The 246,976-nt window shown below is 50.0% G+C and overlaps 13 protein-coding genes across 15 annotated transcripts; 9 read left to right on the top strand and 4 right to left on the bottom strand.

Annotated features, from left to right (window-relative positions):
* The first annotated feature begins 5,502 nt into the window (after positions 1-5,502).
* On the top strand, positions 5,503-13,561 carry LOC308058035 (uncharacterized protein). The gene is made up of 16 exons (XM_080412046.1): positions 5,503-6,423; positions 6,914-6,993; positions 7,169-7,294; positions 7,439-7,518; positions 7,635-7,755; positions 8,088-8,180; positions 8,589-8,693; positions 9,131-9,299; positions 9,867-9,964; positions 10,376-10,525; positions 10,722-10,876; positions 11,213-11,357; positions 11,473-11,610; positions 11,816-11,992; positions 12,089-12,244; positions 12,421-13,561. The coding sequence occupies exons 1-16, from the start codon at positions 6,306-6,308 to the stop codon at positions 12,904-12,906; spliced, it is 2,397 nt and encodes a 798-aa protein (XP_080268172.1). The 5' UTR covers positions 5,503-6,305; the 3' UTR covers positions 12,907-13,561.
* Positions 13,562-22,889: 9,328 nt separating this feature from the next.
* Positions 22,890-53,277, top strand: LOC308058042 (uncharacterized protein). Its single transcript, XM_080412054.1, has 7 exons — positions 22,890-25,940; positions 44,746-44,860; positions 45,095-45,268; positions 45,381-45,487; positions 46,010-46,147; positions 46,923-47,062; positions 52,850-53,277. Exons 2-7 carry the CDS (start codon positions 44,855-44,857, stop codon positions 52,885-52,887), a joined length of 603 nt encoding a protein of 200 aa, XP_080268180.1. The 5' UTR covers positions 22,890-25,940; positions 44,746-44,854; the 3' UTR covers positions 52,888-53,277.
* A 3,700-nt stretch (positions 53,278-56,977) lies between these two features.
* Positions 56,978-61,042, top strand: LOC308058046 (uncharacterized protein). Its single transcript, XM_080412058.1, has 5 exons — positions 56,978-57,623; positions 58,733-58,835; positions 60,462-60,490; positions 60,603-60,669; positions 60,757-61,042. Exons 1-5 carry the CDS (start codon positions 57,264-57,266, stop codon positions 60,957-60,959), a joined length of 762 nt encoding a protein of 253 aa, XP_080268184.1. The 5' UTR covers positions 56,978-57,263; the 3' UTR covers positions 60,960-61,042.
* LOC308058079 (ankyrin repeat domain-containing protein 26-like) lies at positions 60,777-242,445 on the top strand (the record flags this gene model as incomplete). Its single annotated transcript, XM_080412086.1, has 8 exons — positions 60,777-60,801; positions 232,019-232,104; positions 235,506-235,744; positions 236,584-236,733; positions 237,716-237,749; positions 237,981-238,119; positions 240,045-240,258; positions 242,379-242,445. Exons 2-8 carry the CDS (start codon positions 232,072-232,074, stop codon positions 242,443-242,445), a joined length of 876 nt encoding a protein of 291 aa, XP_080268212.1. The 5' UTR covers positions 60,777-60,801; positions 232,019-232,071.
* Positions 66,415-74,344, top strand: LOC308058083 (ankyrin repeat domain-containing protein 26-like; the record flags this gene model as incomplete). Its single annotated transcript, XM_080412090.1, has 7 exons — positions 66,415-66,924; positions 67,764-67,913; positions 68,896-68,929; positions 69,161-69,299; positions 71,239-71,452; positions 73,574-73,757; positions 74,213-74,344. Exons 1-7 carry the CDS (start codon positions 66,794-66,796, stop codon positions 74,342-74,344), a joined length of 984 nt encoding a protein of 327 aa, XP_080268216.1. The 5' UTR covers positions 66,415-66,793.
* Positions 76,282-82,862, bottom strand: LOC308058082 (vigilin-like; the record flags this gene model as incomplete). The annotated part of the gene is made up of 5 exons (XM_080412089.1): positions 81,821-82,862; positions 80,769-80,975; positions 80,447-80,554; positions 77,129-77,220; positions 76,282-76,387 (listed from the first exon to the last, which is right to left on the bottom strand). Exons 1-5 carry the CDS (start codon positions 81,947-81,949, stop codon positions 76,282-76,284), a joined length of 642 nt encoding a protein of 213 aa, XP_080268215.1. The 5' UTR covers positions 81,950-82,862.
* On the bottom strand, positions 94,805-97,719 carry LOC308058071 (vigilin-like; the record flags this gene model as incomplete). Its single annotated transcript, XM_080412080.1, has 4 exons — positions 97,486-97,719; positions 96,434-96,640; positions 96,112-96,219; positions 94,805-94,852 (listed from the first exon to the last, which is right to left on the bottom strand). The coding sequence occupies exons 1-4, from the start codon at positions 97,612-97,614 to the stop codon at positions 94,805-94,807; spliced, it is 492 nt and encodes a 163-aa protein (XP_080268206.1). The 5' UTR covers positions 97,615-97,719.
* LOC308058044 (vigilin-like) lies at positions 97,486-101,957 on the bottom strand. The gene is made up of 4 exons (XM_080412056.1): positions 101,662-101,957; positions 100,589-100,743; positions 100,037-100,252; positions 97,486-98,385 (listed from the first exon to the last, which is right to left on the bottom strand). Exons 1-4 carry the CDS (start codon positions 101,735-101,737, stop codon positions 98,062-98,064), a joined length of 771 nt encoding a protein of 256 aa, XP_080268182.1. The 5' UTR covers positions 101,738-101,957; the 3' UTR covers positions 97,486-98,061.
* LOC308058038 (vigilin-like) lies at positions 111,055-116,798 on the bottom strand. The gene is made up of 7 exons (XM_080412050.1): positions 116,697-116,798; positions 115,620-115,774; positions 115,068-115,283; positions 113,210-113,416; positions 112,517-112,732; positions 111,459-111,665; positions 111,055-111,244 (listed from the first exon to the last, which is right to left on the bottom strand). The coding sequence occupies exons 1-7, from the start codon at positions 116,770-116,772 to the stop codon at positions 111,113-111,115; spliced, it is 1,209 nt and encodes a 402-aa protein (XP_080268176.1). The 5' UTR covers positions 116,773-116,798; the 3' UTR covers positions 111,055-111,112.
* On the top strand, positions 160,031-171,368 carry LOC308058051 (heat shock factor protein 5-like). The gene is made up of 6 exons (XM_080412064.1): positions 160,031-160,333; positions 160,692-160,916; positions 161,016-161,209; positions 164,048-164,422; positions 167,656-167,753; positions 168,133-171,368. Exons 3-6 carry the CDS (start codon positions 161,089-161,091, stop codon positions 168,160-168,162), a joined length of 624 nt encoding a protein of 207 aa, XP_080268190.1. The 5' UTR covers positions 160,031-160,333; positions 160,692-160,916; positions 161,016-161,088; the 3' UTR covers positions 168,163-171,368.
* LOC308058081 (uncharacterized protein) lies at positions 178,551-183,452 on the top strand (the record flags this gene model as incomplete). The annotated part of the gene is made up of 10 exons (XM_080412088.1): positions 178,551-179,471; positions 179,962-180,041; positions 180,217-180,342; positions 180,487-180,566; positions 180,683-180,803; positions 181,136-181,228; positions 181,637-181,741; positions 182,179-182,347; positions 182,915-183,203; positions 183,299-183,452. The coding sequence occupies exons 1-10, from the start codon at positions 179,354-179,356 to the stop codon at positions 183,450-183,452; spliced, it is 1,335 nt and encodes a 444-aa protein (XP_080268214.1). The 5' UTR covers positions 178,551-179,353.
* LOC308058037 (uncharacterized protein) lies at positions 183,228-186,609 on the top strand. Of its 3 annotated transcripts, none has more exons than XR_013925637.1 (7): positions 183,228-183,924; positions 184,261-184,405; positions 184,521-184,658; positions 184,864-185,040; positions 185,137-185,292; positions 185,469-186,326; positions 186,414-186,609. XR_013925637.1 is itself a non-coding variant. In XM_080412049.1 (7 exons), exons 1-7 carry the CDS (start codon positions 183,532-183,534, stop codon positions 185,952-185,954), a joined length of 1,299 nt encoding a protein of 432 aa, XP_080268175.1. In that variant the 5' UTR covers positions 183,228-183,531; the 3' UTR covers positions 185,955-186,609. The 3 variants fall into 3 exon arrangements, 2 of the variants coding, with proteins under 2 accessions (XP_080268175.1, XP_080268174.1); XM_080412049.1 differs by having other exon boundaries at positions 183,228-183,573; positions 183,770-183,924; positions 185,469-186,609; XM_080412048.1 differs by having other exon boundaries at positions 185,469-186,609.
* Positions 212,953-231,381, top strand: LOC308058080 (uncharacterized protein; the record flags this gene model as incomplete). Its single annotated transcript, XM_080412087.1, has 5 exons — positions 212,953-213,235; positions 217,237-217,351; positions 217,586-217,759; positions 217,873-217,979; positions 231,225-231,381. The coding sequence occupies exons 1-5, from the start codon at positions 213,030-213,032 to the stop codon at positions 231,379-231,381; spliced, it is 759 nt and encodes a 252-aa protein (XP_080268213.1). The 5' UTR covers positions 212,953-213,029.
* Positions 242,446-246,976: the final 4,531 nt, after the last annotated feature.

Raw genomic sequence — 246,976 nt, 5'->3', positions numbered from 1 at the left:
CTCTTCCACCACGCCATGGCTGAGCGGTGCTCCTAGCCGCAGCGCCAGGCCTCGCACCGGCTGCCTCAACACTCAGGCAGTGCAAGGCGACCTGAGGAGAGCCGGAGTGGGACTTGCCAGAGGGATGCTGGCGCTGCTTCTGCTCCCAGGGAAACGAGCCCCACAGCCCTGTGCTCCCCACCAGCAACAGGCAGCTGCAGCAAGCGCTCTGGGAAGCCTGCTTGAGGAGGGCTGCTTTTATCAGCCCCATGTCCAGACCTACTTTGTTGTCACTGGTGATGTAACCCTCTCCCTTCAGCCTCTGCAGGTTGTCCTGGCGCTGGTGGTAGGCCCGCAGGTGCGGGTCATGCAGGCTCTTGTATTCTGTGCTCAGCAGGCGGCAGTACGGATCTCCCAGATTGAAATAACCAGAGGGCTGGTGAAGCTGTAGGAGAGATTTTCCAGAGTGTAAAGGAGGCAGGAGACCACAGCTAAAAGGTGCCAGGCGGTGCTTGTGAAAAGGTAAAGGTCACTTGGAGACCAGCGCTCTGCTCCATCCTTCTGAATGCACGGAGAGCGCCACAGCCAGACTGCGGGGGCCAGGCTGGGCTGGGCTGGGGGAAAGACCTGGACACACTGCAGACAGGGCCCGGGCCACGCACTTTCACAGTGCCAGAAACCGGTCCAGAGAACCCACAAGTCCTCCTCTTCATCACCACACCAGGGAGTCAGGAGCTTCCCTCTACTCTCCAGTGCTGCCACGTGGAGGGGCTACAGCACTCGCTGTTGAGCAGGTGGCCACAAGGACTTCTTGGAATGGTGGGGACACCATCAAAGAGGAGAGCTTTTCTACCCCTTTCTACTTACTTTACCTTTTCCCCCAGCCTTGTCCTGTAGAAGACAGGCCTGGAGCTAGGCGACACGGGGATCTTGACCCCAAGTGGGAGGTTCAGCAGCCTAGTAGCTCCTTCTGCCAGTGGCTGTCTCCTGTTGCCGAGCTAGAAAGAGGGAGACGCGGGCACTGAGGCACTATCTCCGTAAGCCTGCTGCACAGCGCTCGCAAGGTTCTTGGAAGACTCCAACCACGGGGAGCGCCAAGAGCAGCCCAGTCAAAAGCTGCTCTCTGCTTCCTTGCCCCCCTCCCCACAGCTCCCATCCCTTCCGCAACCCATGTCTGTGTCCTTTTGCAGCAACCCCTCCCGCCTGCTTAGCCGTAAGCCGCGCTGGGCAGAGAGGCAAGGCTGCCTACAGACCCTCCCTGCTTCCACCCAGCTTTCGATCCTTGTCAGCTCCCCAGGCACTTCCTGAGCCCCTGGGGCAGGCCTGCATGTTCCAGGCTCCCAGGCTGAGCCCTCCCCATCGGCTCGTTGCTCACCTCTCCCCTCTTCCTCAGTGCACTCAGCTGTGCATCTACATTTTGTGCACCACCAGAGAGACGGTGCTCCATGGCTCCTTCCAAGAGCTCTCCTGGAGCTCTGATCCTGCGCTGGCACCCCTTGCTCCAGAGGCACTCAACTGTGGCCACCACGGCCGGTCTCCCAGCAAGATGCTATATAGAACAAGCGCACATTGTTGCATCATCATGTTGTCATGACACCACATTCTGTACACCTGCATCCTGGGAGGACCCCACGCCAGAGCAGGATGCCTGAAGGAGGCTGTGACCCCACGGGAAGTCCACGCTGGAGCAGGTTTCTGACAAGACCTGCATACCCGTGGAGAGGGGAGCCCATGCTGGAGCAGGTTTGCTGGCAGGACTTGTGACCCCACAAGGGACCCCCACTGGAGCTGGGGAAGGGTGTGAGGGGTCCTCCCCCTGAGAAAGAAGCAGCAGCATAAACAACATGTGATGAACTGACCACAGCTGCCCTTCTCCCTCCCCCGGCAGGAGGAGACAGGGAAATCGGGAGTAAAGTTAAGCCCAAGAGAAGTGAGGGCTGGCAGGAAGGTGTTTCAGATTTGGGTTTATTTCTCATTATCCTGCTCTGATTTGAGTGGTAATAAATTTAACTAATTTCCCCAAGCTGAGTCTGTTTTGCCCACGATAGTACCTGCTGCGTGATCGCTCCATCCTTATCTCGACTCATGAGCCATGGAGCACCTCCAGCCCAGAATGCGGCCCCAACAGCGTCCCCTTCCACAGGCTTCTTCCTGTGTCTTCTGTGGCCCCTCCTGCATCTGCCTCCCCATGGGTACCCCCTGCTGTGCACCCCCACATGTCTCCCCCCACCTCCTGCCCCAGCAGCTCCACACAGGCCAGAGCAGCAGAGCCGGGCCCTCCTCTGACTGGTCACAGCACCCGTGCCACGAGCTCTCTGTTTTGCTGATTGACTGCATACCAAGCACAAATGAATTCCAAGTCAACTATAAGAATGAAGGCCATTTATTAGATTACAGTGTAATACAGGAAAATAGCATGCAGTATGATAAAAGGAAACAGTACTGGTTCCGATGCACAATATGATAGAAGAGCAACAGGAGCGAAGCATCAAATCGTTACTGCAAAGCATGACAGAGACTAAGAGAAGGATACATCACCAATTACCACCTGAACGTCATCCAGGCCCACCCTTCAGCTGGGAACCCCCTTGCAGCCGGCGCCACGAGTCTCTCGGGAACTGGGAAAATTTCTACGTGGTGTGTCCACCCATCCGTGAGGCTTCTCACCCGGGCCTGCAGCTTGCCCGCCTTTATACTCGGCAAAAACCAAAAATACCTTACATGTCTAGCGTATGTATGTCAATTTCTAAGTTTAGGCTAAGTGCAGGCACACACTATCTCATGCTGCATAAGGTTCACACACGCCAGGGCATCGCCCAGACGCCCAAGCGCGGTGGAGTGACCACCATGACACAGCTGCGCACAGTATCAATTGTCCGGATGGCGCTGCTCACATCTTGCTTGTTCAGGGGCTCAGGACAAACACCACCTGCTCCTTACAGTTGTCCTGGAGCTCCCCGAGTTCACTGCCCAAGTGAAGCCGTGCCTAGTTAAAGACAAAGACTTTTTCATAAATATATTTTACAGTATTTCTTAGTGTAATAATATCATCTTAAACCTTAGCTTTTAAAAAGTTTTTTTTTGAAAGAAAATGGGGAACAGCTGATGAGTCAGTGTGTTCCTTCACCTCGGTTTGCTTTCCTCTTCCTCCCAAGACCCACATCCAGACAAGTCCCTAGCAGTCAAGCTTGAAAAAAATCTGGTTTCTCTCACAGCAACAGTGTGATTAGAACTGTAGCACTCTTCTTCCTTCCAGACTTCAACCATCAGCATCATGCATCTCCACCCCACTGGCCCTGCAGCAATTACTCACCGATATTTTAATATTTCCTCTGCCAGCTGAAGTAAAGCTGATGTTCCACACTCTTCTGTGAAAGCAGAAGGACCTGAATAGAAGGCACTTGAAGAAGTTAAAAAACAGAGTGGGGGTGGCCCTGGACCAGCTGTGGGTGCTGAGCAGTGGGAAGGAGGCAGCGCAGGAGGAATGAGAAGAGGAGGGAGGCAGTGGCAATGACAGGACCTCCATCATCCTTGCCGTGCCCAGTGGCTCCTCCGTTTCCACTTTTGGGTGAGCATGGTGCCACATCCCACGGCCGGGCAGGAGAGGTTCCCAGCCATGCCCACACCATCCCATGAATGGCCTCTGCCCCCCATGCAGAGCATGGGCAGGGGGCAGGATGCACGCCAGCAGGGAGGGAGGGAGGGGCAGATGTTTCCATGTCTTGCACCCACTGGTCCCCTTTTGGTTTCCAGAAGGGAAGGGCTAAAGCAGCTGCTCAGGCAGGATGGAGCAAGCCAGGGCTTGGGAAATGTCTCTGTCCCACCCCATGGGGCTTTGTCCTGCCCCTGTGCCCTTCCCCATGGGGCAGGGCCGTGCAGGCACCTGCGTCTGCCCAGGGCTGGGGGTCAGTGGGGCCTGATGCTGTGTCTCCTCTGCCTGCAGCTCCCGGGTGCTGAAGGAGCTGTGGGTGGGCACGCTGCTGGGGTAACTGGGGGGATGCTCCAGGCACAGCAGGGGGAACCCAGCCCCGCAGCTGGGCACAGGTGCCCCTGTGGCTGCAGGCAGCTCTCGGGCAGAGCTGCCTGACAAGAGAGAAGAGGTGACTTGGGGCTCACCCAGCTCTCTTCCTCTCCCTTCCCACTGCACAGGCCACCAGAAGGAGCCAAGGGAGCCCGGGTGACCTGTCTCCCATCAATCAAGCTCCTGGAGGAGCTGAGCTGCCACTGCCATGAGTGTCTCTCTGCTCTGGGCTCTGTCCCCAAGCACTGCTCCTCCAGCCGAGCAGCAGAGGTGTCACTTCTTCCCCTCCTTCTCTCCCGCCCCGTGGAGGACAGTGCGCGCCAGGAGCCTGGAGAGGCTGACGGAGGCACAGGCAGAGTTGAGAATGGCAGCCTTGCACCTGCCTCTGGCTGCGCTGTAGATGTGCAGTGAGTGGTATAACCCTGCTTTGTTTGGAGGGAAGGAGGGTCCCAAGGTGCCACTCAGGGAGCAGACAGGGCTGGGGAGCCACCAGGAGTTGTAGAGGACAATGAGGAGTGAAGTTGAGCCTGGGAAGAAGGGAGGGGTCGGGGGAAGGTGTTTTAAGATTTAGGGTTCTTTTCTCATGACCCTACTGGGATTGGGCTGGCTATCCATTCAGGTAATTTCCCTGTGCCAAGTCTGTTTTACCTGTGATGGTAATGGGTGCACGATCTCTCCCTTGTCCTTCTCTTGTCCCGCAAGTCTTTTGTTGCCTTTCCTCTCCCCTGTCCAGCTGAGGGGGAGAGTGATAGAGATGTGCTGGCAGGCACCTGGCGTTACACTGGGGTGAAGCCAGCACCGACTCAAAGGCTGCAGACCCAGGCAGAGAGGCTGGGTAACAAGAGGAGGCTGCTGTCCTGAGGGAGAGGTCCCCACACCCCGGGACAGGCCACCCACACCCCAGGCACAGGCACTCGGCACCCACAAAGCAGAGCAGGCAGCCCGAGGAAAGGCTGCCAGGCCAGGGGAACAGCAGTGCCAATGGGTATCTTTATCGACAATGTAGACGAGGGGATCGAGTGCACCCTCAGCAAGTTTGCGGACGACACCAAGCTGGGCCAGGGGATGTTGATCTGCCTAAGGGTAGGAAGGCTCTTCAGAGGGACCTGGACAGGAGATCAGTGGGCCAAGGCCAATTGTATGACGTTCAACACAGAGAATGCCGAGTCCTGCCCTTGGGTCACAACAACCTCCTCCCACAATGTTACATACAGGCTTGGGAAAGCTGCCTGGACAAAAAGGACCTGGGGGTGCTGGGGGACAGCTGGCTGACCGTGAGCCAGCAGTGAGCCCAGGTGGTCAAGAAGGCCAGCAGCATCCCAGTGTGTGTCGAAAAAGTGTGGCCAGCAGGACCAGGGCAGTGATTGTCTTCCTGTACTCGGCACTGCCAAGGCCGCACCTCAAGCGCTGTGTTCCGTTTTGAGCCACTCACTACAGGGAAGGCACTGAGGTGCTGGAGCGTGCCCGAAGACGGGCAGTGAAGCTGGTGAATGGTCTCGAGCACAAGTCTGATGGGGGGTGGCTGAGGGAGCTGGCGGTGTTTAGCCTGCAGAAGAGGAGGCTGAGGGGGGACCTTCAGACTCTCTACAGCTACCTAAAAGGAGGCTGCAGGCCGGTGGGGGTTGGTTTGGTCTCTTCTCCCAGGTAACAAGCAATAGGACAAGAGGAAATGGCCTCAAGGTATGCCAGGGGAGGTTTAGATTGGATGTTAGGAAAAATGTCCTCACTGACTGGTTGGTCAAGCATTGGAACAGGCTGCACAGGGAGGTGGTGGAAACACCATCCCTGGAGGTGTTTAAAAACCCACCTAGATGTAGTGCTTAGGGCCATGCTTGAGTGATGGACTTGGCAGACCATCAAGTTAATGGTTAGACTTGGTGATCTCAAAGGTCTTTTCCTGGCGGGCATGCCGGGGCGTCTGAGCAAGGGGCTCTGGGATACACCGGAGGTCAAAGAGGGGCCTGGAGGCACCCCGAGAGCACCCAGGTGCCCACGGCTGAACCAGCCCCATGCCCCTCCCAGAGGGCTCCGGGCCCCTCCCTCCCGGGCCAGTGGGTCACAGTGAGGTCTTTGTGACCTCACCTGGTGACACCACACTGCAGTGCCTGTACTCACCACGGCCGTGGCCCCAGCCCACAGTTTCCATCAGGACAGCGACGGGACAGGGCAGGAGCACGGAGCGGGCGAGGAGCCCCCAAGCACAGCCCACGTCTCTCCCTGCTGCACCCAGCAGCCCCACGGCGCCCAGGCGTCTCGCCAAAGCTTCCCTTTTCCCCACACCTACCCCTTTCCTCTGTCCTGCAGGATGATGAGGAGATCCCCCAGATTCCCCAGTGTAGCCTGGGAGAAGGATGGGGCTCCCCAGGAGAGCAGGTCTCCACCAGAGCCCCACGAGGTGTGCATGGTCCAGCCACTGGTGACTGGTGAGTGAGGGGCCCTCTCGGTCTGGGCAGGGCTGAGGCCAGCGAGCGCCCCATGCTCAATGCCACGATAATCTTTCCGTGGCACACTGGCAGCAGGGGTCCCATGGCTCGGGGACACGATGCTGCCTGGGTGACAGGGCTGCTCAGCGCTGGAAGTGGCCCCAGCACAGCCTGTCCCAAGGAGGGAGAGAGCAGAGGGGGGGACCCAGCTCCTGGCCTGGGGCACAGGCAGCCAGAGGCAGCGGTGCTGTGGGATGGGGACCTCTCCTGCCCGTCTGCAAGCCAGTTCCTCAGCCCTGGGCACCGGGGCTTTCCCCACCGCACCGTGCCCCAGCATCACAGCCCATTTGCCAGGCACCCTCCAGCCCTGACACACACGGGATGACTGGGCCAGGGGAGTGGGCACGGGCTGGACGCAGGGCACATCTTCCTCTGCTCTCCTGCCACCCGGAGCCTCTCTACAGCCCTCCCTGCTCTCCCCCTTTATTAGATGCCAGCTGGTTGCCTGTGTACACACAGGAGAAGCAAAATGTGGACTTCATCCAAGCCTTTGCCAACAGCCCAGAAAAGGTAACCACGGCCCTTCCGAATGTGGCTGTGCCAGCCTCGGCAGACAGGGGCTCTGCTGCCGGGCTGGGCAGAGCTGCTTCTGCCAGCTCTCCTGCACCCCCAGTGCTGTGGTGCTGCTGTCCCTGTGTCCCCCCTCTCACACTCCCCGTTTCTCACTCCGTCCCCCCACTGCCAGGAGGAGGGCCAGAAGATGAAGTTTCTTGAGAGCATCTGCAGCCTGTGCAGAACCGCCAGGCACCATGGCTTGTCACAGGGCCTGGATATCTTCTGCCACGGATACGAGCTGGCAGAGAAGGTCAAGGTGAGGGGACACCCGGTGGCTCTAGGGAAGGGGGCAAGGACCCCCGGCACTGGCACCCTGTGAGGACAATGCTTGGCCACAGCAAGGGGCTGGTGGTGCTGGGTGCTGGCAGCTGCCAGGTCCCATCTCGGTTGTGCTCTGTAGGAGCTGGTGGAACAAGAGCCCAGGGACCAGCTGCGCACAGCAGTGCGGCAACTCGCCATGCTTGCCATCGCCGAATTGAGGTACCTACCCATCCCTGCTGGGGACCCCTTCCTCAGAGGCCTGTGTGCACCCACGCGAGGCCTCGAGGCGCTGCTCGCAGCATCGGTGTCCAACTGGCCCCTCTCTCTCTTTGCAGCTCAGTGCAGACGGTGCTGGAGGGCAAAGAGAAAAGCAGTCTACATGCCTGCTGCTTGAGTGTCTTGGGGCTTCCTCCAGCAGAGGAAATGGAGGGACTGGACACTTCCCTCTACGTCAGGGTACGTGCTGGGTACTTCAGGGACCTGCAGGAGCGCCCGGTCCCTCTGGGCTGCTCCCTGATAACCCTGTGCTGCCATACAACCAGAGATCTGAGGCAGGGCAGGCTCTCGCTTTTGCTTTCCCACCCTCGTCCCTTTGTGCCCTTCCCGTGGGCCTGGCCCCATCCAATGCCGCAGGTTGCTCTGTCCGCAGCACACTGTCTGCCCCTGGGTCTCTCCCGGAAACTGCGAGGCCGTGTGGGACTCCTGCCGCGGCTCTGGGAGTTCAGATCAGTCTCCTGGGGGCGGAGGAACAGTAGAATCACTGCCACAACTCTTTGTCCTCTCTGCAGACCCTGAATGCCATGGACACCATGCTGGAGACAATGGTGCTCAGCTCTCCTGCCTCCAGAGTCAGCAAGGAGAACTTGCAGAGTATCTTTCAGGTCTGGCATGGGCCAAGAGTGGGCTTCACAGGGGCCATTCCTCACCCTGGAGGGAAGGGGGTGCCCACTCCTGAGTGGGTGGTCCCCACACCAGCGCCATGCAGAGAGACAGCATGGCAGGGAGGGTGCGCACCTGCCTTGGGTAACTGGGGGCTACCCACCAGGCTCTTCTGCAGCACAGCGGCTGCAGTGGGTGGCATCTGCCTTCCTGCCTGGCCACAAGGCAGGCTCGGGGCATTTGTCCAAAGCCTGTGAAGGACCCTAGGGGCAGGAACGCCACTACAGGCTTTGCCCCAGATCAGAGGAAGCATTGATGGACTGTGCAAGTCCAGCCCTGGAGCTGAGCAGCGCCGCTTCTGCTGGAGCGCCTCTGCCCCCAAGGCACACCAGCAGCTTTTCTCTTCCAAGGTGCTGTTGGCTTTCACCAGCTCTGAGAGACCAGCTGTGCTTGAGAGGACTGTGGGCAGGATTAGGATGCTGAGCCATTTGCTGGCCAGCTATTCCTCACTGGAGGTATGGAAGGACCAGGTACTCTCCAGCCAGGCCACCTCCCATTCCCTGCACGCCGGCACAGCTGGCAGCTTTGAGGCACCTGCAAGGCAAGCCTGGGCACAGGTCTGGGTGCTCTGCCAGCCTCTGTGCTGAAGTGGGGGTCTTGGTGCCTCTGTTTCCCATGGGCTTCTCTCCCCAGCCCCCTCTTTGCCAGGAGCCAGCTTTGCCCCCAGTCCTGTGTTGGACGGGACTGCCCAAGGGACATGGTGGGAGCCCAGGCCTGGCAGCTCTCCCTGTGCGGGGCTGCCACCCAGCTAGCTGCTTTGGGAGCTGCGGCCAGCATGGTCCTGCAAAGCTCTGGCACACCTGGGTCCAGCCCTGGCCACGCTCTTGGGGCCGGGGCTCTGGCCCCAGGCGCCTGCCCTCAGCCCTTCTGCTCTTCTGCCTCCCTCACCCAGGCTGCTCAAAATGAGGACAGACGTGCCTCCTGCAGAGAGATCCTCATCCCAGTCCTCGGGCAGCTGCTTGGACGTCTCCTCCTGCTCGTGTCATCTGGGGAAGAAAAGACCAGCCGTGTGGCTTTGGATGCTCTTTTCTCCCTTTTCCTATTCACCCGCCAGCAAAAAGGTAAGAGAAGCAGTGGTGGGCTGCCTCCCCCGCCCCTGCACAACGACATCAATCGAGCTGTCTGCTTGTCTTCCTGCGTGTTGTGGCGGGCCCTTCCTGTGCTTGCTGGAGGCACCACCATGTCACCAGCACCACCTCTCCCCTGCTCCTGACCCACGCTGTGTCCCACACAGCTGATCGTCCCGTGGAGCTGAGCTGCTCCTTCGCTCAGGAGGCAGCCCCACTCCTCATCCCCTCTCCCTTGAAGAGCTTGTACCACTGCCCCACAGCACTCCATCCATGCGAGCCATACCCCACGTCACTGTTATTCCAACCACAGTTTAACTGTGGGACTGCATGCAGAGCTCTAGGTCCTTGGAGTTGACCAGGCCAGGAGCATTGGCATAAATACACGGGAGGCAGGTCACCCTTTCATTTACATCTCTCTCCACCACCTCCTCCTTTCACTGTGGGTCATCACCTCCCTTCTCAGCCATTCCTAGATCAAAGCTCTTCTCAGGAGCTGGTAAGCTTGCTGGCAAAGCAGCTGGGTCTCACGCACTCTCCTGTGTTTGCCCTGCTCTTTAGGCACGACACTGTCAGAGGAGAATGCACAGCTGCCAGCGGCTTGGGAAGCTGAGACCACCTCCTTGTGCTGTTCACCCACCACCAGAGACCTTGCCATGGTAAGGAGATGCCCCCTTGCCTTGCCTGTGGCATCAGCAGGGCTCTCGTGTGAGAAGGCATCCAAAATCAGCGGGGCTGGCGTGGCCTCCCTGTCCCTGCTCTCAGCAGGGTTTCTGCTGTCCCCAAGCAGGGACAACGCGAGGGCTGCACTCCAGTGCCCAAGCAGCATTTTCCGCCTGGCCAACAGCAGGCCCCTGTTCTCTGTAGGGCCAGCACACTGTGCCCCAGAGCCCAAGCCTCCTCCCTCACCCTGGGGGCCCTCTCTTCTCATCCTCCCCCATGCAGTGACTGCAGCCTCTGCTACCAGCACTGCTGTGCATCTCTCACCAGGGCTGCTCGCACTGTCCAGCTTAGCAGCACCATCAGGGCACTCAACGTGACATTCTTCACTCCCTTCCTTCCTGCCATAGGCCTTTGCAAAATACCTTCAACCATCTGAGAGGACAGACATCGTCCTCACAGTCATTGATACCCTGAGAGAATTAAATGCCAAGAAAAAGCCGCTGGGCAGCAGTGTGATGGACGTGGTCATGGCAGACCCTCACGTCTGGCTGACAGATGTAAGTGGCCTGTGGCTGGATGACCCTGTCCTTCAGCCCTGGCAGGCCTTGTTCCTCCCTCCATCCCTGCCTCCGGCCCAAAGCCAGGTGTCTCAGGCACCTGAAGCCACCTTAAAGCAGGAGAGGGACGGCAAGGGCAGCTGGGGCAATGGCTGCCCTCCAGTGGCAGCACCACCCTCACTTGTGTCCCCTCCAGGTGCCAAAGATCATGAGCTGCATCTATGAAAACTGGGAATACGTGACCATGGAGTCAGGCCAGCGTAGCATGGAGTCACTGCTGCTCCTGATGGCTAACCAGTGCCCTGGGGGCGTTGTCACCACGCTGCTGAAGATCGCTCCACGAGGAGACAGGTACCGGCCCTGACAGCCAGGAGGGCTTGCTCCTAGTGGTGACAGGGACCCGGAGACTCTCTGGCTGCCAGACCCAAGGAGTACCGCAGGACACCCCCGAGGAGCGGGGCTTTCCCCCGTCCCAGCACCCATTCCAGCCCTGGTGGGCTGGCCGCGTTCCCAGCACCAAAGCCAGCCCAGAGCCTCGCCACCACCCTCTGTCCCACCCCATGGGGAGCACAGCACCTCAGCCCTCTCCTGCCTGCCCAGGGAGGAGGGTCTGCGTTACGCGGGGCTGGCCCAGGCCACAGTGCTGGGGATGGGGTCGCCCTGCTGACAGAGCGCTCTGGCTTGCAGCACTGCCCTGGCACTGTGGGAGGTGATGCTCTCCACGGCCCAGACCTTGGAGAAGGTTCTGAAGGAGCTGTTCATCAAACTCCAGGACCGGCAAAACAGGCTCTTCTACACATACCAGGAGGACACCTGTTTCGTTCGCTTGGCTGTGAGTTACCAGAAGAAGCCCCAGTGCTCTTGTCCTCAGCTGCTGATGGGAACAGCTGCGCGGTGTGGGGAGTCATGCTGGATCTTCTGGTCACTCACCGCTGGCTTTCTTTCAGCTGCTGACCTGCACTGATTTGGAGGATGAGGAATTCTCTCCAATGTACAAAGTCTTGAGGTTTCTGAGGAATCCAAGCCCAGCAATGCTCTCATTGGTGCTCAGGAGCCTCATGACGCTGTCAGAGAGAGCTGAGATGGTGAGCAGGGCATCATCAAAGGGAGCCATATTGGCAGCCAGGGGCTGGGGCAGCAGATAAGCTGGTGGATTGGCCTTGGCTGGGAGTCAGGAGGTTGGGTGACTGCTCCAAAGGCCCTCCTGGCCATGGTGAGGCCTGGTGGCTGCCTGGGGAGCTTTCCGGGCATAGTCCTTTTCAGGAAACAGAAACTCTGTCTTTCATGCAGGCAAGAAAAATGGAGGTCTTCATGCCAGACATGATGAAGGTCCTGGAGGACGGCAACACAAATATCAAGATGAAGTCCCTGGTGGTCTCGCGAAACGTCATAGGTCACCTGAAGAAGACAAAGGCCAGCCCCATCGCTGTCCAGCTGATGGAGAAGCTCCTGCCCCTCTTTGCTGCGGTAAGGCTGATGGGGGAGCCCAAGCCTCGTGGCCAGGCGCTGGTCGGGGACAGCTACCTACAAGGACGCAGGTCCTACTCTGCTTCTCTCTACCAGGGCTTCAGCGAGCTGAGAGAGCTCTCCATCAGCCTCTTCAGAGACCTAATGAAGACTGTGGTGAGGAAGAACGAGAGGCAGATGAAGACAAAAGTGGAAATGGGCTTGCTCCCTCTCATCTTTCACACGAGCGACCAAATCCACAGCGTGGCCAAGGTACAGATTCCAAAGCTAAGCAGTGATGTAGGGATGAAAACCTGAGATGTTTGGGCCAGGGTACCTCCCAGCTTCCTAAGGGCAGGATGACCCCAGGAAGAAAGGAAAAGGCAGGGAGATGCCAGGTCTCCTTCCCCAGGCCGTGGTGCCATCTCCCAGTTTCTGCTGTTCTGCAGGCCGCCAGGGAAGCCCTCCTCGCTGCAGCAGAGCTCCTCAAGTGGAAAAAGCTCAAACACCTGCTGCAGAGCCATCAGACATGGAGGATTGCAGAGTGCTTGGTGAGGACAACCCCTGGACGAGGGCTGCCCCACGGGTCTGCCCTGTGCGCTCTGCAGCTGTGCCTCACCTGCCCTGCTGCAGCCCGCAGCCCACAGCCTGGAGCTGCATCCTTGTTCCCTGTCCTCGAGAAGAGAGCCCCAAGGGCTCTTCTCCACACCCCTCTCCCCGCACCCAGCGGGAGGGAGGGCTCTGGGCAGCGGCGGGGGCTGGCAGGCGGGAGTGCTCCGGCCAGCTGGGGAGGCTGTGTGACACCCCATACCCTTGTGCTCTCTCCAGCTACAGCGGGACAGGCGCAGGACCGAACAGTACTTGAATCAGAGCCTGCCATACCTGGAGGATGCTCAGGCCACCTTGCGAACAACGGCCGTCAGGTTCATCGGTGAGCCACAGCCCCCAGGGTCCCGCTTTTGGCAGCCCAGCCCCAGTCCCGCCGCTGCACCGGCAGCAAGGAGCAGCCCTGTGGCTGCCAGAGCCTCGGCTGCCCCGTGCAGGGCCTTGGCCTCTCTCTCCCACCCTTGACCATGCAGGTGGGCTCGGTGGCTGCCTTGCTCAGTCCCACCCGCCTCAGCTACTGCTCTTCCCTGGGGTCAGCCTGGTGAGGGGGAGGAGGGCGTGCAGCCCAGCCAGCTGAGCTGGGGGCTGTGCTGCTGGGAGCACGCTGGGGAGTGGGGGGTCTGATGAAGCTCTGTCCCTAGGGCTTGCTGGGCAGCTCCTGAGGGACCAAAGGGAGGAGAAGCTGGCTGAGATCTGCAGCAGTAAGTAGGGAGCGTGGGCTGGAGGGGATGCCCGGTGGTTTTCACAGACACGGCAGTTCATCTCTGCTCCGTTTCTTTCCATCACAGCCCTTCAGGCCTTGGAGGAAGACAATGAACCCTCCATCTGCTCCCTGGCAGCTCAGACCACCTCCATCCTGAGCACTCCAAGGGTGCGGCAAACGTCACGATGCACCCTGCGATCACTGTGCTGCTGGTGCTGCTAAGCCAGGCAGAGGTGCAGCTCTTCTCCAGAGAATGGCTGCGATTCAATAAAGCTGGAAGAAGAAGCCTGAACCCAGGGTGTCTTTCCCATGTGGAACTGACAGGCAGCGAGGAGAGGGCATGGGATGGGTGGTCCCAGCTCTGACCTCCCTGTAGTTCTCCGGGCACCCCAGCGACACCACAGTATCTGCTTTTACTGCACTGCCACGTCCCTGCACCATGATGCACTCAGGAAGGTTTCCATGCAGAGTACAGAGGCGCTAAGGGGGCCAGAGGGACCCTGCAGGGCTCCCTGAGGGACTGTGGGACAAACAGAGTGCCTGGGTCACCATGACTGCCTCGGGAGGGCTCCCAAGGTCTGGCTAGTCGAGCAACAGAAGGCTCTGGGGCATTACAGACACCTATGGAGGAGTGCCGCGGGGACTCGAGTGGAATGGTCAAGTCTAGGGACCAGGCCCCCAGTCCAGCGGGCTTTCTTTGAGTGCTTGAGGCTCTGCAGAGGGGTCTGGGGTGCAAGGAAGGGCTCAGGATCTGGGTGGACTAGCGCGAGCCTGAGACAGCTCCAGGGCAAAGACAGCTCCAGCGCACCCTGGGGCAGAGGGTGCCCAGGGCCAGGTGGCCTCCACAGCCATCAGGGACCTGGCAAGAGGCATTGTGATGCGTGGGGGGAGGGAGCGTGGCATGGGCTTGTTGTGCTCATCATCTCCCTGCCCCTTTGCAGTGCCTTGATGTTGCAGCTAGCCCAGGCACCGCCCCCCACCAGCACAGGGACCCTTGCACAGCACTCCAACTAACATCACTGGCACAAGCTGCCCAGAGAGGCTCTGGAAACATTGCAGCAGCACCTGCACATGATTTTGTGCAACCTGCTCTAGCACAGCCTGCTTTTGCAGGGCGTTGGACTAGATAATCTCCAGACGTTCCATCCAACAACGACCACTGTGTGATTCTGGGACTCGTGGCACTTTGGCTGAGGAAGAAGAGGTCAGGATCCTCAGGCCACCCGACACCTGACTGCCTTCCCAGTGCCTGTCCAAGAAACCTGCCAGTCCTCACTAACAGAAGTTGGACCTGCACACGTGGGCTTGCACATGTGCATGAGCACTGCAGGGCAACAGCCTTCTCTCTCTTCCCCATCCTCCACTGCAGGGCGAGCGCAGATGTTCTGTGGAGGGAGCACCAGTCCCCACGGGCCCTGCTGCCCTCCCTGTCATGCACTGGCCGTTCTACCCCGGGCTCCCTCTACTGTGTCCCACACCACTGGCCTGGTGTGATGGCAGAGCCAGTGGCACTACCCGGCTCTGCACCTTCCTGGTCCATCAGGGCAACCTGGGTGCCAGTGGGGAAGCTGGGAATCGCCCTTGGCCAGGGCCTCTCCCTGGAGCTGCCAGAGGAGGAATTCCTTGTGGATGGCAGGGATGCCAAAGCATGAGGAGTTCCCCATTGGATGGCAGGGACAGTGCGTAGAGCCCCATCGATGTGCAGCCACCCCCAGCAGCCCCTCAGCCATGGCCATGGTCACACAGAACCTCACCGAGGAGCTCATCCATATCGTCCAGGGCACCCTCATAGTGACCAGGCAGTACCAAAAGTTTCTGCAAGTAATGATGGCCAAGTGGCAAGAGGCGGTCTGTAGTGGGACACACACCACACACACCACCACCCCACAGTTGTCTCCCTCCCCCCCGCCAGGAAAGAGGAGCAGCAGGAAAGAGGATCAGCTCTATCCAGGGCTGCTGGAGCCCAGAGGGTGGCCCCAGGTCCTTCGAGTGGAGCTGCTGGGGGCAGATGCGCACATGGAGAAGATGGCAGATGGGGACAAAGACCAAGGGCAGGACACGGTGCCAAGCAGAAGCAGCCCTATGCAGATGGGCAGAAGGAGCCCAATGGGGATGAGGAAGAGGAGCCCCATGACACCAGACAGAATCAGCTCCATGGGCCTGGGCAGCACCATCCACGTGGGGCCAGGCAGGAGCACCCCAGCAGAGCCCAGGCCCCAGCACCATGTCCCCATGGGCAGGGCACATGGGCAGGCGGCCTCAGGACCGTGCTGGGCAGGACTGTGCCTGCAGGACGGCTGCTCCCAGCTGTGGGGCTGCCCAAAGGCTTGGTGGAGATGCCACTGCCAGCACCACTGTGTCTGTTTCTGCAAGCCCCCGTGGTGGCAGCGCTGCTCCCACAAGAGCAGTGGGTTCCCCTGCCAGTGAGCAGCTGGTGAGGTGCAGGGCTGGGACCCCCCTGGGCTGCCCCCTCATCTGAAATGTTAAATCTTTCCTCTATCCATGGATCTATCTGTGGAGCTCATCCATCCATTCCTCAGCTGGGGCTGCATCACCCTCAGTGCCTGAACCCAGTGGGGATGGTCTGGCATTGGGCACTGCTGGCACCCACAGAATGGTGGGTGGGGGTGTCTGGTACCACAGTGGGTGTGCTGGCATGTGGGGACCCAGCTGGTCTAGAGAAAAGGGCCAGCATGAACCTCATCAGGTCCAACAAGTGCCAACTCCGGCCCCTGGGGATGAACAAGCCCAGGCCCCGGCACAGGCGGGGGCCACCTTGCTGGAAAGCAGCTTGGCAGAGAAGGTCCTGGCGGGCCCCTCAATGAGCTGCCTGCTGGGCAGGGGATCTGTGCCCCTTGCAAAGGGGGGATCCAGTATGTATTGAGACCCCACGGTGAATCCATACACCACAAATAGAAAGGCATATTATCCCCAGGTTGGCATATTCAAATGGATAATAAACGGGGTATGGGCTTGGTGCCTTAAACATTTTAGTCCAAACTAGATAATAGAGTTGAAACATGGGAATAAATCCCCCACCCCATCAGAACACTCCACTCAGGAATTGTTCGTGAGCGATTTGTTGTGAATCGTGGAATAGAACCATGGCATACCCCAGACTTGAGAACCCTTATTCCAGGCATGTGTCCTTGTTTGGGTATCCAGGCACCAGGCTTTAAACTGCATAACACGTTTGCAAACACGTCTGCAGATCCCACCTCTTATGCAAAAACTACCAATCAAGGAAACACATTGCAATATGCAGTTTTGCTTACCCAGAAAACAAAATGAAATTTTGCGTGAGAAGGAAAAAAACCAAGCTACGACCCATCAACACGCTCCACCGTTCAATATCCAGCCCCTCAGGGTCCTTTCTGAGCATGTTCGGATGGGAAGATGTACTTTGTACTACCTACTTCCTCAAAATTATTTACATATGCATAAGGCACTTGCATATGTCACTTCGATCCTGGGGGCCTTTCTTGGGCTCTTTAGAGATCGTTGGTGGTCAACAACTTGGTGAACTTCAGCTGAACTTTCCTGGGGCACCTGCACTCTACTTGTTGTTACAGAACTTCATTTATTCTCCGTGCTGTATGGTCTTGAAGGCAACACACCATTACCCCACTTCGCTCGTCTATTGCTATAGCCCAGGTGCCTCAGAAAGCTTGCCGCCCCTTACTGAGCTTATTCAATAGGTCGAGTTAATCATTGCTTTAGTTGCAGCCTCTCCGAGTGATTCTTTATAACTTAATCCCATCAGCGAGGAGAAGCGTCCAGCTGTGCCACTGAAGGCAGCAGCCTCGAGTCACCAGGCTGCTCCCTACAGGAAGCAATCCCGACTGCCTGGATCTCACCGCTGAGAGGCTGTATTTAAAAAATGAAGTGTTTTCCAGCAAGGGAAACAAGGCTTGAGCACTCATACTCCGGCTGGTGACTCTCCCAGGCAGCTGCATATTCCCAGTCCCTCAGCAGGGCAGGTGTAGCCAGAGCCCTGTCGGAGTCAGCAGCAAAACACGCTAGCCCTATTCCTGCAGGAACTACAAACGCCGGGGCGGCTCCGGGGCCTCTTTCCCTCCTTAGCTCTCGGCTCACCCCCAGGGCTGCCCCGGTCAGGCCTGACTCCAGGGGGTTGGAGCCTCCCCACAGAACCCCCGGGCAGCCAGCAGGCAGCAGACACCCCTGTGCCAGCCCAAGAGCATCCCTCATCCCACGGCCGGCCACAGGTCCCCTCCGCCGGGCCACAGGCCCAGCACAGGCTGTGCCTGCCCAGCCCAACATGGCTGCCAGGAGGCTGAGGGTGGGCAATGGCAGCTCCCAGCATGCCCTGGGAACAAAATGGCTGCCAGCAGCCCTGCGCCTACAGCTCCCAGCATGCCCCGGGAACACCATGGCCATGGGGCAGCCCTGGGCCTACAGCTCCCAGCATGCCCTGGGAACAACCTGGCCATGGGGCAGCCCCGGGCCTACAGCTCCCAGCATGCCCTGGGAACAACATGGCCATGGGGCAGCTCCGGGCCTACAGCTCCCAGCATGCCCTGGGAACAACCCAGCCATGGGGCAGCCCTGGGCCTACAGCTCCCAGCATGCCCTGGGAACAACCTGGCCATGGGGTAGCCCTGGGCCTACAGCTCCCAGCATGCCCTGGGAACAACATGGCCATGGGGTAGCCCTGGGCCTACAGCTCCCAGCATGCCCTGGGAACAACCTGGCCATGGGGCAGCCCCGGGCCTACAGATCCCAGCATGCCCTGGGAACAACATGGCCATGGGGCAGCCCTGCGCCTACAGCTCCCAGCATGCCCTGGGAACAACCTGGCTATGGGGCAGCCCCGAGCCTACAGCTCCCAGCATGCCCTGGGAACAACCCAGCCATGGGGCAGCCCCGGGCCTACAGCTCCCAGCATGCCCTGGGAACAACCTGGCCATGGGGCAGCCCCGGGCCTACAGCTCCCAGCATGCCCTGGGAACAACCTGGCCATGGGGCAGCCCCGGGCCTACAGCTCCCAGCATGCCCTGGGAACAACATGGCTGCCAGCAGCCTTGGGCCTACAGCTCCCAGCATGCCCTGGGAACAGCATGGCTGCCAGCAGCCCTGGGCCTACAGCTCCCAGCATGCCCCGGGAACAACCTGGCCATGGGGCAGCCCCGGGCCTACAGCTCCCAGCATGCCCAGGGAACAACCTGGCCATGGGGCAGCCCCGGGCCTACAGCTCCCAGCATGCCCTGGGAACAACCCAGCCATGGGGCAGCCCTGGGCCTACAGCTCCCAGCATGCCCTGGGAACAACATGGCCATGGGGTAGCCCTGGGCCTACAGCTCCCAGCATGCCCTGGGAACAACATGGCCATGGGGTAGCCCTGGGCCTACAGCTCCCAGCATGCCCTGGGAACAACATGGCCATGGGGCAGCCCTGCGCCTACAGCTCCCAGCATGCCCTGGGAACAACCTGGCTATGGGGCAGCCCCGAGCCTACAGCTCCCAGCATGCCCTGGGAACAACCCAGCCATGGGGCAGCCCCGGGCCTACAGCTCCCAGCATGCCCTGGGAACAACCTGGCCATGGGGCAGCCCAAAGCCTACAGCTCCCAGCATGCCCTGGGAACAACATGGCTGCCAGCAGCCTTGGGCCTACAGCTCCCAGCATGCCCTGGGAACAACATGGCTGCCAGCAGCCCTGGGCCTACAGCTCCCAGCATGCCCCGGGAACAACCTGGCCATGGGGCAGCCCCGGGCCTACAGCTCCCAGCATGCCCCGGGAACAACCTGGCCATGGGGCAGCCCCGGGCCTACAGCTCCCAGCATGCCCTGGGAACAACCCGGCTATGGGGCAGCCCCGAGCCTACAGCTCCCAGCATGCCCTGGGAACAACCCAGCCATGGGGCAGCCCCGGGCCTACAGCTCCCAGCATGCCCTGGGAACAACCTGGCCATGGGGCAGCCCCGGGCCTACAGCTCCCAGCATGCCCTGGGAACAACCTGGCCATGGGGCAGCCCCGGGCCTACAGCTCCCAGCATGCCCTGGGAACAACATGGCTGCCAGCAGCCTTGGGCCTACAGATCCCAGCATGCCCTGGGAACAGCATGGCTGCCAGCAGCCCTGGGCCTACAGCTCCCAGCATGCCCCGGGAACAACCTGGCCATGGGGCAGCCCCGGGCCTACAGCTCCCAGCATGCCCAGGGAACAACCTGGCCATGGGGCAGCCCCGGGCCTACAGCTCCCAGCATGCCCTGGGAACAACCCAGCCATGGGGCAGCCCTGGGCCTACAGCTCCCAGCATGCCCTGGGAACAACATGGCCATGGGGCAGCCCTGCGCCTACAGCTCCCAGCATGCCCTGGGAACAACCTGGCTATGGGGCAGCCCCGAGCCTACAGCTCCCAGCATGCCCTGGGAACAACCCAGCCATGGGGCAGCCCCGGGCCTACAGCTCCCAGCATGCCCTGGGAACAACCTGGCCATGGGGCAGCCCAAAGCCTACAGCTCCCAGCATGCCCTGGGAACAACATGGCTGCCAGCAGCCTTGGGCCTACAGCTCCCAGCATGCCCTGGGAACAACATGGCTGCCAGCAGCCCTGGGCCTACAGCTCCCAGCATGCCCCGGGAACAACCTGGCCATGGGGCAGCCCCGGGCCTACAGCTCCCAGCATGCCCCGGGAACAACCTGGCCATGGGGCAGCCCCGGGCCTACAGCTCCCAGCATGCCCTGGGAACAACCTGGCTATGGGGCAGCCCCGAGCCTACAGCTCCCAGCATGCCCTGGGAACAACCCAGCCATGGGGCAGCCCCGGGCCTACAGCTCCCAGCATGCCCTGGGAACAACCTGGCCATGGGGCAGCCCTGGGCCTACAGCTCCCAGCATGCCCTGGGAACAACATGGCCATGGGGCAGCCCTGCGCCTACAGCTCCCAGCATGCCCTGGGAACAACCTGGCTATGGGGCAGCCCCGAGCCTACAGCTCCCAGCATGCCCTGGGAACAACCCGGCCATGGGGCAGCCCCGAGCCTACAGCTCCCAGCATGCCCTGGGAACAACCCAGCCATGGGGCAGCCCCGGGCCTACAGCTCCCAGCATGCCCTGGGAACAACCTGGCCATGGGGCAGCCCAAAGCCTACAGCTCCCAGCATGCCCTGGGAACAACATGGCTGCCAGCAGCCTTGGGCCTACAGCTCCCAGCATGCCCTGGGAACAACCTGGCCATGGGGCAGCCCCGGGCCTACAGCTCCCAGCATGCCCTGGGAACAACATGGCCTTGGGGTAGCCCTGGGCCTACAGCTCCCAGCATGCCCTGGGAACAACCTGGCCATGGGGCAGCCCCGGGCCTACAGCTCCCAGCATGCCCTGGGAACAACATGGCCATGGGGCAGCCCTGGGCCTACAGCTCCCAGCATGCCCTGGGAACAACATGGCTGCCAGCAGCCCTGGGCCTACAGCTCCCAGCATGCCCTGGGAACAACATGGCCATGGGGTAGCCCTGGGCCTACAGCTCCCAGCATGCCCTGGGAACAACATGGCTGCCAGCAGCCCTGGGCCTACAGCTCCCAGCATGCCCTGGGAACAACATGGCTGCCAGCAGCCCTGGGCCTACAGCTCCCAGCATGCCCTGGGAACACCATGGCCATGGGGCAGCCCAAAGCCTACAGCTCCCAGCATGCCCTGGGAACAACATGGCTGCCAGCAGCCTTGGGCCTACAGCTCCCAGCATGCCCTGGGAACAACCTGGCCATGGGGCAGCCCCGGGCCTACAGCTCCCAGCATGCCCTGGGAACAACATGGCCTTGGGGTAGCCCTGGGCCTACAGCTCCCAGCATGCCCTGGGAACAACCTGGCCATGGGGCAGCCCCGGGCCTACAGCTCCCAGCATGCCCTGGGAACAACATGGCCATGGGGCAGCCCTGGGCCTACAGCTCCCAGCATGCCCTGGGAACAACATGGCTGCCAGCAGCCCTGGGCCTACAGCTCCCAGCATGCCCTGGGAACAACATGGCCATGGGGTAGCCCTGGGCCTACAGCTCCCAGCATGCCCTGGGAACAACATGGCTGCCAGCAGCCCTGGGCCTACAGCTCCCAGCATGCCCTGGGAACAACATGGCTGCCAGCAGCCCTGGGCCTACAGCTCCCAGCATGCCCTGGGAACACCATGGCCATGGGGCAGCCCCGGGCCTACAGCTCCCAGCATGCCCTGGGAACAACCTGGCCATGGGGCAAGCCCCGGGCCTACAGCTCCCAGCATGCCCTGGGAACAACCTGGCCATGGGGCAGCCCCAGGCCTACAGCTCCCAGCATGCCCCGGGGCATGCCTTCTCCCAGCAGGCCATGGGACATCCGTGCCCTGCAGTGGGGCCCTGGGGGACACCAGCCCCCAGCCCCGGCCCTGCAGGCCCTATGGCCACTGCCCGGGGCTGCCCAAGCACAGATCCTGGCCCTGGAGCCCCCGTGGGGCAGGGACGAGGGGGAGAGAGGCACGAGCGACAGGGAGACGTGGGTCAAGGCGGAGGGGTGGCCGGAGAGGGACAGGAGGGGGCCAGAGGGGCAGGGGGAGCGGGAGGGGCTGGGCAGGGATGGAGAAAGGACAGGCACTGGGGAGGAGCAGGCAGAGGGTTGGAGCGGGACAGAGACAGAGGGGCAGGGGGGTGCCGCAGGGAATACAGGATCAGCAGCAGGAGAGAGGGACAGGGAGAGGAGTGGAGGGGTGGGAAGGGCAGCAGAGGCACAGGCCAGCACAGACAGGGTGAGGGACCAGGATGAGCAGGCTGTGGCTTTGGCAGTGGGTGGCAAAGCTGCTTCTGTGGTGTGCCTGCTCTCGTGAAAGGAGCTCCTGCACCAGCCTGAGGGCAAAAGAAGAGGAGCAAGGAGCGAGGTGTCGCAGTCCTTAGTTTGCAGGTTTAATGTATCGTCCCTGTTCAGAAAACATAGCGTGTATGTGTGTCGGTGGTGCCGGCAGATTTTTATTCTTTATAGCAATTTCTTTAAATACCGGACTTCATGCAGAAGGTTCACATGGTGCTGTGCTTCTAGTAAACAGAATTGCTTTTATGCATGCTGCAGTCTGGAGGTGGCAAGTGCCAGGTTAGAGATGAAGATGGAAATGAAAGCAAGTGACGCACATGCAGTGGTGATCCTGCCACAAGCATGCTGTGTATTGACCTGGGAGAATGCTGCCGGGACTCTCAGAAGTCAAGGTTTTCAGTGCTGTTTCTGTATTTAATACCCAAGGGATGGTTTCCCTCTGCGTGTGTTTCTGTGCAGGCATGTGCATGGAACATAGGTGTGTCCCTGTGCCATAAGTGGGACTGATGGCAGCTTTTCATTTCATTCCAACTCAAAAGTAAAGAAAGACCGTACCTGCAAAAGAATTCAAACAGCCGTCTTTGTTTCCCAAAGCGAGCATAGAAGTGTGAGGGAGCGGTTTACAGGTTCAGAACTTCAGCCAGCTCTGGATGGTAAACCCTCAGGAGAGGAAAGAGAAGCCCCACTTTTTTAACTACAGCTCTGCTTCCCTTAATGTGTCTTCTTGTTAGATTGTGTCAGCAATCAGATTAAAAGCACATGATTCAATTGTGCTTGTTTATGAAGATATTTGAGGGTTATTTACTGTCTTAATTCCTCTTACGAAGTGAGGCACACTGTTGCCCTGTGGGCAGTACAATGTTGTGGCTGGTAATTTTCCTTTTCTTCCCTAGTGTACGGATGCATTTATGAAGGCAACTGTTGGGTCTTATTGGTGCCGCACAAGAAACCAACGTGTGAAACCCAGACATTCACTGTTAGAAACAGGAAGAAGCTATGGGCCCTTGCTTCAGATTCTGCAAAAGATGTACCAAGGCTGAGGAAAGTGGCAAAAAGGGAAGAAATGCCGTAGCATAACTTTGGGATGGCAGGTGAGGTTTCCATCAGTGTTCCTCAAATGTAGCAGCCTCATTTTGTTTGCGGATGTGGTGTTGAACTCAAACTGCGAGACTAGTTTCCTTTATTGCAGGTGATACTATAGCGCACGTACCTTTCATGTCCCAAGTGAAGTTGCCAAGGCTCTAGTTAAACTTCTGCAGAACCCTCTCAAATTTTCCTTAGTGCGTGATTTCCTTCAGCAGTCAAGTCCAGGTCTGTGGCATACAATAACCCCTACCCCATTTGGGATCTGGATGTGGCTGATTTTTAATTTAGACTTATCTGCTGTTAGAGATTTTCTTTTTTTGGTCCGAATAGGGAAATGCTGATTGTGTGCATTCTTTTGCTTTTTCATAGTGTTGTTCCATGTTTAGTCATTTGTTCCTTACAAAAATAATGTATGGGTGTCTATGAAGCTGGAGGTGTTTACGTTCTTGTGGCTGAATGTAGCAGTGGAGCTATCTTGCTGTATTTAAATCAAGAGCAGCATAATGTAACTTCACTTAAAATCTGGTCTTGGTAGGCAGATCCTACCCTGATAAGCATTTAAAAAAAAAATACATTCAAATCTGTGACGAGGTATAGGTGGAGCACCTGAACTGGTGCAAGGCCGCAATTCTCTCGCTGGTATCCACACATTGCGGAACTGTTGCCATCATGACCTTGAAATAGTGAGCCATTAATGTTAACTACTAGCAGCTTGTGAACCTAACAGTCAAGGTAGAAAATAATTTCCCACTGCCACCTTTTTTTAATTTTCTTTTATGTTTTAAAGTTTCTGATTTGATACTTTCTGATGTATTTGAAACCTGTGTCATATCCCGTGTAGTTTGTGACACGTGTGTGGCAGGTGGGACTTTTCTGCTTGGAGAGGTGGTGAGATGGAGAGTGGAGAATGGTTTTATGGCACAAGTGTAAAAATATAAAAAGGGATTAAGAGGCTTGTGTACCTTGCTGCCAGTTCAGTGGCATGAGAATTCCTGTAATGACAAATTCCTTCTGGCTCTGAAGGAATGAACATGCCAACCTGCTGAGTTTCCACCCAGAGCAACACTAGCAACGGATGTCGTTCCCAAATGGTGAGGTGGTTGTAAGCTTCATCAGTAGTAGAAACTGTGGAGAAAGTCACAAATCATCTGCCGTTCTGCAAGTCAAGTGCTTGGCTCTTTTGTCACTAGTGTTGATTTAAGGGTACATTGCTTATAAATCGCACTTGACCTTTGTAATTCTTCCTACTGCTAAGTTCTCGGTGCCATAAGAGAACCATTGTGCTGTGAAGGCCCTGTAAACATACGGCAATGTTTGTGTTTATCCATTTTGCCTTCTCTTAGATGATGTTATTTTGTAATTTGAAACCTTAGTGGCAGGATTTGGGGCTTTATCCTGATCAGCCATCTAAGGGCCAGCTCTCGCTGCAGCTGCAGCGTAAGTATTCAGGTAGTTTGAGCACCAAATGAAACTTCCACTTGGCTGTCATTTTGGCTTTTCCCTTCCTCTTACTTTTTATATTTTAATAAAGAGTTTTAAGTATTTGGCTTCCTTACAGAAAAAAAAAAAAGCTATCCTTGTCCTGTTATGATAGACCCCTAATCTGGAGGCCAGAAAGCTGAGACCACCAGGAAGATGTTGAGAGGAAGGGGAAGAATGTTAGAGCCATGAGTTGGGTGTTCTTCAGCTGGCCAGATCTGAGGAGGTGGAAAAGGTGCCTCCCAGGTAGCTACAGGGAAGCACAGGAGAGTAGCTGGGAGCCAGAAGTGTGGTGTGGGCATACGGAAGTGCTACGCTGTGGTGTGTCAGGCAAATTATTTTCAGGAAGTTTCACATTTGTTGTCATTTCCCAAGCTCCTGAGGTGCAGGAATGCTGGAGGCAAGAAGCTGCCAGCATCAATTACGTGGAGAAAGAACACTTCTATCTCCATTTTACTTTCCTCACTTCTGTGTTGCGCTGGCAGGGCAGTAAAGACCCGGACCCGGACCCGGACCCTGACCCTGACCCTGTGAGTACGCAGGCAGCTTGTGCGGCCAGTGCCGGTGCGGTTCTGGCACAGAGGATCAAGCGCTTCATGCTTCAGAGCTGTCAGGCTGACACTCTTCAGCACTCAATGAAGCTCTAAATTACAGCTAGAGGAAGACAGAAATTTTGCTTCAGAGCTTGATAATGTTGTTCTGATCCATCCTTTTGCTTGTTCAGTGGCTACAGAAGGGAGCCACTGCCTTGGTAGGAGCATCCATTGAGTTCTTCCTGTGTGATATTAGAGAATCATTGTGTCTGTCTATGCATGAGATCATTACAGTAGGTGTTTTGAAGATGTTCATGCGTGGTACATAAAACCTTTGCCAGTAAAATAGTAAATCCACGCAGTGGGGTCTAAAGCACACAGATCCAGTGCAATCCTCCAAAGAGCTTTGAAAGTCTCTCCCCGAGGGTACAGACCTGGCTGTTGGTGATTCTGTTGACCTGCCTTTTATAGCAGGTTGCTTGGAGAAGTTGCTATGACACAAGTCGTCTTCTGGGGGCCGAATGCTGCAAATGGTAGGGTGTTTAAGGAAGCAAATGAATAACCTTCAGACTTGGTTTTATTCTTTTAACAGATTGTACACAAATGTAGTAGCCTGAGTAGGCTGCTTTTAGCAGGGGAACGTGACCTGACTGCCTGACTGCACAGGAGGCAAGGAACTCTCTTCTTCTCACTGACCAGGAGCCCTCAGTTTCAAGGCAGATCTGAAGAGGAATATTTGACCCGTGGGAAATGCAACTTCAGATACGTAACTCAGGTGGGACCGCCGTGTGTGCCCTGTGATAGGAGCCGTGCATCCCAACCGTGAACGTAGAGACTGGGCCCGGTTTTTAGCTTGGTTCAATATGAACTCTGCTGACTGATTCTGTGATCAAGTGCAGGCAAGTCTGCCCCCTGAGAGGATGTTGTCATGGGTGGAAGGGTTGAAGTGCAGTGACTGCGTCAACAAACAGGTGGTTTGAAAAGTCTTTTGGGAAGGATCTGGTACGCTGGTGTAATGCCTTTTCCCTTTACAAAGGTGTCCAGTAAACACAAGTGTTCCTGCATGTGTCCAGTAGCGCAGAGACCTCTGTACTTTCTTTGGACTGATTGTTGTGTAAGATCTGGGGGTTTTTGGACAGCTCTGAAAATTGTTCAAAAGGTATCTTGCATGTTGCGTGAAATGGGTCATCACGTCCATAAACCTCTAGCCTGTAAAGAAGAGCCGTGGAAGTAAGGAGATTTTCTTTTTTTTCTCTTTTTATTGTTACTGGGAGGAAAAGCAGTGATTAACTATTGACCTGTGATAGCCCAGATGCAGGCTGTGCAGTGCATTTGAGGTGGATCACTCCTGTACTGCCAAGACTGAGCCCAGACTCCTCAATGCTTTGCACACTGGCAGTGGAAGTCCTTGTGCAACTGTGGGTACTGGCTTTCTGTGCTGTAGCGTGAAAAATACAAAGCACTGGGGTTAAGGTTTGCAGAGAAGTGGGAAAAAGTTGATTCTTTTGTGCTAGGAAGAGAATGTCCTGTAGTTTTCAAACTTTGAATGTCTCCACTTGGAATTTAAAAGCTGCTTTTAACTCTGCTGCTATGTTTCAGTGGGCGGGAAGGTGTCTTGCAGTTACAGATGATCCGTTCCCTTAAGAAGGATCTTTGCCTTCTGAGTTGAGCTTTCTTGGCTTTACATGAAAAGTGCCTCAAGCTGTATGATTTCAGATGGCAGTGAGGGAATTACATCTCCATGGGGATTTAGAGACAAATCCAGAAGTATGTTGCCTTATCGTTTCAGTATATGAACTTTTCTAAACAGGATTTGCTGGGTTTTGAGCAAGAGACCCACTTCCCACGTGCCTACATAAACCCCCTTTTCTCAGACAGACACATGCATTGTGGTTTGTGATGCAATACTGACTTGATTCGTAAGCCGTACTGTGCTGTGCTCTTCTGGGCTTGTCGTAGTCCTTTGAAATGCAGCCCTGCGCATCAAAGGAGCAAGCTGTGTGATCTGCTTTCCCCCACAACATAGAGCAATGTAACTGTCGTAAGTACAGGCAGAACAAAACTAGTTGAGGGATTTGTGGGCTGCTGTTCGAATCATGGTGGGCCAGAAATCAGCCCATGCTTACTAATAAGTTTAATTGTCCTACGCCACCTGAGGGGCAGGACAGTGTCAGGGCATTTTCCCAGGGAATAAAACTGGACATGTCTGATTCTCTCCGAGGGTCCCCTATGTAAAAAAAAAACATCCTTCAGCACCATCTGGGTGCTTGGTGTTCTCAAAAGGACCCAAAGGGATGAAGTTCACTCCTGCTGCCTGCGTGACAGCAGGAATTATGTCTGCAGCTGTGCTTCTGCGCACTTCGAAACTGCCTCTGTTTCTTTGCTTGGTCAACCAGAAAAAAAAACCAAAAAACCTACGCTGAGTTGGCAACAGTGTCTTGCTGTCCTCTCTGAAGGAAGTAAATTACCATCATCTCGCAGCTTGTCAAATGTGCACCAAGTGTGAAGAAGAACATGACGTGCACTGTCCTAAGCTCTCAGCAGGTCAGGTTTTGCTGTCCTCTGGAAACTGTCTAGCTCTTCAGTTTTTCTCCACAAAGGACACATTGTTTGGAGTAGTGATGAGGTGGCCCCCCAAATGCCCCAGCTTTGTTTCTAAACGCTACTAAAGTATTTTGCCTCCTGAAGAGACTGTGTTCCTCATGAGGAACGGTTACTTCTCAATAAAGTGACCCCCTTTCCATCTAAAGGGATGGAGCTTGAGACTGTGGAGGTGGAGGTGCTTGGTGAGGGAGGCAGTCAGGCAGGGCCAGTCTGGGGTGCCCAGCTGCGCAGGGCAGTGACGGCACCCGTGTGCCTGGCGAACGCTTCTCTCGCGGTGTTGCAGGGAGAAGGTGTGAGGGTGCTGGGAGAGAGCCGGCGCCCCTGGGAATGACAGCAGCTAAAGGTGAGGGCTGGCTGCGTGGGCAGCAAAGGGTGAGCCAGCCATTCCCTTTGCAAATGCAGTGGAGAGGGAGGGAGCCCCTCCATCAGCGCAGCAACGTCTGCTGGGGCAGGGCCGGAGGCACCGACACCCAGGGCAGGGCTGGCAGGGGGTCTGAGAGAGCCACTCCGCCACCCCCTTGCTTACTGACCCTGTGGGGAAATCGCTTCGGGAGCAGCGATTAAAAAGTGCATGCAAAGTTTTTAGGTCCAATTGGAACACTGAGAAGGGGTTCGGGGCCTTTCTCAGAGCGCCGCACGTTGCATAGTCATGTGTCATACACAGGTTTGGTGACTGGTTTCTCGCTTCTAATGCAAACGCGTACGCATCCTCAGTAGCACTGCTGAAGTGTTTTACGGACTACGCATGCTCCCCAAGCGGGATTTTGGCCTCTTTGGGGCAGAACTATTTCAGTTAGAGGTCACCATCTCCCACTACCACAATTATCTTTGTCCTATTTTAAACTCATTTTCTGTTGATGTCAGTGGATCCCAAGACCTTGTGTTCTCTTGCAGCCAGAACTTTCCTCATTGGAAGTCTTCTTCCTGCGCAACTTAGATAACGGTGCTCTTTCCACTACCTGGTCTTTGTTTATCACCCCTGCCAAGGCTGCCTCCCTTGATGAGAAGTCCCTTCATTTGTAAATACTCTAGAGAGTGGGCCAGCTCGGTGAAGGTGTCACCTCGACAGAGGGGAAGGTGGAGGGTCAGATCTCTGCATGTGGCAGGGGCTGCATTAACCCTCATCTCCCGCTGCGTGAATGACCGCAGGCAGAGGCACTGTGCAAGGAACATCAAGCCTTTAATGAATTAAGACAGACAGATCTGGTAGAGGGCTGGGGTTGCAGTGGGCAGGTGCAGGTCACACGTCAGAGGGATCTGTGCTCCACACCTTCTCTATCAATATATCAACTGTGACTGGCGCGGTGTGGAGCACTTTGTCTCCTGGTGTTCCTCAGGGTTCTGGCTTGCTTGGTGGGCACGTAGTCGCTATTGGATGCCCTCTGCTTGCTGCTGACCCCTGCTCCCCACTACAGCCCACCGCCGTGGCATCCCTGTCCGGCTTCCCCTCCCAGAGGGTTTTGGAGCTTTTTGCCACCGGGCACACCACCATCTTCTTCCTCTTCTTGGGTGGCATGCTGCCCCATGGGGACGTCTCTGGCATCCTGAGGGTGTCAGCCAATGTGGGGCACTTGGCCTGTTTGCCAGCAGCCTTGCCTGATCTGGGCACCACCCGGCAGGAGGAGATGCCTGGTGGTGGTGGCAAGCGGGTCAAAATGACCCAGGGCTGCCTCCGCAGCACCTTCTCCACCAGTTGGGACATGCAGGGTGGATGATGTAGGGGTGCAGTCGGGGGCTGGCCAGGGGACTCTTCAGCAGGATCTGCTGAGGACTCTCTGGGAGACCCTGGTGGGGACCCTCTGAGCATCCCTTCAAGGGGCTCTCCTCTGAAGTGTCCATAGGACCCTCCTGAGAGGGCTCCATGGGACTCTCTGGCAGCCGGGTGGGGAAGACCGCTGCCAGCCCACCCTGCTTGCCTTTGGCGTCCAGCAAGGGGGATGTTGCCACCCTCTGCCAGGAGGGGTTGGTGTCCTCCTGCATTGCAGCCACCACTTGGTCCTTGGGACAGTCGCCCTCCATCATGCACTCCAAGAGGTCAGGGATCCTGTTGAGGGTGGTGGTCAAGACAGGGACATCAGGGACACCACAGTCAGTGTTCTTGCTGTCCCCCAGCCCTGCCACCAGTGATTGCTCCTTGGAGCAGCCACCCTTTGCCACGTACTCTGAGAGCTCCGGGAGCTTGTTGAGGAGGGTGGTCAAGCAGGAGCCGCTGAAAACTTCAAGGAGCTCCAGGATGCTGTCAAGCCAGGTGAGCAGGTCACTGCTGTCCATGGTGGCCGAATGCTCATGGTGGCCGAATGCTCATCCTGAAACTGCAGTTTGTCCTCTGCCAGCTCAGGAGAGGCCTCGTTGAAGGCATCTGGCCCCAGCTTGGGCAGGTCCAGGAGATTCTCTGGGCTTGGCGGGGTGGTCACCACTTCTGAAAAAGCAAACGAAGCCAAGCCACCCCCAGGGTGATGCAAGCCTTCCTTGGTGCAGGTCACCCCCTATGGGCTCTGCCACGCTGCAGACCTCACCTTGGTGCTTGGTCCTGCTTCTGCCAGAGAGCATATCCAGGGCGGGCTGGCAGGGGGTGGCAGCAGGGATGCCATCCTCACTGGCCACCACGTCGTTGTTAAAGGCCTCCAACAGCTTCTGGGCGCTGCCAGGATGGGTGCAGAGCACAGGGGGGACCTGCACGCAGTGCTGAGCCGCAGGGTGTTGGGGTGGCAGGGGCCCAGCATGGGCAGGGACGTTCAGCACAGTGCAGCCCGTAGGGTAGAGGGGCTGCCCCTGGCCCACGTCCCATGGGCCCAGCCCCACTGGCTGGTGGGGCACAAGTGTCCCCATCACCACTTGCTGTCCCTGCCCATAGGCAGAGGGACAAGGAGCAGGCAGAGGGGGCAGCCGCACAGCGCTGGGGAGCTGCAGCACGTGTGGCAGCTGCACAACCTGCCCCGAGTCCCCCAGGGGCCCCTGCACCCCCTGCCAGGTTGCCTGCGCGGGCTGATGGGTGACAGTGTGGAGCTGGGAAGGCCAAACGGTGATCAGCAGCCCTGGGACAGAGGGCAGCACACCAGCAGTGACCGATGGCGGCATGGTCAGGGTGGTGAAGCTTGTGCCAGGCACCTCTGATGCTGTCGGCAGCTGGAGGGGGAACCTCTCTGTTGGCAGAAGCGAAGGGGGGTGATGGGGTGAGATGCTGGCCGGCACAGCTGGTTGGGGGTTACCCGGAGGGCAGGAGCACCACGAGGAGCGTGCTGCTCTATGCCGTGGCAGTTGGCCAGCGTGGCGTTTGTTGGGGCAAACAGTGTTCTGGGGTTCCATCTCCATGGCGATCATTCCGCCAGCACCTGGGTCAGCCAGCGTTGTGACAGTTTGACTTTTAATGACAGAACAACTTCCCATCTCAATGGTTTCCCATCCTGCTGATGCTTTCCTGCCCTCAGCGCTGATTTCCCACCCCCACCATAGTTTCCCATCACAACTGTTTTTTGGTTTGGGAGTTGAGTTTCATGTGAAAGGGGAGTTTTCACCTAATTTCTGTTGATGTCAGTGGATCCCAAGACCTGGTCAGCTTGTATTCTCTTGCAGCCAGAACTTCCCTCATCTGAAGGCTTCTTTCTGCCTTCTTTCAGCCAGGGCAGGGCTGGGAGGGAGTTTGAGAGAGCCACTCCTCCACTGCCTTGCTTAGGGACCCTGTGGGGAAATTGCTTTGGGGTGGGGGCAATTTGAGAAAACTGGGACCTCAGAGAAGCATAGTATTACAGGAAGCTTTTTAGGGTAAGAGACAGCTGTCGCTTTCAGGATGGCTGGCATTCACCATCCTAAATGTGTGTTGTCACGGCTCCCTAAGCAACGCAGCCTGCAACCTCAGCACGTGCTGACAGGAGTAACGGGGGCTGGAGCGGAGTGGAGACCCCGCGGCCAGGCTCTGTTATGCTCCTGCAGGAAGGGGAACTTGACGGTACCACAGAGCTGATGAGATGTCCACTGCCATGATTTTCCCTTTTATAACAAATTCTACCAGGGACGAGCAATGACAGAAAAGGCAGGAATATGGTTACACCAGTACTTCACAGTCCCTTGAACTTGTTGTAGTTCCAGCGTACTGGATGGATTGTGCCCAGATTCTTTCTTTTCCAGTGAGTCTGGTGGAAGAGAGGCAGCTCCTGCAACCCACCAGACTCCTTGGAATTTAACTTCTCGTGCTGGCCCTTGGCACTTTGACTCTGGGACTTCCAGTCCCAACTTGATTAGTGTTGCCCAAATGTTTTTCATTGCATCTGTAACGCTTTCTGGCCCTTCTGCCCTGCTGAGGATGCCATCAATGTATCGATACACTGTGGGGCCAGGTGGAATGGTGATCTGTGCTAGGACTGTGGCCGGAGCATTGTGAGCGATAGTGGGGCAGTGTTTGTATCCTTGCAGAAAACTGTTTGAAAACATACTGAGTCCCGCTCCAGGCAAAGGCAAACTGGGCTTTTTCTTGTGCGTGGAGCAGAATCACGAGGAATGTATCCCTAACATGTAAAGCATCTAAAGCTAACCTAACATCTATGTTAACCCTAACGTCCCCCCAAAATCACTGGGTAGCTAGGTTACTGACAACGAAAGGAGAGGAAACAGCACTGTGAGAATGAAAATACCCCACTAAGTCTTTTTGTCTTTTTGTCCCACAAATTTTTTTGTCTACCTATACAACAGAAGTGTTCTTTCGTGTTAAAGTCAGAGTATGTTCTGATTTGAACTGCCCCACTAAATGGTTTTATGCTGTAAAGGTTTACTAAGAAATAATTGTTAGTGTTCTTCTTGGTTATGCACCCACATCTTATAATGAAAAAATTAGATGATAACGTCTTTGCTGTGCTACACTGGTCTATAACTGAGAGTTAGGTTGTGTTTTCATTTTAAGCATTCTCAAAAAAGTACGGATAATTACAGCTTTTACTAACAGCACTGCGGCAAATGTGAATTCACTGGTGGGCTTTTAAGCCTCACCTCGGCATGTTTGATGTAGGAACAAACATTACAAGTACTCTAGTATTTTTGCCAATGCTTTCCTGCACAAATTGTATTAAAAGCATAGATTCTTCCGGTCTTCCATGCAGAAAGTATGGTGAGAATAAATCTGATATTAAAATGACTTCTTCAGATGTCAGAGGTTTATTTAGAAATGTCCACTACCTGTATTTTTTCTTATTTACTTGCAGTGGGTCATAACAACCTGCAGAGAAGATATGCAAAGTACGTCATCCCTATTATTTCCATTCCTGGGTTATGATAGCATTTGGCACAGAATTTTAGATCAGTTGCAAAAAGTAATGCTGGGCCACACATATACAGATTGATCCATGATCCCAGGTAGCTGTATGGGATTTGGTAATTTTCTTTAACAAGTAAAGGAAAACTGCATGTATTATGGAAATGAGAATTTAGTGAGACAAAGGGCAGGTCCAGTTCCTTTTTCACTAATACACAGAGATGTTCTAACATATCAAACGAAAAGAATTTCTAAAGAAGTAGACCTTTCTGAGCTGGAGAAGAGGTAGATGAAATAGAAAAGATAGATCTAAAATCTGCAGCAATATATTGCCTCTAAAGGAAGATGTGTTGGGGTTTTTTTCTTTCATGGAAACAAATGAACAATTACTGTGCGATTCTCCAAACTGGAAATTTGCAAAAAGCTGTGTAGCGTGGTTTTCAGTAGTATAAAAAGCAAAAGCTCTTTAGGGTTTCAAGTACCTCTTTGCAACAGCTGTTAAAAATATGCAAACATGCAGATTGTTCCATTGTATGAAAACACCTTCATTTACTACTTATTTGTTATACAGGGAGTAAACTAGCAGTGACAACCGTTGGAAAGTTTTAGATGAATAAAAAAATCCTCCAAACCAGGAAAAATACTGTGCTATCAGGTAGCTGCAGCTTTGCTGTGTGAGCTTATTATTCACGTAGAGACTTTTTCTAAATGTGTCACTTAAGGCAGGGATGGCTTCTAATTCTAAAAAGCCATTTGCCTAGAGCAGTCGCTCATGTGCCACATACAGGATTTTTATGCTAACACTATTAAAAAATTTCCCTAGAAAATTATCCACCTCCTTCAAGTAAATACAACCGATGTCCCTAACTGTCTCAGTTTCCTATTCCACCATAGGTTGCTGTATTTCAAAGACAAAGTTAACCAACGGCTGGTTACTAACCGAGGGCTCAAACCAATTTTTGCAGCAGTCAGGTAGAGAGTTGCCATTTAGTCTGGACCCACTGAAGTGCCAATGTAAATATAAACAAAATAAGGTATATCAAACTTTAGGTTCTCTAGCAAAACAACGGAAAGGATATGAAGAGCTACGTCTTGTCTACTGTCTGTTCCCCATTTGTGTGGTGATCGGCTCCCTGGAAAACAAGAGGCTGGGCTGGTCCTGGCTGTGCCCATGAATATGCCAACTGAGTGCTAGGTGGTAGCAAGGAGAGCACTAGAGAAAAGCACAGACACATTGACCCAGCACCGCCGTTCTCATGTTCTTCATGCCTTTGAGGCCTGTTACCCTAAGGCTTAACCCTTAGACTTAATCCTATCTTAAGACTTAACCTTAAGACCCCTGAGACTTAAACTTAAGAAGTAAAGCTGAAACTTAAAGTTTTTAACACTAAGAATTGACCCTAGGTCTTAAATTTAAGACTTAATATTAAGACGTAACCCTAAGATTTAACCTTAAAACTTAACCCTGAGACCTAACCCTAAGACTTAACATTAAGACTTAACCTTAAAACTTAACCCTAAGACTGAACCATAAGACTTAACCTTAAGACATAACCCTGAGACTTAACCCTAAGACTTAACCCTAAGACTTCACCTTAAGACTTAACTGTAAGTTTTAACCTTAAAAATCAACCCTAAGACTCAACATTAAGACTTAACCCTAAGACTTAACCCTAGGACTTAACACTAAGACTTAACCCTGAGACTTAGCCTTAAGAAGTAACCCTGAAACTTAACTTTAAAACTTTAACACTAAAACTTAAATTTAAGACTTAACCCTGAGATTTAACCTTATAAGACTTATCCCTAAGACTTTAACCCTAGGACTTAAATTTAAGACTTCACCCTAAGACTTAATCCTAAAAGTTAACCTTAAGACTTAACCCAAAGACATAACCCTGATACTTAACGTTTAGACTTCACCTTAAAACTTAACCCTAAGACTTAACCCTGAGACTTAATCTTAAAGATTTTAACCCTAAGAATTAACCCTAGGTCTTAAATTTAAGACTTAACCCTAAGACTTAAACTTAAAACTTAACCCTATGATTTAACCATAAGACTTAACCCTAAGACTTAAACATAAGACTTAACCCTAAGACATAACCCTGAGACTTAACCCTAAGACTGAACCCTAAGACTAAACCCTAAGACTTAACCTTAAGACTTAACCCTGAGATTAACCTTGAGACTTAACCCTAAGACTTATCCCCAAGACTTAAAATTAAGACTTAAACTTATTACTTAACCATAAGACTTAACCCTGAGATTAAATCTTAAGACTTTAACCCTAAGACTTAATATTAATACTTAACCTTAAGACAACACCCTAAGACTTAACCCTAAGACATAAACCTAAGATGTAACCTTAAAGACTTAACTATAAGTCTTATCCTTAAGACTTAACCCTAAGACATAACTCCAAGACTTAATCTTAAGTCTTAACCGTAAGACTTAACCCTAAGACTCATCCTTAAGACTTAACCCTAAGACTTAAACTTAAGACTTAACCCTAAGAATTAACCCTAAGACTTAAACCTTAAGATTTAACCTTAAGTCTTAACCCTAAGACATATGCCCTATAGAATAGGTTTTGTATTTGATGTTTTTTATATAAGTATTGCACCAATGACATGAATGAGAGTGGTATAAAAGCAGGAACCGTCCAATACACGAGGGCTGAGAAATGAAGATGCAGACAAGTGAAGTGGTTGGGGTTGGATTTATATGAAGCTTCTACAGAGGGGAAAAAATAGTTTCTTGTTGGAAGAAGGGTTCGCTGGGGTCAAGAAGACGCTCAATATGAGTTACGCATCTTGCTCAACTTTATTAGTTTCTAACACTACTTATATAGAACTGATACACATGCATATTCGTAAAGCAGAAATAGAATTGGTTAGTAGTCTCTAAACGCGCGTGGTTCTCACACCCCTAATTATCATGACTAAAATAAGCATTCTATCCATGTAGCTAATTGTGTTGCTGTGCTTCAGCCTTGTCGTTTGTTACTCCCTATTTTCCCATACCGCTCCCTCTCTTTCTTGGCCCTGCACCTGCTTTCCCAGCAGCTGTAGCTTGTTACAGCCACGGCCTGTTGGCACAACATAATTACTTGGTCTCAGGATTCAAGAATAGCTCAAGGCTACCTTTCTTGTTAACTTCAGCACAGCAACTTCAGCACAATTCTGATTACAGGCCTATTCTAATACCAGGCCTGGATTGTGCAGATCTTCAGAGATTCTAAGGCCACGCTTCTGCAGCCATTCTTCTACAGTTTCTCTTTTAGTTGCTATCTAGATTGAAGAGTATTAGTAATGTCCAGCTGTTGATTTCTGTCTGTGTTTTGAGGATTCTGAGGGGCCTGCCTGTTCCTCAAAGTTCATGTCAGACGGTGACCTTAAGCTTTCCCTTCTCTTTTATGATATGTAGCCACACTCCAGCAGTACCGTCAATCATTTTAATCTGTGACTTGCTTTGTATTCTTACTACCAAAATAACAGGCTCCTTTTGAAGACTGTGTGTGTATATATATATATATATATGAGCTATCCAGAATTTTGTAAACCTAATCTATCAGTATAAAGGCAGTTGTTATTCTAAAACGAGCTCAGTAAGAAGACTACAAGAGGATGTGATTCAACATACTCTTAAAGTGTATCTCAAAAGAGCTTTCAGATATTTGTATTCATTTAATTGTACTTGTATAGTGAAGAAACAGAAGAAAGAACAATCTAACACAAAGTCCTGCCTTCAGTCACCAGAGTAATATTTGCAGTCAAACTATGGCTCTTAGATCACAACAGATTTCTTTGGGTTTTGTTAGAAAAAAATACCCGATTGCAGTGTGTGCTTGTGTATTGTTCAAGGAAGAACAATACCTGAGCCTTTTTTATGTGTTAGGAAACAGAAATCCTCATGAACAGCTGCTGATAGTCGAAGGTGCTCAGCTGAGAAAGATGATGAGAGGTTCATCTTCTGCGCAGATGCCTGCTGGTGGCAGGCAAAATTTCATACCTTTGGGTTCAATCTAAAGACAGGTCTAATTGTATAATAAAATAAGTTAAAGGTGTATTTCATGTTCTTAGAAATTTCTTCATGCTCATTTAACTGTTTTGTTAGGGCATGGTTGGACAACTGCAGCAGGAGCTTGCTGATGCACCTAAAAAGCAATCTATGCCAGAAGCTTCACTTGAAGTTACTACACGCTACCACAGTGACCTGGAGAGAGACAAGCTGCACTTGCAAAAGGAGTTGGAAAGAAAGTTGAAAACTAATGTCCTTAATGTCTGTAACTATATGAAGAAATCTGACTGTAGCTGTTGAAAGTAGGAGCGAATGTTGTACTTTTGCACCACGTTTTGCAGTGTTCTTATGAAAACTGAAGTATAGAGGGAACCAGAGGAGCTTTGCAGGAAAGCTGTAGGGTGATTTTGTGTGTGCGTGGACACGTCATCTTGTTCCCCAAAGTTGCAACCTCATCCTGTCACTTCTAGAGTATTCCTTCTTCCCATCAGCTCCAGCTTCTGTTCTTGGTTATGGTTCCTAAGGTGTGTTTTACGCTCCACATCAACCTTGGCCATAGGTCTTGGATGGGTGGAGGAGAGCTTAGGCCTGTTTCTGTGTGAGTTACTGCATTCTCCTGCGCTCTTGTCTTTTCCGGCCACCTTACTTTTTCTTCTGCCACTGTTGCTTTCACAGATGCAGAAGCAGAACATGCTGGCTCTGACATCCAAGGACTTGCACAGCACGTGGGAGGAGCACTTGAAGTCACGATCCCACCTTGGAAGAGCGCGTTGCTCATCTTGACGAGGAAAAGGCTGAACTGTTGGAACAGGTGAGCCCAGAAAATTCTCCGGGCACCGAGGCAATACCCAGGAGAACCACATGCACCTTCTGGTCAGGTTCTTACATATCATTGCTTTCTGTTATCCCTGCCATTCAGGCTGCGAGTACCTTATCGTCTGGGGGTCACGGAGGAAGCAAATAAAAGCTAGATGGGTATCTTTGTGTAAGTTCTGGAGTGGCTCTGTTGGGAAGAGTTCCCAGTTACTCCCTCTCGGAAGAGAGGGGAGTAACGCCACCGTCACTCGGAACAACTCTGTGCAGTTGGCCTTGCCCAAGGTCACCCCCTGAAGCCTGTCTCGGGCACGAGTTGAGCAGGAGGCAGGTGGGGGTTTGCTTTTCGGAATGGTGTCTTTGCTTCCCAGGGCACAATGCAGTGTGAGGTGATGCAGAAAAAATGAATGCAGTAACTTATTGCTTACTAGTAGCTGACTCAGTCCATCTTTCCCTTGTCATGGAGACCCAGAAGCAGAGTTCCCAGAAGTGCTTTTGAGGTTGCTCTGGGTGATAGATTCTAGTTTTTAGTTTTGCATCCTTTCTGGCTAATAATAAACAAATAGTGGCCGTTGTGCCCATAACACTATATCCACAGGACCCATCAGCACCCTCTTACCTTCAAAGCCTGAAACTGAATTTCAGCCCAGCCAGCTACCAAGTCCCTGCCAACTAAAACTGGGTAATCACGGGGGGGTTTAATACCATTCTGAAACATTTAATATTGCACAGGAACTGTAGAGTCTCCTGGTCTTGGCTGGGGAGTGACCTGAAAAAAACCCAAGTTTTTGTGGCTGAGCATGCGTGCACTTGAAAAAACACTGGAGAGGAAATACTTCCTCCTGGAAAGAGCAGAGATTGATTGTGTTTACTGTGTATTGCCATCTTGTAAATAAAATCCTGCCTTTCTTCTAATGTCTGGAAAAAAACAAATACACTCAATTAAAAAATGCATTTTGCTCTCCATTCCCCCATTAAATGGTCCGACTGATTACAGAGCTACTCTTGAAATGGCTGCTGCTCATAGCCATTTCCCAAAACTCATAGAATTCGGGTTTTGCAACCTGAATGTACTTGGCTGTGTTTTCAGCAAAAGTCTTTTTTCTGTCTTTTTAAAATTATTATTATTATTATTATAGCTCTTCCTTCTAGAGATCATGTCTGCAATAACGGAATGCTGCTAATACACTGAGGATCAGCTAAGGAAAGTGACTGTACATCAGCCACTTTGGTCGGCGAGAACACTGCCAGAGCGAAGAGGCTTCATAAAGCTGTGAAGGCTCATTCCAGAAAGGAAAAGGAAGGTTCTAGGAGCTGTACCATTATTAGCGATGAAGAAAAAGAAGGTATTTCAAAGGGCTGAATCTCCTTCCTAAAAAGTGGTACCAGATTCCTGTCCTGTTGTAATCAGTATTTTCAGCGCTAATCACAGTGAAGTGTGTCCCTCTCTCTGATTGAGGTTTTCTTTGCCATCTCTCCCATGTTTCACAAATTCATTGGCAAGAGACAGTTTCTAATAGGAAGTAGTGTGCTGGCAAGGTGTTCCATGAGTCAAACCATCTAGGGTATACTGGACTGTGACATCACCCCACAACCATATGGTACTTATAGCAAGGTTTCACCACGCTGAACTACTTAGTGCCATCACCGCAGCAGTAGAATAGGAGGATGGTTCCCAACTTATCTATACCAAAGGCATGACCTGTCTTTAGATTTCTGGACGTTTCCATACCCTCAGTGCGCGTTTCTGTTCTTTTGTGGCAGTGCCAGCTCGGCCACGTTTACTGGAAAGTAACTTTCTGACCCTGTCCTGGCAAGGCAGGTAACTAGATGATGCCTACAGCCCCCCCCCAGCCCCCCTCCCGCTATATTAACCCTTGCTGTTCGTTCCTTTGGCATCCATTTGCCCAGGGCTAACGATGGCACACAAGCAGGACTGCTCAACAAACTAGGAGGCGAATTGCTCGCAGAGCTGTTTTGGCCATAACTCCCTGACGAGATGCCCTTGCCCTGAACGACAAGCGCTTTCCCAGTTTGAGCCATTTTCTTTTAAAACCAACTCGCCCGAGCCGCCCCGCGAGCTCGCAGCGCGGGCCCCGCCGGGGCCAGCGGGGAGCTGCTGCTGCCCGGTACGCCGGCACCCCCCGGGCTTCCCGACAGCGGCCCGAGTGCTCTGCGGGGGGCGCAGCGCCGCCGCCACCCGCCGGGCCTCTCGCTGCCCCCGGCCCCGCTCGGCAGCGCCGCGGCCGGGCACCGCGCGGGAGCCGCCGGGCACCGCGGGGCAGGAAGTGACGTCACTCGCGCTGGACACGCGCCGGAGCAGACCCCGCCCCCGCCAGCAGAGCCCGCCGGCCGTTTAACCGCCGCGCTCGCCGCTGAGGGAGGCGCTGTCCGCCGCTGCCGCGCTGAGGAGCAGCCTGTGCGCTCGGCTTCCCGCCCTCTGGTGGTTCGCTCTGTAGACAGCGGTACCGGGCCGCTGCCCGGGGCCCCGATCCCCCGATCCCCCTGCCCGGGGGCCCCCCGATCCCCCGATCCCCCTGCCCCGGGGGCCCCCCGATCCCATTGCCCCGGGGGCTCCCCGATCCCCCGATCCCCCTGCCCCGGGGGGACCCCCGATCCCCCGGCCCTGCCCGGGGCCTGCCGCAGCCCGCCGCGTGCCTCCCGCCGTCTCTTCCCTGAGGCGGGACCGTGCCGCGGGATGAAGAGGTTTTTCGGGTTCGGGAGGAAGAAGAAGGGGCGGCCGGCAGCGTCCGGCAGCTCCGCCAAGCCCTTCCCCACCGGTGCCTACGAGCTCCGGCTGAAGGACCTGGGCAAGCTGCACCGTGCGGCCGCCCGTGGCGACCTGGGTCAGGTGCGGCAGAGACTGAAGAAATGCGGCATCGACGAGCGGGACGCGGCGGAGCGGTAAGCGGCGGGGGGCAGCAGCGCCGGGCGGTGCTGGGGCGGGGTGTGGGGGGGTTGCGGGCAGCGCCGGCACCCGCAGGTGCAGCTCAAGGGCGCTGGGAGCGAACGGCAGCATCGCTGCGGGGAGCCTCAGCCTGGGCGGGGAGCCAGGGCTGTGCTGCCAGGAGCCCTTGGAGTCGGCCGAGCATCCCCCGTCTTGCCCCGGCCCCCTCCGTGCCCTCGTTCCCGGGGGTGTTGCCTTGCCTGGGGGCGCAGGAGCGGCAGGGGGCCGGCAGCAGCCTGGCCAGGGCGGGTTGCAGAAGGAGCCTCAGGGCCATTCTCCAGGCAGGCTTGGAAGGCAGAGTGCATGCACCTCGGAGGCCTCAGCGTGCGGGGTTAGTAGTTGAGCTGAGCAAGCTGCACTGCCTCAGCTGGGAGTAAAAGAGGGGTAAGCACTGCGTTTAGGAAAGGGTGAATGTGCTGTGTATTGGTGCTGTGTGGACGGTTGCCCGATGTGCCTTTTGTGACTCTGATGTTGCAGCCAAAGCAACATCAGTCTGATTTTAGGTGGCAGTTACTTTGCTGTTTGCTCTGTGGCCTTGGTACAGCTAATTAGTGCCTTGGTTTGGAAGATCTGGGCAGTGCCATGCAGAGGAAGCTGCTGCTTCTGGCAGGTGTTAGGATGTGTGCTTTTGAGTCAAGCACAGCAAGTACTTGGCAGTTATATCTTAGGGAGAAGCCCTGGGCTGCAGCACAGCTCCTCATGGTCCGCTGTAAGCATAAGGGAATCAGCTGAAGGTTTTGGGTCTTGGATGTGTCGAGCTGTTAATGCCTTTTCTGAAAAGACTGAGTCAAAACATCCATGACATTCAGAGGAGATGCTGGTTTAATCAGAGTACTTCAGCATCCTGGGCTGTCTTTTCTGAAGACTGGACTTTTGCCAGCCAGCTAGCTTATTGCCCTGAAAACACCTGAAACTGTCTAGATTTGTAGGAAGGCAATGAAGAGTGCAGTCAGTCAGCACGTGGGCTGTGTGCCTGAGTGTTGCCAGCCAGTACTTGTTTATGCAGCTGGAGGTGGGGGATGCCATTTAAGGTGGCTTGAGTGCACTTTTGTGCATAATTGAGCTGCCAGAGTCAAGGTGCCCGATGGCATTTATGGAAATAGTTCGGAATGTTTCTCTCTTTTTCTTCTTACTGCTTACTGATTCAGTCAGCAGTGAGTCACCAGCTCTTAGCAGACCCTGGTATGAAATTTCGCTAGTTTTTGCGTTTCAAGTTCATCTTGTCTAGAAAGCTTTTTTTCCTCTGAAGGGTTTCCTTCTGTGTGCCAGGCAATTATCAGTGTTATAACAGGACAAATACAGTCACAAACTGTAAAAAACAAGCCGGGGGTGGGGGGGGAGACGGAGGGAAGAAAGAAAAGGCAGCATACTATGATGAGCACTGTGGTGGTTTTGCCATGATAATGCCCAGTGCTGAACAGCGAGGCTGAGAGCAATTCGGTGGACAGAGCCTGCCTACTTGCTGCAGCCACTGCCCTCTGTACCAGCCATGGGGGTTGCAAGGCCACCTGTGCCCTCTTAGTGCTTGTGGGGGTGATGTGTGTTGTGAGTGACCACCAGATGCAGTTGTGTTTCAGGGCTTCGTGTTGGAAGACTTGGTATCATTGGAAACAGAGGTGAAGAATAGGAAATAATGCAAAGTAACGGCAAAAATGTGTGCATTGGTTGTATGAATATCTCAGTTTTGCTGCTCAGGATTTCCAAAAGCAAAATCCTGCACCAGGAACATGGCAAGGATCACACCAACAGGTTCCTTCCATAAAGTGGGTCCTGTAGCCCATACGACCTCCCGAAAGTGTGCTTGATACAGCATCAGTTAGGAGCAGGCAGCTTTCAGAGGTGGTCTAGCAAAACCTTCAGCCTCACTGACAGAGATGGGCAAAAGTCAGCACAGAGTTGGAAGCACTGTAGGCACAATGCCAGCTAGTCATCATCCTGGGTCAGAGCTCATCGCTAAGGGAGATTTACCCTGTCAGCTGCCTGTCAGACTGAACTCCAGCACTTTCATTGCTTGGCTTGTAGCTGCTGGGTTGTCGGCTCAAGGGCCATTCAAAGTGCGTACTGCCAACCTGCTGTTTCCCAGTGGGGTTGTTTCGTGGCTGCTCAGCATCAGCAGTTCTCCTCTACTCTATAGGTGATCAGCGTAGCAGCAACAGGAGCAGGAACAGAATCTGGGCAGTGTCCCCAGGGCTGGGTGGCAGAAGAACTTCGGTGTTACTGGAGGCCTCTTGCAGGGACAGGCAACCCTGAACACTGATGTTCTCTGCCAGCCTGTTCCCCGAAGTGGATCTTCTGTGGAGCACAGCAGGCCTTGCTCCAAGCAGAGCCGTCTCCTGTTGACAGACTGAGAGGCTTGGTTGAGGAGGACAGCAACAAGTCCACAAGTTTTCTGAAGGCTTTTCTGTTTGCAGAGCTGATAGTGACTACTTCACGTCTGTCATGCTTCCTAGTGGTTGGTAGTAGCAGCTTTCAGAGGACTGTGGACTCCTTCATAACCAGTCCTGGTTAGCTTTCAGATAATCTCAGCCAGTCATTTCTTCAGAGATGAAGAATCCTGCATGTTTCCATGGAAATTTCTCAAAAAGTGGTGGTAGTTGCTCTTGAGCTACTCCTCTGTCAGTGCTCCAGTCTGTTCCCTGTCTGTAGCAAGACATTACAAATTCTTTGAAGTTTTCTGTATTTCTCTCATCCTCATCTTTGTTGCAGTGGAGGAGGATGTCAGCTGCCCTGTAACAAGTATCTGCATTACAGATTACTGTGTTTCTGCATCACCTGCCACTGCATTTGTGTACCTCTCCCTTTCCATTCCCACTTAGCCAGGGAGCTGTTGTGCTCCGGTCTCAGCAAGGTACCAAAACAATTGCAAGGCTAGTTGAGCTTTCCTAAATACAGAGAAGGACCTACCTGCAGCGATGTGGTTCAGAGCCAGTGCTGGTGTTCCCCTCAGTTCTTGAGGAACTGTGGGATTGTTACTGCATCACCTTCAAGGGAGGAAGGTCCCAGCTGTTTTCTAGCTTGTCTTCTGCTCTGTTGGGACAGGTGTCCTGCAGAGCAGCAGGTGCTTTGCCTTTGCACAGCGTGAAGCTTGTGCTGATTTGTGCCTCTGATTTAGGGGGAAACACATGCAAGGACTTTCTGGGCAATTTCTTTCAATATAAGTAGGCTGGTTAATTGACATCAGACCTAAGATGTTCTGTGGTTTGAAGGAGGGGTTTTTTTGGGTGGTTTTTTGTGGGTTTTTTTTTTCCTCTGGCAAGGCTTTAACTTGAAGAAAAGAGTTTCATTTTCTTATGCTGGTCATGTATTATGGAAACACAGTATTCCCTCCCTGGAGAGGACTTCCTCTGTAGTAGGCTTATTATGACTATTGTAGTTATACATATCTGAAGGATCAGGTATTACTTCCCTGTACTCAGGATTACAGTGTTCTGTCTGGTTTGCTGCATGTGATGGGGGGCACTTTGGTGCAAGTGAGTACTTGGTTTTGTTGCAGTAGTAAGCAACCTAGAGAAAAAGCAGAAATCCTCAAAGTGCAGGGAAATGCTAATACTCTTTATATAAAGCCCATCTACATCTCTGATACTTCTGGCACATGAATAATTATAGAACTTAGAGGGTTGCTTGCCATGGTTCTCAGATTCCCAAGCTTTTTTGCTGTGCCACGGGTGTAGTCCTGCTGGAGGCAGTGACCAATGCTTGGGCACAGGAATCTGTGCAGATTAAGTTCTAGAGTGAAGGAAATGGCAGCTTACTAAGCAGATGCTGTGGAGGGGTTTTGCTGGCCAGTCTCGGGTGTTTGGTGCGCAACTGCTGTTACTGGTAACAGAATGAGAAATCATTTCTTAAGCTTGCTTTGTGCAAAGTGAAACTTGTGGTTGTATCAATTTATCAGAGCCTGAAATTATTTCTCTAGTTGTCTGTTTGTGCTAATTTAATATGTTTAATTTTTAGGACACCTCTGCATCTTGCTTCTGCGAATGGCCATGTGAGTGTTGTTACATATCTCGTAGAAAACAAGTGTAAACTAAATCTTACTGACAGTGATAACAGATCGCCGCTGATGAAGGTATGTGGAATATGTTATGCTCTTTCAAGTGGGGCTTGTCAACTGTGCATTAAATGAGAGGTGGCTGGTAGGATTCTTTACACAGCTCTGCGTAGAAGCATGCATCTGGTAATCAGCGTGGAATAGGCATATGTTAGCTCAGCTTTGAAGGTGCTCTTATTTTCCAGCATTGGGAAGCTGGGGCAATTGTAACAGAGCGCTGGAAGTTCTTCCTTTTTTGCGTGTTGTTCCCAGGCAGTACAGTGCCAGCAAGAAGAATGTGTAGCTATTCTGCTAGAGCACGGTGCCAACCCACATCTGGCAGATGCTGATGGCAACACTGCCCTTCACCTTGCTGTCCGATCTCCTAATACAACCGTAGCGGGGCTGTTACTTGAGCATAATGCCAATATTGATGCTCGGAATAAGGTAAATTTTTGTATTTGTTGAAGAAGTTCTTTCAAAAAGTTGTATTAGTATTTCTCTGGTAGGGTTGGTTTTTTTTTTTTACTTTTATTTTTAACTTTATCTGCCCTTTCAGGAGGGAAACACTCCGCTTATTCTTGCTATCTCTGAACATCATGAAGATATAGCAGAGTTTCTTCTGCAGAGAGGAGCTGATGTGCATGCTCGAGATCACTGTGAAAGGTGAGTGGTTTGTCAAAACTCTGCATGGGTCTCTTTAGTATTCTTTAGGTTGGATTAATCAGAGGCATGAGAGTGAGCTCTGAAAAAAAAACCCCGGGGAGCCACATAGCAGCTATTTCTGTGTGACTTGTGAAAGCACATCTGCGCTTGGCTGTTGTCATACCTCGGTGGGTGCTTTCCTCGTTGAGGACTACAAGAAGGCATTGTCTGTGTTGGCCCTTCTGGCAGGAAACATGCTGTTAGCTCAGCAGCACTGCCTCAGTTTGTAAAAAACATCTCCTGCATAGTGGCATAGTTTGTATGTGAGTGTTGTCTATGTGGAAGCTTTGTCTGAAGATTAAAGGTTTGGTTGTTTTGACTCCTTCTTGCATTTTATGGTTGCTCTTAATATTTAATGAAAACCGCGTTTTCTTTTGCTCATTCAGTAATGAGGAAAGTAGTTTTTGAGAGCAAATAGGAATAAAAATAATTACAGTGTCTGTGTCAAATGATCTACTTCATAACATATTTTTGGTGTTTCAGAACCCCACTTATGACTGCAGCATCTGGTGGACAGCTTAATTTAATAAAAGTTCTTTTTCGATATGGTGCTGATCTTTTCCATAAAGACACTAACGGATGGACAGCTGAGGATTATGCTGTTACTCATGGATATTCTAGGTAAATTTTTGACTTTATTGTTAGAATAGGTTGTCAGTTGTCAGTGTGGCTTTTGAATGTTTTTGGTAATAGCAGCACGGTTTAATGGTGTGTTGAAAGCTGTCCTGAAGCTGTGCTCAGTGGCGTCTTCTGATACGTATCGTTCCCTGTGTCTAGTATTAATCTGGATGTTGAAGAAAATTTCCGCCCCGAATTGTCTGTAGATGTCAAGTTTTGACGCTAAGCTTGCACCTGCCCAATACAAACTCTAAAACATGTCTGTATCCTACAGTTACCCAGAGGTAGAACGTGGCAAACTGAAATGCATGTCAGTCCTCTCCTCAGACCAGCACCATTGTCCTTACTGACTTCCACTACAATCACCAGGAACTACCAGTCTTTTGTTTCAGAGATCTAACAAATCCCTTTTGTTAAAGTCTTAAGCAGTTTCACCCCTCTTACGGATAGCTTTGTACCTGTGCGTATCCCTTCTCTGAGGTGGTTATGTGTGCTTAACAGCTAGGCTGAAAATACTGTGCCGAGCTGGAGCTAATAGCTTCGTAGGTGTGGATATGCACCTCTAGAGTGAACATGACTGTAGTGAACATTGAAGTAGGTAGTAGTTGTGCAGTAAGTTCTGTCTGTAATACTCTCAGTGAATGCATACAAGTATACGAATTCATACGGCTATGAATACATGTAGGGTGGGTAAGTGGCTGTTAACTGTTCTATTAAACTGTATAAGCAAGTATGTGGTTGTTTTTACCAAATATGTTTCTTCTCTTTCCCTATATAGTCTTTGTAAACAACTGGTGGCATACGCATTCCGGGGAGACAGAGACGAAGGTGGTGCACAAGGCGACACAGTACCTGGCATTCCTCACCGGGCCAGAGCTGCTGGCTTGACGTTGGGTGCACCTGCTGTGGACAGAGGAGGTAGGATCTTTAATCACGCAGGAGCTCACGAGGAAAATCACTGTGGCCTTTTCTTTAGGGGGTTTGTGTTGTCAGCGCTCACTGTGTTCGCCGTTGACTTTAGTGGAGGCATCAGGTGGGGTAGCGCAAGAAGCTTTGTGAATATGCTGATTTGTTGCTGGTTGGAGGTGCTTCTTGTCAGGGGTGAAGGCAGCTGCGGTTTGTGTGCTACGGGCCCACTTACCGGGCTGTTGCGTTCTGCCTGCCAGATTGCCCATCTGTATAGGTTTTCATACAGAGAGAGAAGGGGGACAGGGAAGGAACTAGGTGAGAGTGGTTTTGGTTTTGGGGTGTGTACTTGTACCTGTAGATGGCCATTCAGATTGTGAAAATGAATTGCAAAAGCAGTAGGTTCGTCCTGAGTAGTTGTTCATCTTCCTGTAGCTGGGAAGCAACAGATGAGTTAGCAGGGCCGTACATGTCTTGTTGATTTCCACTGAGTTTGTGCGGTGGTGTTTTAATATTAATGGTTTCACCTGCACTAAGCTGCCTTTAGTGAGTCGTCTTATTTCTCAGCATCAGTTACGATTGTTTCTGTGTAGGTGCTGTAGAGACATACTTAGGAAAAATCGTCTTGGAAAAGTCACTTTGTTAGAAACAATAATGCAACTTCTGTGTGTACTGTATCTTCATGGACATAGTTTGATTCCAGTAAAAATAAAAACCACTTCTACTTCCAGTAATTTTATGAAATAAACATTAAAAAGTCCATATTAACTTGTGATCCAGGAAAACAATTGAATTGCCTTGTTATCAAAAAATTAGCTCCTTCAGTGAGTTCATTTTAAATTAAAAAAACCCAAAACAAACAACTCCTTAATTTTTAAGATCCAGTCTATGCTTATGAGCTCATATAGCTCTAGAGGAATCTTAGAAAACTAATCTTTTAATATAGATCGAACTTCTTGTACTTTACATCTCAGGCCCTACAGTGGGAAGTTCTATCCTTTCTGGTTTTTTTAAGGGTGTTACATCAGAACTTTGTGGCAAATGGACAGCAGACAGTGTTCAAACACAGTTTATTACTCCTTTTTTAAATATGTCGTGAAATATGAGCAAAACATGGGATATTTTTCCGAGTTCACTTTTCCCAGATAGGGGAATTTAATTTAGAGCCAAACTTTGTTCCTTTGACTTAGGAATAGTTATTTTGATCTAGTCAGCGATGTGTGAAGTTTCTTGATAGACTGAAGGAAGATGCAGAGGTTTTTATATTTTATTTTATTTTTGGAAAGGGCTTGGTACAGGTAGTTTAATCAACAAAATGTTGCTGTTACCCAAACAGCACTCTGTGGCTGCCTCCTGTGCACGTAGATAATTGCTGTGGTACCACATTGTGATGACTGACAGGCCTGGGTTATTTTAAAATATGTGGCTTGAAGAATAATACTGTTGTGTGATTCCAAAATTAATATGCCCTCAGGGAAACATGGGTTCTTGAACCAAGTAATTTGCGCAGTTCCTTGAAGACAGTAATACTACTAGCATAAGTCCACAATGTTATGGGAAATCCTCACTTGAAGAGGCCTAGTAAGTGTGAAGAGCATATTTATGTGGGTTAAGGACTTGGGAGGAGAAAGAGTGCGCTGTGGTCTCAAACTGTTTATAGTAGGGCTTGTTTTCCTTGAGTAGTACGAATCTTTTTCTCCTTGTGCTCAGTCTCCTGGAAAATGACCCCGGCCTGTTGAGTGAGAGGGATTAGTAGCATGCAGGGAGCACTTGGTGGCATTGATTCTGCAGTCTCTTGCTTGCACACACAAAGGGCAGGTCCTGCATCCTGAGTCCCTTTGACAGGCTGCAGTAAAAGCTTTGAAGCCCCTGTTAGAGGAGAAGCTCAACTGATCGTGAGACAAAGGAGGAATACCCACTTTGAATTCTTTGTTTTAATCTTGCTCTTCATTCCTGTTTTTCTGGGATTTACAATGTAGTCCTTCCTCCTTTTGCTGCTACTTTTGCACTTGTTGAACATTGTTCAAAATATTCGCCTCTAGTGAGCAAGTTGGTATATTTAAGAAGTTTGCTCATGCTTATTTGAGTGTTTACTTTTTGTCAGAACATGAACCTTTTTGTTGATTACAGACAGACTTGCAAAAACCTCCAAATGAATGGCTTCCACCTCTAGCATATCGAATGACAGACTTTTCAGATTTGAAGTTGGAATTTCTTTGGCAAAAAGTAATTATGTATTTTTTCTAAAAGCGAGGGTTCAGATTTCTAGTATGTCTTCAGTGGCAGCTTTTTTTAGCTGCTGCACTGCATATTGGTGTACTGTTCCTACAGAAACCATTGGTTTTTCATCATAGAGCTCTTGGAAAAGAAACGAGTGCTTCAGTGTGCTTTATATCTGCTGTATCGCCTTTTAAGAAAACAGAAATGGAGAAGGAATGAGAAACAATCTTGAGGTCCTTTTTTTAACTCTTACATGTGTATTTTTGATAGGAGTCCTCTTGCCACATCCATTCCATGTATTTGTGGTAACATCAATATAAGCAGGACTCCCTGTTGCTCTGAGGCAAATGTTATGGCCTTGTCACACAGACGTTTGGTGTTGGGTAGCTGCAATAACAGAACCACACCATTCATTGATATAAAAAATAAAATTTTACTAAGTAGGATGAGTAGAGCAGGCGGATGGTGATTTATATTCTAAAGCTTCTGTTCCACAACACATAGACACGCGTACACACACAAGCACACACGCATGACACTCACACCAGCCAGTGCACCCGTTCTGGTCCAGTTGTGGCCTGCCCTATAGCCCTGGGGGAACAGGGTATTCACTCTGACTGCTTGTCATGCCTGCGTTCTGGCTGGTGGCGTAGCTTCTCTATGTGAACAGTTCAGCATGGTCAAATCAATATATGCAGGGCTTTTACCTTCAGACTGAGGTAGGAGGGGGCTGTGTTTGCATCCGGCACCATCTGACACAACTGGCTAGTGTATCTCCAAAGTTTGTTGGCACCTACAGATTTTTGGGATGCTTAAACGGAGGGATTTTAAGTGTGCCGTATGTATAAAACACTCTACAAATATGGAGGAATTGCATTGGCAGTCAATGCTGGGCAAGGACTAGTCAAGCTGAGAGAAATTCAAAGTTGGCAGTACAGTAAACTGCCAAGAATCTGTTTCAGTGTTTCAAAATATTGGAATATAGGTATTTTACAATGGAGCAAGTAAATTAAGTTACACTGTTTGACACTGTCCCTTAAGAGTAGAGTTCTGTAGGTTGTGATAGGTTTGGCTTCTACTTCTTGTAACTGTAGAGTAGGCTGATGGTCACAGTACATTCTCCCATTGCTACAGCTTTGTTAATGTACTGGTTAGGTTTTCCAAATTTCTGGGAATTCACATTTACTCTGGTGTCCTTGTTTGGTCTGTCCTTGACATGCCTTTCCCTAAACGGATATAGGAATGCCACAATCTCCTAGCCAGACATCAAGAACAGGAAAACCAAAGAAAGGTATTCTATACAGTAGCATTTCAACTGTGAAACATGTTGTGTGATGTACAAATACTAACACACCTGTGATGTTTATTATCTTGGAGGTCTCTATTCTGATGGTTTTGGTTTTATAAATCAGGTTTGAGAGCAGGCTTTGGGCGCTTTTTGTTTGCGTGTTTTGCACGGGTCCTTTATTACTGGATTGAGTGATTGCTTTGTGTCATTAGTGATAGTAAATAATATTTAAAAAAAAATTATGCTCTTCTGTTACTCCACAATGAAAATGGACTTCAATTAAAGTAGAAACAAGTGATCCCTAGATACTACTTTTCTAGATCCCATTTCTACAGTAGGGCATCAAGATCTGTCTGAAAACTATCTCATAAACTTTCTCTCTTGCTTTTTAAAGGAGAATGGGAACTGGTTTTGATCATTGCTTAAAGTTACTATCCATGGAAAGCAAAAGTTCAGATAACTTACTCAACACGATATGCCCTTTGTTTTCTTTTCCTTTTAATGATTTTGTCTAAGACCTCGGTTTGGCTGTCATCATACAACTTTATGGAAGGCCACCAATCTCCTATTTATAAGCAAGTTCATTTTGTGATGATAGTTAACGAGAACTAATTATCGAGGACTTGAGGAATGCTGAAATAGATACGATGTGGAGGCTCTATTTGTTTTTTTCCTTTCTGTCCTGGGAATTGAAGAGGCCTTTTATTTCCTCTTAGTTGTTGGTAATTGAGAGGTTTTCGCACTCTTCAGGCTGGATTCCTAGAGTTCAGATTTCTTTAGTACATCAGTGGTGTGCTAGAGTGCGCTGTCGTTGAGTTTGCAACATGTGCATCTGGGCCACGCTGCCATTCGGAGGGATCTTGACAAGCTGGGTAAATGGACTGTCAGGCCTGTCTTAACAGAATTCAGCAAGGGCAGATGCCAAGTCCTGCACATGGAAAGGAACAACCGTTTGCTACAGCACGTGCTGGAGCTGCCTGGCTGGAGAGCTGCTTTGCTGGGAATAGCCAGAGGGTCTTGGCAGAAAGTGAGCTGAGAATGAGCCAGCAGGGTGCCCTGCCGGCTGAGAAGGTTAACGGTGTCCTGGGCTGTATGAAGAGCAGCATAGCCAGGGGACTGAGGAAGGGGATTGTACGCTGCTACCTGGCAGTCCCTGGGTTGTGTCCAGCTCCCTGGGTATAATTTTGAGCCCCCAGTGCAAGAGAGAGTGGTCTTTCATCCGTGAGCGAGTTCGGTGGAGGGCCATCAAACTTTGCCAGGAGCAGGGCTACTTGCCTTTTGGGGAGAGACTGGGGGAACTGGGCTTGTTCAGTGTAGAGAAGAGATGACTTTGAAGGGGACCCAGCGGCAGCTTCCAGTACGTGTAAGGAGAAGACAGAGACAGGTGCCTCCCAGTGGTGTGTCACATGAAGCAAAGGTACAAGAGGCATAAATGGAAACAAGAGAATTTCTAATGGAATGTGGGCAGCTTCACCATGGTGAGAACAGTAAAACAGAGAGGTTGTGCAGTCTCCCTCCTTGAATGGTTCAAGATCAGAGTGGAAAAAGCCCTGTGCAGCCTCATCTGACCTCAGAGCTGAGTCCGCTTTGAGGAGGCGGTTGGCTGAGAGACTTGCCGAGGTCCCTTGTGACCTGATTTATCCTGTGATCCTGTGTGCAAGTTGCTGTCTTAACATGGATGAAAGCTTGGAGCGTAGTATAGAATGCCCTGGTTACGCCTGTCTTGCCTCTTGAATACCCTTTTTGGTGCAGCGTAGAGAACTGCTGGGGATTTTTCTGCCTGAGGATAGGCATTAGATCTTGGTTATGCTTTTTGACGGTTTTTACCTTTTCAGGATAACCTGTAAGTGGGTAGAGCACCAGCTAGTATAGTATATAAACCAGTAATATCTCTGTCAACAGTGTGTGCTTGTGTGTGCAGTATGAATACTTCAGAAGTTCATTTATTTACTGTCTTGCTAAAGCACCAGTATTTTGTTAACTGTTTATTAACGTAGCATATTCATGCTATGCTGGGTTTTTTTAGTTTAGAGGTAGTTCTTAAACTTTTAGGTATAAAAGTTCAAAGGAGATAAAACTCTAGTCTTTTTTGTTTTGTCAATTCAGTGTGACTTGAGAAAGCAGTTGTTTGGAAATGCATGCATTCATTCATGCTGTCTTACATAAAGTTGACTCCCCAAAGTTTCATTCTGTTATGACATGTAGAGTTGTCCAGGTTAAATGTTTGTATGTGCTGGTTGATTTTTGGCATGCCAAATCTAATTTCAACATGTCAATTAATGTTTGAAGAGCAATAGACGACTTGTCGCAAGGAGACTCAATCAGGTAAGACTTTAAACATACCCAGCACATACCTGAGGAATGATTGGAGAGACACAGTACTCATTTTGCTTTACTTTTTAAGAAGCTTGGAGAAGGAGGGGAGCGATGTCAGTTGGCATACTTCTGAGGAAGAACTCGATTTTTCTCCCAAGGTATGGTGTATTTACAGTAAATGTCCTATAAAAATAAGTGATCTGAAGGCAAGTTTTCTGGGGGATTGAAAGAAACTACAGTTCTAGCCAATATTGTTTTCTCCTTAGAAGCAGTCTCTGACCTGCCAGCCTTTCTTTTGCTGTGAGTTTTTCCTAAAAGACCTGTAGCTGTGGCAGAGCACGCAGTAGATTTGTGGTTTGAGGCAAAAGAGCCATAGGCGACGAGATAAACCACCACAGTTTTGTTTGTTCTGGGTCATTTGAGTCAGATTTTCAGTTTATAAGTTACTAATATAACCTGTTCTGTTCTTCCCCAAACACTGTTAATGTTTCCTGTAGATTTCGTGATAGAATCCTAACTGATAAAGGGCACTTTTTAATGAAGAGGTACTGAAATCCTTCATCACCTAGTTCTCCTTTCCTCCTCATCAGGTTACTCAAGAGTGCTCAGCGGATGAGTTACTCAAATGGGTCATCTTTTTTTCTTCTATTGAGATGGCATTCTGTGCTTGCACGTAATCTCACATTGCATGTTTTCCCTCCTTTTTTTGAATGCTTAGGCAGTATTCTTTTTGTCAGCTACAAGCTCTCAGGCCTGCTTTTTTTGCTAGTGTTCTGAAGAATTATTAACTTCTGCAGGGATGTCTGGAGCATCTGTTCTGTTGCTCTGGGATTCTGCAGCGATGAGGAACCGGTGTTCTAGTTCAACCTACTCTGTAATACTGGAGGTGCAAGCATGTTTAGTTTTAACATGATTTCATTTTCTTGCACTGATTTAAATATAAATTATGCATTTTTTGGGCATGTTTTTGAAATGTAAGGATATTCTGGTAAGTGTACTTGCAGGGACTAATCAATGCATTAAACCTAGGGTTCTTAACAGTTACTTCCCTTGTGCACACTTGCAAGTAAGCATCCAGAAGCTGCGATCTTAAATATAACTGAATTTTACTGAAGTACTACAAATATTAAACCCAGATTTTTAAAACTGCTATGCATGTAACCATAGTTGTGGAAACAATTTTCAGAAGGGTGCCTGCATGGTATTTTGGGGGTGAAATACTCACTGAATTGCGTATGTGAGGAGTGTTTTTGTAGATAGTGGTCAGGTGTTGGCTCCATCCTATACTTCTATCAAAAGGACAGCCTGATTACATTTAGTGTTCAAGGTTTGATGTGACCAAAGGATTTGTTGTTGTCGTTAGTGTTCTAAAAGAAAATAATCATTTATTTACAGAAGCTGCAGAAGCCAAATTTGACATTGTTAATGAATGTTTCCCAGCAGTTCAGGAAAAACAGTAAGCTATTTGGAACAGATTGCATAGTATACTAATGTTTAAAAAACTACTTAGCCAATCTACTTTTATATAATTCTTTTCCTATAGTAAATGAGAAAAGTAGCATTTTGAAAACACAGCACTTGGTCACTTCAGAAAACATAAGTCATGTTGTTAAAATGAAGGTATTATCCCCTCCTAAGCCTTTGTCCCTGGCCAAGTCCTTTCTCCATCCTGCCCATCCTTGACTTGGTTCCTTTTCCAGACGTTCCCAGATTACTCCATTAATCTGGTAACATGCCTGTTGCCATTTCCATAACTCCTTTTGTTGTTTTGACATAACTGCCATGTCTCCAAAGACGGTGAATAATGAAGTATCTTGCAAGTCAGTACCAAAGCAAACTGTCTTTCAAAATCTAAATAATTTGCAAGATAAACAAGAAAGTTGGAACAAGAAAAGCATGATTGGGGTGAAGTTTCGCAGAAATGATGACTCCCTTTTTGCAGAATCTAAGATGACAGACTGGAAAAAAGAGACACCTCAGCTTCTCTCAGATAGTTGTGGTCTTAAGGAGAAAAAGTCAAGCTTCAGTAATGGCTTTGAAAATGATAATAGTTCTTTGTCAGCAGGAAAAAACCCAAGGCTTGAAAGTCAAAGACCAAACTCTGTCTTTCTTGAACATGTGGATGATGAAGATACAGAAGAAGAGCAATGTGAAGTAGATAACAAAGACTGTGAAGCACTGAAACAAGAAAGTGAACACTTGTGCTTGAATAGGCATGAAGAAAATGTAAGAGCAGCATTTCACTCAGGCACCAAAGTAAGTTATATAAGGATGATTCAATCACAAAGGTATTTTCTAAGGGTGATAAAGGTAAGAACCAAAAGGTAAACTGGATTTCTGTTAATATTTCATGTATATCCATCTTTTGATCATCCTTTTTTTATATTAGAAAATGCCTTTACTCCTAACCAAAGCAGTTTCTTAGGTATAAGAATAGTGTTGGGCAGTATTTTCAATATTTTTTTATTGGTTGCAGTGGTTTTGCAGGAAAACAAATAGGCAGTATAATTTTTCTGAAATAAATTCATTTTTTCTCAGTTGTATGTACAGTTTTTATCTGTCAAGATTTATTGCCATTTAGTAAAATACCTGGTGTGATGGCTGAAATAGAGGAAGCAAAAAGTTTGAATAAGATTGAGAGCAGGAAGTTAGTGATTTTCCTGGAGCAAAGTAGAGGAAAAGGAGCGTGTTCCAAAACAATGTAACTGAAATGAAAGCTAGAGTTAGGCTGACATGAAGAATTGCTTCTCCGGAGCTTTGCAGAGCCAGGGCTAATGACTTAGGGCTAATGTCATTGCTGTCTCCTCATAGAGTCCCATGGAAAAACTGAAGGCCTTGTAAAACAAAGCTCAACAAAGTTTCCCTGTTGTCTTACACAGGAAAAGCATTTTTAAAGTTGTCGATGGGTGGCTAAGAAGGTGCTTGCTTCTGCTATTTCCAGCTGTTTGGTCAATCTCTTTTAGGAAAAATCACCTGAACAGGAAGAAGAGGAGAAGGAGCAGGAAAAGGAAGACACAGGTGAAGAGCTACAAACTGCAGTTGTTGAGGGTGTGAAAAACTCTATTTGTAATGATAGCCATCAAGTCCACAGTGCTTCCAAAGACAACACTGGTGAGAGAAGTGAGTTAGTGAATACTGATCCCAGTTCTTCCTCTATAAATATTAATGCACAGTAAATGAACTGAAATGGTGATTGACTTCTGAAACAGTAAGGTTTTCCCTTGCCTGTGAACCCTAGTGGGCATTGGCAAGGAGGAAAGTAGCTTTTGTTCCTTTTCATTCATTCCTGAAGAACAAATTGTGGCCTTGGATTCCAAACGATGCTACATGGAGCAGGTGTCATTCTTTGTTTTTGTTGCTGTGTTCTCCCTGAAGCGATCAGAACAAAACGCACAGTTGAAAAAGAGGAGGATTAGAGAGTCTTGGTGTGACAGTAGTATTCCCCTTTCTGGCCCGTACTGTCAGACTGAAAAGTTGTGGTTGCTCTTGGCTGAAGCTTGGGAAAGATTTGAGTCGATCTGAGAGAAAGCTGTTCTGTTCCAGTGCCTCACCTTGTCCAGTTTTAAAACGTAGAAAGTCTCTCCAGTACCACGCTTGAGTGTGCTCGAAAGCATTGCCCCGTCAGTCAGGGCTGAGCACTCTGGTACTCACCTCAGGTCTTGGAGCAGGAGGAGAAGGCACACTTTCCACTGTGTGTCTCCAGAGAGTAGAGTGGTGTGGTAGATGTTACCAGAGCGTGTGTAGCTGCTGATCAAATGCTACAGAGCGGGCCTGGCAGAACCTGCTGTATTCCAGGTGTTGTGCCTATACATGCTCTTCTGTCTGTGCATTTTACCATAAGCCTGCATTTGGCACAGTGTGAGTAGTCCTAGCTGAGGCTGGAACCAGCAGTTCCCCTCTGCTAGGACGGGTGCCCTCACTGGTCTCTAGCTCCTTTCCCGTTTTTTGTGTGCATGTCTCCACAAGAGCGAATCCTGAATCAGTTTTACCTAACGGACTAGCTTAAAACAGAGAGATGAAGATAGTTTAATCTGGCCAGGAACCTACTGAGACTGAGCCTTGCGTGTGTCTGGTAGAGAAGAGATTCAGATGTTAGCCCCCTGAGATAGAGACAAGTTGTGTGTTTGGGGTGAGATTTTGGGCGGTGAGCCTCTCCTCTTTTTCAATGGCAATGCTTAGGTGTCTACCTTCTGGGAAGGTGCAGGGTAAAAACTGCTAGTCAAGGAAGGTCTTTTCTGGCAGTGCTACAAAAGGAGCATTGTTTCTTGGTGATTTTAGCGTGAAGATGTGTCGGGTGGTGTTTCTATGGTACTTCTTGTACAGTGGATAGTGGTAGTCAGTGGCAATTTCTGGAGCTGTGGACTGGAGAGCAGGTGACCTAAACTCTGTATGCCACAGGGCTGCAGCGTGCTGGAGCCTTTTCCTGAGTGTGACCCAAACACGTCTTCAGTGCTGCTTGTAGCTGTGTCAGCTGTTGTGCATAGCCATCTTCTGCTGGAGAGGTGGCGATCCAAAGGAAGTACCATGATGTTGTGTGCTGGGTGTGAAGAAACCCTTGAATTCAACACTCACTCCTTAGTTTGTCCTCAGCAACAGAACCGCTGTGCATCTTTTGGGCGCAGGGGTGATGGGGAAAAGCAGAGTGAAATAGAAGGGCTCAGTGTCTCACCTCTTACTGCCTTTGTAGGTGCCCTGACTGCGGTGGGAGCAGAGGAAGAGGAAGATGCTGAATCTCCCTGGGATTCTGAGGTATTTCCCGTGAAGGACACCGGGGTTCCCAGTGGGGCGGGGGTGGGGAGCGAGATCCAGAAGCACTCGGAGCTTGGGCCCTGCCGCGGCTGAGGCTTATTTCCCCTTCTCCTGGTTCTGCTGTATGTTTGTAACTGGGGGCCCTTGAAATACTTGTGCTGTGTGCTAGCTGTTCAGCGAGGCTTGGGATGAAGGTAGGTCGAGCTAATGCTTTGGGTCTCATGGCAGCTGGCCCTTGGAGTTGGGTTTCTGGTACAGTATTGCGGCAGTGAAGTTTCTTGCTGCTTAAAATAGTCTGAGCTCCTCACGGGGGCTGGCGGGATTGTTGCTTTTTCACCACACAACTCTATTCCGCTGACGTGTTCAGTGGTTGCCCTTAGGGTCTGCAGCCTAGATGATGAGCTGCTTTGGGAAAGAGCCTTTCTACCTTTTTGACCCTTTTTGAGAGTAGCGTTCAACAGAAATACCACACGTGCTGGCTGTGTTTGCCCTTTTAGTTCTTCCTGTCTGTGGGAATGGGTTAGAAGAAAACGAGCAGAGTCTGTAGCTTACGCCCTCTGACTTTTCTTGTGAGGAAGAAGGAACTCTTCCCCGTCTCCTTCTTACAAATACAAGGCTAAAATATTATTGGGGGGGTTTAGGTAGCTTTGGTTTCTGTAAGCTTTGTCTTGCTCGTCTTTGTTCAACCCTTGCAACTGGGAGTAGCAATGTGTTCGCTCCCCACTGCAGGACGTGTGCCTGGGGAACGTCAGCACAAATTTGAGTATTCGGGTACCAGTTCAGTCCGAAAGTTGGGTCCCCCCCAGACCTGCAGTTACGGGTTGGCAACCCACAGCTCGAGTTACCGTGTTAATTCTCCCTTGCGGCTGTGCAGTTTGCCAGCGTGACAGACTAGTTTAGATGAGTTGTGAGGTTTTTGCCTAAGATCTGAAAACACACAAGTCTGCTGTGATTTTCCCATATACTGTGTCTTGACGTGCCCTTTCCAAGGGGCTGATCAAAGGCTTTTGTGATTCCATGCTGTGCAAGTTGGCTTAGCAGGAACATTTTGCGTAGAAATGAGTTGAGAATTTGTACCGATGCTCACGCCCATGTTTTATGCTCTACAGACGGATTCTGAAAGTCCGGAAGAAGGATCACCTGGTGTGTTGCTTCCAGCTGCAGACAGACACGGAGCACGCTCACGGATAGTTTCAGGGGAGCGCCACACCGGTAACTTCGTGGTGGACTAAATGTTTGTCTGTAAACACGTACAGGCTGAAGTGAGCTTTTATCGATGTCTGCCTTAGGAATGCACTTACGGTGTGGGTGCGCGCTATAGCAATGAAGGGCTTAGTATTTGTTAATTAACACCAGCTGTCACGGCGCTTGCTGGCAAGTTGTAAAGGAAGTTACCTTGTTTGCGTTACGTGTGCCCTTTGGATGTGTTTGTATCTCTTTGGGTTCGAGTTCTTGTGGCATAGTGCTGAAAGTGTATGTGGTTTAGGGCTGACCTGTCTGAACACCTGGACATTCTTGGATGATAACGTAGCAGAAGAAAGCTATGATCTGGCCAAGCACTTTTCCCCCCCGTCTTAATTTTTGATACCTTACTGTTACGCTTTGCCTAGGAGCTAAAATGTGACTGAAAGTTCAGGGTTTGTTGTGAAGGGCTTCTGCCTGGAGTTTGTGACGCTGTCTCTTGAGCATCTGGAGTGTAGAATGGCACGGAAGTTTTGCTGTTGGGGTAGAGCTCTCATCTGAAGGATTTCTTTTTTACCAAATGGTCAGTCCTGCTTGTAGTGTAAGTACAATAGAATAGCTGAAGAAGCGAATCCAGTAAGCTGGAAGCAAAACTTTAAAAGCTCCTGGGAGTTTGTAAATCTACTTGTCGAGTAGTTGTCATGAAAGTCTGCTTTGTATGAATCTACTAAGATGAGTTTAAAATGAGTGTAAAAAGGGGATAAAAGGTGATTATGATAATCTTGCTAAGGTATTTCCATACTGCTAGACCACCAAGTTTCCTGAAATCAAATGCTGTTTGTTTTTTAATTATTTTTTTAAAGACAAAAGTTTTGCTATGGAGCCATTCTTAATAACATTCCATACACTTCTTTCATGAGAGGACTCAAACTGTAAGGTGACTAAAGCAGAGGACTTGAGAAATATAGGTGGGCCAGTAGATTGTGTGGGTTTGTAAGTGATTTAATGTTGGAAAAAAATCTTAAAAAAAATGAAACTGTTTGGAACTGTGCTATAAATGCAGACTACAACCAATTGTAATTTGGGTTTTTTCTTTTCTTGCAAGCTGAACCAGAACAACCTGATAAGAACTAGTTTGATTCTTCCTCATTGAATGATGTGTATGCGATTTCTATGTCTGCACCCATGTTTTCTCTGTCCTGTCGATGGAAAGGAAAATATCCCTCAACATCACGGTCACAGAGCTGTTATTTTAGATAATTCGTAGTGTTATTTTATGATAATTCATTACAGCAGACCAGCTTTGGCTTTTGAAATAATCTTTGTAGAAAGCAGGATTCAGCTCCTCAAAATAAGTATTTTGATCTTGTTTTGTTAACAGGCAAATCCTTATTGCTTCCTATGGATTGTCCTAGTTCTGTATTATTTCTTAAATCCAAGGTGCACGATGGGAAGCGTGCATTGTCCATTTCTTGTATACTGATACAAATGCTGGATGATGAGGTAAATTGAATGTTAAGTATCGCAGTCTCGATGAAATAATGCTTGCAACTGATACTTAGTTGTAGAAACTACTGATGTTGAATGGAGTAAAAATTTTATAAATTAAATAAATTTGAATAAAATAACACTTTCTGAAACATTTTTCACTTCCAGGCTTTTTGGAGAAACCCAACAATTCCCAGGTAAGTATTTGTTCATGTCAGACTGACTACTTGTTCTGCTCATTAAATATTACAGAGTTACTTTAAGTGTGTTTTTGTGTTTTTTTTTTTGTCATTGGATTGTCTTTCATAGCTGAAGGCCCCTGAATCTGTTTTGGAAAGGAGTGAAACCTCTCCTAACAAAAAGCAACAGAAATCAGGTAACGTTCACTTCATGTGGTTCTGGGTTTAGCTTCATAATCTTTCTAGATAGGAGTATTTATTAAAGCATCTGATTTGTTTTGCAGATCTTTTGGAGGAACTCGGCTTAGGAGATGCAGAAGATGTTGAAGGTATTCATAACAATCTCTTTGTAGTGTTCTTTTATGGACAGACACTTTGTACTTGCAATTTTCTTTCTAATATTAAATTAATGGCTCTAGCAAGGCATCCCGGGAGCAGAAGGTGTGCTGAAATATACCTCGGTGTATGTGTTTGCTCCCTCCTCTAGTCTGCTGTTCAGCACTGTCCATACCCTTCCATGATGTACACTTCCTACACCGTACTTGCTGTCATCTCCCCTTTTCAGGCAGTCCTGAAGTCTGCTTTTCTTTCCGTGGCTCAACACCCCCCCCCCCTTCCTGATTGTCTTGGTCCTTTGAGCATGTGCTGTGGCTGATTCCAGGCTAGGGATCTGTAGGCTAGGCTGTCCAGGAGCTGCCCGTGAGCCACAAAGGGTAATTCTTGGGCTCGTGCCGTAGCTGTAGTTTTCAGGAATTATTACTTGCCTGGCTTTATCTCTACCTGCCTGGCAGTTGTTTTGAAACATGTACAAACACGTTCCTCTGAGGCTTCCCTCTCTTGTATCATGGAAAATGACCAGCAGGCTCAGAGGCAGGGGAGGGAGGTGAGGAAGAGAGACAAGATGGGAGGAAATTAGTGTCAGCGTGTTTCAGGAATTCTCTTTTCTTCGGAAACAAGGCTAAAGTTGAGGTGGCTAGCTGGTCGGCTATGTATTTGGGAGAGGATATGTAACCTTAATGGGTTTTTAATGTCTTTGTTCTAATGTTTTTTAATTTGCATATTTGATAATTTGTGTTGTATTTTGTATTAATCACACTTGTTAATGATGAGAAACAATTTGCCACTCAGGTTTTAGAGTTTCTACAATCGGCTATTGACAATATAAACCAGAGAGAGGTGAACAGATATGTAGACAAGTAAGTGGACTTGTAACTTCTAAGTATAGAATACAAATAGTTCCAAGTTCTTTGGCATCTTCGCTTTAGGGGAAGAAAAAAAAAAAAGTATTGTTGTTCTTTGGACAATAATAGAGATGTAACTTCTCTCTAGAAGTATCTCCCTCCTTCTCCTCTCGCTCTTCTCCCTTTCATGTGTTTGCAATGGGTAAGCAACAGGTCCCCTTTTGCTCTTTATTTTGCACAGTGTTCTGGTAAGACACACAGGTATTTGTTAGAGGTTGTTCAGTTAAAACGTGAGTTTTCGTTATGTCTGTATTCCACAGTAATGTGGAGTGTAGCCCCATAATGGACCAGTACGTTACAATTTTACAAACACAGAAAGGAAAGGTTGCCTTTTCATGGCTTGTTTCATGTCAGCTGTTTTTCCTCTGTGGCTTTATTCATTTGCGTCATGCTGGTTTTTACCCATATGTTATCTTGAAGGTCAGGTGCTAAGAAGTAGATGCAAAAATTTCTTTCTTTCAAACAGTTTATGTTTGGATTTGGGTTTAAGGAATTTAGGTTGCTTCAGCAAAGCATCATGATTCCTGCAGCACAAATATTTCTGACTCTAAAAGGGTTGAAATGCCATTTTTGACAACTTGATTTCATAAATCTGGAGAACGGGTACAGTATCTTTCACAATTAAATGTTCAGTGAGAGCTGGAATTTCCCATTCTATTTACTTTGTTACTGACTCATAGTAATACATTCTTAAAATTATTTTTGAGTCAAAATAAAATAGCGGTGTTCTCATGTTTTCTGTATAGCAAAGTAGCTGCTGTCCACTGTAATCTGCAAAAAGTCGTTATGTACATTATGTACAATTTATGAAGAGGGAAGTCTCAGAATAGAGTGGAGAGGTAAAGACTAAGTGGAAAGAACTACGATGATGAGAAGTCATCTTTCAATGCTAGCTAGAGAGCAGACAGAGTAAAAGGTGGGGGAATGACAGGCAAAAATACTGGAATCTGGTTTACCCTGTGAATTTTTTATATACTTTTTTTTGAATGACTGGCTCTTCAGAAGCCTTGGAGTAGGGTTCTGCCAGTGTTTTAACTAAGAATTTCTCCCTGTGCTAAAAGTGAAGAACTCTTGACAATGAGGAGTCATCCTCTTTCGCAGTGTTGACAGAAGCCAGTAACACAGAAAATAGACTCATGAATTACTGCTCCAAGAAAAGAAGAAATTTTACTTGCAACAGCTAATGGGAGAAGTCCTTAGCTTTTTAGTTGATGTTTTTTGAGTTATTTTTCCAGTGGTTGGAAAAATAATTACTGACTAGAGTTACTGACAGGATGAGAACTGGAATTTTGAAGGTAGAAGAACACTGTAGCCTTTCACCTTTCCTGCTTCTTCCTTGTTCTGTACCCATCATACAGAAATGTCAAGACTGATTAAACCCTATGGGAAAGGATTCTTAGGGGCTCCAATGTTGTTAAAATCTTACCTAAAAAGGGAGACATCAGACTCAAATAGCTGCTGCTGAAATCTTTCCTGTTGACCATGACGGGCAAGGCTGAAGAGGAGTTAAGGGTTGCTTTTCATTCTAGCAGCATGGCGCCTAATTTTAAAGTGACTGCACTCTGAAACAGAATCCAAAAGACGAAGACACCTACGTACTCTGAACAGAGAATGTGACTTGCATCCTTAGAAGGGCAGTACAAAACCCTGGGTGCTCGCAGGTCTGCTTTTATCCCGCTTTCAGGCAGATACAGTTGAGCAGAAAAGCTTATTCAGTCTGTGTTGTGCAGACAGGAGAGGTGTCACAGCTCTCCTGCATCCACAAAATACTGAAGTCTATCTTCTAAGCAAAATTGTGGTGCCCATGTTACATGATGGGGGTGATGACGCATATCAAATTGTATGGTAGGAAGCTGCATGTGGGGTTTTTTTTGCCTGTGCGAAATGCACGTTCAAGTGAAGAGGGAGATTTGTCTATAATATGCTGATCTGTTTGATGAAACACGCCGGTATTCCTCTTTTGTAAGACAAAGATCAAAGAGAACACCTTGAAATGTGGTGACCTTTCTGAGGCTTCCCCAGCCTCCGCAAAATACGCTCTTGTTTGGCCACGTGAAGTGTTTGAAAAGGGTTTTCTCGGAGGGTATCCTAGAGGGGAATAAGGCAGGCGTCCTGCTTGTGGCGGGCGTGCGGGGCAGGGCTGCACAGCGGGGTCTGGCGTCCTCTGGAACACCCGAAGGGACAGCGTAGCAAATGATTTCCACCCCACAGCCGGGCGTCACGAGAGAGGGACGTGCCTAATTCTAGCAGGCAAAGCGCAGGACTTAAGCCTGTTGCAAGGTGGTAGTAGTTGGCCAGTGAGCTTGGGAAGGGGGAGGGTGAGACAGGTGGTGTCTGGCTGAGGTGCTCCTTCCCTCTTGTGAGCGGAGGGGTCTTTGCCGCGGGAGAACAGGGCCTGGCTGACGAGAGGAGCGCGAGGAGCGTGACGGTCTCAGCCCGCTGGGACACCAAGGCTGCAGGCCCTCTTCAGGAGGCACCACGAGGGGAAGGGGCGTGTGGGCAGGACTGTGACACGGGGCAGAAGCAGTCGGAGCTGTTGAGAAACAGAGCGTGGGGACAGGGACTTGAGGGCGCTGGGTAGGGTTAAGGCATGGTGCGGTTTTCCTGCGAGCTTGGGTTCCTGATTCCTGGGATGAGGGCAGGAGCAGGCAGGTTTCCCTAATAAATCCTTTCCTTTGCACCTTGGAGTGGAATTTATTATTTCTGAAGCTTGGGTGAAGAAATAATCCTCCCTTAGCCAGTTCTCTGTGTGGTGAACGGTAAGAAGCTTGTCATGTTCATTCCCGTTGGGTTAGCTTAGGTGGCCGGGGACTGTACAATGCCAGACGGTAGAGCGCGATGGAGGGAGGAGGGTGGGTGAGAAAAATGTTGGCAGTTTTAATGAAAAACGGTATTAAAGCAATAAAACATGAAAAATAAACATGCTCTGTGACAAATGCCGGCAGTTACAGCAAGCAAGCAGGCGAAAAGGTAAAAGCAACCCTAATGCCTAGGCAAACCTAACCCAAGAAACCGCTGTCTCTGAGTCCTTCTCTTGTTAAGAAGATGGTGTGCAGTGAACCTTTCATTTAGTGTCCCTTGATTTTTGTAGTGAAAATGGCTTTCAAAATGCCTTATTTCTATTATAGGATGAGTTTGCAACAGAAATTGCATAGATTAACTGTAGTAATTTTTCTTGATAATCTTTCTGTCTGTACCTGTTTACTTAAGGATAAATATATTTGAGAAACTATCAACTTGATAGAAAAAACAGCACATGAAAATCACACTGATAAGGCAGAAATTTTCACATCAGAAATTTCACAGCAGAAAATGAGGAATTGCACGGTGCTGACAAGCAGTTCTAAGTCCAAAACCTTGGAAAGAAAGAGATGCAAGAATGTGGGTTGAAAATGAGAAGAGGGAATTGAAAACAAGTTTTAAAAACGTTACAGCAGAACTAAAGCAGCTGCTTGGTGAAATTAATGAAAGTGGGAAAACTCCTTCCCTTGTGGAAGAAATGTCAGAAGATGGCTTCAGTGCTGAGCTGAAGAGTTCTCATGCTGTTTCATCTCATGCAACAGAATCGAGTAACAGCTTAGAAAGTAAAGGTGAATTTGGAGACATTAAACTTACGCTAGGTGGAAAAGTACCCAAAATGGAAACTGTAATCCGAGTCTTGGTGTCCTTCCTGATCAAGATAACTGAAATGCAAACATGGAAGATACCTGGAGTACAGATGAAGAAGATTGCACAAATAATATGGATGATACAAAGGTGCCTCTAGCAAATGGAAGTAGTAGAAACGTAGTGGGAGGTCCTGAATACTCCCCGAGATACAGCTTAAAACCCAGTCTTTTGGATGACATTTCTGATATTATTCCTACAATAAGACAGTTTCTCCACGTGGTGAAAATGCACTTTTTGTAACAGAGAGGGAACTTGGAAAAGACTCTGGATTTAGTGATGACTTTCCCAGGGACTGCTTTATCGACAAAATAGGAGAAGCAGAAATGGAAAGTCTTTTTGCAAATGCTCAGCAATCATACGTCATGCTGAAAAGGAATCTTGATGAAGAACTAAACCAAGATACGGGAAGATTTAAGGGTAAGGTAGGAATGCTGCAAATAGTATTCCTGGCTTTGGAGAAAGAGAAGGTACAGCTGCCAGAAGAGGTAGTTCACCTGCTACTCTTTATTCTTTAATCTCGCTCTGGATCAACGGTCCTGTTCACTTTAGCTGTTCATCATTAAAGGAGGATGCTTCCTACAAATTGGGGTTTGTTCTAATGGAAATGTTACTTGTGAACAAAGAGAGCAGTGGAGAGTTGTCTTTTTCCTCATTTTTGGAAAACGGAATGCATTATTGCTCCAGTTTAACAGCAGGTGGCACTGGGTTCCAGTGCAAGTAGTTATCACTACATTGCCTTAAGAAGAAATCCATAGAACTCCATCGGTTCTGATTCTGAATCAAAGAATGAAAATAGCTTCTGAACAGGGTCTTGACTAATAATTCATGTGCTGTGATATCTGCGTGGTGTGTCTTCATTGCCTTTCACTAAAATTCCTCTTTCCTGTGAAACCATTTGTGTTTGTGGGTTTGGGATCTTTTTTTTTTCTTTTCTCCCCTTGTTCAGGGAGCAGGAGCCCAGCGCAGTTCCACTTGATATTCTTTTCTGGTGGTGTTACAACTGACATTGTGCAGTCCTCCTACTTCTTTGTCCATCAGTAATGCTTTCACTTCATTGTTGTTCTCATGTTTTAAGAGACACTATTGTTTTCTTTCTAAGGGCTGTCTTCTTGTTATCTTTAATCATGAGTGAATTCAAAGCACTTTCAATGACATGATACGCTTTGTAGTGTAATTTTGTGAAAAGGCTTCTCTAATGTTATATTATTTCAGGGGTAAACCCTGAATTAATCAATCTTGGATGTGGTGTTTCTGTCTTTTAGAACTACTAAGAAATACATGAAGCTTAACTTTCTTTTTATAGGTTGAGAAGGAAAAAAGCAAACGAAGAATTTCAAAAGTGCAGGCGGTGGCGAAACAGGAATGTCTTGGTAAATTAAATATACCATCAGACAACATCACTAATCGGCAAATGAAACAAAAGATTACTGTAAGGAAGAATGACTGTTTGAAAATGGAGAATGAAAACACTATAGAAGAAAAAGACAAAAAGAATTTTTCATCTGGGGAGAGCTCAAAATTGATTGAAATGCCAATGAAATGGTAAGCTAAGGAAATGATCTCTAGTTCTTATTTGTAGTACTATGTAAGTGTCTTAGGTTTTCTAATACTGTGGTAGGTGAAGTAGTTTCCTCAGTGGTGAAAGCCATAGTGAGTAGTCCACTGCTTCTCCAAAAGTGAAGAAAATGTCTTTTTAGAAAACACAACGCTCACGATATTCAAATCTATTGCCTGCTCTAAAAAAAGAAAAGGAAATAAAAAATAAACCCCCCACCCAAATTCCTGTGATTTCCTTGTCAATACTGAGGCAAAATGCATCTTCAAAACCAGAACTGAAGACTGGAAAAAGCAGTTATTTTTGTAGGAAATGGCCACCTAGAAAAGAAAAGTAGGAACCTGGGGTTTGCTACTACTCCCTTTTCTAGGTGATTTTAGTGATCTCCGTGCAGTTGGTGTTTTCCTTTTCATTAAGTTAATATGCCCTTTGTCGGGAGAGGGGAAAAGATGACATTACCAAACGAATCTCAAAAGTCTAAAGAAGGCACACGTATTTTTATGTAAACCTAAAGCAGGAGTTTTTTCCTGTCTGTCCTTCAAAGGAATCTCTGCTCTAGATGCTTTCTGTAACATGGATATTATAGGTATTCCAGCTTAACCTGGCTCTAGCTCAGATTCCACGTGTCCCCCTCACTCCTAGGGGCAGGTTTTTTAAGTACTTGGGTATCTTCCACGATCTTTGCAGTCAAGTCTGTGTTTTTATAGTAGATATTTTTTGTCTCAGTCGTTTCTGGACATCATCTTATGTCTGTTTCACAGAAATATTTTTTGTAAGCCTACTCACTTGGTGATTTACTTTTTTTTCCCCTTTCTGTTTAATGCAGTAAAATTGCCCTGAATGCCAAAGTTGCAAAGAAAAGTAGAAGGCAGCCTTCAAAGCAGAAGGCTCATCAGCAGATGAGCTCTTCCAGTGGCAATCATGGTCAAGTACAGGATGATAGCACTTCCAGTGAAACATCTGAGGATGAAGGAAGGTATGCATAAAAGGAACGTTGAAAACAAAACTTACTTAATGATGTAAATTGGCCTAAGAGCTAGAGGCAAGTTTGGGGTTTTGTTGTGTGTTGAGGCTTTTTGTAAACCTGATGCATATGAAGATTCTTGTTCTTTCTTGTGACCACACTACCTGGTGCACTTTGTGTTGACAAACACTTTGCTGTTGTTTAGAGTGCTTTGAGCATGCTGGCCAAGTTAATGATAAGGTCACTGTGCACAAATTCTGATTAATTACATGAGTGTGTGCACAGGCATAGAAGTATTTTATGTGTTTAAAAAGGGCGAGGAGAGACTTACAGAAAAGCGACATCACTCTTTCACTGCAGGTATCTCAGGATTTTTTGCCCTGCTCCCCGCTCCACCTTTTCTCTTGCAGCTGTGTACCCTCCTGACTTCTTGCCCACCCTGAACTTACTTGTGCGGGTTGTGGCAAAGTGAGAAAAAGAAGTTGTTGACACTGTTCAGCCCTAGCTAAAAATCTGGTGTGTTATCAACACTGTTTTGGTCAGAAATCTAACACACAGCCCTGTGTGGGCTGCTGTGAAGAAAATAAACTGCATCCCAGCCAGACCCAGGACACCAGAGAATCCAAAATTACAGTTCTTTGACCTGTAGGAGAAGGATTCTCGGTACTGAAGAGAGCTAAACCCCTGGTATTAAACAGGGAATGCACGTAAGCGTATAGCTACATGTCTGTAGCTGTAAGATTTCTGTCACTTTGCGTGAAGTTTAGGGAACAGTTATTTCAACTATTTGCTTAATATCTTGCGGAAAAATTAGCCTTCCAGTAGACATTAATAGCACACAATAATTGTTTCAGTCTTGAACTATATCTAGCGAAGTTACTATACCAGATTTTAGTTTAATTCACTTCTGAAATGAGGTTTTCAAACGAACTTCAGGTATTATTCATACTGCAATGTAAGCATTCCAGTACTGAAATATATTTCTGTTTTCTAGACCTGCAGCAACAACTGGGAGTGAAAAGAACAAGGTACTGTAAAACGAAGTTCTTGATAAACAGTTTCTATCAACTTTTAATCACTTAGATGGGAGCAGTGTTTATGTAGTGATCAACCAGATGTACAAATTGCTGCTGGTATGCAGCTTTATTGTATTTGAGACAAATCTGTGGGCTGTGAAGGAGAGAATGAATCATTCATGCATTTGTAATGGTCTGTAATACTAGAAAGTGGAATTACAGAAAGTACTGTATTTTTTGTAGGTCAGCATCCCAGTGGAAGTAACTGATGACCCTGGTTTAACTCGCTCATCTGACCCAACTTCAGAGGATGTGGAATTACGAACTTCAACCTACAAGGAGGCTATGCTGCTGTTAGAACAGCTTCGTGTGGATCATACCGGTATGTTTTCAAGTCACCGTCTTCAGCTGTTACAAGTTCCCCTTAAAACATGGTTTCTTTGTATGCACTCCTAAGTATTGTTTTTTTGATATAGTATCTCTTTATGATTAGAGATCCCCCTCAAAAGCTGTGAAACTGTCACCTGACCTGAGATGTTGCCTGTATTATCAGCCAAGTGCCTTACATTATCATTGGTTCTCTGTCTAGTCAGAGCTGGAGAAGCAGTTTCTTGCAAAGTACAGTTCAGCTCCTTCTAATGCGGTCATCAAAAGTCAGCAAGAGCTTTTTCTTCTTTATATCCCCCTGATGTGGTTTAAGCCCAGCCACACCTAAACACCTAAGCACCACACAGCCACTCACTTGTTCCACCCCAGTGGGGTGGGGGAGAGCATCGGAAAGGGAAAAGTGAGAAAACTCATGGGTCGGCATGAAAACAGTTCAATAGCAAAAACCACGCACGCAAGCAAAGCAAAGCAAGGAATTCATCCAGCACGTCCCATGGGCAGGCGGGTGTTCAGCCATCTCCAGGACAGCAGGGCTCCGTCACGCATAACAAATACTTGGGAAGACAAAGTGCCATCACTCTGGATGTCCCTCCCTTCCTTCGTCCTCCCCCAGCTTTATATGCTGAGCATGATGCCGCGTGGCATGGCACATCCCTTGGGTCAGCTGGGGTCAGCTGTCCCAGCTGTGTCCCGGCCCGGCTCCTTGCGTACCCCCAGCCTGCTGGCTGGTGGGGTGGGGTGAGGAGCAGAAAAGGCCTTGGCTCTGTGTGAGCGCTGCTGGGCCATAAGGAACACATCCCCGTGCTACCAACCCTGTTTGCGGCACAGCTGTAAAACTTGGCCCCGTACCAGCGACTGTGAAGAAAACTAACACTATCCCAGCCACAGCCAGCACACCCCTCAACAGCTAATGACAAGGAGTACAGCAAAATAATGGCTTTGCTTAAAAATAATAAGTACATATATATAACAAATTTCAACTGTCATAAGATGCTTGCATATATGCACACGGCATTATATAAACATAAGCATCACTTACTAGGGCTCTTAAACTATGCTAAAATTTCATCAGGCAAGTGTTAACCTTGGCCGAAGGCCAAACTCCCCGCCCAGTGCTGCCACTGCCCCTCCTTGACAAAACGGGGTGAAAAAGCTTGTGGGTCAGTGTGAAGGCAGGGCTGTCACTTCCCAGTGACTGTCACTGGCAAAACAGACTCCACCGATTAAAATACATTTGGATAGTGAGAAACAAAGACCCCAAACCTGAGAAGGACACGTCGGCACCCCCCCTGCTCAAGCTCTGCTGCGCTCCTTCCCTGCCACCTCCCCAGGCAGCACGGGGAGGCTGCGGTCTGCAGTCGGGACGTAGCAGTTTCTCTCTGCTGCTCCTTCCTCGTCCCTTTTCCCTGCTCCAGTGTGAGTCCTCCCCCAGGCTGCAGTCCTTTGGGGAAAATCTCCTCCAGCCTGGGCCTTCCATGGGTCGCAGGTCCTTCGGGAAGGATCCGCCTGCTCTGGCACGGGGTCCTGCGCAGCACTGCGCTGTGGGTATCTGCTCCAGCATGGTTCTCTCAGGGGCTGCAGGGGAATCTCTGCTCTGGCACCTGGAGCAGCACCTCTCCCTCCTCCTTCGCTGACCTGGGTGTTCGTTTGCGGGGCTGGTTTTCACATGCTTTTCCCCTTCTCTGCCCGTGTGGTGGTTTCGCCCTTTCCTACGTTTGTTTTTCCTGAGGAGCTGCCAGCACGGCTGAGAGGCTCAGCTGTGCCCTGCGGTGGGTCCATCGAAACCGTCCATGTCCAGCACGGGACGACCCCTGGCTCCTTCTCACAGGGACCTTCCCGCTACCGAGACCTGCCACCTGCACCTAATGCAGCAAAGCATTGAACAGCATTGGGCAGTATTTGTGCAGCTTTGTGTCTTTTCTGTCTCAAAACAGGTTCTGCTACTTTGTTGAAACTGCGAAACATACTTCTTGTATATGAACAGAGAATAGAACGTGGGACAAATCGGTATACAGCTCTCTCACTCGAAGTAAGGGAATTGGGAGATGAAAAGAGGGAGTCACGGTTCAGAGCGGAGAAGACTCAAGATTTGAAATCTGTATTGGCTCACCAAGAAGCAGAATGGAAAAGGGATATCCAAAGCCTTAAGTATGTAAATTGTGGTCTGATAATGTATTATCTTGTCAGTGGTTTTGTTCCGAAAGACACTGATGGTGCAGGCAACAGGATGAGAAGTTTCCAGTCTTTTGGGTTTGGGTTTTTTGAATCCCGTGGGCCAGTTATGCTATGAAGGAGAGGGGAAAAACGTCCGGATACCAGCTCCATGTACAGTCTTCTGGATGTTGTTCTAACTTTGTTTTCTAGCAAGAAAAGAGCAAGAGAGTGTGTATGGGGAAATCAGATTTATAAGAGAGATTTGAGAGATGGTTGGGTGGTGGTTTTTTTTTTTTCATTTTGTCCTTGCAGCTTCAGTGGGCCTATAATACTAGGATTTCTGGTAACTCCACCCAGTGCAAGTCAAACCAGAGCTTAGAGCATTTGTTTGCTTACCTGTTTGTTTGTTGGAAAGGTCAAGTTTGGGATTGCCCCTTTCCCCACACTCCTGAGCTAGACCCGGAGGCGTGAGGTTTCTCATCGCTGTTGACATCACGTCAGACAGGGGTGGCCAGCAGGCACCGTAGGCAGTTCAGCAAGGACAACTGCAGAGCCCTGGCCTGGGAGGGGAGATCTCCTTGTGGTGATCCCCGGTGGGACGGCGTGGCTGGGGAGCGGCCCAGGCAGAGAGCGAGCTCAGCAGGAGCCACCGTGAGCTGGCAGCTGGGGCGGCCCGCAGCGGCCTGGGCTGTATGGAGGGCAGCAGTGCCAGGGCCCTGGGGGCAGTGAGTGCCCACCCCTCCGCAGGGCTTGCTGAGCTGTGTCTCGAGCCCGGGGCCCGGTGTTTGGCCGCCCAGCCCAGGAGATCTTGCCCAGTCCGTGTGAGGTCGGCAGGGAGATGCCGGGCTGGCCCGGGGGCAGGAGCACCAGCCCTGTGAGGGGAGGCTGCGGGAGCTGGGCCTGGGGGAGTTGGGCCTCCCAGCGCGGGGGAGGGGGGTACGAGGAAGACGAGGCCGGTCCCAGCTTGGCCTGGGTTTGACTTCAGCAGGTGTTCAAAATCCTCAAACATCTGTCAAGTATAAAGAAGTAGTATTTTCATTCTAAGTGAATTCTCCAAGCAGCGTTAAATTTATACTTTCAAAAGTTACACTTTTTGCGAAACTACACTAGAAACTACATGTAAAGCTTTCTCCTTGCAATATACGCCATTCAAATACAAATGTTTCTGTCAGTCTTTCAAGTAATTTTAGTGGTGGTTGATTCTTGTCTTGCAGAATTTCTAAAGCAGGCTTTCAATTGGCAGTTCTTCCCTTACGTTGACACTTGATTTTTTTTTTCTTGTTCACTGTTGTGAATATATGGGAAAAAATAGTCAAAATAATGATCAAACACAAAGCAGCTTTCTTGTTTGGGTACCATGGGCACACCATGGACCGTTTTTTACCATGTCAGTGCTCATTGCTGATTGTTTCAGTTGGTAAAGAAGCTGACCTTCCATAAGGCTTTCCTTGTAAGTCAGCTTCAAAATGAAATTGCTGTAGTTTCTCCCAGAGGTAGATCCACTGAGGTTTTAAACCTGGTTTTAATCATATTCAGCTTAAACCCCATGCATTTCTGAATCTGGTTTTGAACACTGACATCCTTCTCGAGTAAACAGAAACTGCTTGTTCTGTCTGTGGGCAGCCTTACAGAAGGCTTGCTGAAAAATTGTTGCCATAGATAAGTGGCGTGCTGATTCACCAGTATTACTTCTAGTCACTGAATCCCTAATATGTAGGCTCAGTATACTAAGAAAATGTATATTAACCATAGTAAAAGTTTATGATGCTTTGATCCGATGAGACTACAAACTCCTTTTTCAACATAATGGATTTAATATGAAGAGGATTTATTTTTTTATGACAGAAGTGTACACACTAGTGTGCATTTCCCTGTGTAACCTTACAAAAAACTGGTAAATCAATCAATGGTTTATTTCCGTATTTTGTACAACTGATACCGTGGACAATGGAATGAAGTTAGAATTCTTTAAAAAGTTGAGAAGTACAGTAAAAATATGGAATCTGGAAACATTTAAGTTTTTTTATGGTTTGAGTTGTCTCTGCAAGTTCATCATGTGGAACATCTACTTTTGTATCAGTGCTTTTGTTTCTCAAATACTCTGTTACATCCCAGGTGTTCTTTGAAACAAGAAGAAGCAAAGAGACTCAGAGTAGAAGTGCTCTGTGAGAAAATGAGAGAAAAACTGCAAAGGAAAGAAGATCAATGTTGTAAAGAAAGGGAGGAGAAACAGAAACTTGAGTTACACTCAAGGAATTTAGAAATGGAGATAAGAACACTGAGAAAGCTCTTGAAACAGGTATATTAAATAATGAATTAAACACTTTCTTTTCTGCTTCTTTTCACTTGTATTCCAGTATGCCTAGAGAAGGAGGTGCTTTGTTCATGGAAGAGGCATTGGATAACTATTGCCAAATTTTGAGGGCAGTAGAGAACAGTTGGTTCACAATTGGTCTGTTGTTGTTTTGTTTTGTTGGGTTTTTTTGGCTTTGCAGTTTATTAATCCTTTTTTTCTTTTTCAGAATTTAGGTTTCATTTGTATTTCAGGCAAAGCCTGACTTTTTTCGAAATTACTACAAAACATCCTGTATTTCTTCTTCTTAAATTTTCAGAAGAAAATTAAAATTTATTCTTTATAGGTGGGTTATCATAGCTGTGGGGAATCAAAAATCTTTTCAGGTATTCTGGGGAGAGTGGGAAGATGTATTGCTAGCTCTGATTTTTCTCGAGATGCAAGCAGTTGTATTACTGTAGGTTGAAGAGGAACGTGATGAAACACAGACACAGCGCTCTCAGGAAAAGAGGGCCAGAGCCCTTCAAGAAGGAATTTTGAACAACCACCTTGGGAGACAAATGGAACTAAAGAAGAGACAAGAAGATCTATAGGAAAAAATTCAGAGGTAAGCAGATATCTTTTTTCGAATAAGTCAGATTTCACCATATTTGTTTTAAAGTCATAATAAATCTTATATAACTTCCCGTGTTTCTTGATGGTTTATTTACTGTTTACCGGTGTAACTTAACTGTGTAAATACCTTTCCTGTTTTCTCTTACGTCTTTAAAAGTTCTGGAAAGCAGCATCACTCCTGTATGTACCTGAATTACTTGTGCAAGTTGGAAACTAATAGAACACACTATTTACCCCGTTTCTTAACCTATCTGTTATTTGTCATTTCACAGACATTTTATTATCACTTTTTAGGGTTTCTAGCAATGAGACACCTAGCTACCTATGTCAAGGTTGACCAGGAAGAAAGTTGTTTGACAGTGTTTGTGTTTCCATTGCTTTTTTTTTTTTTTTTTTTTTTTTAGTTATTCCCTTATTGAACTTACTTACTTCAAGTATGCCTTTCTTTTCCACCTCCACATCTGAAATTTTATGATCGAATATCAACAATGAATTCAACTCTCTGTAGGAGTTAGAGTAACTGGAGGAGAAAAAGCAACCATAAACACTGTATTCAAAAAGATCTTGAAAAGAGTTTACTGAATTTCCTAAGAATGTGCAGTGCTTGGAAGCCTTGTTTGTTCTTGGCTGTGCTGCCCAATAAATGTAGGATGAATGTGTTTAAGTCGAAAAAAGTTAAACATATAATAAAGAGGGAATATACAGGACTATTGCATTCCGGGGGTGATTGAGTTTCATAGCTAACTTCCAGTAACACAAAAGGATAAGTGTTCAGAAGACATTTGAGAAGGAAAATACCCTTTCTAGCCTTGTTTTTACCAGATCTGTAGCACAACTAATTCAACCTTAAAGGCAATATTATAAAGGCATGCACATACAAGAAAGCACTGTCATTTTAAAAGCTTTACACTTGAGATGTTTTAAATAATTTTATTATTTGGTTGTAGGTTTAAGGGGGTATTGTGTATTTGGGATGTTCATTTAGGTTTTAAGGATATGTTGCACTTCCGTTGTGTACGTACATTGTACATGTGCGTGGGTTCACAGAGTAGCTTATTGCCTGAAACTTCATCCTTGAAGTCATGCTTCAGTATTAGAAATGTTAAAATGCAGTTTATTGCTGAAGTTTTTTTTGTAGATTCATTTCCCAATTGGCTCTTTATTCATGTTCCCTGTCATTCAGGAATCCAACACTGAGAGAGAAAAGGATCTGTTGTACAAGAATCAGTTACTACAAGATGAGATTGCTGTGCTAAGGCTAGAAATCAATCAAGTAAGACTTAGGCACCAGGAGGAAGAAGGAAAATCTTTAGAGGAAAATAAGACCTTGAAAGAAAAAAATGAAGCTCTCAAAAAGGAACTTAAACTGAACAAGGAAGCATTAACACAAACGGTTCTTCAGTACAATGCACAGCTGGACTTACTAAAGACAGAATCTGCAGTGCTGACTTCCAGACTTGAGCAGACAAACGAAAGCAAAGACAGACTAGAGACAGAAATCAAATCATTTCATTCCCGCCTGAATGCTGCTGTTCAAGAACTTGAACGTCATCGGTCATCAGAAAAGGATGCTGAACAAAGATTTCACAGAGAACGTGATGAATGGCATCGCTTGCAAGACAAGCTCCATCATGACCTCTCCGACACACAAGAAGCCAACAAGAGCTTGTCTCAGCAGCTGTGTAAAGCTGAAAGCAAAGCTAATAGGCTAGAAAATGAGCTTCACCAGTTGGAGCAAACCCTCAGAGAAAAAACTTTGCTTGTAGAAATGGCACAAAAAGAATTAAGTCAAGCCCAGCGTCAGGCAAAGGAATGTGATCGTGCTCAACAACTTGAGAAAGATCCAGTAAGCGAACTTGTAATAAAACAGGAGTCCTTGCAGGAGCGATTGGCCCAGCTCCAGAGTGAAAACCCTTTACTGCGTCAGCAGCTGGAAGATACACAGAGCAAGAGGATCATGAAAGAAGAAGTAGTGAATGATGTGCAGGACCGGTTTAATGATACTCTGAACAAACTCAGAGCTGATAGGGAAAAGCAAATTTATCTCATAGAAGAGCAAAACAAGGATTTAAATGCCAAGTGTACTGATTTAAGGGAACAAGTCTTCGAATACGAGACTGACAAAGTAGAAAGAGAGGTAAAGGATATGCTTAGAAAGAACAATTTAAAGTTTGTCCATTCTTGAAATTATTTTGTTTCTACAGTGTACCTGGTATGTTATGTGCATGGGACCAAAGAATACTGATTTGTTCTGGTTTGTTATGTTTCTCTCGGAATTGCGGAAGGTTTTGGCAAACGGGATGTTAGTCCTCAGATCTAAGCAGAGAGCAGAAAAAAGGTATCCAAGTCTAAGCTTTGATCAAGAAAGGTGATTCTTCTTACTTAGTTCATAAAATGTTGAAGAACTCCAAAAGATCAGATTCCTCCACAAGCCCCTGTGCACGCTAAAAATAGTTCATGCACTTAGTGCAGTGTTCAGAGTTTTGAGAGATGGACAGCAGTGTCTGGATACACCTGGGCTTCTTGACCTTCCTGAATTTTTTCAGCGCTTGATCTCGAAAAGCTTTTCTTCTCTCCTTTTCTCTTCTGGTGTGCTTTCAGCCTCTTCTCCAGAGACCTGTTTTCCCTTTCTGTTTCTTTGCTTTTCATTTTCCTGAAACGAAAGACCCTGCAAACCTTGATATTCCACAGTGTTATTAGAGAGGTAAAACCACGATCAACTGGAATCAGTTCTCATTTTAAACAAAGGGAGCTCATTTTACCTTCTTTCCTCTGAAAGGCTCATCAGCTGTTCCGGGTCTACCGAGGAGTCGGCTGTGCTCTCGGGGGTGGTTGGAGGCAAAGGTACAAGTGCCTGAACCGGAAAGGTTGAAGTTGAAAGGTGGCAAGACACCTGGAGTAGTAAGCTACCGTTTTCCAAATTGCTACCTTAGCTCCTCAAATAAGATCCCTTTGGTTGCTTTGCATTATCCATATTTTGCACGGTCGCAAGATAGGCTTCAGGAGCTCTGATGAATTGGGATGATGGGCTGCCCCTTCTTGCGGGCTGGGGCACCACAAACTGGAGGGGCCTTGGAGGGTAGGACAGACCCTTGCCAGCTTCGTTCTGCTGGGCTTGCTTCTGCCTTCCTGGGACACGGTTCTGCCGTTATCCCTTGGGCAGCATTATCCCATTCTGGGGCGTGAGCCTTTTATTTTTAAATCTGCGATTTTGTATTTGACTTCTTGTAGGTATTTAGATTGATTAAGCACATTCCCAATGCATCTGAGAAACAACCTTTCTGGTTTTTCTTCTCTATCATTAGAGGGTGGGAAAAGTCAAACAGACGAGATCTAATGGCAGGAGGAGGCACAGCAGCTGCTTGGCCCTATCAGAAACTACTGTCATACATGAGAAACGTGTCAGTGTTTCTTGGCCTGACATCCCTCTACTATTTCTGATTTCACCACCATAGCTGCCCCTGCTTCTTTGTAGAGGATGAACAGAGAGGGTGCTGTGTGCAAGAAGTCTTTTGCCTGGGGCTCTGCGTTTGCTTCACCTGCACGGCTCCTTTGATCTTCCAAACGCACCCATGGAACACAAAAGCACGTGCAGCAAAGTGACCTCGTGGAAGTGGACAACACCTAAACCAAAATCCACCAGCAGCACAATAAGGAATTGGACCAGAAGCCCCAGATTTTGAAAACCCTCAGCCCCTCCTCATACCTGTGCACCTGTCCACAGGTGCTGGCACCTCCTCAGCTGATGGAGGGGAGGGGCCGGCCACCTCCTCCCCAAAGATGTCCCCGCAGTTTTCAATCACAAACTGCACCAGCACGTTCCCCTGCACACATCAAAGCCTTGGCCTCAGCCTACGAGTTTTCTCCCTTTTGAGCCTCCCAGTTCTCCCTGCCATCCCCCTGGGGAGGGAGGGGAGGGAGCGAGCAGCTGTGTGTTGCACAGCTGGCGGCCCCGCTTGAACCACAGCAGCCTATGAGCAACAGTTAGCTGGTTGATGGTGAGAGTGCTCATCCTTCGTCCTCCATCAGGGTGCGGGCGTCTCCCGTATCACACTGGGACGCACAAAAGCCTCAGCAGTCCGGCTGCTGTTGGAGCTGCTGGAAAAGCTTTTTGGGCGAGCCGACCTATTTGTAGTGGCCAGCGTGGCAGTTTGCTTTATACCGTTGCCCTGAGCGTGGGCATCTGGAGAAACTGCCCATCAGTCAGTGTGCAGGGATGACGGCCGCAGGGGACAGCGAGCTGCAGGTGATGGTCAGCGGCGGCACCGTGTCTGCCTGCGTGTTGTCCCGGCTCTGAGCTAATGGCGCTGCTCCCCAGTGGAGCATCCATCGAGCCTGAGCACAGGCTGTGTCTTAGCCAGAATCCGAGCAGGAGCTGAGGGGACAGTGACACCTCCAGAGGTGCCATCCGGCCCCCACCTCCCTGTGTGACTGTGCTGTGAGTCATAAAGCTCAGCCGTGATGCCCACTGGCAAGGAGTCTGGGCCAAGGGATGATCCCAAAGTCCTCCCCTAGGACGCACCACCAAACAATATCTGCCCAGTCCCCAATTATCACATGGCAGACGTAGTCAGAAGAGAGGAAAGATCATTTTATTGAGGACAGCAGCTGCGGGCTGCGGGGGTGGCGGCTACCCAGGAGCCCCAGGGCTTCAGGCAGGAAAACAGCACCTGCAACAATAAGAGCCAGGAAGCACTGCTAAAGCCACAAAGCCAGGACGAGGCGTGACTTGGTTGCCCTTGCTTTGGGGAACGCTTTACAAAGTGCCTTGCCTCAGCACTCCCGCCCAAAGGACTGGTTCTCTTCATTTACTCCAGCAGCCTCGGCAGACAATAAAAGCCTTACACAAGCGGCCTGCCACAGCAAGAAAGGATCTTCCTGACTTGCCGTTCGGTTCTCAAATGTTACGTTACTGCCTGTGGAACAGGGTTTAATAGGCTGTATTCCCAAGGCCTCTGACTCCCCTTTACTGACCTGGGGCCCCGCGTTCGTGCTTTTCCCAAATGACATTCGTTCTAGTGTTTGGTCCACAGTTCCCCATTCTAATATCTAATAGTGCATTCCACCACTTCATACGTCGACTTTTCAATCGCTTCGTCCGTCTCTGGCCGGCCCCCTCGCGGGGAACACGGAAACGCAGATCGGGACCCCCCACTCACTTCACAGTTAAACTGTGTCTCTCACACACATCACACTTGCCGGGCAGCCCTCAGCCACACAGGCGGCATGTTACATACAACTCTAGGAATGCTGACAGTTTGCGTTAGCACACAAAGTACGTGTTTCAATGAACAATTGCCAAAAACCAAGTTCTAATTTTTTCTGGCCCTAAGCAGGGCCCTAAGCAGGGGCCCCTCTGCTCTGTTGCCCCTTCTTGCCCCAGTTTCTTACTGGAACTAGTAACTCCAGCTCATCAGTTCCTTGACCATGGCTTCAATCTGTTCCTGAGCCACATGCACATCTTCTGTAGGCCCTTCCAAAGTGATGTTATCCTCTCCTCCAGTGAATTTGATGCGAACCTTGAGGTGAAAGACAATGAATCTCTTAAGAATTTGCCAAGATCCAAGCCAGGCCAATACCCTTGGTCAGGCCTACACCATCGATCCCTGCCACTAAGAGATGCGCCTCTTCCCAAAAAGCCCAAACAAAATCCCCACAATTTCCCAAGTCAGTAACTTAACGATGTCAGCCATATGGCAGTGCCTAGAGCCCAAGGCTCTGGTGCTGTCCCGGTTTCTGCAAGGGCTTTGGAGAAGTTTACTCATCTAGCCTTTATCTAGATACCGTCTAACTCACCAGGGAGAAGCCTTGCCGCACTCAGCATTTCCAGGTATCCTGCTACATCAGTTCTCAAAACAGCACCACATAAAGCTTCCTTGGAAGGGCTCAACCCATGACAATAACATAGGATGAGCAGTGTTTGCAGCAGTAAAAGAGAGGGTTCCCTTGAACAGCAAAGATCTGTGTCATTTCCCCCTGGGTTTACCCACACTAGAATACACCTCTCTCTCCCGTGACGAGTGATCTGGACTAAACCTTTTTCTACGCCGGGGGTGCTAAGCTAACCAGCTCATCCATACCTTTGGCATCTGCTGAGTTATTTTGGCCAGGTTCTGTCCTTTCTTTCCAATAATGAAACGATGAAGCCAAGAGGGGGCAGAGACCGAGGAGACGGTAAAACTGTTGGCCTGAGAGACAGAAAAACAGAGAAGCTGTTTGATGGACAAACTGGAAGAGGCCTTCCCAACAATTCAGTTCCAATTCCCATGCTGCACCTCCGGTATTGACTTCTAAGCTGCACCTCTAATGGCCCAAGAGAGAGCACCCCCGCTACAGCCGTCAGTGCTCACAAATGTATCTTCATGGGACCTTCAAAGGAGGCCTAGCCCATCTTGTAAGTACCTTTGCAAAGACTTCAGTCAATGCTTGCCCCAGTTTTTCAGGCTCGCCTCGCAGTATCAGCGTCTCCGAGCTACTGTCAATGGGTGGGATCTCGACAGAGACTCCAGTCTTCTCCAAGATCTCCTGCAGGGAATTCCCCTTGGGGCCGATGACATACTTGTGCTGGGACTTCTTCACCTCCACTGCAATAGTAGTAGTCTTCTTTTTCTGTAGGGGCAGAGACACTGAGGCGTCAATCACAAGGGGGCGGGGAAGGACAAGAGCGACAGGAAGAGGCACAAGATGCAGTCAGACTCTGCACCCAGCAAAGAGCAAAGCCAAGCTGAGCACAGTGGCTCGGCAGTACCCTAGCACCCCTTGGGCCCCTGCCTACAGAAAGCCTTGTGCTCAAAAATTCACAGGGGAAGTACAAAACTAGCATGCTGTGTCAAGCTCCCTGGGACACGGCATGGAAGAGACCACACACACACACAGGCATGTCGTTGTCGTCCCCCCCGTCCCCCCGTTGGACAACAGGGTTCAACTCCCAGCCGTCTCCCAGGCAGTGCTGTGATGCAACACTGTGCAGGCTATAAGCCGATTGTTGAAATCCAGACCGGTACAAATACAGACCTAACCACGAGGAAAAACAGCCCAGCAACCCACAACAAGGATATTCACAGCAGCGTTGGCTGTGGGAAATAAACTGGAGTGACATTCGCTCTTCAGCAACTTCTACTTAGGTAGCAACTTTGATACTGTCAGCTGGCCACCGCTGTAGACTTCACACTTCTTTCCTTCCTTAGTAGCCCCGGTGTGAACAAGAGCCAGGGGAGCTCTTGGTGGCCTGCTAATTCCCACGGTACAGAAAAGCGAGAAATCTGTCACCTCCCGGATAGTATCAGCCCAGCTCCCACTCTGCCGAGTGAGGAAACGGTAGGATTCGGGGTCATGTACTGCAAGGGCTGCTGAGCCAGATGCAACGGAGGGATGCACAAAAGTAGAACAAGAAGGGAAGAGTGCCTAGGAGCAGGTGCCAGGGGAAGGTGGGAAGCTTTATGGACCATGCGTACCTTCTCCTCATAGATCTTCTTAACTCGAGCCACAGCCTGGGCTAGTCGCTCCTTTTCTCCGGTGAAGACTATCTCGGTCTTGTTGACACTGGGTGGAGGAATGTTGATGCGCGTCCCTGTGTCCTGCATGAGCTCCCTCACCAGCTTGTTGTAAGGGCCAGCAATGAAAGGGTGGTACACTTTCTCCACGTCCAGCCGCTCCACGGCACGCTTATCCTGGAAGAGCCCACAACAGACCTTGGTGGGAACTGCCCTCTATATTACAGTCTCTGCCAGGCACAGCTAAGTTCCCAGGGGTGTCCTGCCTGACACTCTGGCCCAAGCAACCTTCTCAGTTGGCGGGCTTGTAGATCTCCACCTCTTTCAATCTACAAATACGGTTGCTGCTGCTGCTCCTTGTTTACGATATTCACCCCTGTGATCTCCTGCCTTATCTCAGCTGGCACCTAAGACGCGTCGCTTCAACTATCAAATGCTTGTTTTGGCTTCAGAGATGGACAAAACGCAGCACAAGAAGTTTCAGGACCTGGCAGCGGTGCTCACACAGCCAGCGAGTGGCACAGCATACGTCTCCGTTCAGGCTAACGTTAGCCACTGACTGTAGCCACGGTGGCTGCAAACTCCGACTACACCACGGGGAAGCAAAATGGCTGAGCAGCCAATGCCATGAGAGAGATCACAGTACTGAGGTACCTGCTCAGCGGAGATAAGCAGGATCTCCTGCCGGGCCTTCTCAATCCCTTCTTTAGTGCCGCTGATCTTGATCTGGTTGCTGGGGTCATCTGGGCGGGGGACCTGCATTTTGGTTGCAGTTTTGAGCTTCAGGTCCTGCAGCTTCGCACCCTTCTTTCCAATGACAAAACGGTGGTGCTCCTTGGGGATGGCAACTGTTGCCGAAGCCTGCAGCAGAAGAACCAAGCATCTGTGAAAAGCCTTGCCTGCACTGGCAGATCCACAGGAACAGAGCCAGGGAAAGCAAGGTAGACGCTGCTCAGTGGTACTGCTCCTCAGAGCAAACACAACGCCTTCCCAGCGCACTCTGTCTGAGGGCTGACACTGTACCAGCTGATCTACAGCGCCTCCGTGCCAGGAGTATAGACCCCACCTTTCCCTCAAAACCCTTCTGTTTGCACAGGAGCGGTACCCTGAATTAGCAAAGGCCTTCCGACACAGACGAGGAGGTGCCTCTCCTCTAGTGTAAGACACCAGACAACAACTGTGATGACAGCGCACAGCTGGAGTTTATCTGAACTCTGACACCTGCTGCCAAGGCTACAGAGAACAAGACATACAGTATGACTCCTAGGAAAGAGAAATTCAACACCAGAAACCTACTGCAGGAGGCAGGCAGCTAGCAGATGCTCACCGCTACTTAAGTGCTAAGGTGTCTTCAAGTGTAGCACGTGCTGCTCCTGGGACTGCTTCTAGAAGGCCCCACATGCAAAAGGGGTCCTTCTCAATCTACCATTAAAGGGCTGGTCTATACGAGGGCTTCCTGACTTCTTCCCTTCTCACTGAGTTTGTACAGGTCTGGTAGCTGATGACTGCTATCGTGCTCCTGGTCCCTGTGATTAGGTAACCACTAACAGCAATCAGACAATGAACATTCAAGCTATAATGGAAAAATGAAAGATGAAGAAAAGATCACTCGGTGTGACTTTTCAGCTCTGTGTTCCTGTCCTGAAGCCAGCCAAGCCTAAGAGAAGCTGGAATACAGACACACCTTCCCGACCTGGGGCCAGGGCAGTAGGAGGTATATTTGAGAACAGTGGCTCACGGATCTGTGGCGGCATGACCTGAACTGATTTTTCAGATGCACATTGTGGATGTAGGGTTTTGTTCCTTTCTCTTTCCTCTGGCAGGGTATGACACAGGGGCTGAACAGCACTAAGCAGACATGGTATTAACATCGCATTACCTACCTTTGGCATTATACTTTAAAACACACTGCAACACCTGGCTGCGATACATCCTAACAAGAGCTACCACCTTGACTATGAGCTCAAGAACCTTAAGGTAAGAGATCAAAACCTAGAGGACTGAAGCAACCGAAACAACAGGGTTGTGGCTCCTTACCAGTGTGCCTTGAGCTACACAAGGCAGAACCCTGACCCGAAGCTTTTGGCTTTTGGCAGGACTTCCTTTTCTCTACTTTTCTTTCTCCCAGCCTTCCATGTTCTTCTCTGAAGGGCTTCAGGAAAAGCACAGTCCCGTTCTCACACACTACTAGCTTTGTGTGTGAGGCTCCTGCACCCCCTCCAGCACCAGCACCTCAGCACAAAGTCACTGGTTGCAACTCAAATGTTCCAGAGATCGCAGACTCCACGCTTCATGCAACACCACGGCCTGTAATTACCTTGGAACCCTATTTTAAGCCTCATTCCCATTCCAAATTGCCAATTGGGTGCTTTGAAAACGTATGGCAAAGCTGAATTAGTCATGTAACAACACACCTCTTTGGCTTACAAGCACACGGGCCCAAGGGTCTCAAAGCATTTGCGAGTCTTGGGGAAGAGCAAAGCTGAAGGCAGAAACAGTTAGATGCCCTCACCTGAGTCTGCAGTCGAGCGACAATCTGCTTCCGAGCCTTCGTGACTGCTTCCGGCTTGCCAGAGACCACGATCGAAAGGCCCTGGTCCTTTGCGAGAGACAGCTCCAGGTGAGCTCCCGTCTTCTGCATGATGTCAAGGCAGATCTTGGCCTGCTTGCTTTCTCCAAACCGATCCATGTCCTTGTATTTCCTCTCCTCCAGTGGCACATGGAACACCTGCTCAGCCACGGGACAGACACAAGCAGGGCACAGCAAGGTGTCAGTGTGCTTTTGATTGTCAGTGCCTCCCTCTGCAATCCTCCCTTCAGGCCTGTTCCAGCTGACTGTGCAACAGGGATGCAGAGCTTTGTCTGGGCAGTTTTCAACACATCCCTCCCCCTCCAGAGCTGTCCTAGCATTCAGCCGCAGTCTTCCTTGTGCCCCAGGGCAAAGGACAGCAAAGAGGCAGTTACTCTGGCACACTAAGGGATTTCATACTCCAGGGAAAGCTTCGCTTCACCTACTTTTTGGAGGGATGAAAAGGAGGGAGATAAGACACCCACTCCCACCAACCTGAGTGATGACAGAAGCCTTTATTGACCGGATTTTGCTCCAGGGCCCAGCAGGTTCCCGGGCAGCTTCCAAACATGGTGCTTTCTCAGGGAGCGCAGGGAAGGCTTCCTCGTAGGTGGGAGGATCCTTCTCTTCTTCCGAGTTTAAAGCTGTTACTGGGGTGAAGCAAACAAGGCCAATGAGATGCTCTCCCCACAGAAACGTCCCCATTCATAGGCAGTGCAACTCTATTGAGGCATCATCAAAGAGGGACAACAAAGGACTTGTGCACTACTATTCACCCTGCTACAGTTATGCTTGTGGAGAGCAGCCGAGTCTGGAGCTCAGCTGAGCTCAGCACAGCACAGACTGCAGTAGGTGCCGCTACGGATGCAGGAAGCAACCGTGCAAGTGAATGGTGGCAGCAAACACAGCACATTATCGCCAGCTTTGTTGAGAGGAGCTTCATCAGGGGACAACAGGCCAAGGAGAAAGAAATCAAAGGGACACAGCAAGGCTGTAGGTCAGAAGGGGACAAGACAGACACATGCCCAGGAAGAAGGCAGAGAGAAGCAGAAGCACTCTAGTTGGGGCAGAGTCCAGGGAAAGCCTGTAGCTTATGTTCGACTCAGCTGGGCACTGGGCTGTGCCAAGCGGGCCAGCTCGCAGCTGGAGAATGGGTGCCGAGACCCATCAGTGAGTCAGCCAATACGGTTATACCGACTTTCCCCAGCACCTGGCTGAGCAGAGGAGGAAGTGACAATCCAGCACACTGATCCCACGAGGCTCTCTTGCAGCCCAATGACCCCTGCTTGCACATGCCCTGCCCCACGGCTGACAGCGTTGCTAGCCAGAGCTCTGTGAAGATCTGAGGCTTGCCTCCGCCTGGCCCTGCACTGTGCAGCACCACCGATGTGCTCCTGTTGGTGGAAAGCCAGAGTCTGGCAGGCCGCCAGCCTAGGAATGGCGAACGCCGTGCCTGGACACTTAGCGGGAGCCGGAGGCATGGAGCGAGCTTGGCTAAGAGCAAGGAACCTTGCCTGCGCAGTCTCTATTTAGAGGCACATCACAGGAACTCAGCTGTGTCTTCTCACCTTTCACCTGCTGCTGCGTCAAGCCACTGCGGTGTTTGGCAAAGCTCTCCTGGCTCAAAACTGCCACCGAGCTCATCGTCGACTTCCCACGCACACACACAATCCGGGTATGCCACTGGAAGAGACAGAGGAGGCAACACTGTTACCAGCACCACTCAAGATGCACACAAGTCACTCCAGGAAGGCAAATGACGTGTTTCCTGAGCACTTTTCCAGCCGGCCTCTTGAGAAGCGCCTACAGGGCCAGTCTGCTGCCCTGTTCTCTTGCTGAACCACACAGAAACTCAGGGGGGATTTTTCCTGATAGCACAGTGGGCATCAAAACCAGAGCTCCTCGTTAGGAAGGCAGAGGATGTGCAACCTAAGAAGCCTCTTGGAAAGGGGGACACCCCAAGCTGGCTTTACCTCTAGTAGGCCCGCAGCTAAGCCTGTGCTGGGCACGAGGCCGAGGGGCCTGCCGCCATCGTGGTCAAGAAGAGATGTGTGTGACCTCCCAACATACGGGTGGTCCCTCCCCTGTGTGCCCTTTGTCAGCCGGTTGCCAGGGGAACAGCCCGACTCGTTCCCATAGCAACCGACCAAAGGGCGCATGGGGGCGGGGCCACCCCTGTGTTGGCAGGTCACGCACTTCTCTCTTCTTCACCAGGATGGTGCCCCGGGACCGGCTTTACCTCTCGTAGGCCTGCAGCGAAGCCTGTGCTGGGCACGAGGCCGAGGGGCCCCTCTTCCCGCCAGCTGTGCGCGCGTGGCAGCGGCGGTCGGGGTCGCTGGCTGCGCGAGGCGCGGGGCGCAGGTGAGGAGACGCGGCGGGAGGGGGGCGGCCAGCGGCGCTGCCCTCCCTTGGCGGGGCTCGGGGGTCTGCCTGCGCAGCGCCCGTCTGGAGGGGCGGTGCAGGACAGCCCCTTCCCCTGCTCTCCGGGAACTCTCCGGGAAGCCCCTCTGGGGTGCTGAGCAGGTGCTGGTGAGGAGGAAGCAGTCGAGGGGAGCTGCGGGGTGGGGCACACACACACCCCCACCACCCCCCCCATACCCACAAACACCCCCACACCCCGGTCCATCCCTAAAATCTTCATCAATTCCCACCCGTCCATCCCTAAACCCTTTCCCCCCGCCCCCTCCCCTGCCCCCGCCCCTCTGTCCCTGGCATGGCCCAACTGCCCAGCACCACCAGACCACTCTGGCCCAAACACCATAAGGCAATGGTTCCCACCTGACAATAGCAAGTCGAGGAACATTTTTTTTTTCCTAAATAGAGAGAGTTTTACTTCGTACGCTGCCGACTATGCCGAATGTTGTTTTGCTGGCTGACTGGATACACAGCAAAGCTGAACTCCAGATCAAATATAACCAAATCTATCAAGTATATCAAATAACGGAATATATCAAATGCAGTTTCTTATATTGCAATAAAAGAAAATAGCATGCAATATGATAAAAGGAACCAGTGGCAGTTACTGTGAGCGATATGATAAAAGAGCAATAGGAGCGAAGCACCAAATTGTCACTGCAAAGCCTTAACGAGACTAAGGAAAGGAGACATCACCAATTCCAACCCCAGCATCACACAGGACCACCCTTTGTCTGGGAGCGCCCTTGCAGCCGGCACCAGCAGTCTCTCGGGAACTGGGAAATTCCCCTGGAGAAGGTGCCAGAAAGGAATCCTCTTGCTGCTTCTCAACCTGCCCTGGCAGACATATGACGCACATCATAAAAGTTCTGCTCCCTGCTTTCTGTGGTGAAAAATTGACCAAAAGCTTTTGCACTCATGCAGAGCCAAAAAAATACATTTTGGGAAAGGGCAGCATGGCTCCCCTGGAGAAGGTGCAAGGAAGGAAATCTCTTGCTGCTTCTCAACGTGCCCTGGCAGACATATGATGCACATCATAAAAGTTCTGCTCCCTGCTTTCTGTGGTGAAAAATTGACCAAAAGCACTCATGCAGAGCCAAAAAAACACATTTTGGGAAAGCGCAGCATGGCTCCCCTGGAGAAGGTGCCAGGAAGGAATTCTCTTGCTGCTTCTCACCCTGCCCTGGCAGACGTGTGAGGCACAGCACAAACATTCTGCTCCCTGCTCTCTGGGGTGAGAAAAATTTACACGGCACATTTGCAATAATACACAGACCCAAGAAGTCACCTTGGAAAGTAAAAATGCAACACTGCTCCCCTGGAGAAGGTGCAAGGAAGGAGTTCTCTTGCTGTTTCTCACCCTCCCCTTGCAGCCATGTAAGGAACAGCACAAAAGTTCTGCTCCCTGCTTTCTGCTCTGAGAAAAAGAAAATTGACCACTCATACATGGAATCATTCACATTCCAAAAGAAGCCACCTTGGGAACGTGCAGCACTGCTCCCCTGGAGAAGGTTCCAGGAATGAATTCTCTTGCTGCTTTTCACCCTGCCCTGGTAGCCCTGTCAGGCACAGAACAAAAGTTCTGCTCCCTGCTTTGTGTGGTGAGAAAATTGACCTCTTTTCATTGGCAATCATGTACAGCCCAAAAAAACTCACCTTGACAAAGTGCAGCAGTGCTCCCCTGGAGAAGGTGACAGGGAGGAATTCTCTGGCTGTTTCTCACCCTGACCTGGAAGCCATGTGATGAGGCACAGAGCAAAAGTTCTGCTCCCTGCTTCCTGTGGTGAGAAAATTGACCAAAAACTTGTGCACTCATGCAGAACCAGAGCTCACCTTGTGAAAGTGCAGCACTGTTCCCCTGGAGAAGGTGACAGGAAGGAATCCTCTTGCTGGTTCTCACTCTGTCCTTGCAGCCTTGTGAGGCACATCAGAAAAGTGCTGCTCCCTGCTTTCTAAAGTCAGCAAAATTGACCGTTCACAGTTGCGCTCATGTAGAGACAAGACTTTCTTACTCAAAAGAAAACCCCAAAAAGCCACGTAGCCTTGGGAAACCCCTTGTCCTTCCGTGTGGCTGGTGACTTCCCATGGCTCTTCCACAAGGCAGGAGAAACAACCATGAATTTGGAAGCCCACGTAAATTCAAGTACACTTAGTCCTCTGACAGTCACTACTTATGGGCCAGCAGTCCTCTCACCCCTCCACAGATCTGCCTCTTAGTCCTCTAGCAGTCATTCTCCATGGAGGGACCACAAGTCCTCCATACCTACCTACCAACTCACCAGAAATGAGTCAGACCACACCAGAAGTGACACTGCCTGACCTGCAGGAGATATATTAGACCAGTAACGATGGTTTCAAGACAGAAAAAACACCACCACCCAACAGTACAGCAGAAAAACAACCAGAAGAAACTCTGTACACAAACCAAAGGCCCCCATCCAAACCCCACAAAGGCAACAGAGGTGAAAAAAGGCACTCTCCACAAAGAAACCCACCACACAGTTCACAAGATAAGATAAAAATGCCATAACCCCAGGAACGCAGGGCCAACAAACCCAGATTCTGTCCATAACAATAACACACTTTGACACGAACTGGCCTGACCTCTGGCATACCATAACCTTGTTGCCCCCAAACCACAGCACGTTGTAGCCCTGAGGCAACACAAGATGGAACACAAAGTCCCTTGAGATCTCTGCCAAGGCCTTCAGGTGGTCCCTGACCTCAGGCATCACAACCTTGAAGTGGGAGCCAGACGGAGGCACCAGGACATCACCGGCACCCATCTTCACACCCTGAAACAGGGCCTGGGATAAACGCTCCTGGGGACAGAGGCTGAGGCACTCAGAGGCTTTGAGCCGGCCAGCCACCATCACAGGGCTTCAGCTCATCATTTCTGTGTCAGAGCCACCAGGCAGGTGGCCCCATCCTCCCTGAGAGCCCGCTCAGGGCACCTGTACCCAGCTCCAGGGGGCTGGACACACAGCCTCGGATCCATGGGGGGAGGGGTGCTTTAATCCTGGGAGTAGGATTTCTAACAGTGCCCCTGGGGAGGAAAGCCTCCTCAGGCCTGGAAGCCTGAGAGACATCCCTGCGCTGCTCCACACGTCACCAAAAGCAGGGGCTGAGGAAGGCTGCTTTGGGGCCCGTCGAGGGAACCAGCTCCCCTGGGCTGCTCTGTGGCCACCGGCTGCCGTTGCTGTCGCGCGGGTCTCAGTGCTGCTCTGCAGTCGGCCGTCACCTCCCTGCGGGACACTCTCCAGCGCAGCACACGTCTGCACTGGCTCTCCCTGGGGACAAAGATCACAAGCGAGGGATGGGCTTGGCTTTGCCCCCAGTCCCAGGCTGCCACCAGAGAGACCTGCCACCCCCGCCCCAGCTGTGCGATGTGGGCACCACGTACAGCTGCAGATGTGGGTCAGGGCAGCTGTGGGCAGGGGGCAAGCCCCGTGGCGGTGCCCCCGGCGCTGGCAGCAGGCAGAGCTGGGGAGAGCGAGGGGCAGCCCAGGGCAGCCGGCAGCTGGCGGCGGGGCCCGTCAGGGTGCAGCACCCTCAGCAATGCCCGGCTCCGTGCGCCTCGGCCCCAGGGCTGCAGCGCAGGGCTGGCCCCAGCTGGGGCTGGGCTGGGAACAGGCAGGCAGGGCCCCTGGCAGCCCCGGCACGCACCTGCTCCCTGCATGGGGCAGCCTGCTCCTCTGCAATCGACCCCGTGGCATCCAGAGAAGAGCCCTGCCCTGGGCCTGAGCCATCTCTGCAGGCAGGAGGCCTTCCTCGGCGTCCGTCCCTCAAACCCCTCCCTCCGGCCCCCACGGTCCGTCCCTAAAACACTTCCCCTCGCCCCCAGCCCCTGCGAGCGGGGAATCCGCCTCCCCAGCTGTGAGCCCGGGCGGCGCAAGCCCCCCCAGGGCTCACCCTGCCATCCATGTGGTTCCTGGAAGAAACACCATCCCACCATGCCCGCAGGCAAACCGCTATCCCTATGGACACAATGGGGGCAGCCGGCACGGGGGTTGGGGGTGGGGGGGTGGGGGTGAGGGGGTGTCACTCTCGGGGCTATCCTAGTGAGCAACACTCAGAGAGGCCAAAAACTGGAGTGCAGGGTTGATGCCGACATTACAGCTGGCTGCAAGCGAAAGGCACTCAATGGGCATGGGCGCTGCTGGGAGGGAAAGCGCCACGTCAGGACGGTCGGGAATCTCGGCTGGCTGGGAGGGAGCTCCATCGAGCGCTCAGAGTCGAGGCTTGAGATCCTTGCAGCCACGGAGGTTTTTGCACGGAGAGCTGCGCTAAGCAAGGCCCGTTTATCACTTTGGCTGCAACACGAGGGTGCTGCACCCCTGCATGGTGCTTCCCCTGAGCCGACAGAGAACTTTCTCTCCTGGGCTTTGTTCCCTCTGGGACAGCGGCTGTGAGCGAGGCAGGGCTGTCAGATATGCACAGCTGGGGTCGAGGGGCTCAGAACGGATAAACCCCCCGGCCTGCGCCCGGCCCTGCCCCTCTCTTACAGCCGCCATGGCAGTTCCCCTGCAGCTGAATAGAACCATCAACGCTCTGTCTTCAGTGGGGTTTCTTGTACATAGAAAAAGGGGACAGCACAAAGCGTGAAGCAAAGCCAAGAAGGTGGCACCTGCTTTTAAAAAAGAATACATTCAGTACATCACAAAAAAATGCGGTGGAACTCACTCTTCCAGTTGGGTTAGGCAGGAGGAAAATGGATTTGGAAAGCAAATAAGAATCGCTCACTTCAAGCTATAAGGTGGCTACTAAACACAGACTCTCCCGTGCATGTCCTGCTCATTAGTTCCGTGCTTTGGAAGTGCCTGTGGTTTCCCTGAAGCACCCTCTCCGGGTTACTCTTCCAAAGGGGTTCCGGGGACATCTGCATAGGGAAGCTGCCTGAAGCAATCACCGTTTGTTATCCTGTCAGGTTTCAGCCAGGGCAGATAGCCTGTGCATGCAGGGACTACAAACTGCAGGCATCGCAACTTGTGGACCCCAAGAAAAAGGGGGTACACGATATGAATTTACGGTACAAGGCTGTCACTGAAGCAAGCCACGTGAAGTGGAATATAGTACTTCTAGCAACAGTGAAATAGTGTACATTAAAAGAGTATTCATCTATATACAAAAAAGTCATGAAAACTTTTTTTCAGGACATTTCTCAAGATCTTGAGAAATAGACCTCTGTTTACTGGTAAGGGAAGAAGAAGTAAGAAACTAAAAAGTGTCCATCCCAATACACACACCACCACCACAAACACCACCACCCGCCCCCAAATTACCTCAGGTGAACCGCGGCCTTTTGAAAAAGGGCCAGCATCTAAAGCGTATGTAGTGACCTGGAACAACATTGCTGCATATTTGGGATCCAGATGATACAGGGCAGCGTGAGGATTGCTAACATGGACAGAACAGCGGGACTTACTTTGCCTCTTTATTTCGGTAGCTAGGTAAATAGCTAAGGATCGAGGCTCTTGTGGCGAGGTGTCTGCTTACCCTTGAGCAAACAGTACTTCAGTAAGTGCAAAACCAAACCTGCAACATTGGGAACGGCAGTTTCCTGCTGACACGCATTTTTTTCCAAAAGGCAGGTGTCTGCTTCCTATCCGGGGCCATCTTTGTGCACGCTAAAAATAGTTCATGCACTTAGTGCAGTGTTCAGAGTTTTGAGAGATGGACAGCAGTGTCTGGATACACCTGGGCTTCTTGACCTTCCTGAATTTTTTCAGCGCTTGATCTCGAAAAGCTTTTCTTCTCTCCTTTTCTCTTCTGGTGTGCTTTCAGCCTCTTCTCCAGAGACCTGTTTTCCCTTTCTGTTTCTTTGCTTTTCATTTTCCTGAAACGAAAGACCCTGCAAACCTTGACATTCCACAGTGTTTATTAGAGAGGTAAAACCACGATCAACTGGAATCAGTTCTCATTTTAAACAAAGGGAGCTCATTTTACCTTCTTTCCTCTGAAAGGCTCATCAGCTGTTCCGGGTCTACCGAGGAGTCTGCTGTGCTCTCGGGGGTGGTTGGAGGCAAAGGTACAAGTGCCTGAACCGGAAAGGTTGAAGTTGAAAGGTGGCAAGACACCTGGAGTAGTAAGCTACCGTTTTCCAAATTGCTACCTTAGCTCCTCAAATAAGATCCCTTTGGTTGCTTTGCATTATCCATATTTTGCACGGTCGCAAGATAGGCTTCAGGAGCTCTGATGAATTGGGATGATGGGCTGCCCCTTCTTGCGGGCTGGGGCACCACAAACTGGAGGGGCCTTGGAGGGTAGGACAGACCCTTGCCAGCTTCGTTCTGCTGGGCTTGCTTCTGCCTTCCTGGGACACGGTTCTGCCGTTATCCCTTGGGCAGCATTATCCCATTCTGGGGCGTGAGCCTTTTATTTTTAAATCTGCGATTTTGTATTTGACTTCTTGTAGGTATTTAGATTGATTAAGCACATTCCCAATGCATCTGAGAAACAACCTTTCTGGTTTTTCTTCTCTATCATTAGAGGGTGGGAAAAGTCAAACAGACAAGAGATCTAATGGCAGGAGGAGGCACAGCAGCTGCTTGGCCCTATCAGAAACTACTGTCATACATGAGAAACGTGTCAGTGTTTCTTGGCCTGACATCCCTCTACTATTTCTGATTTCACCACCATAGCTGCCCCTGCTTCTTTGTAGAGGATGAACAGAGAGGGTGCTGTGTGCAAGAAGTCTTTTGCCTGGGGCTCTGCATTTGCTTCACCTGCACGGCTCCTTTGATCTTCCAAACGCACCCATGGAACACAAAAGCACGTGCAGCAAAGTGACCTCGTGGAAGTGGACAACACCTAAACCAAAATCCACCAGCAGCACAATAAGGAATTGGACCAGAAGCCCCAGATTTTGAAAACCCTCAGCCCCTCCTCATACCTGTGCACCTGTCCACAGGTGCTGGCACCTCCTCAGCTGATGGAGGGGAGGGGCCGGCCACCTCCTCCCCAAAGATGTCCCCGCAGTTTTCAATCACAAACTGCACCAGCACGTTCCCCTGCACACATCAAAGCCTTGGCCTCAGCCTACGAGTTTTCTCCCTTTGAGCCTCCCAGTTCTCCCTGCCATCCCCCTGGGGAGGGAGGGAGGGAGGGAGCGAGCAGCTGTGTGTTGCACAGCTGGCGGCCCCGCTTGAACCACAGCAGCCTATGAGCAACAGTTAGCTGGTTGATGGTGAGAGTGCTCATCCTTCGTCCTCCATCAGGGTGCGGGCGTCTCCCGTATCACACTGGGACGCACAAAAGCCTCAGCAGTCCGGCTGCTGTTGGAGCTGCTGGAAAAGCTTTTTGGGCGAGCCGACGTATTTGTAGTGGCCAGCGTGGCAGTTTGCTTTATACCGTTGCCCTGAGCGTGGGCATCTGGAGAAACTGCCCATCAGTCAGTGTGCAGGGATGACGGCCGCAGGGGACAGCGAGCTGCAGGTGATGGTCAGCGGTGGCACCGTGTCTGCCTGCGTGTTGTCCCGGCTCTGAGCTAATGGCGCTGCTCCCCAGTGGAGCATCCATCGAGCCTGAGCACAGGCTGTGTCTTAGCCAGAATCCGAGCAGGAGCTGAGGGGACAGTGACACCTCCAGAGGTGCCATCCGGCCCCCACCTCCCTGTGTGACTGTGCTGTGAGTCATAAAGCTCAGCCGTGATGCCCACTGGCAAGGAGTCTGGGCCAAGGGATGATCCCAAAGTCCTCCCCTAGGACGCACCACCAAACAATATCTGCCCAGTCCCCAATTATCACATGGCAGACGTAGTCAGAAGAGAGGAAAGATCATTTTATTGAGGACAGCAGCTGCGGGCTGCGGGGGTGGCGGCTACCCAGGAGCCCCAGGGCTTCAGGCAGGAAAACAGCACCTGCAACAATAAGAGCCAGGAAGCACTGCTAAAGCCACAAAGCCAGGACGAGGCGTGACTTGGTTGCCCTTGCTTTGGGGAACGCTTTACAAAGTGCCTTGCCTCAGCACTCCCGCCCAAAGCACTGGTTCTCTTCATTTACTCCAGCATCCTGAGCAGACAATAAAAGCCTTACACAAGCGGCCTGCCACAGCAAGAAAGGATCTTCCTGACTTGCCGTTCGGTTCTCAAATGTTACGTTACTGCCTGTGGAACAGGGTTTAATAGGCTGTATTCCCAAGGCCTCTGACTCCCCTTTACTGACCTGGGGCCCCGCGTTCGTGCTTTTCCCAAATGACATTCGTTCTAGTGTTTGGTCCACAGTTCCCCATTCTAATATCTAATAGTGCATTCCACCACTTCATACGTCGACTTTTCAATCGCTTCGTCCGTCTCTGGCCGGCCCCCTCGCGGGGAACACGGAAACGCAGATCGGGACCCCCCACTCACTTCACAGTTAAACTGTGTCTCTCACACACATCACACTTGCCGGGCAGCCCTCAGCCACACAGGCAGCATGTTACATACAACTCTAGGAATGCTGACAGTTTGCGTTAGCACACAAAGTACGTGTTTCAATGAACAATTGCCAAAAAACAAGTTCTAATTTTTTCTGGCCCTAAGCAGGGCCCTAAGCAGGGGCCCCTCTGCTCTGTTGCCCCTTCTTGCCCCAGTTTCTTACTGGAACTAGTAACTCCAGCTCATCAGTTCCTTGACCATGGCTTCAATCTGTTCCTGAGCCACATGCACATCTTCTGTAGGCCCTTCCAAAGTGATGTTATCCTCTCCTCCAGTGAATTTGATGCGAACCTTGAGGTGAAAGACAATGAATCTCTTAAGAATTTGCCAAGATCCAAGCCAGGCCAATACCCTTGGTCAGGCCTACACCATCGATCCCTGCCACTAAGAGATGCGCCTCTTCCCAAAAAGCCCAAACAAAATCCCCACAATTTCCCAAGTCAGTAACTTAACGATGTCAGCCATATGGCAGTGCCTAGAGCCCAAGGCTCTGGTGCTGTCCCGGTTTCTGCAAGGGCTTTGGAGAAGTTTACTCATCTAGCCTTTATCTAGATACCGTCTAACTCACCAGGGAGAAGCCTTGCCGCACTCAGCATTTCCAGGTATCCTGCTACATCAGTTCTCAAAACAGCACCACATAAAGCTTCCTTGGAAGGGCTCAACCCATGACAATAACATAGGATGAGCAGTGTTTGCAGCAGTAAAAGAGAGGGTTCCCTTGAACAGCAAAGATCTGTGTCATTTCCCCCTGGGTTTACCCACGCTAGAATACACCTCTCTCTCCCGTGACGAGTGATCTGGACTAAACCTTTTTCTACGCCGGGGGTGCTAAGCTAACCAGCTCATCCATACCTTTGGCATCTGCTGAGTTATTTTGGCCAGGTTCTGTCCTTTCTTTCCAATAATGAAACGATGAAGCCAAGAGGGGGCAGAGACCGAGGAGACGGTAAAACTGTTGGCCTGAGAGACAGAAAAACAGAGAAGCTGTTTGATGGACAAACTGGAAGAGGCCTTCCCAACAATTCAGTTCCAATTCCCATGCTGCACCTCCGGTATTGACTTCTAAGCTGCACCTCTAATGGCCCAAGAGAGAGCACCCCCGCTACAGCCGTCAGTGCTCACAAATGTATCTTCATGGGACCTTCAAAGGAGGCCTAGCCCATCTTGTAAGTACCTTTGCAAAGACTTCAGTCAATGCTTGCCCCAGTTTTTCAGGCTCGCCTCGCAGTATCAGCGTCTCCGAGCTACTGTCAATGGGTGGGATCTCAACAGAGACTCCAGTCTTCTCCAAGATCTCCTGCAGGGAATTCCCCTTGGGGCCGATGACATACTTGTGCTGGGACTTCTTCACCTCCACTGCAATAGTAGTAGTCTTCTTTTTCTGTAGGGGCAGAGACACTGAGGTGTCAATCACAAGGGGGCGGGGAAGGACAAGAGCGACAGGAAGAGGCACAAGATGCAGTCAGACTCTGCACCCAGCAAAGAGCAAAGCCAAGCTGAGCACAGTGGCTCGGCAGTACCCTAGCACCCCTTGGGCCCCTGCCTACAGAAAGCCTTGTGCTCAAAAATTCACAGGGGAAGTACAAAACTAGCATGCTGTGTCAAGCTCCCTGGGACACGGCATGGAAGAGACCACACACACACACAGGCATGTCGTTGTCGTCGTCCCCGTCCCCCCGTTGGACAACAGGGTTCAACTCCCAGCCGTCTCCCAGGCAGTGCTGTGATGCAACACTGTGCAGGCTATAAGCCGATTGTTGAAATCCAGACCGGTACAAATACAGACCTAACCACGAGGAAAAACAGCCCAGCAACCCACAACAAGGATATTCACAGCAGCGTTGGCTGTGGGAAATAAACTGGAGTGACATTCGCTCTTCAGCAACTTCTACTTAGGTAGCAACTTTGATACTGTCAGCTGGCCACCGCTGTAGACTTCACACTTCTTTCCTTCCTTAGTAGCCCCGGTGTGAACAAGAGCCAGGGGAGCTCTTGGTGGCCTGCTAATTCCCACGGTACAGAAAAGCGAGAAATCTGTCACCTCCCGGATAGTATCAGCCCAGCTCCCACTCTGCCGAGTGAGGAAACGGTAGGATTCGGGGTCATGTACTGCAAGGGCTGCTGAGCCAGATGCAACGGAGGGATGCACAAAAGTAGAACAAGAAGGGAAGAGTGCCTAGGAGCAGGTGCCAGGGGAAGGTGGGAAGCTTTATGGACCATGCGTACCTTCTCCTCATAGATCTTCTTAACTCGAGCCACAGCCTGGGCTAGTCGCTCCTTTTCTCCGGTGAAGACTATCTCGGTCTTGTTGACACTGGGTGGAGGAATGTTGATGCGCGTCCCTGTGTCCTGCATGAGCTCCCTCACCAGCTTGTTGTAAGGGCCAGCAATGAAAGGGTGGTACACTTTCTCCACGTCCAGCCGCTCCACGGCACGCTTACCCTGGAAGAGCCCACAACAGACCTTGGTGGGAACTGCCCTCTATATTACAGTCTCTGCCAGGCACAGCTAAGTTCCCAGGGGTGTCCTGCCTGACACTCTGGCCCAAGCAACCTTCTCAGTTGGCGGGCTTGTAGATCTCCACCTCTTTCAATCTACAAATACGGTTGCTGCTGCTGCTCCTTGTTTACGATATTCACCCCTGTGATCTCCTGCCTTATCTCAGCTGGCACCTAAGACGCATCGCTTCAACTATCAAATGCTTGTTTTGGCTTCAGAGATGGACAAAACGCAGCACAAGAAGTTTCAGGACCTGGCAGCGGTGCTCACACAGCCAGCGAGTGGCACAGCATACGTCTCCGTTCAGGCTAACGTTAGCCACTGACTGTAGCCACGGTGGCTGCAAACTCCGACTACACCACGGGGAAGCAAAATGGCTGAGCAGCCAATGCCATGAGAGAGATCACAGTACTGAGGTACCTGCTCAGCGGAGATAAGCAGGATCTCGTGCCGGGCCTTCTCAATCCCTTCTTTAGTGCCGCTGATCTTGATCTGGTTGCTGGGGTCATCTGGGCGGGGGACCTGCATTTTGGTTGCAGTTTTGAGCTTCAGGTCCTGCAGCTTCGCACCCTTCTTTCCAATGACAAAACGGTGGTGCTCCTTGGGGATGGCAACTGTTGCCGAAGCCTGCAGCAGAAGAACCAAGCATCTGTGAAAAGCCTTGCCTGCACTGGCAGATCCACAGGAACAGAGCCAGGGAAAGCAAGGTAGACGCTGCTCAGTGGTACTGCTCCTCAGAGCAAACACAACGCCTTCCCAGCGCACTCTGTCTGAGGGCTGACACTGTACCAGCTGATCTACAGCGCCTCCGTGCCAGGAGTATAGACCCCACCTTTCCCACAAACCCCTTCTGTTTGCACAGGAGCGGTACCCTGAATTAGCAAAGGCCTTCCGACACAGACGAGGAGGTGCCTCTCCTCCAGTGTAAGACACCAGACAACAACTGAGATGACAGCGCACAGCTGGAGTTTATCTGAACTCTGACACCTGCTGCCAAGGCTACAGAGAACAAGACATACAGTATGACTCCTAGGAAAGAGAAATTCAACACCAGAAACCTACTGCAGGAGGCAGGCAGCTAGCAGATGCTCACCGCTACTTAAGTGCTAAGGTGTCTTCAAGTGTAGCACGTGCTGCTCCTGGGACTGCTTCTAGAAGGCCCCACATGCAAAAGGGGTCCTTCTCAATCTACCATTAAAGGGCTGGTCTATACGAGGGCTTCCTGACTTCTTCCCTTCTCACTGAGTTTGTACAGGTCTGGTAGCTGATGACTGCTATCGTGCTCCTGGTCCCTGTGATTAGGTAACCACTAACAGCAATCAGACAATGAACATTCAAGCTATAATGGAAAAATGAAAGATGAAGAAAAGATCACTCGGTGTGACTTTTCAGCTCTGTGTTCCTGTCCTGAAGCCAGCCAAGCCTAAGAGAAGCTGGAATACAGACACACCTTCCCGACCTGGGGCCAGGGCAGTAGGAGGTATATTTGAGAACAGTGGCTCATGGATCTGTGGCGGCACGACCTGAACTGATTTTTCAGATGCACATTGTGGATGTAGGGTTTTGTTCCTTTCTCTTTCCTCTGGCAGGGTATGACACAGGGGCTGAACAGCACTAAGCAGACATGGTATTAACATCGCATTACCTACCTTTGGCATTGTACTTTAAAACACACTGCAACACCTGGCTGCGATACATCCTAACAAGAGCTACCACCTTGACTATGAGCTCAAGAACCTTAAGGTAAGAGATCAAAACCGAGAGGACTGAAGCAACCGAAACAACAGGGTTGTGGCTCCTTACCAGTGTGCCTTGAGCTACACAAGGCAGAACCCTGACCCGAAGCTTTTGGCTTTTGGCAGGACTTCCTTTTCTCTACTTTTCTTTCTCCCAGCCTTCCACGTTCTCCTCTGAAGGGCTTCAGGAAAAGCACAGTCCCGTTCTCACACACTACTAGCTTTGTGTGTGAGGCTCCTGCACCCCCTCCAGCACCAGCACCTCAGCACAAAGTCACTGGTTGCAACTCAAATGTTCCAGAGATCGCAGACTCCACGCTTCATGCAACACCACGGCCTGTAATTACCTTGGAACCCTATTTTAAGCCTCATTCCCATTCCAAATTGCCAGTTGGGTGCTTTGAAAACGTATGGCAAAGCTGAATTAGTCATGTGAAAACACACCTCTTTGGCTTACAAGCACACGGGCCCAAGGGTCTCAAAGCATTTGCGAGTCTTGGGGAAGAGCAAAGCTGAAGGCAGAAACAGTTAGATGCCCTCACCTGAGTCTGCAGTCGAGCGACAATCTGCTTCCGAGCCTTCGTGACTGCTTCCGGCTTGCCAGAGACCACGATCGAAAGGCCCTGGTCCTTTGCGAGAGACAGCTCCAGGTGAGCTCCCGTCTTCTGCATGATGTCAAGGCAGATCTTGGCCTGCTTGCTTTCTCCCAACCGATCCATGTCCTTGTATTTCCTCTCCTCCAGTGGCACATGGAACACCTGCTCAGCCACGGGACAGACACAAGCAGGGCACAGCAAGGTGTCAGTGTGCTTTTGATTGTCAGTGCCTCCCTCTGCAATCCTCCCTTCAGGCCTGTTCCAGCTGACTGTGCAACAGGGATGCAGAGCTTTGTCTGGGCAGTTTTCAACACATCCCTCCCCCTCCAGAGCTGTCCTAGCATTCAGCCGCAGTCTTCCTTGTGCCCCAGGGCAAAGGACAGCAAAGAGGCAGTTACTCTGGCACACTAAGGGATTTCATACTCCAGGGAAAGCTTCGCTTCACCTACTTTTTGGAGGGATGAAAAGGAGGGAGATAAGACACCCACTCCCACCAACCTGAGTGATGACAGAAGCCTTTATTGGCCGGATTTTGCTCCAGGGCCCAGCAGGTTCCCGGGCAGCTTCCAAACATGGTGCTTTCTCAGGGAGTGCAGGGAAGGCTTCCTCGTAGGTGGGAGGATCCTTCTCTTCTTCCGAGTTTAAAGCTGTTACTGGGGTGAAGCAAACAAGGCCAATGAGATGCTCTCCCCACAGAAACGCCCCCATTCATAGGCAGTGCAACTCTATTGAGGCATCATCAAAGAGGGACAACAAAGGACTTGTGCACTACTATTCACCCTGCTACAGTTATGCTTGTGGAGAGCAGCCGAGTCTGGAGCTCAGCTGAGCTCAGCACAGCACAGACTGCAGTAGGTGCCGCTACGGATGCAGGAAGCAACCGTGCAAGTGAATGGTGGCAGCAAACACAGCACATTATCGCCAGCTTTGTTGAGAGGAGCTTCATCAGGGGACAACAGGCCAAGGAGAAAGAAATCAAAGGGACACAGCAAGGCTGTAGGTCAGAAGGGGACAGGACAGACACATGCCCAGGAAGAAGGCAGAGAGAAGCAGAAGCACTCTAGTTGGGGCAGAGTCCAGGGAAAGCCTGTAGCTTATGTTCGACTCAGCTGGGCACTGGGCTGTGCCAAGCGGGCCAGCTCGCAGCTGGAGAATGGGTGCCGAGACCCATCAGTGAGTCAGCCAATACGGTTATACCGACTTTCCCCAGCACCTGGCTGAGCAGAGGAGGAAGTGACAATCCAGCACACTGATCCCACGAGGCTCTCTTGCAGCCCAATGACCCCTGCTTGCACATGCCCTGCCCCACGGCTGACAGCGTTGCTAGCCAGAGCTCTGTGAAGATCTGAGGCTTGCCTCCGCCTGGCCCTGCACTGTGCAGCACCACCGATGTGCTCCTGTTGGTGGAAAGCCAGAGTCTGGCAGGCCGCCAGCCTAGGAATGGCGAACGCCGTGCCTGGACACTTAGCGGGAGCCGGAGGCATGGAGCGAGCTTGGCTAAGAGCAAGGAACCTTGCCTGCGCAGTCTCTATTTAGAGGCACATCACAGGAACTCAGCTGTGTCTTCTCACCTTTCACCTGCTGCTGCGTCAAGCCACTGCGGTGTTTGGCAAAGCTCTCCTGGCTCAAAACTGCCACCGAGCTCATCGTCGACTTCCCACGCACACACACAATCTGGGTATGCCACTGGAAGAGACAGAGGAGGCAACACTGTTACCAGCACCACTCAAGATGCACACAAGTCACTCCAGGAAGGCAAATGACGTGTTTCCTGAGCACTTTTCCAGCCGGCCTCTTGAGAAGCGCCTACAGGGCCAGTCTGCTGCCCTGTTCTCTTGCTGAACCACACAGAAACTCAGGGGGGATTTTTCCTGACAGCACAGTGGGCATCAAAACCAGAGCTCCTCGTTAGGAAGGCAGAGGATGTGCAACCTAAGAAGCCTCTTGGAAAGGGGGACACCCCAAGCTGGCTTTACCTCTAGTAGGCCCGCAGCTAAGCCTGTGCTGGGCACGAGGCCGAGGGGCCTGCTGCCATCGTGGTCAAGAAGAGATGTGTGTGACCTCCCAACATACGGGTGGTCCCTCCCCTGTGTGCCCTTTGTCAGCCGGTTGCCAGGGGAACAGCCCGACTCGTTCCCATAGCAACCGACCAAAGGGCACATGGGGGCGGGGCCACCCCTGTGTTGGCAGGTCACGCACTTCTCTCTTCTTCACCAGGATGGTGCCCCGGGACCGGCTTTACCTCTCGTAGGCCTGCAGCGAAGCCTGTGCTGGGCACGAGGCCGAGGGGCCCCTCTTCCCGCCAGCTGTGCGCGCGTGGCAGCGGCGGTCGGGGTCGCTGGCTGCGCGAGGCGCGGGGCGCAGGTGAGGAGACGCGGCGGGAGGGGGGCGGCCAGCGGCCTCGGCGGGGCTCGGGGGTCTGCCTGCGCGGCGCCCGTCTGGAGGGGCGGTGCAGGACAGCCCCTTCCCCTGCTCTCCGGGAACTCTCCGGGAAGCCCCTCTGGGGTGCTGAGCAGGTGCTGGTGAGGAGGAAGCAGCTGAGGGGAGCTGCGGGGTGGGGCACACACACACCCCCACCACCCCCCCCATACCCACAAACACCCCCACACCCCGGTCCATCCCTAAAATCCTTCATCAATTCCCACCCGTCCGTCCCTAAACCCCTTCCCCCGCCCCCTCCCCTGCCCCCGTCCCTCTGTCCCTGGCATGGCCCAACTGCCCAGCACCACCAGACCACTCTGGCCCAAACACCATAAGGAAATGGTTCCCACCTGACAATAGCAAGTCGAGGAACATTTTTTTTTTCCTAAGTAAAGACATTTTTGCTTCATATGCTGCCCACTACACCAAATTATGTCTTGCTGACTGACTGGATACCCAGCAAAGATGAACTCCACATCAAATCGATCAAATACATCAATCATTGAAACATATCCAAGGTAGTTTCTTGTATTATAATAAAGGACAATAGCATGCAATACGATGAAAGGAAACAGCAGTAGCTATTGTGAGCGATATGATAAAGGAGCAATAGGAGCGAAGCACCAAATTGTCACTGCAAAGCCTTAACGAGACTAAGGAAAGGAGACATCACCAATTCCAACCCCAGCATCACACAGGACCACCCTTTGTCTGGGAGCGCCCTTGCAGCCGGCAGCAGCAGTCTCTCGGGAACTGGGAAATTCCCCTGGAGAAGGTGCCAGAAAGGAATCCTCTTGCTGCTTCTCAACCTGCCCTGGCAGACATATGATGCACATCATAAAAGTTCTGCTCCCTGCTTTCTGTGGTGAAAAATTGACCAAAAGCTTTTGCACTCATGCAGAGCCAAAAAAACACATTTTGGGAAAGCGCAGCATGGCTCCCCTGGAGAAGGTGCCAGGAAGGAATTCTCTTGCTGCTTCTCACCCTGCCCTGGCAGACGTGTGAGGCACAGCACAAACATTCTGCTCCCTGCTCTCTGGGGTGAGAAAAATTTACACGGCACATTTGCAATAATACACAGACCCAAGAAGTCACCTTGGAAAGTAAAAATGCAACACTGCTCCCCTGGAGAAGGTGCAAGGAAGGAGTTCTCTTGCTGTTTCTCACCCTCCCCTTGCAGCCATGTAAGGAACAGCACAAAAGTTCTGCTCCCTGCTTTCTGCTCTGAGAAAAAGAAAATTGACCACTCATACATGGAATCATTCACATTCCAAAAGAAGCCACCTTGGGAACGTGCAGCACTGCTCCCCTGGAGGAGGTTCCAGGAATGAATTCTCTTGCTGCTTTTCACCCTGCCCTGGTAGCCCTGTCAGGCACAGAACAAAAGTTCTGCTCCCTGCTTTCTGTGGTGAGAAAATTGACTCAAACCTTTTGCACTCATGCAGAGCCAAACAAAAAAATACGTCTTGGAAAAGTGCAGCACTGCTCCCCTGGAGAAGGTGACAGGGAGGAATTCTCTGGCTGTTTCTCACCCTGACTTGGAAGCCATGTGATGAGGCACAGCACAAAAGTTTGGCTCCCGGCTTCCTGTGGTGAGAAAATTGACCATAAACTTGTGCCCTCACGCAGAACCAGAGCTCACCTTGTGAAAGTGCAGCACTGTTCCCCTGGAGAAGGTGACAGGAAGGAATCCTCTTGCTGGTTCTCACTCTGTCCTTGCAGCCTTGTGAGGCACATCAGAAAAGTGCTGCTCCCTGCTTTCTAAAGTCAGCAAAATTGACCGTTCATAGTTGCACTCATGTAGAGACAAGACTTTCTTACTCAAAAGCAAAACCCAGAAAGCCACGTAGCCGTGGGAAACCCTTTATCCTTCCGTGTGGCTGGTGACTTCCCATGGCTCTTCCACAAGGCAGGAGAAACAACCATGAATTTGGAAGCCCACGTAAATTCAAGTACACTTAGTCCTCTGACAGTCACTACTTATGGGCCAGCAGTCCTCTCACCCCTCCACAGATTTGCCTCTTAGTCCTCTAGTAGTCATCCTCCCAGGAGGGACCACAAGTCCTCCATACCTACCTACCAACTCACCAGAAATGAGTCAGACCACACCAGAAGTGACACTGCCTGACCTGCAGGAGATATATTAGACCAGTAAGGATGGTTTCAAGACAGAAAAAACACCACCATCCAACAGCACAGCAGAAAAACAACCAGAAGAATCTTCACACACAAACCAATGGCCCCCATCCAAACCCTGCAAAGGCCAAAAAGCTGAGAAAAGGCACTCTCCACAAAAAAAAAACAACACACAGAACACAAGATCACACTACCATTCCCCCAGGAACCCAGGTCAGCAAACCCACATTCTGTCCATAACAATAACACGCTTTAACACTTTACTCGCTTAACCAGTGGCATACCATAACCTTGTAATCCTGAGAGACATCCCTGCGCTGCTCCACACGTCACCAAAAGCTGGGGCTGAGGAAGGCTGCTTTGGGGCCCGTCGAGGGAACCAGCTCCCCTGGGCTGCTCTGCGGCCACCGGCTGCCGTTGCTGTCGCGCCTGTCTCAGTGCTGCTCTGCAGTCGGCCGTCACCTCCCCGCGGGACACTCTCCAGCGCAGCACACGTCTGCACTGGCTCTCCCTGGGGACAAAGATCACAAGCGAGGGATGGGCTTGGCTTTGCCCCCAGCCCCAGGCTGCCACCAGAGAGACCTGCCACCCCCGCCCCAGCTGTGCGATGTGGGCACCACGTACAGCTGCAGATGTGGGTCAGGGCAGCTGTGGGCAGGGGGCAAGCCCCGTGGCGGTGCCCCCGGCGCTGGCAGCAGGCAGAGCTGGGGAGAGCGAGGGGCAGCCCAGGGCAGCCGGCAGCTGGCGGCGGGGCCCGTCAGGGTGCAGCACCCTCAGCAATGCCCGGCTCCGTGCGCCTCGGCCCCAGGGCTGCAGCGCAGGGCTGGCCCCAGCTGGGGCTGGGCTGGGAACAGGCAGGCAGGGCCCCTGGCAGCCCCGGCACGCACCTGCTCCCTGCATGGGGCAGCCTGCTCCTTTGCAACCGACCCCGTGGCATCCAGAGAAGAGCCCTGCCCTGGGCCTGAGCCATCGCTGCAGGCAGGAGGCCTTCCTCGGCGTCCGTCCCTCAAACCCCTCCCTCCGGCCCCCACGGTCCGTCCCTAAAACACTTCCCCTCGCCCCCAGCCCCTGCGAGCGGGGAATCCGCCTCCCCAGCTGTGAGCCCGGGCGGCGCAAGCCCCCCCAGGGCTCACCCTGCCATCCATGTGGTTCCTGGAAGAAACACCATCCCACCATGCCCGCAGGCAAACCGCTATCCCTATGGACACAATGGGGGCAGCCGGCACGGGGGTTGGGGGTGGGGGGGTGGGGGTGAGGGGGTGTCACTCTCGGGGCTATCCTAGTGAGCAACACTCAGAGAGGCCAAAAACTGGAGTGCAGGGTTGATGCCGACATTACAGCCGGCTGCAAGCGAAAGGCACTCAATGGGCATGGGCGCTGCTGGGAGGGAAAGCGCCACGTCAGGACGGTCGGGAATCTCGGCTGGCTGGGAGGGAGCTCCATCGAGCGCTCAGAGTCGAGGCTTGAGATCCTTGCAGCCACGGAGGTTTTTGCACGGAGAGCTGCGCTAAGCAAGGCCCGTTTATCACTTTGGCTGCAACACGAGGGTGCTGCACCCCTGCATGGTGCTTCCCCTGAGCCGACAGAGAACTTTCTCTCCTGGGCTTTGTTCCCTCTGGGACAGCGGCTGTGAGCGAGGCAGGGCTGTCAGATATGCACAGCAGGGGTCGAGGGGCTCAGAACGGATAAACCCCCCGGCCTGCGCCCGGCCCTGCCCCTCTCTTACAGCCGCCATGGCAGTTCCCCTGCAGCTGAATAGAACCATCAACGCTCTGTCTTCAGCGGGGTTTCTTGTACGTAGAAAAAGGGGACAGCACAAAGCGTGACGCAAAGCCAAGAAGGTGGCACCTGCTTTTAAAAAAGAATACATTCAGTACATCACAACAAAATGCGGTGGAACTCACTCTTCCAGTTGGGTTAGGCAGGAGGAAAATGGATTTGGAAAGCAAATAAGAATCGCTCACTTCAAGCTATAAGGTGGCTACTAAACACAGACTCTCCCGTGCATGTCCTGCTCATTAGTTCCGTGCTTTGGAAGTGCCTGTGGTTTCCCTGAAGCACCCTCTCCAGGTTACTCTTCCAAAGGGGTTCCGGGGACATCTGCATAGGGAAGCTGCCTGAAGCAATCACCGTTTGTTATCCTGTCAGGTTTCAGCCAGGGCAGATAGCCTGTGCATGCAGGGACTACAAACTGCAGGCATCGCAACTTGTGGACCCCAAGAAAAAGGGGGTACACGATATGAATTTACGGTACAAGGCTGTCACTGAAGCAAGCCATGTGAAGTGGAATATAGTACTTCTAGCAACAGTGAAATAGTGTACATTAAAAGAGTATTCATCTATATACAAAAAAGTCATGAAAACTTTTTTTCAGGACATTTCTCAAGATCTTGAGAAATAGACCTCTGTTTACTGGTAAGGGAAGAAGAAGTAAGAAACTAAAAAGTGTCCATCCCAATACACACACCACCACCACAAACACCACCACCCGCCCCCAAATTACCTCAGGTGAACCGCGGCCTTTTGAAAAAGGGCCAGCATCTAAAGCGTATGTAGTGACCTGGAACAACGTTGCTGCATATTTGGGATCCAGATGATACAGGGCAGCGTGAGGATTGCTAACATGGACAGAACAGCGGGACTTACTTTGCCTCTTTATTTCGGTAGCTAGGTAAATAGCTAAGGATCGAGGCTCTTGTGGCGAGGTGTCTGCTTACCCTTGAGCAAACAGTACTTCAGTAAGTGCAAAACCAAACCTGCAACATTGGGAACGGCAGTTTCCTGCTGACACGCATTTTTTTCCAAAAGGCAGGTGTCTGCTTCCTATCCGGGGCCATCTTTGTGCACGCTAAAAATAGTTCATGCACTTAGTGCAGTGTTCAGAGTTTTGAGAGATGGACAGCAGTGTCTGGATACACCTGGGCTTCTTGACCTTCCTGAATTTTTTCAGCGCTTGATCTCGAAAAGCTTTTCTTCTCTCCTTTTCTCTTCTGGTGTGCTTTCAGCCTCTTCTCCAGAGACCTGTTTTCCCTTTCTGTTTCTTTGCTTTTCATTTTCCTGAAACGAAAGACCCTGCAAACCTTGACATTCCACAGTGTTTATTAGAGAGGTAAAACCACGATCAACTGGAATCAGTTCTCATTTTAAACAAAGGGAGCTCATTTTACCTTCTTTCCTCTGAAAGGCTCATCAGCTGTTCCGGGTCTACCGAGGAGTCTGCTGTGCTCTCGGGGGTGGTTGGAGGCAAAGGTACAAGTGCCTGAACCGGAAAGGTTGAAGTTGAAAGGTGGCAAGACACCTGGAGTAGTAAGCTACCGTTTTCCAAATTGCTACCTTAGCTCCTCAAATGAGATCCCTTTGGTTGCTTTGCATTATCCATATTTTGCACGGTCGCAAGATAGGCTTCAGGAGCTCTGATGAATTGGGATGATGGGCTGCCCCTTCTTGCGGGCTGGGGCACCACAAACTGGAGGGGCCTTGGAGGGTAGGACAGACCCTTGCCAGCTTCGTTCTGCTGGGCTTGCTTCTGCCTTCCTGGGACACGGTTCTGCCGTTATCCCTTGGGCAGCATTATCCCATTCTGGGGCGTGAGCCTTTTATTTTTAAATCTGCGATTTTGTATTTGACTTCTTGTAGGTATTTAGATTGATTAAGCGCATTCCCAATGCATCTGAGAAACAACCTTTCTGGTTTTTCTTCTCTATCATTAGAGGGTGGGAAAAGTCAAACAGACAAGAGATCCAATGGCAGGAGGAGGCACAGCAGCTGCTTGGCCCTATCAGAAACTACTGTCATACATGAGAAACGTGTCAGTGTTTCTTGGCCTGACATCCCTCTACTATTTCTGATTTCACCACCATAGCTGCCCCTGCTTCTTTGTAGAGGATGAACAGAGAGGGTGCTGTGTGCAAGAAGTCTTTTGCCTGGGGCTCTGCGTTTGCTTCACCTGCACGGCTCCTTTGATCTTCCAAACGCACCCATGGAACACAAAAGCACGTGCAGCAAAGTGACCTCGTGGAAGTGGACAACACCTAAACCAAAATCCACCAGCAGCACAATAAGGAATTGGACCAGAAGCCCCAGATTTTGAAAACCCTCAGCCCCTCCTCATACCTGTGCACCTGTCCACAGGTGCTGGCACCTCCTCAGCTGATGGAGGGGAGGGGCCGGCCACCTCCTCCCCAAAGATGTCCCCGCAGTTTTCAATCACAAACTGCACCAGCACGTTCCCCTGCACACATCAAAGCCTTGGCCTCAGCCTACGAGTTTTCTCCCTTTGAGCCTCCCAGTTCTCCCTGCCATCCCCCTGGGGAGGGAGGGAGGGAGGGAGCGAGCAGCTGTGTGTTGCACAGCTGGCGGCCCCGCTTGAACCACAGCAGCCTATGAGCAACAGTTAGCTGGTTGATGGTGAGAGTGCTCATCCTTCGTCCTCCATCAGGGTGCGGGCGTCTCCCGTATCACACTGGGACGCACAAAAGCCTCAGCAGTCCGGCTGCTGTTGGAGCTGCTGGAAAAGCTTTTTGGGCGAGCCGACGTATTTGTAGTGGCCAGCGTGGCAGTTTGCTTTATACCGTTGCCCTGAGCGTGGGCATCTGGAGAAACTGCCCATCAGTCAGTGTGCAGGGATGACGGCCGCAGGGGACAGCGAGCTGCAGGTGATGGTCAGCGGCGGCACCGTGTCTGCCTGCGTGTTGTCCCGGCTCTGAGCTAATGGCGCTGCTCCCCAGTGGAGCATCCATCGAGCCTGAGCACAGGCTGTGTCTTAGCCAGAATCCGAGCAGGAGCTGAGGGGACAGTGACACCTCCAGAGGTGCCATCCGGCCCCCACCTCCCTGTGTGACTGTGCTGTGAGTCATAAAGCTCAGCCGTGATGCCCACTGGCAAGGAGTCTGGGCCAAGGGATGATCCCAAAGTCCTCCCCTAGGACGCACCACCAAACAATATCTGCCCAGTCCCCAATTATCACATGGCAGACGTAGTCAGAAGAGAGGAAAGATCATTTTATTGAGGACAGCAGCTGCGGGCTGCGGGGGTGGCGGCTACCCAGGAGCCCCAGGGCTTCAGGCAGGAAAACAGCACCTGCAACAATAAGAGCCAGGAAGCACTGCTAAAGCCACAAAGCCAGGACGAGGCGTGACTTGGTTGCCCTTGCTTTGGGGAACGCTTTACAAAGTGCCTTGCCTCAGCACTCCCGCCCAAAGGACTGGTTCTCTTCATTTACTCCAGCAGCCTCGGCAGACAATAAAAGCCTTACACAAGCGGCCTGCCACAGCAAGAAAGGATCTTCCTGACTTGCCGTTCGGTTCTCAAATGTTACGTTACTGCCTGTGGAACAGGGTTTAATAGGCTGTATTCCCAAGGCCTCTGACTCCCCTTTACTGACCTGGGGCCCCGCGTTCGTGCTTTTCCCAAATGACATTCGTTCTAGTGTTTGGTCCACAGTTCCCCATTCTAATATCTAATAGTGCATTCCACCACTTCATACGTCGACTTTTCAATCGCTTCGTCCGTCTCTGGCCGGCCCCCTCGCGGGGAACACGGAAACGCAGATCGGGACCCCCCACTCACTTCACAGTTGAACTGTGTCTCTCACACACATCACACTTGCCGGGCAGCCCTCAGCCACACAGGCGGCATGTTACATACAACTCTAGGAATGCTGACAGTTTGCGTTAGCACACAAAGTACGTGTTTCAATGAACAATTGCCAAAAACCAAGTTCTAATTTTTTCTGGCCCTAAGCAGGGCCCTAAGCAGGGGCCCCTCTGCTCTGTTGCCCCTTCTTGCCCCAGTTTCTTACTGGAACTAGTAACTCCAGCTCATCAGTTCCTTGACCATGGCTTCAATCTGTTCCTGAGCCACATGCACATCTTCTGTAGGCCCTTCCAAAGTGATGTTATCCTCTCCTCCAGTGAATTTGATGCGAACCTTGAGGTGAAAGACAATGAATCTCTTAAGAATTTGCCAAGATCCAAGCCAGGCCAATACCCTTGGTCAGGCCTACACCATCGATCCCTGCCACTAAGAGATGCGCCTCTTCCCAAAAAGCCCAAACAAAATCCCCACAATTTCCCAAGTCAGTAACTTAACGATGTCAGCCATATGGCAGTGCCTAGAGCCCAAGGCTCTGGTGCTGTCCCGGTTTCTGCAAGGGCTTTGGAGAAGTTTACTCATCTAGCCTTTATCTAGATACCGTCTAACTCACCAGGGAGAAGCCTTGCCGCACTCAGCATTTCCAGGTATCCTGCTACATCAGTTCTCAAAACAGCACCACATAAAGCTTCCTTGGAAGGGCTCAACCCATGACAATAACATAGGATGAGCAGTGTTTGCAGCAGTAAAAGAGAGGGTTCCCTTGAACAGCAAAGATCTGTGTCATTTCCCCCTGGGTTTACCCACACTAGAATACACCTCTCTCTCCCGTGACGAGTGATCTGGACTAAACCTTTTTCTACGCCGGGGGTGCTAAGCTAACCAGCTCATCCATACCTTTGGCATCTGCTGAGTTATTTTGGCCAGGTTCTGTCCTTTCTTTCCAATAATGAAACGATGAAGCCAAGAGGGGGCAGAGACCGAGGAGACGGTAAAACTGTTGGCCTGAGAGACAGAAAAACAGAGAAGCTGTTTGATGGACAAACTGGAAGAGGCCTTCCCAACAATTCAGTTCCAATTCCCATGCTGCACCTCCGGTATTGACTTCTAAGCTGCACCTCTAATGGCCCAAGAGAGAGCACCCCCGCTACAGCCGTCAGTGCTCACAAATGTATCTTCATGGGACCTTCAAAGGAGGCCTAGCCCATCTTGTCAGTACCTTTGCATAGACTTCAGTCAATGCTTGCCCCAGTTTTTCAGGCTCGCCTCGCAGTATCAGCGTCTCCAAGCTACTGTCAATGGGTGGGATCTCGACAGAGACTCCAGTCTTCTCCAAGATCTCCTGCAGGGAATTCCCCTTGGGGCCGATGACATACTTGTGCTGGGACTTCTTCACCTCCACTGCAATAGTAGTAGTCTTCTTTTTCTGTAGGGGCAGAGACACTGAGGTGTCAATCACAAGGGGGCGGGGAAGGACAAGAGCGACAGGAAGAGGCACAAGATGCAGTCAGACTCTGCACCCAGCAAAGAGCAAAGCCAAGCTGAGCACAGTGGCTCGGCAGTACCCTAGCACCCCTTGGGCCCCTGCCTGCAGAAAGCCTTGTGCTCAAAAATTCACAGGGGAAGTACAAAACTAGCATGCTGTGTCAAGCTCCCTGGGACACGGCATGGAAGAGACCACACGCACACACAGGCATGTCGTTGTCGTTGTCGTCCCCCCCGTCCCCCCGTTGGACAACAGGGTTCAACTCCCAGCCGTCTCCCAGGCAGTGCTGTGATGCAACACTGTGCAGGCTATAAGCCGATTGTTGAAATCCAGACCGGTACAAATACAGACCTAACCACGAGGAAAAACAGCCCAGCAACCCACAACAAGGATATTCACAGCAGCGTTGGCTGTGGGAAATAAACTGGAGTGACATTCGCTCTTCAGCAACTTCTACTTAGGTAGCAACTTTGATACTGTCAGCTGGCCACCACTGCAGACTTCACACTTCTTTCCTTCCTTAGTAGCCCCGGTGTGAACAAGAGCCAGGGGAGCTCTTGGTGGCCTGCTAATTCCCACGGTACAGAAAAGCGAGAAATCTGTCACCTCCCGGATAGTATCAGCCCGGCTCCCACTCTGCCGAGTGAGGAAACGGTAGGATTCGGGGTCATGTACTGCAAGGGCTGCTGAGCCAGATGCAACGGAGGGATGCACAAAAGTAGAACAAGAAGGGAAGAGTGCCTAGGAGCAGGTGCCAGGGGAAGGTGGGAAGCTTTATGGACCATGCGTACCTTCTCCTCATAGATCTTCTTAACTCGAGCCACAGCCTGGGCTAGTCGCTCCTTTTCTCCGGTGAAGACTATCTCGGTCTTGTTGACACTGGGTGGAGGAATGTTGATGCGCGTCCCTGTGTCCTGCATGAGCTCCCTCACCAGCTTGTTGTAAGGGCCAGCAATGAAAGGGTGGTACACTTTCTCCACGTCCAGCCGCTCCACGGCACGCTTATCCTGGAAGAGCCCACAACAGACCTTGGTGGGAACTGCCCTCTATATTACAGTCTCTGCCAGGCACAGCTAAGTTCCCAGGGGTGTCCTGCCTGACACTCTGGCCCAAGCAACCTTCTCAGTTGGCGGGCTTGTAGATCTCCACCTCTTTCAATCTACAAATACGGTTGCTGCTGCTGCTCCTTGTTTACGATATTCACCCCTGTGATCTCCTGCCTTATCTCAGCTGGCACCTAAGACGCGTCGCTTCAACTATCAAATGCTTGTTTTGGCTTCAGAGATGGACAAAACGCAGCACAAGAAGTTTCAGGACCTGGCAGCGGTGCTCACACAGCCAGCGAGTGGCACAGCATACGTCTCCGTTCAGGCTAACGTTAGCCACTGACTGTAGCCACGGTGGCTGCAAACTCCGACTACACCACGGGGAAGCAAAATGGCTGAGCAGCCAATGCCATGAGAGAGATCACAGTACTGAGGTACCTGCTCAGCGGAGATAAGCAGGATCTCGTGCCGGGCCTTCTCAATCCCTTCTTTAGTGCCGCTGATCTTGATCTGGTTGCTGGGGTCATCTGGGCGGGGGACCTGCATTTTGGTTGCAGTTTTGAGCTTCAGGTCCTGCAGCTTCGCACCCTTCTTTCCAATGACAAAACGGTGGTGCTCCTTGGGGATGGCAACTGTTGCCGAAGCCTGCAGCAGAAGAACCAAGCATCTGTGAAAAGCCTTGCCTGCACTGGCAGATCCACAGGAACAGAGCCAGGGAAAGCAAGGTAGACGCTGCTCAGTGGTACTGCTCCTCAGAGCAAACACAACGCCTTCCCAGCGCACTCTGTCTGAGGGCTGACACTGTACCAGCTGATCTACAGCGCCTCCGTGCCAGGAGTATAGACCCCACCTTTCCCACAAACCCCTTCTGTTTGCACAGGAGCGGTACCCTGAATTAGCAAAGGCCTTCCGACACAGACGAGGAGGTGCCTCTCCTCCAGTGTAAGACACCAGACAACAACTGAGATGACAGCGCACAGCTGGAGTTTATCTGAACTCTGACACCTGCTGCCAAGGCTACAGAGAACAAGACATACAGTATGACTCCTAGGAAAGAGAAATTCAACACCAGAAACCTACTGCAGGAGGCAGGCAGCTAGCAGATGCTCACCGCTACTTAAGTGCTAAGGTGTCTTCAAGTGTAGCACGTGCTGCTCCTGGGACTGCTTCTAGAAGGCCCCACATGCAAAAGGGGTCCTTCTCAATCTACCATTAAAGGGCTGGTCTATACGAGGGCTTCCTGACTTCTTCCCTTCTCACTGAGTTTGTACAGGTCTGGTAGCTGATGACTGCTATCGTGCTCCTGGTCCCTGTGATTAGGTAACCACTAACAGCAATCAGACAATGAACATTCAAGCTATAATGGAAAAATGAAAGATGAAGAAAAGATCACTCGGTGTGACTTTTCAGCTCTGTGTTCCTGTCCTGAAGCCAGCCAAGCCTAAGAGAAGCTGGAATACAGACACACCTTCCCGACCTGGGGCCAGGGCAGTAGGAGGTATATTTGAGAACAGTGGCTCATGGATCTGTGGCGGCACGACCTGAACTGATTTTTCAGATGCACATTGTGGATGTAGGGTTTTGTTCCTTTCTCTTTCCTCTGGCAGGGTATGACACAGGGGCTGAACAGCACTAAGCAGACATGGTATTAACATCGCATTACCTACCTTTGGCATTGTACTTTAAAACACACTGCAACACCTGGCTGCGATACATCCTAACAAGAGCTACCACCTTGACTATGAGCTCAAGAACCTTAAGGTAAGAGATCAAAACCGAGAGGACTGAAGCAACCGAAACAACAGGGTTGTGGCTCCTTACCAGTGTGCCTTGAGCTACACAAGGCAGAACCCTGACCCGAAGCTTTTGGCTTTTGGCAGGACTTCCTTTTCTCTACTTTTCTTTCTCCCAGCCTTCCACGTTCTCCTCTGAAGGGCTTCAGGAAAAGCACAGTCCCGTTCTCACACACTACTAGCTTTGTGTGTGAGGCTCCTGCACCCCCTCCAGCACCAGCACCTCAGCACAAAGTCACTGGTTGCAACTCAAATGTTCCAGAGATCGCAGACTCCACGCTTCATGCAACACCACGGCCTGTAATTACCTTGGAACCCTATTTTAAGCCTCATTCCCATTCCAAATTGCCAGTTGGGTGCTTTGAAAACGTATGGCAAAGCTGAATTAGTCATGTGAAAACACACCTCTTTGGCTTACAAGCACACGGGCCCAAGGGTCTCAAAGCATTTGCGAGTCTTGGGGAAGAGCAAAGCTGAAGGCAGAAACAGTTAGATGCCCTCACCTGAGTCTGCAGTCGAGCGACAATCTGCTTCCGAGCCTTCGTGACTGCTTCCGGCTTGCCAGAGACCACGATCGAAAGGCCCTGGTCCTTTGCGAGAGACAGCTCCAGGTGAGCTCCCGTCTTCTGCATGATGTCAAGGCAGATCTTGGCCTGCTTGCTTTCTCCCAACCGATCCATGTCCTTGTATTTCCTCTCCTCCAGTGGCACATGGAACACCTGCTCAGCCACGGGACAGACACAAGCAGGGCACAGCAAGGTGTCAGTGTGCTTTTGATTGTCAGTGCCTCCCTCTGCAATCCTCCCTTCAGGCCTGTTCCAGCTGACTGTGCAACAGGGATGCAGAGCTTTGTCTGGGCAGTTTTCAACACATCCCTCCCCCTCCAGAGCCGTCCTAGCATTCAGCCGCAGTCTTCCTTGTGCCCCAGGGCAAAGGACAGCAAAGAGGCAGTTACTCTGGCACACTAAGGGATTTCATACTCCAGGGAAAGCTTCGCTTCACCTACTTTTTGGAGGGATGAAAAGGAGGGAGATAAGACACCCACTCCCACCAACCTGAGTGATGACAGAAGCCTTTATTGGCCGGATTTTGCTCCAGGGCCCAGCAGGTTCCCGGGCAGCTTCCAAACATGGTGCTTTCTCAGGGAGCGCAGGGAAGGCTTCCTCGTAGGTGGGAGGATCCTTCTCTTCTTCCGAGTTTAAAGCTGTTACTGGGGTGAAGCAAACAAGGCCAATGAGATGCTCTCCCCACAGAAACGCCCCCTTTCATAGGCAGTGCAACTCTATTGAGGCATCATCAAAGAGGGACAACAAAGGACTTGTGCACTACTATTCACCCTGCTACAGTTATGCTTGTGGAGAGCAGCCGAGTCTGGAGCACAGCTGAGCTCAGCACAGCACAGACTGCAGTAGGTGCCGCTACGGATGCAGGAAGCAACCGTGCAAGTGAATGGTGGCAGCAAACACAGCACATTATCGCCAGCTTTGTTGAGAGGAGCTTCATCAGGGGACAACAGGCCAAGGAGAAAGAAATCAAAGGGACACAGCAAGGCTGTAGGTCAGAAGGGGACAAGACAGACACATGCCCAGGAAGAAGGCAGAGAGAAGCAGAAGCACTCTAGTTGGGGCAGAGTCCAGGGAAAGCCTGTAGCTTATGTTCGACTCAGCTGGGCACTGGGCTGTGCCAAGCGGGCCAGCTCGCAGCTGGAGAATGGGTGCCGAGACCCATCAGTGAGTCAGCCAATACGGTTATACCGACTTTCCCCAGCACCTGGCTGAGCAGAGGAGGAAGTGACAATCCAGCACACTGATCCCACGAGGCTCTCTTGCAGCCCAATGACCCCTGCTTGCACATGCCCTGCCCCACGGCTGACAGCGTTGCTAGCCAGAGCTCTGTGAAGATCTGAGGCTTGCCTCTGCCTGGCCCTGCACTGTGCAGCACCACCAATGTGCTCCTGTTGGTGGAAAGCCAGAGTCTGGCAGGCCGCCAGCCTAGGAATGGCGAACGCCGTGCCTGGACACCTAATTAGGGGGAGCCGGAGGCATGGAGCGAGCTTGGCTAAGAGCAAGGAACCTTGCCTGCGCAGTCTCTACTTAGAGGCACATCACAGGAACTCAGCTGTGTCTTCTCACCTTTCACCTGCTGCTGCGTCAAGCCACTGCGGTGTTTGGCAAAGCTCTCCTGGCTCAAAACTGCCACCGAGCTCATCGTCGACTTCCCACGCACACACACAATCCGGGTATGCCACTGGAAGAGACAGAGGAGGCAACACTGTTACCAGCACCACTCAAGATGCACACAAGTCACTCCAGGAAGGCAAATGACGTGTTTCCTGAGCACTTTTCCAGCCGGCCTCTTGAGAAGCGCCTACAGGGCCAGTCTGCTGCCCTGTTCTCTTGCTGAACCACACAGAAACTCAGGGGGGATTTTTCCTGACAGCACAGTGGGCATCAAAACCAGAGCTCCTCGTTAGGAAGGCAGAGGATGTGCAACCTAAGAAGCCTCTTGGAAAGGGGGACACCCCAAGCTGGCTTTACCTCTAGTAGGCCCGCAGCTAAGCCTGTGCTGGGCACGAGGCCGAGGGGCCTGCCGCCATCGTGGTCAAGAAGAGATGTGTGTGACCTCCCAACATACGGGTGGTCCCTCCCCTGTGTGCCCTTTGTCAGCCGGTTGCCAGGGGAACAGCCCGACTCGTTCCCATAGCAACCGACCAAAGGGCACATGGGGGCGGGGCCACCCCTGTGTTGGCAGGTCACGCACTTCTCTCTTCTTCACCAGGATGGTGCCCCGGGACCGGCTTTACCTCTCGTAGGCCTGCAGCGAAGCCTGTGCTGGGCACGAGGCCGAGGGGCCCCTCTTCCCGCCAGCTGTGCGCGCGTGGCAGCGGTGGTCGGGGTCGCTGGCTGCGCGAGGCGCGGGGCGCAGGTGAGGAGACGCGGCGGGAGGGGGGCGGCCAGCGGCGCTGCCCTCCCTTGGCGGGGCTCGGGGGTCTGCCTGCGCAGCGCCCGTCTGGAGGGGCGGTGCAGGACAGCCCCTTCCCCGGCTCTCCGGGAACTCTCCGGGAAGCCCCTCTGGGGTGCTGAGCAGGTGCTGGTGAGGAGGAAGCAGTCGAGGGGAGCTGCGGGGTGGGGTGTTGCCTTTTTTACAGGCGCGCGGTGACCTGGTTCAGGAACGGCACGGCGGCCGACCCCTGGCCGCGCGGTCCATCAGCTCACAGACACCAATGTGGTGGATGGCAAATGGCGTTTATTGCTGAACGACGTGACACTATATAGCCTAGGTTTACAATGTCACTTCCGTCTGCTTACATCATAAATCAAAAGCTGCTGGCTATCTGGAGGGGGGCCCTGTGTTTCCGTACAGCGCGAGATCTTCCGGCCGCCAGGCCCTACCTAGCAACATTTCCCCCCTCTCTCTATGCTTAACTAAACAGGCTAAAATAGTAAAAATATTTCTAAAAAAGAGTATAAAGATAAGGCACACTAAGCAATTGGCACTTAGGAAGCGACTGGGGGTAATGGAGTGTAGCTTGGGATACTTGGGAGAGCCAGGGAAAATTGGGGAAAATACTGATCAAGTACATTTTTAAAGCAGTTGTTGGTGTTCTACAAACATGATGTTGACCCTTTCTAGCCGGCTCTGGATCCCCCCTGTGGGGGCTGTATCGCCGTTGTCTGGACTCCGATGGTGCAGAGCTCTCAGATGCGGACAGGCCGCTTGTCGACTCGTTGTCTTCTCTTGACACCAGGGTATACTGGTTACGGGGGTGTCCGATGATCCGGTCCTGCAGATAAAAACTCACAATTTTCATTAGTTTTATTGTGGACCATGGCGATGGCTTGGCAATAACTCTAGAGGTTGTGCGAATAGCCTCTCTAGCTGCACGGGTGGTTGCCATAACTTCATGGGCCCGCAGGCCCTGGGCTTGTGCTTGGGGGGTAATCATTGTTGGGTCTGTACCCATCAACCGCTGTAGGCTGGAGCCATGTAGCGGATGATCCGCTCCGGTTACTCGGGCTAACTGCCTCGCACAGTTCTCTTCCCATTCTTGTTTAAACACAATCATCCCTGCCCCGTCAAAAATCAACCTACAGGTCTGTTTTATATCGAACGGGAGCAAATCATCTCCCCCAAAAACCCCATCTATGAGGGTGGAGACCATGGCCGAATTGAGTCCTTTGTCTGCTATTGCTTTAACAATCGCTTGTATATCCTTAGGGTTTAAGGGCGAATGAACCCTCTGTCCCCCGTCCGTCACTCGGACCGGGAATGCTAGTGTGTCTGTTGGGGCCCAATCGGCACATGCAATTTGTATTTTTTTCCAATCAGTGAGAGTAATTTCTGTCCCCTTATGTTTTTCTTTTTCCGTGAGTGGTGATATTTTGGTCTTTGTATTTGCAAGCCAAGTCTCCCATGCAGCGTCTGAGTCGGAGTCAGAGTCCGACTGACTGCTCTCTTCCGGGTGTTGGTGGTATGTGGTTGGGCTTCGGCCCCTCCCCTTTCTTGTGTAATTGGGCGGTTCTTTCCCTTTTTGCCCGCCCTGCCTTCCACTTGGGGAGGCGCCTGCCTTATAAGGACGGTTTTGGGGAGGGTCATTCTGATTAGCTTTCCGCCCCCCGCTCAGTGATCTTTTCCCTTTTTTGGTCATGCCAATCACTCTTTTCCTTCCCATTCTCCTCCCCCTCCCCTCTGTGTGCGCTTGTTAACTCGAGCGCTCCCCCCCTGCTCCTGCCGGGGGTGGTCTCGCCCCGCCCTTCTTCTTGCTGCTCGGGGACATCTTGGGGCACATATGGTGGTGGTTCAATCCGTGTATTTTCAGCCTCAGCTTTCGCCTCAGCACCCCTGGCCTCTGCAGCCAGTTTGCCCCTAAAGGAGTTCGCCGAGGAGTCTGTGGGCGAGCTGAAGATGTTAGAGTCTTTCGGACGCTGAGTGGGCGCGTCACTTTTCTGTCGGCTTTGAGGGTCGACGGAACCCTCCTCAGCCGGGGGGCGTGAGGTTTGCGTAGCCGCCCCAATTCCCACCCACGGGGTGGTTAACAGACAATCCCTGGCAGCTTTCCAGGTCTCCTGCTCGTGTCTAGCTTTTTGGAGAGCCTGGACGACTTTCCCCCACGCTTTCAGATTTTTCCCACTACCAGTAGACATCGTTTCATCGCATAAAGCGCGGGAACATTTGTCCCACACATCTGGGTGGAGTATATCCACCGGCTGGTCAATGGCCCCCAGCTCCAAAAGTCTCGCAACTGCGAGAGTAAAATCTTTGGGCTTACAGTCAATACCCCACTGCTTATGCAGCTGTAATACGACCTTCGCAAGAGCTTCCATCCTCTTGGCTGGTCCGGGAGCGTCCTCCCCGCCGGGCTGGTCCTGCCGCTCCGGCCGCCGTTCACCCGACTCCAGGTGATTTTCCCGGGTTTCGGCACCACTTGTTGCCTTTTTTACAGGCGCGCGGTGACCTGGTTCAGGAACGGCACGGCGGCCAACCCCAGGCCGCTCGGTCCATCAGCTCACAGACACCAATGTGGTGGATGGCAAATGGCGTTTATTGCTGAACGACGTGACACTATATAGCCTAGGTTTACAATGTCACTTCCGTCTGCTTACATCATAAATCAAAAGCTGTTGGCTATCTGTAGGGGGGCCCTGTGTTTCCGTACAGCGCGAGATCTTCCGGCCGCCAGGCCCTACCTAGCAACAGTGGGGCACACACACACCCCCACCACCCCCCCCCATACCCACAAACACCCCCACACCTCGGTCCATCCCTAAATCCTTCATAAATTCCCACCCGTCCATCCCTAAACCCCTTCCCCCGCCCCCTCCCCTGCCCCCGTCCCTCTGTCCCTGGCATGGCCCAACTGCCCAGCACCACCAGACCACTCTGGCCCAAACACCATAAGGCAATGGTTCCCACCTGAAAATAGCAAGTCGAGGAACATTTTTTTTTTCCTAAATAGAGAGAGTTTTACTTCGTACGCTGCCGACTATGACGAATTTTGTTTTGCTGGCTGACTGGATACACAGCAAAGCTGAACTCCAGATCAAATATAATCAAATCTATCAAGTATATCAAATAACGGAATATATCAAATGCAGTTTCTTATATTGCAATAAAAGCAAATAGCATGCAATATGATAAAAGGAACCAGTGGCAGTTACTGTGAGCGATATGATAAAAGAGCAATAGGAACGAAGCACCAAATTGTCACTGCAAAGCCTTAACGAGACTAAGGAAAGGAGACATCACCAATTCCAACCCCAGCATCACACAGGACCACCCTTTGTCTGGGAGCGCCCTTGCAGCCGGCACCAGCAGTCTCTCGGGAACTGGGAAATTCCCCTGGAGAAGGTGCCAGAAAGGAATCCTCTTGCTGCTTCTCAACCTGCCCTGGCAGACATATGACGCACATCATAAAAGTTCTGCTCCCTGCTTTCTGTGGTGAAAAATTGACCAAAACTTTTGCACTCATGCAGAGCCAAAAAAATACATTTTGGGAAAGGGCAGCACGGCTCCCCTGGAGAAGGTTCCAGGAAGGAATTCTCTTGCTGCTTCTCACCCTGCCCTGGTAGCCCTGTCAGGCACTGAGCAAAAGTTCTTCTCCCTGCTTTGTGTGGTGAGAAAATTGACCTCTTTTCATTGGCAATCATGTACAGCCCAAAAAAACTCACCTTGACAAAGTGCAGCAGTGCTCCCCTGGAGAAGGTGACAGGGAGGAATTCTCTGGCTGTTTCTCACCCTGACCTGGAAGCCATGTGATGAGGCACAGAGCAAAAGTTCTGCTCCCTGCTTCCTGTGGTGAGAAAATTGACCAAAAACTTGTGCACTCATGCAGAACCAGAGCTCACCTTGTGAAAGTGCAGCACTGTTCCCCTGGAGAAGGTGACAGGAAGGAATCCTCTTGCTGGTTCTCACTCTGTCCTTACAGCCATGTGAGGCACATCAGAAAAGTGCTGCTCCCTGCTTTCTAAAGTCAGCAAAATTGACCGTTCACAGTTGCGCTCATGTAGAGACAAGACTTTCTTACTTAAAAGCAAACCCCAAAAAGCCACGTAGCCTTGGGAAACCCCTTGTCCTTCCGTGTGGCTGGTGACTTCCCATGGCTCTTCCACAAGGCAGGAGAAACAACCATGAATTTGGAAGCCCACGTAAATTCAAGTACACTTAGTCCTCTGACAGTCACTGCTTATGGGCCAGCAGTCCTCTCACCCCTCCACAGATCTGCCTCTTAGTCCTCTAGCAGTCATTCTCCATGGAGGGACCACAAGTCCTCCATACCTACCTACCAACTCACCAGAAATGAGTCAGACCACACCAGAAGTGACACTGCCTGACCTGCAGGAGATATATTAGACCAGTAAGGATGGTTTCAAGACAGAAAAAACACCACCATCCACCAGCACAGCAGAAAAACAACCAGAAGAAACTTCACACACAAACCAATGGCCCCCATCCAAACCCTGCAAAGGCCAAAAAGCTGAGAAAAGGCACTCTCCACAAAAAAAAACCCAACACACAGAACACAAGATCACACTACCATTCCCCCAGGAACCCAGGTCAGCAAACCCACATTCTGTCCATAACAATAACACGCTTTAACACTTTACTCGCTTAACCAGTGGCATACCATAACCTTGTAATCCTGAGAGACATCCCTGCGCTGCTCCACACGTCACCAAAAGCAGGGGCTGAGGAAGGCTGCTTTGGGGCCCGTCGAGGGAACCAGCTCCCCTGGGCTGCTCTGCGGCCACCGGCTGCCGTTGCTGTCGCGCCTGTCTCAGTGCTGCTCTGCAGTCGGCCGTCACCTCCCCGCGGGACACTCTCCAGCGCAGCACACGTCTGCACTGGCTCTCCCTGGGGACAAAGATCACAAGCGAGGGATGGGCTTGGCTTTGCCCCCAGCCCCAGGCTGCCACCAGAGAGACCTGCCACCCCCGCCCCAGCTGTGCGATGTGGGCACCACGTACAGCTGCAGATGTGGGTCAGGGCAGCTGTGGGCAGGGGGCAAGCCCCGTGGCGGTGCCCCCGGCGCTGGCAGCAGGCAGAGCTGGGGAGAGCGAGGGGCAGCCCAGGGCAGCCGGCAGCTGGCGGCGGGGCCCGTCAGGGTGCAGCACCCTCAGCAATGCCCGGCTCCGTGCGCCTCGGCCCCAGGGCTGCAGCGCAGGGCTGGCCCCAGCTGGGGCTGGGCTGGGAACAGGCAGGCAGGGCCCCTGGCAGCCCCGGCACGCACCTGCTCCCTGCATGGGGCAGCCTGCTCCTTTGCAATCGACCCCGTGGCATCCAGAGAAGAGCCCTGCCCTGGGCCTGAGCCATCGCTGCAGGCAGGAGGCCTTCCTCGGCGTCCGTCCCTCAAACCCCTCCCTCCGGCCCCCACGGTCCGTCCCTAAAACACTTCCCCTCGCCCCCAGCCCCTGCGAGCGGGGAATCCACCTCCCCAGCTGTGAGCCCGGGCGGCGCAAGCCCCCCCAGGGCTCACCCTGCCATCCATGTGGTTCCTGGAAGAAACACCATCCCACCATGCCCGCAGGCAAACCGCTATCCCTATGGACACAATGGGGGCAGCCGGCACGGGGGTTGGGGGTGGGGGGGTGGGGGTGAGGGGGTGTCACTCTCGGGGCTATCCTAGTGAGCAACACTCAGAGAGGCCAAAAACTGGAGTGCAGGGTTGATGCCGACATTACAGCCGGCTGCAAGCGAAAGGCACTCAATGGGCATGGGCGCTGCTGGGAGGGAAAGCGCCACGTCAGGACGGTCGGGAATCTCGGCTGGCTGGGAGGGAGCTCCATCGAGCGCTCAGAGTCGAGGCTTGAGATCCTTGCAGCCACGGAGGTTTTTGCACGGAGAGCTGCGCTAAGCAAGGCCCGTTTATCACTTTGGCTGCAACACGAGGGTGCTGCACCCCTGCATGGTGCTTCCCCTGAGCCGACAGAGAACTTTCTCTCCTGGGCTTTGTTCCCTCTGGGACAGCGGCTGTGAGCGAGGCAGGGCTGTCAGATATGCACAGCAGGGGTCGAGGGGCTCAGAACGGATAAACCCCCCGGCCTGCGCCCGGCCCTGCCCCTCTCTTACAGCCGCCATGGCAGTTCCCCTGCAGCTGAATAGAACCATCAACGCTCTGTCTTCAGTGGGGTTTCTTGTACGTAGAAAAAGGGGACAGCACAAAGCGTGACGCAAAGCCAAGAAGGTGGCACCTGCTTTTAAAAAAGAATACATTCAGTACATCACAAAATTGCGGTGGAACTCACTCTTCCAGTTGGGTTAGGCAGGAGGAAAATGGATTTGGAAAGCAAATAAGAATCGCTCACTTCAAGCTATAAGGTGGCTACTAAACACAGACTCTCCCGTGCATGTCCTGCTCATTAGTTCCGTGCTTTGGAAGTGCCTGTGGTTTCCCTGAAGCACCCTCTCCGGGTTACTCTTCCAAAGGGGTTCCGGGGACATCTGCATAGGGAAGCTGCCTGAAGCAATCACCGTTTGTTATCCTGTCAGGTTTCAGCCAGGGCAGATAGCCTGTGCATGCAGGGACTACAAACTTTTTCTGTAACTACAGACTTTTTCTATTAACACACTGATCTTGCAGAGAAGTCATGCACTGTGCAATTAAAAACAGAGAACAGTGGGAAAATAGGTTTGGCCTTCAAGGCATTTCTGACCTAATTACATTGAACTTTATTTGCTCAGAAGCCCTTAAAAAGTGCTCCAGTTGAAGGCAGTTTCCTGATCAGCTCTGCGTTCAGTCTAACTCCTATACACCTACAGCCGTCCAACTCTGAAAAGTCACACAAGGACTCCCTAAATCACCCCAGCTTTAAAGTGTCGTTTCCAGTGCCTCCCCCTGGGCCAGAAGCGTTTTCTTGCTGCCCCAAACGGAATTTCAAAGCTTCAGAGACACCCTTTGGAGAGCCTGCCCCACCTCTCAGCACCGTGAAGACACAGGTGCTGACGCCCAAAGGCACTTCCAAGTCCTGTCCCTGACTTCCCCGCAGAACCCTCCACCTCCAAACTCTCCCCAGCCCCGGAGAAGGGGCAGGGATACCTCGTTGTGCTGGAAGCCGGGACAGCGCGAGGCAATTCAGCATCCTACAGCCGGATGGCCTCAACGTTCAGGGCCAGCAAAGCACCCTGCCCTGCGCACTACTGCAAAAGCAGGCTGAAGGAGGTTGCTGTCCTACCAGAGCTGGAGGGGAAGAAACTGCAGTGAATATCACAGCAGGTACGCTGCCTGCAGCTGTTAGGTGCTACTGCTCAACGCCGTCCCAGGTAAGGAGTGCCGACACTTTCCTCAGCCTCACAGACCCCCTGTGAGCCCAGGGACCAGGCCTCACTGATTTAGGGCTCCCACAGACGGGAATTTGCTCTCCGAGGAAATGCAGCCATTGCAATCAACCTTTCCTCCCCAAAACATCAGCTGGAACATGGATGGAACCAGAATGGGAAGCACCGAGCTCCATCACCCTGAAGCCCAGGGGGGACACCCTGATGTCGTGGATGGTTTACTTGTCCTATGCCATTCAAAAAAGCACCAACTTCCCTCTGAGGCTGTACATTAGTTTTACCCTTGGGCAGTGTGTGATACTGAAAGGAATCTTCCCAGCGAACCTCAGCTTCTCCTGATCCTCCTCTTCTTGACTAACAAAAGCCTTCCACTGGAGTGGGCTATGACTTTACTCTGATTGTGGATGACGATGGATTTGTGGTTTGACAGTGTGATGTAGGTCTTCCCAACTGTCAAAGAGTTCCTGTCTAGCCTGATGTTGACATCTTCAGCTGCTCCATGAAGGCTTGCATGAATATCTTCACCTGGAATAAAGCAAAAGGGAGACTTTGCTCATCACCCTTGCTGATGGGAGTACAAGGAACAGAGGAAGCCACAAGGAACAGAAGTGTCACAGCCTTTAGCTATATTAGCAGTTCCACAGATCAATACATTTATCACATCCTGATAGCTGCACGTGTACAGCACGAGGATGTCCTGGACACCACCTTAAGCACCTTATTTCTGGGTGGGCTTGTAAAGTTTTATCCCCAAGGCGACACTATCTACAGGGAGACGTTTTCAGTGTGCCCAGGTGGCCTTTGGGTTGCCATCCCACGCGGGTCACAGGGAATTCTGCATTTGAGTCGTTCAGGTGACTCTGAGGAGGCCCCACCTCGGTCACGGCTCGCCCAGAGTCTCCTGCAAGCACGCCACCAGGGTTGTGTCTCTCCTGATCCCTTGTTGCCAACAAGAGAAGGTGCCTGGGGCATGTAGGCAGAAGAGGGAGGTGAAGAGAAACAGGCAAAGTGACAGTCCACAGCAGGATGGGACGCAGATGAGAACTTCACTGTGTTGGAGCAGCAGTGCCCTCACTTGCTGTGGGTCTGTGAAGATAGGTCGGAACGAGACCGGTGGGGCACGGCCCACACCCACCTGTCCATCACAGCCCTGCAAGTCCATTTCTTCTGCCTGGAGCCTGTCGGTGCCTGTGCCCGAGCGTGCAAGTCTACACCGAGTGTTCCCAAGCTGTCCCACAACCCGAGCGAGCACACCTTTGCTTTCCGCCTCAGACCGAAGAGGAGAGAGCCCCTGGCTGTGCACAGCAGCCGATTAACGCCTGGAGTCTTGCTGGAGCACCTGCCAGCCCTTCACCCTCCAGAAGAGACCCCCACCAAAGCGTCCCTCACTGCCAGAGCTTCCAAACCTTCATTCTTCCCAACCAAGCAACTCCCGGGAGTCAACTAAGCTCAAACTTGAGCACCGAGCCTACTCTGCCTGTTGCAGGTGAGGGTCTCCCAGGTGAGAAGCAAACCCCAAACATGAGACATTCTCCGTCGAAATGGCACTTCTGTGGAGCGTGTTTAAAGCCTCAGAGCCAGCCCCAGCTGAGAAGGGCAGCGACCCGGCCAGCCCTGGAGAGCATCCCCCTGCCGAGGCAGAGCCTTCTCCTCGCTGCACGGGTTACAGCAAGGCAGCCAGGGGATGGACCTGCCTTTCCAAGGCTGCCACGCAACAGCACGGGGGAGAGCTGGCTGCCTTCTGGGTGGACTCCTTAAACCCTAAGCCAGACACAATGCGGCGAATCACAGTCGTGCCAGAAGAAAGAGAGCCCCCTCTCTTGGAGGGAGGTTGGGGAATGAATCACCCTTCAAACAGATCTCTGCAGCCATTCCTTCACCTCCACACATGGAGAGTTCAGCCTTCGTGCCTGTATAACCTCAACTTCTCTGCTCTTAAGGGAGCCCAGGAGGAGTGGGAGGGATTCGTGGCCAGACATGAGTTATGTTGCGAGAAACAGCAACGTCTCCAATGACTGGACAGCCTGCTTTCTATAACAGACAACTCAGCGTACAAAAATAACCGAGGTTCAGAAGCGTTACAGAGGCAGGCGTGCTTTATAAGCCTTGCCTTCCCCCTCCGCTGAATCCTCGGCATACGTTGGCAAGCAGAGGAAGCAGGACCCAAGAACGGGGAGACATGCACAGTGCTTTGAGCATGTACAACTCAGGTTCATGGAAACATGACATGAAAAATGCTCTACGAGACAACTAACTACTGCAAAATAAACTCCACGAAAACTATCATGATCTCCCTGTCTAGGCCCATGGACAGGTGGGTCTTGAAACAATGGGTATAGTTCTGATCTTAAAAACCAAGCTGAAGCCTTTGAAATGTAATCATTCTTTCTGCCCTTCTACGAAGTACAGAGCAGCTTCTATACAAAGACTGAACAGGATTCCTCAACCTAGAAATGATATAGGAGACAGGTAGGTTTGTAAAAGTATGAATGGCCTGGGAGAAAGTGAACGAGGAAAAAATTGTCACCATTTCTCATAAAACAGGAACCTGAGGGCCTGAAATAGTATTAGTCAAAATTAGAGAAAAGTAGTACTAGTACTTTTCCAAGGAATATTCCTTCCTTTGGAACATGCTGCCATAGCTGCCTACAGACGCTCACCGCTATAAATCCACAAAGCAACTGGACAAAGGCTTGGAAGGTAAAACCATCAGAAGTGATTAAACAAAGACGTGAATAAAGCCTCCAGCACAGAAAAATGCTACCTCCAAGGCCCACGAAGGAGAAAGCACATGCACTGCCTGCTTCTACATGCTTTGCTGAGCATCCCCTACTGCTGCTCTCCTGGAGAGCACTTACACTCCCGGCTGCAGGCACCGAGGATGCTTCCGAAGGCTGGAGGGCTTTGCCGGAGCACCTTCTACCACAGAGAGAAGGAACTGGCATCGTGCTGACTGTGTAAACCCACAAACCTCCCGGTACAGACAGAGCGTGCAGATGCCAGCAAGTCAGGAGGGAGCAGCAGGTCTTTCTGCCAGGCAGATAAACTGACACAGAGCAGAGCTGTCAGGGTTGGCCCAGGGCAGCTGCAGGCTTCATGTCCTGGGTGCCAAATGAGATATGACATTTATTTAAGACTCTTGGTTGTTTAATATATAAGTCTGGAGGAAAAAAAGAAAACAACAAACCACAACAAAACAATCTCTGTACTGTAACAGCAATGTAGCCCTAGGTATTTCACTTGACGGGGTAATGTCCATGGGTCTGTGGTTTGGGATGCTTTGCTGCCATGAAAGCACGTTTACTGAAGCCAGACGTACCTGCCCTATCGTTACTTACACAACACGATCTTATTACAGGCTGTCAGTTCTCTCATTCTTGCATTCTTACATGAGCAGGACACAGCTCACTCTGCAACCTGAACAAAGCGACACCTGAACTTGAAATTAAAAGAGAGGCTTCTTATACAGCAGTAGAGCAGATGCTTTTGGCTGTGCACTCCTGAACGATGCTTTTTGAGACAGCAGGAACACCACCGTGTTTTATTCCAGCATCCATCTGCATGGCTATGGACACCGGTATCTTAGCACATCATGGTAACTTTTAACTATCTGAAAGTAAGAAATCCAGCACTGGGCCAATCCTCTGTGGGGCCTGTTGTGCAGGAGGAGAGGGAATTTACAGAAGAGCTAAAATATCTTTCCCTTGATCAAAGCAAACCCTTGAACACGATTTCAAAACAAATTTCAGGTTTTATGAAGAATGTGTTCCTAGCATTCAACAGCCAGTACCTTCCTCCATCGATTACTGCTCTAAATATTAGGAAGCTGGTAGCCAGATGGATACGGCTGAAGAGAAACAAAACAGCACTCTGCTGCCTTTCGTCCTCACCGTAATATTCTTCTTCTATCCCTGTAACTCTCTCCTTGCTGAATTTGGATTTTAAACCTTTTTAGGAGTGCATGACAATCAGGTTCAGAATATTTGGGTAACAGGGAAAGCAAGTTTAAGTTAATTTGCCCAGTTTGTCAGAAAACTATGCCTGGCTCTCACCTCTTCTAAAAGAGTCAGGTCCTGCTGCTTTTTCACTGAAAATACAAGCAAGCAACGAAAGCCAAGCTCTTCACTCAGAAGAGTGTCATTGTACCTCCACATCGATCCTCTGAGCAGCTCTTTTGCTCCTGCTACTATCACGATACCCAACTGCCTCACCACCGCCAGCATATTCTGGTTTTTCAAACAGCATGCAAAGGTCTACTGGTACCACTTCACCACCGGAGACGGGAGTCATTTCACCAGGCTAACGATCTCTGGAAAGCGAGAGGAGTCCCCTGCAGCTGGATCCAGCCCTCCCCACCATATGCTTTTTGCTGCACCTCCCATAGAGCTACCTCGATCAGAGTCAGGAGCGCTGCTCTGAGCTGTTTTGCTGTCAGGAAGCTAATGGCATCACCTTCAAAGTGTGCTGGATCTCTGACAAAGGCCACCTGTCAGTCCCCACGTTCGTATTTCCAGCACTAGAGCAAAACACAGGGCACTGACAGTCATTTTTAAGTGTTTCTCTGAGGCAGTGCTCATGAGCTACCTTCAGACATCATTAAAACCATCGCGCTGGTTACTCCAGCCCTAAGAGCAGCTTGTTTATAAACCTCACCGTTAAATAACTGCTGCCAACACAGGGGTTTCTGCAGGACCATTGCCCAGGCTACAACAAAGCTCAGGGCACCCTAATCATCACTGCTGCCACAGCTGATGCTGTCAACAGCTAAAGTCCCCAGCAAAGCCCCCTCCGAGCCCATGCAGCCCATCGCAAGGAAAGGATCTGCTACCCCAGGGCATTGCAAGCCACCGTGAGACAACAGATGGGGAGGAAAAGGGAGATGGAGAGCAATGACCAGCCACAGCGTCTACGGGACAGGTCGCAGGCTCTTCAGATGGCTCTCCTGCACTTAGGAGTCACTTTGCTTTCCACCAGGCTCCTTGTTGTGCATCCTCCTGTAATGGATCACCCAAAGTATTACCCATTACCTCCTCCGCACCGTGCTTAGGAAGGGCTGTTGGCTTTGTTACAGGATGAAATACTCCAGCGCAGGAATATCTGGGAGCCAGCACAGAGGCTTTGTGCTGCCCAGCGTGAAGGAGACTCGCAGAATGGATTGAAAGGACAATGAAACTGTTGGATAACGCAAGACAGCGCTGCCGCATATCCAGGATGCCGTGGGCTATTTTTAATCATTATTGGTACTACAGCCATGGTACGCTGGGGTCCCTGGTCAGCTGAAACATTGCTTTTGGCCCACGGGGAAAAACAGAGCAGGAATCTTCATTCTGATTGCCTGGCAAAGGCATGCTTAATACGCCACTTCATAAATCAATCACCCTTCAAGCTACTCCTCTGCTTCTCAGCAAACGCTGATTGATCCATGAGGAAAGGAGACTAATGAATGGTCAGTTCTGCCCCGAAATGCATCCAGGGTTCATGGCACCTAAGAACGTACTAGTGATTTCCATTGATGATAGAAGAGACAAGCTGCAGTCCAGGATGCCCTGCAAAGAGATGAGAACTACATTCTTCCAGAAATCCTTCACAGGCTAAGAACGGGATAGGCGGCGTCACATGGAAGTCTGCTTCTGGGGATGAACAAAACAGCCAAAAGGGGACTTTTAACCTCCAAATAGCCCTCTTAGCACCCACCCCCCAGCCGTGCTCCTGCAGTCAACTCCACAGGTTGCTTTAGCAGCATTTTTGTCAGAAGGGGTGTTACGTAGTTTTGGAGATATATAGCCATGGGAAAAAAAAAAAAAAAAAAGATCAAGCAAATGAAGCACAAACCTAATTTCTCTTCTTCTACCCTCAAAGCGACAGACCATCGGCTTTGAAACACAAGGCCCTAGAGAGGGGCGAAGGCCATACTCTGTTTGCAAGAAATGTAACAACCTTATCTAAAACAGTATATATAAAGAAAAATCATTGTTACAAGCAGTTGTGGAAAAGGGGAACAAAGACAGGAAACTGTTGTTAACTGTTAGCTGATCTGACATAAAGGAACACTTTGGAGACCAATTATACTCGCCCATCAATCTAATTGATTTGAACTCTAAAAGCCTATATAACCAATTATTTGTATAAAGTATTAGTTACCAATCCTCAGTCCATTGCAGTGCTGCTGTGATTAAGATGCAAAGTCAACATATAATTGCACAAACTCCTATTTACACCTTTTTTTGCCTACAGTATATGCCACCCTGCACTTGCTTTGAAGCAGACATACAAGAACATAAAAGTCCGACAGAAACTAGCCAATCCTGCTGGGAATTCTCACAAGTGAAGGAAGAAAAGCACAACATGCACTCACGACCCGAGACAAGCAGAAAGGAAAATCCCTTTGCAAAGTTCTTAAATGCCTGGCAGTCCAAGGGAAAGCTAGAGCAGCCTCTTGTAATAACCACGGTGTCAGAGCCTGGCTTACACCTTTGGATAACACAGGAAACAAGATCTTTAAAAACTCACCAAACAAAACAAGTTTGTCTGCGTCTGCTAGCACTAAACACAAACGGAAATAATAACATCAGTTCATGCACTACAGTGAAGCTTTAGAGCCAAGAGAGGCTGCTGCTTAGGGAAGCAGAAGGTTTCCTCATCTCTCAGCACTGGTAAGAAGCCACTACAAGCCTGCCTGGTGTTGAAGGATCGGAGAATTGTGCGGCGATGAAGAGCTACAGACCTGACCAGCAGTGGCACACAGCGGTGGCCACCAGAAGCTATGGGGCTGTTGCCGTGAATATAGCTCGATAGCAACCGAACACACTGCGACATCAGAGCCCCTGTGAACGCTCACACCAGACCAAGGTTAAAACCAGAAATGGTTTTGGCATTCCCACCCTGGTAGCCTGCACAACACAGGCACAGCTCAGGTCAAGATGCAGCGAGGCAGAGGGTTTGCTCAGGCAAGTCCTGAGCCTCCTCCACTCCGGCTGGAGTCAGTACAAACCGCGAGGGCTCAGCAACCTGAGTGATCTCAGGAACGTGAAACACAACACAGCAAGGGCTGAACCTCAGCTAAACCCTGCTGCCTATCCACATCCATCAGTGGGTTTGCAGAGAAAAAAGACAAAGAAAAAGGCTTGATCTAGAGGCTAAGTCAATAGGATTTTCATTTTGTTTTCAAACAAGTTCCTGGAAGCTACTGATGGCAGTGCCAGCCTGGCAAGATGACAGGACCTTCGGTAGAAAGGGGGTTCTTAAAGGAAAGAGAAGAGAGGCATGCAGAGGTGGTTGTCTTCTCCAAAGTCTGCACAAAACCACAGACTAATATCACAGCGAGGTAATGTTTTACTCTTGTGAGTAGCTGAGATGCCCAGAGGTGATGGCACATCCGTGCTGCCGTTACTTGTGAGTAGCTGAGATGCCCAGAGGTGATGGCACATCCGTGCTGCCGTTACTTGTTCAGCCTCAAACATCAATAAACACGTAGGGCTGGGATTTAATGAGCTTCCTGCGTGTGTACAGTGGCCACTAACACACCGCTAAGCCCTTGCAGAGGTGGCCTCATTTACCAAAGTAAGCTGATTCAGCTAAGTCCAGCATCAATTTCAGCTGAAGAAAGGGATTCAGCACCCCAACACACCGACATTCCCGGCTGAGAACCCCATGCTGATCTGTGCAGGAGCTGAGCAGTCAGTAACGCCCCTGACAATTCCCCTCGGCCCATTTGCAATGCGATGCAGCCCCCACTGCAGTTTTCCACCGTGGCCGAGATGCAGAGGCTGTGCTTGCCCTGCTGCCAGCTGAGCACGCCTGGTTCTGTAGTTACCGTCATCTTCACCAAACCCAAATGGCTCTAACACACCACATCAAACTCTCTGTCGTGCCACAGGTGACTGAAGAGCTCCACATCAGCTCCCTAATTAATCGTGTTTCATATGCCTTGATTTTTCCTGTGATCTCATGCCTCATTTCCCCCCATTTGTGATGAAACCTCGGTGATTTCTCAAGCTGGCGGTTATCACTCACAGCTCCAGAGGCTGCCGCAGCACAGAGAAGCTGCCTGTGGTTGGACCGAGAAGGGCAGAGGCACCTCAGGGCAGTGGCTCAGGCCGTCCTGTGTAGGGCAGAAGACCCAGATCCTCTTCTGACATCCCCTGCCACCCTGAGCACTGCTGCCACACTAAATACAGTGATCCCCAGCCAGTTCTTCCAGATCTACTGTTGGGAGAGGGGTCTGCCGGAGTCAAGAAATTACTCAATACGAGTTATGCATCTTGCTCATCTTTATTGGCTTCTAATACTTCTTATACAGCCTCAATACACAAGCATGTTCCCAAAGCAAACATATAATTGGTTATTAGCCCCTAAGCACGTGCTGCTCTCACACCACTAATTATCATGATCAGAACAAGCATTCTATCCATGCACCTACTTGCGTTAGCTATGTTTTAGCCTTGCGGTTTGCTACTCCCTTTATTCCCATCCCGCTCCCTATCTCCCTTGGCCTTGCACCTGTCTTCCCTGACAGCTGCAGCTTGTTACAGCCACGGCCTGTTAGTACAACAAAGTTACTTGGTCTCAGGATTCAGGAGTAGATCAAGGCCACTTTCTTGTTAACTTCAGCACAACAACTTCAGCACAATTCTAATTCCAGGCCTGGATTGTGCAGATCTTTAGGGATTCTATGGCCACGCTTCTGCAGCCATTCTTCTACAATCTACCCAAGAAATTCTTCTGTTATTTTTTTTTATGCTTACGTTGCCCTAAGGAGATCTTGTCTATCGTGCAAGTGTTGGTGCTGGCTTAGAGGAAGGGGAAGATCTGAGGCCAGCTCGTCACGCTTACTGACCAACCCAAAACACACATCCCAGTAGCTCTCCAGTGCTCAGTACCAAACCCCCCTGCAGCAGCCCCCCGCGTGCGGGCAGCCTAAGCAGCAGCTGCCGGCCAGCCTTCGGGACTGGGGGGCTGGCGGGACCCTGCCAGGGAGGAGACGGCTCCGGCAGGGCTTGCTTCTCCACGCTGCAGGCTGGAATCACCACCCCTGACGTGTTCGACAAACACACAGATGCGGTGCTTCGGGACACGGTTGAGCGGTGGGCTTGGCAATCCGGGTTAAGTTGGACTTGGTCATCTTCAAGGTCTTTTCCAGCCTCAATCATTCTATGATTCTACGAGGCTGATGGCATTTGCCCCACGCCTAGCAAGCAGCAATGGGGAGGAAACGGTGCTGGGGACCCCCTGCTGTCAGGGCCAGGCAGAAAGGCTCAGGGGCAGGGGAACAAGGCAGCCAGAGCCCTCCCTGACCCAGGGCAAGGCAAGCTCTGCTCCACATCATCTCCAGCTCCCAGCGTGCTGCACTGAAGAAGCCTATTTAGCTGCTCTCTCCTGCCATACAGGAATAACCTGAATCTGGCACAGAGCAAGTTTTGCTGCCCAGGGCTCAGGAGGGGAGACATGACTTCACCCACTTCCTATGGGGACAGGAACTGAGCCAGCGCAGGAAAACTCACTGTGATTAACAACCACGGAGCCAGAATCAGACTTTGCTCGCACTTTCTACTTGCCCTTGAAGCAAGTAATTGAGGGGCCAAGGCTGAACTCCCCCAACTGTGCCCTGGGCGTGCAGAACCACAAAGGATGCTCTGAGCCTGGTCTGCCATCCACAGCAAACAAGCCAAGATTTGCTTTAGCACAGCTCCTGCTCAGCAGCTGTCAGCCCTCCTGCAAGTTGTGTGGGAAGTTGAGGGAAAACAGGGCATTCATCTGCCAAACACCTAGATGGTTCCTCAGCAGGCTTTTAGCACAAGGCTGGAGGCTTCCAGCAGGACTAAAACCACCGAGAACTACTCCTGAGCCACACACGTTACCTCTCTTCTGGGGAAACCACTTTTTGGGGCTCTGAACCAAGGGGAGACAGAAGAGTAATGGAATAGACAGTCCTGCTTGAGGGCTGCCTCCTCTTGGGTATGCTGTCTTCTAAAATACTCCTATGGGTATGGGTTCTGATCTCCCCCCTCAAAGAGGGTGAGATCCTGCCCCCAGGCTTTTGCTTCTGCATTAGACTCACGGAGCTACTGAAAGAGAGCCATCTGCATCATTACTTTTATTACTGACAGCAATAAAAGCATCTCAATATATAGCGCCTGTCAGCCATGCACAAGCTCAGTGGTGCTTTGCTAATTACTGAAGTTTTCTGTGCTGACAAAGAGATGCCAAGGGATGCAGCAACCGATGGGGAAAAACTGCACAGAGGAATTTCAATACCGCAACACAGATCCCCTGGGCTAGAAGCGTGTTGTAGCACCTTGCCACAAGGGCCAGTGGGCACTGCAGGCACCCACATACAGGCACAGGATCTGGTCCTACATCTTGAAGACCACCCATCATACTATACTAGGTACTCTTTGGAGACAGGAATCTAATGTGAGTCAGCATTTAGGGAGCTCTGAGTAGAGAAGCAATTCTCCTTTCACAACTCCAAGCATCTCTCCGGCACCTTCTGTCTCTGGCAGCCTTCTGCACCTGCATGGAGCACCTGCCGTAGATGTTATTGTTTCTGGATGGCATTGGACTGGTGGATTTGCTTTGCACCTCTGGCACACCTCTGGGAACCCGTCATGCATCTCCTCAGCCACGTGTCCCTGAGCAAAGCTCACCTTCCCACACCAAGCTGGTGCTACGCTGCCAGGTTGCAATAAATGTTGTTACTGCAGCAAACTGGGTTTGGTGTACAATCAGCAGCACTCAGGGCAAGCAGCTTGGGCATCATCTCACTTGAGCAGGACTTGACAGCTGAAAGAATATCGAAACTTTATGAATACTGACTTGGTTGAGACTAGGACTTACCTCCATAAACTTATTTTCCCACATCCACACGGTCCACACAGGGTGGGCTGAACGTCATCTGGGAAAGGCCAAGCGACCGACAGGACTTTCAGTGGAATTGAAACCTTTTCCAAACCTGTACGAGTGCTTCGCACGCAGGTTTCAGAAACCCTTTCAAGTACCATAATCTGATGTTAAGGTGCTGGGCAGGGATATGCTGGAGCCCAGAACATCCCAAGTCACCCTCATTTCAGTACGAGCTGGGATTTTTCACACCCAGACACATGTACACAGGTGAAAAGGAGGAGTTTAGGCATGTAAAGCACTGAAGGACAAGTTTTCATTGTAAATCATTACGCTCGTAGCAGCAAACATTTTCTCCACACTCATCCATAAATTTGTAGCAACAGAACCGCCACCACACACACAGTCTATCCAGGGGACAGTACCTGTGCTCCTAAGCAGCCCAAAGGACACAATGTAAATCAACCAAATCATACGCTAAGGGAAAAATTGTGACTTGTTCACATGGAAGAGCTCCATGCTTGCTTAAGCAATGCTAGGGACAGATCTGACCCAGCTTCAGCAGAAATTTAAGCAATGTTCACCTGATTCTGCGTAAGTCACCCTAAGAAGGGTGTGATCCATTGAGAACTACTGCTGCCTGCGAGCAAGTCAGTACCGATACACAGCAAAGCGAAGGAAACGCCTCCCAACACCTTAAACTGCTGGTTTGCTCTTAGCACTTCTGTTTCTTAATAAACACTCTGTTGGTGGCTCCGAAAGAGCAACCCAGCTGCTTTCTGTACGCACGTCGCAGGGAGCCTGCCGTGGTGCCGGACACATTAGCCAGGGCTCGCCGCGCGAGGTCAGGGAACGCTGTCTGGTGCTCTGCACTACTCCTGCAATAAGCTCTGCACCACACCTCGAAAGACTGATTGATTACACGTTTCTGCTTCACTTTAGCAATTAATCTCAGCAGCCTTTCACTTACCTGTGTGCTTCAAAGCTAGAGAGATAATCCCTTCATTATCCCCTTGCTCTCCTTCGCAATTCGTAGTTTATTTCAAAATAACTGCCACATTGTACTGGCAGGCAGGAATGAAATCCTGGGTTCTTCTCCCAGGGAGCTGCCCATGTTCCTGGGAAATCACCCATCTCAGAGCCAGCAGAGAGTTTATCTCCGTGGCCTACCCACACAAATCACTTTTGCAAAGATTGACTATGGAGGAACCAGCTGTTTCAGTAAGAACAAGACTCTCAGGTTTTTCAAAGCAAGCCACAAAGATCCTGGCCCTAATTATTTACTCACTCTGTTCCGTCACAAAGTATAAACCCTGCGGCCCTAATCTCCACTGTTACTGCTCATCTGCCCCAGAGAAATTCTAGCCCTCTCAATTTCATCCTATAGATTCTGTATAGGCATACAAATAAGGCACTTTTTTGTGCTTCCCTAGCTGATATTTCATTTATTCTTCCTAGAAACTGTTACCCAAAACAATAAGCTCCTCTGAGTGAGCATAAACCATTCTCCGTGAATATGTCAATAACTGGAAAACATTAGACAAAGCTGAAATAAGTCGTAAGGCTACATAAGCGTTTGGAAGATACAGGAGCATTTGTAACTTCCACAAACCCAAGACAACTAAAATGCTCTTTGCCGGGCTAAAGCAGCACACAGTATCACCTCGGTTAGGACACCACGCTTCCAAGGACCAACGCTGAGGAACAGGGACAAAACAAACCTCCCTCTCAGGCGAGAGGAAACACACGCCAAGTGCCTTCATGCAACTGAGGAAGCGTCTCGTTCGGCACCACAACGTACCCCTGCTGAGCCAAGGCCGACAGAAGCATTTTAACATGACGCCTTTTCCTAAAGATATTCCCCGCTTACTCTTGAGTGAAGCTTAAAGCTGATGGTGTTTCTGTGGCCTGATCTTGGCTTCTGCTAGCCTAATATAAATTTTACACCTATCTCAGGAGGCAGCGAGCTCTTCCTCCCAAATCCCAAGAGCCCTCAAGTCCTGGCGGCATTATTCCTGATGTCGTGAGCTGTGGGATGCAGGTGGGTAGAGGGCAAAAAGAAAGAACAAGGGTCTGTGGCAAAACAACGTAGAAGCAGTGCAGGGGACAGATGTGTAAGAGACAGTGGCTTTGCAGCAAGTCTGACAGAGGCACGCATTCCCACGTCGCGCTTCAAACATAGCACCGCCAAGGAATGAAGCTTCACACGTGCATATGCACACCGTAACGGAGAATCAAGGTTCCTCCCGCCTCCGACTCAGCAACTCCCAGCAAAACCGGATTCCAAAAAACCTCATTCCTGCTTGAGGGGATGCACTTTAAAAGCCCCCCTAAACACCAACTATTTGTCCCTTTTCTTTGAGGCAAAGCCGGGACAGGGGAGATACACCTGGAGAGGGAGTTAAGGTGACCAGGACAACAGGGAATGATGGTAGATGACAGTCATGGGGGGGCTGGGTGGAGAGCACCCAGCCGACACCAGCATCCCCCAGGGAGAGGCCGGCACACAGCCACACAGAACAAGGGCACACTCAGCCTTTGTCCCTTACCTGCTCACTTGAAGCACCAAAACATACTGAGGTTCTGAAATACAAGGTTTTAGAAGTAGTCTGCAAAGCAAGCTTCACATTTTTCTGCTTTGAAAGGTCTCTGTTTTGAAGGATGCAGAGACTGGGCACCATGCAGCGCCCAGACCTTACCTGTGTCGTAGTGTACTGTCAGGGACCCGGAATAATCACCAGTCTTCTGTGGGTGGAAGTCCACTGTTACTTGCACGGCATCGCCAATCCCAAGAGTCCCAGCAGAGCGATCAACAGAGAAAGGGCTGCAACACAGAGAGGCACATCAGGATTACTGTGGGACATTTGGGGACTACGCTCCTTCTGCCGTCTAGCTCACTCCAGCTCACCTCTATTAGCAAGGGGCCAAGAAACCACAGTCGGCAGCAGAAAAAGAGAACATACAGGGCCAGGAACTGAGCCACCGACCCAACTCCTGAAGAGCTCCAGCCTAAGCTATAAAGATCCTAAGCTATAAAATGACCTCGTCTCCCCCATACCCTGCATCCAGTTCTCTGCAGCAAGGCTCAAGAGTCTGACTGCTAGCGGTACGATCGGAGGAGGGTACAGGGCACAGAGATGGCAAGAGTTATTTGCATGCACAACTTGACACTGAGTTCCTCAGGAATCCGTCTTTTCCTGCCACCTATACACCTCAAGAGATACAAATGTCAAGGTGATACCTGTCCCAGTGAGATTACAGCCTGGAAATCAGACAGGGAGAACAGAAGTTTATTCTTGAAGAACAGAAAATAATTAAACTCCAATTGGCAGAATTAATTTTTTTTATTTTTTTTTATTTTTTTTTTACCTTGAAAGCATCCTGGTTTTGCCTAAGAAAGGGCACATTTTATCAGCATTTCAATGAAAGCTGCTCTAAGCCAAGAAAAATCTGTAGGAGTGCAAAGGCACATTGGAGTGATACAGAAACAAGAAAACAAGACACAAAAGGAGTACCCATTTACAGCCTGAACAATTAAATCTCTAGCTAAATGAAGCACCATTACCAGGAGCATTTCAAGGCACCTTTAACAGGAGGTTTTCGGTGTATTCACAAGCAATGCAGTCTGGGGCTCTGGGTTGTGATCCAGGCTTGGTAACTGTTTGCTTGGCGTACTAGAGAAATTCTGTGCAATGCGTTGGAAATAATGATGAAAAGGTGTTGGTGTACTTTGGATTTAACAAGAGCAGTTATGATTTGTGGCCAGGTAAACAGCTCTCAGCTGACAGACACATAATTCAGTCCTTTAATGCTCAGGGGAAAGTCAGATGCAGCATGTTTCTGCACAACAGCAGCTGGGCTTTGTGGCTCTTGTACAGCCTCACTTAGAAAGCAAAAGTTATTTGGTTTAGCGCTTTGCTGGTGGTCAATTAACCTTAAAAATATGTTCTGCAGAGTTTCCCAGTGACTGGGGAATGCAGCCCACAAAAATAATGTGAAAAACTGGAGCCATGTGCACGCTGAGCTTCGTTCATGTAAGCAGTGACAACTGATGAAATTGCTGGAGTTCCTGCTCATTAAGGAGATATTGCTGCAATTAGGGGCCTGACCTGCTCCCATTACAACTAGCAAGAACATCACCAGTGACTAATGGGGAAGCACTGGGCCTGCAGTGTTCACGTGCTGGACCTGAGACTTTTGAGAGGGAGGAGGAAAGCCAAGGTGCCACCAGCCTCAGAACCGGACTGCTCTCCATGGCCCTGTACCTGCACTGGGGGTTGTGCCTGGTTATACTGGGCAGGGCTCTGCTGGTGCTTGGCTGGCATCACTGCCTGCTGGGGGAAAGGCACAGAAAAATTCCCCCCCACCTCTTTTATTTTGTTGTTTTTACCAGAAACATTGCCGGAACAGAAAAGTTGCTGGTTAAGGGCCACACTTCAGCACTACCTCCCACCCCATCCCCTTCCTACTCCATCCCCTTGTCTGCATACCCCTGCCCTCAGATAGCTGGGATGGGAATGACACTCCCGAGGATGACTTCAGGGGATGCCCGAGAAAGTAGATACCTTCACATCTTCAAATTACCAGAGAAGAGGATCCCACCGAGGTCAGGACTCATTCTCAGGACTGAGAAACAGAGCGCAAGTCAGACGCTGCACCTCCTGCCTCCCACCCCACGCTGTACCCACAGGACAACTTGGTTCCTGCTGTAGCAGGAGCTTGTTATCCCTCACGTAGACCTGGTTCTCCAAGACCCAGAGGGATGTAAGCTCCATGCTTAACCTGAACTCTGAACTTCAGTGCACGTCACTAAGCTGTTCCCTGCAGCCTACAGATAAGAGATGCTAAGGAAACGTCCCTGACACACTAATAGCCACATGAAAGCCACTGCCAAGAGATGAAGCTGGCAGGCTAAACTCTGGCCTTTTAGCCATTAATTGTGAGCTGCTCTTTAGGATAATTCTTGTCCTGTTAGATCTACCCTTGTAATGAATAACTACTGCTCCTGAAAAGACAGGAAAGATAAGGTTTGGAGGTTTATTAATAGCTCTTCTTCTGACATCCTTTTTAACTGTGCCCATTTGTACGTTTGCTTTGTTGTACAACATCTAAACTGTCACAGGTCCAGATCTCCCAGCGGTGCCTTGCAATCCCCAGCTTGTATAAACTCATCTAGCTGCACCAATCTGAGGGAGACCTTCCCGCCAGAACCTGCTGAGATCTTGCCCGTAATTGCCCTTCAGAAAGGGAACACCACCAGATTAGTAAGCAATTTCGTTGTGATCTGTCTTGGTGTTTACATCTTGCTTGCTTTCACCAGGCATCAGCTCCCCATCTTGACAAAGCTGGGCAAAAGTTAAATCCCATGAGGATACCACGGGCAAAATACTCCTGACAAGTCAGAAACACAACTGACAAGTGAACAACGCTGACAATTCTGTGGCTCAGGATTTCCCGACTACCGCGCTGCCTTTTCTCCTGCAACCATACGTTTAGTCAGTGCAGTGTGCAAGGAGGCTGCAACATACTTCGTCCCATGGTATGGTTCTCTTCTACAGCCACAACCCCTTTAGTCCACTGGTGCCTTAATTTGCATTATAAAATCATCTGAGTTTGTGAGAATTGATTTCATTAAAAACTGCCTCCCACCCCAAAACCGACAGTAAAATTACTGGTTTGAATTGCCTCATCTGTCAACTAAGACCTATTGCAGGAAAAAAAAACCAAAGATCATTTAATTTTGGCATACAGAATTTTTTGGTAATGGTATAAAAGCCAAAGTCGAGCACTGTAACCATTCCAGTAAACACAGTCTGTTAGGTCAAAGCATCCAAGACTCCATCTCCATACTGAAAAAATCCTGCACAGAGCCAGCATCTGACAAGCTCTCTCTTTCCCTCTTTCCCTGCACATAGGCTCTGTTGTCACATCCCTGTACATCCCATGGTAACTCTCCAATCCCACGCCTCCATGTAGTATAATGGGTACTGCAGGGAGGGATGCAAGGCGGCTCCTAGCACTGTGCCATGTAGGATCCTTTCCTGAGCTTCCAGAGCTTGATGGGACATTCCTAAATGGAGCTTCTCAGACAGATCCTCTCTAACCCCGTAGCACAGCACAGCACAATGTAACATCAGGAAAAGGCAGTGCTGCACTGAGATCTGCTTCCAGGCAAGCTTGGGGGAGTACAGTCGAGATACCGGACTGCTGGGCTGCTATTCAGGGGACACAGCAGAACTGCATGCAGCCGAGGGATGGGAAATGCAAACACCTGTATTTGGGGTGGAAGAATCCCTGGCAGTACAGGCTGGTGGGCACGAAAACCTTTCTACGGAAAGGGAGCTTAGGGGCTGCAGCACAGGACGTACAGGGAGATGCTGGGATAAATGGCTTTGCACAGCCTTGAGAAGGAAAGACGAAGGTTGGTATCACTTGGTCTTACTTTTCGTGTTGTGTGCACACCTGGTCAAACTTTGACACTTGCTTTGAGCACTGTGTTTGCTCAGATGATCTCCAGAGGTCTCTTCCAAAGTTATTCTATGATTTTATCTTCTCCAGCAGCCCAATTCCATTTCACATGTTCCCCAAATTTCCAATATTTCCTATACACCTGTGCATATATATAGGCAGATGGTAGACAGACAGGCATTAGAGGAACTCAACCTTTAAGAAAGTTCCCAATGAGGAATTCATTATGACATTTTGCTGAACACTTAAAGCCAAAAAAAAAAAAAAAAAACCCAAACCAAAAAAAACCCGAGCAAAAAGACAGGAACCTCAGAGTATTTAAAAAGAAATCTGAATGAAAGTGGGGGTGACCTAATTAGAATAAAAAAGTAAAACGCTGCTTATATTCAAAGATCATCAGTTTGAAATTTCAAACTGGCTTTCAGAAGTTCATAACGAAATGGAAGAGATGCCTTTGGCTGACATGGGAAATCTTACCAGCTTTGATCTCTGCGCACATGCAATCCAGTTATTCAGAATTGTACTTTCTTGTGTAGTTTGAAATAAAGCTTTCATAACGCTTCCCATCCCTTTGTTGCAAATCAGGACTGAAACATTCAATTGCTGAAGTTCAGCATAAAAATCGTATCAAGCAGGATTCAACATACGCTGGATCACTCAATAGAAGAGTTGGCAAGGACATTGCCAAGAGATGCTACACACGACTGGGTACTTGTTTTGGTGGTGACGACTAGATCTGGAAATCCCAGAGGGAAGCTGTACAGGGATTTACAAGGTCCTGCCTACGTATTTCCACAGTGACAAGCAGCAGCCTGCTTGAATAGCATCCTGGAAGCCTGCTTCCATAGCCTTGCCAGGCTTTGGTAGGAGCCTCTTGGACCTTCACGCTTCCCAGGAGCAAGAGCAAAGAGCCTTCTCTTGACCCCTGTTTTCCTGGGGAAGAAACTGAAGCAACTCAGGTGCACTAAGGCAGACAGTCTTTGCTGCGTTCTGGACCTCAGCTCCTGCACCAAGACCTCTGGGACCAAGCAACTCGGAGCTAACTACCAGCCAGCTGAACTGGTTTCCTTGCAGGTGCAGTGTCCAAAATGCATTACCTTCTCCAGTTCAGCAAACTGGAAAAACAGTGACTGTCTTCTGAGACCAACAGGAACAGTACAGGCTGTCCACGACACAGCACACATCGGGCGCTTGACCAGGAGACTGCCGAAATACCACGTGCTTGTGGCCTCCCAAGGAACGCGTATATTTGGCCAACAGGGCCACATACCCATTTCAGAAGGTACTGAAGATCAAGGAGGTTGCCGGTAGCTACTACAAAGTGCTAGAGCACTTTCCAGGAGATCTGAGAGAGACAAAGCTCTACAAGAGGCTCCCACCCCACATACCAGGTATTTGCTGCACCTTTTGCCTGTGCGCCCATTGGCATTCTGCTTTGGGGCTAAAGTGCAGTTTTGAAGCTGCTGCCAGCTCATCTCCACTTAAGAGCTCATTCTAATGAAGAGTATTGGATCCCAGGGACCAGATCAAACCTACTGGAAAACCAGGTTCTGGACCCCACAGGGTTTTTGTCAGGGTCTCAATACCAATTGCTTTGATCTATCATCTCTGATTGCACTTGCTACTCTAGACAAACTGCTGATAAAGCTGCTGATAAATGTCTCTTCCACCAGCTCAGAGCTTGCCCATTTCTTAGCACTGCCCTTGGTCTGCAGGAACTGAGCTCCTAGAGCTGTCGTCTGCCCCGCAGGATCTTCCACAGCCCAAGGGCAGTCCAGCTGCCTTCTTACAATTGCTCTTTCAGTCTAACAGAATCAGCCTTGCACGACTGTGCTCTGAAGACACCGTTGCACTATAAAACTCCACTCTGCAGCTTGCAGAGTTTAAGCAGAGGTTGCGCCATGCTTCAAACACTATAATCAACAGCAAAACCCACGTGCCCTGCCCATCTCCAGCCACGGCAGCAGCACGGCAGCTCACATGCTCTGGTTCCTTTTTGTCGCTGTTTCCTATTATCACAGAACAGTGTTTTGCACAAAAAGAGATGAGCTCCCTACCTCTGCGTGCTGATGCAGTAGCGGGCCACCCGGTTACCAACGTTGCGAACCAGCAGCGTTTTCTGGGTGCTGTACTTGACAGGACAGGCTGAGAAGTTCACCTGGTCAGGGAAGTCCAGGATAGCTCGGGCACCTATAGCTCGGATAGGCACAACAAACTTCTCCCTTTCTGTGATGCAGATGAGCTCGTGGAAATAAACCTGCAGGGAAAGAAACAATCTCAGCACAATGCTTTTAGCACCATTCCCACGGCAGAAGGAAAACTGCTGTTTTCTAGGACTGTAGCAGTATCATTCAGTAACGCAATAGTACCTTTTACCTTCATGAGCTTTCATTCCAGTAGCATGACTTGCACAGGGTCGTTAACTTGCAAAGAAGAAACAAGCCCACTGATTCACCTGCTTTCGCAGCAAGCTGGCAGCACCACAATTATCTGATGCTTTGATTCTGAGACACCAGAACAGTCTCTTCGTGCAAGGGATCACAGCACTAATGGAACCTGCTTCAATCGCCACCGCAGACTATTGGAAGCACCACTGAGAACCCAGCTGTGCCACAGCACTAACTCCAATGCCAGCAACGCGGCGACCTTGTTGAAGTTTGGCAGGGGATGCTCAGGTACGTTTTCAAAAGGACTTCACCACATACGTGATCAACGGTCAGTCGCTGCGGAAATACTTCACAAGCTGGTGACGTACGGAATTAGACAATTGCGGCAGCGTCAGGGCAGTGTAGGGTACGGGTGTATTTCCTGCCCCTTCTCACAGCGTTATAGGGCCAAGGCTGGGGACACGCACCCTTCAAAAGCCACCTGGTCCATCTCCCCACACCAGAGCTGGCTCAGCTCCAGACCCAAACTGTTTTTGCAAGAGGTTTCACAAGTACTTAAAAGCACTAACAGTTCCACCCCTGCCCTCAGCAGCCTACGCCAGCTCTGCGCTAGAGTTAAAGGGTGTTAGTTCTTCCTGTGTCTGAACTCCGTTTCCCTTTACATCTCACCCAGCCTCAGGGGACACAGGAGACAGCTCTGGCTGATGCCTTAATCACACCCCTCTGTAAGGTCTGTTCTAGAGGAGTAAGTGACGGCGTGCCTGGTTAGCACACCCACCCCAGGCAGGCGGCATCGGGAGCTGCACACGGGGGACACTCAGACACCCCACCAGAGCAAAGCCGGCTGTGCATTGCCAGCCACTGCCTTCTGCAGAACAGAGCCAGGCAATCCCCCCCCATCCCGGCTGTCTGGTGTTTAGCAGCAGGAAGGCAAATCAAATTACCAAAATCATGTTACTGTAGAGATGAGCAGAGCAGTCTCCAGATGTATGGCGTGGTGTCGCTGCGCTGGAACTATCACCTTGCCCCCACTGAAATCAGTGGTCAAACTGCTGCCATAGGGCCAGGAGCCATTACCCCCAGCAGCGCTCTTGTTGATGAGCTGATAAAAGCTCTGCTTCTCATCACTCACCGGCTGCCCTGATGTTTTCCTCAGTGCTTTTAATTAATTTGATATTTTTGTCATTGTTGAAGCAGCAAGCACTTTGATTTAGGAATTGCATACAGCAGCAAACTCCCTTCAGCAGAACTGATCCAGACTCCTCCACGGCTGGGATTTCTGCTCCCATCCCCATCCCCTCCTGGAAGGGCCCTAAGGCAGCCAGCCCAGGCACAGACACATACCTATTGCTCTAACACAGGCGCTGACAGCCAGCGCCTCACCCGCCACCCAGCACCTCGCCTACCACCTGCTCAGCTGGGGTTTAAGGTTGTCAACACAGATGCTGCCCCATCCAAGACAAAAAGAATAATCTCTTTTTCTAGACATCTCAAATATTCACCCTAGAAACTGCACAAGGGCTTTTGCTTTTCCTATTTGGAAGGTAAAATACTAGGAAGGGAACTGCAGCAAGCAACCTGCATGATTTAATACCGCATTTCAGGAAAGCGTTTCACCTTCAGCAAGTCATTCTGAATTGGCAATTTTGTACTCAATCTTGCAGCTAAGCCCTCTAAAGTAAAAGCTATGGGCAGCCCATATGAATTTAAAGCACCTGTTATCTGGGTACTTCACGTCCTGCACTGTTTCGATCCTCAGAAACTCATTAGCAAATGAAGAATGTTATTTGCTTTTGTTGTTGTTGTTGTTCTTTTGGCCACACTACTGTAACAAAGGCATTGCAAAGCCAATTGAAAGCTACCTGCCTTATTAAGTCTTGGCATGCAATATTTACTTAGCTCCCTCTTTCAGGTGCCAGGTAGGCAGGGGAGGATGCAAGTTCAGATCAGCAGGAGGATAAAGAAAAAAGGAACTTCAACAACTGGAGCTACTTGAAGGAAGTAAAAGGAAGTAACTGTCAAGTCGTTGTCATTGCTAAGGAGCAAATGGATCAACAGCAATGCAATTAAGAGCCCAAGAAATAAACCCCCCCCAAAAGCAAGCACAGGCAGCCTTCCCAGCTCCCTTGCTGGTGAGGGGCACTGCGACCACCTGCACAGCAACGCACAAGGAAAGGGAATTCTTTCTCCATGGACCTGAGGGCAAGGCTAAAGCAGCAAGGATTTGGTTTCACAGAGACAACCACAACCTTGAGAGAGAGATGCCTCTCGCCATTCCTGCAGATGCACATTATGCTCCAAGCCCCCTCTCCAGGGACACCGTGGGACATGGCATCCCGTGCAAGGCTTGACTCAGCCCTTCAGAGCGGGCTGACCCTTCAGCCACGCTCTACCACCCCACCAAAGTGGGACCTTGCACCAGGCTGAATGCAGCGTCAGCTCAAACAGGGGGAAAGCCAAGGCAGAGGGGTGCTAGGCAGAAGCTGGCTGCTTGTGTCGCTGTGAACCCATGGTCCCTTAAGCTTTTGAAAGCTGAATTGCCCTCCCTTGGGGGTAAGAGGTTGCAAAGTCTCTACTGCAGCACTGCCTCGTGTTACCAGGGCGCTAACTCTGCTACACACTTGCTTGCAGCCTAGGGGCACAGTTGAGACCAGTGCAAAATGTTGTTCTGCTTTGCAACTGCAAACCCTTAGCAGACTGTTTAAGACCAGGTTTCTAAATAAACGTGCCTGGATGACAGAGGGGTTGCATCCCATCTATGCTTTAAAGTTTGTTGTGTTTAGACACAGCTTCAGGCTATAGGTTTTCATGCAAATACGACTTCATCCTTCATACAACTCCCCTCTCAATTTCAAGGAAGATCCAGACAGTTGTACGATGGTTCCCCTTCTCGTGCTCCCCTGTGACAAGCAGTATATTACAAGCTCTGGCCTTCCAGGTATCACCACTGGCATCTGAACTGGCACCCACTGAGACTGAAGCGGCTGCTCGTCTTTGGTGCTGTTTCAGGCTCTTTGTAAACTCAGGCTAACAGTAATTACTGTCACAGCAATATCAACCCTAACTGCCCAGAACCCCAAACTCAGATGTCAGTTTCCCTGCATAACCTATCCCAAAGGCTTCACTGAACTCCTTGCAGCAGCCAACCTGCACAGAAAAGATCCTTGTAGCATGAGGTAACACGGCAAGCCAAGCAGGGAAAGCTCCCGCTGAAACCCTGATATCAGAAAGGCTGGAAAATAAGGGCCATCACAAGACAGGAGAGACCGGAGGATGAAGATCCGTTTGCAGCAGAGGGGGTGCCCCTGCGCCTGCCCCCCTCACCTGCCGGTTCGCAGGAGTCTTTGAAATGAGTCACTTGGCTTCAGGTTCCTGTGGCGCCGGGCCATTTGCCTTGGTCTTCTGCTCCTTTCCTCCTCACAAGAGTCATCTTAAAAGTATTTGTGGAATAGTTTCTGTGCACAACAAAACATCTAACAGGGCTGGGCTGACTTTTAAAGGACTTATTTTCAGTAATGCAATAACTCGCTGTCCTGTCGTATTCCATAGTAACCAATGAGCATTAATTCAGTCTCCACCGAGCATCAGCAATGAATTTCACAAACCTCACAGACTGAACTTGCATTGCCTGAAAACAGTGCACTGCTACAGGGAAAAGAGCAAGAGGACAACACAGAATAAGCTGTGCTATGTTTTTATGTGCTTCTTACTTCCTTCTTCCTTTACAATAAACTATTAATAAGCCTGCAGGACGCACAAATGGAAGTATTTCTGTCTGTTGTTTATCTGCCAGTCAGTGCCACAATGGTTTCCAATTCAGCAGAGGCCGTCAGACCATAACGCAAGAACACACGGGAACGTGGGCTGGCACGAGAACACCCACGCTGTACAACTGGAGCCATAAAACAGAAACGTGCAAATCAGAAGCAGCAAGAGTAACAAATTGGAAATGTTGCCCAGCAGAAAAATTAGCAGTTCATTTATAACACAAGTGCCAATAAACCAAGAGGCACACCAGCTATTTCTTTTCTGACAGTCTGAGCACGTGGCACGTTCCCAAATGACTGCGAGACAGTAGGAAACTGCTCATTTTCCAAGAAAGGGCTACGTGGCATTTCAGCCACTAACAACTCACATGGCCCGATTAATTAGGGCTTAGCCACAATTTTACTCCTTTCAATCAGGAGTGACTTCACTGAAGTCAGACTTACTCCAGGGAAGAACAGATTCAAAGCAAGAGAATTATACAAACCAACTCCCCATCAGGAAGACCCGGACCCCAGTTCACTGGGTTACCCACAGTCCCTGTGGATCGTGCAGCATCAGGGATGTAGAGGTTGTTCAAAGGCAGCACTCCTGAGCCTTCCACAACTAACACAGATACTCTGCAGGCAAGCAACTGCAAGCCCAGCACAGGTGGCTTTACAGAACCATTTCCCAAAGCCTGCCTCTTGGCCAAGGGCTTTGCAAGGTGCTCTGCACCTCCTGACCACGCTGTGGATGCATTTCTAGCTGAGCGACAGCACTGCGGGACTTTGCTGACTCACACTCCATCAAGTATGAGACAAAAAGTCTGATTTGTACAACATTCTGGTTCTGCTGTATAATCCCCATGTGCTCCTCACCAAGCAGCCCACATCCCTCCCCCAATGCCCTGCAAGGAGCACAAAACCCAGTTTGGCAGAAACCGCCGTGGTGTCGCTGCAGCTGTGCAGAGGACCTTGCTGGCACAGCTCCCTAATGCCACACACTCACCAGTTCAAGGGCAAGACAAGGGACAAAGTACTGGACATGAGTGCTCCTGGGGGTTCTCTCACCCTACTTCTATTTGGGGTGATGTTCATCTGTTGCTCTGCTGCTTCTCTCTAGTTGAAGAGCAGCAATTTGCCCTTCATGGGAACCAATTTACTTCCACACCCAAAACGAATGCTAATTCATACTAATAAATCACATTTTAAAGGAAGCAGTGCCCTCTGCAAAGCCTACCTCGGTGAGATTAAGCTCTTATGTCACTTGGGCAGTATGGAGAACTGCCCTAGGCCAACATCATTTTAACCTTCCATACGAATGACGTAAAACCATTTCTCAGTCCCTCCCCAAAGCAACAGATCATTTCACAAGCTCAGGGAGCCAGGGACCGCAGGGCATTTCCTCTCTAGTTTGCTACAGCCACGCTGTTTGAGGATAGGACAGGGCATTAAACTAAATCTAAGCAGCGAACGCAAGATGAGAGAACAGCTGTGCCCAAAGGGATCCTGCGCCTCTGGCCTGGTGCGGAAACGCCAGCTGGCTCAGAGCGACCCCCTCACCTTGCATCACCCACAAATTTACACAAAGAACCCTGCCAAGAGGCAGCAGAGTGCTGGTGCAAAGAATCAGCCTGTCTGTCTGTGTTCCCCTGTAGGACAAGGCCTCAAGGACAGGAGTCCAAGTACTGATAGCCTGATGAATAGGGACTTGTTAGAACTTGCAGGGCACAAGCCCTGGGAACCAAGGAACAAGCTAACTGCAGACCCCTGAGCCGTTACAGCTGAGGAGGCAGCCAGGCGGACAGAGAAACAAGTAGCCAGATAAGGGAACGGATGGCGCCGATATGTAACTTTGTTAATCAAGAAAGCCGCCTAGAAAGAAACCTCCTAATTTGGGAATAGAAATTGTTGCTATGTCAAGGTAAACTAATAAGTTCCTATTGTTCTAACGGTGTGCCTTAAATATCAACCAATCCCTGTTTTTTACGCTTAAGATTTAACCAATCAGTGTGTAATATGTAGAAGGTAGAAACGTATAATTGTAAGAAAATCACTAATAAACCGACAACTTGCTTGCATCAAGCTGCGTCCCGTCTCTTCATTCGCCGCAAATTGGTGACCCCGACATGATCCGGTGAAGGATCTGATGTGGACGGACTCTGGAATCGCCTATCTGAGCGACATGCAATGGATCCCACAGAACTTTGAATGATCCGCTGAAAGGAAGCGGGAGCCGGCCTGAACACCCTCCGGAGTTGAGAGGTGAGCTGTGGGAAATCCGTAATGGGGAATCAGGCTTCGTCCCCGGAAAGAGACGTATATGAGCTTATGAAAGGTCTCCCTAACAAACATGAGAAAAGTATTTCTGGGCATGACCTTAAAGCAATGCTTAAGTGGGTGCAAGTAAATATGCCTGCAGTGACCGCAACTACAATTTTTATGCGGGAACTTTGGGACGACACAGGGGTGAAATTGTGGGATTCTGCGACAAAAGGCAATACTGAGTCCCACCGTCTGCTCTCTTCATGGAGAGTTATTTTTGAGACTCTGAAAGCACAAAAAGAAAAGGCAGAGGAAGGAGAGGAGGAGGAGTCGCAAGCTCCTATAGCCCTGTCCTTATCAGCCTCTAAATCACAGTGCTCTAAACCCCTGGGTGTCAATGCAGTGGGGTATCCGCCAGAAGAAGACCCCTTTGACCCGGGACCAGTAGAGCCTGAACAAGAACCTGATTTATACCCTCCTCATCTACGTGATGTGTGGGCAAAAATAAAGAAACAAGCCTTAAAGGAGGGGGATCTAGAAATGGCTAAAACTACAGTTGCTCCGGTCTTGTATTCTCAGGGTCGGGCAGGGGGAGCACGATGGGAGGCTCTTTCTTTTTCGGTTGTTAAAGAACTGCGCCGCACGGTTACGGAACGTGGTATTTCTTCTCCCTGTTTTATAAGTCTGTTATCTTCTGTGTTTGATGCTTATGTCATGACTCCTCATGATTTGAAATCTTTAGCACGATTGCTGCTAACCCCGACTCAGTACACGTTATGGGAGTCGCACTGGAGAGGGGGACTGCAAGCACTCCTGCTCACGTACGTTAACCATAATGATGCTGCATCAGCTGCGCTGGCAATAGAGCATCTTGCGGGCACCGGTGCACGTGCTGATCCGGTAGCGCAGGCTCAACACTGCCCCCGTGCGGCTCTCGAGGCAATTAGAGAAGAGGCGAAAAAGGCTTTTTTCCAGGTCTCTGACGTACAAAAGCCACAAAAAGCCTTTACTAACATCACTCAGGAGTCTCGAGAACCTTATATGCAGTTTATTGATAGACTAAAACAGGCTTTGGAACGCCAAGTAGATAATGCGGAAGCTCGGGATATATTGTTAACAAAACTAGCTGTTGAAAATGCTAATGTTGATTGTAAAAGGCTACTGAAGTCTCTTCCCAACCCGAACCCCGCTCTGGTGGAAATGGTGGAAGCATGTAACCGAATCGGTACGGTTGACCACAAGTTTGAAGCTATGGCTGCTGCTTTTGCAGCGATGCGTGGTGTGGGGAATTGCTATGGTTGTGGTAAGCCTGGTCATCTAAAGAGAAATTGTCTTGTGAGGGCTGCGGGGAATAAACAACAACCTCCTGGTCCTGGAGTTTGTCCGATATGTCGGAAAGGGCGTGATTATGCTAATCGATGTCGATCTAAGTATGACTTCCAGGGACAACTGATACAGGGAAACCGACCGTGGAGCGCGGGGCAGCTAATCACTAATAAACTGACAACTTGCTTTCATCAAGCTGCATCCCATCTCTTCATTCGCCGCACTGACCAACTTTTTGTTTGGCTTCAACCACCGCTGGAAACCTGAGTGATTTCCCTCCCATTATGAAGGCAAGATCCATGGTGGATGGAGATCCAGAATCATTCATGCTGGAAGGGACCTCAGGAGGTGTCCAGGCCTACATGCTGCTCAGAGAGCGATCAGTTATGGGGTTGAAGCAAGTAGCTCAGGCTTTCCTTCAAGTGGGGCTTGAAAAGCTCCAAGGATGGACATGTCACAAGCTCTGTGGGACATCTGCTCCACTGCTTGACTGTCTTCATGGGGAAGGACATTGTCTTCCCTTGCTTCAGCTGATGCCCATTGGCCCTCACAGTCCCATCAAGCACAACAGGCAAGAACCTGGCTGCCTTTTCCTGCTGATATGGCCCAAGAAGATATGGGAAGGCTGTTATTAGGTGTCCCCAAAGCCCCCTCTTCTCCTGGCTTTGCACCTTTCAAACAAATAAGGCCCACGGCATCCTGGGCTGCATTAGGAAGAGCACTGCCCAAGGGTTGGTAGAGGTGATCTTTCCTCTCTACTCAGCCCTGCTACAATTTGTCTTGCTGACTTGCCCTTGATTTCTACTTTACCAACGTCACCCATACTTGACTCAAACGTGCCATCCACATTTTCACCACTCCTGCCTTGTCTTTTTGTTCAAAACAAGTCCAGGAGAGCTCTTGCACTATGTTGGTCAGGGATCTTCTTCCACCTTCCCTTCAACAAAGGCCTTCAAGTAAAGGTCCCTTTCTCTAGTGCTCTAAAGGAGATATTGCTCTCCTTCTAACCTTCATGAGGTGCTTGAGAGAATCTGAGCAGAAGACCTTTGTACATGGAGGAGTTAGTGATGAGTGTCACAGAAAATCTGAGCAGGCCTGTGCTGTGCTCCACGTACCTCTTGGCCTTCAGGCTGGGCTGTGCTGAGTGTTTCCCTGGGTTGCAGAACAAGCCATACTGGAAGAAGAAATCTGCAGGAAGCTGCTGGTGAATGGCCAACCGCACGCCCTTACCTTTGTCTGGGACTGCAGTTACCAACTCCCAAGTGAACATCTCCTCTTAGAACACGAGAAGTGATGACTAGAATGGGTTTCCCTGGCAGAAAGCACTTCAAGAGCTGACAGGAGCGGTGTGGGATAACCCTTCTGCAGGCAGGATCTGCACCACTTGCTGCACCACCCTCCCAACGCTGGAAACTCCGTGTTCCCAGCCTCGGAAGGGACGGCATACAGCTGACACGGTTGTCTCTGTGTGTAGAGAGTTTGCTCTAACCAAGGCCATTTGAAATGATACTTTGTCTCAGAGTCCAAGTGCCTTTCTTACTGCAGCCATAACCAGCTGGGCTGCTGATGGCCCATCCCCCAAGGGAACTGGACACTCCAGGGACCTCAAACTTGCCTTCATGGCCACGTGCCTCCAAGTGGCCTATGAGCTTCTCAGATGTAATGGGTGTCACAATGATAGCCCAGATCATCAGCCTGCGTGTGGCCTCGGTTACTCCTTGGTTAGCGGCTCCTGAATGGGAGAAGGCAGTGACAAAGAGACGCGCAGCAATGGAAGAGATGGCCAAGGACCCTGCAGGTGCCATGAAGGCTCTGCAGGAAGAAGTGTGAGAAATAGCCCCTATAGCTTTTCAAAATGGAATGGCATTAGATATGAAGCTGGCGGCTGAAGGCAGAGTCTGTGCTGTTGTTGATACCAGTTGTTGTGTATATGTAGATCAAAGTGGGAGAATTCCTACAGATATATGTGTTAAAAAAAATAAAAGAACACATCCCAATATTGCTCATGAGTTCCAGAAATTTCACGCCTTCTATGAAATTGAAGACATTTGGAATACGCTGACGTCCTGGTTTCCTGGTTTACAGCTCTGGGTTAAGAAGTTCATCTCTAGATGCCTTTCTCCTCTTTCTCTGTGATCACTCCAATCCATTTTACCTATGTAGCTTCTGCTTTAAGGTTCAGAGAGGAAAAGTTGGACTGTCTTTCAGTAGTGTCTGTAATTTTCCCTATGGGCAACTCTTCAGTTGTGGCAATAGACTTCATGGGGATCTGCACGAACTAGCAATAATACAGCTGAGAAATGTATTTTTTATTTATTAATTTCTATCCCAGTCCCCTCACCACCACCACCATCCACCATTCACCATTAGCAATCCCTCTTTTAGTTCTGGTTACACCCCATACTCTAAGGAAATCAGGCAATATTTACTGCCAAGAATTTGCTACATTCAGCTCTAATAGTGAGGCTGGAGAGTTGAGGAGCAAGGCTGTCCACACAGTGTTTAGCTCCAGGGACTGATTTTCCTACCTGTCCGCACCTCCTCAGGAGACACTCTGCATCAATAGCAATTGGGAAAGCCTTCTATCATTTCTCCAAAGTGCTCATTACCTGCCTTTCCCTTTCACTGTACGGCTGAAACTTATCTCATGAAGTGTAGGAGCCAAACTTGAAGACCAGATGTCCCTGATGGAGGAGACAGGGCTTGTCAGGGCATTCTTCCTCGGCATGAGCCCAGGGTGTCTGTGGTGCTGTGGACTTCAGGTATTCAGAGGAGACTCAAGAAACCTCTCAAGAACACCAAGTCAGGAGCAAAGCCCACAGTCCCTGGAAGCGTTAACAGGCCCCGCTGAGGGCCATGGCTGAGAAAGCCTCCCCATGGCCTTGTTAGAGCCCATCCTTGGAGGCTGTGAGTGCAGGTAGGCAAAGGCGCTGTGCAGGCAGCTCTGCTGCTGAGCAAAGCCTTGGCTTGCTTGATGAAGCAGAAAGGCCAAGCCGTGACCTTCAGCCTGTGGGAAGGTCGGTGCTGTCCCTCACACAGGGCTCAGGGCTCTTCCTGGGGACCATGGAAGGTGGGCATCCAATGCCGAATGGGATTGCTGTGGGAGATGGTGTTGAAGGCTTCCCTAATATCCAGGTAGACAGCACCCACATTGTTTCCCTCACCCACTAGACAGGTCACCTTGTCACAGCAGGAGATCAGGTTCATCAAGCAGGACCCGCCTTTCATAAACCCATCATGGCTGGTCCTGACATCCTGGTTTTCCTTTGCCTCCTGTATGATGGCGCTCAGGACGATCTGCTACACAACGTTCCCTGGCGCTAAGATCAGGTTGACAGGCCTGTAGTTACTCAGATCCTCCTTCTTACACTTCTTGTAGGTAGGCACCACTCTGAAAAACCTTCAGTGTTCTGGGACCTCTCAGTTAGACAGGACTTTTGATAGTCATCGCTGTGGTGAAACAGTTGAGGAAAAAAGCAATGATTTTCACAGTATTCCTGTATCATGAGATTTCCTTAGCCAAGAACACTTTCCAAAGCACTTTGTCCTTCCTGGATATAAGGTTCACCTGCACCACAGGTCTTCTGTGGCTGCAGAGAATTCACTGGTAGCAATGCCCTCTGCTGCCAGCACTGCACAGTCCAGCCCTGCATGTCTCTGGTCCCAAGAACAGCATGGATTGCTCTCCTTAAGGGCATCTCATTTCACCTTTACAGTGCCAACTGCCAACCACCCCAACATGATCTGCAGGAAAACTTCTGCTTGTGTGTGACCTTGGGTACCTGTAGAGGTATTTTTAAAGTACCGAGAAGACATGTTGCCATTGTCCGGGTTAGACAACCCAGGCCTGTTAGTTGAAGCTGCAGAGCAACTTTAAATTGTCCTGGGAACAAGCAGTGTGAGAAAGAAAACAAGCTATGCACGGACAAGAAGCCAGGTGCAGAAGTCCTGGGAACCGCGAAATCAGCACGCTCTCATCGGCACACTCTGATCAGGCGCCTGCAGCATGCGCACCGATCAGTGACACAGACACCCACGTGGCCAGAGACTTTTATCCAATCACCTGTGTGTAAAGTCGGGTGGGCGGTCGGTTTAAGTTATAAATATGACCTGTTTGTTTAATAAACTGAGCACGACATGTAGCCATATTGATGTGATTGTCGTGACTTGGCCGACTCTCCACGGGGGACCCTCTTTGTCTTCCCACTGAAAAAACGCCCCAGTTACTTGTAATATTATTTAAATGCAGTCATTTTAGTACTGGGGAACACTGCAACAGACTGACAGCATGATAGTCTTAACAGTCCTATCTTGTAGAAATCTTTCTAATTTCTCAGAATGTATTTGGCAGTATTTCTTAGTGTAATAATATCATCTTCAACCTCAGCTTTTAAAAAGGTTTTGGGGAAAAAAAAAAAACACACCTGCAACAAAAATAGAAAATTCCAACATGTTTTATGGCAACAGTTTTAAATGAAACTGTTTCAGCATTAAAATTCCATTAGAAGTGGGACAAAACCTCCCAGCATAAAGACAATTATCTAGAGATTCAATTACTGAAACTGCTTGCAATCAGCTTACTTCAGTGGAATATTCTTTTTTCAAGCTTACAAGAAAAAAACATTCTTGAAATGAATCAGAAGTCAACACCAAAGTTTCTCTACATGACAAAGCAATAAGGCAATTTAATATGGTATTAACACATGAAACAGAGGTTAACTATGCTTTTCAAAGATCACTTAAAACAGAACTGAGAAAAATGGGCTGATGATATGTTCTTAGGCTTATGTTCTAAAATTGTCATGTTCCATAGTTTCAGATGAGTCAGCTGAGTAGGAAAGTTGGTTGTCTGGTACTATGCTCGTGCTTCCAGACCTAATCCCATCCATAATTAAAAATAGAGATTATTTGCCAAAATTTGTCAAATCTGAAAACAGTTTTGAGTTTTGTCTTATCTGACTTATTAGCAAAAGCATCTAGGTCCTTCTTTCCTTCCTAATTAAGATGACATGGATAGAAATATTCAATGTTCACTTATGTTGATTCAGAACAAATTAAAATGTAGTAGTATGAGACTCTGCCTTAGCTGTGTTACAAGAGGTCTGGAGCTCAAAGATTTGTACTGCTATACATCAATAAGAAAATAATATCCATCCTTCTGTACTAGCTGATTATTTCTTTAACTAGAAAAAAAAAGTAAGAAAAATCACTTTTCTTCCAAAATGTTAATTCTCTAGGGAATGTTTTTCAACTGTTCTTTGTTACCTTCCTAACAAAACTGAAACTAATTACAGCAACACTTCTTACCACTCACAGATCTAACATGCATATAATCATGGTAAGAACAGTTATTTTCCAGCTTTATAGTATATATGTACATTCCTCTTATGCATTTAGAGGTGGACTTTTTCAGCCCAGGAAGGGTGACTGTACGTAGCGTGTCTGGCCTTCTGCAAATTACAGGCTTGATAATGTAAACTGGTCACTTCCTCAACTAACTGGTAGCTGAACAAAAGCACACATTGATTTAAATTTTCCAGGTGATGAAAAATTCTCCACTTAACCTGGTAAAACCTTCCAGGGATTAAGTGCTGCCTTTACTAACAGTAGTATGTCCTTGGATGGTAGTCAAGGTCAGCACACTGCATGGAAATGCAGCTGTCCTTGCCCTGACATACAGTAGACAAGCTAACAATAACATTTTTGTTCAGCTCTGCAGAATCAGTTTGCAAAATGTGTAATTTAGATCGTTCAGTTGGTAGGGGTTTTTACTATATATATATGTATAAGCAAGGGAAACATAGAAAACTAGGAGGTTATTACAAAAGGTGGGAATGGAGATTAAGCACTGGCAGGAGAAGAGGATTATGAATTTCTGGCAAAGGCCCACCTTCTCGTGTGTAAAATAGGCACATCTCTGGTGTCCCACAGCAGGGAAGGAGGAAGAAAGCTAGCTGCAGAGAAAGGCACAGCTGTGAGAGAGGCAGACACCAGGGAGTAACTGCCATGGTACATGGCAAATAGGGGCGTGCGGGCTAACAGCAACTTGAGTTCACATGGGTGAAAAAGAAGGAAAGCACTGAGTCCATAACACAAATTAGTAATAAGCTATTTATTCTTGCAGCTCCCATCACCTTTGGCTAATAACAATCTTTGACAGCAAAGTAACGATTAAAATCCTCAGGACCAAATTTAACCCACTGACCATGAAGTGGCAAATGAATCCGCTCTTGTGGCTGAAGTCAAGAATGGCCAGTGGTACCAAAGGGACCGATGTTTCTGTGCGTTAGTTCTAGGGAATCATGCTCTGCATTTCAGTGATGGACTACGTATTGCTGGCTCTGCCCTGATTTACGGATGATACACTAAAAACCTCACCTATCCCACCATCAGGTAGTCATGGTCTTCTGGCACTCTCGCTGCACAGGGGGAGAGAAACCCAAATTCATTTCACTGAAGTAATGCAAAAGACAACCTCAGGAATGCCGAGAAGAATTTTTTGTGAAGTGGACATCTTTCTGGATTTTTCAGATTTGCATTCAGTATGCTTTACTTAAGTTTTAGCTGTTTACACTGAGCAACATAATTCTTAATAAATTATTACCGAGGGGGAAAAAAATGCAAAGCCTCTTGGGAAGACGACAGCATGAGCTTACTAGAATCGCAGGCCATTAATTCCTTGGGTAAAGCAACATCCTGCTGTGGTGCTGGATTTAGCTTTGATGACAACATTGACAACATTTCTGTTTCTGGTTTAATTTGAAGTGTGAAACTCTGTTAGCAACCCCGCCCAAACATCATTTTCCTCACTTCAGCTATGCGGAAGAGCAGAGAGATATTACTTTCAGTTTAAAAATAGGAACAGTTTCCCATCAGTTTATTCAATTTTGCCCCCTTTCTGGAACTTACTGCGCTTTTGCTTGCCTTGGTGGTTAGGGGCTGTGCTGTAAACCAAAGCAATAAGGACGACTTTAGTTAAAGAAGAGGTTTGGGTTTGTACCTTCTTGCTAAGAAATCTTACGACAACTCCAAGATAATGTATTTGAGGTCACGAAACACACGGATGCTCAGTCTTCTCACTACTGTCTTGCTTTGAGGGCAGCCAAGACAGAGGAATGTCATTTTCTTCCGCCGCTGCTGGTGACCTGTGGGCAAGATGCAAGCAGAGAGAGAGATCACCGCACTCTTCCTTCCCCAGCTCCCTGCTCTTCTTTGCCTGTTGGTTCATAGCAGATTCCTGTTCTGCAGCGGTAAGGATGGTTCTGCTGGTTCCTGCAGTCTGCCTGCAGCCACAGCTGACAGCACAAGGCTGAGGAGAGGGCAGATCTGCACCAGTGCAGCTCAGGCACCGCCTCAGAGCTGTGCCAGCGCACAGTGCAAGCACTCGCAGTGACAAAGGTGCCACTTAAGAGTTCTGGTCTTTGTGAATATAGCTAATCTTGTTCTTTTTATTCTTTCCTCTCTTTTTTCTTCACATACACGCACACCCCCACACCCTCCCTTAGCCAAGGAACATTGTGGTACCCAAAACATCCTGTGGCAATTAGTTCCCCGGTTTCCCTGTGATTAAGTACCTGATTTGATTTCTCCTATTTGAAAACCTCCATTAGCCGTGCTTGCCTCCTTTACACTAACTACAACTTCACTACCTATCTTTTTATACAATAACCGCCCCTCTGAAGATTCCTTCTTCAGCATTTCCTTCCGCTGAAGCTAGTTCTTATACTCGCTGCTGATTTTCGCTGCCCCATTTTAACCCCACCTGATCTGTTCTGGTGTGGGGATCAGAACTGCACAGGTCTCGGGGGGTTTAGGGCAAATGTGACACAATTCCCGATTCGTTCCGCGTTCCTCTGCGCTCCTGATAAATTTGCTTTTCCTTTTGTGAACTGCCAGCGGTTTTTAAGCCGACACTTTGCAACACCTGCTCTGCCGGCAGCATTCCTCCCGGCGGGGTAAGCACCAGCCCGGTGCACCCCCGGCACACGGAGCAGCTCCCCAGCCCCGCGCTGCCCGCGTCCCCCTCTGTCCCCCCGGTCCCGTCCGTCCCCGCCGCCCGCACCCCGCGGCAGCCGCGGCAGCCCGGGCAGGTCCGGCTGCTCAGCAGAACCCGCCCCCGCCCCGCCCCGCCCTTCCCGAGATCGCCCCTCCCTGGGATTGATGTGTCACGTGGTCCTGCGGTCCCGCCCCTTTTCCCGCGCGCGGTCCCGGGGCGGCGGGCAGCCATGGCGGGGCGCGGGGCTGCGGGACGCGTGCTCCCTGCTCTGCCCCGCCTGCAGCCGCCTTCCACGGCCCGGCGCCCACCCGCGCCGTGGTTCAAGGACCTCCAGGCTGCCGCCGGGACGGCTGCGGGCTGGCGGCGGGGCCGCCCCGAGCGGCAACTTTCGGCCCCCGGGCCTCAGCCGCCCGGTCGCTCACGGAAGCTACGGGAGATGCTGGTGGCAGCGGAGCTGAGGGGCCGGCGGGGTGAGGGGACCGGCGGGGCGGAGGGGATGGCTGAGGGACATGGTGGGGGTTGAGGGACATGGCCCGGCTGAGGGGACTTGGGGAGCTGAATGGACGGGGGGAGTGAGGGGGGCGGCGGGGCTGAGGGCACCCGGCGAGCTGAGGGGGGCGGCGGGGCTGAGGGCACCCGGCGAGCTGAGGGGGGCGGCGGGGCTGAGGGGGGCGGCGGGGCTGAGGGGGGGCGGGGCTGCGGCCGTGCCATGCCGAGGGACCGGGGCGCTGCGCGGACCAGGGCCGCGGCGGGGCTGAGGGCCGGGGGCCGCGCGCGGCGGGCGTCGCAGCAGCCCGTCCCCGTCAGTGCCGACACCTTCCCCGCCAGACTGTGGCGGCTGGTCAACAGCCCGCGCTGCCGCTCCGTTCGCTGGGTGCCTCCGGCCAGGGGCTGCTCATCAACCAGCCGCTCTTTGGGTGCGAGCTGCTGGGCACCGGGCTGGCCGTCGCCGCGCAGCTGGGTGGCTGTGGGGCAGCGGCAGCCGCCGGTTTCTTCAAGACCAAGAACTTCATCAGCTTCATCCGACAGCTCAATCTCTACGGCTTCTGCAAGGTGGGGATGTTGCTGGGGAGCAGTGTGGTGGGGGCCGGGCCCAGAGGGTGGGCAAGGCAACGGTGGCAACTGCACTGGGTCCCTGCATCACTTCCGCAGCCCCCACTTTTGCCGTGACCGCCACGAACTCCTCGTCCACCTGAAGCGCCTGACGAAAGGCAACAAGGCGAAGATGGCAGCGGGCCTGGATGTGACCAGCCGCCCACCTAACCGCTTCCAGCGCTTGCTTGGCATGCCACTGGCCAGGCAACTGCTGCTTCCGCCCTCGACGCTCAGCAATGCCAACAGGCCTGGTGAGTCGGAGTGGGCCGTGTGGGGCCTTGGTGGGTTTTTGAGAAGCGCTGGGTGGCATGGGTTTTGAAAATCAGCACTCTCCTGAGGGAGAAGGGTTACCTGTCCTTGCCGGTGGCATCTCAGTTCACCTGGTATAGGGAAGCTGTTGTTGTTTATGCAGGTAGATCTGCTGCCAGTAAGCATGAGTAGCATGGTTCACATGTATTTCAGGCTGCCTGTAGACTATAGTACAGTCTCCATTGCGTACTACACTAAGAACACCCTTGCCTGATCTCTGTGGAGCTGGCACAGCTCTACCAGATGAACGTTACTGCTTCTTGCCCGTCGGTAAGGATGCCCATCAGTAGGGGTGCTTAATAAGCTGTCATTAAATGTGTGCGAAACAGTGAGTCATGTGAAGTGATCACTAGAGCATCCTGTTAGTTTTGTGCAAAGGAAGCAAGACCTGGTAGTAAGATTTTTGTCAGTTGTCTCCTGAAAAAGAATTCACAAGCTACGCAGTTTTTAAAATGGATCGCATGAGTAGGTGAGAGCTAATTAGAAAATAATACTGCTGAAAAGCCCTAGAATGTGTTTTCTTTCTTTCTAACGCTCTTTGGGAGGATCTGAGTTTTCCCAAGACAAGTCTGAGCCCTCAGGATTATTCCACACATTTTGTGTCGGCCCAAAAGCTTTGTAGCTGGTGCTGTGTAAGGAAGATGTGAATATCTTGCTCTGCAGTGCTCTTGGGCTGCTCTAACTGTGGGCTGCTGCCAGAAGAGCACTCCTGCTTCCCATTCCCTTGGTGGCGTGTTAACTGTCATCTTCCTTGCAGCTGATACAGCAACGTGTTGGTTCAGCGCAGTGATCGGAGAAGACTTTAACAGCCTTTTTGTGGCTGGCTCTTGGACCCGGGTGATGCACCCCATGGGTGCAGAGCTGTAAGGCGCGGTGTAGGAGGAGCGACAGGACTGTGCGACCAGGAGAAGGGGAGAAGCAGTTGATGGTACTGCTCTCTGCAGCACCGGCTGGCATTTAGAGCAGAGTAGGGTATCACCATACTCTTGGTTACTGTGTCAGGGTAGGAACTGTCATCTAATTCAAGTGGTGTTTTCCGTGATGTGTGTGGAACTGCACGTGCAATACCAAGAAAACAAAATGAAGCATCGGAGAAGGGATGGAACTTATTTCGGTAGGGAGGCTAGGAAGCATTTAAATTAATGATTTGATGTGAACGTTGTTAACGCTAAGATGAGTCATTGCAGACTTCAATGACATGTGGTTTGTCTGATGTAACGCAGACCACTGGTAAAGGAAATTATTAGAAAGAGACGACTTGTTCATTTTTTGTCCTGTTTTGATGGCTGCAGTTTCAGAGTTTTTGCTCTAGGAGTCTCATTTTCTAGAAAGACAGAACAAGGAAAACATTGGGGTTTCTATGCAGTCAAGTTCTGACAGGCTGACAATGCGCTGTTGCGCTCTGTACTGACTATTTAGGGACACGTCTTTGCTGTAAATGTGAGGTAATTTGATAAGAGATACCTTTGTTTGCAAAGCGTCAGTCTGTTCCCAATGTCTTGCAGCATGGAACGCTGTGTTAAACATTCAGGAACAATTCCTGTACAGCAGCGGGAGGTGGGTAACTTGGCATCCTGTGGTGTCTTGTGTATGTGTTAGAACTAGATAATCTTCATGTCCCTATCCAAAGGTGAAATATAAACAAAAGGATTTTCATACCCCTGTTCGTTCTCTCTGTTTATAAATGGTGAAAGTACTGAACAGGAAATAAACAGTCTTATGCATTAAGTCTTAGCAAATCTTCAGGGTCAGCTGGTATTTATTTAGTGATTCTTAATGGTTAAATGTGAACTTGCAGAATAATGACTGTATGTTACTGATTTCTTGAATTAGCTTCCATCAGAGGAGTGCCAGAGGTAAATGTGAGGCTATTTTTTAAAAAAAGTCCTTTTGAGTGAGAATTGGAAACTACAGGTCTGAGAAAGCCTGGCTTCTAGATCAACCCTATTGATGTGAACCATCCTGAAACTTGTAATTCTCCTGGCTAAATGCAATCCTGCAGGGGAGTCACAAATGCAGTAGTTCTTAGAGAAATCAATGAGCACAGGCGTTCGGGGTGTTACTGTCAGTGTTTCAAGAAAGCCACCAAAACAGAAATCGAGCTGTCATGGTATAAAAGCAAATACCATTTCATGAAACAGTAACTGTCTGAGAGATGAAACTGTAAAATAATAGAGAAGAATAAAAGGACTATCTAGGAAATAACAAAATGGCAAAGTCTGGGATATTTTAGTCTGCACCGAACTAGTTGAGCTGACTGAGAAAAAATGGGCTTTGAATTTTTTTTCTTGACCAAATAAATGACTTGTCATAAACTACTTGCAAAGTCCTTTGGAGGATTTTGTCATTGCCCTTCCCTTAGCTGTTTGTGAACTGTCAGTAGTGGAGTTTGGTAAAATCTTGCTTTATGATGTCCCTTTCTTAAAATGTATTGTCTGATTTAACACACAGTACTTTCAAAATTGCTTTTGTTTGGTTTAGTAAGTTACTACACTTTCCGATGTATGGCACATTTCTAAATACGGGTAACTCATTACTGCCAGTTTAAGGAGATTGAATGCTACGCAGACACCTGTGTTGGCGCTTCACTCGTGTGCCACACAGCAGTTACTGCATGCTCGGGTCTAAGAGTACAGTCTCCTTTCTGGGTTAAGTATGCTGGAGCAAAGGTAGTCTTCCCAAATAATGTTGCAGAGCCTTGGCTCCTCATATTGCCTTTCTTTGCCTGTGAAAACTCCTTTCCTTAACACTTGTTTCACTTTAATTTGTACCCACTGCAGGACTGCTGACTGTAGGGCAGTTTCATCAACTTTACGGTCAAGGTGTTTTCCCTCCTTACTCCTACACGGCAACCTCGTGCCGAGCCCCCAGCACTTCACCAGCACAAAGATTAGATCCGACTGCAGTCCCTTCCACTTGGATCCAGCAGGGACCACTTGGGTTGCTGCCAGGGCAAGGGGCTTGCCCAGCTTTTCCAGATAAAGGGGCTGCCTTTCCGGTACTCCAGACGCTTCCAACGGGAGCCACGTACACACTCCAGCCTGTGGCTTCTCTTCCGCCACTTCAGCAAGGGACTCAAAGCGTTGCCGCATCCATTGCAAATTGTAGCAGCTCTGCATCTTCAGTGCCATACTCACAAGCCTGCTATCCAACAGGTATGGAAAAAAATTTCTGCATTTGCTTTTCAAAAATAGATTTTAAAGTGAGACTATTTTTCTATAATACTCTGCCATGTGTATATCTCAAGTGAGAATTGGAAAGTGTCCAGTCTAAAAGGAAGATGGACCTTTAAAGCAAAAGGAGTTTCTGTTTGCTATTTGTGTCCTTCCTCCAGATTTTGTTTGTCCCCTTGTGATTTTCTGGATAGCCTTTCTGTTGAGGTGAAAGGGTGAGGAGAAAAACATTTGTCCAAAATGTCGGTGTGAGGCTAACTTTCATTTTTGTTTTTTCAATTAAGCAAAACTTGGACCATGATATTAAAGCACTGAGACCTTGTTAAGAAGTAGTATCCTAGGCCGTGGTCTCATGTTTTTCCAGGTCAAGGTTTTAAACCTTAAAGATCAGTCAAACGTACTGTGTAGAACAGGGGTCCTCAAACTTTCTAAACAGGGGCTGGTGCGCGGATTAGGTGGCAGGAAGTCATCTGTGGCTGCTTGGTTTCCCCCTCCAACCCCCGGCAGGGTGGTGGTGATGTGGTGGTTCTGTAAATACGGGGGGGCGGATTGAGGACCCTGGGGGGCCATATCTGGCCCACGGGTCGTAGTTTGAGGACTCCTGGTGTAGAATATTTCATTCTGCTCGTACTATTTTTGTATCCAAATTTTTTTTCTTGCTTAGCTTCTTTATGTTGTATTTTTTTATGCACTGAAGACTAGAAAGTACAAAAGTCTTGGCTTCTTTCTTTTTTTGAAATTATTTCTGCCACAATTGTCAGTCTCACTTAATCACTTGATTACAAAATAAATCAGTCTCACTGAAGTGTTTTTATTCTTCAGAAGAGGAGTTGAAGCAAATTACTGTTCTTTTCCTTGCCCTTACCTTGAATTGGAAAAATCACATGATGGGTTATTTTCTGGGGAGTGGTGGTCTATTTGTTGTTGTTTTGTGGTGTTTTTGTTCAGTTTCCCTAAAACTTCTGAAATTCAGAACAGTGACCCTTTCCTTGAACAAACTAAAGCTCAGTTATTATTCTTTCCTTCTGCCTGCTCCTCCTTTGGCAGCTGCACCTTCACAAAGACAGCTATCTATCCCTGTTTAGAAATCCTACACAGTGAAATCATTACATCTTTTGTGCATCTCTTCTGAGACCTCTGCTGAGAACATTTCAGACAATAATCACTAGTTTCCATAACGTCATTTTTGTCAAGGAAGTGTTCTGAGGAGCTGGGCATTTCTTGTAGACACATGTAAATGTTTAAGAGACAGGCAGTTTCTGCCACGTGCTCCTTGCCTTGTGCCCCTTATGCAAAGATTACTGTGGTGGCCAAAGTGTGGAGCCTGCCTTACCAGCTGCTAACTATTAAGTCTTCTCCCAGGAGCAGGTGTCCTGAGAATCACAGAATGGTTTGGGTTGGAAGGGACCTTAAAGATCAGCAAGTTCCCACCCCCCTGCTGTGGGCAGGGACACCTTCTATTAGACCAGGTAGCTCCAAGCCTCATCCAGAATACTTGCTTCATTAAGGTGGGAGGTGGTCCCCGCTTTGTGTTTCTGTTGGTTACAGAGCATAGGCTGAAACTCATCATGATGAGTGGTAGTTGTCTCTATCTCAGCTAAGGCCCCAGCCCTCTTCCGTAGTCAAGGGAAGGAAAGGGGCGTCTCGGGTGCGATTCACATTGCTCGGTTTAGAGTTTGTCTTGGGGTAAGATTACTGGTGTCCTGGAAGTGCCTGTTTTGAAGTACTGCCTGTAGGGGAGCTGAGGGAGACCAGCGCAGATTTAGACATGAATATGTAGATCTCTCTCACTGGATGACGCTCGTTGCTTTAAGTTTAAAGGATAACTTGGCTATGTTGCTCAGGTAGAATCTTCTGGGGTGGGAGGTGGGTGTGAGAATGTGGTGAAAACATACCAAATTTTGCAAGGTGTAATCAAAACTAAAATACAGAAACTTAGGGAATCTGAGGCATTTGAAAACTCCAGTGAATTAATTAGCGTTTCTGAGAGTGTAAGTGACATTTCACTGGAGTATGATAAATCTTTTAATTTTCACTGTCACTTAGGACTGTCTCAGTGGTTTTACTTCTGTGCCTGTGTATCTCTTAATCTCTCCGTTATCCTTTCTTCTGTATATTATAACATACAGCATGCTGAAAGCGTGTTTCTTCATATGTCCACATGAAAAAGTCTGGTTTCCTTCATCATGAGAGCATAGCAGCAAGATTAGTTTGTTTGGAAAGTGATAGTTAACCTTAAGATACATATTTAATAAGTGAGAGAACTGAAGAATGTATGTTCAATCTTATTCTTGACTCTTTTCATTTCACTTTTGAAGTCCCATTAAATGAAATCAAAGTAGAACTTTCTGAAAAGATTTCTTTTTATGTGTATTCAAACTTGTTTGTTAACTTCTGTGACAAAAAGTTTTCCCTGGTTTTTCATTATGATTCTTATTGAAAAGTCAGTAAAATAAAATATGCTCGTCTAAGTCTTTTTTTCCCCACTAGCCTTAGACCAGAATTATTGTAAGGATTTAGTTCTGTTTACTTTCGGCTATCTGCAAAACCTTTGACAGTAGTAGAATCGGGTCAAAGAAATGCGTTGAAGCTTCATTATCTGAAAAATTCATTATAATGAAAAATCAGTCATGGAGACCATGTGAGACATTATTAGTTATTGGTGCCACCTGACAGCACAAGTCCAATTGCGCCTTTTGAATACATCTGTTCCTGTAGGGTTCATTTACAGATGAAAACCTTTCTGGTGAGTGGTAGTTCAGGAGTAGTCATGATATTCTTCGGAATGATACACTCTTGGTTAAGATAATTCATTTTCTTTGTAAGTCTTAAAATTCACATGGTCACAAGTGTGTATGAACACCTAGGCTCAGCTATGTGAATACACTTTTTGTGGTGTATTGTGACAAGAAACTCAAGCAGCCAAATCAGAGAGGTGATATTAAGACACAAAAGACTGATTATGAAGTTTCTGCATGTATGTGTGTGTTTTATCAATTTTACAATATATATTTTTAATATATCTATACATATCTTAAAATAAGTATTTTTAAGATTAAGAAATTGGTCTTAAAATCACTTGGAAGGTAACAATAAATTTCTGGAATTTCACTTACTGTGTGATTATTGAAATGTTTAATCAAAGTAAGCTATAGAACTCTGCACACCAGACACAGGTTCCGGCAGTCTGATAGCTGTGTTTTGAATTCTTGCAGCCACACCACAGAGCTGTTCAGCAGCAGCCCACACAGATCCTCTGGCTGGCTGTGCTGGTCCTACTGCTTCAGCGTGCACCCACGACAGCTTTGTCCAGGTGAGCGTAGCCTACTGAAAGGAGGTGAAAGCGAAGGAGACTGTATGAATGAACTGCAGGTTTATACACTTGTGAAATTCAGGATAAAAATTTGAAAATTGATCTGCTTGATAAAGTGAAAGTGATGTGGTTTACAAATACCTATTTCAAAGAACCACTGAATGTTAAACGGGTAGTTTTGTAATTCAGGTTAGGTTTCAGGGTAGCAGCATAGCGGGTGTCCTCATCAGTGGAGTGTTTTTTTGCTTGACTTCACCAGAATCACTTTTAGTTAATGAGCCTGCATTTGTCTTGGAAGAATGTTCTTGCCTGGACAAAAAGAGATTCTTTAATATTATGAAAATAGTGAGAAGCAGCTCCACTTCTTTGTCCCGGACAGCTTCCTGCAGTCCTGAGTTTCATTTGTTGAACGAGAAAAACTAAGGTGACTTTTTGGAATGGGCCCCACCTCAGAGATCTCTTATTAAAGATAACTCCAGTACTTCCTGTAAATGCGTTATGTAATTCTAGTGGAAACTGCACCTTATTTGGAGGGCCTGGCTTATCAGGTATCGGAAGATCTGAAGGAAGAATGCAAGGGCTTCCTTTTCTATTACAGCATAACGCATATACTTTTTTCCCCCCTCCCAGAGGACAAGCGTAGCAAGTTATGCTTATGTGTGTTGAAAAAGGGTTGACCTACCCAAGCTTGATCATCCAGTTTCCTGTCTTGCAAATTTCAACCTTTGTCTTCTATTCATGAGGTTTTTTTTTAAAAAATAAGCTTATCCAAGATGGGCAGGTTATGGCCAGGGTAACACGTTAGTGTAAGGCTATAAATAGCCAACAGCCAGTCATGCCGTCGATATTGTAGTATTTATTTTTCGCACAGTGCATCTTTGTCCTCTCACTTTGATCGTGAGCTGCTTTTTTCATCCAGGACGTGAGGATCCATCTGAGCGATGGGAAGTCACAATGAAATAGCTTATCTCGGAAGGCCGAGATCAATGGGATAGTAAACCATTCCAAAGGAGTTGTCAAAGGTGGTGTTGTGGCTAGATTGAAGGATAATATACAGTGTCCAAAGGGTCTAGTAAAAATCAGTTGTTTGGAGAAGCAAGTCCGTGGGCAGTGTGTGGAGTCAGAAGAGCTTTAGGCCACTTGCTAGTGGTTGCTTTGTTTCCTGGAAACCCCCAGCAAAAAGCTGCCGAGCATCTGGGCAGACTGCGGGAAGGCGATCCTCTGCGTGAGAAGGCCAAAGGCGAGCAGTGCCCTGTATCAGTTCCACCAGGTCAGTAACCAGCTGTCTCTGAGCAGGGTAACACAGCTATCGTACCGCGTGGATCAACGGGACTTCTAGAGATTTCTGAGTCTTCGCATAGCATAAGTCATTTCTCCTGGAACGTGGTGACAGGCTGTGCAGGTGGTACAGAAGACAGCAGTTTGCCTGCGGTTCTTGCTGAGCTGTGGGGAATAATCAGTTTGCCTTTTGTGTGTTCTGGGGCATATACTTCCCCAAACTTCTGCTGGGGGATGGGGCAAGCTGCAGTATTGAGCATCCTGCCCTGCCGGTGTATCGATCATCCATCAGTAACCACTTGCACAAATCCTCAAAAGCGGTAAAATTCATCAGCTCTGGCTGACTAAGCATTTTTATTGTTCTTCACAAAAAATAGAACTATTGCATGGTATATTTCCTATCGTTCCACTCAATACCTTCCACCAGTTGCAGGAATTCAGTGCAATGCTGTTGAAGCGTGGTTTGCGGGGTGTTTTAGGCTGTTTGGTCCCGCTGTGTGCTGCTAGATAGGAGTGGCAAAGCCTATACGAAACTGCTGGACCAGTCCCGAAGACAGTGAACCGTATTGGCGCGCTAGTAGTCAGCAAGCTGGTTACCAGCCCCGTTTCTGTTGGATCCAGATGGTGCTTTGTGGTCTCAGAAAGAAAAGCTGGCACTCTTGGACAAGGAAGCTTAAACCTTGTGCTGTTCCTTACTGGGTCTTGCAGAGAGCATCACTTTTTAAGTTTAGGAGAGATTAAGACAGGTGGAGTTTCTGGGTCTTGGAGGCCAGCTGCTGGGCTTGTACAGTACGCACCTGAGCTGCTGAAAGTGTTAGGTGACCCTGACTGGAACACGGGCAGACAAGGCCTGTAACTAACTGGTTGGTTGGCTGCAGTTTGCTCTCCAGAAAAAGCTACAGAGAATTACTGCATGGAATGGCAAGGGGACATAGGTGGTTATACCCAGACATGGTGGCTGATGATGGTGTATCTCACCAGGTTTCTGAAATCGGGGTTTCAGAGGTTTGTATTACACTCTCATCACAGTTGGTTACAAAACAGGGAGCTCGGGTACAACTTCTTGCCCATTTTTCATTTGGGATCTCTTAAGTGGGGTTTGGATTAGTGTGATGAATCAGTATCCTTGGGTAGGAATGAGTCTTTTGAGAGGCCTCCTGCTATCTTCTGCAACAGCAGTGCTGGCAGCTCACAACCATTAGCTCAATACTTCCCCGCTGCTTTATCATAGATGTGAACTGAGGCTACATGTTGGATTTCAGGGATTATTTTTTTTTTCCTGCCCTCACCTCATTTTGTTTTGTTTTGTTTTTTTTTTATAATAGCAGCCCTGCTGTTTGATTATTGCTATTACCATGGTTATTAAGCTGTCAGTATTTCCTTGTGGAACTGAAGCAAGAGGTAACAGGAAATGGAGGAAATGAATGTGCAAGAAAAAAGAAGAAAAACTTTCTGACCTTAAAAGCAAACTACTTAGGACTGCTTTTATTTGTAATAAGGAATGATAATCAGCCATGTTATTTCAAAAAGAAATCAAGTCTGAACTAATTCCGATTTCCCAAGCGCTCAAGCCAGATTTGTGTAGTACTAGCAGTCCCTGAAAGTCCCATGTAACTCTGTTAAACATTCAGGAACAATTCCTGCACAGCTTCACTTCACCCGCTTCAGCACTTCCTGGACCATGGTCTCAGCCATCTCTTGAAGCTCCTGGTCTTCTGCCACCATAGTTCAGCAGCCTAGGCGGTGTGCTCTTAGATGCTTTTTGTCCGGCAGGCTTGGAATGCTAAAATGGGGAACAGCTGATGAGTCAGTGTGTTCCTTCACCTCGATTTGCTTTCCTCTTCCTCCCAAGACCCACGTCCAGACAAGTCCCTAGCAGTCAAGCTTGAAAAAATCTGGTTTCTCTGTACGCCACCTGGCACACGCAGGTTTTGAGAGCACAGAAGGAAACGATCCTTTTCCTTGCATGACCTGGCTGTAAGCTGCCAGCCCAAGGAAGTGTTCTTGGGACAGGAGGCGCTCTGAAAGTCCACCGCAGGCTGCCAGCCTCACACAAAGTGGGGAAGAAGTCACGAGTCGAGAACAGAGCCTGGCGGCAGCCCAAAGTTGTCCTCTCCCATCAAATGCTCTTTTGCAGCTTGACAGCTTGACTGTCATGGCAGAAGGAGCCGAAGCCTTCACCCTGGCACAGATACCACCCCACACTATGCAGAAACGCTTCCAGAGAGGCTCTTGCAGGGCATGGAGCCAGGCAGCTTTTAACGGGCACCCTGCTAAGGAGAACCAGGCAACAGCAGGCTCTCCACTAAGCCGATCAAAGACCTCCTTGAAGAGAAAACCAACTCACAAATGTCCCATCACCGGCACTTTCAGGTTCAGGGGTGCTGCACCTTTGGATGCAGAAGTCTTTGGATGAAAACCAGAGTTTTCACCCGCACGTGAAACCAGCACCATGGACGCTAAGCCCATTGAGTGCACCTCACAGGTTCATGCTAAATGTGAGTCTGTGCACAGACGGGACCACTCAGGGTGCCCAGGCACACTTTTGCATCACAAAGGGCTAGTGCCTCATGTCCAAGACGCACAGGGGAAAAGAAATAATAGAAGGGGGGAGACGAAGTAGTCCCCGGCGAGGCAAGGAATGGGTTACAACCCAGTGGGCTGGCAGAGCAGACCCAGGATCTGACAGCCACCCTCAGGTGAGGACGCATGGCACACCAGCCAGTTGCCACCTCCTCAGCAGCCAAGCACTTCTCGCAAGCCCCAAGCACCTGTGTGCATGGCAGCACCTTCTCCCAAGGCCCGGCTACCAACGCACTGCTGCACAGCAGAGGCAGCCCCCAGCATCCACCCGGCTCCTACTCACTGGCCTCCCTTTGCTGGCAGGCTTTTTGGAGCTGCTCTGGCTGCCTGGTTGTCTCCTCTTTCCCTGCTGCTGCTGTTCTTGGCCCTCAAGCTGCTGGAGGCGGCGTCGCTCTTTCTCAAGAGCCTCCAGTCCTTCAATCCTCTTCTCGATCACGGTGAGATGCCTGTCAAGAGAAAGGCAGGCATCTGAGAAGGAGCCGCTCTGTCCGTCTTGCACAGGCCATTTTCTGCTCAGCCACTCCTGTCATCCTGCTACGTGTTGTGCTGCTCCAGCAGTCCCTGCAGCAGCTTACAGCTGCCTGTCCAAGGCTCCAAACACAGACCCCGCCGATGGGTTTGCAGCCAGCACAGGCTCCTTCCACCTCTGGGCTTCGTGTGTTTACTGGAACGTGAGGCTCCAGGACTTTGATCGGGGATCATGGGCTCCCTTCAAGAGCAAGCGTTACTTGGCCTTTTCTTACCTCTGCCTTTTCTTTGCAGCTGGCAAACTCCTCCTTTGCTCCTGCAGCAACCACTCTCGCAGGCAAGAAACATCAGTCCGTCCTGGCAGTTTGGAGGTACCCTCTAATTTGGCCAGGTCTTCCCAAAGCTTTTTCTGAAAGGTGACACCAAGTTGTGGCTTGCTGTTGCCTGGATGAGCACTCCTGCCCGCGTGTGCTAAGGCATCCCACAGGCCCAGGGCAGCGCTCTGCTCCAGCCACGCAAGGAGGGCAGAAGAGGCCCTCGGGGCTCTGCATGCCTGCATGTGACTTTCCTGCCTGCGCCCTGCACTAGCTCAGCCCGCTGCAGAGCCCAGCCCGGCAGCACAGCCCTCACCTCTCCTGCACTGACCGCCTCCCCAAGGTGCCACAAGTAAAGCCCCAGCCCTCGGCACCGTGCCGCTGAGCGGCATCCACAAACACTCCGCTTTGCTCTACCTCCTCTCGCATGAACATCTTCTCTGCCTCCAGCTTGAGTGTGGTCAGATACTGCCTGTAATCATTGAACTCCTTCAGAGTGCAAACCACCTATGGAGAGATGAGGGGAGACATCCCTCAAGAATTTGCCAGCCAGCTATGCAGACTGCCTTCCCCAAAACAGCCCAAACCCAGCAGGAGGGGAGATGCTCCTCTGCTCACCCTTCCCTCCCCTTCCCGGTGGCAGGGCCCCTGACTCTTCCACCACGCCATGGCTGAGCGGTGCTCCTAGCCGCAGCGCCAGGCCTCGCACCGGCTGCCTCAACACTCAGGCAGTGCAAGGCGACCTGAGGAGAGCCGGAGTGGGACTTGCCAGAGGGATGCTGGCGCTGCTTCTGCTCCCAGGGAAACGAGCCCCACAGCCCTGTGCTCCCCACCAGCAACAGGCAGCTGCAGCAAGCGCTCTGGGAAGCCTGCTTGAGGAGGGCTGCTTTTATCAGCCCCATGTCCAGACCTACTTTGTTGTCACTGGTGATGTAACCCTCTCCCTTCAGCCTCTGCAGGTTGTCCTGGCGCTGGTGGTAGGCCCGCAGGTGCGGGTCATGCAGGCTCTTGTATTCTGTGCTCAGCAGGCGGCAGTACGGATCTCCCAGATTGAAATAACCAGAGGGCTGGTGAAGCTGTAGGAGAGATTTTCCAGAGTGTAAAGGAGGCAGGAGACCACAGCTAAAAGGTGCCAGGCGGTGCTTGTGAAAAGGTAAAGGTCACTTGGAGACCAGCGCTCTGCTCCATCCTTCTGAATGCACGGAGAGCGCCACAGCCAGACTGCGGGGGCCAGGCTGGGCTGGGCTGGGGGAAAGACCTGGACACACTGCAGACAGGGCCCGGGCCACGCACTTTCACAGTGCCAGAAACCGGTCCAGAGAACCCACAAGTCCTCCTCTTCATCACCACACCAGGGAGTCAGGAGCTTCCCTCTACTCTCCAGTGCTGCCACGTGGAGGGGCTACAGCACTCGCTGTTGAGCAGGTGGCCACAAGGACTTCTTGGAATGGTGGGGACACCATCAAAGAGGAGAGCTTTTCTACCCCTTTCTACTTACTTTACCTTTTCCCCCAGCCTTGTCCTGTAGAAGACAGGCCTGGAGCTAGGCGACACGGGGATCTTGACCCCAAGTGGGAGGTTCAGCAGCCTAGTAGCTCCTTCTGCCAGTGGCTGTCTCCTGTTGCCGAGCTAGAAAGAGGGAGACGCGGGCACTGAGGCACTATCTCCGTAAGCCTGCTGCACAGCGCTCGCAAGGTTCTTGGAAGACTCCAACCACGGGGAGCGCCAAGAGCAGCCCAGTCAAAAGCTGCTCTCTGCTTCCTTGCCCCCCTCCCCACAGCTCCCATCCCTTCCGCAACCCATGTCTGTGTCCTTTTGCAGCAACCCCTCCCGCCTGCTTAGCCGTAAGCCGCGCTGGGCAGAGAGGCAAGGCTGCCTACAGACCCTCCCTGCTTCCACCCAGCTTTCGATCCTTGTCAGCTCCCCAGGCACTTCCTGAGCCCCTGGGGCAGGCCTGCATGTTCCAGGCTCCCAGGCTGAGCCCTCCCCATCGGCTCGTTGCTCACCTCTCCCCTCTTCCTCAGTGCACTCAGCTGTGCATCTACATTTTGTGCACCACCAGAGAGACGGTGCTCCATGGCTCCTTCCAAGAGCTCTCCTGGAGCTCTGATCCTGCGCTGGCACCCCTTGCTCCAGAGGCACTCAACTGTGGCCACCACGGCCGGTCTCCCAGCAAGATGCTATATAGAACAAGCGCACATTGTTGCATCATCATGTTGTCATGACACCACATTCTGTACACCTGCATCCTGGGAGGACCCCACGCCAGAGCAGGATGCCTGAAGGAGGCTGTGACCCCACGGGAAGTCCACGCTGGAGCAGGTTTCTGACAAGACCTGCATACCCGTGGAGAGGGGAGCCCATGCTGGAGCAGGTTTGCTGGCAGGACTTGTGACCCCACAAGGGACCCCCACTGGAGCTGGGGAAGGGTGTGAGGGGTCCTCCCCCTGAGAAAGAAGCAGCAGCATAAACAACATGTGATGAACTGACCACAGCTGCCCTTCTCCCTCCCCCGGCAGGAGGAGACAGGGAAATCGGGAGTAAAGTTAAGCCCAAGAGAAGTGAGGGCTGGCAGGAAGGTGTTTCAGATTTGGGTTTATTTCTCATTATCCTGCTCTGATTTGAGTGGTAATAAATTTAACTAATTTCCCCAAGCTGAGTCTGTTTTGCCCACGATAGTACCTGCTGCGTGATCGCTCCATCCTTATCTCGACTCATGAGCCATGGAGCACCTCCAGCCCAGAATGCGGCCCCAACAGCGTCCCCTTCCACAGGCTTCTTCCTGTGTCTTCTGTGGCCCCTCCTGCATCTGCCTCCCCATGGGTACCCCCTGCTGTGCACCCCCACATGTCTCCCCCCACCTCCTGCCCCAGCAGCTCCACACAGGCCAGAGCAGCAGAGCCGGGCCCTCCTCTGACTGGTCACAGCACCCGTGCCACGAGCTCTCTGTTTTGCTGATTGACTGCATACCAAGCACAAATGAATTCCAAGTCAACTATAAGAATGAAGGCCATTTATTAGATTACAGTGTAATACAGGAAAATAGCATGCAGTATGATAAAAGGAAACAGTACTGGTTCCGATGCACAATATGATAGAAGAGCAACAGGAGCGAAGCATCAAATCGTTACTGCAAAGCATGACAGAGACTAAGAGAAGGATACATCACCAATTACCACCTGAACGTCATCCAGGCCCACCCTTCAGCTGGGAACCCCCTTGCAGCCGGCGCCACGAGTCTCTCGGGAACTGGGAAAATTTCTACGTGGTGTGTCCACCCATCCGTGAGGCTTCTCACCCGGGCCTGCAGCTTGCCCGCCTTTATACTCGGCAAAAACCAAAAATACCTTACATGTCTAGCGTATGTATGTCAATTTCTAAGTTTAGGCTAAGTGCAGGCACACACTATCTCATGCTGCATAAGGTTCACACACGCCAGGGCATCGCCCAGACGCCCAAGCGCGGTGGAGTGACCACCATGACACAGCTGCGCACAGTATCAATTGTCCGGATGGCGCTGCTCACATCTTGCTTGTTCAGGGGCTCAGGACAAACACCACCTGCTCCTTACAGTTGTCCTGGAGCTCCCCGAGTTCACTGCCCAAGTGAAGCCGTGCCTAGTTAAAGACAAAGACTTTTTCATAAATATATTTTACAGTATTTCTTAGTGTAATAATATCATCTTAAACCTTAGCTTTTAAAAAGTTTTTTTTTGAAAGAAAATGGGGAACAGCTGATGAGTCAGTGTGTTCCTTCACCTCGGTTTGCTTTCCTCTTCCTCCCAAGACCCACATCCAGACAAGTCCCTAGCAGTCAAGCTTGAAAAAAATCTGGTTTCTCTCACAGCAACAGTGTGATTAGAACTGTAGCACTCTTCTTCCTTCCAGACTTCAACCATCAGCATCATGCATCTCCACCCCACTGGCCCTGCAGCAATTACTCACCGATATTTTAATATTTCCTCTGCCAGCTGAAGTAAAGCTGATGTTCCACACTCTTCTGTGAAAGCAGAAGGACCTGAATAGAAGGCACTTGAAGAAGTTAAAAAACAGAGTGGGGGTGGCCCTGGACCAGCTGTGGGTGCTGAGCAGTGGGAAGGAGGCAGCGCAGGAGGAATGAGAAGAGGAGGGAGGCAGTGGCAATGACAGGACCTCCATCATCCTTGCCGTGCCCAGTGGCTCCTCCGTTTCCACTTTTGGGTGAGCATGGTGCCACATCCCACGGCCGGGCAGGAGAGGTTCCCAGCCATGCCCACACCATCCCATGAATGGCCTCTGCCCCCCATGCAGAGCATGGGCAGGGGGCAGGATGCACGCCAGCAGGGAGGGAGGGAGGGGCAGATGTTTCCATGTCTTGCACCCACTGGTCCCCTTTTGGTTTCCAGAAGGGAAGGGCTAAAGCAGCTGCTCAGGCAGGACGGAGCAAGCCAGGGCTTGGGAAATGTCTCTGTCCCACCCCATGGGGCTTTGTCCTGCCCCTGTGCCCTTCCCCATGGGGCAGGGCCGTGCAGGCACCTGCGTCTGCCCAGGGCTGGGGGTCAGTGGGGCCTGATGCTGTGTCTCCTCTGCCTGCAGCTCCCGGGTGCTGAAGGAGCTGTGGGTGGGCACGCTGCTGGGGTAACTGGGGGGATGCTCCAGGCACAGCAGGGGGAACCCAGCCCCGCAGCTGGGCACAGGTGCCCCTGTGGCTGCAGGCAGCTCTCGGGCAGAGCTGCCTGACAAGAGAGAAGAGGTGACTTGGGGCTCACCCAGCTCTCTTCCTCTCCCTTCCCACTGCACAGGCCACCAGAAGGAGCCAAGGGAGCCCGGGTGACCTGTCTCCCATCAATCAAGCTCCTGGAGGAGCTGAGCTGCCACTGCCATGAGTGTCTCTCTGCTCTGGGCTCTGTCCCCAAGCACTGCTCCTCCAGCCGAGCAGCAGAGGTGTCACTTCTTCCCCTCCTTCTCTCCCGCCCCGTGGAGGACAGTGCGCGCCAGGAGCCTGGAGAGGCTGACGGAGGCACAGGCAGAGTTGAGAATGGCAGCCTTGCACCTGCCTCTGGCTGCGCTGTAGATGTGCAGTGAGTGGTATAACCCTGCTTTGTTTGGAGGGAAGGAGGGTCCCAAGGTGCCACTCAGGGAGCAGACAGGGCTGGGGAGCCACCAGGAGTTGTAGAGGACAATGAGGAGTGAAGTTGAGCCTGGGAAGAAGGGAGGGGTCGGGGGAAGGTGTTTTAAGATTTAGGGTTCTTTTCTCATGACCCTACTGGGATTGGGCTGGCTATCCATTCAGGTAATTTCCCTGTGCCAAGTCTGTTTTACCTGTGATGGTAATGGGTGCACGATCTCTCCCTTGTCCTTCTCTTGTCCCGCAAGTCTTTTGTTGCCTTTCCTCTCCCCTGTCCAGCTGAGGGGGAGAGTGATAGAGATGTGCTGGCAGGCACCTGGCGTTACACTGGGGTGAAGCCAGCACCGACTCAAAGGCTGCAGACCCAGGCAGAGAGGCTGGGTAACAAGAGGAGGCTGCTGTCCTGAGGGAGAGGTCCCCACACCCCGGGACAGGCCACCCACACCCCAGGCACAGGCACTCGGCACCCACAAAGCAGAGCAGGCAGCCCGAGGAAAGGCTGCCAGGCCAGGGGAACAGCAGTGCCAATGGGTATCTTTATCGACAATGTAGACGAGGGGATCGAGTGCACCCTCAGCAAGTTTGCGGACGACACCAAGCTGGGCCAGGGGATGTTGATCTGCCTAAGGGTAGGAAGGCTCTTCAGAGGGACCTGGACAGGAGATCAGTGGGCCAAGGCCAATTGTATGACGTTCAACACAGAGAATGCCGAGTCCTGCCCTTGGGTCACAACAACCTCCTCCCACAATGTTACATACAGGCTTGGGAAAGCTGCCTGGACAAAAAGGACCTGGGGGTGCTGGGGGACAGCTGGCTGACCGTGAGCCAGCAGTGAGCCCAGGTGGTCAAGAAGGCCAGCAGCATCCCAGTGTGTGTCGAAAAAGTGTGGCCAGCAGGACCAGGGCAGTGATTGTCTTCCTGTACTCGGCACTGCCAAGGCCGCACCTCAAGCGCTGTGTTCCGTTTTGAGCCACTCACTACAGGGAAGGCACTGAGGTGCTGGAGCGTGCCCGAAGACGGGCAGTGAAGCTGGTGAATGGTCTCGAGCACAAGTCTGATGGGGGGTGGCTGAGGGAGCTGGCGGTGTTTAGCCTGCAGAAGAGGAGGCTGAGGGGGGACCTTCAGACTCTCTACAGCTACCTAAAAGGAGGCTGCAGGCCGGTGGGGGTTGGTTTGGTCTCTTCTCCCAGGTAACAAGCAATAGGACAAGAGGAAATGGCCTCAAGGTATGCCAGGGGAGGTTTAGATTGGATGTTAGGAAAAATGTCCTCACTGACTGGTTGGTCAAGCATTGGAACAGGCTGCACAGGGAGGTGGTGGAAACACCATCCCTGGAGGTGTTTAAAAACCCACCTAGATGTAGTGCTTAGGGCCATGCTTGAGTGATGGACTTGGCAGACCATCAAGTTAATGGTTAGACTTGGTGATCTCAAAGGTCTTTTCCTGGCGGGCATGCCGGGGCGTCTGAGCAAGGGGCTCTGGGATACACCGGAGGTCAAAGAGGGGCCTGGAGGCACCCCGAGAGCACCCAGGTGCCCACGGCTGAACCAGCCCCATGCCCCTCCCAGAGGGCTCCGGGCCCCTCCCTCCCGGGCCAGTGGGTCACAGTGAGGTCTTTGTGACCTCACCTGGTGACACCACACTGCAGTGCCTGTACTCACCACGGCCGTGGCCCCAGCCCACAGTTTCCATCAGGACAGCGACGGGACAGGGCAGGAGCACGGAGCGGGCGAGGAGCCCCCAAGCACAGCCCACGTCTCTCCCTGCTGCACCCAGCAGCCCCACGGCGCCCAGGCGTCTCGCCAAAGCTTCCCTTTTCCCCACACCTACCCCTTTCCTCTGTCCTGCAGGATGATGAGGAGATCCCCCAGATTCCCCAGTGTAGCCTGGGAGAAGGATGGGGCTCCCCAGGAGAGCAGGTCTCCACCAGAGCCCCACGAGGTGTGCATGGTCCAGCCACTGGTGACTGGTGAGTGAGGGGCCCTCTCGGTCTGGGCAGGGCTGAGGCCAGCGAGCGCCCCATGCTCAATGCCACGATAATCTTTCCGTGGCACACTGGCAGCAGGGGTCCCATGGCTCGGGGACACGATGCTGCCTGGGTGACAGGGCTGCTCAGCGCTGGAAGTGGCCCCAGCACAGCCTGTCCCAAGGAGGGAGAGAGCAGAGGGGGGGACCCAGCTCCTGGCCTGGGGCACAGGCAGCCAGAGGCAGCGGTGCTGTGGGATGGGGACCTCTCCTGCCCGTCTGCAAGCCAGTTCCTCAGCCCTGGGCACCGGGGCTTTCCCCACCGCACCGTGCCCCAGCATCACAGCCCATTTGCCAGGCACCCTCCAGCCCTGACACACACGGGATGACTGGGCCAGGGGAGTGGGCACGGGCTGGACGCAGGGCACATCTTCCTCTGCTCTCCTGCCACCCGGAGCCTCTCTACAGCCCTCCCTGCTCTCCCCCTTTATTAGATGCCAGCTGGTTGCCTGTGTACACACAGGAGAAGCAAAATGTGGACTTCATCCAAGCCTTTGCCAACAGCCCAGAAAAGGTAACCACGGCCCTTCCGAATGTGGCTGTGCCAGCCTCGGCAGACAGGGGCTCTGCTGCCGGGCTGGGCAGAGCTGCTTCTGCCAGCTCTCCTGCACCCCCAGTGCTGTGGTGCTGCTGTCCCTGTGTCCCCCCTCTCACACTCCCCGTTTCTCACTCCGTCCCCCCACTGCCAGGAGGAGGGCCAGAAGATGAAGTTTCTTGAGAGCATCTGCAGCCTGTGCAGAACCGCCAGGCACCATGGCTTGTCACAGGGCCTGGATATCTTCTGCCACGGATACGAGCTGGCAGAGAAGGTCAAGGTGAGGGGACACCCGGTGGCTCTAGGGAAGGGGGCAAGGACCCCCGGCACTGGCACCCTGTGAGGACAATGCTTGGCCACAGCAAGGGGCTGGTGGTGCTGGGTGCTGGCAGCTGCCAGGTCCCATCTCGGTTGTGCTCTGTAGGAGCTGGTGGAACAAGAGCCCAGGGACCAGCTGCGCACAGCAGTGCGGCAACTCGCCATGCTTGCCATCGCCGAATTGAGGTACCTACCCATCCCTGCTGGGGACCCCTTCCTCAGAGGCCTGTGTGCACCCACGCGAGGCCTCGAGGCGCTGCTCGCAGCATCGGTGTCCAACTGGCCCCTCTCTCTCTTTGCAGCTCAGTGCAGACGGTGCTGGAGGGCAAAGAGAAAAGCAGTCTACATGCCTGCTGCTTGAGTGTCTTGGGGCTTCCTCCAGCAGAGGAAATGGAGGGACTGGACACTTCCCTCTACGTCAGGGTACGTGCTGGGTACTTCAGGGACCTGCAGGAGCGCCCGGTCCCTCTGGGCTGCTCCCTGATAACCCTGTGCTGCCATACAACCAGAGATCTGAGGCAGGGCAGGCTCTCGCTTTTGCTTTCCCACCCTCGTCCCTTTGTGCCCTTCCCGTGGGCCTGGCCCCATCCAATGCCGCAGGTTGCTCTGTCCGCAGCACACTGTCTGCCCCTGGGTCTCTCCCGGAAACTGCGAGGCCGTGTGGGACTCCTGCGGCGGCTCTGGGAGTTCAGATCAGTCTCCTGGGGGCGGAGGAACAGTAGAATCACTGCCACAACTCTTTGTCCTCTCTGCAGACCCTGAATGCCATGGACACCATGCTGGAGACAATGGTGCTCAGCTCTCCTGCCTCCAGAGTCAGCAAGGAGAACTTGCAGAGTATCTTTCAGGTCTGGCATGGGCCAAGAGTGGGCTTCACAGGGGCCATTCCTCACCCTGGAGGGAAGGGGGTGCCCACTCCTGAGTGGGTGGTCCCCACACCAGCGCCATGCAGAGAGACAGCATGGCAGGGAGGGTGCGCACCTGCCTTGGGTAACTGGGGGCTACCCACCAGGCTCTTCTGCAGCACAGCGGCTGCAGTGGGTGGCATCTGCCTTCCTGCCTGGCCACAAGGCAGGCTCGGGGCATTTGTCCAAAGCCTGTGAAGGACCCTAGGGGCAGGAACGCCACTACAGGCTTTGCCCCAGATCAGAGGAAGCATTGATGGACTGTGCAAGTCCAGCCCTGGAGCTGAGCAGCGCCGCTTCTGCTGGAGCGCCTCTGCCCCCAAGGCACACCAGCAGCTTTTCTCTTCCAAGGTGCTGTTGGCTTTCACCAGCTCTGAGAGACCAGCTGTGCTTGAGAGGACTGTGGGCAGGATTAGGATGCTGAGCCATTTGCTGGCCAGCTATTCCTCACTGGAGGTATGGAAGGACCAGGTACTCTCCAGCCAGGCCACCTCCCATTCCCTGCACGCCGGCACAGCTGGCAGCTTTGAGGCACCTGCAAGGCAAGCCTGGGCACAGGTCTGGGTGCTCTGCCAGCCTCTGTGCTGAAGTGGGGGTCTTGGTGCCTCTGTTTCCCATGGGCTTCTCTCCCCAGCCCCCTCTTTGCCAGGAGCCAGCTTTGCCCCCAGTCCTGTGTTGGACGGGACTGCCCAAGGGACATGGTGGGAGCCCAGGCCTGGCAGCTCTCCCTGTGCGGGGCTGCCACCCAGCTAGCTGCTTTGGGAGCTGCGGCCAGCATGGTCCTGCAAAGCTCTGGCACACCTGGGTCCAGCCCTGGCCACGCTCTTGGGGCCGGGGCTCTGGCCCCAGGCGCCTGCCCTCAGCCCTTCTGCTCTTCTGCCTCCCTCACCCAGGCTGCTCAAAATGAGGACAGACGTGCCTCCTGCAGAGAGATCCTCATCCCAGTCCTCGGGCAGCTGCTTGGACGTCTCCTCCTGCTCGTGTCATCTGGGGAAGAAAAGACCAGCCGTGTGGCTTTGGATGCTCTTTTCTCCCTTTTCCTATTCACCCGCCAGCAAAAAGGTAAGAGAAGCAGTGGTGGGCTGCCTCCCCCGCCCCTGCACAACGACATCAATCGAGCTGTCTGCTTGTCTTCCTGCGTGTTGTGGCGGGCCCTTCCTGTGCTTGCTGGAGGCACCACCATGTCACCAGCACCACCTCTCCCCTGCTCCTGACCCACGCTGTGTCCCACACAGCTGATCGTCCCGTGGAGCTGAGCTGCTCCTTCGCTCAGGAGGCAGCCCCACTCCTCATCCCCTCTCCCTTGAAGAGCTTGTACCACTGCCCCACAGCACTCCATCCATGCGAGCCATACCCCACGTCACTGTTATTCCAACCACAGTTTAACTGTGGGACTGCATGCAGAGCTCTAGGTCCTTGGAGTTGACCAGGCCAGGAGCATTGGCATAAATACACGGGAGGCAGGTCACCCTTTCATTTACATCTCTCTCCACCACCTCCTCCTTTCACTGTGGGTCATCACCTCCCTTCTCAGCCATTCCTAGATCAAAGCTCTTCTCAGGAGCTGGTAAGCTTGCTGGCAAAGCAGCTGGGTCTCACGCACTCTCCTGTGTTTGCCCTGCTCTTTAGGCACGACACTGTCAGAGGAGAATGCACAGCTGCCAGCGGCTTGGGAAGCTGAGACCACCTCCTTGTGCTGTTCACCCACCACCAGAGACCTTGCCATGGTAAGGAGATGCCCCCTTGCCTTGCCTGTGGCATCAGCAGGGCTCTCGTGTGAGAAGGCATCCAAAATCAGCGGGGCTGGCGTGGCCTCCCTGTCCCTGCTCTCAGCAGGGTTTCTGCTGTCCCCAAGCAGGGACAACGCGAGGGCTGCACTCCAGTGCCCAAGCAGCATTTTCCGCCTGGCCAACAGCAGGCCCCTGTTCTCTGTAGGGCCAGCACACTGTGCCCCAGAGCCCAAGCCTCCTCCCTCACCCTGGGGGCCCTCTCTTCTCATCCTCCCCCATGCAGTGACTGCAGCCTCTGCTACCAGCACTGCTGTGCATCTCTCACCAGGGCTGCTCGCACTGTCCAGCTTAGCAGCACCATCAGGGCACTCAACGTGACATTCTTCACTCCCTTCCTTCCTGCCATAGGCCTTTGCAAAATACCTTCAACCATCTGAGAGGACAGACATCGTCCTCACAGTCATTGATACCCTGAGAGAATTAAATGCCAAGAAAAAGCCGCTGGGCAGCAGTGTGATGGACGTGGTCATGGCAGACCCTCACGTCTGGCTGACAGATGTAAGTGGCCTGTGGCTGGATGACCCTGTCCTTCAGCCCTGGCAGGCCTTGTTCCTCCCTCCATCCCTGCCTCCGGCCCAAAGCCAGGTGTCTCAGGCACCTGAAGCCACCTTAAAGCAGGAGAGGGACGGCAAGGGCAGCTGGGGCAATGGCTGCCCTCCAGTGGCAGCACCACCCTCACTTGTGTCCCCTCCAGGTGCCAAAGATCATGAGCTGCATCTATGAAAACTGGGAATACGTGACCATGGAGTCAGGCCAGCGTAGCATGGAGTCACTGCTGCTCCTGATGGCTAACCAATGCCCTGGGGGCGTTGTCACCACGCTGCTGAAGATCGCTCCACGAGGAGACAGGTACCGGCCCTGACAGCCAGGAGGGCTTGCTCCTAGTGGTGACAGGGACCCGGAGACTCTCTGGCTGCCAGACCCAAGGAGTACCGCAGGACACCCCCGAGGAGCGGGGCTTTCCCCCGTCCCAGCACCCATTCCAGCCCTGGTGGGCTGGCCGCGTTCCCAGCACCAAAGCCAGCCCAGAGCCTCGCCACCACCCTCTGTCCCACCCCATGGGGAGCACAGCACCTCAGCCCTCTCCTGCCTGCCCAGGGAGGAGGGTCTGCGTTACGCGGGGCTGGCCCAGGCCACAGTGCTGGGGATGGGGTCGCCCTGCTGACAGAGCGCTCTGGCTTGCAGCACTGCCCTGGCACTGTGGGAGGTGATGCTCTCCACGGCCCAGACCTTGGAGAAGGTTCTGAAGGAGCTGTTCATCAAACTCCAGGACCGGCAAAACAGGCTCTTCTACACATACCAGGAGGACACCTGTTTCGTTCGCTTGGCTGTGAGTTACCAGAAGAAGCCCCAGTGCTCTTGTCCTCAGCTGCTGATGGGAACAGCTGCGCGGTGTGGGGAGTCATGCTGGATCTTCTGGTCACTCACCGCTGGCTTTCTTTCAGCTGCTGACCTGCACTGATTTGGAGGATGAGGAATTCTCTCCAATGTACAAAGTCTTGAGGTTTCTGAGGAATCCAAGCCCAGCAATGCTCTCATTGGTGCTCAGGAGCCTCATGACGCTGTCAGAGAGAGCTGAGATGGTGAGCAGGGCATCATCAAAGGGAGCCATATTGGCAGCCAGGGGCTGGGGCAGCAGATAAGCTGGTGGATTGGCCTTGGCTGGGAGTCAGGAGGTTGGGTGACTGCTCCAAAGGCCCTCCTGGCCATGGTGAGGCCTGGTGGCTGCCTGGGGAGCTTTCCGGGCATAGTCCTTTTCAGGAAACAGAAACTCTGTCTTTCATGCAGGCAAGAAAAATGGAGGTCTTCATGCCAGACATGATGAAGGTCCTGGAGGACGGCAACACAAATATCAAGATGAAGTCCCTGGTGGTCTCGCGAAACGTCATAGGTCACCTGAAGAAGACAAAGGCCAGCCCCATCGCTGTCCAGCTGATGGAGAAGCTCCTGCCCCTCTTTGCTGCGGTAAGGCTGATGGGGGAGCCCAAGCCTCGTGGCCAGGCGCTGGTCGGGGACAGCTACCTACAAGGACGCAGGTCCTACTCTGCTTCTCTCTACCAGGGCTTCAGCGAGCTGAGAGAGCTCTCCATCAGCCTCTTCAGAGACCTAATGAAGACTGTGGTGAGGAAGAACGAGAGGCAGATGAAGACAAAAGTGGAAATGGGCTTGCTCCCTCTCATCTTTCACACGAGCGACCAAATCCACAGCGTGGCCAAGGTACAGATTCCAAAGCTAAGCAGTGATGTAGGGATGAAAACCTGAGATGTTTGGGCCAGGGTACCTCCCAGCTTCCTAAGGGCAGGATGACCCCAGGAAGAAAGGAAAAGGCAGGGAGATGCCAGGTCTCCTTCCCCAGGCCGTGGTGCCATCTCCCAGTTTCTGCTGTTCTGCAGGCCGCCAGGGAAGCCCTCCTCGCTGCAGCAGAGCTCCTCAAGTGGAAAAAGCTCAAACACCTGCTGCAGAGCCATCAGACATGGAGGATTGCAGAGTGCTTGGTGAGGACAACCCCTGGACGAGGGCTGCCCCACGGGTCTGCCCTGTGCGCTCTGCAGCTGTGCCTCACCTGCCCTGCTGCAGCCCGCAGCCCACAGCCTGGAGCTGCATCCTTGTTCCCTGTCCTCGAGAAGAGAGCCCCAAGGGCTCTTCTCCACACCCCTCTCCCCGCACCCAGCGGGAGGGAGGGCTCTGGGCAGCGGCGGGGGCTGGCAGGCGGGAGTGCTCCGGCCAGCTGGGGAGGCTGTGTGACACCCCATACCCTTGTGCTCTCTCCAGCTACAGCGGGACAGGCGCAGGACCGAACAGTACTTGAATCAGAGCCTGCCATACCTGGAGGATGCTCAGGCCACCTTGCGAACAACGGCCGTCAGGTTCATCGGTGAGCCACAGCCCCCAGGGTCCCGCTTTTGGCAGCCCAGCCCCAGTCCCGCCGCTGCACCGGCAGCAAGGAGCAGCCCTGTGGCTGCCAGAGCCTCGGCTGCCCCGTGCAGGGCCTTGGCCTCTCTCTCCCACCCTTGACCATGCAGGTGGGCTCGGTGGCTGCCTTGCTCAGTCCCACCCGCCTCAGCTACTGCTCTTCCCTGGGGTCAGCCTGGTGAGGGGGAGGAGGGCGTGCAGCCCAGCCAGCTGAGCTGGGGGCTGTGCTGCTGGGAGCACGCTGGGGAGTGGGGGGTCTGATGAAGCTCTGTCCCTAGGGCTTGCTGGGCAGCTCCTGAGGGACCAAAGGGAGGAGAAGCTGGCTGAGATCTGCAGCAGTAAGTAGGGAGCGTGGGCTGGAGGGGATGCCCGGTGGTTTTCACAGACACGGCAGTTCATCTCTGCTCCGTTTCTTTCCATCACAGCCCTTCAGGCCTTGGAGGAAGACAATGAACCCTCCATCTGCTCCCTGGCAGCTCAGACCACCTCCATCCTGAGCACTCCAAGGGTGCGGCAAACGTCACGATGCACCCTGCGATCACTGTGCTGCTGGTGCTGCTAAGCCAGGCAGAGGTGCAGCTCTTCTCCAGAGAATGGCTGCGATTCAATAAAGCTGGAAGAAGAAGCCTGAACCCAGGGTGTCTTTCCCATGTGGAACTGACAGGCAGCGAGGAGAGGGCATGGGATGGGTGGTCCCAGCTCTGACCTCCCTGTAGTTCTCCGGGCACCCCAGCGACACCACAGTATCTGCTTTTACTGCACTGCCACGTCCCTGCACCATGATGCACTCAGGAAGGTTTCCATGCAGAGTACAGAGGCGCTAAGGGGGCCAGAGGGACCCTGCAGGGCTCCCTGAGGGACTGTGGGACAAACAGAGTGCCTGGGTCACCATGACTGCCTCGGGAGGGCTCCCAAGGTCTGGCTAGTCGAGCAACAGAAGGCTCTGGGGCATTACAGACACCTATGGAGGAGTGCCGCGGGGACTCGAGTGGAATGGTCAAGTCTAGGGACCAGGCCCCCAGTCCAGCGGGCTTTCTTTGAGTGCTTGAGGCTCTGCAGAGGGGTCTGGGGTGCAAGGAAGGGCTCAGGATCTGGGTGGACTAGCGCGAGCCTGAGACAGCTCCAGGGCAAAGACAGCTCCAGCGCACCCTGGGGCAGAGGGTGCCCAGGGCCAGGTGGCCTCCACAGCCATCAGGGACCTGGCAAGAGGCATTGTGATGCGTGGGGGGAGGGAGCGTGGCATGGGCTTGTTGTGCTCATCATCTCCCTGCCCCTTTGCAGTGCCTTGATGTTGCAGCTAGCCCAGGCACCGCCCCCCACCAGCACAGGGACCCTTGCACAGCACTCCAACTAACATCACTGGCACAAGCTGCCCAGAGAGGCTCTGGAAACATTGCAGCAGCACCTGCACATGATTTTGTGCAACCTGCTCTAGCACAGCCTGCTTTTGCAGGGCGTTGGACTAGATAATCTCCAGACGTTCCATCCAACAACGACCACTGTGTGATTCTGGGACTCGTGGCACTTTGGCTGAGGAAGAAGAGGTCAGGATCCTCAGGCCACCCGACACCTGACTGCCTTCCCAGTGCCTGTCCAAGAAACCTGCCAGTCCTCACTAACAGAAGTTGGACCTGCACACGTGGGCTTGCACATGTGCATGAGCACTGCAGGGCAACAGCCTTCTCTCTCTTCCCCATCCTCCACTGCAGGGCGAGCGCAGATGTTCTGTGGAGGGAGCACCAGTCCCCACGGGCCCTGCTGCCCTCCCTGTCATGCACTGGCCGTTCTACCCCGGGCTCCCTCTACTGTGTCCCACACCACTGGCCTGGTGTGATGGCAGAGCCAGTGGCACTACCCGGCTCTGCACCTTCCTGGTCCATCAGGGCAACCTGGGTGCCAGTGGGGAAGCTGGGAATCGCCCTTGGCCAGGGCCTCTCCCTGGAGCTGCCAGAGGAGGAATTCCTTGTGGATGGCAGGGATGCCAAAGCATGAGGAGTTCCCCATTGGATGGCAGGGACAGTGCGTAGAGCCCCATCGATGTGCAGCCACCCCCAGCAGCCCCTCAGCCATGGCCATGGTCACACAGAACCTCACCGAGGAGCTCATCCATATCGTCCAGGGCACCCTCATAGTGACCAGGCAGTACCAAAAGTTTCTGCAAGTAATGATGGCCAAGTGGCAAGAGGCGGTCTGTAGTGGGACACACACCACACACACCACCACCCCACAGTTGTCTCCCTCCCCCCCGCCAGGAAAGAGGAGCAGCAGGAAAGAGGATCAGCTCTATCCAGGGCTGCTGGAGCCCAGAGGGTGGCCCCAGGTCCTTCGAGTGGAGCTGCTGGGGGCAGATGCGCACATGGAGAAGATGGCAGATGGGGACAAAGACCAAGGGCAGGACACGGTGCCAAGCAGAAGCAGCCCTATGCAGATGGGCAGAAGGAGCCCAATGGGGATGAGGAAGAGGAGCCCCATGACACCAGACAGAATCAGCTCCATGGGCCTGGGCAGCACCATCCACGTGGGGCCAGGCAGGAGCACCCCAGCAGAGCCCAGGCCCCAGCACCATGTCCCCATGGGCAGGGCACATGGGCAGGCGGCCTCAGGACCGTGCTGGGCAGGACTGTGCCTGCAGGACGGCTGCTCCCAGCTGTGGGGCTGCCCAAAGGCTTGGTGGAGATGCCACTGCCAGCACCACTGTGTCTGTTTCTGCAAGCCCCCGTGGTGGCAGCGCTGCTCCCACAAGAGCAGTGGGTTCCCCTGCCAGTGAGCAGCTGGTGAGGTGCAGGGCTGGGACCCCCCTGGGCTGCCCCCTCATCTGAAATGTTAAATCTTTCCTCTATCCATGGATCTATCTGTGGAGCTCATCCATCCATTCCTCAGCTGGGGCTGCATCACCCTCAGTGCCTGAACCCAGTGGGGATGGTCTGGCATTGGGCACTGCTGGCACCCACAGAATGGTGGGTGGGGGTGTCTGGTACCACAGTGGGTGTGCTGGCATGTGGGGACCCAGCTGGTCTAGAGAAAAGGGCCAGCATGAACCTCATCAGGTCCAACAAGTGCCAACTCCGGCCCCTGGGGATGAACAAGCCCAGGCCCCGGCACAGGCGGGGGCCACCTTGCTGGAAAGCAGCTTGGCAGAGAAGGTCCTGGCGGGCCCCTCAATGAGCTGCCTGCTGGGCAGGGGATCTGTGCCCCTTGCAAAGGGGGGATCCAGTATGTATTGAGACCCCACGGTGAATCCATACACCACAAATAGAAAGGCATATTATCCCCAGGTTGGCATATTCAAATGGATAATAAACGGGGTATGGGCTTGGTGCCTTAAACATTTTAGTCCAAACTAGATAATAGAGTTGAAACATGGGAATAAATCCCCCACCCCATCAGAACACTCCACTCAGGAATTGTTCGTGAGCGATTTGTTGTGAATCGTGGAATAGAACCATGGCATACCCCAGACTTGAGAACCCTTATTCCAGGCATGTGTCCTTGTTTGGGTATCCAGGCACCAGGCTTTAAACTGCATAACACGTTTGCAAACACGTCTGCAGATCCCACCTCTTATGCAAAAACTACCAATCAAGGAAACACATTGCAATATGCAGTTTTGCTTACCCAGAAAACAAAATGAAATTTTGCGTGAGAAGGAAAAAAACCAAGCTACGACCCATCAACACGCTCCACCGTTCAATATCCAGCCCCTCAGGGTCCTTTCTGAGCATGTTCGGATGGGAAGATGTACTTTGTACTACCTACTTCCTCAAAATTATTTACATATGCATAAGGCACTTGCATATGTCACTTCGATCCTGGGGGCCTTTCTTGGGCTCTTTAGAGATCGTTGGTGGTCAACAACTTGGTGAACTTCAGCTGAACTTTCCTGGGGCACCTGCACTCTACTTGTTGTTACAGAACTTCATTTATTCTCCGTGCTGTATGGTCTTGAAGGCAACACACCATTACCCCACTTCGCTCGTCTATTGCTATAGCCCAGGTGCCTCAGAAAGCTTGCCGCCCCTTACTGAGCTTATTCAATAGGTCGAGTTAATCATTGCTTTAGTTGCAGCCTCTCCGAGTGATTCTTTATAACTTAATCCCATCAGCGAGGAGAAGCGTCCAGCTGTGCCACTGAAGGCAGCAGCCTCGAGTCACCAGGCTGCTCCCTACAGGAAGCAATCCCGACTGCCTGGATCTCACCGCTGAGAGGCTGTATTTAAAAAATGAAGTGTTTTCCAGCAAGGGAAACAAGGCTTGAGCACTCATACTCCGGCTGGTGACTCTCCCAGGCAGCTGCATATTCCCAGTCCCTCAGCAGGGCAGGTGTAGCCAGAGCCCTGTCGGAGTCAGCAGCAAAACACGCTAGCCCTATTCCTGCAGGAACTACAAACGCCGGGGCGGCTCCGGGGCCTCTTTCCCTCCTTAGCTCTCGGCTCACCCCCAGGGCTGCCCCGGTCAGGCCTGACTCCAGGGAGTTGGAGCCTCCCCACAGAACCCCCGGGCAGCCAGCAGGCAGCAGACACCCCTGTGCCAGCCCAAGAGCATCCCTCATCCCACGGCCGGCCACAGGTCCCCTCCGCCGGGCCACAGGCCCAGCACAGGCTGTGCCTGCCCAGCCCAACATGGCTGCCAGGAGGCTGAGGGTGGGCAATGGTAGCTCCCAGCATGCCCTGGGAACAAAATGGCTGCCAGCAGCCCTGCGCCTACAGCTCCCAGCATGCCCCGGGAACACCATGGCCATGGGGCAGCCCTGGGCCTACAGCTCCCAGCATGCCCTGGGAACAACCTGGCCATGGGGCAGCCCCGGGCCTACAGCTCCCAGCATGCCCTGGGAACAACATGGCCATGGGGCAGCTCCGGGCCTACAGCTCCCAGCATGCCCTGGGAACAACCCAGCCATGGGGCAGCCCTGGGCCTACAGCTCCCAGCATGCCCTGGGAACAACATGGCCATGGGGTAGCCCTGGGCCTACAGCTCATGCCCTGGGAACAACATGGCCATGGGGTAGCCCTGGGCCTACAGCTCCCAGCATGCCCTGGGAACAACCTGGCCATGGGGCAGCCCCGGGCCTACAGATCCCAGCATGCCCTGGGAACAACATGGCCATGGGGCAGCCCTGCGCCTACAGCTCCCAGCATGCCCTGGGAACAACCTGGCTATGGGGCAGCCCCGAGCCTACAGCTCCCAGCATGCCCTGGGAACAACCCAGCCATGGGGCAGCCCCGGGCCTACAGCTCCCAGCATGCCCTGGGAACAACCTGGCCATGGGGCAGCCCCGGGCCTACAGCTCCCAGCATGCCCTGGGAACAACCTGGCCATGGGGCAGCCCCAGGCCTACAGCTCCCAGCATGCCCTGGGAACAACATGGCTGCCAGCAGCCTTGGGCCTACAGCTCCCAGCATGCCCTGGGAACAACATGGCTGCCAGCAGCCCTGGGCCTACAGCTCCCAGCATGCCCCGGGAACAACCTGGCCATGGGGCAGCCCCGGGCCTACAGCTCCCAGCATGCCCAGGGAACAACCTGGCCATGGGGCAGCCCCGGGCCTACAGCTCCCAGCATGCCCTGGGAACAACCTGGCCATGGGGCAGCCCCGGGCCTACAGCTCCCAGCATGCCCCGGGAACACCATGGCCATGGGGCAGCCCCGGGCCTACAGCTCCCAGCATGCCCTGGGAACAACCTGGCCATGGGGCAGCCCCGGGCCTACAGCTCCCAGCATGCCCTGGGAACAACATGGCCATGGGGTAGCCCTGGGCCTACAGCTCCCAGCATGCCCTGGGAACAACCTGGCCATGGGGCAGCCCCGGGCCTACAGCTCCCAGCATGCCCTGGGAACAACATGGCCATGGGGCAGCCCTGGGCCTACAGCTCCCAGCATGCCCTGGGAACAACATGGCCATGGGGCAGCCCTGCGCCTACAGCTCCCAGCATGCCCTGGGAACAACCTGGCTATGGGGCAGCCCCGAGCCTACAGCTCCCAGCATGCCCTGGGAACAACCCAGCCATGGGGCAGCCCCGGGCCTACAGCTCCCAGCATGCCCTGGGAACAACCTGGCCATGGGGCAGCCCAAAGCCTACAGCTCCCAGCATGCCCTGGGAACAACATGGCTGCCAGCAGCCTTGGGCCTACAGCTCCCAGCATGCCCTGGGAACAACATGGCTGCCAGCAGCCCTGGGCCTACAGCTCCCAGCATGCCCCGGGAACAACCTGGCCATGGGGCAGCCCCGGGCCTACAGCTCCCAGCATGCCCAGGGAACAACCTGGCCATGGGGCAGCCCCGGGCCTACAGCTCCCAGCATGCCCTGGGAACAACCTGGCTATGGGGCAGCCCCGAGCCTACAGCTCCCAGCATGCCCTGGGAACAACCCAGCCATGGGGCAGCCCCGGGCCTACAGCTCCCAGCATGCCCTGGGAACAACATGGCCATGGGGCAGCCCCGGGCCTACAGCTCCCAGCATGCCCTGGGAACAACCTGGCCATGGGGCAGCCCCGGGCCTACAGCTCCCAGCATGCCCTGGGAACAACATGGCCATGGGGTAGCCCTGGGCCTACAGCTCCCAGCATGCCCTGGGAACAACCTGGCCATGGGGCAGCCCCGGGCCTACAGCTCCCAGCATGCCCTGGGAACAACATGGCTGCCAGCAGCCTTGGGCCTACAGCTCCCAGCATGCCCTGGGAACAACATGGCTGCCAGCAGCCCTGGGCCTACAGCTCCCAGCATGCCCCGGGAACAACCTGGCCATGGGGCAGCCCCGGGCCTACAGCTCCCAGCATGCCCAGGGAACAACCTGGCCATGGGGCAGCCCCGGGCCTACAGCTCCCAGCATGCCCTGGGAACAACCTGGCTATGGGGCAGCCCCGAGCCTACAGCTCCCAGCATGCCCTGGGAACAACCCAGCCATGGGGCAGCCCCGGGCCTACAGCTCCCAGCATGCCCTGGGAACAACATGGCCATGGGGCAGCCCCGGGCCTACAGCTACCAGCATGCCCTGGGAACAACCTGGCCATGGGGCAGCCCCGGGCCTACAGCTCCCAGCATGCCCTGGGAACAACATGGCCATGGGGTAGCCCTGGGCCTACAGCTCCCAGCATGCCCTGGGAACAACCTGGCCATGGGGCAGCCCCGGGCCTACAGCTCCCAGCATGCCCTGGGAACAACATGGCTGCCAGCAGCCTTGGGCCTACAGCTCCCAGCATGCCCTGGGAACAACATGGCTGCCAGCAGCCCTGGGCCTACAGCTCCCAGCATGCCCCGGGAACAACCTGGCCATGGGGCAGCCCCGGGCCTACAGCTCCCAGCATGCCCTGGGAACAATCTGGCCATGGGGCAGCCCCGGGCCTACAGCTCCCAGCATGCCCCGGGAACACCATGGCCATGGGGCAGCCCCGGGCCTACAGCTCCCAGCATGCCCTGGGAACAACCTGGCCATGGGGCAGCCCCGGGCCTACAGCTCCCAGCATGCCCTGGGAACAACATGGCCATGGGGTAGCCCTGGGCCTACAGCTCCCAGCATGCCCTGGGAACAACCTGGCCATGGGGCAGCCCCGGGCCTACAGCTCCCAGCATGCCCTGGGAACAACATGGCCATGGGGCAGCCCTGGGCCTACAGCTCCCAGCATGCCCTGGGAACAACATGGCCATGGGGCAGCCCTGCGCCTACAGCTCCCAGCATGCCCTGGGAACATCCTGGCTATGGGGCAGCCCCGAGCCTACAGCTCCCAGCATGCCCTGGGAACAACCTGGCTGCCAGCAGCCTTGGGCCTACAGCTCCCAGCATGCCCTGGGAACAACATGGCTGCCAGCAGCCCTGGGCCTACAGCTCCCAGCATGCCCTGGGAACAACATGGCTGCCAGCAGCCCTGGGCCTACAGCTCCCAGCATGCCCTGGGAACACCATGGCCATGGGGCAGCCCCGGGCCTACAGCTCCCAGCATGCCCTGGGAACAACCTGGCCATGGGGCAGCCCCGGGCCTACAGCTCCCAGCATGCCCTGGGAACAACCTGGCCATGGGGCAGCCCCAGGCCTACAGCTCCCAGCATGCCCCGGGGCATGCCTTCTCCCAGCAGGCCATGGGACATCCGTGCCCTGCAGTGGGGCCCTGGGGGACACCAGCCCCCAGCCCCGGTCCTGCAGGCCCTATGGCCACTGCCCGGGGCTGCCCAAGCACAGATCCTGGCCCTGGAGCCCCCGTGGGGCAGGGACGAGGGGGAGAGAGGCACGAGCGACAGGGAGACGTGGGTCAAGGCGGAGGGGTGGCCGGAGAGGGACAGGAGGGGGCCAGAGGGGCAGGGGGAGCGGGAGGGGCTGGGCAGGGATGGAGAAAGGACAGGCACTGGGGAGGAGCAGGCAGAGGGTTGGAGCGGGACAGAGACAGAGGGGCAGGGGGGTGCCGCAGGGAATACAGGATCAGCAGCAGGAGAGAGGGACAGGGAGAGGAGTGGAGGGGTGGGAAGGGCAGCAGAGGCACAGGCCAGCACAGACAGGGTGAGGGACCAGGATGAGCAGGCTGTGGCTTTGGCAGTGGGTGGCAAAGCTGCTTCTGTGGTGTGCCTGCTCTCGTGAAAGGAGCTCCTGCACCAGCCTGAGGGCAAAAGAAGAGGAGCAAGGAGCGAGGTGTCGCAGTCCTTAGTTTGCAGGTTTAATGTATCGTCCCTGTTCAGAAAACATAGCGTGTATGTGTGTCGGTGGTGCCGGCAGATTTTTATTCTTTATAGCAATTTCTTTAAATACCGGACTTCATGCAGAAGGTTCACATGGTGCTGTGCTTCTAGTAAACAGAATTGCTTTTATGCATGCTGCAGTCTGGAGGTGGCAAGTGCCAGGTTAGAGATGAAGATGGAAATGAAAGCAAGTGACGCACATGCAGTGGTGATCCTGCCACAAGCATGCTGTGTATTGACCTGGGAGAATGCTGCCGGGACTCTCAGAAGTCAAGGTTTTCAGTGCTGTTTCTGTATTTAATACCCAAGGGATGGTTTCCCTCTGCGTGTGTTTCTGTGCAGGCATGTGCATGGAACATAGGTGTGTCCCTGTGCCATAAGTGGGACTGATGGCAGCTTTTCATTTCATTCCAACTCAAAAGTAAAGAAAGACCGTACCTGCAAAAGAATTCAAACAGCCGTCTTTGTTTCCCAAAGCGAGCATAGAAGTGTGAGGGAGCGGTTTACAGGTTCAGAACTTCAGCCAGCTCTGGATGGTAAACCCTCAGGAGAGGAAAGAGAAGCCCCACTTTTTTAACTACAGCTCTGCTTCCCTTAATGTGTCTTCTTGTTAGATTGTGTCAGCAATCAGATTAAAAGCACATGATTCAATTGTGCTTGTTTATGAAGATATTTGAGGGTTATTTACTGTCTTAATTCCTCTTACGAAGTGAGGCACACTGTTGCCCTGTGGGCAGTACAATGTTGTGGCTGGTAATTTTCCTTTTCTTCCCTAGTGTACGGATGCATTTATGAAGGCAACTGTTGGGTCTTATTGGTGCCGCACAAGAAACCAACGTGTGAAACCCAGACATTCACTGTTAGAAACAGGAAGAAGCTATGGGCCCTTGCTTCAGATTCTGCAAAAGATGTACCAAGGCTGAGGAAAGTGGCAAAAAGGGAAGAAATGCCGTAGCATAACTTTGGGATGGCAGGTGAGGTTTCCATCAGTGTTCCTCAAATGTAGCAGCCTCATTTTGTTTGCGGATGTGGTGTTGAACTCAAACTGCGAGACTAGTTTCCTTTATTGCAGGTGATACTATAGCGCACGTACCTTTCATGTCCCAAGTGAAGTTGCCAAGGCTCTAGTTAAACTTCTGCAGAACCCTCTCAAATTTTCCTTAGTGCGTGATTTCCTTCAGCAGTCAAGTCCAGGTCTGTGGCATACAATAACCCCTACCCCATTTGGGATCTGGATGTGGCTGATTTTTAATTTAGACTTATCTGCTGTTAGAGATTTTCTTTTTTTGGTCCGAATAGGGAAATGCTGATTGTGTGCATTCTTTTGCTTTTTCATAGTGTTGTTCCATGTTTAGTCATTTGTTCCTTACAAAAATAATGTATGGGTGTCTATGAAGCTGGAGGTGTTTACGTTCTTGTGGCTGAATGTAGCAGTGGAGCTATCTTGCTGTATTTAAATCAAGAGCAGCATAATGTAACTTCACTTAAAATCTGGTCTTGGTAGGCAGATCCTACCCTGATAAGCATTTAAAAAAAAAATACATTCAAATCTGTGACGAGGTATAGGTGGAGCACCTGAACTGGTGCAAGGCCGCAATTCTCTCGCTGGTATCCACACATTGCGGAACTGTTGCCATCATGACCTTGAAATAGTGAGCCATTAATGTTAACTACTAGCAGCTTGTGAACCTAACAGTCAAGGTAGAAAATAATTTCCCACTGCCACCTTTTTTTAATTTTCTTTTATGTTTTAAAGTTTCTGATTTGATACTTTCTGATGTATTTGAAACCTGTGTCATATCCCGTGTAGTTTGTGACACGTGTGTGGCAGGTGGGACTTTTCTGCTTGGAGAGGTGGTGAGATGGAGAGTGGAGAATGGTTTTATGGCACAAGTGTAAAAATATAAAAAGGGATTAAGAGGCTTGTGTACCTTGCTGCCAGTTCAGTGGCATGAGAATTCCTGTAATGACAAATTCCTTCTGGCTCTGAAGGAATGAACATGCCAACCTGCTGAGTTTCCACCCAGAGCAACACTAGCAACGGATGTCGTTCCCAAATGGTGAGGTGGTTGTAAGCTTCATCAGTAGTAGAAACTGTGGAGAAAGTCACAAATCATCTGCCGTTCTGCAAGTCAAGTGCTTGGCTCTTTTGTCACTAGTGTTGATTTAAGGGTACATTGCTTATAAATCGCACTTGACCTTTGTAATTCTTCCTACTGCTAAGTTCTCGGTGCCATAAGAGAACCATTGTGCTGTGAAGGCCCTGTAAACATACGGCAATGTTTGTGTTTATCCATTTTGCCTTCTCTTAGATGATGTTATTTTGTAATTTGAAACCTTAGTGGCAGGATTTGGGGCTTTATCCTGATCAGCCATCTAAGGGCCAGCTCTCGCTGCAGCTGCAGCGTAAGTATTCAGGTAGTTTGAGCACCAAATGAAACTTCCACTTGGCTGTCATTTTGGCTTTTCCCTTCCTCTTACTTTTTATATTTTAATAAAGAGTTTTAAGTATTTGGCTTCCTTACAGAAAAAAAAAAAAGCTATCCTTGTCCTGTTATGATAGACCCCTAATCTGGAGGCCAGAAAGCTGAGACCACCAGGAAGATGTTGAGAGGAAGGGGAAGAATGTTAGAGCCATGAGTTGGGTGTTCTTCAGCTGGCCAGATCTGAGGAGGTGGAAAAGGTGCCTCCCAGGTAGCTACAGGGAAGCACAGGAGAGTAGCTGGGAGCCAGAAGTGTGGTGTGGGCATACGGAAGTGCTACGCTGTGGTGTGTCAGGCAAATTATTTTCAGGAAGTTTCACATTTGTTGTCATTTCCCAAGCTCCTGAGGTGCAGGAATGCTGGAGGCAAGAAGCTGCCAGCATCAATTACGTGGAGAAAGAACACTTCTATCTCCATTTTACTTTCCTCACTTCTGTGTTGCGCTGGCAGGGCAGTAAAGACCCGGACCCGGACCCGGACCCTGACCCTGACCCTGTGAGTACGCAGGCAGCTTGTGCGGCCAGTGCCGGTGCGGTTCTGGCACAGAGGATCAAGCGCTTCATGCTTCAGAGCTGTCAGGCTGACACTCTTCAGCACTCAATGAAGCTCTAAATTACAGCTAGAGGAAGACAGAAATTTTGCTTCAGAGCTTGATAATGTTGTTCTGATCCATCCTTTTGCTTGTTCAGTGGCTACAGAAGGGAGCCACTGCCTTGGTAGGAGCATCCATTGAGTTCTTCCTGTGTGATATTAGAGAATCATTGTGTCTGTCTATGCATGAGATCATTACAGTAGGTGTTTTGAAGATGTTCATGCGTGGTACATAAAACCTTTGCCAGTAAAATAGTAAATCCACGCAGTGGGGTCTAAAGCACACAGATCCAGTGCAATCCTCCAAAGAGCTTTGAAAGTCTCTCCCCGAGGGTACAGACCTGGCTGTTGGTGATTCTGTTGACCTGCCTTTTATAGCAGGTTGCTTGGAGAAGTTGCTATGACACAAGTCGTCTTCTGGGGGCCGAATGCTGCAAATGGTAGGGTGTTTAAGGAAGCAAATGAATAACCTTCAGACTTGGTTTTATTCTTTTAACAGATTGTACACAAATGTAGTAGCCTGAGTAGGCTGCTTTTAGCAGGGGAACGTGACCTGACTGCCTGACTGCACAGGAGGCAAGGAACTCTCTTCTTCTCACTGACCAGGAGCCCTCAGTTTCAAGGCAGATCTGAAGAGGAATATTTGACCCGTGGGAAATGCAACTTCAGATACGTAACTCAGGTGGGACCGCCGTGTGTGCCCTGTGATAGGAGCCGTGCATCCCAACCGTGAACGTAGAGACTGGGCCCGGTTTTTAGCTTGGTTCAATATGAACTCTGCTGACTGATTCTGTGATCAAGTGCAGGCAAGTCTGCCCCCTGAGAGGATGTTGTCATGGGTGGAAGGGTTGAAGTGCAGTGACTGCGTCAACAAACAGGTGGTTTGAAAAGTCTTTTGGGAAGGATCTGGTACGCTGGTGTAATGCCTTTTCCCTTTACAAAGGTGTCCAGTAAACACAAGTGTTCCTGCATGTGTCCAGTAGCGCAGAGACCTCTGTACTTTCTTTGGACTGATTGTTGTGTAAGATCTGGGGGTTTTTGGACAGCTCTGAAAATTGTTCAAAAGGTATCTTGCATGTTGCGTGAAATGGGTCATCACGTCCATAAACCTCTAGCCTGTAAAGAAGAGCCGTGGAAGTAAGGAGATTTTCTTTTTTTTCTCTTTTTATTGTTACTGGGAGGAAAAGCAGTGATTAACTATTGACCTGTGATAGCCCAGATGCAGGCTGTGCAGTGCATTTGAGGTGGATCACTCCTGTACTGCCAAGACTGAGCCCAGACTCCTCAATGCTTTGCACACTGGCAGTGGAAGTCCTTGTGCAACTGTGGGTACTGGCTTTCTGTGCTGTAGCGTGAAAAATACAAAGCACTGGGGTTAAGGTTTGCAGAGAAGTGGGAAAAAGTTGATTCTTTTGTGCTAGGAAGAGAATGTCCTGTAGTTTTCAAACTTTGAATGTCTCCACTTGGAATTTAAAAGCTGCTTTTAACTCTGCTGCTATGTTTCAGTGGGCGGGAAGGTGTCTTGCAGTTACAGATGATCCGTTCCCTTAAGAAGGATCTTTGCCTTCTGAGTTGAGCTTTCTTGGCTTTACATGAAAAGTGCCTCAAGCTGTATGATTTCAGATGGCAGTGAGGGAATTACATCTCCATGGGGATTTAGAGACAAATCCAGAAGTATGTTGCCTTATCGTTTCAGTATATGAACTTTTCTAAACAGGATTTGCTGGGTTTTGAGCAAGAGACCCACTTCCCACGTGCCTACATAAACCCCCTTTTCTCAGACAGACACATGCATTGTGGTTTGTGATGCAATACTGACTTGATTCGTAAGCCGTACTGTGCTGTGCTCTTCTGGGCTTGTCGTAGTCCTTTGAAATGCAGCCCTGCGCATCAAAGGAGCAAGCTGTGTGATCTGCTTTCCCCCACAACATAGAGCAATGTAACTGTCGTAAGTACAGGCAGAACAAAACTAGTTGAGGGATTTGTGGGCTGCTGTTCGAATCATGGTGGGCCAGAAATCAGCCCATGCTTACTAATAAGTTTAATTGTCCTACGCCACCTGAGGGGCAGGACAGTGTCAGGGCATTTTCCCAGGGAATAAAACTGGACATGTCTGATTCTCTCCGAGGGTCCCCTATGTAAAAAAAAAACATCCTTCAGCACCATCTGGGTGCTTGGTGTTCTCAAAAGGACCCAAAGGGATGAAGTTCACTCCTGCTGCCTGCGTGACAGCAGGAATTATGTCTGCAGCTGTGCTTCTGCGCACTTCGAAACTGCCTCTGTTTCTTTGCTTGGTCAACCAGAAAAAAAAACCAAAAAACCTACGCTGAGTTGGCAACAGTGTCTTGCTGTCCTCTCTGAAGGAAGTAAATTACCATCATCTCGCAGCTTGTCAAATGTGCACCAAGTGTGAAGAAGAACATGACGTGCACTGTCCTAAGCTCTCAGCAGGTCAGGTTTTGCTGTCCTCTGGAAACTGTCTAGCTCTTCAGTTTTTCTCCACAAAGGACACATTGTTTGGAGTAGTGATGAGGTGGCCCCCCAAATGCCCCAGCTTTGTTTCTAAACGCTACTAAAGTATTTTGCCTCCTGAAGAGACTGTGTTCCTCATGAGGAACGGTTACTTCTCAATAAAGTGACCCCCTTTCCATCTAAAGGGATGGAGCTTGAGACTGTGGAGGTGGAGGTGCTTGGTGAGGGAGGCAGTCAGGCAGGGCCAGTCTGGGGTGCCCAGCTGCGCAGGGCAGTGACGGCACCCGTGTGCCTGGCGAACGCTTCTCTCGCGGTGTTGCAGGGAGAAGGTGTGAGGGTGCTGGGAGAGAGCCGGCGCCCCTGGGAATGACAGCAGCTAAAGGTGAGGGCTGGCTGCGTGGGCAGCAAAGGGTGAGCCAGCCATTCCCTTTGCAAATGCAGTGGAGAGGGAGGGAGCCCCTCCATCAGCGCAGCAACGTCTGCTGGGGCAGGGCCGGAGGCACCGACACCCAGGGCAGGGCTGGCAGGGGGTCTGAGAGAGCCACTCCGCCACCCCCTTGCTTACTGACCCTGTGGGGAAATCGCTTCGGGAGCAGCGATTAAAAAGTGCATGCAAAGTTTTTAGGTCCAATTGGAACACTGAGAAGGGGTTCGGGGCCTTTCTCAGAGCGCCGCACGTTGCATAGTCATGTGTCATACACAGGTTTGGTGACTGGTTTCTCGCTTCTAATGCAAACGCGTACGCATCCTCAGTAGCACTGCTGAAGTGTTTTACGGACTACGCATGCTCCCCAAGCGGGATTTTGGCCTCTTTGGGGCAGAACTATTTCAGTTAGAGGTCACCATCTCCCACTACCACAATTATCTTTGTCCTATTTTAAACTCATTTTCTGTTGATGTCAGTGGATCCCAAGACCTTGTGTTCTCTTGCAGCCAGAACTTTCCTCATTGGAGTCTTCTTCCTGCGCAACTTAGATAACGGTGCTCTTTCCACTACCTGGTCTTTGTTTATCACCCCTGCCAAGGCTGCCTCCCTTGATGAGAAGTCCCTTCATTTGTAAATACTCTAGAGAGTGGGCCAGCTCGGTGAAGGTGTCACCTCGACAGAGGGGAAGGTGGAGGGTCAGATCTCTGCATGTGGCAGGGGCTGCATTAACCCTCATCTCCCGCTGCGTGAATGACCGCAGGCAGAGGCACTGTGCAAGGAACATCAAGCCTTTAATGAATTAAGACAGACAGATCTGGTAGAGGGCTGGGGTTGCAGTGGGCAGGTGCAGGTCACACGTCAGAGGGATCTGTGCTCCACACCTTCTCTATCAATATATCAACTGTGACTGGCGCGGTGTGGAGCACTTTGTCTCCTGGTGTTCCTCAGGGTTCTGGCTTGCTTGGTGGGCACGTAGTCGCTATTGGATGCCCTCTGCTTGCTGCTGACCCCTGCTCCCCACTACAGCCCACCGCCGTGGCATCCCTGTCCGGCTTCCCCTCCCAGAGGGTTTTGGAGCTTTTTGCCACCGGGCACACCACCATCTTCTTCCTCTTCTTGGGTGGCATGCTGCCCCATGGGGACGTCTCTGGCATCCTGAGGGTGTCAGCCAATGTGGGGCACTTGGCCTGTTTGCCAGCAGCCTTGCCTGATCTGGGCACCACCCGGCAGGAGGAGATGCCTGGTGGTGGTGGCAAGCGGGTCAAAATGACCCAGGGCTGCCTCCGCAGCACCTTCTCCACCAGTTGGGACATGCAGGGTGGATGATGTAGGGGTGCAGTCGGGGGCTGGCCAGGGGACTCTTCAGCAGGATCTGCTGAGGACTCTCTGGGAGACCCTGGTGGGGACCCTCTGAGCATCCCTTCAAGGGGCTCTCCTCTGAAGTGTCCATAGGACCCTCCTGAGAGGGCTCCATGGGACTCTCTGGCAGCCGGGTGGGGAAGACCGCTGCCAGCCCACCCTGCTTGCCTTTGGCGTCCAGCAAGGGGGATGTTGCCACCCTCTGCCAGGAGGGGTTGGTGTCCTCCTGCATTGCAGCCACCACTTGGTCCTTGGGACAGTCGCCCTCCATCATGCACTCCAAGAGGTCAGGGATCCTGTTGAGGGTGGTGGTCAAGACAGGGACATCAGGGACACCACAGTCAGTGTTCTTGCTGTCCCCCAGCCCTGCCACCAGTGATTGCTCCTTGGAGCAGCCACCCTTTGCCACGTACTCTGAGAGCTCCGGGAGCTTGTTGAGGAGGGTGGTCAAGCAGGAGCCGCTGAAAACTTCAAGGAGCTCCAGGATGCTGTCAAGCCAGGTGAGCAGGTCACTGCTGTCCATGGTGGCCGAATGCTCATGGTGGCCGAATGCTCATCCTGAAACTGCAGTTTGTCCTCTGCCAGCTCAGGAGAGGCCTCGTTGAAGGCATCTGGCCCCAGCTTGGGCAGGTCCAGGAGATTCTCTGGGCTTGGCGGGGTGGTCACCACTTCTGAAAAAGCAAACGAAGCCAAGCCACCCCCAGGGTGATGCAAGCCTTCCTTGGTGCAGGTCACCCCCTATGGGCTCTGCCACGCTGCAGACCTCACCTTGGTGCTTGGTCCTGCTTCTGCCAGAGAGCATATCCAGGGCGGGCTGGCAGGGGGTGGCAGCAGGGATGCCATCCTCACTGGCCACCACGTCGTTGTTAAAGGCCTCCAACAGCTTCTGGGCGCTGCCAGGATGGGTGCAGAGCACAGGGGGGACCTGCACGCAGTGCTGAGCCGCAGGGTGTTGGGGTGGCAGGGGCCCAGCATGGGCAGGGACGTTCAGCACAGTGCAGCCCGTAGGGTAGAGGGGCTGCCCCTGGCCCACGTCCCATGGGCCCAGCCCCACTGGCTGGTGGGGCACAAGTGTCCCCATCACCACTTGCTGTCCCTGCCCATAGGCAGAGGGACAAGGAGCAGGCAGAGGGGGCAGCCGCACAGCGCTGGGGAGCTGCAGCACGTGTGGCAGCTGCACAACCTGCCCCGAGTCCCCCAGGGGCCCCTGCACCCCCTGCCAGGTTGCCTGCGCGGGCTGATGGGTGACAGTGTGGAGCTGGGAAGGCCAAACGGTGATCAGCAGCCCTGGGACAGAGGGCAGCACACCAGCAGTGACCGATGGCGGCATGGTCAGGGTGGTGAAGCTTGTGCCAGGCACCTCTGATGCTGTCGGCAGCTGGAGGGGGAACCTCTCTGTTGGCAGAAGCGAAGGGGGGTGATGGGGTGAGATGCTGGCCGGCACAGCTGGTTGGGGGTTACCCGGAGGGCAGGAGCACCACGAGGAGCGTGCTGCTCTATGCCGTGGCAGTTGGCCAGCGTGGCGTTTGTTGGGGCAAACAGTGTTCTGGGGTTCCATCTCCATGGCGATCATTCCGCCAGCACCTGGGTCAGCCAGCGTTGTGACAGTTTGACTTTTAATGACAGAACAACTTCCCATCTCAATGGTTTCCCATCCTGCTGATGCTTTCCTGCCCTCAGCGCTGATTTCCCACCCCCACCATAGTTTCCCATCACAACTGTTTTTTGGTTTGGGAGTTGAGTTTCATGTGAAAGGGGAGTTTTCACCTAATTTCTGTTGATGTCAGTGGATCCCAAGACCTGGTCAGCTTGTATTCTCTTGCAGCCAGAACTTCCCTCATCTGAAGGCTTCTTTCTGCCTTCTTTCAGCCAGGGCAGGGCTGGGAGGGAGTTTGAGAGAGCCACTCCTCCACTGCCTTGCTTAGGGACCCTGTGGGGAAATTGCTTTGGGGTGGGGGCAATTTGAGAAAACTGGGACCTCAGAGAAGCATAGTATTACAGGAAGCTTTTTAGGGTAAGAGACAGCTGTCGCTTTCAGGATGGCTGGCATTCACCATCCTAAATGTGTGTTGCCACGGCTCCCTAAGCAACGCAGCCTGCAACCTCAGCACGTGCTGACAGGAGTAACGGGGGCTGGAGCGGAGTGGAGACCCCGCGGCCAGGCTCTGTTATGCTCCTGCAGGAAGGGGAACTTGACGGTACCACAGAGCTGATGAGATGTCCACTGCCATGATTTTCCCTTTTATAACAAATTCTACCAGGGACGAGCAATGACAGAAAAGGCAGGAATATGGTTACACCAGTACTTCACAGTCCCTTGAACTTGTTGTAGTTCCAGCGTACTGGATGGATTGTGCCCAGATTCTTTCTTTTCCAGTGAGTCTGGTGGAAGAGAGGCAGCTCCTGCAACCCACCAGACTCCTTGGAATTTAACTTCTCGTGCTGGCCCTTGGCACTTTGACTCTGGGACTTCCAGTCCCAACTTGATTAGTGTTGCCCAAATGTTTTTCATTGCATCTGTAACGCTTTCTGGCCCTTCTGCCCTGCTGAGGATGCCATCAATGTATCGATACACTGTGGGGCCAGGTGGAATGGTGATCTGTGCTAGGACTGTGGCCGGAGCATTGTGAGCGATAGTGGGGCAGTGTTTGTATCCTTGCAGAAAACTGTTTGAAAACATACTGAGTCCCGCTCCAGGCAAAGGCAAACTGGGCTTTTTCTTGTGCGTGGAGCAGAATCACGAGGAATGTATCCCTAACATGTAAAGCATCTAAAGCTAACCTAACATCTATGTTAACCCTAACGTCCCCCCAAAATCACTGGGTAGCTAGGTTACTGACAACGAAAGGAGAGGAAACAGCACTGTGAGAATGAAAATACCCCACTAAGTCTTTTTGTCTTTTTGTCCCACAAATTTTTTTGTCTACCTATACAACAGAAGTGTTCTTTCGTGTTAAAGTCAGAGTATGTTCTGATTTGAACTGCCCCACTAAATGGTTTTATGCTGTAAAGGTTTACTAAGAAATAATTGTTAGTGTTCTTCTTGGTTATGCACCCACATCTTATAATGAAAAAATTAGATGATAACGTCTTTGCTGTGCTACACTGGTCTATAACTGAGAGTTAGGTTGTGTTTTCATTTTAAGCATTCTCAAAAAAGTACGGATAATTACAGCTTTTACTAACAGCACTGCGGCAAATGTGAATTCACTGGTGGGCTTTTAAGCCTCACCTCGGCATGTTTGATGTAGGAACAAACATTACAAGTACTCTAGTATTTTTGCCAATGCTTTCCTGCACAAATTGTATTAAAAGCATAGATTCTTCCGGTCTTCCATGCAGAAAGTATGGTGAGAATAAATCTGATATTAAAATGACTTCTTCAGATGTCAGAGGTTTATTTAGAAATGTCCACTACCTGTATTTTTTCTTATTTACTTGCAGTGGGTCATAACAACCTGCAGAGAAGATATGCAAAGTACGTCATCCCTATTATTTCCATTCCTGGGTTATGATAGCATTTGGCACAGAATTTTAGATCAGTTGCAAAAAGTAATGCTGGGCCACACATATACAGATTGATCCATGATCCCAGGTAGCTGTATGGGATTTGGTAATTTTCTTTAACAAGTAAAGGAAAACTGCATGTATTATGGAAATGAGAATTTAGTGAGACAAAGGGCAGGTCCAGTTCCTTTTTCACTAATACACAGAGATGTTCTAACATATCAAACGAAAAGAATTTCTAAAGAAGTAGACCTTTCTGAGCTGGAGAAGAGGTAGATGAAATAGAAAAGATAGATCTAAAATCTGCAGCAATATATTGCCTCTAAAGGAAGATGTGTTGGGGTTTTTTTCTTTCATGGAAACAAATGAACAATTACTGTGCGATTCTCCAAACTGGAAATTTGCAAAAAGCTGTGTAGCGTGGTTTTCAGTAGTATAAAAAGCAAAAGCTCTTTAGGGTTTCAAGTACCTCTTTGCAACAGCTGTTAAAAATATGCAAACATGCAGATTGTTCCATTGTATGAAAACACCTTCATTTACTACTTATTTGTTATACAGGGAGTAAACTAGCAGTGACAACCGTTGGAAAGTTTTAGATGAATAAAAAAATCCTCCAAACCAGGAAAAATACTGTGCTATCAGGTAGCTGCAGCTTTGCTGTGTGAGCTTATTATTCACGTAGAGACTTTTTCTAAATGTGTCACTTAAGGCAGGGATGGCTTCTAATTCTAAAAAGCCATTTGCCTAGAGCAGTCGCTCATGTGCCACATACAGGATTTTTATGCTAACACTATTAAAAAATTTCCCTAGAAAATTATCCACCTCCTTCAAGTAAATACAACCGATGTCCCTAACTGTCTCAGTTTCCTATTCCACCATAGGTTGCTGTATTTCAAAGACAAAGTTAACCAACGGCTGGTTACTAACCGAGGGCTCAAACCAATTTTTGCAGCAGTCAGGTAGAGAGTTGCCATTTAGTCTGGACCCACTGAAGTGCCAATGTAAATATAAACAAAATAAGGTATATCAAACTTTAGGTTCTCTAGCAAAACAACGGAAAGGATATGAAGAGCTACGTCTTGTCTACTGTCTGTTCCCCATTTGTGTGGTGATCGGCTCCCTGGAAAACAAGAGGCTGGGCTGGTCCTGGCTGTGCCCATGAATATGCCAACTGAGTGCTAGGTGGTAGCAAGGAGAGCACTAGAGAAAAGCACAGACACATTGACCCAGCACCGCCGTTCTCATGTTCTTCATGCCTTTGAGGCCTGTTACCCTAAGGCTTAACCCTTAGACTTAATCCTATCTTAAGACTTAACCTTAAGACCCCTGAGACTTAAACTTAAGAAGTAAAGCTGAAACTTAAAGTTTTTAACACTAAGAATTGACCCTAGGTCTTAAATTTAAGACTTAATATTAAGACGTAACCCTAAGATTTAACCTTAAAACTTAACCCTGAGACCTAACCCTAAGACTTAACATTAAGACTTAACCTTAAAACTTAACCCTAAGACTGAACCATAAGACTTAACCTTAAGACATAACCCTGAGACTTAACTCTAAGACTTAACCCTAAGACTTCACCTTAAGACTTAACTGTAAGTTTTAACCTTAAAAATCAACCCTAAGACTCAACATTAAGACTTAACCCTAAGACTTAACCCTAGGACTTAACACTAAGACTTAACCCTGAGACTTAGCCTTAAGAAGTAACCCTGAAACTTAACTTTAAAACTTTAACACTAAAACTTAAATTTAAGACTTAACCCTGAGATTTAACCTTATAAGACTTATCCCTAAGACTTTAACCCTAGGACTTAAATTTAAGACTTCACCCTAAGACTTAATCCTAAAAGTTAACCTTAAGACTTAACCCAAAGACATAACCCTGATACTTAACGTTTAGACTTCACCTTAAAACTTAACCCTAAGACTTAACCCTGAGACTTAATCTTAAAGATTTTAACCCTAAGAATTAACCCTAGGTCTTAAATTTAAGACTTAACCCTAAGACTTAAACTTAAAACTTAACCCTATGATTTAACCATAAGACTTAACCCTAAGACTTAAACATAAGACTTAACCCTAAGACATAACCCTGAGACTTAACCCTAAGACTGAACCCTAAGACTAAACCCTAAGACTTAACCTTAAGACTTAACCCTGAGATTAACCTTGAGACTTAACCCTAAGACTTATCCCCAAGACTTAAAATTAAGACTTAAACTTATTACTTAACCATAAGACTTAACCCTGAGATTAAATCTTAAGACTTTAACCCTAAGACTTAATATTAATACTTAACCTTAAGACAACACCCTAAGACTTAACCCTAAGACATAAACCTAAGATGTAACCTTAAAGACTTAACTATAAGTCTTATCCTTAAGACTTAACCCTAAGACATAACTCCAAGACTTAATCTTAAGTCTTAACCGTAAGACTTAACCCTAAGACTCATCCTTAAGACTTAACCCTAAGACTTAAACTTAAGACTTAACCCTAAGAATTAACCCTAAGACTTAAACCTTAAGATTTAACCTTAAGTCTTAACCCTAAGACATATGCCCTATAGAATAGGTTTTGTATTTGATGTTTTTTATATAAGTATTGCACCAATGACATGAATGAGAGTGGTATAAAAGCAGGAACCGTCCAATACACGAGGGCTGAGAAATGAAGATGCAGACAAGTGAAGTGGTTGGGGTTGGATTTATATGAAGCTTCTACAGAGGGGAAAAAATAGTTTCTTGTTGGAAGAAGGGTTCGCTGGGGTCAAGAAGACGCTCAATATGAGTTACGCATCTTGCTCAACTTTATTAGTTTCTAACACTACTTATATAGAACTGATACACATGCATATTCGTAAAGCAGAAATAGAATTGGTTAGTAGTCTCTAAACGCGCGCGGTTCTCACACCCCTAATTATCATGACTAAAATAAGCATTCTATCCATGTAGCTAATTGTGTTGCTGTGCTTCAGCCTTGTCGTTTGTTACTCCCTATTTTCCCATACCGCTCCCTCTCTTTCTTGGCCCTGCACCTGCTTTCCCAGCAGCTGTAGCTTGTTACAGCCACGGCCTGTTGGCACAACATAATTACTTGGTCTCAGGATTCAAGAATAGCTCAAGGCTACCTTTCTTGTTAACTTCAGCACAGCAACTTCAGCACAATTCTGATTACAGGCCTATTCTAATACCAGGCCTGGATTGTGCAGATCTTCAGAGATTCTAAGGCCACGCTTCTGCAGCCATTCTTCTACAGTTTCTCTTTTAGTTGCTATCTAGATTGAAGAGTATTAGTAATGTCCAGCTGTTGATTTCTGTCTGTGTTTTGAGGATTCTGAGGGGCCTGCCTGTTCCTCAAAGTTCATGTCAGACGGTGACCTTAAGCTTTCCCTTCTCTTTTATGATATGTAGCCACACTCCAGCAGTACCGTCAATCATTTTAATCTGTGACTTGCTTTGTATTCTTACTACCAAAATAACAGGCTCCTTTTGAAGACTGTGTGTGTATATATATATATATATATGAGCTATCCAGAATTTTGTAAACCTAATCTATCAGTATAAAGGCAGTTGTTATTCTAAAACGAGCTCAGTAAGAAGACTACAAGAGGATGTGATTCAACATACTCTTAAAGTGTATCTCAAAAGAGCTTTCAGATATTTGTATTCATTTAATTGTACTTGTATAGTGAAGAAACAGAAGAAAGAACAATCTAACACAAAGTCCTGCCTTCAGTCACCAGAGTAATATTTGCAGTCAAACTATGGCTCTTAGATCACAACAGATTTCTTTGGGTTTTGTTAGAAAAAAATACCCGATTGCAGTGTGTGCTTGTGTATTGTTCAAGGAAGAACAATACCTGAGCCTTTTTTATGTGTTAGGAAACAGAAATCCTCATGAACAGCTGCTGATAGTCGAAGGTGCTCAGCTGAGAAAGATGATGAGAGGTTCATCTTCTGCGCAGATGCCTGCTGGTGGCAGGCAAAATTTCATACCTTTGGGTTCAATCTAAAGACAGGTCTAATTGTATAATAAAATAAGTTAAAGGTGTATTTCATGTTCTTAGAAATTTCTTCATGCTCATTTAACTGTTTTGTTAGGGCATGGTTGGACAACTGCAGCAGGAGCTTGCTGATGCACCTAAAAAGCAATCTATGCCAGAAGCTTCACTTGAAGTTACTACACGCTACCACAGTGACCTGGAGAGAGACAAGCTGCACTTGCAAAAGGAGTTGGAAAAAAAGTTGAAAACTAATGTCCTTAATGTCTGTAACTATATGAAGAAATCTGACTGTAGCTGTTGAAAGTAGGAGAGAATGTTGTACTTTTGCACCACCTTTTGCAGTGTTCTTATGAAAACTGAAGTATAGAGGGAACCAGAGGAGCTTTGCAGGAAAGCTGTAGGGTGATTTTGTGTATGTGTGCATGTCATCTCATCCCCCAAAGTTGCAACCTCATCCTGTCACTTCTAGAGTGTTCCTTCTTCCCACCAGCTCCAGCTGCTGTTCTTGGTTATGGTTCCTATGGTGTGTTTTACACTCCACATCAACCTTGGCCATAGGTCTTGGATGGGTGGAGGAGAGCTTAGGCCTGTTTCTGTGTAAGTTACTGCATTCTCCTGCGCTCTTGTCTTTTCCGGCCACCTTACTTTTTCTTCTGCCACTGTTGCTTTCACAGACGCAGAAGCAGAACATGCTGGCTCTGACATCCAAGGACTTGCACAGCACGTGGGAGGAGCACTTGAAGTCAAGATCCCACCTTGAAGAGCACGTTGCTCAGCTGGACGAGGAGAAGGCTGAACTGTTGTAACAGGTGAGCCCAGAAAATTCTCCGGGCACCGAGCCAATACCCAGGAGAACCACATGCACCTTCTGGTCAGGTTCTTACATATCATTGCTTTCTGTTATCCCTGCCATTCAGGCTGCGAGTACCTTGTCGTTTGGGGGTCACGGAGGAAGCAAATAAAAGCTGGATGGGTATCTTTGTGTAAGTTCTGGAGTGGCTCTGTTGGGAAGAGTTCCCAGTTACTCCCTCTCGGAAGAGAGGGGAGTAACGCAACCATCACTCGGAACAACTCTGTGCAGTTGGCCTTGCCCAAGGTCACCCCCTGAAGCCTGTCTCAGGCACGAGTTGAGCAGGAGGCAGGTGGGGGTTTGCTTTTCAGAATGGTGTCTTTGCTTCCCAGGGCACAATGCAGTGTGAGGTGATGCAGAAAAAATGAATGCAGTAACTTATTGCTTACTAGTAGCTGACTTAGTCCGTCTTTCCCTTGTCATGGAGACCCAGAAGCAGAGTTCCCAGAAGTGCTTTTGAGGTTGCTCTGGGTGATAGATTCTAGTTTTTAGTTTTGCATCCTTTCTGGCTAATAATAAACAAATAGTGCCCGTTGTGCCCATAATACTATATCCACAGGACCCATCAGCACCCTCTTATCTTCAAAGCCTGAAACTGAATTTCAGCCCAGCCAGCTACCAAGTCCCTGCCAACTAAAACTGGGTAATCACGGGGGGGTTTAATACCATTCTGAAACATTTAATATTGCACAGGAACTGTAGAGTCTCCTGGTCTTGGCTGGGGAGTGACCTGAAAAAAACCCAAGTTTTTGTGGCTGAGCATGCGTGCACTTGAAAAAACACTGGAGAGGAAATACTTCCTCCTGGAAAGAGCAGAGATGGATTGTGTTTACTGTGTATTGCCACCTTGTAAATAAAATCCTGCCTTTCTTCTAATGTCTGGAAAGAAACAAATACACTCAATTAAAAAATGCATTTTGCTCTCCATTCCCCCATTAAATGGTCCGACTGATTACAGAGGTACTCTTGAAATGGCTGCTGCTCATAGCCATTTCCCAAAACTCATAGAATTCGGGTTTTGCAACCTGAATGTACTTGGCTGTGTTTTCAGCAAAAGTCTTTTTTCTGTCTTTTTAAAATTATTATTATTATTATTATAGCTCTTCCTTCTAGAGATCATGTCTGCAATAACGGAATGCTGCTAATACACTGAGGATCAGCTAAGGAAAGTGACTGTACATCAGCCACTTTGGTCGGCGAGAACACTGCCAGAGCGAAGAGGCTTGATAAAGCTGTGAAGGCTCATTCCAGAAAGGAAAATGAAGGTTTTAGGAGCTGTACCATTATTAGTGATGAAGAAAAAGAAGGTATTTCAAAGGGCTGAATCTCCTCCCTAAAAAGTGGTACCAGATTCCTGTCCTGTTGTAATCAGTATTTTCAGCGCTAATCACAGTGAAGTGTGTCCCTCTCTCTGATGGAGGTTTTCTTTGCCATCTCTCCCATGTTTCACAAATTCATTGGCAAGAGACAGTTTCTAATAGGAAGTAGTGTGCTGGCAAGGTGTTCCATGAGTCAAACCATCTAGGGTATACTGGACTGTGACATCACCCCACAACCATATGGTACTTATAGTAAGGTTTCACCACGCTGAACCACTTAGTGCCATCACCGCAGCAGTACAACACGGAGGACGGTTCCCAACTTATCTATACCAAAGGCACGACCTGTCTTGATTTCTGGACCACGTTTCCATACCCTCAGTGCGCGTTTGTGTTCTTTTGTGGCAGTGCCAGCTCGGCCACGTTTACTGGAAAGTAACTTTCTGACCCTGTCCTGGTAAGGCAGGTAACTAGATGATGCCTACAGGCCCCCCCCCCCCCGCCCCCCTCCCGCTATATTAACCCTTGCTGTTCGTTCCTTTGGCATCCATTTGCCCAGGGCTAACGATGGCACACAAGCAGGACTGCTCAACAAACTAGGAGGCGAATTGCTCGCAGAGCTGTTTTGGCCATAACTCCCTGACGAGATGCCCTTGCCCTGAACGACAAGCGCTTTCCCAGTTTGAGCCATTTTCTTTTAAAACCAACTCGCCCGAGCCGCCCCGCGAGCTCGCAGCGCGGGCCCCGCCGGGGCCAGCGGGGAGCTGCTGCTGCCCGGTACGCCGGCACCCCCCGGGCTTCCCGACAGCGGCCCGAGTGCTCTGCGGGGGGCGCAGCGCCGCCGCCACCCGCCGGGCCTCTCACTGCCCCCGGCCCCGCTCGGCAGCGCCGCGGCCGGGCACCGCGCGGGAGCCGCCGGGCACCGCGGGGCAGGAAGTGACGTCACTCGCGCTGGACACGCGCCGGAGCAGACCCCGCCCCCGCCAGCAGAGCCCGCCGGCCGTTTAACCGCCGCGCTCGCCGCTGAGGGAGGCGCTGTCCGCCGCTGCCGCGCTGAGGAGCAGCCTGTGCGCTCGGCTTCCCGCCCTCTGGTGGTTCGCTCTGTAGACAGCGGTACCGGGCCGCTGCCCAGGGCCCCCCGATCCCCCTGCCCCGGGGCCCCCCGATCCCCCGATCCCCCTGCCCGGGGGCCCCCCGATCCCCCTGCCCCGGGGGCCCCCCGATCCCATTGCCCCGGGGGCTCCCCGATCCCCCGATCCCCCTGCCCCGGGGGGACCCCCGATCCCCCGGCCCTGCCCGGGGCCTGCCGCAGCCCGCCGCGTGCCTCCCGCCGTCTCTTCCCTGAGGCGGGACCGTGCCGCGGGATGAAGAGGTTTTTCGGGTTCGGGAGGAAGAAGAAGGGGCGGCCGGCAGCGGCCGGCAGCTCCGCCAAGCCCTTCCCCACCGGTGCCTACGAGCTCCGGCTGAAGGACCTGGGCAAGCTGCACCGTGCGGCCGCCCGTGGCGACCTGGGTCAGGTGCGGCAGAGACTGAAGAAATGCGGCATCGACGAGCGGGACGCGGCGGAGCGGTAAGCGGCGGGGGGCAGCAGCGCCGGGCGGTGCTGGGGCGGGGTGTGGGGGGGTTGCGGGCAGCGCCGGCACCCGCAGGTGCAGCTGCAGCCACCGGCAGCTCAAGGGCGCTGGGAGCGAACGGCAGCATCGCTGCGGGGAGCCTCAGCCTGGGCGGGGAGCCAGGGCTGTGCTGCCAGGAGCCCTTGGAGTCGGCCGAGCATCCCCCGTCTTGCCCCGGCCCCCTCCGTGCCCTCGTTCCCGGGGGTGTTGCCTTGCCTGGGGGCGCAGGAGCGGCAGGGGGCCGGCAGCAGCCTGGCCAGGGCGGGTTGCAGAAGGAGCCTCAGGGCCATTCTCCAGGCAGGCTTGGAAGGCAGAGTGCATGCACCTCGGAGGCCTCAGCGTGTGGGGTTAGTAGTTGAGCTGAGCAAGCTGCACTGCCTCAGCTGGGAGTAAAAGAGGGGTAAGCACTGCGTTTAGGAAAGGGTGAATGTGCTGTGTATTGGTGCTGTGTGGACGGTTGCCCGATGTGCCTTTTGTGACTGTGATGTTGCAGCCAAAGCAACATCAGTCTGATTTTAGGTGGCAGTTACTTTGCTGTTTGCTCTGTGGCCTTGGTACAGCTAATTAGTGCCTTGGTTTGGAAGATCTGGGCAGTGCCATGCAGAGGAAGCTGCTGCTTCTGGCAGGTGTTAGGATGTGTGCTTTTGAGTCAAGCACAGCAAGTACTTGGCAGTTATATCTTAGGGAGAAGCCCTGGGCTGCAGCACAGCTCCTCATGGTCCGCTGTAAGCATAAGGGAATCAGCTGAAGGTTTTGGGTCTTGGATGTGTCGAGCTGTTAATGCCTTTTCTGAAAAGACTGAGTCAAAACATCCATGACATTCAGAGGAGATGCTGGTTTAATCAGAGTACTTCAGCATCCTGGGCTGTCTTTTCTGAAGACTGGACTTTTGCCAGCCAGCTAGCTTATTGCCCTGAAAACACCTGAAACTGTCTAGATTTGTAGGAAGGCAATGAAGAGTGCAGTCAGTCAGCATGTGGGCTGTGTGCCTGAGTGTTGCCAGCCAGTGTTTGTTTATGCAGCTGGAGGTGGGTGATGCCATTTAAGGTGGCTTGAGTGCACTTTTGTGCATAATTCAGCTGCCAGAGTCAAGGTGCACGATGGCATTTATGGAAATAGTTCGGAACGTTTCTCTCTTTTTCTTCTTACTGCTTACTGATTCAGTCATCAGTGAGTCACCAGCTCTTAGCAGACCCTGGTATGAAATTTCACTAGTTTTTGCGTTTCAAGTTCATCTTGTCTAGAAAGCTTTTTTTCCTCTGAAGGGTTTCCTTCTGTGTGCCAGGCAATTATCAGTGTTATAACAGGACAAATACAGTCACAAACTGTAAAAAACAAGCCGGGGGCGGGGGGGGAGACGGAGGGAAGAAAGAAAAGGCAGCATACTATGATGAGCACTGTGGTGGTTTTGCCATGATAATGCCCAGTGCTGAACAGCGAGGCTGAGAGCAATTCGGTGGACAGAGCCTGCCTACTTGCTGCAGCCACTGCCCTCTGTACCAGCCATGGGGGTTGCAAGGCCACCTGTGCCCTCTTAGTGCTTGTGGGTGTGATGTGTGTTGTGAGTGACCACCAGATGCAGTTGCGTTTCAGGGCTTCGTGTTGGAAGACTTGGTATCGTTGGAAACAGAGGTGAAGAATAGGAAATAATGCAAAGTAACGGCAAAAATGTGTGCATTGGTTGTATGAATATCTCAGTTTTGCTGCTCAGGATTTCCAAAAGCAAAATCCTGCACCAGGAACATGGCAAGGATCACACCAACAGGTTCCTTCCATGAAGTGGGTCCTGTAGCCCATAAGACCTCCCGAAAGCGTGCTTGATACAGCATCAGTTAGGAGCAGGCAGCTTTCAGAGGTGGTCTAGCCAAACCTTCAGCCTCACTGACAGAGACGGGCAAAAGTCAGCACAGAGTTGGAAGCACTGTAGGCACAATGCCAGCTAGTCATGGATCCTGGGTCAGAGCTCATCGCTAAGGGAGATTTACCCTGTCAGCTGCCTGTCAGACTGAACTCCAGCGCTTTCATTGCTTGGCTTGTAGCTGCTGGGTTGTCGGCTCAAGGGCCATTCAAAGTGCGTACTGCCAACCTGCTGTTTCCCAGTGGGGTTGTTTCGTGGCTGCTCAGGCATCAGCAGTTCTCTTCTACTCTGTAGGTGATCAGCGTAGCAGGAACAGAATCTGGGTAGTGTCCCCAGGGCTGGGTGGCAGAAGAACTTCGGTGTTACTGGAGGCCTCTTGCAGGGACAGGCAACCCTGAACACTGATGGTCTCTGCCAGCCTGTTCCCTGAGTGGATCTTCTGTGGAGCACAGCAGGCCTTGCTCCAAGCAGAGCCGTCTCCTGTTGACAGACTGAGAGGCTTGGTTGAGGAGGACAGCAACAAGTCCACAAGTTTTCTGAAGGCTTTTCTGTTTGCAGAGCTGATAGTGACTACTTCACGTCTGTCATGCTTCCTAGTGGTTGGTAGTAGCAGCTTTCAGAGGACTGTGGACTCCTTCATAACCAGTCCTGGTTAGCTTTCAGATAATCTCAGCCAGTCATTTCTTCAGAGATGAAGAATCCTGCATGTTTCCATGGAAATTTCTCAAAAAGTGGTGGTAGTTGCTCTTGAGCTACTCCTCTGTCAGTGCTCCAGTCTGTTCCCTGTCTGTAGCAAGACATTACAAATTCTTTGAAGTTTTCTGTATTTCTCTCATCCTCATCTTTGTTGCAGTGGAGGAGGATGTCAGCTGCCCTGTAACAAGTATCTGCATTACAGATTACTGTGTTTCTGCATCACCTGCCACTGCATTTGTGTACCTCTCCCTTTCCATTCCCACTTAGCCAGGGAGCTGTTGTGCTCCGGTCTCAGCAAGGTACCAAAACAATTGCAAGGCTAGTTGAGCTTTCCTAAATACAGAGAAGGACCTACCTGCAGCGATGTGGTTCAGAGCCAGTGCTGGTGTTCCCCTCAGTTCTTGAGGAACTGTGGGATTGTTACTGCATCACCTTCAAGGGAGGAAGGTCCCAGCTGTTTTCTAGCTTGTCTTCTGCTCTGTTGGGACAGGTGTCCTGCAGAGCAGCAGGTGCTTTGCCTTTGCACAGCGTGAAGCTTGTGCTGATTTGTGCCTCTGATTTAGGGGGAAACACATGCAAGGACTTTCTGGGCAATTTCTTTCAATATAAGTAGGCTGGTTAATTGACATCAGACCTAAGATGTTCTGTGGTTTGAAGGAGGGGTTTTTTTGGCGTGTTTTTTTGTGGGTTTTTTTTTTTCCTCTGGCAAGGCTTTAACTTGAAGAAAAGAGTTTCATTTTCTTATGCTGGTCATGTATTATGGAAACACAGTATTCCCTCCCTGGAGAGGACTTCCTCTGTAGTAGGCTTATTATGACTATTGTAGTTATACATATCTGAAGGATCAGGTATTACTTCCCTGTACTCAGGATTACAGTGTTCTGTCTGGTTTGCTGCATGTGATGGGGGGTACTTTGGTGCAAGTGAGTACTTGGTTTTGTTGCAGTAGTAAGCAACCTAGAGAAAAAGCAGAAATCCTCAAAGTGCAGGGAAATGCTAATACTCTTTATATAAAGCCCATCTACATCTCTGATACTTCTGGCACATGAATAATTATAGAACTTAGAGGGTTGCTTGCCATGGTTCTCAGATTCCCAAGCTTTTTTGCTGTGCCACGGGTGTAGTCCTGCTGGAGGCAGTGACCAATGCTTGGGCACAGGAATCTGTGCAGATTAAGTTCTAGAGTGAAGGAAATGGCAGCTTACTAAGCAGATGCTGTGGAGGGGTTTTGCTGGCCAGTCTCGGGTGTTTGGTGCGCAACTGCTGTTACTGGTAAAAGAATGAGAAATCATTTCTTAAGCTTGCTTTGTGCAAAGTGAAACTTGTGGTTATATCAATTTATCAGAGCCTGAAATTATTTCTCTAGTTGTCTGTTTGTGCTAATTTAATATGTTTATTTTTTAGGACACCTCCGCATCTTGCTTCTGCGAATGGCCATGTGAATGTTGTTACATATCTCATAGAAAACAAGTGTAAACTAAATCTTACTGACAGTGATAACAGATCGCCGCTGATGAAGGTATGTGGAATATGTTATGCTCTTTCAAGTGGGGCTTGTCAACTGTGCATTAAATGAGAGGTGGCTGGTAGGATTCTTTACACAGCTCTGCATAGAAGCATGCGTCTCGTAATCAGCGTGGAATAGGCATATGTTAGCTCAGCTTTGAAGGTGCTCTTATTTTCCAGCATTGGGAAGCTGGGGCAATTGTAACAGAGTGCTGGAAGTTCTTCCTTTTTTGTGTGTTGTTCACAGGCAGTACAGTGCCAGCAAGAAGAATGTGTAGCTATTCTGCTAGAGCACGGTGCCAAGCCACACCTGGCAGATGCTGATGGCAACACTGCCCTTCACCTTGCTGTCCGATCTCCTAATACAACCGTAGCGGGGCTGTTACTTGAGCATAATGCCATTATTGATGCTCGGAATAAGGTAAATTTTTGTATTTGTTGAAGAAGTTCTTTCAAAAAGTTGTATTAGTATTTCTCTGGTAGGGTGGTGGTTTTTTTTTTTACTTTTATTTTTAAATTTATCTGCCCTTTCAGGAGGGAAACACTCCGCTTATTCTTGCTATCTCTGAACATCATGAAGATATAGCAGAGTTTCTTCTGCAGAGAGGAGCTGATGTGCATGCTCGAGATCACTGTGAAAGGTGAGTGGTTTGTCAAAACTCTGCATGGGTCTCTTTAGTATTCTTTAGGTTGGATTAATCAGAGGCATGAGAGTGAGCTCTGAAAAAAAACCCCCGGGGAGCCACATAGCAGCTATTTCTGTGTGACTTGTGAAAGCACATCTGCGCTTGGCTGTTGTCATACCTCGGTGGGTGCTTTCCTCGTTGAGGACTACAAGAAGGCATTGTCTGTGTTGGCCCTTCTGGCAGGAAACATGCTGTTAGCTCAGCAGCACTGCCTCAGTTTGTAAAAAACATCTCCTGCATAGTGGCATAGTTTGTATGTGAGTGTTGTCTATGTGGAAGCTTTGTCTGAAGATTAAAGGTTTGGTTGTTTTGACTCCCTCTTGCATTTTATGGTTGCTCTTAATATTTAATGAAAACCGCGTTTTCTTTTGCTCATTCAGTAATGAGGAAAGTAGTTTTTGAGAGCAAATAGGAATAAAAATAATTACAGTGTCTGTGTCAAATGATCTACTTCATAACATATTTTTGGTGTTTCAGAACCCCACTTATGACTGCAGCATCTGGTGGACAGCTTAATTTAATAAAAGTTCTTTTTCGATATGGTGCTGATCTTTTCCATAAAGACACTAACGGATGGACAGCTGAGGATTATGCTGTTACTCATGGATATTCTAGGTAAATTTTTGACTTTATTGTTAGAATAGGTTGTCAGTTGTCAGTGTGGCTTTTGAATGTTTTTGGTAATAGCAGCACGGTTTAATGGTGTGTTGAAAGCTGTCCTGAAGCTGTGCTCAGTGGCGTCTTCTGATACGTATCGTTCCCTGTGTCTAGTATTAATCTGGATGTTGAAGAAAATTTCCACCCCGAATTGTCTGTAGATGTCAAGTTTTGACGCTAAGCTTGCACCTGCCCAATACAAACTCTAAAACATGTCTGTATCCTACAGTTACCCAGAGGTAGAACGTGGCAAACTGAAATGCATGTCAGTCCTCTCCTCAGACCAGCACCATTGTCCTTACTGACTTCCACTACAATCACCAGGAACTACCAGTCTTTTGTTTCAGAGATCTAACAAATCCCTTTTGTTAAAGTCTTAAGCAGTTTCACCCCTCTTACGGATAGCTTTGTACCTGTGCGTATCCCTTCTCTGAGGTGGTTATGTGTGCTTAACAGCTAGGCTGAAAATACTGTGCCGAGCTGGAGCTAATAGCTTCGTAGGTGTGGATATGCACCTCTAGAGTGAACATGACTGTAGTGAACATTGAAGTAGGTAGTAGTTGTGCAGTAAGTTCTGTCTGTATTACTCTCAGTGAATGCATACAAGTATACGAATTCATACGGCTATGAATACATGTAGGGTGGGTAAGTGGCTGTTAACTGTTCTATTAAACTGTATAAGCAAGTATGTGGTTGTTTTTACCAAATATGTTTCTTCTCTTTCCCTATATAGTCTTTGTAAACAACTGGTGGCATACGCATTCCGGGGAGACAGAGACGAAGGTGGTGCACAAGGCGACACAGTACCTGGCATTCCTCACCGGGCCAGAGCTGCTGGCTTGACGTTGGGTGCACCTGCTGTGGACAGAGGAGGTAGGATCTTTAATCACGCAGGAGCTCACGAGGAAAATCACTGTGGCCTTTCCTTTAGGGGGTTTGTGTTGTCAGCGCTCACTGTGTTCGCCGTTGACTTTAGTGGAGGCATCAGGTGGGGTAGCGCAAGCAGCTTTGTGAATATGCTGACTTGTTGCTGGTTGGAGGTGCTTCTTGTCAGGGGTGAAGGCAGCTGCGGTTTGTGTGCTACGGGCCCACTTACCGGGCTGTTGTGTTCTGCCTGCCAGATTGCCCATCTGTATAGGTTTTCATACAGAGAGAGAAGGGGGACAGGGAAGGAACTAGGTGAGAGTGGTTTTGGTTTTGGGGTGTGTACTTGTACCTGTAGATGGCCATTCAGATTGTGAAAATGAATTGCAAAAGCAGTAGGTTCGTCCTGAGTAGTTGTTCATCTTCCTGTAGCTGGGAAGCAACAGATGAGTTAGCAGGGCCGTACATGTCTTGTTGATTTCCACTGAGTTTGTGCGGTGGTGTTTTAATATTAATGGTTTCACCTGCACTAAGCTGCCTTTAGTGAGTCGTCTTATTTCTCAGCATCAGTTACGATTGTTTCTGTGTAGGTGCTGTAGAGACATACTTAGGAAAAATCGTCTTGGAAAAGTCACTTTGTTAGAAACAATAATGCAACTTCTGTGTGTACTGTATCTTCATGGACATAGTTTGATTCCAGTAAAAATAAAAACCACTTCTACTTCCAGTAATTTTATGAAATAAACATTAAAAAGTCCATATTAACTTGTGATCCAGGAAAACAATTGAATTGCCTTGTTATCAAAAAATTAGCTCCTTCAGTGAGTTCATTTTAAATTAAAAAAACCCAAAACAAACAACTCCTTAATTTTTAAGATCCAGTCTATGCTTATGAGCTCATATAGCTCTAGAGGAATCTTAGAAAACTAATCTTTTAATATAGATCGAACTTCTTGTACTTTACATCTCAGGCCCTACAGTGGGAAGTTCTATCCTTTCTGGTTTTTTTAAGGGTGTTACATCAGAACTTTGTGGCAAATGGACAGCAGACAGTGTTCAAACACAGTTTATTACTCCTTTTTTAAATATGTCGTGAAATATGAGCAAAACATGGGATATTTTTCCGAGTTCACTTTTCCCAGATAGGGGAATTTAATTTAGAGCCAAACTTTGTTCCTTTGACTTAGGAATAGTTATTTTGATCTAGTCAGCGATGTGTGAAGTTTCTTGATAGACTGAAGGAAGATGCAGAGGTTTTTATATTTTATTTTATTTTTGGAAAGGGCTTGGTACAGGTAGTTTAATCAACAAAATGTTGCTGTTACCCAAACAGCACTCTGTGGCTGCCTCCTGTGCACGTAGATAATTGCTGTGGTACCACATTGTGATGACTGACAGGCCTGGGTTATTTTAAAATATGTGGCTTGAAGAATAATACTGTTGTGTGATTCCAAAATTAATATGCCCTCAGGGAAACAAGGGTTCTTGAACCAAGTAATTTGCGCAGTTCCTTGAAGACAGTAATACTACTAGCATAAGTCCACAATGTTACAGGAAATCCTCACTTGAAGAGGCCTAGTAAGTGTGAAGAGCATATTTATGTGGGTTAAGGACTTGGGAGGAGAAAGAGTGCGCTGTGGTCTCAAACTGTTTATAGTAGGGCTTGCTTTCCTTGAGTAGTATGAATCTTTTTCTCCTTGTGCTCAGTCTCCTGGAAAATGACCCCGGCCTGTTGAGTGAGAGGGATTAGTAGCATGCAGGGAGCACTTGGTGGCATTGATTCTGCAGTCTCTTGCTTGCACACACAAAGGGCAGGTCCTGCATCCTGAGTCCCTTTGACAGACTGCAGTAAAAGCTTTGAAGCCCCTGTTAGAGGAGAAGCTCAACTGATCGTGAGACAAAGGAGGAATACCCACTTTGAATTCTTTGTTTTAATCTTGCTCTTCATTCCTGTTTTTCTGGGATTTACAATGTAGTCCTTCCTCCTTTTGCTGCTACTTTTGCACTTGTTGAACATTGTTCAAAATATTCGCCTCTAGTGAGCAAGTTGGTATATTTAAGAAGTTTGCTCATGCTTATTTGAGTGTTTACTTTTTGTCAGAACATGAACCTTTTTGTTGATTACAGACAGACTTGCAAAAACCTCCAAATGAATGGCTTCCACCTCTAGCATATCGAATGACAGACTTTTCAGATTTGAAGTTGGAATTTCTTTGGCAAAAAGTAATTATGTATTTTTTCTAAAAGCGAGGGTTCAGATTTCTAGTATGTCTTCAGTGGCAGCTTTTTTTAGCTGCTGCACTGCATATTGGTGTACTGTTCCTACAGAAACCATTGGTTTTTCATCATAGAGCTCTTGGAAAAGAAACGAGTGCTTCAGTGTGCTTTATATCTGCTGTATCGCCTTTTAAGAAAACAGAAATGGAGAAGGAATGAGAAACAATCTTGAGGTCCTTTTTTTAACTCTTACATGTGTATTTTTGATAGGAGTCCTCTTGCCACATCCATTCCATGTATTTGTGGTAACATCAATATAAGCAGGACTCCCTGTTGCTCTGAGGCAAATGTTATGGCCTTGTCACACAGACGTTTGGTGTTGGGTAGCTGCAATAACAGAACCACACCATTCATTGATATAAAAAATAAAATTTTACTAAGTAGGATGAGTAGAGCAGGCGGATGGTGATTTATATTCTAAAGCTTCTGTTCCACAACACATAGACACGCGTACACACACAAGCACACACGCATGACACTCACACCAGCCAGTGCACCCGTTCTGGTCCAGTTGTGGCCTGCCCTATAGCCCTGGGGGAACAGGGTATTCACTCTGACTGCTTGTCATGCCTGCGTTCTGGCTGGTGGCATAGCTTCTCTATGTGAACAGTTCAGCATGGTCAAATCAATATATGCAGGGCTTTTACCTTCAGACTGAGGTAGGAGGGGGCTGTGTTTGCATCCGGCACCATCTGACACAACTGGCTAGTGTATCTCCAAAGTTTGTTGGCACCTACAGATTTTTGGGATGCTTAAACGGAGGGATTTTAAGTGTGCCGTATGTATAAAACACTCTACAAATATGAAGGAATTGCATTGGCAGTCAGTTCTGGGCAAGGACTAGTCAAGCTGAGAGAAATTCAAAGTTGGCAGTACAGTAAACTGCCAAGAATCTGTTTCAGTGTTTCAAAATATTGGAATATAGGTATTTTACAATGGAGCAAGTAAATTAAGTTACACTGTTTGACACTGTCCCTTAAGAGTAGAATTCTGTAGGTTGTGATAGGTTTGGCTTCTACTTCTTGTAACTGTAGAGTAGGCTGATGGTCACAGTACATTCTCCCATTGCTACAGCTTTGTTAATGTACTGGTTAGGTTTTCCAAATTTCTGGGAATTCACATTTACTCTGGTGTCCTTGTTTGGTCTGTCCTTGACATGCCTTTCCCTAAACGGATATAGGAATGCCACAATCTCCTAGCCAGACATCAAGAACAGGAAAACGAAAGAAAGGTATTCTATACAGTAGCATTTCAACTGTGAAACATGTTGTGTGATGTACAAATACTAACACACCTGTGATGTTTATTATCTTGGAGGTCTCTATTCTGATGGTTTTGGTTTTATAAATCAGGTTTGAGAGCAGGCTTTGGGCGCTTTTTGTTTGCGTGTTTTGCACGGGTCCTTTATTACTGGATTGAGTGATTGCTTTGTGTCATTAGTGATAGTAAATAATATTTAAAAAAAAATTATGCTCTTCTGTTACTCCACAATGAAAATGGACTTCAATTAAAGTAGAAACAAGTGATCCCTAGATACTACTTTTCTAGATCCCATTTCTACAGTAGGGCATCAAGATCTGTCTGAAAACTATCTCATAAACTTTCTCTCTTGCTTTTTAAAGGAGAATGGGAACTGGTTTTGATCATTGCTTAAAGTTACTATCCATGGAAAGCAAAAGTTCAGATAACTTACTCAACACGATATGCCCTTTGTTTTCTTTTCCTTTTAATGATTTTGTCTAAGACCTCGGTTTGGCTGTCATCATACAACTTTATGGAAGGCCACCAATCTCCTATTTATAAGCAAGTTCATTTTGTGATGATAGTTAACGAGAACTAATTATCGAGGACTTGAGGAATGCTGAAATAGATACGATGTGGAGGCTCTATTTGTTTTTTTCCTTTCTGTCCTGGGAGTTGAAGAGGCCTTTTATTTCCTCTTAGTTGTTGGTAATTGAGAGGTTTTCGCACTCTTCAGGCTGGATTCCTAGAGTTCAGATTTCTTTAGTACATCAGTGGTGTGCTAGAGTGCGCTGTCGTTGAGTTTGCAACATGTGCATCTGGGCCACGCTGCCATTCGGAGGGATCTTGACAAGCTGGGTAAATGGACTGTCAGGCCTGTCTTAACAGAATTCAGCAAGGGCAGATGCCAAGTCCTGCACATGGAAAGGAACAACCGTTTGCTACAGCACGTGCTGGAGCTGCCTGGCTGGAGAGCTGCTTTGCTGGGAATAGCCAGAGGGTCTTGGCAGAAAGTGAGCTGAGAATGAGCCAGCAGGGTGCCCTGCCAGCTGAGAAGGTTAACGGTGTCCTGGGCTGTATGAAGAGCAGCATAGCCAGGGGACTGAGGAAGGGGATTGTACGCTGCTACCTGGCAGTCCCTGGGTTGTGTCCAGCTCCCTGGGTATAATTTTGAGCCCCCAGTGCAAGAGAGAGTGGTCTTTCATCCGTGAGCGAGTTCAGTGGAGGGCCATCAAACTTTGCCAGGAGCAGGGCTACTTGCCTTTTGGGGAGAGACTGGGGGAACTGGGCTTGTTCAGTGTAGAGAAGAGATGACTTTGAAGGGGACCCAGCAGCAGCTTCCAGTACGTGTAAGGAGAAGACAGAGACAGGTGCCTCCCAGTGGTGCGTCACATGAAGCAAAGGTACAAGAGGCATAAATGGAAACAAGAGAATTTCTAATGGAATGTGGGCAGCTTCACCATGGTGAGAACAGTAAAACAGAGAGGTTGTGCAGTCTCCCTCCTTGAATGGTTCAAGATCAGAGTGGAAAAAGCCCTGTGCAGCCTCATCTGACCTCAGAGCTGAGTCCGCTTTGAGGAGGCGGTTGGCTGAGAGACTTGCCGAGGTCCCTTGTGACCTGATTTATCCTGTGATCCTGTGTGCAAGTTGCTGTCTTAACATGGATGAAAGCTTGGAGCGTAGTATAGATTGCCCTGGTTACGCCTGTCTTGCCTCTTGAATACCCTTTTTGGTGCAGCGTAGAGAACTGCTGGGGATTTTTCTGCCTGAGGATAGGCATTAGATCTTGGTTATGCTTTTTGACGGTTTTTACCTTTTCAGGATAACCTGTAAGTGGGTAGAGCACCAGCTAGTATAGTATATAAACCAGTAATATCTCTGTCAACAGTGTGTGCTTGTGTGTGCAGTATGAATACTTCAGAAGTTCATTTATTTACTGTCTTGCTAAAGCACCAGTATTTTGTTAACTGTTTATTAACGTAGCATATTCATGCTATGCTGGGTTTTTTTAGTTTAGAGGTAGTTCTTAAACTTTTAGGTATAAAAGTTCAAAGGAGATAAAACTCTAGTCTTTTTTGTTTTGTCAATTCAGTGTGACTTGAGAAAGCAGTTGTTTGGAAATGCATGCATTCATTCATGCTGTCTTACATAAAGTTGACTCCCCAAAGTTTCATTCTGTTATGACATGTAGAGTTGTCCAGGTTAAATGTTTGTATGTGCTGGTTGATTTTTGGCATGCCAAATCTAATTTCAACATGTCAATTAATGTTTGAAGAGCAATAGACGACTTGTCGCAAGGAGACTCAATCAGGTAAGACTTTAAACATACCCAGCACATACCTGAGGAATGATTGGAGAGACACAGTACTCATTTTGCTTTACTTTTTAAGAAGCTTGGAGAAGGAGGGGAGTGATGTCAGTTGGCATACTTCTGAGGAAGAACTCGATTTTTCTCCCAAGGTATGGTGTATTTACAGTAAATGTCCTATAAAAATAAGTGATCTGAAGGCAAGTTTTCTGGGGGATTGAAAGAAACTACAGTTCTAGCCAATATTGTTTTCTCCTTAGAAGCAGTCTCTGACCTGCCAGCCTTTCTTTTGCTGTGAGTTTTTCCTAAAAGACCTGTAGCTGTGGCAGAGCACGCAGTAGATTTGTGGTTTGAGGCAAAAGAGCCATAGGCGACGAGATAAACCACCACAGTTTTGTTTGTTCTTGGTCATTTGAGTCAGATTTTAAGTTTATAAGTTACTAATATAACCTGTTCTGTTCTTCCCCAAACACTGTTAATGTTTCCTGTAGATTTCGTGATAGAATCCTAACTGATAAAGGGCACTTTTTAATGAAGAGGTACTGAAATCCTTCATCACCTAGTTCTCCTTTCCTCCTCATCAGGTTACTCAAGAGTGCTCAGCGGATGAGTTACTCAAATGGGTCATCTTTTTTTCTTCTATTGAGATGGCATTCTGTGCTTGCACGTAATCTCACATTGCATGTTTTCCCTCCTTTTTTTGAATGCTTAGGCAGTATTCTTTTTGTCAGCTACAAGCTCTCAGGCCTGCTTTTTTTGCTAGTGTTCTGAAGAATTATTAACTTCTGCAGGGATGTCTGGAGCATCTGTTCTGTTGCTCTGGGATTCTGCAGCGATGAGGAACCGGTGTTCTAGTTCAACCTACTCTGTAATACTGGAGGTGCAAGCATGTTTAGTTTTAACATGATTTCATTTTCTTGCACTGATTTAAATATAAATTATGCATTTTTTGGGCATGTTTTTGAAATGTAAGGATATTCTGGTAAGTGTACTTGCAGGGACTAATCAATGCATTAAACCTAGGGTTCTTAACAGTTACTTCCCTTGTGCACACTTGCAAGTAAGCATCCAGAAGCTGCGATCTTAAATATAACTGAATTTTACTGAAGTACTACAAATATTAAACCCAGATTTTTAAAACTGCTATGCATGTAACCATAGTTGTGGAAACAATTTTCAGAAGGGTGCCTGCATGGTATTTTGGGGGTGAAATACTCACTGAATTGCGTATGTGAGGAGTGTTTTTGTAGATAGTGGTCAGGTGTTGGCTCCATCCTATACTTCTATCAAAAGGACAGCCTGATTACATTTAGTGTTCAAGGTTTGATGTGACCAAAGGATTTGTTGTTGTCGTTAGTGTTCTAAAAGAAAATAATCATTTATTTACAGAAGCTGCAGAAGCCAAATTTGACATTGTTAATGAATGTTTCCCAGCAGTTCAGGAAAAACAGTAAGCTATTTGGAACAGATTGCATAGTATACTAATGTTTAAAAAACTACTTAGCCAATCTACTTTTATATAATTCTTTTCCTATAGTAAATGAGAAAAGTAGCATTTTGAAAACACAGCACTTGGTCACTTCAGAAAACATAAGTCATGTTGTTAAAATGAAGGTATTATCCCCTCCTAAGCCTTTGTCCCTGGCCAAGTCCTTTCTCCATCCTGCCCATCCTTGACTTGGTTCCTTTTCCAGACGTTCCCAGATTACTCCATTAATCTGGTAACATGCCTGTTGCCATTTCCATAACTCCTTTTGTTGTTTTGACATAACTGCCATGTCTCCAAAGACGGTGAATAATGAAGTATCTTGCAAGTCAGTACCAAAGCAAACTGTCTTTCAAAATCTAAATAATTTGCAAGATAAACAAGAAAGTTGGAACAAGAAAAGCATGATTGGGGTGAAGTTTCGCAGAAATGATGACTCCCTTTTTGCAGAATCTAAGATGACAGACTGGAAAAAAGAGACACCTCAGCTTCTCTCAGATAGTTGTGGTCTTAAGGAGGAAAAGTCAAGCTTCAGTAATGGCTTTGAAAGCGATAATAGTTCTTTGTCAGCAGGAAAAAACCCAAGGCTTGAAAGTCAAAGACCAAACTCTGTCTTTCTTGAACATGTGGATGATGAAGATACAGAAGAAGAGCAATGTGAAGTAGATAACAAAGACTGTGAAGCACTGAAACAAGAAAGTGAACACTTGTGCTTGAATAGGCATGAAGAAAATGTAAGAGCAGCATTTCACTCAGGCACCAAAGTAAGTTATATAAGGATGATTCAATCACAAAGGTATTTTCTAAGGGTGATAAAGGTAAGAACCAAAAGGTAAACTGGATTTCTGTTAATATTTCATGTATATCCATCTTTTGATCATCCTTTTTTTATATTAGAAAATGCCTTTACTCCTAACCAAAGCAGTTTCTTAGGTATAAGAATAGTGTTGGGCAGTATTTTCAGTATTTTTTTATTGGTTGCAGTGGTTTTGCAGGAAAACAAATAGGCAGTATAATTTTTCTGAAATAAATTCATTTTTTCTCAGTTGTATGTACAGTTTTTATCTGTCAAGATTTATTGCCATTTAGTAAAATACCTGGTGTGATGGCTGAAATAGAGGAAGCAAAAAGTTTGAATAAGATTGAGAGCAGGAAGTTAGTGATTTTCCTGGAGCAAAGTAGAGGAAAAGGAGCGTGTTCCAAAACAATGTAACTGAAATGAAAGCTAGAGTTAGGCTGACATGAAGAATTGCTTCTCCGGAGCTTTGCAGAGCCAGGGCTAATGACTTAGGGCTAATGTCATTGCTGTCTCCTCATAGAGTCCCATGGAAAAACTGAAGGCCTTGTAAAACAAAGCTCAACAAAGTTTCCCTGTTGTCTTACACAGGAAAAGCATTTTTAAAGTTGTCGATGGGTGGCTAAGAAGGTGCTTGCTTCTGCTATTTCCAGCTGTTTGGTCAATCTCTTTTAGGAAAAATCACCTGAACAGGAAGAAGAGGAGAAGGAGCAGGAAAAGGAAGACACAGGTGAAGAGCTACAAACTGCAGTTGTTGAAGGTGTGAAAAACTCTATTTGTAATGATAGCCATCAAGTCCACAGTGCTTCCAAAGACAACACTGGTGAGAGAAGTGAGTTAGTGAATACTGATCCCAGTTCTTCCTCTATAAATATTAATGCACAGTAAATGAACTGAAATGGTGATTGACTTCTGAAACAGTAAGGTTTTCCCTTGCCTGTGAACCCTAGTGGGCATTGGCAAGGAGGAAAGTAGCTTTTGTTCCTTTTCATTCATTCCTGAAGAACAAATTGTGGCCTTGGATTCCAAACGATGCTACATGGAGCAGGTGTCATTCTTTGTTTTTGTTGCTGTGTTCTCCCTGAAGCGATCAGAACAAAACGCACAGTTGAAAAAGAGGAGGATTAGAGAGTCTTGGTGTGACAGTAGTATTCCCCTTTCTGGCCCGTACTGTCAGACTGAAAAGTTGTGGTTGCTCTTGGCTGAAGCTTGGGAAAGATTTGAGTCGATCTGAGAGAAAGCTGTTCTGTTCCAGTGCCTCACCTTGTCCAGTTTTAAAACGTAGAAAGTCTCTCCAGTGCCACGCTTGAGTGTGCTCGAAAGCATTGCCCCGTCAGTCAGGGCTGAGCACTCTGGTACTCACCTCAGGTCTTGGAGCAGGAGGAGAAGGCACACTTTCCACTGTGTGTCTCCAGAGAGTAGAGTGGTGTGGTAGATGTTACCAGAGCGTGTGTAGCTGCTGATCAAATGCTACAGAGCGGGCCTGGCAGAACCTGCTGTATTCCAGGTGTTGTGCCTATACATGCTCTTCTGTCTGTGCATTTTGCCATAAGCCTGCATTTGGCACAGTGTGAGTAGTCCTAGCTGAGGCTGGAACCAGCAGTTCCCCTCTGCTAGGACGGGTGCCCTCACTGGTCTCTAGCTCCTTTCCCGTTTTTTGTGTGCATGTCTCCACAAGAGCGAATCCTGAATCAGTTTTACCTAACGGACTAGCTTAAAACAGAGAGATGAAGATAGTTTAATCTGGCCAGGAACCTACTGAGACTGAGCCTTGCGTGTGTCTGGTAGAGAAGAGATTCGGATGTTAGCCCCCTGAGATAGAGACAAGTTGTGTGTTTGGGGTGAGATTTTGGGCGGTGAGCCTCTCCTCTTTTTCAATGGCAATGCTTAGGTGTCTACCTTCTGGGAAGGTGCAGGGTAAAAACTGCTAGTCAAGGAAGGTCTTTTCTGGCAGTGCTACAAAAGGAGCATTGTTTCTTGGTGATTTTAGCGTGAAGATGTGTCGGGTGGTGTTTCTATGGTACTTCTTGTACAGTGGATAGTGGTAGTCAGTGGCAATTTCTGGAGCTGTGGACTGGAGAGCAGGTGACCTAAACTCTGTATGCCACAGGGCTGCAGCGTGCTGGAGCCTTTTCCTGAGTGTGACCCAAACACGTCTTCAGTGCTGCTTGTAGCTGTGTCAGCTGTTGTGCATAGCCATCTTCTGCTGGAGAGGTGGCGATCCAAAGGAAGTACCATGATGTTGTGTGCTGGGTGTGAAGAAACCCTTGAATTCAACACTCACTCCTTAGTTTGTCCTCAGCAACAGAGCCGCTGTGCATCTTTTGGGCGCAGGGGTGATGGGGAAAAGCAGAGTGAAATAGAAGGGCTCAGTGTCTCACCTCTTACTGCCTTTGTAGGTGCCCTGACTGCGGTGGGAGCAGAGGAAGAGGAAGATGCTGAATCTCCCTGGGATTCTGAGGTATTTCCCGTGAAGGACACCGGGGTTCCCAGTGGGGCGGGGGTGGGGAGCGAGATCCAGAAGCACTCGGAGCTTGGGCCCTGCCGCGGCTGAGGCTTATTTCCCCTTCTCCTGGTTCTGCTGTATGTTTGTAACTGGGGGCCCTTGAAATACTTGTGCTGTGTGCTAGCTGTTCAGCGAGGCTTGGGGTGAAGGTAGGTCGAGCTAATGCTTTGGGTCTCATGGCAGCTGGCCCTTGGAGTTGGGTTTCTGGTACAGTATTGCGGCAGTGAAGTTTCTTGCTGCTTAAAATAGTCTGAGCTCCTCACGGGGGCTGGCGGGATTGTTGCTTTTTCACCACACAACTCTATTCCGCTGACGTGTTCAGTGGTTGCCCTTAGGGTCTGCAGCCTAGATGATGAGCTGCTTTGGGAAAGAGCCTTTCTACCTTTTTGACCCTTTTTGAGAGTAGCGTTCAACAGAAATACCACACGTGCTGGCTGTGTTTGCCCTTTTAGTTCTTCCTGTCTGTGGGAATGGGTTAGAAGAAAACGAGCAGAGTCTGTAGCTTACGCCCTCTGACTTTTCTTGTGAGGAAGAAGGAACTCTTCCCCGTCTCCTTCTTACAAATACAAGGCTAAAATATTATTGGGGGGGTTTAGGTAGCTTTGGTTTCTGTAAGCTTTGTCTTGCTCGTCTTTGTTCAACCCTTGCAACTGGGAGTAGCAATGTGTTCGCTCCCCACTGCAGGACGTGTGCCTGGGGAACGTCAGCACAAATTTGAGTATTCGGGTACCAGTTCAGTCCGAAAGTTGGGTCCCCCCCAGACCTGCAGTTACGGGTTGGCAACCCACAGCTCGAGTTACCGTGTTAATTCTCCCTTGCGGCTGTGCAGTTTGCCAGCGTGACAGACTAGTTTAGATGAGTTGTGAGGTTTTTGCCTAAGATCTGAAAACACACAAGTCTGCTGTGATTTTCCCATATACTGTGTCTTGACGTGCCCTTTCCAAGGGGCTGATCAAAGGCTTTTGTGATTCCATGCTGTGCAAGTTGGCTTAGCAGGAACATTTTGCGTAGAAATGAGTTGAGAATTTGTACCGATGCTCACGCCCATGTTTTATGCTCTACAGACGGATTCTGAAAGTCCGGAAGAAGGATCACCTGGTGTGTTGCTTCCAGCTGCAGACAGACACGGAGCGCGCTCACGGATTGTTTCAGGGGAGCGCCACACCGGTAACTTCCTGGTGGACTAAATGTTTGTCTGTAAACACGTACAGGCTGAAGTGAGCTTTTATCGATGTCTGCCTTAGGAATGCACTTACGGTGTGGGTGCGCGCTATAGCAATGAAGGGCTTAGTATTTGTTAATTAACACCAGCTGTCACGGCGCTTGCTGGCAAGTTGTAAAGGAAGTTACCTTGTTTGCGTTACGTGTGTCCTTTGGATGTGTTTGTATCTCTTTGGGTTCGGGTTCTTGTGGCATAGTGCTGAAAGTGTATGTGGTTTAGGGCTGACCTGTCTGAACACCTGGACATTCTTGGATGATAACGTAGCAGAAGAAAGCTATGATCTGGCCAAGCACTTTTCCCCCCGTCTTAATTTTTGATACCTTACTGTTACGCTTTGCCTAGGAGCTAAAATGTGACTGAAAGTTCAGGGTTTGTTGTGAAGGGCTTCTGCCTGGAGTTTGTGACGCTGTCTCTTGAGCATCTGGAGTGTAGAATGGCAGGGAAGTTTTTGCTGTTGGCGTAGAACTCTCATCTGAAGGATTTCTCCTTTACTAAATGGCCAGTCCTGCATGTAGTATTTTTTTTATTTTATGTTAAGATTTTTGTCACAAGTAGGGTGATTCAAGATGCACTCTAGGTGTAAATAAGTAGTATTAAGTCATACTGTTTATAAAAATGTGTGGTTTTTCACTGCAGGTGAGAACTCGGGATCTACCTTTCATATGTCATAATGAGCTGAAAAAGAAGACATGAATGGTGGCATTGAATATTATGGGGTGCAGGTATGTAAACCCAAGTATTTTGGATTGCAGTCTGATTCAGTAGGCTGTGTTATACACTAAGGTAAAGAAAACGTACCAGTTGGGGAATAATGCAGAAGGGACGTCCTGTAGGTGAAGGCTGTGTTTACAGTCTGAAGTAAAATTGGATACAGTCTTCTTATGGTGGGGTAAAATCCTTGTCACTATGTCGGATGCTTGCTGTTACACTGATTTGTTTTCAGTTGGTTTGCTTACATTTTGAGGGGTGTTTTTCCTCTTGTGCACTTCTGAGAAACAGTGCAGCCAAATGTGGGTTTTATTGCCTGTGCAAAATGCACGTTCAAGTGAAGAGGGAGATTTGTCTATAATATGCTGATCTGTTTGATGAAACACGCCGGTATTCCTCTTTTGTAAGACAAAGATCAAAGAGAACACCTTGAAATGTGGTGACCTTTCTGAGGCTTCCCCAGCCTCCGCAAAATACGCTCTTGTTTGGCCACGTGAAGTGTTTGAAAAGGGTTTTCTCGGAGGGTATCCTAGAGGGGAATAAGGCAGGCGTCCTGCTTGTGGCGGGCGTGCGGGGCAGGGCTGCACAGCGGGGTCTGGCGTCCTCTGGAACACCCGAAGGGACAGCGTAGCAAATGATTTCCACCCCACAGCCGGGCGTCACGAGAGAGGGACGTGCCTAATTCTAGCAGGCAAAGCGCAGGACTTAAGCCTGTTGCAAGGTGGTAGTAGTTGGCCAGTGAGCTTGGGAAGGGGGAGGGTGAGACAGGTGGTGTCTGGCTGAGGTGCTCCTTCCCTCTTGTGAGCGGAGGGGTCTTTGCCGCGGGAGAACAGGGCCTGGCTGACGAGAGGAGCGCGAGGAGCGTGACGGTCTCAGCCCGCTGGGACACCAAGGCTGCAGGCCCTCTTCAGGAGGCACCACGAGGGAAAGGGGCGTGTGGGCAGGACTGTGACACGGGGCAGAAGCAGTGGGAGCTGTTGAGAAACAGAGCGTGGGGACAGGGACTTGAGGGGGCTGGGTAGGGTTAAGGCATGGTGCGGTTTTCCTGCGAGCTTGGGTTCCTGATTCCTGGGATGAGGGCAGGAGCAGGCAGGTTCCCCTAATAAATCCTTTCCTTTGCACCTTGGAGTGGAATTTATTATTTCTGAAGCTTGGGTGAAGAAATAATCCTCCCTTAGCCAGTTCTCTGTGTGGTGAACGGTAAGAAGCTTGTCATGTTCATTCCCGTTGGGTTAGCTTAGGTGGCCGGGGACTGTACAATGCCAGACGGTAGAGCGCGATGGAGGGAGGAGGGTGGGTGAGAAAAATGTTGGCAGTTTTAATGAAAAACGGTATTAAAGCAATAAAACATGAAAAATAAACATGCTCTGTGACAAATGCCGGCAGTTACAGCAAGCAAGCAGGCTAAAAGGTAAAAGCAACCCTAATGCCTAGGCAAACCTAACCCAAGAAACCGCTGTCTCTGAGTCCTTCTCTTGTTAAGAAGATGGTGATGCAGTGAACCTTTCATTTAGTGTCCCTTGATTTTTGTAGTGAAAATGGCTTTCAAAATGCTTTATTTCTATTATAGGATGAGTTTGCAACAGAAATTGCATAGATTAACTGTAGTAATTTTTCTTGATAATCTTTCTGTCTGTACCTGTTTACTTAAGGATAAATATATTTGAGAAACTATCAACTTGATAGAAAAAACAGCACATGAAAATCACACTGATAAGGCAGAAATTTTCACATCAGAAATTTCACAGCAGAAAATGAGGAATTGCACGGTGCTGACAAGCAGTTCTAAGTCCAAAACCTTGGAAAGAAAGAGATGCAAGAATGTGGGTTGAAAATGAGAAGAGGGAATTGAAAACAAGTTTTAAAAACGTTACAGCAGAACTAAAGCAGCTGCTTGGTGAAATTAATGAAAGTGGGAAAACTCCTTCCCTTGTGGAAGAAATGTCAGAAGATGGCTTCAGTGCTGAGCTGAAGAGTTCTCATGCTGTTTCATCTCATGCAACAGAATCGAGTAACAGCTTAGAAAGTAAAGGTGAATTTGGAGACATTAAACTTACGCTAGGTGGAAAAGTACCCAAAATGGAAACTGTAATCCGAGTCTTGGTGTCCTTCCTGATCAAGATAACTGAAATGCAAACATGGAAGATACCTGGAGTACAGATGAAGAAGATTGCACAAATAATATGGATGATACAAAGGTGCCTCTAGCAAATGGAAGTAGTAGAAACGTAGTGGGAGGTCCTGAATACTCCCCGAGATACAGCTTAAAACCCAGTCTTTTGGATGACATTTCTGATATTATTCCTACAATAAGACAGTTTCTCCACGTGGTGAAAATGCACTTTTTGTAACAGAGAGGGAACTTGGAAAAGACTCTGGATTTAGTGATGACTTTCCCAGGGACTGCTTTATCGACAAAATAGGAGAAGCAGAAATGGAAAGTCTTTTTGCAAATGCTCAGCAATCATACGTCATGCTGAAAAGGAATCTTGATGAAGAACTAAACCAAGATACGGGAAGATTTAAGGGTAAGGTAGGAATGCTGCAAATAGTATTCCTGGCTTTGGAGAAAGAGAAGGTACAGCTGCCAGAAGAGGTAGTTCACCTGCTACTCTTTATTCTTTAATCTCGCTCTGGATCAACGGTCCTGTTCACTTTAGCTGTTCATCATTAAAGGAGGATGCTTCCTACAAATTGGGGTTTGTTCTAATGGAAATGTTACTTGTGAACAAAGAGAGCAGTGGAGAGTTGTCTTTTTCCCCATTTTTGGAAAACGGAATGCATTATTGCTCCAGTTTAACAGCAGGTGGCACTGGGTTCCAGTGCAAGTAGTTATCACTACATTGCCTTAAGAAGAAATCCATAGAACTCTATCGGTTCTGATTCTGAATCAAAGAATGAAAATAGCTTCTGAACAGGGTCTTGACTAATAATTCATGTGCTGTGATATCTGCATGGTGTGTCCTCATTGCCTTTCACTAAAATTCCTCTTTCCTGTGAAACCATTTGTGTTTGTGGGTTTGGGATCTTTTTTTTTTTCTTTTCTCCCCTTGTTCAGGGAGCAGGAGCCCAGCGCAGTTCCACTTGATATTCTTTTCTGGCGGTGTTACAACTGACATTGTGCAGTCCTCCTAACTCGTTGTCCATCAGTAATGCTTTCACTTCATTGTTGTTCTCATGTTTTAAGAGACACTATTGTTTTCTTTCTAAGGGCTGTCTTCTTGTTATCTTTAATCATGAGTGAATTCAAAGCACTTTCAATGACGTGATACGCTTTGTAGTGTAATTTTGTGAAAAGGCTTCTCTAATGTTATATTATTTCAGGGGTAAACCCTGAATTAATCAATCTTGGATGTGGTGTTTCTGTCTTTTAGAACTACTAAGAAATACATGAAGCTTAACTTTCTTTTTATAGGTTGAGAAGGAAAAAAGCAAACGAAGAATTTCAAAAGTGCAGGCGGTGGCGAAACAGGAATGTCTTGGTAAATTAAATATACCATCAGACAACATCACTAATCGGCAAATGAAACAAAAGATTACTGTAAGGAAGAATGACTGTTTGAAAATGGAGAATGAAAACACTATAGAAGAAAAAGACAAAAAGAATTTTTCATCTGGGGAGAGCTCAAAATTGATTGAAATGCCAATGAAATGGTAAGCTAAGGAAATGATCTCTAGTTCTTATTTGTAGTACTATGTAAGTGTCTTAGGTTTTCTAATACTGTGGTAGGTGAAGTAGTTTCCTCAGTGGTGAAAGCCATAGTGAGTAGTCCACTGCTTCTCCAAAAGTGAAGAAAATGTCTTTTTAGAAAACACAACGCTCACGATATTCAAATCTATTGCCTGCTCTAAAAAAAGAAAAGGAAATAAAAAATAAACCCCCCACCCAAATTCCTGTGATTTCCTTGTCAATACTGAGGCAAAATGCATCTTCAAAACCAGAACTGAAGACTGGAAAAAGCAGTTATTTTTGTAGGAAATGGCCACCTAGAAAAGAAAAGTAGGAACCTGGGGTTTGCTACTACTCCCTTTTCTAGGTGATTTTAGTGATCTCCGTGCAGTTGGTGTTTTCCTTTTCATTAAGTTAATATGCCCTTTGTCGGGAGAGGGGAAAAGATGACATTACCAAACGAATCTCAAAAGTCTAAAGAAGGCACACGTATTTTTATGTAAACCTAAAGCAGGAGTTTTTTCCTGTCTGTCCTTCAAAGGAATCTCTGCTCTAGATGCTTTCTGTAACATGGATATTATAGGTATTCCAGCTTAACCTGGCTCTAGCTCAGATTCCACGTGTCCCCCTCACTCCTAGGGGCAGGTTTTTTAAGTACTTGGGTATCTTCCACGATCTTTGCAGTCAAGTCTGTGTTTTTATAGTAGATATTTTTTGTCTCAGTCGTTTCTGGACATCATCTTATGTCTGTTTCACAGAAATATTTTTTGTAAGCCTACTCACTTGGTGATTTACTTTTTTTTCCCCTTTCTGTTTAATGCAGTAAAATTGCCCTGAATGCCAAAGTTGCAAAGAAAAGTAGAAGGCAGCCTTCAAAGCAGAAGGCTCATCAGCAGATGAGCTCTTCCAGTGGCAATCATGGTCAAGTACAGGATGATAGCACTTCCAGTGAAACATCTGAGGATGAAGGAAGGTATGCATAAAAGGAACGTTGAAAACAAAACTTACTTAATGATGTAAATTGGCCTAAGAGCTAGAGGCAAGTTTGGGGTTTTGTTGTGTGTTGAGGCTTTTTGTAAACCTGATGCATATGAAGATTTTTGTTCTTTCTTGTGACCACACTACCTGGTGCACTTTGTGTTGACAAACACTTTGCTGTTGTTTAGAGTGCTTTGAGCATGCTGGCCAAGTTAATGATAAGGTCACTGTGCACAAATTCTGATTAATTACATGAGTGTGTGCACAGGCATAGAAGTATTTTATGTGTTTAAAAAGGGCGAGGAGAGACTTACAGAAAAGCAACATCACTCTTTCACTGCAGGTATCTCAGGATTTTTTGCCCTGCTCCCCGCTCCACCTTTTCTCTTGCAGCTGTGTACCCTCCTGACTTCTTGCCCACCCTGAACTTACTTGTGCGGGTTGTGGCAAAGTGAGAAAAAGAAGTTGTTGACACTGTTCAGCCCTAGCTAAAAATCTGGTGTGTTATCAACACTGTTTTGGTCAGAAATCTAACACACAGCCCTGTGTGGGCTGCTGTGAAGAAAATAAACTGCATCCCAGCCAGACCCAGGACACCAGAGAATCCAAAATTACAGTTCTTTGACCTGTAGGAGAAGGATTCTCGGTACTGAAGGGAGCTAAACCCCTGGTATTAAACAGGGAATGCACGTAAGCGTATAGCTACATGTCTGTAGCTGTAAGATTTCTGTCACTTTGCGTGAAGTTTAGGGAACAGTTATTTCAACTATTTGCTTAATATTTTGCGGAAAAATTAGCCTTTCGGTAGACATTAATAGCACACAATAATTGTTTCAGTCTTGAACTATATCTAGCGAAGTTACTATACCAGATTTTAGTTTAATTCACTTCTGAAATGAGGTTTTCAAACGAACTTCAGGTATTATTCATACTGCAATGTAAGCATTCCAGTACTGAAATATATTTCTGTTTTCTAGACCTGCAGCAACAACTGGGAGTGAAAAGAACAAGGTACTGTAAAACGAAGTTCTTGATAAACAGTTTCTATCAACTTTTAATCACTTAGATGGGAGCAGTGTTTATGTAGTGATCAACCAGATGTACAAATTGCTGCTGGTATGCAGCTTTATTGTATTTGAGACAAATCTGTGGGCTGTGAAGGAGAGAATGAATCATTCATGCATTTGTAATGGTCTGTAATACTAGAAAGTGGAATTACAGAAAGTACTGTATTTTTTGTAGGTCAGCATCCCAGTGGAAGTAACTGATGACCCTGGTTTAACTCGCTCATCTGACCCAACTTCAGAGGATGTGGAATTACGAACTTCAACCTACAAGGAGGCTATGCTGCTGTTAGAACAGCTTCGTGTGGATCATACCGGTATGTTTTCAAGTCACCGTCTTCAGCTGTTACAAGTTCCCCTTAAAACATGGTTTCTTTGTATGCACTCCTAAGTATTGTTTTTTTGATATAGTATCTCTTTATGATTAGAGATCCCCCTCAAAAGCTGTGAAACTGTCACCTGACCCGAGATGTTGCCTGTATTATCAGCCAAGTGCCTTACATTATCATTGGTTCTCTGTCTAGTCAGAGCTGGAGAAGCAGTTTCTTGCAAAGTACAGTTCAGCTCCTTCTAATGAGGTCATCAAAAGTCAGCAAGAGCTTTTTCTTCTTTATATCCCCCTGATGTGGTTTAAGCCCAGCCACACCTAAACACCTAAGCACCACACAGCCACTCACTTGTTCCACCCCAGTGGGGTGGGGGAGAGCATCGGAAAGGGAAAAGTGAGAAAACTCATGGGTCGGCATGAAAACAGTTCAATAGCAAAAGCCACGCACGCAAGCAAAGCAAAGCAAGGAATTCATCCAGCACGTCCCATGGGCAGGCGGGTGTTCAGCCATCTCCAGGACAGCAGGGCTCTGTCACGCATAACAAATACTTGGGAAGACAAAGTGCCATCACTCTGGATGTCCCTCCCTTCCTTCGTCCTCCCCCAGCTTTATATGCTGAGCATGATGCCGCGTGGCATGGCTCGTCCCTTGGGTCAGCTGCGGTCAGCTGTCCCAGCTGTGTCCCGGCCCGGCTCCTTGCGTACCCCCAGCCTGCTGGCTGGTGGGGTGGGGTGAGGAGCAGAAAAGGCCTTGGCTCTGTGTGAGCGCTGCTGGGCCATAAGGAACACATCCCCGTGCTACCAACCCTGTTTGCGGCACAGCTGTAAAACTTGGCCCTGTACCAGCGACTGTGAAGAAAATTAACACTATCCCAGCCACAACCAGCACACCCCTCAACAGCTAATGACAAAGCAAAATAATGGCTTTGCTTAAAAATAATAAAAAAATAAATGTATAACAGAAATCAAGATGCTTGCATATATGCACAAGGCATTATATAAACATAAGCATCACTTACTAGGGCTCTTAAACTATGCTAAAATTTCATTAGGCAAGTGTTAACCTTGGCCGAAGGCCAAACTCCCCGCCCAGTGCTGCCACTGCCCCTCCTTGACAAAACGGGGTGAAAAAGCTTGTGGGTCAGTGTGAAGGCAGGGCTGTCACTTCCCAGTGACTGTCACTGGCAAAACAGACTCCACCGATTAAAATACATTTGGATAGTGAGAAACAAAGACCCAAAACCTGAGAAGGACACGTCGGCACCCCCCCTGCTCAAGCTCTGCTGCGCTCCTTCCCGGCCACCTCCCCAGGCAGCACGGGGAGGCTGCGGTCTGCAGTCGGGACGTAGCAGTTTCTCTCTGCTGCTCCTTCCTTGTCCCTTTTCCCTGCTCCAGTGTGAGTCCTCCCCCAGGCTGCAGTCCTTTGGGGAAAATCTCCTCCAGCCTGGGCCCTCCATGGGTCGCAGGTCCTTCGGGAAGGATCCGCCTGCTCTGGCACGGGGTCCTGCGCAGCACTGCGCTGTGGGTATCTGCTCCAGCATGGTTCTCTCAGGGGCTGCAGGGGAATCTCTGCTCTGGCACCTGGAGCAGCACCTCTCCCTCCTCCTTCGCTGACCTGGGTGTTCGTTTGCGGGGCTGGTTTTCACATGCTTTTCCCCTTCTCTGCCCGTGTGGTGGTTTCGCCCTTTCCTACGTTTGTTTTTCCTGAGGAGCTGCCAGCACGGCTGAGAGGCTCAGCTGTGCCCTGCGGTGGGTCCATCGAAACCGTCCATGTCCAGCACGGGACGACCCCTGGCTCCTTCTCACAGGGACCTTCCCGCTACCGAGACCTGCCACCTGCACCTAATGCAGCAAAGCATTGAACAGCATTGGGCAGTATTTGTGCAGCTTTGTGTCTTTTCTGTCTCAAAACAGGTTCTGCTACTTTGTTGAAAATGCAAAACATGCTTCTTGAATATGAACAGAGAATAGAACGTCAGAAAAATCAGTATAAAGCGCTCTCAAGAGAAGTAAGGGAATTGGGAGATGAAAAGAGGGAGTCACAGTTCAGAGCGGAGAAGACTCAAGATTTGAAATCTGTATTGGCTCACCAAGAAGCAGAATGGAAAAGGGATATCCAAAGCCTTAAGTATGTAAATTGTGGTCTGATAATGTATTATCTTGTCAGTGGTTTTGTTCCGAAAGACACTGATGGTGCAGGCAACAGGATGAGAAGTTTCCAGTCTTTTGGGTTTGGGTTTTTTGAATCCCGTGGGCCAGTTATGCTATGAAGGAGAGGGGAAAAACGTCCGGATACCAGCTCCATGTACAGTCTTCTGGATGTTGTTCTAACTTTGTTTTCTAGCAAGAAAAGAGCAAGAGAGTGTGTATGGGGAAATCAGATTTATAAGAGAGATTTGAGAGATGGTTGGGTGGTGGTTTTTTTTTTTCATTTTGTCCTTGCAGCTTCAGTGGGCCTATAATACTAGGATTTCTGGTAACTCCACCCAGTGCAAGTCAAACCAGAGCTTAGAGCATTTGTTTGCTTACCTGTTTGTTTGTTGGAAAGGTCAAGTTTGGGATTGCCCCTTTCCCCACACTCCTGAGCTAGACCCGGAGGCGTGAGGTTTCTCATCGCTGTTGACATCACGTCAGACAGGGGTGGCCAGCAGGCACCGTAGGCAGTTCAGCAAGGACAACTGCAGAGCCCTGGCCTGGGAGGGGAGATCTCCTTGTGGTGATCCCCGGTGGGACGGCGTGGCTGGGGAGCGGCCCAGGCAGAGAGCGAGCTCAGCAGGAGCCACCGTGAGCTGGCAGCTGGGGCGGCCCGCAGCGGCCTGGGCTGTATGGAGGGCAGCAGTGCCAGGGCACTGGGGGCAGTGAGTGCCCACCCCTCCGCAGGGCTTGCTGAGCTGTGTCTCGAGCCCGGGGCCCGGTGTTTGGCCGCCCAGCCCAGGAGATCTTGCCCAGTCCGTGTGAGGTCGGCAGGGAGATGCCGGGCTGGCCCGGGGGCAGGAGCACCAGCCCTGTGAGGGGAGGCTGCGGGAGCTGGGCCTGGGGGAGTTGGGCCTCCCAGCGCGGGGGAGGGGGGTACGAGGAAGACGAGGCCGGTCCCAGCTTGGCCTGGGTTTGACTTCAGCAGGTGTTCAAAATCCTCAAACATCTGTCAAGTATAAAGAAGTAGTATTTTCATTCTAAGTGAATTCTCCAAGCAGCGTTAAATTTATACTTTCAAAAGTTACACTTTTTGCGAAATTACACTAGAAACTACATGTAAAGCTTTCTCCTTGCAATATACGCCATTCAAATGCAAATGTTTCTGTCAGTCTTTCAAGTAATTTTAGTGGTGGTTGATTCTTGTCTTGCAGAATTTCTAAAGCAGGCTTTCAATTGGCAGTTCTTCCCTTACGTTGACACTTGATTTTTTTTTTCTTGTTCACTGTTGTGAATATATGGGAAAAAATAGTCAAAATAATGATCAAACACAAAGCAGCTTTCTTGTTTGGGTACCATGGGCACACCATGGACCGTTTTTTACCATGTCAGTGCTCATTGCTGATTGTTTCAGTTGGTAAAGAAGCTGACCTTCCATAAGGCTTTCCTTGTAAGTCAGCTTCAAAATGAAATTGCTGTAGTTTCTCCCAGAGGTAGATCCACTGAGGTTTTAAACCTGGTTTTAATCGTATTCAGCTTAAACCCCATGCATTTCTGAATCTGGTTTTGAACACTGACATCCTTCTCGAGTAAACAGAAACTGCTTGTTCTGTCTGTGGGCAGCCTTACAGAAGGCTTGCTGAAAAATTGTTGCCATAGATAAGTGGCGTGCTGATTCACCAGTATTACTTCTGGTCACTGAATCCGTAATATGTAGGCTCAGTATACTAAGAAAATGTATATTAACCATAGTAAAAGTTTATGATGCTTTGATCCGATGAGACTACAAACTCCTTTTTCAACATAATGGCTTTAATATGAAGAGGATTTATTTTTTTATGACAGAAGTGTACACACTAGTGTGCATTTCCCTGTGTAACCTTACAAAAAACTGGTAAATCAATCAATGGTTTATTTCCGTATTTTGTACAACTGATACCGTGGACAATGGAATGAAGTTAGAATTCTTTAAAAAGTTGAGAAGTACAGTAAAAATATGGAATCTGGAAACATTTAAGTTTTTTTATGGTTTGAGTTGTCTCTGCAAGTTCATCATGTGGAACATCTACTTTTGTATCAGTGCTTTTGTTTCTCAAATACTCTGTTACATCCCAGGTGTTCTTTGAAACAAGAAGAAGCAAAGAGACTCAGAGTAGAAGTGCTCTGTGAGAAAATGAGATAAAAACTGCAAAGGAAAGAAGATCAATATTGTAAAGAAAGGGAGGAGAAACAGAAACTTGAGTTACACTCAAGGAATTTAGAAATGGAGATAAGAACACTGAGAAAGCTCTTGAAACAGGTATATTAAATAATGAATTAAACACTTTCTTTTCTGCTTCTTTTCACTTGTATTCCAGTATGCCTAGAGAAGGAGGTGCTTTGTTCATGGAAGAGGCATTGGATAACTATTGCCAAATTTTGAGGGCAGTAGAGAACAGTTGGTTCACAATTGGTCTGTTGTTGTTTTGTTTTGTTGGGCTTTTTTGGCTTTGCAGTTTATTAATCCTTTTTTTCTTTTTCAGAATTTAGGTTTCATTTGTATTTCAGGCAAAGCCTGACTTTTTTCGAAATTACTACAAAACATCCTGTATTTCTTCTTCTTAAATTTTCAGAAGAAAATTAAAATTTATTCTTTATAGGTGGATTATCATAGCTGTGGGGAATCAAAAATCTTTTCAGGTATTCTGGGGAGAGTGGGAAGATGTATTGCTAGCTCTGATTTTTCTCGAGATGCAAGCAGTTGTATTACTGTAGGTTGAAGAGGAACGTGATGAAACACAGACACAGCGCTCTCAGGAAAAGAGGGCCAGAGCCCTTCAAGAAGGAATTTTGAACAACCACCTTGGGAGACAAATGGAACTAGAAGAAGAGACAAGAAGATCTATAGGAAAAAATTCAGAGGTAAGCAGATATTTTTTTTCGAATAATTCAGATTTCACCATATTTGTTTTAAAGTCATAACAAATCTTATATAACTTCCCGTGTTTCTTGATGGTTTATTTACTGTTTACCGGTGTAACTTAACTGTGTAAATACCTTTCCTGTTTTCTCTTACGTCTTTAAAAGTTCTGGAAAGCAGCATCACTCCTGTATGTACCTGAATTACTTGTGCAAGTTGGAAACTAATAGAACACACTATTTACCCCGTTTCTTAACCTATCTGTTATTTGTCATTTCACAGGCATTTTATTATCACTTTTTAGGGTTTCTAGCAATGAGACAGCTAGCTACCTATGTCAAGGTTGACCAGGAAGAAAGTTGTTTGACAGTGTTTGTGTTTCCATTGCTTTTTTTTTTTTTTTTTTTTTTTAGTTATTCCCTTATTGAACTTACTTACTTCAAGTATGCCTTTCTTTTCCACCTCCACATACTGAAATTTTATGATCGAATATCAACAATGAATTCAACTCTCTGTAGGAGTTAGAGTAACTGGAGGAGAAAAAGCAACCATAAACACTGTATTCAAAGAGATCTTGAAAAGAGTTTACTGAATTTCCTGAGAATGTGCAGTGCTTGGAAGCCTTGTTTGTTCTTGGCTGTGCTGCCCAATAAATGTAGGATGAATGTGTTTAAGTCGAAAAAAGTTAAACATATAATAAAGAGGGAATATACAGGACTATTGCATTCCGGGGGTGATTGAGTTTCATAGCTAACTTCCAGTAACACAAAAGGATAAGTGTTCAGAAGACATTTGAGAAGGAAAATACCCTTTCTAGCCTTGTTTTTACCAGATCTGTAGCACAACTAATTCAACCTTAAAGGCAATATTATAAAGGCATGCACATACAAGAAAGCACTGTCATTTTAAAAGCTTTACACTTGAGATGTTTTAAATAATTTTATTATTTGGTTGTAGGTTTAAGGGGGTATTGTGTATTTGGGATGTTCATTTAGGTTTTAAGGATATGTTGCACTTCCGTTGTGTACGTACATTGTACATGTGCGTGGGTTCACAGAGTAGCTTATTGCCTGAAACTTCATCCTTGAAGTCATGCTTCAGTATTAGAAATGTTAAAATGCAGTTTATTGCTGAAGTTTTTTTTGTAGATTCATTTCCCAATTGGCTCTTTATTCATGTTCCCTGTCATTCAGGAATCCAACACTGAGAGAGAAAAGGATCTGTTGTACAAGAATCAGTTACTACAAGATGAGATTGCTGTGCTAAGGCTAGAAATCAATCAAGTAAGACTTAGGCACCAGGAGGAAGAAGGAAAATCTTTAGAGGAAAATAAGACCTTGAAAGAAAAAAATGAAGCTCTCAAAAAGGAACTTAAACTGAACAAGGAAGCATTAACACAAACGGTTCTTCAGTACAATGCACAGCTGGACTTACTAAAGACAGAATCTGCAGTGCTGACTTCCAGACTTGAGCAGACAAACGAAAGCAAAGACAGACTAGAGACAGAAATCAAATCATTTCATTCCCGCCTGAATGCTGCTGTTCAAGAACTTGAACGTCATCGGTCATCAGAAAAGGATGCTGAACAAAGATTTCACAGAGAACGTGATGAATGGCATCGCTTGCAAGACAAGCTCCATCATGACCTCTCCGACACACAAGAAGCCAACAAGAGCTTGTCTCAGCAGCTGTGTAAAGCTGAAAGCAAAGCTAATAGGCTAGAAAATGAGCTTCACCAGTTGGAGCAAACCCTCAGAGAAAAAACTTTGCTTGTAGAAATGGCACAAAAAGAATTAAGTCAAGCCCAGCGTCAGGCAAAGGAATGTGATCGTGCTCAACAACTTGAGAAAGATCCAGTAAGCGAACTTGTAATAAAACAGGAGTCCTTGCAGGAGCGATTGGCCCAGCTCCAGAGTGAAAACCCTTTACTGCGTCAGCAGCTGGAAGATACACAGAGCAAGAGGATCATGAAAGAAGAAGTAGTGAATGATGTGCAGGACTGGTTTAATGATACTCTGAACAAACTCAGAGCTGATAGGGAAAAGCAAATTTATCTCATAGAAGAGCAAAACAAGGATTTAAATGCCAAGTGTACTGATTTAAGGGAACAAGTCTTCGAATACGAGACTGACAAAGTAGAAAGAGAGGTAAAGGATATGCTTAGAAAGAACAATTTAAAGTTTGTCTGTTCTTGAAATTATTTTGTTTCTACAGTGTACCTGGTTTGTTATGTTTCTCTCGGAATTGCGGAAGGTTTTGGCAAACGGGATGTTAGTCCTCAGATCTAAGCAGAGAGCAGAAAAAAGGTATCCAAGTCTAAGCTTTGATCAAGAAAGGTGATTCTTCTTACTTAGTTCATAAAATGTTGAAGAACTCCAAAAGATCAGATTCCTCCACAAGCCCCTGCCTGCTGGTTGGTGGAAGATCCCATGAAAGCTTTAGATGGGTCAGTGTTGGCCCATGAAGTGCATTCCTACGTAATCCCTACTGTGAGCAGAGGCACTGCCAAAAGTGTTCTCCAGCATCTTTTCCACCTTTTTGTCTAGAAGAGGATGGCCTTTGCTTCAGCGAGGGCATCTGTTTCTGTAGTTACGTATTGGTCTGTTTGATGTGAAACCTGAAGGGATGGAATATCCTCAGGAATTCCGTCCCGTGGCATTCTGTGGAACGTGGCTAACGGATAGAGACGTCCGGCAGCTTCTCTGTGGAGAGCGCCAGATGCACAGACGGTACGTAGGTATTTTTCCTGTGCTCTGTGTGTGTGATACATCTTTCTTTTCTCTTTTGAAAGTGCGATAGTGAAAGAAAGGAGGTGAAGAAGCTGGTAGAGTTGAAACACGCAGTTGAACTACGTCTGGACCAAGAAATGAAAAGAAACCTCGATCTGCAGAAAGACTGTAAGAGGTACGGCTTTTTAGCGTGGTGAAGAGGTATCCCTGCGTAGAAGTCATGTTTTATTGAACTGTAATGTAAAAAATAGGTGTACCTAACTGTGAGCAGATGCCAGCCTCGTGTTAGTTCTTGCAAGGTACTTCTGTACACCAGCCCCTAGTTTTCAATAGCTGCCAAAACAACTGCAGATGCAGGTTGCCCTGCAGTTCTCCGGGCAAAAAGGGAGTCTTTCATTCCTCTTTTCAGGTGAAATCTGGACTCTCCAAGCGTATGTGGCACAGGAATACTGGTTTTTCCTGGTAATTCCTGGTGTGTCAAGCATGTTAAAGATGAAGCAAGCCGTGTCTGTGCTGTTTACATGAGAGTATGTGAAAAAGTCCAGTTTTGTTTCTTTGCTTCATTGTTTTTGTGACTAATTTGCTGTGCAGGTTGAAGAGGCTGCTGAGCAGAGCTACGAAGAAACTAAGGGTGTATGAGGCGAGAGGGGGACTGTCCCAGCTGAATTTGCAGGGAGAAGTGAAGAACGGGTATTCTGAAATGGTCAATGAAGCTGACAGATTAAGAGCAAAGGTGAGCTTTGCTTTGTTTGGGTTATTTTGGTGGTGGTGGTTTTTCTTTTGGAACCTCTGTTCTTTCTTCGTACTTCTTTTCATGTTGTTGACTTTGACTTTTGTTTTCTTGGCTGTATTTCTGAAATTATTTGGCTGGTTTTTGATGTTCCTTCTATGGTCACAGTAGTAGGCGACTGTAATACTGATGTAGCTCTTAGGGGTAAAGATGGAAGTGTTACGTACACAGCAGTATCTGCGAGGGCGCATCAGGGGTAGGCTGTCCTGCAGAAGAAGGGCAAAGCAAGAGCCACAGCAAGGCTGGCAGGGTCTGTGACCACACAGGCCAGGGATCAGCCCCACAGGCCCTCACC

The sequence above is a fragment of the Falco punctatus genome (genome assembly GCF_963210335.1).
Source record: "Falco punctatus genome assembly, contig: scaffold_23, whole genome shotgun sequence".
Classification (NCBI taxonomy): domain Eukaryota; kingdom Metazoa; phylum Chordata; class Aves; order Falconiformes; family Falconidae; genus Falco; species Falco punctatus.
The sequence above is the reverse complement of the archived record's forward strand: the minus strand, read 5'-3'. Positions and strand labels throughout refer to the sequence as shown.

Bases quoted from the DNA above. Each gene is read 5' to 3' on its own strand.
- LOC308058035 (XM_080412046.1), top strand. From the start codon at position 6,306: ATGATGAGGAGATCCCCCAGATTCCCCAGTGTAGCCTGGGAGAAGGAT. The intron at 6,424-6,913 runs GTGAGTGAGGGG...CCCCTTTATTAG, and splicing joins GGTCCAGCCACTGGTGACTG to ATGCCAGCTGGTTGCCTGTG. The intron at 8,181-8,588 runs GTCTGGCATGGG...TTCTCTTCCAAG, and splicing joins ACTTGCAGAGTATCTTTCAG to GTGCTGTTGGCTTTCACCAG.
- LOC308058042 (XM_080412054.1), top strand. The intron at 46,148-46,922 runs GTAAATTTTTGA...TTCCCTATATAG, and splicing joins GTTACTCATGGATATTCTAG to TCTTTGTAAACAACTGGTGG. The intron at 47,063-52,849 runs GTAGGATCTTTA...ATGTTTGAAGAG, and splicing joins ACCTGCTGTGGACAGAGGAG to CAATAGACGACTTGTCGCAA.
- LOC308058046 (XM_080412058.1), top strand. From the start codon at position 57,264: ATGCCACAGGGCTGCAGCGTGCTGGAGCCTTTTCCTGAGTGTGACCCA. The intron at 57,624-58,732 runs GTATTTCCCGTG...TATGCTCTACAG, and splicing joins AATCTCCCTGGGATTCTGAG to ACGGATTCTGAAAGTCCGGA. The intron at 58,836-60,461 runs GTAACTTCGTGG...TTTCACTTCCAG, and splicing joins TTCAGGGGAGCGCCACACCG to GCTTTTTGGAGAAACCCAAC.
- LOC308058044 (XM_080412056.1), bottom strand. From the start codon at position 101,737: ATGAGCTCGGTGGCAGTTTTGAGCCAGGAGAGCTTTGCCAAACACCGC. The intron at 100,744-101,661 runs GTGAGAAGACAC...GCTTCACCCCAG, and splicing joins GACGCAGCAGCAGGTGAAAG to TAACAGCTTTAAACTCGGAA. The intron at 98,386-100,036 runs GTGAGGGCATCT...CTTCTGCTGCAG, and splicing joins TCGCTCGACTGCAGACTCAG to GCTTCGGCAACAGTTGCCAT.
- LOC308058038 (XM_080412050.1), bottom strand. From the start codon at position 116,772: ATGAGCTCGGTGGCAGTTTTGAGCCAGGAGAGCTTTGCCAAACACCGC. The intron at 115,284-115,619 runs GTTGGTGGGAGT...GTGGCTGAGCAG, and splicing joins AGGCTTCTGTCATCACTCAG to GTGTTCCATGTGCCACTGGA. The intron at 112,733-113,209 runs GTACCTCAGTAC...GGGCTCTTCCAG, and splicing joins TGCTTATCTCCGCTGAGCAG to GATAAGCGTGCCGTGGAGCG.
- LOC308058051 (XM_080412064.1), top strand. From the start codon at position 161,089: ATGGCAGCGGGCCTGGATGTGACCAGCCGCCCACCTAACCGCTTCCAG. The intron at 164,423-167,655 runs GTATGGAAAAAA...GAATTCTTGCAG, and splicing joins ACAAGCCTGCTATCCAACAG to CCACACCACAGAGCTGTTCA. The intron at 167,754-168,132 runs GTGAGCGTAGCC...TGTCCCGGACAG, and splicing joins CCCACGACAGCTTTGTCCAG to CTTCCTGCAGTCCTGAGTTT.
- LOC308058037 (XM_080412048.1), top strand. From the start codon at position 183,722: ATGGCTGCCCTCCAGTGGCAGCACCACCCTCACTTGTGTCCCCTCCAG. The intron at 184,406-184,520 runs GTGAGTTACCAG...GCTTTCTTTCAG, and splicing joins CCTGTTTCGTTCGCTTGGCT to CTGCTGACCTGCACTGATTT. The intron at 185,041-185,136 runs GTAAGGCTGATG...TCTCTCTACCAG, and splicing joins TCCTGCCCCTCTTTGCTGCG to GGCTTCAGCGAGCTGAGAGA.